Genomic DNA, 264,162 nt, shown 5'->3' with positions numbered 1-264,162 from the left:
ACATTGTTTAAATCACGAGTCTAAATCTGGATCTATCAAGGATACAATGAAGCAAAAATTTAGGGGGAAAAAACATATTAAGAAAACGTTGAGAACTTCTTTCAAAATAACTCAAAAGCATGATGGGAAGGATTAAAGAAAATACAGGTTGCGTCTCTAAACCAGAACAACTATCAGTGGAGGATGAGAAATTTGTCAACGACTTTTAATTATGCCTATTTCAATTAAAAAAAAGATACAGCCACATCTAAAGATCAACAAGCTGAATAATCTAAGTGTTAGCCCGTACGTACATGCATGGGTTCTAAACTTTTGAACCCAACGTCCCCAGAGTGTTAAAGTCAACAACACCAAATCGTCGAGTACTATACGTGCGGGGGCGCCACAAGGTAGTATACTTTCTCCGGCATTGTACACTCTTTACTGACATAAGAAGAATCTATGACTCAGTTAAATTTATTTAATTCGAGGATGATACCGATGGTCGGTCTTATTTCAGACATTACTTCAAAAAAAAAAAAAAAGAAAAGATAAATTACGTCCTACGCATTTCATGTGTCAATCTAGTCATGCATGTTAATCGATAACTTAATCTGCCAAGTCGTTGGCAAAGAGAACGGCACAATGGATATTTTCCCTATACAAACTTACCAGGTTTAATCTACACAAGATCTTGTATAATTTTTACTGTGCGACAATACAAACTCTGCTAGCATAAGGAATATGGAATAACTTGTTGGCAAGACCACGTTTCATCTAAACTGTTGTGCCGCTAAGACAACCTTTTTTTGCTATGTTAGATTTATGCATTGAAAGAGTAAAAATAGAAGGTTGCATTTATCATTCAAAATAAGCTCAAGAGAATGAAGTTGGCATCCATGTACCGGAAGCTAAAAATTGGGACTAATGAAAATTAAGCATGTCACGAGAGAATTCTGACCATCTCGTTTCAAAGCAGCATATCCTATCAAGAGGCCCATAGAAGACATGATCCCAAACAAAGATGAAAAAATATATGGAGAGCAGCCTCGTCTGGTAATCTCCTAGCTATGGGTGGCGGCGGGGGAGGGTCACCAGTAATAGAAGAGGAAGTCGGCGCCGCAGATAACATCCGCTGAGCTATTAGAGATGTCGTTTTCATGCAGTGGGCGCCCTCACATTGCGGCGTGAGGGGCAATGAAACAGCAGATGCCTTCGCAAGGGAGGGTGCTTTAGCAGCCACACACCTCGAAGCACTAAGCACGTTTTTACAAGCAACGGCACAAATCCGAGCACTCATTCATGAGAAGTGGTTAAAGTCCTGGGAGGAATCCGATAGAGCAAGTAGTGTCTGGCAGCGCATGCGTCACCCAGATCGCGACTATCCATGGTGGCGACTTGAGAAGGTCAGAGCAGACAATTATTGCGCAATGCAGGACGGAACACTATCCTATTGGGTCATATTTTGCCCGGTTCCGTCCGAACTTTTGACTCCCGATGCCGTCACTGTGGAGAGAGCGTCGAAACAGTGTCGCACGTCTTGTACGAGTGTCCTCCGCGAGCTAAGGGGGGACGTGTCTGAGCAGTCACTCGACTTGTATGGTAGCTACGAGGCATTACGCCGAACGGCCCAGTTTCTTGCCAGACCACTACGGGAGGATTGCATCCTTCCTGCTTTTTTTTTTCAATAGGAGTTCATCTCAGGTAATCACTAGATCTAGTTCATCTCAGATATAGGACTAGATCGAATAATATTTGAACCATCCAACATAAAATCGCAGAATGCAAAATAAGGTCTATGCATTCGACTGATTAGAGTGTAGGTCTAGGCCTATAATGTAAAAGAAAAAATAAATTCCATATTATATTCTTGACCACTAGAAAAATCTATTTGATATAGAACCAGGCCTACATTTTATCCCTACAATTTCCATCATCCCATACTTGACCGCACTGACCCTCATGCAATAGTGTCAACACATTGCTGACATTTTTGAAGATCACGCCATCTTCGCCCCTCCCGCGAATGACCTATATCTAGATCTACATACATCATGTCGCATTCCATTTCATTGTCAGCGACTCGTAAACATAGATAGAACTAGACAATAGTAGGCATCAATACAGTCATTGTACTTTCAAATTTGGCCTAGATGCTGGTTTGATATGAAGCACGCTCTTTGGAAGCAGGTTTTTCTTACATTATAACGGAAGGGCCATGCACGATGGCAGATACGCAAATTTGGCTTACGTCATTACAGACATTTTTTGTTTTGCGCGGAAACTTTCTGCTGTACTTCTATTAAATTTTCATTTTAGCCTCTTTTATTATCAAAACTTTAAAAGAAAAGAAAGAAAAATGTATGTTTAGATTTGGTTTTCAAGTTGTGGCAACTTAAATTTTCTTCTACTGTGCATTCTTTTCATGCCAACAGCAGGCAAGCAAAATTTATTGTGACGGAGGGGAAACATTTTTGGGGGGGACCAGCTTAATACGTGATTGGACTTTCTGGAGTAACGACCTATACTATACTATGCAGTTGGTCATTCTTCATCTATTCTCTGAGTGATATCCTATGATTGGACTTTCTGGAGTAACAAACTATACTAGACTATGCAGTTGGTCATTCTTCATCTATTCTCTGAGTGATATCCTATGATTGGACTTTTTTGAGTAACAAACTATACTAGACTATGCAGTTGGTCATTCTTCATCTATTCTCTCATTGAGTGATAGCATATTATTGGACTTTCTGGAGTAACGACCTATAGCCTACTATACTATGCAGTTGGTCATTCTTCATCTATTCTCTCATTGAGTGATAGCCTGCTATGCCAGTTACTTCTTCAAGGATTCCTGTCTAAAGAATTTAACAAGACATTCTAGCTATTTTATATAGCGTTTTTTTTTTAAAACCTGTCAGCTAACATCTGCTCATGTCGCCACTCATGTCCTAACACAAGTCTAACATAATAATGTTTGTGGTTAGCATTGAAAATATATATCCATTCAAAGAGTGTATAAATCTTTGTGTCTGCATCAGTTTAAAAGAATAAAAAAAAAAAAAAAAAAAAAAACAAGCTGTCTTAGTCTGATTATAGAGGAGGCACGGTGCTGATTGGTAAAGCGTTCTATTCCAAACCGAGGCGTCCCGGTTTCAAATCCTGGTGAAGACTAGGACTTTTAATTTCGGAATCTTTAGGACGCCACTGAGTCCACCCAGTTGCTCGTTGTTCTGTAGTGAAAGGTCTGAAAGGGGGTGGAAGTGTTGCTAATTTTGTTTAAACACCAAGAGGCAGAGAATTGTATGGAAATATAACATAGTTCAATAACTTTATTAATCACCATCGTGACACATCAGTTTTTTAAAAATAAACATTTTATCGATAATTAGTAACGAATCTCATAACACTCAGAAAAATATAATCTCTTGAAGAATTTTTTTGATAATGTTTATGTTTTTGAAAATCTTTAAGAATGTTCACATTTACACCGTTCATTATTTACTGTCTTAATTACACCGTATATTGATGACACTGGCCCTATATATTATGACTACCTATTTATTGTACATCTCCACAGCCATATAAGTGTTCGACAGTATATACATTGTCATTTCATTATCTGCACATAGGCGTAGCTGTTTTTATGCATCGGTATAGTATAATGTGTTTTTAATAATTTAATAATAAAAGCTTTGTTAAGAAAATAATCTTCATTTATTTTGGATTAATGAAAAACTATAAATCTTCCTATTTGGTAAGTATCAACTTTTTAAAATGAACATGACCTATTGTTTCCACTCTCTGTAGACTCATATTTTGTTTAATAATGAAACTTGTATATTGTTATGACACAAATGGCACGATTAGAAATTGGTTATATATTTCATAGAAAGGGAAAGTTTTGATTTTAAAGACAATGAAGTGACTAGAAAAAAAACAAGATTTTAGGAAGAATAGCGAAAGTAAACAGACAGCTTTTGACGGCTTTAGAGAGAGGCAGTTTTTATGAACGTAGAGATTTAGCTTGACGACATTCGACGGTTTCCATAGTTATTATTAGACTTCTTTTTTTACATTTGCATTCAGCGTCGACTTATTTCTATTGTTGGCTTTTCGCCTGTGTTCTTTGATTCGTTATTTGAGTGTTACCTCCGTTTGACTAATCTGCATAAGACACAGCTCGGAAGCGCATAACAATATGAATACACAATCTATAGCCTACACTCAAAGCTTGTTCGTGTTAATAGGGCTACTGTACAGTCTCACATTCTATGCTACAGCCAAAGTTAAAACATGGATTAGGCTGATGACGCAACACTTTCAACGTATGTGTATGGGAGGCAAGTTGTCCCAAGAGAATGCGAAGTAGGTTTAACTATAAGAATAACTAGCTAGTTACTCCTAAACTTTGACACACAAGAGCTTAGTTACTATTTAGGATACATTATGCAAGTCTGACTATAATAGAATCGTGATTGTTGTTTTGCTAGAGCGTCGAGGTCATGACTTAATCACCCAGCAACCCCAACACTTGTAAAAATATACTGAACCTCTACTGGGGTCAAATAGAATCGGATATTATATTTATGTTATCCACAAGATCAAAATCGGCTGTAAGAATTTAGCGGGTTGGAAATTGCGCAGATCTTTCAACAACAAAGTCATAGACCATATACAGTCTACAGCAGTTACTTTCACCAACTAAAAACTATCGGGAGTGTAATGCGAAGTTCTATAGAGCTTAGTTTCCAAGCGAGGTAACCCATATTCAATTTTTAGGTAAAGACGGGAAATTAGAATTTCGGGATATTTAGGGCGCCCCCTAGTCTACCCAACTCTAATGGGTACCTGGCATTAGTTAGGTAAGAATAAAGGTGGTCGGTCTTTGTGCTGGCCACTTGTTGACACCTTCGTTAACCGTCGGCCTTAGAAACAGGTCACCTCAACATCATTCTACGCTCTTAATCACAAAGTCTGAAAGGGCACTTTACTTTTACTTACGAAAAAAAACAAAACTAAAACAATGTATCTATGATAAACGCTGAATAAAACTGCTTTAAATGACTTAATTGGATTTCCTAGACATGAAAGATCTACTGTCACGAGATGAGTTCAACAAGAAGCTTTGTCCATTTTTATTTACAAAGATTATACCACATCCAATTTCGGATCAAGATGAAATTTTGCACAATTATTTCTTTTACCCGAAAATACAAGAATCAATAACAAAATTAACCAATATGTTAATTAACTATTGGTAATTAATTATTTTGTTTGGTATCTCAAGGGAAAAAAATAGTATTTGGCTGAATTAGTCCTTTAGAGGTCGTCTTCTGAGTCTAAGTGAACACAACATAAATAATAGAACCAGACAATAGAAACAATAAATAACTCTACACAATCTTCTGTGTTCATAATGTCTCCACTAACAGAGTGGTTACCGTGTTGGCTCGAGAAGCGTGAGATATCTAGAGCCGTAATTCAGGTCTTTAACCTCTTTACAGTTTTATAAATGCTTTTATTGTTAATCTAGATCTATTACAAATTTAATGACACGACTGATCCAAACTAATTGATACAAGTAGCCTACCCTTAATACATCCTTTCTTGTTTGTTTGTTTTTTAGTATTTAAATAATATTTTTGTTATTTGTATATGTTGTACTGTAAGCTGTAGTAAACCATGAAATGACTGAATGAGACACGAGAACGTAGGTCTTTGTCTTGTTAATAAGCTTAACAGGAACACGCCTCTGACCCAGTAAAGTGAAGATAACATCAACAATCGTCGGCACCTTCTGTTTGTTTACGTCTTTCCTCGTGGACACTCGGGTCCAGCTGTCATCACGCTAAGAAAGTGACCGTCACTTCTGACTGGCCATGCAACATTACGCCACATTGGCTAACGCTAGGGTTATCTTTTCAACTTTCTGCTCTCTACAATGAAAGCTAGTTTTAAGCTTGTGTAAGAAACAGTTAAGTCTCTACTCTCTCTTTCCTTTGTCTCTGAAGATTGCCACGATAATTTGTTTGCTATTAATTGTGTTGCAAGGCATTGCATTTTTAAAGCAGACTCAAAATTAATCTAGTTTTATTTATTGCAGTGTTTCCCAAACTTTTGACTTATATGTACCCCTTTCTAAAATTTTTGTAACGCTCCTCGTCCGAAATTATTGAATTAAATTAATAACAATCAATATATAGGCCTATAGCCCCTATAGGCCTATATCGGTAGCTATGAACTGACTAGGTAGGTGAACTCTTCAAGCTCTGACTTACCAAGTCTGACGGAGGCACCCTGCTTTGTCTTACTCGCACAATTTATAATTTATAATTATAATGAAGTTAAATTCTATGTTTTTGTTTTTAAAAAGAATCGCCTGAAGCCAATTACAACATTTTTTTTCCTATTCCTTATGTCAAAGCAGCGCGTACCCCCTTCTAGCTCTTCCCGTACCCCAGTTTGAGAAACACTGATCTATTGTAATGCGAACCTTGCAATTGATTGGGGACAGATGATAATTAGAACTTATGTTTTTATGGTCGGCGGTTAAGAAGGGTGTCCCGTGGCCAGCACATCGACCAAACGTCTTTAATTCCCAACGTATTTCAGGTACCCAGAAGGGTTTTATCACCTAGTCATCACGCCCTGGTAATGTATTGTAATGACATTTATTTTCAATCCAATAACAACATAACAACTAGCGCAATGGGAAAAAACAACACCAAAACCTCTCAAAAAACGACTATGCAGACGACAGTTGTCAGAATATTGCCGACAGGGGGCGGTAAAGGTGCATATGGTCTTACCCATTACACCTGAGACGTAAACCAGAGCTATAATTTTCCTTCATTGTTGGTTATGACAATACCTGGATTTATCCAATAGTAACTCTTTGTTGACGTATTACTGTATAGTGTCCATAGTAGTACCACAGACGGAATTTGAACTTTCCAACACAAGCTTTGAATTACACCCCCTTACCACCCTCTCATGTCTTATTTTTCTATTGGCTGTCAAGTTTATTCAATGAAGTTTAGACCACTTGGGTGTGAAGATTATATGTTTGGTGTCACAGACAATCACTCATGCGAATCGGCCGACCCATTCAGAGTCAATCTATTGTTTAATTGAGCCAATTGATAACAAACAGGAGTAAGCCTTGACCTACACAGGACTCATGAAAACGTTTGAAAATTAAGTTTCTCGTCAAATCCTGCCTTACAGAATACACACTAGCAGTCTACTAACTATCTTACAAATATATAGACCTACATTTACAATCAGTAGACTATTTTAATCAAATAAATTCTATCAATTTATAATTTTCAAAAATATTGCGTTACAAAAAGGCCTGTCAAATATTTTCTATGGTATAACCAGAAACTCATCATGATAAAATCATTGATAAAATCTTTTGACTGGCCAGGGAGACATTCAATTTCGCGCACTTTTTATTTTCTCTATTGTGATATTGAAAAACACAAGAGTTTGTGTATTCCACTCAAAAGAAAGCTTGTAAATTTTAATATTTTAAATATAAATACAGCACAATTTCATATTAGCCGAGATTTTGCACCCGAAAACCAAAAAGTGCGAAATAAATTCCTTAACATTATTATTATTTTTTTCCCGCATCAAATATGGGGAAATTTGTACGTCACAACTGGGTTTGCGTGGCCATGTTGGGGGGGGGGGGCACACGTTTAATATTTAAAATCTAGGACATTGCCATTCATTTTATTTTTATTTAGGACTTTCTGGTTTATCTTCAAAAAGAAAAATATGCCCGACTTCTCAACATCTCTTCAGAGTTATAGGTCTTTAATTTAGTAGAAAAAAAATTCTTTTAGAAAATTATCTCAGTGTGTTCTCATTTCTTATTGTTGCGTAGTACCAATGAAACACTACAGAGATCAAAGGGTAACCTTTTAGCGTATTTATTTTAACAGCCACAAAGAACTAAAAATAGGAACTAGTTTGGCTTTTCCCTCCAAAAAACGAGCCAATCAAAAAGAAAGAGAGAGTTTTAAGTAGTCTGAACTATTTGTAGGTCAGAAACGTGGACCAAAATGGCGTCTGTGTTGACGAACCTCATTGTTGTGTGTTTTCACCAGACGTAATATAGAGTATACAATGTCTGAAACGTTTAGCGGCTGTAAGAAGCTGAAAAGGCGCCCGTAGTTGGTCACTTTGTTCGACATCCTATCCTGAAGGCAGATTAACAAGTTTATTGACTTGACCATTGTACCCGACTGACACAATCAACTCGATTGTTAGGACTGAGTATTATCAACATGAACTAGATTACGGCGTCCACCTAGGTAGTAGATAAGTAGAACTATGTCAAATAGCGTTCTTGTAGTGAATAAAATTTAGAGAGAGAGAGAGAGAGTAAGTGAAACTGTTCTAAAACATGTCTAGACGTGATGTTCAATATAAAAAATGTATTTGAATGAATATCATTAACATTTGAAACATTTTGTACAGAGGTTTAGGAAGTGGTCACTTTTAGACTTTTTCTTATTCCTGTCAAATCAAGTCTCTGGCCAGTCACTGGAAGTTCAATAGCCATTGGCTGACTATTGACAGAATAATTCTGACTCTAATCCCATAAACAGACTATAGCTCATTACGAAGTGATTATATGTAGCTTATGACTCGGGCGACTTGAATAAGACTCGAGACAATGAATGGATTTAACTAAGTCTCGCAGTTGGCAACTTTTCAATTTTAATGGTGGGAAAGATATTCAGGCGTTCGGGGTGTTATTTGTAAAATGTTTTACATGTTTTGGATGTTCCTTCAGAGTTGAAGATAGTTTACTTCCTAGTCCAAACCTCCCGCAGGACGACGGGGGATGGGAGCGGGCAGGGTTTGAACCCTCGACCGTCGATAAATCCGAACGACAGTCCAGCGCGCAAACCGCACTACCAGGCGGCCATCCTATTATTTTATAAGCCTCAAGATCTATCTCTCTATATAAATAAATGTCTATAAGGCAAGTCCATCTGTATACATGTATACACTGAATCTGTAAGCGGATATTGCGTTTATTATTATTATTAATATTTTGTATTGAGCAAACGTCTAGAAGTGATGACCAAACTACAGCCCGTGGACCATATCCGACCCGCGGCACGATGCTCTCTTGCTCCTCTCAACTTCTGCCCAGAGTAAATACTGAAGCTTCAAAGGATCGGTTCCATTGCACTTGGCGCGATTTTTTGTTTGTTCGGTAATGCGGTCGCGAGAGGGAAAAAGATTGGGTATTTCCGATGTAATCAGACACGTGACCAATACAACAAAGAATAGTTTCAACTTTTCTATGATCAGTAAAACTATTAGAACTAGCAGGTTGAAAGATTATTAATACCTAAAAATACTAAAATTAATTTAATTCTTTGTAGCCAAAAGGCGAATACATGTTAGTAAGGATAGAATGCAGATAACTGCATGACTCATACATTACTCAGTGCAATGGATAAGGGTCGATCAGACTAAGTGATCTCACCAAGTTCATTACCCCGTGTGCATACTTACAATGTTTTAGGTGGATGCCGGGTCGTGTAGTTTGGGCTATGGATTGTCGTCACTATGGCTCCGGGTTTGAGCCTGTCTATGGACACATACAACCCAACCCTTTCATGCGGGAGGTTTGGTCTAGGATGTCATCATCTTCATTTATAAAGGAATATCCGTAACATGTAGAACAAAGAATATTCAGAGTTAAGAGCAACATTTTGTTGATTGTCGTGATTTATTCAATAGAAACTTTGAAATTTAAGCGACGTCTTAGACTTACTTAGACTTAGGTCCTTCCGCGCCGTTCGGCGCATTGGGCGGCAAGCTGTCTCCATAAATATCTGTCATTGGCAATGTCTGAAGCCTCCTCCCACCTGGTGTCCACTGTTCTTAGGTCCTCCATGAAGGCGAGTCGCCAAGTAATACGAGGACGTCCCTGTTTGCGCTTTCCTCTATTGGCTTCCATGTTATCGCAACATTTTGACGTAGAACATGTCCCGCAAACCTCATGCGACGCTCTGACTCCCAGTTCGGCATAGGATTTCCTTGTTTGAGACCCGATCTGTGTAACTGACTCCCAAAATCTGTCTCAGCCATTTTTGTTGAGCCACATTTAGTCTTTTCTCAATTTTGACAGATGACTTCCATGTCTCAAAGGAAGATGCCTACCATGACGTAGCGTGCCGAATAGGAAAGGCAAGAAGCATTTTCCAAAGGTTGCAGCCTATTTGGACAAGCCAAGCCATTGGACTCTAGACAAAAATACACCTTCTCAACACAATCGTCATTCCAACTGCTACATATGCATGGGAGACCTGGAAGCTACGTCTACCAAATAATAAACATACATGCACAATTTATAAATGCTCTCCATCACAAGACTGAAATATAGGAGGAATAACTAAAAGACAAGGCTTTTTGTGCAAAGTGTCACACATTTGATGGTGCTTCATCCCTTCCAACATTTTGCACGAAACGTTGAATGATGCAGTTCTAATCATTCATTAAATCCTGAGTCACTCATTGAACGTGTCATTCCGCCACTGATGTCAAGAAATATGTTCTGACCCCGAAGCGTTACTTTTTCATAAAGAATTTCCACGGTTTACAATATTGAAAGTTCTGGTTAGGCTTTTGCTCTCAGTAATGAAGTATATGAAGTATATGAATTATATCTCTCCTTAAAATTCGTCAACATTTGCAGATTAGTTTGAAGTTTGATTTTAATTTTTATTGCCTTGGGATGACTTGAAAATATGTTCAATGCGTGCAATGAACTGTCTATGAATACGGACACACTATTTGTACAATAGAGGGAAGGAGTATCAGCTTTTCAATTCAAAACATTTCTTTCTGGATAAATCTGGCCACAAATTGAAAGTTAAAAGTGTTTACGATTGTTTCGAAATTTCTAGCAATGAACAAAACAATGTCAGCAGACGATACACAAAGTTATTATCAATCATCTGAAATTCCTTTAGGGAAGGGGGGGCGGATACTTTGGATACATTGCTGTTAAATGGAATAATATAAAGTACCAATTTTTCTTTCCAGCAGCAAGCGCTATTAATAGAGATGACAGATAACCTACATTTCTAGGAAATATTCAACGAAAAATCAGTGAGAGAATTCTGGAGACTATAGAAGAAAGATCTCACGATGAACTCGTTGCCAGGCAATAACTTGTCTGTTATAGTTGGGCTCGGCGTGTCTATGCATAAAGGTGACCTGAGGCCGAAATATCAAAAACTCGTTTTGCTTTAAATACTGCAGTAAGAGTGGATAAATTAATACAAGTAAACTTGAACTGTATATAGGAACAAAGTTAATCCATTGAAGTTCTTCCCTTGAACAATAATCTAGCGTCACATAATCCTGCTTCGCACCTTGCAGTCGTTCAACATTTATGACCTTTTTTTTTTACGATTTCATTCGTTCAATATCACTTTTAATTTAAAGTCTTCATTATATTGATTATAGTAACCTATTTTTTTCAAAAGGCACTGGAAAAAAAGGATTTTAAAAATATCTATTGACAGTTGTAGGGCCTACTTGAGTTTACTGTTCCTCGCCATGATGAATGTTTGGAAAGCACTGCTATAAGATAATTTGACATATTACGGTCTTACTAATGTACCTTTAAAAAGGATTATTACGTCCTACGCTCATTTCTTCTAGTCGTATATGTTAATTGAATACAAAGTCTAGTCCAAGCAGATTCACACAACCAGCTTCTCGTTCCATACTCGAGATGCATGTGATGATTTTTTTTCTTGCCATATGGCCTATACAATAACTAATGTGGCCTTATGAGCATATTGTCTCACTATTGGTAAATACATTAAATTACTGTAGATACTTAAACATAAGAATTAGTAAACAGAGGCTTCATGTTGATAAAAGTAGACATTAAAAGACATCTTTTTTGTTACGTCGCATCCTTTCAAGTACTTTCACAATATATCCATAACAAATAATGACGTAATATAAACATGTTGGAGTTGGAAATTGGAGTACCCAACTCTAATGGACTCAGGGGCGTCGAAGCTCAAAATTCCAGTCTTCACGGAGATTCGAACCCAGGACCCCAGGTTCGGAAGCCAAGCGCTTAACGACTCAGACACTGTGCCCCCACATATTGTTTTAACTTAGGTTAATTAACATTTTATATTCATGTTTAACTTGTAAAAATGTCCTGATTATTTTCTATTTGATTTTGTTTATCAACGTGAGTATTCCAATTGTAAAAAAAAACAAACGGTAATGTTATGTAGCATTGATCATTGTAAACATAAAACTTAAAACTTCTACATAACTGACTTGACAAACACATGCAGGAAGTGATAGATGTCCATGTAAATGAAAAAAAAAATCAGATTTGTTGAAAATAAATTAAGATTTACTGAGGCAGAGTAACACATGTATATGCAAATATAATGAACATAAGGAAAATCCTGATTGATCGTAAATAAAACAGTGTTTGGACCATGACGCCTTCGTCTGTATTTATATTTACTCTAATTAAAGTTTCAACATGTTTCCTGCTTATTAAAACGTTAAAATTAGAAATAACGAACAGCCTAAATTGTTCTTAACGGATTTTCACTTTGTTGTGGCTTCAAAAGCGTTTCTCAAACCTGTGGAATGCAAAAACAAAGTGTTATATTTGGCCTAGGCCTATCTGTTGGGAATACTCGATAAACACTGCTTGAGAAGGTTAGGTCTATCTGTTGGGGATACTGGATAAACACTGCTTAAGAAGGTTAGGCCTATTTGTTGGGAATACTCGATAAACACTGCTTGAGAAGGTTAGGCCTATCTGTTGGGGATACTGGATAAACACTGCTTGAGAAGGTTATCCAACGTTACAAAATTTGATTGCGAGAAATAAAGTGCTGAGAAACCCTTGACAAACAAAACAATTATCAAACAATTTAAAATAACAAAGAAATGCTATCCTTTTATCGCTTGCCTACTCTTTTCCTTTCTAAAACCCATTTTAGGCCCCAAAATGTAATCTTTTGTTTTCCACGCTGTACGGAAATGCGCGCGTAATACTTTTCAGAGTCAAGGTCGCGCAGCCTTTGACATAGGTGTGTGTTATCGCAGCGTCTGCAAAGGTAAACAAAAGCCTTGGCCGGACATCTATTGGATTACAGATGGTCTACCCCGATGACCAGTGTTCAAACTCAAGGTTGGACAGCCTCGCTTTCGTTTGTTTATTACTAGAGCTCTCCACGGCGTGGTTACCAGACAGAGCTAGGTCCTGTCAATGAACGTTGTATAGTTTCAGTTTTATCAATTTTAGGGGGGGTTCTCCTTGTGGAGACTTGTGTATTTTTTTTAATTTAGTGTTCGCTAGAAGGATTATAGATACCACATTGTTTGTTTACTATCAAGTCAACTACTGACATGAAAAAAGGTAAGTGTAACTAGTCTAAGCCCTTAGCCTTAGCCGTAAAGCAATTATTTCATTTGTAATCATTTATTACATTATTTGATAAAAAAAATATTTTTAACTACATTACCTAAAATTACTAATACTTACTAACTTAGAACTAGATATGATGATTTGTTCATTAATAAATAAAAGCAATAGTGCAATTTTTTAAAAACTATATCATATGCCTGTGTATACAGAAAACTGAGAAGATAAACTGTGCCCTTTACTGACTTTATCTAACTATGCGCTAAGTAAAAAATGTAAATAATTATCAATTCATTATTTTCTGCTTTGTGACAATAGTGTTATTAAATCATGTATTTTTCAAACAAAGCAGCAGGTATTCAAACAAGATGTTTAAATTTTGGCGATCTGAAGCAGTTTCCAATGGGAGATTATAACAGAACAAAAACACATTTCTGAGGATAGTTTATGTATGGAAAAAAATATATTTAAGTAATCGGCTTAAATCTTAAATTAGCTTCACTTCTCTGTTTTATAAAATCTCAACCTTGCTTACAAAATACAAAATGTAAACAATAAATCATCTTGTAGTTATGCTTGTATATCGTAGGATTAACTTTTTTTTTTAAAATAGACGTTTTCTAACATTAAGTTCTAAAAAGAATACATCAGAATATAGCGAATTAAACCTGTTGTGATGAATGAGCACTAATATCAACCTACATTCAATGTTATCTTATGTGTACGTCGGAGTCTTGTGTCATGTATAATCTACATTGCAAGAAGAGATGTGCATGCATAGCTAGGATTCCTTTTAGGCCACTGGACAGTATCTAAAGTATGCAAGAAAAATGTGGCGTGGGCTCAGGTCAATCAATTGATTACACGAGAATAAGTCGTGAAAGTTCACCTTAATGTCACATTGTAAAGATAAATGGACGAGCTCTGAACATTTCTGATCTCAGAAAACACGCTCGATACCTCTACTTAGTACCTCCCTCCCCCACGTAGTCGGGGCTACTGAAGGTCAACAGCATGACATTCTAATTATAATTAATTAACTTGTACTTAGATCTAAGTTAGTGTAAAGGGTTGGTCACGTCAATGTGGTTATTCTTCTTGTGTTTCCCATTTCACTATCTGCATAGTATTTATTTCACGGCTATTTTTTTTATTAGTGTTATTATCTTACAGGCTACCAAGAGTCATGCTCTATTTAAGATAGTGGCTTCCCCAAGAAGCGGTTTCACACAAGCATTGGTGTTCTCACCAAACAGTCAAGACGCGCACACTCTTTTTTAATTACGCGTTTGACTATTGTCGCGTCGGCAAATCACAACAAACTGTCCATGTTGCTATTTTAAAACCTCCCTCTCTTGCCTTAAACATATACCCATTTATAATTCTTTACCAAGACAACCCAAGACAGAAAGCACATTTTATGTCAACAGCAGAGAGATAAAAAAAACTGTTCATTTCAAGATATTTTGTTTATAGGTCTCAGCCGGTGGGAAATTGAAAAACATACACACCAGACAACTAAAAACACTAAACATACATTTCAAACATAACGTAGTGGAGTCTTCGTATTTCGTCATTAAGCAATATGTCTACTGCCATGTATAATTGCTATTTCAAATATGTCCAAGATTAAGAGCCTCTGATCAGCTTGGGATGGATCTAGTAATAATTACAATCTAGTTAGATGTAGACGTTTCTTGACGACCAATACTTAAGTAAATTTAGACCTATCTACATTATGAGCTCTCATCAGTTCTTTTGTTGTTGTTGTCCATTGTAAAAATGAAAGCCAGATATGTTGAACCTGTTTTTCAGCCTAGTCATAGTTTACAAATCAAATACAAACAAAAATAGCAACGGTGACCTAATTGCTGAACCCTGAGAGCATCATGTTTTAATGTCCGTGACAGTTTATTTTATTTATAGAGTACTTAATGTGAGAGGAAAACAATTGTACAAAATGTCAATGAGAGAGAATTCAAAAGAAATACTCATAGAAAAACATTTGACTTAAAAAAAAAAAGAAATTCACGTTTATCCACATCCAAGATAGTTTTTAAAAAAGCACTTTAAATAAATATAACTAGACAAGTTTATTCGTAGCAAATTGAATAAAAAATATTTGTATACCTTCGTAAATATTGTTGAGCACAAAGTTTTTTTTTTTAATTAAATTAAAAACGTTGTCAAAAGGTATAAGCTTTTTTTTTTAAGATCATGATACTTTTAATCTACGTTAATTATGCGAACTGATTGATTAACTTTAATTAGTAATAAATTAATAATAAACAAGAAATAATAATAATAATGCAAGAAAAGTAATATTTTTCCCCACATTGAAAAAGGTACCGGTACGCCGTACGGGTTCCTTACCGTCACAAAAAAAAAGCGCTGTGTATATTTATATATATATATATATGTGTGTGTGTGTGTGTGTGTGTGTAGAGAGAGAGAGAGATTAATTTGATCTCTTATATATTACATAAAACGTGATGTGTTTATTTTGTTTTTAGTTGTAAGACTAAGTATTCTGAGCAAGTTACACCTGTGTCACTGACCATTTAGTGGACATTTGAATCAAATGACCTTCCCTCCACTACCATTGTTTACCCCACCCCACACATTTTTCTATACTCCCAAGAGAAAGAGCGGGGGGGGGGGGGAGCCTTTTGTTGTGGCAGCCGTGTGGTTAGGAGAGATGGCAAAACTATTCAGCTTGCGATTGCCTGTTGCGTCATGTCACCCCCCAAATTTATTGTTTTGTGGCGAGGCACTGTAGTGAAGGCTTTTGTATCTGATATAGATCTAGGTCAAGTTGAAAAGTACCCGCTGGGCTAGACTTGGAGTTTGGGATGGAACGGGTATTTTGTTAACCACGGAAGTCGGAAGTTAAATAGCCTATAGGCCAATACTTTAAAAAGTTGTAGGGTCATTTGAACGTATATTTTTCGTGATAAAAAGATCGGAACGAAACAAAACAAATAAAGGGGGACGCTAAGCAACTATATTAATGTTACTATATTGAGCGTTCATCCAAAGATGATGCGTTGAAACTTCCGATCGAAGGCCCCTTTTCATTCTGCTGTAACAAATAGGGGTTTAGGTTCTCTACTTGTGACGTTTGACCTACTTCAAGCGTCAGGACATTTCGTCTACTTCAAGCGTCAGGACATTTCGTCTACTTCAAGCGTCAGGACATTTCGTCTACTTTAAGCGTCAGGACATTTCGTCTACTTCAAGCGTCAGGACATTTCGTCTACTTCAAGCGTCAGGACATTTCGTCTACTTCAAGCGTCAGGACATTTCGTCTACTTCAAGCGTCAGGACATTTCGTCTACTTCAAGCGTCAGGACATTTCGTCTACTTCAAGCGTCAGGACATTTCGTCTACTTCAAGCGTCAGGACATTTCGTCTACTTCAAGCGTCAAGACATTTCGTCTAAAGGACATTGTCTACCGATAGTTATAAACAGGACATTTCGTCTACTTTATTAATTCACATTGCCTAGGGCCTCCAACTCCCTTAGACCGGTCTAGATAGCGACACTAATCAGATCACAAATCGGCGGGCTAGATAATCATAATTATGTTGTTTCTTTATTCGTAATGTAATGGACCTCATTCACCAATCGTAAACAAACATTTAGCCACGTGATTCTATATACCTTCTATACAAATTATGTAATCCATAGTGGCTGTCACGTGATACGTATTTTTCATTGTTTTATCAATATTATGACGTGGCTAAATGTGTTTATTTACGATTGGTGAATGAGGTCCATTACATAATTGAATGCAATGCAGATTTGCAAATGAACAAGGTATTACAGCAGCAGTCGTTATCACATTTGTACATACATCTATAGACCATATTACATCTTGAATTCCCCCTGCCATTATATAAAACATATTTTAATACGGTATTATAATACCCTCCGCCCCCCCCCCCCCCACACACGTAGCCAATTTACAGTCCGCTCAACAGGCTCATGGCAGCAATACCATTTTTAAAAAAAAATTCAAATCTTACATTTTTAAAAATATTCCTCGTAAACATTTAAATCTAGCTATATTAGCAAACTCGAAAACTGAATTGGAAAGTTGTATGTCCATCAAGTAGGTTTATTTGTTGATTTCTTCACGTTTTCCGCAAGAAGGCAAAGATGCTGAGCAGACAAATTGTATGTTTACATGACAGCGGGTGCTTTCCGAGAAAGTACATATTTTTAGAATTGTTGAGTGGAAAAATCCAATGAACTAGCTTATAGACACCGGGTTTTCCCGAAAGCTCTCCACTTTTAAGATTATTTCAAATCTAGTGAGTGAACAGCGAAGTATGTGTGGTTCATGCTTATAAAATAAATGTGTATATCTAGATCTAGATAAAAGAAACATGAACTTTTTAGATATAAACTCCTAAAGAGAACGTTGGCAATTTTAATTATCTATCTTTTCCCCAGATCTAGATTCTAGATCTACCAATCTAGTTGAATTAGAATTTTTAGATTAAAATTAAACATTGACATTATTAATAATTTAATAGTAATAGGAGGGGATCATCGGGATGATAAAGATTAGACAGATCTAGATGATACTACTATCTAGATCTAGATTAGATTTAGATCGAGAATCTAGAATTCTGGATCTAGAGTAAACTAGACTAGATAGGCCTATAATTTTCTACTAAGAAAAATGTAAAGTAAAGGCTAAAGGTATAAAGCAATTAGATCTACTCTAGTCTAGATAATAATTATATGTGGTGTTATTGTATTTTGTCCATTATCTTATAAAATATACACACTTGATTTCGAAGAGATCATTTTCAATTATAGGCCTAATATAAAATATTCAATTAACATATTTTTTTTTATTAGCCCATGTCCACATCCTACGCGTATTTGTGGCACGTCACCACGTGTCAATCTTGTCATGCATGTTAGTGTTAGAGACTTATGTTTGAACATTGCATATTTTATTTAGATCTAGATTTTTAGATCTTGTCTTTATTTTTAAATTTAATGCATACTGTTTTTTTTTTGTGTGTTTGTTTTCTAGTTCAGAAGCCAGCAGACTTCCGAATTTTCTATGTCAGTGATGGCACCGCAGTGGCAGAAGCTATCCACAAAAAGTTATCTGGTGGTGACCGGTACAATTTGGTGGTGGATCTCTATGACTTACAAAGGCATTCAACTTCTGGATCCTCTGGCTCATTACAGCCAACCTCTCCATTACCTCCAGCCCATATTACAGTGCTTGTGGTCACTCCATCAATGATCGAGTTTTTGAAAGGCCTGGATGATAATGATAGGTATATACTATTTCTTTCATACAGCCGTTTTCAAACAAGCCATTTTCTCAGGCAATATATTTTTAAAGAAGTAGATAGGATTGGTTGTTGGTAAATTCATTTATTCTATTAATTTACTAATTTTCTGTAGAATATTTTGTAATGTCTTGTAGTCTTTATAGACTTCAATTTGAAACTCTCACCATTATTTTAGGGAAATTGCTCTCATCAAAGAGAATGGAGAGAAACCTTTAGTGGCACTGAGCTTCCATGTAGAAATAGAGGTAGTACAGTCTTTTATTCCCTCAGTCTTCCAAGACATGCAATGTTTTCACATTGAAGCAATAGGCAAACAGAGTAACAGTTTTGGCCCCTGCATTATAGCATTGATCTCTTTTCTGGAGCAACAACAGGAGCCTATGCCAGTGCCAACACTAAAGAAATGTCGCCTAGTGCCAGCAACACCTGTTTTGGTAAACATTTTTGTTTATTTACAAAAGCAACATTTAAGCCCTACCCTCGTATCACTCTTGGGTTAAAAGGAACAGAAGATTTGGTTTCAATTAGTGGGTTATCCCTGCTATGCTCATATGTTATCAATGTTTGGATGTAAGCTAGGATGTTTCACCTTTTTAGGCAACTTTATTTGCCCTTTTAAATGTTACGTAAAGTACATCTTAAAATTGTAATAAAATTAAAAGTAAAGTTCCCCTTTCAGACCTTGTGGTCTATAGGGAAGATGATGTAAATGTCATCTGTTTCTGTGGCCTACAGTTAACAAGGGTGTCATGTGGCCAGTACAACGACCAACCATCTTTACTTTTCCCCAACTAATGTCAGGTATCCAATAGAGCTGGATAGACTCAGAGGCGCCCTAGGATCTCAAAATAAAAAATCCAAGTCTTCAAGAGGATTCAAACCCGGGATCCCCAGTTTGGAAACCAAGTTCTTTACTGTTCAGCCACAGTACCTCTTGAAATTTGGATAAATAGCTTAAAACATCAGTAATTTTACTATATTTAGGAACCTTTTTGGTTCTAAAAAAAATTTCTGAAAATTTCAAACATGCAAGAAGATTTAAGACCTTCATTTATCAACACATCAATTTACCACTTGGCATTTTTCTTTCATTTTTTTCACTAGGTAGTTTTTTTAATGTGGTTTTGGCAACAGTTTTCATTTTAAATTTCAGGCTGGTGACACCATCCACATTCTACTAGAGACAAACTTAGTCTCTTCCTTGGAGATAGGATCACTAAGCTTGTCATTTGATAATGGATTTCGGCTGACAATTAGAAGATCAGTTGATGGTCGCTATGAGTTCCAGGCACCAGGTTTGTTATTCTTTGAATGAATGATTTAGTGATAATTTAAAAAATGATTGAAATGAGAATTTAAGGTGTCTTTGTTCAGAATTGACCCATTTACTTTGTATTGGTACAAAAAATTGTTTGACCTGCTACTAAAACTTTTCTTTTTATAAAATTTAATTTGCTTTTCAAGCTTGCTTTTTTGTAAGCTAAAGATGTGTGAACAAAATTGTAGCATTTTAAGAAAACAATGTACTAATGATGTCGATTAAATTCATTTTTTACCCATATATCATATTTAAGTTCCCCCTTTAGACCTTGCAATCTATATGGCAGATGATGTAAATGTCATTTGTTTTTGTTGCTCATGATTAATGAGGGTGTCATGTGGCCAGCACAATGACCAACCACCTTTAATTTTTCTACATCCTATTTGGAATTTTTATATTGATTAAAATATTAATTGGAACATGCACAATAATTAAAATTAGACAATAATACAAAAAGTGTTTTAAAGCTAAACATTGTAGATCAGTGTATTTACAAGTAGCACCATTAGGCTATATGATTTGGGTTTGTAACATTGTTCATGAAAATGAAAATTCATTTTTGTTTTATTAGAACCATATCATTGAGATTTGTTTTTGGTGCATTTGTACATAGAAGATGAATGTACAAAGAAGTGATGACCTTAAAATTATATAGAACCCTATTTTGTAAGAGCAGTTTAATTTTGCTAGTCTTTGTTGTTTCTTCAAGAAAACTGAGTTAATATTAGTTTTAATAATTCGATTTTGTTTTGGAGAGACTGTATTTTTTTAGCCTAAATGGTATAAAATTGGTATAAGAAAAACAACTTTAACTTTGTTATTCTAACTTGATATATCTTTATTTTCTTTTTCTGTCCTTGTTAATTTACTTCCTAGATGTGCAAAGCAGCCGGATAAAGAAGATTCCCCCTTTAATTGGGATCTGCTAATAATTGTTTATTCTTATAATTGCATATTACAAAATTACACAAACATCCTAATGGCTCCCATCCTAACATGTCTGTATTTTTTCCCCCAAGAATGCCATTTAAACAAGCTACAAGTAGACATATTCTCAGCATGTGGTCAAACAATTGGGACCGAGATAATTATGTACAAAGATAAAATGGATATCCTATCCTCTTTGCTGGAGGACATAGTCAACCCAAACGAATTCTTGGCCCAGTCTCTACGTCTGAATGAGACATCATCAGAGGCTGTAGACAAGTTCCTATCAGAAATGTTCAGCAAAGCAGATCTTTCAATATGGCCTAAAAAAATAGATATAGATATAGATGCTACTATCAAAGCCAATTATTTAGACAGGCATTCTTGTGGTGAGTATATTATTGGTACAACTATTTGTTTACATTAAAGAATAATTAGTTAAGTACTTATTTTTCTATTTAATTGTATTCTAAATTCAATTAGCTCATTTAATCATTTTCTTTAATCTTACATAATTTTAACAATGATATAATGCAATTACAACATGACTTAATAAAATTCTTTTTTGATCTCATGGTTTCTTTCACAAATTAGCTAAGTCACCCCAGGAGATGCCAACAATTCTTCATCTTGCTGCAAAGTATAATCTATTAATGCTGGCTGAGACTCTGTCAATGCAGCCTTTTTCATTTCATGCACTACAAATAAAGAATAAAGATGGCTTGACACCTGAAAAATTGGCTTTAAAATATGAACATTTACAAATGGCGGATTTCTTAGAGGCTTTTTATGAGGTATGATATTTCATTGAGATTTTACAGTAAAATGTCATTATAATATGATCATTTTCATGAAATGGCTACTAAGTACAAAGAGACTTTGTCTCTTAAGTTACTTTTTAGTTTGACCATATTCATAACATACATTGTTTTCAATTTAGTATAAAAAGACTAATGCATTTTTTTAAAATTTCAGATAAGAAAGATGTCATGTAAGTACAGCAATCAAGCATAGCATAGACTAACTTGATAGTACACTTAGCAATATAATTAGACTCATAGAAATATAACTTGATAGTACACTTAGCAATATAGTGAAATAATTGTATTGGTCCAATGAAATGGAAATCCAGCATGACCACAATGGTCCACCTCAGCATTACTTTTAAAACTATAACAATATAAATGCAAACAACATTCAAACATGAAACACACACACAGCCAGCGCTTTATGAATTAGGCTTTTATGTACGTCTCAGTGACCTGACTGAAAGCCTTAGCAGAGAAGAGAGGAACACTTCATCCTGGTAACAGATTGTTTTTAAAGATCCCCATTGACTTTTCTTTTAATTGAATACACCCTACACATATTAAGCTTATAACTTGGCTTGTGAAAGCTCTCCTGACATCATCAAGGTCTAAAGATCCTGGTTTCATCTTTTATCACCTACTAAATATTGTTTATTTAAAAAAAAAAAGCTAGTTATGTACAAAATAGAATACTCATTCTTTGTTGTTCAGAATATACCTAAATCTTGACATATAAAGTAAAAGTACACTTTATACACTTTATCAAGATAACAAAATCAACGTCATCTATTTATTTATTTCCTAGATGAAAGCACTAAAAGTAAAGAAGGCACAACACCAGTAAGTATTTGATCATGACTTATTGACTACAGTAAAATCTCTATATGTACTTTGGCAACTGAGCTTGATTGATGTAACTTTTAGTCCATAGTAAATGTCTTTAACATTAAAGGAAAAAAAAATTAACCTAAAGACTACTGGCAATTGTGATGACTGCTCACTATCTTTGTATTCTGTTGAGCATACTATCTAATGAATAGTTCCCTTTCACACCTTGTGGTCTATAGGGAAGATGATGTAAAGGTCATCTGTTTCTGTGGCCTACTATCTAGTGAATAGTTCCCTTTCACCTTGTGGTCTATAGGGAAGATGATGTAAAGGTCATCTGTTTCTGTGGCCTACTATTAACAAGGGTATCATGTGTCCAGCACAACAGCCAACCACCTTAACTTTTCCCCAACTAATAACAGGTACCCATTAGAGCTGGGTGGACTCATAGGCACCCTAAGATCCCATAATTAAAAATCCCAGTCTTCATCAGGATTCAAGCCTGGGGCCTCTGGTTCAGAAGCCAAGTGCTTTACAGCTCAGCCACTGAACCTCCATACAAATGCTACATTTAAATTGTAGAATCAGCTGAAATGAATACCACTCTTTATAATATTTCTGAATAAATTGCAAGAGAATGGAAAGCTATTCATATTAATGCAGCTTAGTATAATTTTTAGTTTAAAACTGTCAATCTTTAGCCAGCTTTATTAGAATTGAACAAAGAAATTTCTACACCATTAAGCAAAAAGTTAAAAAAATATTTTTTTTGATAGACTCTAAAAGTAGATCACTGAGATATTTTGACTGAGTCTGTATGAATTTGAATGGGTAGTTCCTCTCTTTACACGTAGTTCTAGTCCTGGATTGTTTTTTAAAACATTTCTTGATTTTCATAGCACGTGCTAATTCTTCTTCTTCGTTCTCATTTGGAGTGTTGGAGTGTGCAGATGACTAGACCAATAGATTAGATGAACTGCGCAGTGGTTTCCAAATCAGGGAGATCTCCATATAGTTTTCTTTTTATTGGGGTGTTTTGGGGCCAGTGTTTTGTACGGTTTTGGATGATATGGGAGGCATTCTCTGATGACACTCCACATGGGCAGATTTCACTGGTTCCAATTTTGAGCTTCTGGTACATGTGTTGTCACATTCTGTTGTGTCCGATCCTGAGTCGAAAGATTGATTACAACATAATTCTTTCCTTTTTGTGATTTCAGTTATTGCATGATTTTTTTCTTTTATTAGAAAGAAACTGAGGAAGATCAAGGATGTGCACAAGGTTCTACCGAGTCAGACTACATGACAATGACAGCTCTTCAACTATCATCAGTACCTAAACATTCTTATGATAAATTTTTGCCAAAGCCAGCTACATCACCCACCATTGTTGGGTCCATTAAACATGGCAGATATCACAGTTTAGACTCATCAGATAAAACGATGGAAGAAATAAATGTCAGTCAACCACTAAATATGCCAACTCGATCAAGGAAAGGAAGGGAAAGCCCAGAGTCCCCTGGTGTTTCAACAGTTGCAAGGGCTGTCACTCCTCCTAGATTAGAGCAAACTCTGAAAGTGTTTGTGTCTCAGCAGATTGAAGAAGTAGATCAGCAAATACAACCTGGCACATATATCAAAGGGAAGTCAGTTCAGAAAGGAAACAAACCAATGCCCAGCAGATGTCGCAGGTCAAGTGTATCCACGGCTCAGTTTTACTCCCCAAGATCCATCCCTCTCAAAGCAAGCCAGTCTTTGCAAGCTCTAAATGAAATATCATTGACAGAAGAAGTTGTTCCTCCTCTACCAAGAAGATCTAAAAAAAGTCCTGTGTCTCCTGTTCAAGCACCACCACTACCCCTCACATTACCCCCACCTTTGCCCTCCACACTGCCCCCACCTTTCCCATCTATAACTCCACCACAAGCCAGATTTCCCATAAATTGTCATTCCCCACCACCACCCTTGCCGGCTAAGTTTCCACTTTTGCCACCAACACAGTCTCAGCCAATGAATGTATACTTTGATGCAAATAAAGACAGTAAGTGTGTTTTAATGTTCTCATCAGGGTAAATAAAATTAAAAAATCTTTTCTTATTATATGTCACATTTTAGTCACACATCATGACATGAAGTAATTTATTATTTTGTTTAATCATTTATGTCATCTTTAGATGGAGACCATATTTATGACAGAATCAGCGTTGTGGAATCAGACCTTGTAAAGGTAAGTTCCTCTTAATATATCATAAACCGTTTCCGGTAATATAACATGGTTAGGAGGAGGAAGTTGTTATAGCTAGAGTCAAGAATCTTGTCGACTTGACACAGGAAAGGCTGAGATTATATGTAGTTCAGGGTTGGAAAGTAACATTCAGCTCCCATATTTTCTAACACTTGGCCACATGGAACCTTAGTACATGGGCTTTAGAAGGGTAAACCATCCATATTAGATCTGAATCTAGGCATAGACCTATGTGCTTGACTTAAATTGTATATATATATATATATAATGGTATATTGTTTGAGTAAGCTAAAGAAACACACCTGTTCTGTGTAGATTAGTCAAGATGTTAAATTAAATCAATATAAGTTTTGCATATAATGCGTATCCGAACAGATTTTTAATGTGTAGAGGCTTATTTAAAAACATATTGGTTTCTGATTTTAGTCTACAGTGGATGATCAATCTTGTTTAAGAACAAAAACATCGAATGGAAAACAGGTCAGCAATTAATTCTTTTCTGTAAGAAATTGTAGTTTCTTTTTAGATCAGTAGGTCCATGTGGCAAATGACATAAAATTATGTGGTCAGCTTGACTACTATTATTCTTTAGAAAAAGTTTAGTGGACCTTGGTGGACCCATTAAAAAAAAAAGTTAAGTACCCCTTTCAGACTTTGTGCTCTATAGACTATAGGTCATCTGTTTCTATGGCCGATGGTTAATGAGGGTGTCATATGGACAGAACATTGACAAACCACTTTTACGTTCCCTAATGTCAGGTACCCACTTAGAATTAGGTTGATTCAGGGATATTCTTAAAGTCACTTGGAAGCCAAGTGCTTTATAACTCCTTACTACTTAGCTACCAATAGACTTTCTCAAATTTTCCTACCCAAAGACCTCTACTAAGAATTTCAACTTAATAAGCATACTAATTTTTCTGTCCTATGCCTAATTGTATAAAACTTGTTTACAAGACAAGTAACACAATTCCTTTTTAATTACTTCAAGAAATGAATAATTTCTGAAATGTTACTCTTTATTTTTCTACAGTCATTTCGAAGGATTGTTTGTGTTGATAATCCAAATCAACAGTCCAGTGTCGTGCAAGCATCTGTTATCATTCCCATCCCGCCTTTATCAATTTCGCCAGGAACTTCAACGAGCACACTGATATCATCTGAAATTTCCCCCACCATAACCTCTACTCCAGTGTCCCCCACCATAACCTCTACTCCAGTGTCCCCCACAGTAACCTCTACTCCAGCGTCCCCCACCTCTCCCTTACCCGAGCAGCAGTCAAAATCTCCATCCATCTTCTCAACGATTTTCAAGATTTCTAGAAGCAAATCAAAGTTACACAGAGCAAGCAAAGACCAAACCACCAAAATGTAGGTAGATATCATTTTATAACTGAGTAGATACATTTTTACATTTAACAATCATGTATGTAAAAGATCAGTTATTTATTTCCAAGTGTCAAATGAAAACTTTAGTTTATATAATATTCTAGATTCAATACAATTTGCTATGCAAGATAAAAAAAATTCCTTTAGAAATAAAATGTCTAGTGCTCCAGAATATATCTGTGGATTGAAAGCAAGACTTTACATTTGGAAAATACTGAATAATACATTATCAACCTTCATTCAGCTAAAAACACAGCTATTATTATTATGTAATGGGCATAGTTAAGTATTGAATGTATATATATCTATAATCCAGAGATGATTTGTGACTTCTTTGTAATGTGGTGATAACCGTTTTGACCTATCCACTCCCCAACCACCGCTGACATGGGTCTATGCCTATATTCAGATCTAATATGAATGGTTTACCCTTCTAAAGCCCATTTACTAAGGTTCCATGTGGCCAAGTCCATTGTATTAATCCAATTGTTTTAATCCAATAGGAGCTCCTGTGTAATTTGTACAAAGCTTATTTCAATCACTCTGTCTGTCTGGTAAAAAATTGTACAATTTCTCCCACACCCAATCTCAGATCAAGTTGAAATTTTGCACAATTATCTTGTAGCTGACTAAACAAGAATCAATAAAAAAAAAAAATAACCCATAAGTTAATTAACTAATGGTATATAATTATTTTGTTTGGTAACAAACAAGGGAAAAAGCATACATGACAGATGTGGTTGTATAAGCTGAATTAGTCCCCCTTATACTTTGTCTAGAAAATTAGGTTGTTGCTTAAAAGTTTGAAACTTACAATAGATACTTATAAAACCTTCTATTTTCATAAACACTTTGCTGGCACAGTGGTTAGTGAATTGGCTTGATGAGGTGGCTTAAGCACTCAAGTTTGAATATGTCATACAACATTTTCTTTATATAATGCATTAAAAAGTGATTTTAAAAAGTATTTAATCATGATACAATGATATCAAACAGATTAATTGAATATACATATAGATATATATATATATATTCATTAAGAAGTTAGAAGTTATTTTAAAGAGACATTTGATTTCGAAATGATCAAATAATTGTTTTTCTGTTGTTAAAGTTTTTAAAGTTATTAAAAAAATCATTTTTCATTGTTGAATCAAATTAGAACTTCGTTATTGTTTTAGTTAGCTTGTGATCACAGCTGTTGCCATTTAATCTCATCTTTCTTAGTGCCATGTTGTAAATGAATCCTATTTATTAGACCAATAGATAGAAGAAACAAATGACAAAGAGAAGAAACTATAGACAAACTACTATGCTATCACAACTGAAGACTAAAACCTTAGACAGACTTGTGTGCTTGACTCACTTGTACTGCTGACCTTGATATTTGACAGGATACTTAATTTAATCTTAATTTTAGGGCCTCAATGATCACTGAAGACAAGGTTAGCTTTTCTTTTTTTAAAGGTGAAAATGGTGGCTTAAAGAGCATCAAACTAAAGCATATTAATGACAAGTAATAGTTTCAATAATTTTTAACTAACCTTTGTGCTAATTCAATCTTATGATACTGTGACCACAAAAAGAAACATGCTTTTTTTCTTGCCCTTAAGGCCCAAGAAAATTGAAAGTTTTTCAAAGTTGTGTTGAAAAGTGTCACATCCAATTAATACACATATACATATACTTAAGAAAGCAGTCAGATGTCTCTGATTATGAGAATGTAATGGCAGGTTGATGGCAAGTGGGGGAAAATGTGCATGGTGGAGCTTACTGATATTTCTTAACTGGTGGAGCATACTGATTGTTGACTGATGGACCATGCTGATATTTTTTAACTGGTGGAGCTTACTGATATTTCTTAACTGGTGGAGCATACTTAAAAGTTGGTGCATACTTAAATGTTGGCGTATATGTAAGTGGTAGAGCATACTTTAATGGTGGTGCATATTTAAATGGTGGACCATACTGGTATATGTTAAATAGTTTATTCTTGTAAGTTCTGGGTTTGTATCTTGATTGGGCTTGTCAAGTTTTTGCCTAAATTACCAAGGTCAAGTCATTCCAGCCAAAGAAGTGTGCGTTGATTTGTGACTCTTGGTGGTGGTTGCTCATTTAAAATGACTTGAGTGAGTGATTCACCTGACCTATTATTATGCCTCATGATCTTGCATTGAATATTGCTTTTATTTGTTGGACATAAGTAATTATTTTAAACATTTTCTTTCTTTGTGTTTTGAAATTCGATGACATGAAATGACTTGGTTGTAGAGTTGATATAGTGCAATCTTTCTTTATGATCAAAAGTAGAAAAACTTTAATCTAAGACACTATTCAATATAGTGAAATCTTTCTCTCAGATACAATGATAATTCATTTAAATAGAGATAATGCTCACTTTCAGCTTAGAGCCTAAATTCTAACAGTTTTGGAATTAGGATTTGTAGGATTCTTACAGATTTCAAGCACCACCTAAGGGCATTTAACATGAGACAGAATGGCATAGATAGCTATCTTTGCTGTCCTTGTTAGGTATGTGGTCACAGAAAGAGAAAGGGCCTTATAGATTTTGTAATCTGCTATAATGAAAGGCAACAACAGATTGAAAGATAGCACACCTTTTTTTACACAAATAAAGATTTTTGTTAACTCTACACTTAAGTTACCATTGCATTTCTGACATAGTTTTGACATTTTCTGACATAGTTTTGACAATCTAGAGATGATTCATAGTAATTCCTGACTTGACTTTTACATTCCTGTATAAACTTTGATTATTCTTATTAAAGTTTTTCCATATTTTTTCAAGTGGTTTTACCAAGCATGCCACACTTTCACATTGACGACAACTGATAGGACTGATGACCACTAGGAAACTTTTGACTTGTAAAAAATGTAAATATATTTTCACAAACTTTTAAATTTGCATGTATATTTTTACTCTTTAATTTTGGAAGCTATTATTCCCTAACGCAGCAATAAAAACACAACTTCATGAAGAAAGAGACTCTATTTAATGATGTTATATCACAGAAAAAAAAAATAGAGGGCCACACATTGATAAACAATTTATAATGGAAACCACCCCCTAAATAATTAGACATGTTAGATTTTTATTCCATTGTCACAAGATTTCTTTCGATAAAATTTTTTTTTTTTTACATATGCAAATTTTTACAGAACATTTTCAAACATTGTTAACTTAGTTTCTAGCCTGCTAAAGTAAGAAACATGATGGCTCACAAAACAGTATAGAACACCGCCATATTGATAAGGAAAACTTAGGGAAGAATCTATTTCATTTTTTCTTTTGTTAGAAAACTTCTTGACTGCTATGACCAAATTTAATTTAAAATTGCTTTCCTGCATTATTCCTTAATACTCTGATGTTCACCGTAAACCTGTTTATACATTTTCTAAATTAGTTGTGTGAACCATCAAATACAAATATATTTATAAAGATAACTTAATGACTGTGATATGATAATAGTCATTGTAATCTTTAAAAAAAAAAAATATTAACTGACCTACATATAAATACTAGTTTGAAAAATGCTAATAAGGAATGTACACAGTCTATTACATAAACACAAATACAACATTGGAAGAAAAACTTTTGGCAATGTTTATGCAAAGTGTAAAAAACCAACATTTATAGCTACATTCTATTCTTATTTTGGCAACTTATATTATTAATTTTAGTCTATCCCTGATGTATAATTATTTTTTTTTTTTGACAATGTAAAACTGTCATTAATATTTTTTGGCTTTGGGTTATGTAAATATATATGTATGTAAATTTAATGCATTTTTAAAGTTTATTGTTAAATGGACCATTTTTATAATGTATTTTAACCATTACTGCTTTATGTAAGAAACTTAAAAAAGATTTCCCGAATCTTTTTTTTTGTTCATATTTTGTATGTAACAAATGGAGTGAGTAACTATGAGCAACTTATCCAGTATTATTTCATTTGACCTGTACAGTCAAAAACATTGATGATGAGATTGTGCATTCTGTATATTTATTACTCAGTTCAACCACCAGATGCTTTCATGTGGCAATCCGCAGTCTAAATACAATTTAAGCATAAAATCATGCAAGTATTTAGTATTTAATTATTGCCAACTGTAAAAAGTGCCAACAAAAAAATGTTACATTGTCTTTCACTTTCCTGCTCAATGTACATATGGTAACTATACCTCAGACAAGTCATGCAATTTACTATCTACTTTTAAACAAAAATATTTTGATATGTACAGTCTTTTTCTTTTTTTTTAAAGAATGCTTCATCAAGATTTTTTTTACCCCACAAATTTTGTATGTGTGTATATATTGGTGTTGTTTCTTTAAAATGTCAGAAAATCAAAACATTTTTTTAAAATTGAGTGCTCTGATTTCCATTCCTGCATCATGCTTTACATCTATAAATTCATTTACAGGCTCATTTACAGTCACAATTTTAATAAACTGTTTTACAAAAAAGAATTGTTTTGTTCATTCATATGGAGTTTTTGTTTTTACTTTTTTTTAGAACCCTTGCTGCTTGCTTTACCAGATTTCTTAGCTTTCTCTTCTTTTCCTGTATGAGATGTAGGAGTTGTAGCTGAAGTTTTCACTTCTGCTGAACTAGGTAGCTGTGAAGATGCTTTTGAAGATTCAATTTGTAACTGAAAAAAAAAACGACATTAAAGAATGGAATTCGATCATGAGTATAATGAAAAAAATGTTTTAAAATCATGTATTTAACATAGAATGATCTTAATTAAGACAAAGTAGTTGACAAATGTAATTTCTGAAATGAAAGATAAGTTCTTGTGGCAGTTAAGTGACACATATATAGTAATCTAATCTATACAGTCTCCAATCACCTTTCCTTTACAGCATAGCACTATCCATGGAAATCCCAAATAAAAATTCACTTCACGTTAATCAAATCTTTTTTTTTTTGCATCAGAAACTTCATCTCATTCTGTGGTCCTGTCTGGGGCATAGGCTACCAACCAGTTTTCTTCAAGCATCTTGGTTCTGGGCGAATCTCTCCAACTGTCCCCACGTCTTGCCCATCTGCTTGGCTTCTGCTTCCAAATTTATGTGTATTTTTCTGTTGTGTTGTCTTTATATGAGAAAAGAGTCCTTGTAATCACAACAAATTTCCGTAAGGATCAATAAAGCAGTCTTAGTCTACATGTATTTCTTAGCTGTCTCCTCTTCCTCTTTCCTTGGGGGTTCCAGGTGAGGAAATGCAATTTGTGCATTACACCAAACAAAACATAACTATAAAAACCAAAATGTAAATTCACACCACATTGTCATAATTTACATGTGAAAAGTTTAACAATTAGCTTAACAATTGGCTAAAGAGCCTGATCTTGGTGATGGTGCTTATTTCCCCTGATTCCCAGGTATTCTTCAGCTGGTGGAAGGCTGGTGAAGTTTTACCAATGTGGCTTCAGACATCTGCATCTACTCCTCCATTGTTGTCTATGATTCAACCAACATAGGTGAAGTGTTTCATCTCTTCAGGCGCCTCACCTTGGACTGAATGGGTGTGTTGTTGGATGCTTTGCTGTTACCTCTGTTTATGGTATGACCCAGTCTTTCGACCAAGTCTTTTCTATTGTCTCCTCTTTCAGTAGCCGATACAGACCTGCAACTTCATAACTGCCCACAGGTCACTGTTTAGGCCTACTATAACAAATGGTATCACTAGAACCACGTATGCTTCATTCTTAGTATATGGCTCCTTCTGCCTCGGAAGACAATGGAGGCACCCAGGTGAGTCACTGGCTTTGGTTTCATCTTGAAACAGAACAGAATATGGAGTGACTGATCAAACCAATTCTGGAGCGGCAGAGTTTGCCATAATTCATGCATGTATATGTATCTGTCATAGGGCTAGTTGACAGGGCAGCTTTCTTTTTCTTTCTCTTGACTGATGCAGCTTCGTTTCTTATGCCACTTGGTGAAGTTCATTCCAGCACGTACAGCCTGTCTCATTTTTAGTACATAAAATATAAATAAAAACTTCAGTCATTTATTTGGCTGCCACTAAATCCAGAAGCATTCTTTAAGAAATTACATTTACAAAATTTTCAAACATTATCACCAGCATTGATGTCTATTACAGAAAAATATATTCCAATATTTATTTATTTTTAATTTTACTTTTAACAATAAAATAAGAACAAAATGACTACAATACATGAGTACTTCAAACTCAATTCTATTATTGTTCTAATTTCTACTAAAAAACACAAAAAAAAAAAAAAGAAAGTAGACATTTTACAAATGGACAATGCTTTTTCTTTCCTTTAATCAATATCAAGAATTTTGTTTACATGATTGTTTTCCTGTTGCCCTAGCAACTTTTCCAAGTTCCTGACTTTCTCCTGCAGTGCCACAATATCAGCCTCAGCTTGGGATGCTCTCTGCTCTGCATTCTGAGCTCTCTCTTCTGTAGCACTAGTGACAAGATAAATATCTTATAAATAGAAGGAATGAGGGTGCTAGTGTTTATTCAAAGTAAGTCAGACCAGAAAAGAGTCGTAACTTTGTAGATCTTGGTTCAACAATCTTATTTCTCTTGTTTAGGACAGAAGCGCATTCAGAAAAATTTATTCTATTGAATTGCTTCCCCCTTTACAATCACTCATAAGAAAGATAATAATTTTAGGATCAGGGCAGGCCTTAGGCAAAGTGAATTAGGTCACCAGAAATGAAATAGAAAAAAAAATTTAAAGAGAAAAAAATTAAATAATGCAATTTATAAATCTAGTGTCCTCCAACAATAACATTGAGGACAAGTCACTATTTCTTCTCTAAAAAAATTATGTATGAGTCCTATGCAGGGTCCTCACCAATCAGAGGCCCTAGGCAGCTGCATAGTTTGCCTATGCCTAAAGTGAGCCATGTTAGGATACTATATATAAATAAAGCAAATGGTTAATTCAAAAGTTAAAGAAGAAGGTTGTAGTAACCAAAAAGTTAAATACATTAAATGTCCCCCCCCCCCCATCCCTCTTTATCTTTAAGTTAAGAAATAGATTATCCCCATTAAGTTCTGTTTGAATGTCTGTAACTCTGTGATACTTGACTTATTTTTATATCATGGCTTTCTTTTACATATGATAATTTGATCAATGTTTCATCATTTATTATTATGAAATCAACTGCACTATAATATATCACAAAAAAACACATATATGCATAACAAATTGAACTTTGAAAGGGTCACATGATTTACACTATCCAATGAAATGATCTTACATGAGTTCAGTCTGTAATCTTTCCAGAGAGGCTAATGCCTCAAAGGCTCCTTTAGTGTCTGGTGATCCTTCCACTCTTGGTACTGTATCAGAGTGACCATGTGACTGAAAGATACCGGTAGTTTTAAAAAAGAGTTACAAAGTTTTAAGCATTAGCATCAAATTAGTCATAAACACATCCTCTAGTTATGTATGTAATTGTAATTAGGAATGTAATTCAAAGATATTACAGAATGGCCAAATTGGTCTAATGATAAAATAGTATACTAATTGCTCTGGAATAACATCATTTACAAATATAGGAAATTTCTAAATTTAAAAAAAAGCCTATAAGAAAGTGTAAAAAAAACAAGCAAAATAAAAAAAAATACAAAGCTTATATGAAAAGTAATTGTTATCAATCAGTTTGGATCATTCATTTAAATAAGTTTGTAATAGATCTAGACCAACAATTATGAATCCTGTATCTATGTGATTAGAAATATTTTTATCAATTGTTTTTCTTTAGCACAATTTTCAGCATTTATCTTTTTTCAATACGCTATGATCCTATCACTTGTCTGGACCAGTTAGGAAGGGATGGGAGAAAAAAGATTGTTGGTTGAAGGTTACAGTGATCACTTTTTAAATAAATAAAAAAAAAAAATGTTGTATAACTTGAATTTGAACTCAAGCCTCCTCAAGCCAATACATTAACCAGCAAAGTGTTTATGACAATAGAAGGTTTTATAGCTATTTATTGATAGTTTCAAACTTCAAACAGTAACCTAATGCTCTACACAAAGAATATGGGGACTAATTCAACCACCAAATGTGTCAAGTACTATTTCTTTCCCTTATTCAACATCAAACAAAATAATTAATTACAATAATTAATTAACTAATTTTTAAAAAAAATTGATTCTTGTTTTGGCAAGTACAAGAAATAATTGTGCACAATTTCAACTTGATCCAAGATTGAGTGTTGGAGAAATAACATGTACAAAAATTTTACCAGACAGTTAATATAAGCTTTGTATAAAAAACAACAACAGCAGATACATAATCTAATCTAATGCCAACAGCATCAGTACCTGGGCAACATCATCGATGATGGTAAACTTGTGTGTGTTAGCATCATGGCCAAGAACTTGTATTCTTTCTCCAAGTGTTGCTGGTTTAGCAGATGTCTGGTCTGGAGGTGTTTTTGAAGGTGGAGATTGCTGTAGAGATATACCATTAATATATGTATAATATGCTCTCCTGTCAGTTCCGCCTTCAGTTATAGTACGACTATGGACTAATACTAATATTGCCTAACCATACAAAAACTATTCCAAATAAAACATGAGATGTATTATTCCCTGTAATATTATACAAAAGTTCCAAGAAATGTAGCTATACATTTACATGCAATGTATGTTGACCAGACAGGATTGCTCACAAAGTCATAGACTCTTATTTAGGAACAAAAAGGAATAAGAAAATTAGAATCAGTATTTGCGACATTTCATAGTGATATCTAGGACTGTATAATGCAGATGATATCTAGGATTGTATGATGCAGATATCAAGGATTGTATGATGCAGATGATATCTAGGATTGTATGATGCAGATGATATCTAAGATTGTATGATGCAGATGATATCTAGGATTGTATGATGCAGATGATATCTAAGATTGTATGATGCAGATGATATCTAAGATTGTATGATGCAGATGATATCTAAGATTGTATGATGCAGATGATATCTAGGATTGTATGATGCAGATGATATCTAAGATTGTATGATGCAGATGATATCTAAGAGTGTATGATGCAGATGATATCTAAGATTGTATGATGCAGATGATATCTAAGATTGTATGATGCAGATGATATCTAAGATTGTATGATGCAGATGATATCTAGGATTTATGATGCCGATGATACTTAAGTCCTACAGTTGGACTACAAAAATAAATTACAATTGGTACTCAAACTTCAGTCATTACCAGGTGTCTGTGGATATCTAATTAAGCTATCCCTCATCCTTGATATATAGTATACATTTATTGATTGCATACGTTTGTACATAGAAGGCTCCTCATTCAAAGACTAATAGATATATGATTTCATTTTTGAAAGTATTAGAAAAGTCAATTTTTTATATTGAGGTGTGTACTTTTAGGTATCTATTAATCTAGCACAGGTCTGGAGTAGTAATAATCCATTGCTGTTGCGAAATCAAAAAAAAAAATCAGCAGTAATCAGGGACTTGCTATTTGCTGACGACTGTGCCCTAAATGCCTGCTCTGAAAATGATCTGCAGAGCATTGTCAGTGACTTCTCAAGAGCATGCTCAGACTTTGGCCTTACCATTAACACAAATAAGACTGAAGTCTTATATTTACCTGCTCCTGGGAAAGCCTACTCGGATCCAAGCATCCAAATAAATGACATGATATAAACGCAGTGGACAGATTCACATATCTTAGCAGCACACTCTCCAGAAACGGAAAGATCGATAATGAAATCGACCTGCGTATCGCCAAAGCCAGTGCATCCTATGGCAGACTGACTAAAAATGTCTGGAACAGACGTGGTATCACCACAAATACAAAGCTAGGGATCTATCGAGCCGTCATCCTCCCTATATTGCTCTATGCCTCAGAAACGTGGACAGTGTACAGCAAAGAAACTGAATCACTTCCACATGACATGTCTAAGAAAAATACTGAATGTCAAATGGCAAGACAAAATACCAGATACTGAAGTCCTTCAAAGAGCGGGTCTGCAAAGCATCCATACAATCCTGATGCAGTCCCAGTGTGATGGGCAGGTCACGTCTGCAGAATGGAAAACCACTGCATCCATAAACAACGCTTGTATGGCCAACTAAGCGAAGGAAAGTGCTTGCAAGGTGGTCAAAGAAAGCGCTTCAGGGACACCCTCAAAGCTTCTCTGAAGACGTTCAGCATAGACCCAGCCACCTGGGAGACAGAGGCACATGTCAGAGCATCATGGCGTTGCGCTGTGAAAACTGGCACACAGGTTGCTGAGGAAAAGAGAAAAACGCCAGAGAAGAAAAGCAAGGCCCACAACACTAGCTCCAGCTGGAATAACCTGCCCAGTGTGCAGCCGAACATTCCGGGCTCACATAGGTCTCACCAGCCACATGAGGAGACATAGAACCCCAGAGCAAAGCCCTCAGCCCCCTGGATGACAAAGTGGTTATCATCGAACCACGATGGACGAACTATAGAACCTAGTCATCTTAACTTACTGTTGCTCTATAACCACTTTGCCTCTCTGCATTGGTTTTGGCAGCCTATTAAATTCAAATGCAGAAACTCCATTGGATATAGTTCCAAGTCAAGTGGATCAGTCTTAAACTGGTCTTTCACAGATTTGTATCAACAAATTCTTTAATTCCTAAATGTCATTCAATCTTTCAATCCCTTCCAGCATACATGTCTCTTTCTTTGAACATTTCTGAATATAGTATTATTTTGGAAATGCAATTATCAGTCTTTTCCAGCTAACTGTATGGATGCCTTGTTATGTGGTATGCACTCTGGAAAACGTTCTTATGCTCTCAAAGGTCCCAGTTTTGAACCCTAACCTTCTGCCATCTCCCATCGTCTTGTGGAAAGTTTGGACTAGGATGCAATTATCTTCAGAATATGAAGGAACATTCAAAACATAAAGAAACATAGAACAAAAAAGGATTCAATTTTAGCTTTAAGTTTTTTCTCTTTGTCCTACCAAAGAATATCTCATGGATGCCTACTAAATACAAACAAGGAACCTACCTGCATTTCTAGTGACTCCTCAACAGGTTTCAATGCAGTATCTTGTTCAACAAAAAGCTCAATTCCTGAAGGTACTTTTTCCACTGAATGTTCTGGCAGATTAGTCTGTAACCAGTAGATACATTGAATGGCTACATTTGAGACAGTGACAATAATCATAAAATATTAATCATAAGCTTCTACAGTTTATCAATTATCTCTTGATTAAATGATTTGAGTGATCAACACATTGGTTATAGAGTTTATTTACATATTTACATGATTATTACATATTTATATGACACATCTTATTGTGCATACAAAAAAATAAAAACATACTAACATTTTCTCTTAACGAAAGATCAGATTTTTCTGTATCTAAAGTTGGCATTTCAGAATCTTTGTCTTTCACTTCTGAGACTACTTTGAGTTCTTGATCAGCTGGTTGGTCAGCTGACTGGTCAGTTTGCTGTTCAGCTGGTTCAGTCATAAATGTTCCAGGGTCACGAACAGGGAACATAACTCCAATCGGCTCTCCTGTCAGTTCTGACAACAACATCTGAGCAGTGTGTATCCAATCATCACATTCAGTCTAGTGAGATAAATGAAAAAAAAATGTTTGTTGAAGATATCATTTTTTAAGTTATCTCAGTCAATGGAAATTTGGAAAGTCTTTGGGAATGTAACAAGAAGAGCCTTACCAAAAACTTTCCTACATGGCACAATACCAGGTTAAAGAAAGAAACAATATTTGACAAACTTACACATTGTTTACAAACACAAAAAATGCTCTAAACAAAGCCCCCACAAAACTTAATTTAAATTGTGAACATAAAAAATTAAATTCGCATTTTACACTGCTTCATTTCCATATCTTATAAAGTAATTGATTGTTTTAATTACCAAAAATTTACTTTTAGATATGGATTGTCTACCTTTAATCTTTGAAGATCTTTGAGCTCATGATCTGCATTGTCTTCTTTCAACTCTTTTCTCTTCTGTGTGTTTTCCATAACAATACTATGACAGCATCTAAAAGGTTTAAAATAGAATGTCACTTTAAAGAATCCCCTGTAGACCACAAAAACTGTCCATTTATAAGGCCATCAATGGAAGTTAATGCACTATAATGGCTCAATGAAAGAGAAAACAGCTGCCTAACAATCTCAGTTTTTGAATTGCTTTTGTAAGGTTCCTATCTAAACATTTGCTTCTATTTTTGTTTGTCACTGTGTGCAGTCACTGAATGAACTCTTCATGTTGTGTGTGTTGTATTTATGTGAATGTTTCTGTTGTGTTATCTTTATATGAGGAAAGAGTCCTTGTAATCACAACACATTTCCATAAGGATCAATAAAGCAGCCATAGTCTTAGTCTTAGGGAATAAAAATCAGGTGATATAAGTGAAGGGTGAGCAGTGCAATAGTTATAATGTTTTTTGTTTGGTGTAATGCACAAATTTCCTTACGGATAATAAAGATTATTATTATTATTATTATTATTATTATAAAATCATTATTAGCACCAATATATTTGATGACTAACTACTTTCACATCATCCAATTCACCAATAGAATGACTGTCTGATTATGTGGCATGTGCTCTGGACTGTCCTCTTGATAGTCTCAGGTTTGAATTTAGCCCACCACCATCCTCTTCCTTCCTGTGGAAGTTTGGGCTAGGATGTAATAATCTTCAATTTTGAAGAAGCATCTAAAACATGTAAAACAAACAAAAAATAAGACCTTTATAAAAGACCAGCTTTAAAAAAAATCTTACAAAGTCAAATTATTGGAGAATCTTTCTAGAGATTCAAATATTTTTTTGGCCACCTCGATCAGTTTGGGCATAGGTGCACTTCCCATCAGTGCCATCTCATTTGATTCCTTAGAGTTGCCTTCCTTGTCTGGGGCCAGACGTAACAAAACTTGCACCATCCATTTGACTATCTCAGAATGAAGGGAAGAAACCTGGCAACAAAGTTTGACAAAACAATTTTAACTTAAATAGCCAAGTCAAAGTAGACATGATAATTTAGCAGAATTACCTAGTATATAAACAAACTAAGCTAAATAAATAGAAATTCTACAACTTATTTGATCTAAAACCTAATTGTTCTAAAGCTATTTATGGGTGGAGGGGGAATAAGGCAGAGGAATATTATACAAAAGTGATTCACTTTATGAATATAGCACAAGTAAGATGTAAGAATTTGAATTATGCAATAAACAAAGTATTTCTTCCCCACATGTATAAAAAAAGGTGTAATTGCAATAGCACAGTACATCCAATGAGTGTTGGATAATACAATGACAAAATCTCATCGCATCTGTCTCTTGACTTTTGTTGCAGGGGCGCTGTGTCAGTTTGCCTAAACTATTCCCTCCACTTTTCCCAGTCAGCAGTTGTTTTTAGCAGGATATCAAGAAAGAGGCTGGTCCATTCTTTTAAGTTATCCAGCCAGCTTTTCTTTGAAGACCCTTTCTTTGTACTCCCTTCAAAGTACCTTGAAGAATGACTTTTGATAGTGAGTCATGTCTCACAAGGGCAAATTATAACTACAAACCAGTGGTCATTGGACCATTAAGAAGTTCATCAATTATTAAAATTATTATTATTATAGCTTTTATATAGTGCTACTTTCATGCTTATAGCATGCTCAGAGTTGGTTTTCCGTGCTGCCTTTAGGCGCTCAGTAAACACAACTCTGCCCGAGTCGGGTGTCGAACCTCGAGCCCCCTTCTAGGTAGCCAAGCCAAGCCAAGTTCAAGCGCACTTGGCCTCTCGACCACGCTTGAATCACATTCTCTCAGGATGGCTGCCTGGTCATGCGGTATGCATGCTGGACTGTCATTCAGGCTTATTGATGGTCCCAGATTCATACCCTGCCAACTCCCATTCCCAGTCATTATGCGGGAGGTTTGGACTAGGAAGTAAATTATTTTTAATTCTGTAGGAACATCCAAACCCCGAAACATGTAAAAAAAAAATGTACAATATGTTAAAGACTTTAATGACAAATTTTGGTCTTCAGAAACCAAACTCTTTTTTTTTTATCTCAATAAGCTCCATGTTCTTCAAATGCAAATACCATTCTAAAAACAAGGTTTTAAAGTTCTATATAGTTATATAGTGATATACCTATGATCATTACAGTTTGGTATTCATCAAATGAATGTAAATAACATTTTTATATAAAATAGATGGTTTCTTAGGTGCAACAGCTATTGGTCTTTTGAAATTGTGCACTATAGTATTTAAAATCAAGTATGTTTATGTATGATATATAGATACATATTAAAAAATTCTACCTGATCCACCATTTTGGCATCTTCACTATCGATGGAATTACTTGCAGTAGTTGCCCACTTTTGTGTTTTCCTCATCACATCATGAAGGTCAAGGCTGAAAAAAATTATTTAAAAAATAAAATTATTAATGGTAAAGCTCATAATAACCACAATCTCATTCTTTTTTGAAGGAACAATTATTACTTACTATAGTATAATAAGAATAAATAGTTCAGTGCTTTTTTTTAATCTTTTGTTGTAGGCCCTATATGTAACTAAAAATTAAAATACTTGTGGTAAGCTGAGGGTTATGAGGCTACTTGTGGTAAGCTGAGGGTTATGAGGCTATGTTATGACAACAGTATTTTAAAAGACATCCTTTGTTGACCAATCTTTAGTAACTGTGCTATAGCAGCCTTGATGCAAGTTGGTTTATAGAGCCTGAATCAAAGACTACTAGGTCATTGAAAGACAGTTGTTTAATACTTTTAGAAGACATGCAAGCATTGAGTGTCATGATACTAATGCTAAAAATTATTAATCTCTAAATTGATTGTGAGGAAACTATTTCTTCTAAAATGTGATAAATTAAATGTCTTTTTGTGAATGTAACTTAACTCTTTCTCACCTAATTGACAATACCATTGTTAATTTGACCTCATTAAATTAAATTAATGTTTAATTTTATAAACTTTATTTTGTTTTCTATAAAAAGAGCATCAAATCCCCTTTAATTCTATACCAAATAAAACATTATCTAATAACAAACGTCAAAGCTATTGAAGCTTAATCATAACAGGGTAGTGAAATAGTAATGATCAACATGAAGAAATCCTTTGAAACGAGGTACAATATATACGGAGAGAAAGAGTTAAAATGTGGTTTTCAACACACACAACTTGCTTGTTTCTTTAAGAGTAGGGGGTATGTCAGGTGACATTGAGTAGGCAATGTTCACAGCAGGAAAACTTTAAGAATATTTGGAGAAAGAATACTCAATTCAAACTTAATCCCCAACACATTCTGTATCAAATGCTTATGGAATGATCTATTATTGCTAAGGCAGACACATTTGTTAACTTTTTAATTTTTTTTTTTGTGGATTAATTTTTGATAATGCAAAAAGTCTTAAAAGGTATGATACTTGCTAATTTTGTGAAATACTAAATGTAAAATTATATTTAGAAGAGTTTCCTTTATAACAGGACCAGGATGACACAAAACAACAGAGATGGAAAATAGCACATACAAATTGCATACTCCATTAGTGATCTAACATCAGACATTGAGAAAAAAAAACGAACAAAAAAAACATGTAACCTAAAAGTTAGCTCAAACTAAGATCTAACTAGATCTTTTGTTTATAACATATGATCAAAACAAAATATACGAGACAAACATTCATGCAATCAACAGGAAAAAATAAGAAGAGGGAAAAAAAAAAGGAAATCAATTAAAACTATTTTTTTTGATGTATTGAGTAAAAAAAAAAAAGAAATTAAATCATTAACACATTGAGAATTAGAGTTTGAAAACCTGGATGCACCTCAAGAAGAAATGAAAGCGGAGGAATGTTTTGTTAACAGAATTAAAAGAATTAACAGAATTAAAAGAATTATTTTGAATTATTTTGAATTGAAATTTTTGTTAAAAACAAGACAATTTAAGAAACTGAAGATTGAAATGGATTAAAGATTAAAAAAAAAAGTATTTAAAATATGGTCAAAACATCCAATCCACTTTTATTAGAACACAAAAAAAATCTCATGCTATGGTTAATTTGTCATGGAAGGAATGAAATCAATAACTAACTAACAAAAAGAAAATTACACAATTTTAAATCCTTTTGGTTTTTTGAAGCTGAAAATCAAAAGAGTGAGATACATATATAGTCAAGTGATCACTGTAAGAAAATCAAAAGTGTGAAATATGTATAATAGTCAAGTGATCATTGCAAGAAAATCAAAAGAGTAAGATATATATATAGTCAAGTGATCATTGTAAGAAATTAAAAGTGTGAGATATGTATAATAGTCAAGTAATCATTGTAAAATAAAATCAACAGTGCGAGATATGTATAATAGTGAAGTGATCATTGCAAGAAAATAAAAAATGTTAGATATGTATAGTAGTCAAACGATCATTGCAGTTAGATGCAAATATACCTATATAAAACACCTTATTTAACAAAAAGAATAGATGGTCATTATATGCATTGAGTGCACTTTTTTAGGGCTTCTGCAGGGCACATAATGTACATTAAAAAAACTTTCCTATTTCCAATTCTGTAGTGTTACTCAAATGGACTTATGATATCACTTTTGTTAAGTGTGAATATTTAGTAGTGATATCACTTTTGTTAAGTGTGAATATTTAGTAGTGATATCAAATATTGATTGTCTTTACAACTATCCATCCACAAAGATTTACGCCTGAGACATTTTTACTTTCTGGGACTCATAACCATTTTCTTTATCTACTTGCTGATGCCTGGACTTCACCATGGAAAAAAAAATTGGTATAATGATGTTATTGAAGCTGGTTGAAAAGATATAGTTCTCTAAAGTTTATATGTTTAACCAATACCTTTAGTTGTTTTGATCCAATGAAATAGCCTGGATAGTTATAATTCTGACTTACACGCAAATAATATGTTCTGTAAATTTTAGAATCCCTTAAGGATAAAATACTTTGCTTTGCCTCTCCAGTTTCAACTTTATTCACTCTTTTATAATAATAATAATAATAATATTTTTTTAGTTGATTCATGTATTGTACAAAATGTAATAAGGGAATATATATACAGCCAAATCTCTCAATTAGTAGCATTTATTTCCATTTTTTGATACCAAAGAAAATAATTAATTACCAATAGTTAATTACCTAATTGGTTAATTTTTTTATTGATTCATGTTTTGTTAGGTACAACAAATTATTGTGTTAAGTTTCAACTTGATCCAAGAATGGGTGTGGGAGAAATTATGTTATACAAGAATTGTACAAGACATTTAGGCAGACAGACAGAGTTGATATAAGCTTTGTAAAAACTCTTTGAGAAATCACTAAAATGAGTTTTACATGTTCTGCTATTGCATGGCATATTCTCACCTTTTGTGAGGCTTTTCTTCTTGTCTCTCTTCTTCCTTCTGTGTTGTGCCAACATAATCTACAGCTTGCGTCAGCTGGACCACCCAGTCCTCCATCGTTTGGTACAAATTGGCCCAATCAGAATCTTGTAGCACCAAGACGCCATGGCTATATGAGAAGAGTTTGGTGGTCCAGGCATCCATTGAACTCTGCACCTGAATGATCAAAGCTGCCACACCTGCATATTTCAGAAACATTAAAATATGTAAAAGTCATTCACATATACTTTCCTACTTTCTAATATGATCAAAGCTGCCACACCTGCATATTTCAGAAACATTAAAATATGTAAAAGTCATTCACATATACTTTCCTACTTTCTGATATGATCAAAGCTGCCACACCTGCATATTTCAGAAACATTAAAATATGTAAAAGTCATTCACATATACTTTCCTACTTTCTAATATTAAATTTATAAAAAGCTTATTTCAATTCTGGACCTTGTGATCAATGGGGCACATGTTAAGTAAACATATTTTTCTAGCCTACAGTTAAGATCAGTGTTAAGTAGACAGTACATCTAATCTCTTCTGCTTGTCAAGCACCAATTATAGTTGGCAGCCTAAGGGAGATGGTTTAGGCTATAGTATCATTGCTAAAGATTTTTCAGTATAGAATCAAACTTAATATTTAATATTTCAAAGACAATGCACAGTTACCATTCTCCCCAGTTATTCTATGTTGAAACTGTGCCAGCAACTGATCCACTTCCTAAAAGATGAACAGAAAAAAAAAATCCATATTCAAGATATGTCAATAATAAGTAATGTTTAATCAAAGTTTAAAAGATTAATCAGGAGATGATTTACTATAACAATAGTGTCAGACAACTGATTCTAATATAACCATGCAATATGATTATAAATGGGAGTTAATTACACTACATACCAGTACATTAGAAAATTATATTTCATATCAGTAAATTAGAAAGTATTTAGAGAAACATCTTATATGAGAATAAAACTTTCATTTCTAGTATCAAGGGTCTTTTTTCTCACTTTGTGTGGCTTTTATTTTATTGTTCTATTTTTAATGTATTACTTTTATATTTAATAGGATGCAAACACTGGATTCTTTTGATAAAAATGTATGCAGTATAGTTAAAAATGAATGATAGCCATATCATTTTTTACTCAACTTTATAAGTTTGCCTTATCCATTATTTAGACCAACCACCAGTTTCTATCTAATAAAACTAGCGTCTGACCTCATTTAAGATCTGCATGCTTTCTTGATGCTGATGAGTCTTTCTGTCTATGCCGCGGTGCCAACGAAATACCCTGAGAGCACAGTCAGTCCAGCCTTCCACTTCATGTCTGATATGAGACAACTGATCCTGCTTGTTGAGAAGGTTGTCTCCCTCAAAATGAGCAGTCTCATTGGCAATGGCCTGATAATGTTTTTGGGTAGAGGGAATACAAAATAAAACATGAAAAATTAAGTTGCCCTTTTAAAACAAAAGAAAAACAAATGAATGAAATGTAGGTTGTTGTTTTTTTTTTTCAACTCATCTTTAGTTATACAAATTTTAATCAGCATTGCTTAAAGTTCTTTGTCCAATGAAATCATTCCAGCCGATGCAATTTAGCTGCAAGTCTTAAGTGTGCATTGTTTGTCCATGACATTTTTGGGTTTATTTTGTTCTGTTTTGTTTTACATGATTTTAATGCTACTTCAGAATTGAAGATTATTATATCCAAACCCAAACATCCCATAGGACAGCCTAATTTAAAACATTTGTGTAGCTGCACTCAAAGAACATGTCCTGTCCTAACCATTTTTATTTAATACAGATAGCCATTGAACTATTGCAAGATCAAGATTACAAATTTTTAGCTAAACATGAAAAATATTACAATAATATTGAAAAAAGTTTAATAAAATCAGTAGATTACCTCCTCCCATCCATGAAGAGCTCCAATCAAAGACTTGACAAATTCATCACTTGGCTTTTTTACAACACCATTGTCAAGGTCACTAAACAATAGATTTCATTAAACCAAAAGGTTAAAAAATTATTTCATTTATTTTTAATTATTTGATATAAACTTGGTAACCAAAAAATCTGAATCCTACTAAATTTTGTTCTAGACTATAAAATAGAATTAATCAAATTAGAAATAAAATAATTTTAGTCATTGGTTAACAAGCATAACTAGATTGACCTAGGAACATGCATAAGATGAAATCATATTTTTTTTAAAGTAACTTCTGTATTTTATAAGATAAGATAAGATAGATGTCTAATTATACATACTAGGAAATATTTTTTTTATCACTTAAACATCCAAAAACATTTTTTTTTTTAAATTGTATAACAAATGAAAAGATTTACACAAATTTAGTTTGAAAATTGATCCAGTAACTTTGAACAGCAGCTTTGAGAAGTTTGAGATTCTCTCGGAGTTCATCCTCACGTTCCTTCAGAGCCAAATTAAAATCTTCAATTTCATCTCTCCAAGCTTCAACATGGCCCTAGAGAAACAAAAATGTTTAAGTGTAATAGTGAATTAGTGGCTTAGAAAAATAGTAATAGAAATACAAATGTATTTTGAATTTTCAGTTATTAGATAGAAATAATTCTTTGCCAAAGTATTAACAAAAAAATTGTCATTAGCAAATTAAGATAATGAGTTGAGTAGTTTTAAACAAACATGATTGCCACTAAAAATCTTTAACAAGAAATTTCCATTAAAGCCTTGATTAAATAGAAACTGATACATATTTGCTCAATGACCTCCTCAATTCTGAAAACTTTTATTAAGCAGTTAATTAAACAAGATAGAATAAACAATATAAATGTTCAGAACTTTGATGAATGGCTCTGAAGCCCAGAATCAAATAGAAACAGATTGTAGACCAATATGTACATCAAGGAAAATGCATCTATAGCAAAGTACAAAAACATCTTCCCTAAATCAAAAAAGCATGGTGCGGTACAATACCTCTTAGGAACGCATAGAAATTCACTTAGTAAGTCAAACACATTTTTAACCAACCTGTATTTGTGTAAGTTGATCAGTGTCCTTGACTGTCAAAAGAATAGTAAAATGATTGGCTAGTTTGACCCAGCCTTTTTCGGACAAATGTAAACGCTTTGCAGTGTTGAGCTGATTTTCTTCTGTAACCTGAGAAAAAAATGTCAACGAAGTTTCAAATCCAAAACCAGATGAATTTTTAGATGTTAGGTTAAACAAACTTCTGAAATAATTTCTTTGTATAAACCTCACACACTAACATATAAAAAGACATGTTACACAATAAATATGTCATAAAAAAATGTACATTAAGTAGACTACTACAATATAAGAATAATTATCTTCTCGTTTGAAGAAATATCTGCAACTAATAAAAAAACAAAAAAAAACCCAATAAAGCTTCTCTACTTATTGCTCCATTTAAAGAGTACTATGTGGCAAGAAGTAGTCAAAAGACATTTTTTTTACAAAGCTTCTATCAACTCCCTCTGTCTGTCTGTTTGTGTGGTAAAACATTTGTACACGTTATTTCTCCCACACCCAAGCTGAAAATTTGCACAATTATATATTTTTTTCTTTTATCTGACAACACAATAATTAATTTTTAAAATTAACCAACTAGTTTATTAACTATAAGTAATTAATTATTTTGTTTGGTATCTCAAACAAGGGAAAGAAATTGTACTTGAATGAAGTGGTGATATAAGCTAAATTAGTCCCCTTTATAGGTCACTGCTCTAAATTGAAATAAACAATATATAACTATACAATCTTCTCTAGTCATAAGTTCCTCACTAGCAGAGTAGTTAGATCATCAGCATGAGGAGGAGTGGGCCAAGAGTTAAAATTCAGGTCGTACACCTTTTTAAAATTTTTTTTTGTAAATACTTTTAAAAATCAATTATGGTAAAATACAATCAGACATCCCTTTCTTTCTCCCCCCCCCCTCCTCTCCATTTTCCCCAACTGGTCCAGATAGGTGATAGGATCCTAGCATATTAAGAAAGCTAAAAGCATGAAATAGCGCTGAACAAAAACAATTGGTTTAATGACACAGATTTATTGTTTTTGGTCTAGATTTATTACAAATTTAATTACATGACTGATCCAAACTAATTGATAAAATTATACTTTGTCTAAGCTTTTTTTTTTTTTTTTTTTTTTTTTTTTTTTTTAAAGTATTTTTTTTGTGTTTTTCTTGTTTCTCAAATTATTTCAGACTTTGGTTTATAAAAGGAAAACAACATAAGAGAGCATCAAAGAATACTCTCAAACTCTTCAAAATTTTAAAGTGTAAATAGTAAAATGAAAAGCATTTGCAGTTACACTCAAAGAATACTCTCAAACTCTTCAAAATTTAAAGTGTAAATAGTAAAATGAAAAGCATTTGCAGTTACACTCATACTATTTTGTGTCACATCAGTAATTTCCAAACATTAGAAAATATTCAGGGGGATTAATTCAATATATTTTAAAATAATTTCTCCTGTAGGGCACATCTGAAGAATGTCGAATTGGTATATCAAAGTCTAGCAATTTTACCTTTAGAGCTAAAGAGTAGGCTGCTGTGCTCCAGATTTCTTTTTCCTCTGTCAATGCAAAGACTTGATTTTCAAGCCTCTGGCGCTGAAGTTCATACAGTTCGTGATACTCAGACAAAAGGTTGGCATTTTTCTGTGAGTCCATCAAGGCATTACACAACTGAGAATAAACAGCAACAATAAAATTTTTAATTTAAAAATAAATTCAAAGGACCAAATCAGACCAAACTTTGTTTTTACAAAGAAATATTTGAAGATTTATCTTAAAAAGTAGTCATAGAATCTGACGATCACAACAAGCAGTATTGTTTGAGAAAGGATTAGGAAGTCATTGTTTTATGATGTCAGAAATGATGTATCTAAGTGTTGAAAGAAAAGAATGTATAATGTTTAACTGCTGATGTTTTATAAAGAAAAAAAAACTTTTTTAAAAATTATTTTACTTAGTAACAGTGGCTATGATGTAACTCTTACAAAACTTTGAATCTAAGTGGTGAAAGAGTCAACAAGCCAATGATTTGGATTACAAAAATGAATTTAAAAAGTAAAAAAAATAATTGACCACTTACATCCTCTTGTGCCTTGAGAGCTTCTTTGGTTACTTTCAGATCATGTTCTTTGACATCAGTCAATTCACTTTTGTGATTTAAAAAAAAATAATTTAGAAAGTCATTATACTATTCTACAAATACCAGTACCAGTACTTAAAATATGGATGGAAAGAAGTCTGTATTCAAGTTAAGATAAGACAATTTAACCTGGTAAGATATGAGATGGTTCCTTTAAATCTCAGTAGTTCCTCTGTCAGTCGTCTGTCTAATGCTCTCTGTGCCATGACCTCTTCATGTAAACTGAAAAACACAAATATTATAATTGTTGTTGTTAATCTAGGTCTATTACAAATTTAATGACATGACTGATCCAAACTAATTGTTACAATTACAGTTTGTATTTCATCATATGACTACTGTTGTTTGAAATTGGAATGAAAAAAAAAGTTAACATTTTGGTTTCAAAAGAAACAAAATTCTTTTCATGTAGTAGAAGCTTCACCTATTATACAAGATATATTTTGAAATAATAATAAGGCTTGTCTTCGAGTCCAAAGATTAGTGAACGATGCAGTATTTCCCATGGCTGCGCAGCCCCAGCTGTGACCTGCATATTTTGCCACATCCAGAGCAAGCATAAACATTGTCCGCAGGTGGTCGATTTAGATTTTCCTTTTGCCATCTGCGTTTGTCCTCAGCAGCGGACTTTCTTTTGGTCTCAAATGTGTATCCCGCGGCCTTAGTGAGTCACCTCCAGTTGTCTCGTTCTGAGGCCACATGCAACCAGGTGCTCTCTTCTATTTCAGCCATGGAAAGTTGCCACCTAAGCTGGTCTTTAAAGCATTTCTGTGGGGCATGTCTGTTACGTCAACCACTTTTTAGCTCACCGAAAAGGAGTGCTTTTGGCATACATTCGTCTGCCATACGGGATACGTGCCCTACCCAGTGCAACTGTTGGATCATAAGAAGTCCCTCTATACTGTCCATACCGGCGTTTGCAAGGACTTCGCTGTTTGTAGTGCCGTCTTGCCACCTATGTCCATGATGGAGCACAAGCCTCTTTGGTGGAAGTGCTCAAGAAGTCTTAGTTGTTTTCTGTATAGTGTCCATGTCTTAGAGCAATATCGAAGGGTTGAGAGAACCACCGCCTGGTAGACATTGAGTTTCGTAGGCAGGCAGAGCGATTTGTTCCGATAAACTCTCGCCTGAAGGCCTCCAAAAGTGCTACTGGCACTGGACAGACGGTTATCAACTTCCCTTGAAAGTGAGGTGTCATTTGACACTATACTACCTAGATATGTGAAGTGGTCTACCACATTAAGGGGCTGTCCATTTACGGTGATCCTTGGGGCTGAGAATGTTTTATTGGGTGACTTCTGGAAAAGAAATGCCTTAAATGACATGATCATATATATAAGAACATGTAAGCTAATTGTAATTCTGTTTGCATTTAAAAAATAATAACTTTATAGTACTGACAAATGGACATTATCTACAAAAAGAAATCAAGACTACCTCATAACTTGTTGTGGTATCCTGTTGATCAAATCACTGTACTTCTTTCTTAGTTCCGCCAACAATTCACCTCTCTCAACACACTCAACACTTGTCTGGTATTCACAAAATACATTACAATACAATAAATAATTGTGCTTTCCATTTTTTAAAAATTCATCTCTTTTTTTTCTCTCTCTTTTTTTTTTTTATTTGTTACAATCTTTAAATATTCTATAGTCCAAACCACCTTTTAAAAATGATAGACTAAATCCAAATTATCTTTTCAACAATTCAGATTATGTAAGCAATCATTGAACATTCTCTTAAATTTTATTGAATACAGATTTGCATTTGAGCACTACCAGTAGAAGTGAATAGTCAATGTTGTTAGTTTAAAACTTTTAAAATAAAAAGTCAAAACTCAAAAAGTTAATTAATCAAAGTCCACTTTAAAAATTATTGTGTTTTCTTTAAATCTTATTCATGTCTTTACAAACATAAACATTTTAAATTTACCTGACGGATCAGCTCATGAAATACTATGTTATAAATGTTTTGTTCCTGTTTAATCAATTCCAATAAATTGTGCATCTGGAAAGAAAAAGAAAATACAACCAGTCGTCAAAAAAAATTGGATTAACTGTATAGATTGTATGTTACAAAAGTTGGATGTCAAAAGGTATAATTGAATGTATAAGAAATAATATGAAAGAAAATACTCTAGTTTCAGTCTATCTGGTCATGTGGTTTACATTTCAGACATAAAGGTACTGATTTCAAACCCTGTCTGCCTTCCTCCTCCATAGCTTCCTTTGGGCTAGAACATAATCTTCAATTCTGATGGAATGTGCAAAACGTCTAAAACATCTGAACACTAATGTAAACTTGGACTACCTACAACATTATTACATTGACATTATAAAAAAAAAAAGAATACATTCATACATTCAGTAGTTTTTCACAAAACATTGACCTTTATTATTAAATTGTACACAGTTTATGACTTGTAAAATTAGCTTTGTATTTTGTAAGTTCACCCTTGTTTTTGTGCAACAAGAAGTTAACCAACTTGGTTTTGACCCAATAAAAAAACAAGATGAAAGATGATTAGAATAATTTAATGTTTGCTAGAAGTAAAAATGTGTTTATGTATTTTTTCTATGTATACATGTAAAAAGAAAAAAATATTTATACATTGTTATAAAAAAAGTTATTGCTACATTGCAAAGTGTACCATCACATAAACTTTGATTTTATTATTCAATGTTTTTGTTTGTTCAATCTTAAAAGTAAGCCATCATCATAATTGAAAAAACAAAACAAAACAAAAAAAGCTACAGTGTCTAGAAAAAAAGATCTAAGCAAATAAGAAGCAAAGGAAAGATTCACATTCCAGGATAAAAACAAAAAAGTTTACCTAAACCAAGGAGGGATGATGGCAGTTGCATACCCATTTTAAATTTTATTTTTAATTACTGGTATATTGTTTCAGTGTGTGGGAGGAAATAACCCAAGACTGGACAGCATGGAGACAGACTTTGTTTGCTTATATGAATCTTGCCAAGAGCAAAAAAAAATTAGGCTACCTTAGTCAAGAGAAAGAAAAAGAAAGCTGCCTTATCAGCTAGCCCTAAAACAGAAGCACATACATGAACAAACTGTGGCAAAATCTGCAGCTTCAGAATTGGCTGGATCAGTCACTCCAGATTCTGCCCTGTCTCAAGATGAAACCAAAACCAGTCACTCATTTGGGCGCATCCATTGTCTTCAGATACAAAAGAGCATATATGTTGCTCAGATAATAACTGAGGGCAATATGCAATTGCAATAACTTCTTGAAACTTTTGTATCAGAGTACATTGAGAGAATGATGATGATTATGGGCAATAAAAATAAACATTACAGCGCATCAAAAAATTACTTTCCAAAACATTACCTGCGTTGGTCCAGCTTCAAGACCAGCGTCCAATTCATTGGCACCAATTTTGTCTAGCATGTTGTTAAGTGACTTCTTTAGTTGGAGTACTTCATATCTGCTGGCAGGTTTACTATAAAACAGTTTAAAGTAAAATTTTGTTTGAAGCAGTAAATTAAGTGTTTGTATAAAAAAAAAGTTCTATATTAATACTGTAAGTGTATGATAATTTGAAAATATTTGTGAAGTGTTAACTACTTTACTTACAGTGAAGGGAATACCACAAGGTGTTTTTCATGATCCTCAGGATTTGTACTGTACTTGCTGAAAACAAAAATATGTATTGCATTAATTTAAGTTGAATTTAACTGGCTTCAATTATTAAACCTTTTGCTTCATAATATTTGCAATGAGAAAGTATAAAGATAATAATTCTAAATTAATTAAGTGAGAACAAATGTTAACTATAAAAGCAAGGGATCAATCAAAGAACTCGGTGATAAACTTACTCTTCGTGGTACTGTTTTCCCACAATTCCTTTGTTCCTAACTATGTGATACTCTTCTGGAACCAAAGTATCAGGAAGCTGAAGTGGCTGAGAAATAAAGAGAAATATCTTTTAAGGAAAACAAAATCTGATGGCTTTAAGGTGCAGACAAAATTAGAACAATACCGTAGTAAAATTTTGGAAATAAAAATAAAAATGTATCAATTGTATTAATATACAATGATCCATGTATTAATATAGTAAGTGCATTTTAAATTTTTAATTAAAATAGCAGCTTTGAAATAATGTAACAGCATTATCATTACTGGAGGCGCAGTGGCTGAACGGTAAAGCGCTTGGCTTCCGAACCGGGGACCGATTCCTGGTGAAGACTGGGATTTTTAATGTCTGTATTTTTGGGTGCCTCTGAGTACACCCAGCTCTAATGGATACCTGACATTAGTAGGGGAAAAGTAAAGGCGGTTGTTCATTGTGATGGCCACACAACACCCTCGTTAACCTTAGGCCACAAAAACAGATGACATATATCTGCCCTATAGACCACAATGTCTGAAAGGGAAATTTTTACTATTATCATTACTGAAATAATACGGTGAATTATCATTATTTCATTAATGTCTTATTTAATTGTATAAATTATAGACATTTCTTTGAACAGCCCATGTGTTAAACTAGTCATGCATGTTAATTGAAGACTTAAATCTACTAAGTCATTGGTTTTCCTGACTGATTTAAGTAATTCCCTTCCATGCTTTTATGGCACTAAAAAAATATGAATTTGTCCTAGAATTTGGAATAAGAAATAGGCCTTTATCTTTGTGTCTTTCAGAGAAATTATTTATTAGGTCGTGCTTTTGTATTTGTAATTTATGGGACAATGCAACTATGTAACTAAATATTTTCAAAGATTACCTTTCCAGGGAGTGTGATAGTTTCCTTGTTTTGTCCTGTAGTAACTTGTTCTGGTTCTGGATGGTGTGATAACTTTTGTGGGACATCATATAGGAATGAAATATCTCTAGAAAAAAATGATCTTCTTTAAGCAAATATATGCTTTAAGGTCATTTTAAAAACTTGAAAGACACAAAACATTAAGAAAACACATAAAAAGTTTCATCATCAAAAACTTACTTCCCAGCTCCACAAAGACAAGGTGTATTCTCTACCAAATGTTTAAAGCGATCTCTTCTCTTATGGTTCCAAACATTAGCTGGTGCTGGCCTAGTTTGAGCCTGTTGCATCAATACAATTATTTTAGATATCTATTTGCTCAGCATAAACAATCAAGCAAAAATTTTTAAATTACAGTATTCAAGATTTTACCCAAAACAAACAATAGTGGTGGTCAAATTAATTAATATATTTTAGCCATTACCAAATGACTCTACTCTAAATATGTCTACACATTAACTTAACTCTTTCTCTCCTAACTGACGATACCAACATTGATTTGACTCATTTAATTTAATTAATTTTTGGTTTTATAAACTTTAATTTGTGTTATATACAGAGATCATGCGTTCTTCTATAATTATATACCTAATATAACATTTCTTGATTACATACAAAAAAGTGATTGAAGTTTAATCATAACAGGGTAGTGAAACACAAATGAGCAAAACGAATAATTCTGTCGGAACGTGGAAAATATGGAGAGAAAGAGTTAAAAAACAATTTGAGGCATTTCAGATTTTCTGTCCCTTGAAACCTAGTCTACAGAATTTTAGCTAAATATATATCAAAATATATCTTTCTATATAGCTGAAATAAAACAAAATCTGAGTTCTATTCCCATATAGGAAAAAAACAAGAGCCAAAAAAACAGCAAAGCTGCATGCAATAAATGAGCAACACTATTGTGAATGTTTATTGCACTACATACCCAGGAACATAAAAAAAAAGAAAAATAATTGATAGCACTTTTGACACACACACACACACACATATGATTTACATTAGAAGTGTTGAGAGATCTGGTTAATGTTACAGGGCCAAGCTTATCCTTGACTGGTGGGGGATGTGTCAGGGCCAACAGAATGTCCTCAGGAAGGAAATCACTTTGTAATGAGGTTGGCAGAGGCTTTGATTTATCTATGTTAATGCTAGAGCGGATTTCAGGCAGTACAACTGTTTGACGAAAAAAAAAAATTATTGTGGTTATAAATCTGATATTTAAGAAGAAAATAATTGTAAACGTACATTTAGTAAAATAATAATTTTTTTTCATAGATTTCTTGTAATATTCTAATTTGAACAATCAAATAGTAGATTACCATTTTTGGATTGATCTATAGGAACGAGCTCAGCTTTTCTAAGTCGAGGAGTAAATGTAGGGCTTGGAATAGAGACCTGAACATCTGCCTCACTCATCTTCTTTATAGGATGACTTGTTTATCTAGACTAGATACGAGACACACAGTAAACAATCAGCAGTTATACAGGTCATCAATGGTCCAAATAGTTTCAAAGAAAAGAAAGATTTGACACAACTGTTACTTAATTACACTGGCTTCCCATCAAACTTGCTAACCCATAACCAAGGGGAAAACTCTGTATCAATGACTTAAGATTTACTATTTAAAATAAATAATAATAATAGATCTATAGAATTATTATTATAGATACTGGGTAATATTTAATCGAATCAATGAGTATGACATGAACTAATATCTCTCTCTATATATATATATACAATATATAAATATAATACAGAGAGAGAGAGAGAGAGATCAAATTTGTAAAAATGCTTTTTCTTCCCTAGTGCTATTATAGCATGGAATTGGGTTGCCTGAGTCAGCCAGGAAAACCAATTATTTTGCAGAATTTAAGTTAATGATTAACATGCATGACTAGATTGACCTAGGAACAATGGCATAGCATCCAGGGCAAGAAGGGGGTCAATGAACCAGGGCCCACAAACATTGCATCAATGGCACAAAGAGGTTCATTGCGCTTGGGTCCATGATTCATGACCATTTGGGGCCCACAAGTGAATGAGGATGATAACAAATTTAAAAAATAATGTGCACTTTTGTAAAAACTGATTAAAGAGCTCCTAAATGTCCTAAACATTACACGAAACTCAAAATTAACCTCAAAACATTTAGCCCATGTTTTCCGCCAGAGCTTGTGTACCAGCGGACTTGATTGCTTTAGTGTTAGGAACTGCTTTCATCAGGTTTATTTTATTGTAAAAGTAATGTAAAGAAAACATTTTATCTTGCGATCTATGGGATGTAAATGCCATATGTTTCTATGACTTAGGATTAATGAGGGTGTCATGTGGCCAGCACAATGACCAAATGCCTTTACTTTTCCATAACTAATATCAGGTGCACAGAGGCATCCTTTAAAATATTCCAGCCTTCACCAGGATTCAAGTCTGGAACCCCTCAGTTTGATTCAGCCACAGTGAATCCTTTATTGTAATGTTGCCAGATTGTCACATTATTTTCTTTTTTGATAGTTTTACAGGTATTTGGGGTGGAGGGGGGTGAGAGAGTTTGGTTGAGAAAATATTAAAAAGGAGGGGGATAGTCCTGGTGGTCACCAATAAAAAATTTTGACACAGCTGCTAATTATTCAACTTCCTTAGGGCTCAATCTGTTTCTTTTATGTTCAAGTTTTCCAAACATTCTCACAGTATATATGTTCTGTCTGACTTTGTGTCAGTTTGTTCAATAAAGAGGTCATTATCAAAGTTGCAATTGGTCAAAAACTATTTAACAATTTCTATAAAACAGAGCAAGTTGGCATCACTCTTTCCATTGAACAAGAAACACATAAAAGTTAAGAAATAGTTGCTCTGGTTTCTGACTTTTAAATAAATTGTATAGCTTTTTACAGTTGAATAATGGCACAGAACTAGATACAACTTTGTATCAATGTTTAATAGTTTTACACATAGAAGTGTTTTCATAATGTGTATAATGAGAAATAGAACCCATTAAAAATGTGTATGTTCATTTGAAACACATTTAAGTCGTTTAATTCTGTTAAGAAGTTGTACAAACATTGACTTTTAAGATACTATTACTGAATTAAATGTACCGGTAATGACATTTTTACTTATAGAAAAAAGGTAAGCTACTTGGGATGGAATGTCTTTTGGTAAATGTACAGATACATTTGCGGTGGCTGAGTGGTAAAGTGCTTGACCTGGGGTCTTGGGTTTGAATCCTGGTGAAGATTGGGAGTTCTACTTTTGGGATCTTTAGGGCACCTCTATGTCCACCCAGCTCTAATGAGTACCGTACCTGACATTAGTTGGGCAAAGTAAAGGCTCCTGTTGTCATTATGCTGGCCACATGACACCCTCATTAACAGTGGGCCACAGAAACAGATGAACTTTACATCATCTGCCTCATAGATCACAACATCTGAAAGGGGAACTTTAATTACGTACCGATACATTCAGATTACTCAATTGTTTAGTCCCACACTGAATTCATTTTTTGGGGGGAGGGGGGCCCACCAAGATATTATTGAACCCGAGCAACTGCCTAGGAAAACACATAGGATGTAATCATCTTCTTTTTTGAAGTAACTTCTAGATCTATTAGAAGGAGTAATAGAATGACATGGATGATCATGATGGAAGATGGATCATTTAGGGAAATAAGCACCACAGTATAATAGTAGCTTAACTAAACTAATGCTAGATTAACTAAACTAGATGTAGGCCTATCTAGAATTCTAGATCTGGTCACTTCAGATCGATCTGTAGAGTCTAAATAATTATAAATATAATACAATTACATTAAACCATTTACAATTCTACATCAATACAATACAAGGAAATTACCCAATACAATACAGAAGAGAAACAGATGAACTTTACATCATCTGCCCCATAGATCACAAGATCTGAAAGGGGAACTTTAATTACAATTATATTCAGCTTACTCAATTTTTTAGTCCCATACTGAATTCGTCTTTTTGGGGAAGGGGGGCTACCAAGATATTATTAATATTATTATTGAACCCTGGCCCACAGGTATCTTGCCACGCCACTGCCTAGGAGCAGTAGGGAAATAAGCACCACAATATCAATAGTAGCACTAGTACTAAACTAATCTAACTAGATCTAATGCTAGATAAACTAAACTAGATATATCTAGATTCTATAAATTACTATACTGTCTATATATATATAGATCTAGTCACTCCAGATCGATCTATAGATCTAATAGTAATTCTAAATATTTATAAATACATTACATTTATGATTAAAATAATTAAACAAATGATTCATTGATTGTATTGAACCATTTAGTTTACATTTGTCATTTACTTGATTTACAATTAGAATCTAGATCTGATCTAGATTCTATATTATTATTAATTGTGGAATACCTTAATTTTTTATATTATTATTATTAATTATTTTCATACATGACAAACTCTAACTGAGTTTACTGAGTAACTCTAACAAAAAAAAACATGATAAACAATAAAACATGATGACTTATTGATGATGATCTGTCATGATGAATTATTATTCTAGATCTAGATTTGGAATTGACCTCTCTCTAAAGTAATTTTTGTTTAAACTTCACTACCAAAAATACTTCTAAGAAATTTTGGTAATGCACTAAAACAGCAACTTAGATCAGGAGTTTAAAATTCGTACAAGATTTTTAAAAAATAATAATAAAGCAGCCATTATAGCTTCTTCCAGTCGCCATGGATTACGGAAGCGGAAACAAATTATCAAAATAAACAAAATGGTGATTGAGCACATGTAATGGTCTGTGATTTTGTTTATTTGTCACTTTTTGTGCATATCTTGTAGACTAGATCTAGCTAGATCTTTGATAAACAATGAAAATGGATAGCTCTGAAATAGATGTTTTATTAAAAAATCACTCATCATTGGAATATATTGATCTTTCTGATAAAACGAAGGTAGGCGTAACTTCTTAAGTGACTTAAGTGTCTTACTCTTAAGACTAAAATTTTCAAAATTGACAAAATAATTATAGTAGTTTATTTATTTCGGACATTACATGAATTCGGACATTCGATGTTTTTTGTGGTCATTAAATAATTATTTTAATATGTATTATAAAACTAGCGCGCTGTATAATGTGCTTGTCCATTTTCCAATGATTCTGACCCAATTTCCTTCCATTTAGCTGTCTTTTTATGTAAGAAAAACGAATTTCAAATTTGTTAATCAGGTTGTTGTTTTTTCCTATGTTACCCGGATGACTTTACCTCTTCCTAGAGTTAAGACTATATTTTTTGATTGGCTAAGTCTATGCTAATGAGCCCGGCAATATTTATTCTGTTTTTGGAGCTAATTTATTTGATTCATAAGCCAAGTTTTCTAATTCCATATACATACCAAAAAAAAATTAATACGATTTCCGAATTAAATTACGATTTCTTACCAAAATTTATTTCGGACAGCCAGTTTGGGACATCAATAAAAATGATCTTATATTATATTTGTTCGTTTGTTGTTGTTTTTTTTAAATAGAGAATAAATGGGCAAATGTTTGGAGTGAGCATGGTACATTGAATGAAGTTAAATGCTTAGATCTAGACCTACTAGATAGATCTAGATTTATATAGAGAGAATATAGAGGATTCAGTTAGGCAAGAATGGCTATCGTAATCTGTAGGGGCCTACTATACTACAAAAGATCATCTGTATTAGAAATTTATTAAATTAATAAACAAAACAAAACACAAACATTCAACACACATCTAATGCAAACCCCAAACATTCAACACACATAAAATAAACAAACATAAAATAAGTCTAAAAGTCGGTGCAGAAATCACTATTCCAGTGACCTAATTTTGGTAGAATAAGTCACTTATTAAGTGTGTTCATATTTTTATTTTTTATGTTCGTATTTATGAATAGTTTGAAAACATCGTAATGATTTCATGTGAGGGGCTATGCCCGGGGATCTTAAAATTTAGTTAATGTTAATATAGAATTAAAATCTGAGTTTATTGATGCCTAAATATAGAGACTGTCCGAAATAAATTATGGTGTCCGGAATCAAATAATGTGGGTCAAATGTGTCCGAATTAAATGAAAACACACGGTCTCTTTGACCTTAAATATAATAACAAATATAGGTTTGGGGAACAAATATAAGTAGTCATCCTTATTCTCCTTTAACTAAAGAAGATTTTGATACGTCATTTTCTTTTCTATGTCAAACCATTGTAAAATAATGCGCTGTCAAAGTCAAACTTTCAAATTTGGGCCTATAGGTGTCCGAATAGCATAAACTACTCTAGATTTTAGATCTAGATCTAGTCTAGATTCTAATTAATAGTCAATGTGTCAATAGATCTAAATATCATATAGAAATATAGATGTAGACAGTAGACATAGATGTATATCTTAGAGTGTGACTAGACTGACTAGACTAGACTTGTCTCTAGAGACAATCTATCAAGAAGTGACTAAAAAAGTAAAGAGTACTCTCTCTGGAGTCTAGATCTAGATCTAGTTAGTAAGTAAAGTAAGTTACTAGATCTAAACTAAACTCAAAACTAAAACTGTTGTACTGTTGTAACTGTTAGTGTTACTGTTACTACACTGTTAGTAGTAAGTAGTGTTAGCCAGTGTGAGTGTAGTGTTAGCTGTAGTGTACTGTCTGTAACTAGTGTTACTAAGTCACACTAAGTGACTAAGTCGTCTAAGTGTAACTCATATTTTTTTTTAACTCACACTCACACTGTAACTGTTGTTTAAGTTGTTACATTGTTAGTGCTACTGATATTCATAAATGAAATCATACTGTAATACTGTTACTGTTACTACTAGTCTAGTAGTACTAGATCTAGATCTAGTCAATCTAGTACTAGATCTAGATTCTCTAGACTCTAGAGGACTCTAGTACAGACTATTCTGTCAAGATCTAAATTTATAATAAAGACATGTACTAGATAGATCTAATCCAGAATATTACTAGTTACAAAGATAGATTTAGATTAGTTAATCTAGTATTCTAGACGACTAAGACGTCACTGTGACTGTGACTTAGAAGTCTTAGTCTGACTTAGTCTTAGTCGCCGTTTAGACTGGAATTGACTAGATAGAAGATCAGATGAGATGACTCTAGACTCTAGAGACTACTAGACTCTAGATTTTTAATCATTTTTTACTACTCTTAATTAAACTTAGTTAGATCTAGTGATTTCTAGTGTCACTAAGATTCAGGGTTTCCGCTGCCTCCTGAAATTCCAGTATGTCCTGGAAAGCTTTATAGTGGAATTTCAAAAAAAATTTTTAAAAGTCCTGGAAATTTCCTAGTATCTTAAAATATCTCCTTGAATGTCCTGAAATTTCCCTGATCGAAAAAAAAAAAATAAAGGTATTAAAAAAAATTCTGCACCATTGCAGTGGATGGACTGCCGCGGCAGAAATAAATTCAAAATTAGCATATCCAAGTTTGCGCAGAATGTGTTTCAATTTTTGTTTGTAACCTGCTTCTTAACAATAGATAGATCTAATGTCTATTTACTATTTATAAAATAGATTAGTATGTTATCAGATTGATTTTTCACTGAACACGTTGATTTTCAAGCAAGTTGGATCTACGTTACGCAGCTTCAAATGTTAAAATGTTTTAGGCTTAATTTTTCTGTTTCATTTTCTGCCTTCATTTTTACATTAAATCAGATTATATTACTTCTGTGCACTGGGAATTTAATAGAAAGAACTAGATCTAGTCTAGTGACCTAGATCTGAGTCCCAATTCTAGATCTAATAGAAAGACAATATATATAATATGTAATCTAGAATCTAGTTTTATACAATAATCGTTGATGTTATCTAGTAATGACTTAATTGTTCGATCATTGGATTGTTGATGAATACTAGATTTAGATCTATATATACAATCAAGTTTGTATTAAAATGCCTAAAAAGGAGACATGGTAAACATTGCTTCAAACATTCAAGTTTAATGCACTGTGCCTTAAAAATATATAAATCTAGACCATTCTAGATTTCTAGATATCTACAAATCTTGTTTTCAGAAATCCTCCGTCTGTGACACTAAAGCTTTTTGTTGTCATTATATAAAAAAAAAAAATATCATTGCAAACACTGTGAAGCAGCACTTGAATCACATATGAAATCCGATAAGCACAAGCGAGAGTCCGTTAAATCAGATGGCTGCCGTATTTGTCAAAAAGGCTGCCACAGTTACAGTGACTGTCACTTGTCTTACACCCACAAATTCATTCTGTCTTTAATTACTGCTAAGAAGGCAATCAACATAAAGTCTTTTGAGCACCTCAAAGGCTGTTAGCCTAAATTGAAAGCTTCACCTCAAGCGCAAAGATTTTGCAACTTTTGACAGACACCAAAAATCTTCTAAATTAAAACTAAAGCCAGTGCTATGGTTGTTTTAAATTTCTAGATGGAAAGCAGAACATTTCTGCTGACAACAGTTCTCAAACTCTTTGAAAAATCTCCATTGAAGAATGCTACTGCCCAGAGTTTAAAATGGCAAAAGCCCTTACCGGTAATACCCTTTGCAAGATTTTGATAACTCTTTTAATTATTTATAAAATGCATATATATGCCACTTTGAGCATCTTGGATCTGCTTGGCTGTATCAGTGCAGATGACTGTGATAGTATTAAATCTCAATTTACACAATTCCATTTTAACCCCCAGTTCTGCCGCCTCCCAATTCTGGATACTTTCTTATAGCCAGCTTGTGAACACTGAATTTTTTAAACTTAGGACAGTGATGACAGGAATTTCATATACCATGAGTATAGTATGGTAATTTAATTTAATTATTAAACCTAAATTACATCAACTTTGACTATTGTTATATAATATTTTGGCGTGAAATTTATGTCCTAGAAAACTCCTGGAATTTCATATTGATTTTGGTGCAGAAACCCTGTAGATTAGATCTATATACATCTATATATTTCTCCTGGAAAACTCCTGGAATTTCATATTGATTTTGGTGCAGAAACCCTGTAGATTAGATCTATATACATATCTATATATCAATATAGATCTAGATTCAGGCCTGAATACAGGATTTTTAACTAATGCATGTATTATAATGTATATATTTATATATATATTATATATATATCTAGACAGTGCACACAATGGGAGAGCCAAAAAAGTACTCAAAGTTATTACCTATGGAAAGATCGCCACAAGTGCTAAATAAATCACACTGGCAGCTCTGGTGCTATGAAAGCTCTAGGATGTGTTCGGATATTTTCTAACTCTTATGGTGGCATAGGCATTGAAAAACTAGAATGTGTAGGGTACGTGCAAAAAAGGTGTGGAACACGTCTTCGTCGTCTAAAGGTCCAAAACAAGGGTCAGTAGCTGAAAGATGGGAAAGGCTTAAGTGGATTAGGTCGCCTTACAGTTTAAAAAAATTGACACTCTTCAAAACTATAATGGTATGGCAATAAGACAGAATGCAGGGAACGGCAATGTTTTTGGCAGTAAAATCAGTACTACATCATGTCGCTTCATCTGATACTGATGCTGTCACCAGTGCTGGTGTGGCTATTTGAAGGATCCTTCAAGCTTTAAACATTAAAGTTCATTGCCAAGGAGTGTTGTGGAGTTCATTAGGCCAATTTGTAATGACACGGCAGAAGAAAAGCATCTGTCTAGGTGTCTGCATGGAAAGACACAAAATTCCAACGAGTCATTAAATAAGCTTATATGAAACATATGCAGGAAGGAGTATTTTGTTGAGAAAACCACTATTGATGAATCAGTTTATTGTTATCGGCCATTTTGATGATGGAGCTAGTTTTATTTTAAAACTGCATGAATAACTAGACATTGCTGAAGGATACTATTCTGGAAGTTCTGCCCAAAAAAAAAAAAGGATGGCTTGCATAAAAAGTCTTCTAAGTCAAATTGTCACATAAAGATACAACATGGTTCACGAATAAAAAATAGGTAAATAAATTTAAGTCAAAAGTAATTTTATCATTAGGAGAATTTTTTTTTTTTCAAAACTTTAATTAAATATGGTTTCTTGATTATAGATAAAGCTTTGACAATGCATGTAATATTAGATATTTACAATGCAGGTATTAGTCCATAACATTAGATAAGCTAAATTACTAATAGTTATGAACGAAAATAGTTTTATGGTCGGGGATAAAAGGAGGTCACTGAGCTAAAAAGTTTGCTGGCTTAGAGTGTTGCGTGGGGCAACTTCCCCAGGCCCCTCGCCTTAGGCTTAGCTGCGCCTTAGCATAAAAGAGAATCTTTTTCACTTCAGTTGAAATTAGATTTGATGTATATTTATATACTATCCTTCTAGTACTAAACCCCTTATTAAAGTATCATTCATCATATTTACCACTTTAATTTAGGAAAAATGTATATTTAATATTAAGCTAATGTCGTGAAGTAAATCTGAATTTTTAATAATGAAATATTAGAAATAAGTACTACTAATATTCCAAGTCTTGTTTTAGTATTTAGTTTTAATACCTGCAATGTTTTCTTTTGTATTCACAGGTCAGATGTAATCTAACTAAACATGAAATGCCTGCAACAGTTGCAGCTATACAGTCATATGTCAGTGGGAAGAAGTATAAAAAGGCCAGGTCATTAAAGTCATATGACTATGATAAGCTTAAACCTCACATTATTCCAAGTACCAAGAGAAATCATCTGTAAGTTAGTTGGTTGTATATTTGACATGAAACTCTGTCATGTAATGTATATCACTTTGTACATCTCTGATGTAATCATGTGGAGCAGCTGATTTTGTGTTATTTCAGAAAATGTTATTTTAATATTTCGTTAATGGGAGGTGTTGAGATAAGTTTGTCCCAGACTTTTTTTTTTGTCAGATGCAATAGTGTGTCTGGTGTGACCACATTTAGCATTCTACTGAGGAAATAGTTGGAAGGCTGAGTGGTAAAGCACTTGGCTTCTAAACCAGAGTCTCAGGTTCTCAAATCTTGGTGTAGACTTGGATTTTAAAATTTGAGATTTCTAGGGCCCTCCCAGTTCACCCAATCTTATGATGCTGAGATTTAATCCTAAATATTAAAATCTTGGTCATGCATACTCATTTTAGCCAAGGACTAAGTATTAATTACTGACGTTTATTGACCACTAGCTGGATATGACCCGCAGCCTGCAGACCTTAGTTTGTGTATCACTGATCTCGCACCATGTTCCCTTACTTAGCTAAGATAAAACGCTGTGAAAATGGGTTTGTTAAAAAGTTTCGTTATTCAATTTAGTTGTTGTTTTTTTTTAGGGCTTTCTTGTTGTGGTAGAGACATTTAACATACACTACAGTCACTGCTGTGATCTAAGGAAAATTCATGCCAAATTTTATCAAGATTGGTCAAACGGTTTTGATTTCTATTTGGGATATACATACTCCTTACAGTATTGACAATATTTAAAAGAAAGTTTATTTAAATTTAGCCTTTTGTCACATTATCTTCTATTAGACTCCAGGCTTTCAAACACAAATGTACAAGTTTGTTTTGTTGCTGTTGTATCACTTACAAGCCCAAGATACTTATTTGGGGCTAGCTGATAATTTTGTTCTGTGCATGAGCTTTGCAGATGAGAACTAAATTCAAATAGCTGTGTTCGATAATGTCGACCCTGGGAAGGTACTGGGCTTTGTCCGGGAGGTGGGATTGCCTGCGAAGGTTTGATTTGTGATAGGGCAAAGAAATTGTGAACGTATAATATTTACAACAGATTTTTATTAAATTAATAAATTTTTACTTAATAGACCTTGCTTTTAATGACCTAACTGTATAAAATTTAGCTCTTGTGATAAGAAGGGAGAGTTACCCTTGAAGGATTACGGGCACTAAATTGTGCCGATGTGCCCAAAACTCAAACTCAAATTGCTGTGTACTATATCTTTTTTTTTCTTGTCCTAAGGAATGAATTGTTTTGTACTCTGACACTGCGACACATTGGGAAGTCTCCTGAAGATGTAGAGAGACATTTAAAAGGGAAAAAATACACAAGAGCTTTAGCCAGATGTAAGATATGGATGTGTACATTTTTTTTTTTTTTTTTTTGTTTACAAAGTTTTACTATTAGAGTTTGTATGCATATTAAATACCCTGGAATATTATTCAAAGTTATTGATTGGAATGCTATCTTATCTTTGTTATCAAATATCTCTTCTAAACTTTGAAGCTCAAAAATTTGAATAAAATGTAAAATGAATACAGATAATAACTTAAGTATTTTTTTTAATTTATTAAATTTACTAGGCATAAAATGCATGTATTTAATATATCTCATTATCTGGCTAACATAAGGATAAATTACCTGCCTGTCACATCTCTACATATATAACAAAATAAATTATGTCAAGCCTAAATTAGCCAAGTAAATAGCTCTCTTAACTAGAAGCATTAAGGTGAATGATGTATACAATTACTATTGTAAAGTGAAATGTTAATGCAATTAGAAGCAGAAATCCATACAGAATTATTAATGAATACAACATGATTTAGAAGTAGCTAAGTTTCGTGTTTACTAATGGACTGGCAAGAAGTAGTAAAGAAAAGATGTATTAAGAACCAGCAAAGAGAGTGATTGAGACTATGCTTGCTCTACATTGAGATCATACCAACCAAAGGCTTCCATACATTCAAGAAGAACATTACGAACTACCTGTTCAAAATTTTTAAAAATTAGTTTGTCATTTTGATTCTTGTATTTATGGTTACTACTTTCTCATGGCACTTTGAGCGTACATTATATTTGCATAAATTGTAACTCTGCATTAACTTTAACTTGCATCATGGTTTGTGTTTTTTTTTCCTTGTCATTGAGAAAGATGTATAACAGAAGTAACTTTGTAGGATATTCATATTATCAGTTATATCCCTTGTTGAAGTATAATTCAAACTCCTTTAACTTAAAACCTCTGCCTGCTACATTTAAGTTTTATTTTTAGATTGTTTAACTTGATTAACATTTTATTCTAGGGCAGAAGTGTCAGGAAACTGGGGAGAAATTTGTCCCTAGACCTTCACGCCAAAAGAAAGTTATAACATCGGACAGTGATAGCGTGTCTGGTGAGAATCAGTTCTGGGAAGATGACAGTGAAGATGACCATGGAAGTGAAGATGACATGAGTGACTTGTATCCAGGTAAAATATAAAAACATCAACCAAATCATGTACAACCAGACTGAATATTAATTGGCTATCATTAATGTTTATTATTCTTTCATTTGTCTATCAATGATGTTGTTAATGGAAGAAAATGCTAACTTTGGCCATCAATGTTGTTGAGAAAAATGATGCTAATTTTGGCCATTTATATTGTTAGTCAGGGAGGTAGATGTTAGGGTTACTTGGTTTTCAGATGTTTATGCAAGATGGTTTATTGGATGCATACAATTATATTCACAGATGATGCCTTAGAAAAAGATGTTACACAAGAAAGTGCTGACAACAATGAAAACAGCAAAGAAGAAACTCTAGTAGAAGCAGATGGCCCACCAGACTGTGATTCAGATTATAGCATGTCTGAACTGGATCAGAGTAACTCCACAGATAATTCTAAGTCATTAAAGTCTTTAAAAGACAGCCAAAACAAATCTGGCACTCAGACAACAAAACAAAAGGGAAAACAAAGGAAAAGGCAAACAGACTTAGAGAATAAAAATGTCAAAAAAAATAAAAAGAAGAAACTTAATTAAAAATAATTTATTTTGCAGTTGACTAATTTTTGTGTGCATTCTTTCAAAGATTTTATTTATTTCAAATAAAGCTGTTGAAATATTGATTGGTATTTCAGTAAAAGCAACATTTCAGTCAGTTATCTACAGCTAGTTGCTCAGTGTATTATTATAAAAAAAATTTTTTGTTGTAGAACGTTTTAATGAGGGCCATATAGTCTTTTGAATATGCAATGCACTTTCCATATCCAAGATGCTGCAATGGTGGATAATTGAAGTTCATGTCTTGAAGCTTCCTAAAGTGACCATTTCCTGGTCTTAGATTCTGACATAAAGTTGACATGTAACAACATGCAAATCAAATCCCCCAAAAATCATTTTACATCTATCGAACAAAAATTTATAGAAGAACTTGTCATTGAAAACAATTTATTAAATATTGAGTTCATCCTTATAAATATTGGATTCAAAAGTTGTAAATGTGTGTGTGTGAGCACATCAGTGATTAAAATTAAAGATTTACACATTTAGAGCTCCATTGAAAAGCTAGTCCATATTTTTGAAAACAAAATAATAACATAAAATCTACAATTGATTTTGTTTAAAAAAAATATTTCTCAGAAAGTAGCAATTATACATAAAACACTGAACCAAAATCTTCAAATACAAAAACAAAATTTAATAAAATACTCTGAAAGATAAAGGCACATTCCTCGTGTCCCATATGCGAGGACAAATTTGTACAAGTGCTCCTTCTTCCCTAGTGCTATTAGAGCATGTAATGGGTTGCCTGAGCTAGCCAGGAAAACCAGTGACTTGGCAGAATTTAAGTCATTGGTTAATATGCATGACTAAATGCATTACGCGTAGGACGTAATCATCTTTTTTGAAGTAAAGTCTGTATTATATAAGATAAGAATTAGATCCACTAATTTGTCACATGTTGCTGCTTGTATATTAAAAAACAAACAAAATAATACACTACCTCCGTAGGTATCACTTTACTCTCATGTATCTATCCCACATGAGGGTTGATCACATGAAAAAGTCAAGATAATGGATAACAGTGTAAAAGAGGTGCTCCTTGGAAGATCAAACCAAGCGCCATTTTGCCCTCACTGGAATAGACGAGAGCAGTTGACCTCTGAAAGACAGATGATGGACTCTCACAAAGGTCACAGGGCACAGAATTTTCTTTCTATTCACTTCAGCTGTTTATGATGTCAAATATTTAGTAAAGTAAACCCAGTCTGATTTTGGTACCTATAAAAATAGACCTACTTGGTGCAGGCTTCATGTAGTGTTTTACTTAACATACAGCTAGACAGTGGTGTAGCAAAGTACTGCTAGGCCCGAGGTTAAGATATGATGGTGGGCCCCGTTCCCTAGATTGAGTAGGTCCTATGATAAAATCAAATTTTTTTTTACAAAGGTTATTTACTCACTCTGTAAAAATATTTAACGCTTTCTCCCACACCCTTTCTCAGATCAAGTAGAAACTTTGCACAATTATTTACTGTACCCAACAATACAAGAATCTATTAAAAATAAGGCAATTAGTCAATTAATTATTGGTAATTAACTATTTTGTTTGAAATCGAAAAAGGGAAATAAAATCTATATTATTGATATAGTTGTAATTGTGGAGTTCTTCCACTTAGATAACTTTAAAAAAAAGTATTTTTGATATTTTGATTGTTTAAAGTTCTTATTAAATACATTACAGCCAAGAAATTTACTTTAGTAGGCCCCCTACTCTAGTCACCTAAATTTTAAATGATACTTTTTCTCCATGGCGCCTAACGAAATGCCTTATTTGCCTTATTTTTATATCGCCTACACTTCAATTAGAGCTGGAATTTTTTTTTATGACATGCAAGCTACTATTTTAGATCCACTGCTATAGCTGGTGATATAAACCGTGTCCCGGACTTGGAAGCTACATACAAAGAAGTATGTGCCGTTTCTTTTTATGTTCCCACCGTTAACAAATTAAGGATCTTTCATAGCGAACTGCGCGTTGGTCCATTCTATGATGAGGTAATCCTTATTTATTCCTGATAGTCTCCCTTGGCTTACAAACAGGAATAGAGAACCCAATACCGGAGAGAGAGATTACACGAAACCTACTAGGCCTTTTAGAAGATTTTAATGGCAATCAGGTAAGCTTTTCTCTTGTTTATAATTATTATTGTTTCAAATTTTCTGGCGCTGTCAGAATCTAGGTATCATAACAAGAAACAAAGCTCATTGTAGTCCCATTGAGAATGTCCCCAGAGAAATTTACTTATGGTAGCAGTAACAAGTATCGTCCTCTTACAATAGGTAATGAAAATCTTCCTATGTTCCGAGTATGTTTGCGAGATGATGGGTCACAAGCTGATATCTCAATTAGTAATGGTGAAATTTTATTTAACAACCGCCAGATCTTCAAGCTTTAATTATTCATATTTTCTTCTGGATCACTCTCGTAGGCCTATTTGTTTAAACCAGTGGTAGATTGCATGAATAACTTCAATTATAGTTCTCAACACAGTAAACCGAAGCAATACATTCAATAGGCGACAACTTGTTCAAATGTGTCAAGAAAATGACAACAACTTTTAATCAGTCGCTCCTTCACACTGAAGTACTATGACTGTCGAAAAACTTTTAGTTGACAAGATTTTTTTTTTCTTTTTGACACTATCGGATTTCTTGGCAGCTAAAGATCTCATTTTAAAATGAAATTGAATGCAGTGGAAATCGGACATTGCCTATTTGACAGACTTGTTTCATGCATTCAAAGTATTTCAAAGAGATGAACTTACTTCTGGTTTTTATTACTTTTTCAGTCTTCACATTAATTCAGTTGGAAATGAGGAAAAAATATATTTGTAGTTCATGAATCAGCAAAATCGCAATGGTAACTAAGCAGTGGGTCTACAGAATACGAGAAAAAGTAGCGAGGAGTCTACGAGCCGAAAAAGTCTGGGAACCACTGGTTCATAGTTTCACGTTATGTGATAGTGACACTGCAATATTGAGAATTATTGCAGATTTTTACATGTTTCTCAATAAAAAGTAGATCTAGTCTTTTGAAGTCCACTGTCTTGTCTGTTAGTGGAGTTCTATACCACAGAAAAGTAGTCAATTCATTGATTCAGACAACTTTCCTTAGCACTTACCTATATGAATTTGTGCTAGCATAAAGAATAAGAAATGTGCATTTATCTTTGTATCTTTCTGAGTATTTTATAAGGTTTTGTTTTTTACAAAGATTAGGCCTATATCAACTCAATCTGTTTGTACACTAAAAAGTTTGAACATGGTATTTCTCCCACACCCACTCTCGTATCAAGTTGAACCTTTACACTATTATTCATGAACAAAGACAAGACATGAAACTTTACACAATTATTCATGAACAAAGACAAGACATGAAACTTTACACAATTATTCATGTACAAAGACAATTAAGACACGAATTTTTTTTTAATACTGAAATGTTCATTTCTGTTCTCGTTAAATTCAGATGCTTACAACTTTTCAGATCTTCGTATCTTCACTGTTACACTACATAAGCCATGCCTACTACAATCAAGAAAACCAGAAAACTACTCTTCCATTCAAGTGAGTATGTGTGATGATGTGTAAAATTAGTCAAATGCAAAGATCATAGTTCAGATATGGGTGTGAAAAATGGGATTATAACACTATTATTTTTAATGTATTATTAATTACTCTTATACAGCGCATCTTTCAACCTTATAGCATGCTCAGTACGCTATGGTCCAATCACTTTTGTGAGCCATTGGGGTGGGATGGGGTTTTTCTGCTGCTTTTAGGCGCTCAGCAAACACAACATTGCATTGTTAAGTGGCTAAGCCGTAGACAGGCGATTTTGTCACCTCAGCCATACATTCACCTATTTTGCTATGTTGTCTTTCAGAGGGAAGACAAAAATGAATAGTCTTTCTAAATAACTTCATTGAACTACATTGAACAGAAAATGATACAAGTATCAATGTATTAAAAATTACTTCAAAATAAATATCACTGCACAAAATCAACAAAGATCTAGGTCTGTGTTGTTATCCTTTAATTCCGATTATAACAAATAGACAGAAATGGGGTGGGAGCTAGGTACATTGACATTTCATTGACCGAACATGCTTTGGTGATTGTATTATAATGTTTAACAAAGAAAGGTCCTATTTGCGAGGTGTGGGGGAGGCCGTATAACACTTTTTTCTTGAATTCTCACAATTTAATTTTTAAAAATGTTAAATAATAATTTTTAATCTCAAATAATGGCCCCCTTGTTATTATAAAACTTGCCCAGGAAACCCAGGTTAAAAAGTTAAATATAGCATGATCATGAGCATGATAAAAACATGTTGTAAACATTACAAATAAAACAAACAATATTTTAAAAAACATAAAAGTATACATAATGGAAATAACCGCACAATTACTGTATCTTTCTCAATACTGCAAGCTTTATCTTCCTTTTCTATATAAAACAATATAGGGAGATGAGAATGTGGCTTGCGCGATGAAAATTTATTAAAGTGAGGGAGATTTGCGCTGCATCAGCCTCACTCTCTCCCCACTTGCCAGCTAAATCCAGTGGCAGAACAGAGTCCAGACAATTGGAGCTGGTTTGGGATGCAGTGGATGACCAGTGTGCTCTTCATGGCCCACAGTGCTCCAAAACGTTCCATGACGTTTGCTAGGTGACGCCTGATGGGCCTGGTAGTCTAATTCAACTTGAGCGCCATGCAGCCGCAGCTAGACTTCACATGCTGGTGGTGGACAGAGACCATTGTTTCACCAGATACCAGCTCTGGCCAACCATCACCTGGTTTGGCCCGTCAGTCGAGACGGTTTGCCGGGGTGTGGCCGTTGCAGACAACTGCTTGGAGCCACAGGTGAGAGCTAGGATCTAAGTGGAGACCAAAGTCAATGAGCTGCTCAGAGAGCCCGACTGCCCAGTAGACAGAGGTACTACTCCTCCTACAGAACTCCATACACCCCATACTAATTAATTGGATAAGGTTTTGGACTGATTCATGTAGCCTATTGTCACCGGCAATAAATAATTGTGCAAAGTTTCAAATTGATACGACAAGGGGAAGTGAATGAAATATCTGTACCAGACAGAAAAAGTTTCTAAAAACCATTTTGTTGAAAAAGCAGTTATTGAATATACTACTTTTATTTTAGATAAAATTAAATAATGACTAGGATGAAAGCAACAAGATTTTATGAATGTATACATGTCCGTTTTAATATTTGTGAGTACAGTGCAACAACCGCAAATAGGCTAATAATAATAATAATAATTTAATTTATAGAGTGCTATTGACAAACATGGTGTAGGCTCAAGACACTGTGATAACATTACAAATATAATATCAACAACTCAAATGACAACCTAATCTAAAAAAAAAAAGTTTTGAACAGATGGATCTTAATGTTCTTCTTGAATGTAGTGAAGCATGTTGTGTGTCTGAAATCAATGGGGGGTGAGTTTCAAGCCTTTGGTCGATGTACTGAAAAAGCCCGTAGACCTTAACTTTTGAGGGAGAAACGTGGCACCACTAAAAGCATTGAGTCCATGAAGCGCAGTGTTCTATGAGTTACATAAGGAGTGATCAGTTCACTAAGGTACAAGGGCGTTTCTTTATTGTAGATACACTGATGACAAAGTGTGGCCACCTTGTAATCAATTCTCGCTTTCACAAGAAGCCAACAAAGTGTGTACGCAAGAGAGCAGTAGCGAATCCCCACTAGCACTGAATTATAGTCAGTTTCTTTGTGTGAGCATGTGTATGCATATGTGTGTAAGTCCACGTTTTACCAAGTAGAAAGACGGGAAAGCAGCCAAAAACTTCTGTACATTGTGCATACTTCTAATTAGTTTAAATAAAATAAAATAATGACTTGGAGGAAAGCGACAAGACTTTATAAATGTATTATGTATAAAACTCTAACTATAGCAAAATGCCGTTATTTTTAAAACTGAAAATTATTGTTTTATTAAAACATTGGCTTAAGTTTATCATTTTTGGACATTTTAATAAGCTCCTCTAGTATAAGTATGGATTCATTCATATGTGGGATATGTGCTTGCCTCATCTCATTATAATTACTGACTGGAATTTCTATCTGGTTTTGCAACACGACGAACATTACCGCCCAACTGGTACAGCAAGTTCATCATTAGTGTACTGCTTACCGGACCTTGCAATCAATAAAGAAATGAATTACTTGGAAGACACCCATAGGGAACTATTTCCTGCTAATCACCAATGACGCAAAGCCATACTTCAAATAATCAACACTGTATTATCGCATTTATAAAGCTTTTGTCAACTCTCCGTCCGTCTGTCTGTCTGTCTGTCTGGTACACTTTTTGTACACGTTATTTTTTTCCACTTCACATCCTCGGATCAAGTTTGAACTTTTCATAATTATTCATAGTTGATGAGAATACACGAATGAATAAATTATTCAATCAATATGTGGTAATTTATTATTTTTTAATAGAAAAGGGGAGCCTATTCCTGCAGATAAGCTTTGTTTTTTAAGAAAGATTTTTTTTTATAGATTTTGCTTGTTTTTTCTTCAGCTCGTTCAATCTGTTATATGTGACGTAAGGTTCAAATGGATATAAGAAATTGTGTATATCAAATATTTTATTGCAAAAGACAACTGTTAATACTTTAGCCTATTAGCTTTACTCTAGCATTTCAATAAATCAATTTATTGACGATATCTGGGACCACCTTAAATGTTGAAATTTCTTTCATGGGCAATTTAACTTCAAGAATTTTTTTTTTTGTTTAAGGTAATCACGAATGCCAGGAGTCCCAGGGCGGAGAAGCTGAACTACATAAACATTTTGAAAATTGTAGTAAGAATCCAGGTCATGTGCAGTTTATACCAGTTGAAGAGTTCGCTTGGAAACACTTGCCAAAAGGTCATCGAGGCCAAGCTTTATATGATCTCATCAAAACCACTGCTGACCTGACAGTTAGAGTTGCAGTAGGTAATACTAGTCTCAAAAGGCCAGATGTTTGGGCTGAAACACTTTCCTTGTACCCATTCTCCGATAAGAGGGGCCAAAAAAATTTTAGAACCGGAAGTGGGATGATTTGGTACGTGGATAAATTTACCGATGGGACAAAACAAGATGGAGGCAAACATTGGAAAAAATACAAAAAGTGTTGGTGTAGAAATTGCCAATATTCTGAGTCACCCAACAATGTTTGGTGGGATTTCAAAGTATATACCGCCACGCATGTGGTTTTTGACGAAATGGAGGCTAGTCACACGTATTTGAGATTGTTTTATGATAAGAACGATAGCCCTGAAGTTATTGTTGACAGAGTGAATGTTGATTACACACACGTCGAACACGACCGGTGTCTGTTGAATTGTGTGACCTGTGACGAAACAGTAGGACAACGTTTAGAAGTCATGTGGAGACGGTATAGAGAGACATGGCCAAAGGTCAGGAGGATATACAGGGAATCAAAACATGTTGACAGGCTAACATTTATAGTTTCTCATCCTCATGGTTGTTCTAAACAGATCAGTGTTGGTCAGTGGAAAAATAAATACCAAATGGGCAATAGATTTAAGTATAAATTCACCTATACGACATGTACATGTCCAGGAAGTAGTGGAGCTTATGTCCACTGCGTAGGGTATAATAGATGGGCAACCCAACTAGCGCACAGCGGAACAAGTACTGAAGGCAATTTTAGCGGGGCTGGTTTTATTATGTGAGATTTATAGCGTATATAGTCCTACTTGAAATTGAACGTGTAGGAATCGTCTCCATGTAAATGTAGCCTATATAAACAATATATATAGTAGATGCTCATCTGGGAACGAAGGTGTTACCAGCACAACGACCAACCATCTTTCCTTACCCAAGGTTAGATTTGGTTGGACTCAGGAGCGTCCTTGAAGTCCCAAAGATTAGACACAGCCTTCAACCTGAGACCTCTCCCGGAAGCCAAGCGTTTAACTAGTCAGTCACAATGTCACATATGGGCTTTACATCATCAGCCCCAGAGATTGCAAATAGGCCTACCACTACCTTACGGCAGATTTAAATGTGCAATGCAAATGATAAAATATATATTAATCACTGATGTATATATTAAATAAATATGTTACTGGCAAAGTGTGAAGTGCAGGCTTTCTATAAAGAGCTTGGCGTTTTTATGCAAAGTACGAAATGATTCTCAATTCCCTGCTTAAGACAAGGTAAAATTGTCTCATTTAGAAAGATATTTATAAATTAAATATACGTGAATAAAAAATACAAATGAACAACAGGTCCATGTCTTTATACCCTATGCTAAGTACAATTTCAATTTTTAAATAATCAAATAACGCTTTAAATCAATAGTACTTTAAAATAGTAATATAGATTAGTAAATATAAAATTGTTGTTTCTTCTAACTAGACTACAATAATAAATTGCAAGATACCGAAAATTTGAGCGGATAAAATTGTCCGCTATAGTCTACATGCAACAGCAAAAGAGGATCTTATCTAATCTTATAAAATACAGACGTTACTTTAAAATAAAAGAAAATGATTACGTCCTACGCGTGTTTCTAGTTCAATCTAGTCATGCATGTTAACCAATGACTTAAATTTTGCCACGTCATTGATTTTCCTGGTTGGCTCAGGCAGCCCATTTGTACAAATTTGTCCTAGTATATGGAACGAGGAATGTGTCTTTATCTTTGTGTTTTTCTGAGTAATTCATACACTTTAAGAAGCTGTGCTTATTTTAAAATATTTTTGTTAGTTTCTTCTTAACTACAAATAGAAATAACAATATACCTAACAATGTTTCAATAAGTTGTCTTAGCTTATAGGCCTATTATGAAATGGTAATTTAAATCTGCCGATAAAGCTAAGGCCAGTCTCGTCAAGCATATAGGCCTATTTTATTGGTATTTACATGTCCCAACTTTTTCTTAGTCTTCTGTACTTATAAAATTATCTTATGTCGAGAAAAAACTCCATGAGACCCACTGAGGCTTACCAGAGACTTTCAAGCCCATAGGAGGACCATGAAGGAGACAACGCATAACTAGATTGACCTAGGAACATGCGTGGGACGTAATCATCTTCTTTTTTTTTGAAGTAACGTCTGTATTTTATAAGATAAGATAAGCCTTACAGAGGAGTAAAGAAAATACAGACGAGACAAAGTGAACATTAAAAACTAGGCGTATAACTATTTAATGAAAAATGTAAGTAAATCATAGGCTGTAAAAATAAATATTATGTTAGGTATCATACGTTTCTCAGACGAGTTGACTTTTAGAACTGAAAACATCGAAAAAACAACAACACAATAAGTATGTAACTCCATGTCCGACATTTTCTTCCAATAGTATTTAATGGGGGGAGGGGGAAAGCTTTTCATTGGGTAATGTTATTCTATCTTCGTTTTTTTTTTTTTAAATCTAGATCAACCTGATGGCAAGGATTTAAATGGGAAAATACCTTACTGTTTATTTCTATTTTATAAAATAGTACAGCGAGTTGATTATTCTGGCTTTTAAACTCAATTTCAAGTTTATTTATAATCGTGTATAAGCACTTTTTTTTCAATGACAAAACATGTTTTGCCATCTCAAAAGAAAAATGAATTGCACTAAGTCTTTAATATGATAAATTAGCGATTATAAAAAAAAAAACACTTTTATCCGCTAATAAATCAAGATCTAGTCAAGTGGTTCTTTCTTAGTAGTTGTATTAGGCTTGATCCGAGACAAACCGTTACAACGGTTTTAATGTTCTAATGATTATTCTCGCTTGATCACCTATGAGAGCCTATTTTCTTTCAGTCTCTTATCCAACACAACGGGAAACATCTTTTGTACCAACTTGGCCTTGGCAAAGTAGGAAATCAAGAATCCATGTCGTACTCCGCCCTTTACCTGTAGGCATCCTATAGGACTTAGCCGCTAACATATGTATACCCTGGATCACTAATGTACAGAATGTTTATTATGAAAATATTATTTATATTACAATTTGTAATTACATTTGTTATACTGAGACATCAAGAGAATGCCGTTTTAATATACTTAGTTGCTGTACAATTAATAATGTTGTTGTTAACATAATTATTAGTTTAGGTGTTGTTTTTTATAATCCTTATTTTGTTGGTGTTGTATTTTAAGTACTTTTATTGTACTAACAAAAAAGGGAGGCAACTCAACAAGGGAAAGTCTGAAAGGATGTGTTTACAGGTGATAAGAGGACACCACAAATATAGATGGCAGTCTTAATTTTCCGATTTTATAACTCAAGGTTCACTGTCGCCACTTCCCTAGTCCGTGTCTATCTCGAGATCTGATTGTCCCAGGAACGGTATAATTTTCCCCCAAACCACAAGAAACGACTATTCCAATGTTTTCTAGACACTCTCACTCAACCCAACTGTTCTCATTTTTCTAGCCTGTCCACTGACGATGATATCTTTCGTAATTTAAAGCGGAGCGAGCCCTGTTCGTTTTTTTGTCCATGCCGTACTTCGATCTACTAGAAGTCATTGCCCCTAGAAACGGCTAATGAGCGCACTGATTTTTTTTTTTAAAGCTCGCTTACAATATTTGGTACCTCGTAGAGACAATAGTTACTTTACTATTTTGAACCGCATCTGTTCTACGATTAAAGGACGATCAAAACGAATCTGTAACTTTTTTTTTATTGTTACCACAGATATTGATATATCGTATGACACCACTATCGATACAGTTAATTTAACAAAACAAGACAGAAATAACATAATAGACATAATTACAAATGCTTAAAGGACAAACTAATCTTTAAAAATTTGGAAAAGACAGGTCTTAATGTTCTTCTCAAACACAGAACAATTAAAATGGCATAATGCAATGCGTAGGTTAAGTTGTTTTAAAATATTGATGTGATATGGTCTTAATAATACAATCCAGATTATGCAGCGAGTTTCAACAGCTGCTTGACAATAGTTCAAATAATTCTTCAAAACATTCCTCACGAAAAAAATACATCGTTTATCTGTACAGGAAAATATGTCCTTGTCTATGTCCTAGCAGCCTTCTCTCTTATCACTATCCTAAATCTTATAATCTTTTCTGTCTAAACCAGGGGTTCTCAACTTGTGGGTCGCGACCCCTTTTGGGGTCGATTGACGATTTGCCAGGGGTCGCCTAAGACCATCGCAAAAATGGAATGTTTTTGTCCATTCTTCTATTGCTGTGTATGTGTGCCGGGGGGGGGGGGTCGCGGCAGAGTGGGGGATTGCAAAAAGGGGTCGCCGAGACTAAAGGTTGAGAACCGCTGGTCTAAACATAAACTACTTTGATTATAAAATGCATGAATGAATCTGTATCCTATCACAGTGGGGTCACCAGAAGGAACGGTGGTGCTGGCCTCGCCGTGTAACACCTACCTTAGTGACGCCACTGCTTACTCCTATTAGCAATTAAATTGTTAAAGCTAGATTAAAATTCATTAAAACTATAAACAAAGGAGACTGCTTCTGAATGCCTATGATCTTAGAAACGACTTATTGACTGCTTTGTGCTGTAGAAGCCAGAATGTAGGCACAACGACGTGACGTAGACGGTTCCGCCATTCTGTTAATAAACTGTATTCAATGTAGTCAAGGCGCTTACAAAGTTATTCTATGTTATCTGGTCGTCTGAACTACAGTACAGCTACACGAGCATCGAGCAGCAATGACATCTAGACAGGTGCAGAGATTATTAGCTCTATTTTCTCTAATCATTAAATAATGAATCAGAATGCAGACTTCTCTCTTTTAATTCTTCTGACGGAGAACCCAGAAATAAGAGCTGTTGAAGACAAAGTGAGAGAAGAATTCAATTGGTGGGCTAATTATATAAAATAATGTGATAGAATAATTTAATCTGTGGGCTAATTATATAAAATAATGTGATAGAAGAATTTAATCTGTGGGCTAATTATATAAAATAATGTGATAGAAGATTTTAATCTGTGGGCTAATTATATAAAATAATATGATAGAAGAATTTAATCTGTGGGCTAATTATATAAAATAATGTGATAGAAGAATTCAATTGGTGGGCTAATTATATACAATAATGTGATAGAATTTAATCTGTGGGCTAATTATATAAAATAATGTGATAGAAGAATTACACAAATACTTAAAGCTAAGAAAAAGAAAAAAAAATTTGTGGATATTTAAATTTCAAATCATTTTGATGCTTTTATAGATCTAGATTTATATATATGTAAAATCTTCGCTAGCAAAGTAGCATGGCCTGATAGCTAATCTGTCAGAGCATTGTTCTAATAATGCGAATGTCGTGGGATCGATTCCGTACTGACATTTTTTTCTAGTTCTGTTATTAATAATAAATAAAATATGAATGTTTAGTTAACGGTATTAATTTAACATATGGAGGCGCGGTGGCTGAGCGGTAAAGCACTTGGCTTCCGAAACGGGGGTCCCGGGATCGAATCCTGGTAAAGACTGGGATATATGGGTGCCTCTGACTCCACCAAGCTCTAATGGGAACCTTACATTAGTTTGGGAACAGTAAAGGCGGTTGGTCGTTGTGCTGGCTACATTATACACGCGTTAACCGTTGGCCACATAAACAAATGACCTTTACATCATCTGCCCACAAGGAAGGAAAGACATAAAGTTAAAGTCACAATCCTCGTTCCATATGCTAGGACAAATTTCAACAAATGCTCCTTCTTCCCTAGTGCTATCAGAGCATGGAATGGGTTGCCTAAGCCAGCCAGGATAACCAGTGACTTGGCAGAATTTAAGTCATTGGTTAACACGCATAGGACGTAATCATCTTCTTTTTGAAGTAACGTCTGTAATAGTCTGAATAATAGAAGATAAAAAAAAAGACTCTAGGACTAGGTGTCCTATTTGTATTGAATAAGATAAAACAGGTAGGATTTGTAAAATGAGTATTGTTAAGTTTGATAGACTAAGAATTTATTTTTACCTGTTCACTGACACGTTGACCATACCGACAATAATTAGCAAAATGTTCACAGTTTCTCGTAATTAAGTTATAATCAACGCTTCCGACACACCTTTTGGCCTTTTTCACTATTTTGTCCGGACTCCGTGGCCTGTAGAATTGTAGGATTTGTAGAATTCGTTCAGTAAATAAAAAAAATGTTGAAATAGTGTTACAAGAAATACTCTCAAATCTTTACAAATATAAATTGAATGGGAGACGAACATATGCCAAAGGCAGTCTTTTTTTGGTGAGCTAAAAGGTGGTCGACGTAACAGAGGCGCCCCACGGAAACGCTTCAAAGACCAGCTTAGGCGTCAACTTGCCTTAGCTGACATAGAAGAGAGCACCTGGTTGCATGCGACCTCAGAACGAGACAGCTGGAGGTCACTCACAAAGGCCCTGGGATACACATTTGAGATCTAAGGAAAATCCGCTGCTGAGGACAGACGCAGACAGCGAAAAGAAAATCTAAATCGGCCACCTGCGGACAAATGGATGTTGCAAAATATGTAGGCCACAGCTGGGGCTGCGTAGCCACGGGAAATACTGTTCCTCACTGATGTTCGGACTCTACGACAAGCCTTATTATCTTTAGCATAGCAGCAGTTTATATGGACATTTGCATGATTTTAAATTTTAGTGATTTATTATAATTATATATAGATCTAAATATAGGCATATATATTGTCATATATATAGGCGCACACCGAACAGAAGCTTCAACTTGCCGTCCATGAATTTGCTGAGGCTGCAGCCTCGTTTGGTCTGTCCATCAAACCAATCGGAACTAACTCAGCCCCACAAAAATGTGAATGGCCATCTATGTTGTTGACCAGTTTACCCACTCGGTCAGGACAGTCTCAAATGATGCGTCACTGACCATTGTCAGGTTGAGGAATTATTTGCAGACGATTGCATAATATATAGAACAATAAAACCAACACACGATACAGATATTTTACAAAGAGAATTAGATGAATTACAGAAATGGGAATCAAATTGGAGCATGTCTTTCCACCCAGAAAAATGTCAGTTGTTAAGAGTAACAAAAAAAAAAATAAAACAAATTAATTCCACTTATCTTATTCATGGCAAACCAGTAACACAGACTAAAAACGCAAAATACTTGATGAAACTACAAACAAATCAAACAAAGCATTAGGATTTATTAAAAGAAATTTCTATAAATCAAATAAGAACATAAAACTAAAATGTTATTTAACATGGGTTAGGCCAATAATAGAATATGCATCCTCCGTTTGGGACCCCTCAACTCAAGAAAACATTAAGAAACTGGAACAGACACAAAATAGAGCAGTGCGATTCATAACAAACGAATAGTCATATTTGACTAGAGTAACACCTTTAGTAAAATCACTTAATTTAGAAAGCCTTCAGGACAGAAGACTCAAAAGTAAAGTAGCAATCATACCTAAAACACTGAACCATAATCTTCAAATACAAAAACAAAATTTAATAAAATACTATGAAAGACACAAAGATAAAGGCACATTCCTCGTCCCATATGCTAGGACAAATTTGTACAAATACTCCTTCTTCCCTAGTGCTATTAGAGCATGGAATGGGTTGCCTGAGCTAGCCAGGAAAACCAGTGACTTGGCAGAATTTAAGTCATTGATTAATATGCATGACTAAATGCATGACGCGTAGGACGTAATCATCTTCTTTTTTGAAGTAACGTCTGTACTATATAAGATAAGATAAGATAATACAATAATTTGACAGCTGGGTGACTACCTACGTGTATCGGGAATCCCTGTCGTTGCCTGCGTAGATTTTCGATTTTCCCGCCACTTTCATTAAGTCATCCTCCCGAATCTCGCCACAACTTTTATCCAGTGGTCTCTCTTTAGTAATGTGAATTAGCTTACCGTCACCTGGAAATCAAAAACGTTGAATAAGCAAAATATATTTTTTTAAAATAAAGCTTATCTATGGGGAATAACCTCGCACTTACAACTATATCTCTCAATGATGCATATGTTATTTATCTTATTCGATCTTAAACAAAATAATTACTATTAAAATTAATTACCAATAATTAATTGATCGAAATCGCGATGGCTGAGTGGTTAAGCGCATGGCTTCCGAACCTGGGGTACTTGGTTCGAATCTCGGGGAATTTGGGGATTTTTAGGGCAACCCGGATTCCACCAAACTCTAATGGGTACATACCTTTTGTTGGAGAAAGTAAAGGAGGTTGGTCGTTGTGCTTGCTGCGCGTTTACCTTTGATCATAGAAACAGATGACCTTCACATCATCTGCCCCGTAGATCGCAAGGAAGCTTCACTTTTGTTTAATCACTGTTTCAAGATATGTTTTATAACCGCAAACTCCTTCTGTTTAAAATGGTAGTTTCTGTTCATCATCACTCCTTTGAGTTCCTCGTGGAACATAGGGCCTCGGCAAAAACACGCCACTCTCCACGGTCTCTTGCTCGCTTTTTTATGGTTTCCCAGCTCTTCCCGGTCTTCTCTGCTTCTTCAAGTACACTGCGCCGCCATGTTCTTTTTGGTCTTCCTCTGCGTCTTGGGGGTTCCACTCTAAGGCCTGCCTAGCTCTGTTGTTGGTATCTTTTCTAAGGGTCTGACCAATCCATCTCCACTTCCTCTCTAAGATCTGCACTTCTATATTTTTCTGTCCACTCATCTCGCACAGATTGGTGTTTTCTACTTTGTCATACCAGTGTATTTTTAGGATATTTCTTAGGTATCTGTTGATGAAGGTCTGTATTTTTTGTTTGTTGTGGCTTCAGTTGTTCTCCATGTTTCAGAACCATACAGTAGGACAGCCTTGACATTAGAGTTAAAAATTCTTAGTTTAGTCTTGTTTGAGATGTGAGGAGATTTCCACGTTGGTTTTAGCTGTGTAAATGTCTGACGTGCTAGATTTATACTGCGTTTAATGTCTTCATCTGTTCCACCTGATATACTGACTACACTCCCAAGGTATATACAATTTTCTACTTGGTCTATTGTCTGAAAATCCAGTATTATGTCTCCAATTTGTTTATTGTTTACTTTAAGTACGTTAGTTTTTTTGGTGGTTTATTTTGAGGCCTACTCTTTTTCCTACTTCGCTTAAAGCTGTGACCTTTTCTTGCATATCCCGTAGTCTGTGTGATAATAGGACTATGTCATCAGCGAATTCCAAATATTCCAGCTTTTGTGTGAGAGTCCATTGGATTCACCATGTCACCAACTATATAAAGATCGAACTCAAACTGTAATTCAACACAGACACGGCGTCTCTTAAATCATTTTTGAAAAGTTCTACTAGAGTGAATACAATTTAAACAAGCATGAAGTGCCCTAATCATGTAAACACAATTCAATCATAAAACAAAAGTGGAGATACATTACCTATATACACTCCCCAGTGATAATAAATCCGTCTGTCAATTTTGACCAAATCCCCGGGCTGAAGAAAACGCATGACGTAATCGTTCCTAGCTCTAATCCTGGAGAGGGCATGGCTGTCACTCTTGCTTGGTGACGCCATAATTAAAAACTAAACTCGGAGACAATTGTTTTTTTTAAATACTAAACACTTGAACTTTGAACCATGCTTTGAACACATCTGATAATGGTTTGGTTGTTTGCGTTTACTGTTCTAATTTAAGAAATGACAACACAAATCCGTATTAATAGATAACAGATTAGTAAGAAAACATTGGGCTTATCAGACTACCAAGGAGAAACACCTGCTTATCTATTTTAATGGCTGATGGGTCAAATAAAGTGTTTTAACTCTTTCTCTACGTAATTATTTACCACATTCTGGTGGAATAAACGTTGGTATCGTCTGTTAGGAGAGAAAGAGTTAATGCAATGTTTATGTTACCTTCAATTCGTAAATCTTAAGTCATTGAATTTCCTTGTCGCCTTACGGAGAACGCCATATTGAAGCGACTCTTTAATTTCCACTTGACTGAGATGCAGATTTAAGGAGAAACGAATAGGCCTACTGTTAAAAGTCCCCAATAAAAATTATAACTAAAACTGTAGTAAGTTTAAACACAGTGTATATTGCACAATTAAGCTCAAAGGCTTCTGTAACTAGGGCTACTATATTTTAAAAATATTAAACGTAAAGAAGCCCTTTCAGACCTTGTGATCTATTGGACAAATAATGTCAAGGTCATCCTTTCAGACCTTGTGATCTATTGGACAAATAATGTCAAAGTCATCCTTTCAGACCTTGTGATCTAGTGGACAAATAATGTCAAAGTCATCCTTTCAGACCTTGTGATCTAGTGGACAAATAATGTCAAAGTCCTCTTTTCAGACCTTGTGATCTATTGGACAAATAATGTCAAGGTCATCCTTTCAGACCTTGCGATCTATTGAACAAATAATGTCAAAGTCATCCTTTCAGACCTTGTGATCTTTTGGACAAATAATGTCAAGGTCATCCTTTCAGACCTTGCGATCTATTGAACAAATAATGTCAAAGTCATCCTTTCAGACCTTGTGATCTATTGAACAAATAATGTCAAAGTCATCCTTTCAGACCTTGTGATCTATTGAACAAATAATGTGAAGATGATATTTTCAGATCTTGCGATCTATTGAACAAATAATGTCAAAGTCATCCTTTCAGACCTTGTGATCTATTGGACAAATAATGTCAAAGTCATCCTTTCAGACCTTGTGATCTATTGAACAAATAATGTCAAAGTCATCCTTTCAGACCTTGTGATCTATTGAACAAATAATGTCAAAGTCATCCTTTCAGACCTTGTGATCTATTGAACAAATAATGTGAAGATGATATTTTCAGATCTTGCGATCTATTGAACAAATAATGTCAAAGTCATCCTTTCAGACCTTGTGATCTATTGGACAAATAATGTCAAAGTCATCCTTTCAGACCTTGTGATCTAGTGGACAAATAATGTCAAAGTCCTCCTTTCAGACCTTGTGATCTATTGGACAAATAATGTCAAGGTCATCCTTTCAGACCTTGCGATCTATTGAACAAATAATGTCAAAGTCATCCTTTCAGACCTTGTGATCTTTTGGACAAATAATGTCAAGGTCATCCTTTCAGACCTTGTGATCTATTGAACAAATAATGTCAAAGTCATCCTTTCAGACCTTGTGATCTATTGAACAAATAATGTGAAGATGATATTTTCAGACCTTGTGATCTATTGGACAAATAATGTCAAGGTCATTAAGTCTGCTAAATAGGCAATATTCGATTTCCTCTATTAAATTTCGTTTTAAAATTAGATCTTTAGCATCCAAGATCATACGGTGTCAAAAAGAAAAAAAAACTTTGTTAAACATATGTCTTTTTCGACAACCATCCTTGTTCATTGTGAATGAGCAAGTGGTGAAAGTTATCTTCCTTTTCTGAACATATTTGAGCAAGTAATCGGGTATTGAGCATGTTAATATCAAATTGAAGATATTCAAGCGATCTACCAAATTGTAGCTGTCGATGGATAACTTAGTGTATTACTTACACACCGGGTATAGCTATCCTTCTTCTTCTGCTTCATATAGCCAGCCTTTTGCTGCTGAGTTGGCAGCTCTTGTGCAGACTGTGCCAAGGAAAAATAGTGTGCTGATTTCTTCAGTTGTTCAGCACTGCCGTACAGGGTGTAGGTTATGTTGGGATGTAGTGGTAGTGGGGTCTGCCTAAGATGGATTAGGAAGGGGCATTAAAAAAGGATATGCTTTACGGTTTCATAAGGGTGTCTACAAGGGGGGAGTTGTGTGGAATTATTTTATTGAGATGGTAATTTAACAGAGGTGTGTGTCCTGTCCTTAGTTGGAAGATTGTGGATTGCTCTTTGCGGGGGAGGAAGTTAATATTGTCCATTTCTTTGTACGTGGCTCTGCCTGTGTTTCCTGTTGCCCATTGGTTGAGTCACTCCTCTTTGTGGTTGTTGATTAACAGCTATCCAAAAGAAGACTTAACCATGACATTAGGTGCTCCCTCCTCTGCTACTGATATTCTATTTAACCATTAAAGTGCTGAGCTGTTTTACAATGAAGACATACAAAATGAAATTACAATGTTCATGTTTAGAGGTTAAAGTACCTCACGCATCTTAAGGGTTAAAGTAATGGCTTTTTAAATGTAGTTCTTTCAAACTTTAAATTGTGATCGCCTTTATTGCCAATTAACAGTTTTCGTAAAAAGACGTGTTTTTTTTTTATTTTTTAAATCCATAACAATAACATAAAGTAATATTTCTTTTGCAAATAATTACATAATGTTTCAATGTTACAAATAATTTCATCAATACGCCTTTGAATTGTTTTGTTGCGGATAAGAATCCTTTAAGAATATCAGATCAAGTTTGTGTTTTAAAAACTTCTTCAACAGCTGGAAAAAAAAATCATGATTTCGCCTATAGTTCGTGGTTGGGAATGTAGGAGATTGCGTTTTTATTGTAATACTGGCTGTTTTACTAAATGTATAAGGGCCAAAAAGTGTGGTGTTAGGAAAGAGGCTTTTATTTAAAAGTGGTGTGTATAGTGTGTGTGTGTGTGTGTGTGTGTGTGTGTGTGTGTGTGTGTGTGTGTGAGTCGTTATAATACACACAGACTAGAAAACTACAACTGATATATGGGCCGGATAATTGTTTGTGCAAACTGATACTCTATATTATGGGGTTTCAAACGTAGCGCAGCACGGGTATCTGATTGTATTAAATAAAGAAACAACTAACAAACAACTATTGAAATATTACTTTAAACAAGAATGTAGATATGGATAGGCCCATCAGCGAAATGGCATATAAAGCGAACACCTCCCCGTAATTTTTATCCATTCTCATTTATTTCAAAAGTAACTGTAGAACTAATAAAACGGTATTACAAAGACTCCATTTTTCTACATTTCCCACATAGTCACTTTCGTTTTCCCTCATAAAATAAAGCATAGCTGAAGGTCAGAGTTGACATGTATGGAAATTTCATTCTCAAAACGTTTCCGGATAAACGAGAATAGGTCCGAACTTAAGGCAATTTTAAAGCACCAATGGACATCGACCGAAAAAAAAATGCATATTATGCTTCTAAATTGATGAGGAAATAGTTAGCTTGAATAGCTAAGGCTATTCATTCCGTTGAAAAAAAATATTATGGGGTATTCGCTCAAAATGACCCTTTTAACTGAAAACCTATTCAGCGAAACCCCTATTATAAGCTTAAAAAGCCATTAATAATAATTTAGTTACTGATTTAATCTGTTTTTCTTTTTGTCTTATATTTGTTTGTAAACTGAAATATTAAAATAATAGGTCTATTTTTAACCTTAACCCAATGTCTTGGATTTCGAAGATTAAGGATGAGTGCATCACTACGTGTTTCACATGACTACGCCCAGTTGCGACCAGCATATTTTCCCGCATTTTCTTTCCGTCTAAAATGTTTGACTCGCAGCTCTCCAACAGTCTCTCAGAGGTCATTTGCTGGCAGTTACTTTCCTCTATGCCAGTGAGGGTGAAATGACGCTTCAGTTGATCTTAACAGCGCTTATACGGGGGGGGGGGGGGGCTCTGTTTTGCCGTCCTCCTTTTTTTTTAAACTGGCTGGTTAACCTTTTGTTACTAATTAATGATATTAATATGTGTATAAATGTTTAAAAGAAGTGCAGAATTCATTTTCACAGGGTTCCCCAACCATTCTGAGATTAGGATTTCAGGAGACATCCAAGAGTTTTCCAGGAGAAAATATTCGATTTCAGGATCGGAAAAAACGCGAACTATATATTTATTAATAAATATAAGAGTTACCATATAATATACATGTATAAAATTACAAGATCTCTCCCGAGCCTTTCGTCTCCATGCCCGAAACCCAAGCTGCTGTAGATCTGTTTCCATAACATCATCAATCCATCGCATTCGGGATCTGCCTTTGGGTCAATCAGCGTGTGTGTGTGTGGGTGGGGGGAGATCGAGTTGATGGTGATTAAGTGCACTGAACATAAGTTCTTTAAAAAAGAATAGTTGCAGTAACGAGAGTTTATGAAATGGAGAGTAGTACGACGTGGACTAGCCTATAGGAAGGTGGCGAGATAGAATTTTTTAGTTTCTTTCTTTATTTAAGAAAAAAAATTGATCGCAAGTTTCGTAGGCTATATAGACATCAGTTCCAAGCAGAGAAACGAGATGTGGAGCACGAGAAAGTGAAAACAAATTTAGGCCTAATGTCACAAGGAGGACACTAGTTATAATGCTTCATGGAAGAAGTTAGATGATAGAACTAATTGAAGCATAATTTCCTATATTTTAACATGCTATTTCGCTATTTTTTACGGCCTTTCGCTCATTATGACTCCCGCAAAAATTGCGTTCGTCTGACCCCTACCGCAAGTTGACTTGAATTGTAAATTTAATAGCTGATATGGAAAAAAGAGTCAAATTTAGTTTTATCACCCAATAGCTGAGGAGTCCGCAGATTTTTCATTTTTTTTTAATAAGTTAAACTATTGCGGAGCTATAAATTCTAAACTAAAAACTGGCACAAAAGCGTTCGCTATTGGCCCTTTCCCATATATTTGAAATAAAACAAAAAGTAAAGAAATCTTGTCAAACGTAAGAAAAGGGGAATAATTGACATTTTTTAATCCTTTGTTTTTTTATGGTGGTAGTTTCCCATTTTATCCCATAATCCTACCATGCGGAATACAACAAACTATGGCGGTGGATTTGGTAGCCGTTGAGGCATGTTTTGTTTATTGATCGGGCAGGTATATGTTTCCAAATTATTAATATTTATCAAAGTTCGACATTTCACATGCCCTATAATTTTGAAAGTTCCAATGTACTTAAACTAGTCCAGTTAATGTGAATTTTAATACAGATCATGCCAACCTAGGCTGTACAAAATTTGAGTTTGAGTGGTGACTAAAAAAATAAAAACATTGATGATTGAAAAATTGATGATTGTCATTGTTGTGTCTGGCTCTGACTCTTGAGTCGGACTTCATCTGAGGCTACGGCTACAGTAACTTGAGTAGATCTAGAATCAAGATCTATTTGATCTAACACTTGCACTAGAATGATTAAATATAGATGTAGACTCTAGAATAGTAGCAATCTAGGCTAGCTAGTACAGACACTGAGACAGTACAGAAGTAGTAGAATTACTAGATGAGTAGATGACAGTGATGACTAGATCTAGAATCTAGTCTAGAATCTAGATCTAGAAGTCTAGATTGCATTGTAAATTCTAGATCTAGCAGTGTATACTCAGTTCAGAACTGTATTATATTGTAATGTATCATTATTATTATTTTCATAGTTTATCTTATGTAGATCTATGTAGATTATGTCTAGATCTAGATCTACGTGACAACTACGTTAGTCATTACTACCTTGTAACCTTCTACTTCTATTACTTTTTAAATCAATTAATTGGGGATTCAATAGATTTTATAGATCATTAGATGGTTACATGGTATGGTAATATGCCAATATGGTAATAAAACTTAATAACAGTCACTGAAACATAAGTCAGGTAGTCATGACAATATTGACATGAGTAGAGATCTACTTTCTAGGATTTCTACTAAAAATCTATTCTTAGTTTCTAGAGAATCTAGACTATAGTCGTACTGGACTAATACTGTAAATTACAATTACAGTAAATGAGTAGATGCAAAACTAAAAACTTGCAAAACACTGAAACAGTCACTGTCACTACTCATTCTACTGACAGTGTAATTGTAGTATTTGTACTAGATCTAGATCGATCTGTAGGTCTGTTTGTAGACTGTAGAGTGATATGATACTTGGCTTGGATAAGTCATTAGAAGTTATAGTGTATCTATGATAAATCTAGTGTTCTAGACAGGAGATGATATATTATATATAATTTATATCTAGACCTGACCTAAATGGTAAATTCACAAACATCATTATGTATATGTCAACATTTCCAATGCCATGAAAAGCTTTTTTTTTTTTTGGCACAGTGATCCGTCGTTTATCGCGGAAAATACATTCTAGAACCACCCTTGATAATTAAAAATTCAACTAGTAGAAACAGAATGTTATATATTTATTTTTAATTAAGTATTACAACACTGTATTAAGGCTTAATCCCCCCCCCCCCCCTGGTTTTAGGTACTGCACTGTACATATAAATATGATAGACAAAATATCACCTGTTATTAAATGATAATATAACACAGTTAATTATAGTATTGAGGTTAATTCTTGTTTCATGTAGTAAAATACACTACAGTTGACCCTTGATAATCCTATGGTTACGAGTTTGGTGTAGTGGTTGAATATAAAAAGCGTTAGATTACCAAAGAATTTTGACATTTCTGTCATGAAAATTATATTTATGATGTACAGTATTAAAATATTCTCTTAGAGTTTCAATGGTATTTAAAAGTAGAGATGAAAAATTTATTGATCTAAAAAATGTACAAAAAAACTTTAACAACTTGGGGATATTCTCTCGATTTAATTGTTCTTCTCCTGGTGTGATCTTCAATGGATTTCTCTATTTTCTCACTATTTTTCATAGTCATAAATGGTAGGGAGTGAGAGTTTCACCACGGTCATACCTATTGATAATTTGTCATTTGTTCAGGAAGAGAATGTTTTATGCTTACATTGCCAACTTTGTTTGCCATCATACCAGTAGTTACAAAAACTTCACTAACAAAATGCAGCAGCTAAACTGTCTAACACATGCAGTAATCACACAAAGACAATGAAGAATGTATCACAACTTAACACAGCAAGAAGAACAAGAGACGAGGCTAGACTTGCATGTCAAAACTTCCACGAGATGTGCAGCTGAAGTGACAGAGTGTACCACAACTTAACACAGCAAGAAGCGCAAGAGTAAAGGCGAGACCTGCATGTCAAAACATCCATTAGATGAGCAGCTTAAGTCAAAGAGTGGTTGTCGCGTTAGATTACGGTGTCGGGTTATCAAGGGTCAACTGTATTTATTGTCTACAGTTCATATCAGTTATATAAATACCATTTCTTTATTGTTAGAGTTAATCAGTATATATTTTAATACATTTTGGCGATTATTTCATGTAAAAATATCACAGACAATACAAGGAAAAAAAAATTTGCAAATTATTTTTCCCAATAATTTCATTAAAAAAATAAGTGAAAGAGTGAAGCCGCAAAAGCTGAAATGTGAAGAGGCCAGGGATCACTATATTATTTACTGTTGTTGTCATAGTGAAATTGTGATGCTAAAATGTTGCATGCTGTGTAGAGTTGTATTTATTTATTGAGTTTTTTTTAAATTTGATTCACAGTTGAATTATGTTTTGTTCTCAAAGAATCCTTTGACACACCCATTATGAACCCTGCACGTCACAACAGGGAACTCCCAGGACAAGATCAAAACAACACGCAAAGTCAAGGTAAGGTGTTAGTGGTCAGTTTATAGTATAACAAGATGTCTTTCCTTTTATTATCTAAGAGCTCCAGGCGTAGTCAAGCATATAAAGTTTTTCTTTCAAAAAGAAAGGTTACTATTTCCTTGACAATACAATGCTATAAAATACAACAAAGAAAAAGGAACGAATGCTTAAGTGCTTTATTGGCTTGATCACCTATTTTACCAGCCTTCTTTTTGAAATTGTTAACTGAACTCTTATGTCTATTTTTTTTTAAATTTATAAATACATGACATGTAAAATTTGTTTTCTAAATAAAGTATAAGAAGGAAAAGCCTCTAATTAGACTTGGCCAATCAAACCACACAGATTGTTAAGCATAGATATAAGTATATAAGTATAAAAAATATTTGTAGATTTATATTGGATAATTAAATTAAATTTTTGGCAGAAAGTCTAATTATAATAATCCACTAGGATGGCTGCCTGGTCATGTGGTATTCACTCTGGACTCTGGGTTTGAACTCTGCCCACTGCCATATCCTGTCGTACTGTGGGAGGTTTGGTCTAGGATGTAATTATCTTCAAAACTGTAAAAACATCAGAAACAAGTTTTTACAAACTTTATTCTAGGTCTAATGTAGACTTCATCTGTAAGCCTAAATATAATGATAGATTCTTTTTAAAATAAACTAAAATTATTTTTATCTGGTGAATTAGGTTTTCATGTTTTTGTGCGCCCCCCCCCCCCCCCCCACACACACACACCCAGCAAAGCCATATAATATATCTACTTCTTGATCTAGAATCTAAACGTAATCTATACTAGATTTACGTTAAAATATAATATATAATGAAGCTTAGATAATCTACCAATAAGCTTTAAGCAACTTTAAATTCAATTAACAAATCAATTATCGATACACTATGGTTGACTTCACCGTGTTTTTTTTTTTTTTACTCCAATTTATAGCCAAACTTACATTTATTTCATTTTTTACTTTAAAAAATTATAATGGTCAAACTATAGTTTTTGCCTTGTGTGGTCAAGAAGCTAGTCATTCTTTTCTCAGCAATATACATAAACTGTTAAATTTCTAAAAAAATTGTTAGAGCCGTTTTTTAGAACGAAATGTTTCCCCAATTTGAGGTCATTTATTTATTTTTTTTAAAAACTCCAGCAACCTATTAAACTGTTCCAGTAACCCAAAAAAGTTAAGAGCAGCATGTATGCAGATGACCTTGCCTTAATTAGCACAGAAGAATATGTAGGAACATCGAAATTTCGATTACAAGATGCTCTTGATAAACTCAATAATTGGTCCAAAGACTGGGGCATGTCCATTAACACAAAAAAGACAACATATACCATATTCTCACTGTCAACAAAACAACAAACAATAAAATTAACATTAGATAAGGAAGCTTTAGAAAAAAATGACAGCCCTACTTATCTTGGAGTCACCTATGACCCGAGACTAACCTGGAAAAACCAAATAGATAAAACACAGAGTAAAGGCATCCAGAGACTATCCCTCTTGAAAAAATTAGCTGGCACAGATTGGGGAGCAAATCACAACATCCTGAAAAAGACCTATACCAGTTATGTAAGACCTGTACTAGAATATGGTGCCACAGCATGGGGCTCAGCAGCCCAAACCAACCTTAGAAAAATAGACAAGGTTCAAAATATTGGTCTAAGGATAATGACAGGAGCAATCAAAACAACACCCATAAGAGCTATGGAGGAAACCGCTGCCCTGATCTCTCTGGATGAAAGAAGAGAAATAAAAATCCTTTCCCAATTCACAAAATTGGAAACCTTGGAGAGGCACCCACTCAGAACAAAAATCCACAAAACTGGCACAAAAAACCGTCTCAAAAGGACCAATTTCATACAGGAATCTCTAAACCTAAAAAAGAAACACCAACTTGAAAAAATTACTCTGGAATCCTCGATACACTATAATGAATCTCCACCCTGGGACGAAAGCCCTCTTCCTACTATAAGGGACCATATTGAAAACATAAAAAGAAAATCTGATTACAGACCAACAGAGCTCAAGGAAATAGTGAACTGTTTTCTACATACCAATTACCCTAGCAATCAGTGGATCAGAGTTTACACGGATGGCTCATCCCATAAAGCCACCACAAATGGAGGAGCTGGAATACTTATCGAATGGCCAGATGGAGGAAAACTAGAAAAATCCTTTGCAACTGGAGAGCTCTCTGACAGTCACAGAGCAGAAAGGGAAGCGCTAGCACTAGCTGCTACCATGCTAGCAAATCATCCAAGTTCCCCTCACAGTCAGATTGTCTTTCTAACAGACGCAAAAACAACCCTCCAAAGCCTGCAAAACTCTGATTCCCCTTATATTAAAAACCTCAGAACAGCACTCACAAAGCTCAACCACAACAGCAAAAAAACTGTCATTCAATGGATACCAGCTCACATACAACTAGCAGGAAATGAGAAGGCTGACACACTCGCCAAGAGTGGGAGAACAAACTCACAAGTAAACTCTGCTCTCTATCCAGAAGAAATGAAGAAATTAATTGTAGATAAAATAAATGAGAAATGGACGAGCTCCCATCCAAATCACAAGAAAGATGATGCTTACTATAAGCTATCCCGACAAGACCAGCGTCTAATCTTTCGACTCAGGACCGGACACAACAGAATGCGACAACACATGTTCCGGAAGCTCAAAATTGGAACCAGTGAAATCTGCCCATGTGGAGTATCACCAGAAAATGCCGACCACGTCCTCCAAAACTGCTCTCTCTACCAAGAGGCCCGTATAAGACATTGGCCCCAAATCACCCCAATAGAAAGAAAACTATATGGAGAGCTCCCTGATTTGGAAACCACTGCGCAGTTCATCTCATGTATTGGTCTAGTCATATGAACACTCCAACATAACAATGAGAACGATGAAGAAGAAGAAGAATTATCTGGTGAAAACTATGTTATTATTGCACACATTGAACTATTCCTTTTATCACTTTAAGATGATATTCTTCATCCACGCTAGGCACATGAATAATGCATTTGTTTAGTTTGGTGAGTTAAGTGGGGCCTTGTGTGTTGTGCTGTACCCAGTACAACCATACCTATGTCCATCACCCCAATACGTTGAGAAAATGGTCAGAACGATATCGCCCACAAAGCAGCCCCCCCCCCCCTCCTCGCAGCCGATGTGTCCAAAAGAATTGGAAGTATTTGATATAGTTTTTTTTCGGATCATTAACGACACTGACTCTGGCAAGAGTATAGATTTTGTGTGCCACAAGCTGCCTAAGGGACACTATCTCCTGATTTGTTCTCAGGTTTGTCTCCCGTAGCCTTCCCATGTTTGAGTATAGCAGCCTGAATGGTTTGAAGCTCCCCATTACCTCTAAAACGCTTCCAAGAAACGATGCATACTATCACTAGTTTCCTAAAATGTTTTTTTTTTAATACAATGATGTCCTTTGTCATTATTGTGTCTTGTTATTTAATGCATTAATTCCCCTTGCCCAGTTTTTTTGTAAACGTTGCTTAATAATATAAATAAACATACATATACATTCCGAACTATACCGTGTAAGTTATGTGATTAAATGACTTACTGTCATTAGTCCACTCTACAGTACAGGAAATCTGATTGTTAATGTTTCCTACTCATTCTCTCTATCCCTTTCCATTAGGTTTAAACCCATGCCCACCATGCCGTTGATGGGCTTTTAGGAAACATCCGATGCTTCCCTAAAGTCAGAACGAGGTTTGCGTGACACGGCGGGGGGCGCGTGCGGGACTGCTCACACCGATTTGATGGCCCGGGCGTGTTTCCCCCCCGGAAGGTGAGGGCTTTCACGTGACATACCGTTGGAGTACCTGCGGATTGATTCGGGAAGGATACCTGGAAGAAAGTGAGTGAATGGTGGTGTATGGCTTGTATTCTAGTTGCGTTCATGCGGAGACAACTATTTGAACAGATCTTCAGGTAAATGAAATAGGATTCGATCTCATTTTGTTTCAAGTTTGGATTAACGTAGGGGTCGTCCGAAGTGTTCGTTTTATTTTTCTCACTAAGTGGCGTGCCCATGTACGTTGCAGGCTTTACTTTATTTTCTTTGGTTTAGTTACTCGGAAGTATCCTATAACCTTGTGTGTGTGTGTGGTCTGTTGTGAAGTTCTCCATTCAATAAGGTTGTCTTCATTATGGCTTATAACTACTTAAGTGTGAACTTTCAGCTTTGTTTAAAGACAGCATTGAATAATCTTGAAGGAAATCAAACTTTTTACACTGACAGACACAGACGAGACTTTGTCTTAGTCGAACACAATTCTAACTTTCTAAATGTCAAACAAAACAAACAACAGACAACAGCACATTTAGTTACTCTACATCATCTCTTTTTGTGAGAGCTACTGAAAGATGAACTGTTTCTTCTTAGAATCAAACAATCTCAAAGATGGACTGTTTCTTCTTATGATCAAACAATCTCAAAGATGGACTGTTTCTTCTTATAATGTAACAATCTCAAAGATGGACTGTTTCTTCTTATAATGTAACAATCTCAAAGATGGACTGTTTCTTCTTTAATCTTATAATGTAACAATCTCAAAGATGGACTGTTTCTTCTTATAATGTAACAATCTCAAAGATGGACTGTTTCTTCTTATAATGTAACAATCTCAAAGATGGACTGTTTCTTCTTAGAATCAAACAATCTCAAAGATGAACTGTTGCTTCTTAGAATCAAACAATCTCAAAGATGGACTGTTTCCTCTTATAAACACACAATCTCAAAAAATCCTAAGTCTAGAAAACAAACTAGTTTCACGAATTGAGAGACTTGCGATTGAGATCCAAACACGATCCAACTCTAATTGGAAAGACAAAACGAATCGGCTCTCTACTGAACACACGAGGCAATGTCATAGACCTTTTGGAGTTTACTTTGAAACTGTTTAGTCTAGACCACTCTTAGCAGTGTTCAGAACTGAACTCGGTCATTTTGATCCATTTGAAGTTAATTAGTAAATATCCCCTCTTATTGGGCAGGTGATGTTAAGTTCAAGTGTTTCTATGGCCCACGGTTAGCGAGGGTGTCATGTGGCAAGCACAACGACTAACCTTTACTTTTCCCCCAATCAGTGTCACGTACCCATTAGAGCTGGGCGGACTCAGAGGTGCCCTAAAGATCCCGAAATTAAAAATCCATGTCTTCTCCAGAATTCGAATCCGGGATCACTCGTTTTGGAAGTCAAGCGCTTTACGAAACAGCCACCGAGCCTCCTTGATCAATTTTAATGTGATACAATTAAACCAATATTTGACCTATTTTAAACTCAACCTAGGTGTACGACTTAGGATTAGTGTAGACATAGTGTCACACGTTTAGTGAATAGGCCTAGGTCTAACATGATTGAGTCTAATCTAATAGGTGAATTAGATATCCAATGTTGATAGGCATTTTCAAACTAAATTGTAAAAAATTAACATTTGGTATAAGTGATTTTTCAGATGAGACCTCTAACACTGAAGTAAAACTGTATATATTGTTTACTTATTAAATCTACTCACCCCCTCGCCCTCTCGTTCCCCCCCCCCCCCCCACCCCTTGCTGCGCTCAATATTAAGTCTTTATTAAATTGTTAAGGCTCTAAACGTCTCTGCATTGAGAACGGGGCTAACGTTACCTGGGCCTTTTGTTTGAGATCTGCATTGGGGCGTGACATTTCCCTAAAAATACGAGGTCGTAGTGTAAGGTAACACTATTCTCTAATTACTTAATCTCATGTATGTACTGGTTAAACTAATGGATAACATTGGCTTTGTTGGTGTTAGAGGTTTAGTCTCTAGGCTCCAGGAAATCTTTCCATGAGTAATTGAAGGTAGGGGCTTGTACTATTGAAATATATCGAGTAGATGGAGTCTACATTATATTGTGTGTTTAGTTGTTGCTTTTCTTGTGTGTCTGTATGACTATGGGCCAATATTTGTGCCATTGAAGGGAAACAATTGTGTAAACAATCAGTGACACGTTTTATCACGGTTTTTGGATGAAGACTTTTCCCTGGGTTTGGAACTCTGATCGTAGTCTTCGTAGGTTGAAGTAACTATCATTGTGGTCTAGAGATCTCTTTATAGAGCACCAGTTACCAACCTTTTTTTTTTTTCTTGCGCACAATAATACCCTATTGCAGCGCATCTACATTTTTTAAAATACAAATGATACTTTAAAATTGATATTAATCTGCATTTACATTTGCCGTTATTTCTGGACCATTTTTCATAAATGTTCAGTTCATTCTAAAGTGCTACACCATCAGTCTAGTAGCAGTAGTCATCTCAATTCACGTGTCCAACAAATGAACTGAAAACCCAGAAAAACCCAAACTTAAGTGGACACAAAATGCGATCTTAATCTATTTTATGCCTTCTCTCAGACCACCACAGATAGTTGAGAACCAGCAGGTCTCTGAGTGATGTTTTCAACCTCTACTACTTTGTATATTGATCTCTTATTCTTCAAAACCATTCGGAATTCTGTTCCGATTCTTTAAAACTGTTGGGAAAAATAATTGACTTTGTGCTGGAGGTCATGCAATTCTTAGACAATGTCAAACTTCAGGGATACATTTGATAAATCAAACTAAAAATTCGATTAGTCTTTGGAAAGAGGTTTAAAACAAAGTTAATAAACAACAACCGTGTTTGACACTGCTACGATGTATGTATGTCAGTGTGCCAATGTACTATTGCTTATCTGTCTTTTTAACATTCTCCCCATTTTTTTTTTAAATTTCTTCAATGGCACAATGTGTCAGTAACCGTCCGTTAACAGTCACAGAGCTAGGAATGTCTGAAGCAATTTGGTTCCTTAGTTCAAAGGTGAACGAATTTTTATCCCTAAATGTTATCGTACGTCTTAAGAGAAGGGGATGTAATCCCATGGTGTGGTCCCAGGATTAGCCTGATTGTTTCCTTATCTTACAGATCCACGACCTAATTAGATGTCAATTAACAGACAGATAGATCTCTGTGTCTCAGAGACATTGTTGGTCACAATTATCAGTCACATAAACCCCAATGGCTTAATCATTATCTATCTTTCGGAGGTTTCATACAAGTAGTGTGATTTAAACAAACATTCTTTTGTCTTGATACCGCTTAATGACTTGTGGCCAAACGAAATATATAATGAATATAGCCATAGTTCAGTGACTAGCTCAGTGTTTTGATTATTAATGTATATGTTGTGATTTGGTGTCAGAAGTAGATTACGTATGTTCAAGATGTTTTGTGTGTAGATAACAATATGTTTTGTTTACCGTGTCATACACTTTCTAAGTAGAGTGGTTCAAGTCAGAGTGTTTAATGTAGCAACACTCTTTGATTTTAACATTATGGAAGATTGACATTAATTTTCTGTACAAGTCCATTAAGGAATCGCGGGACTTTTTTTGTTTTCTTTCGCTTTATATCCGAGTAGTTATTGGCAGAAAAAAAAAAGCTGAGTTTGTTCAACCTTACTCGTGTCAAAAGCATTATTGTATTTTCTCTTTTAAATATTACTGATTTACATTAGCTGGTGTTCAATATTATGCAAACTTATGCAACCAGTTGTAGGATTATCTCAAGCTAATATAGACCAAAAAAAAAAAAGTCTACAACTTCTCCCAACGGCACACTACTGAATTAGTTATTACGAAATGTATAAAACACTTTAAGATGTTCTCAACATCGTGTGGACTCCAGGCGTGGCATAGCTTGACGTTTTGCTTTTACTGTCCTATGTACAGAATGTATAATGGCCAAACCAGTCGGTTAATTGGTTGATTTAATGAGTTTCTGTCAGGAATTGCTTGATTTTTAGTTGACACATTGTTGTTCTTGGTTTTGTCACGTGCCGTTAATGACTATTAGATCAGGTCTTGTCTCAGTACTTGAGTCTGGTCTTCTGTGGAGGTGAAGACACTCATTAGATCCTAATCCATGTTATTGTTTAGTTATACATGAATTTGTATTGCCCTGAAAAATTGTCTTCCGTTTTGTGAATTGGATTTGAACATCGCATTCAATTTTCTTGTGACCCCCCCCCCCCCCCCCCCCCCCCCAAAAAAAAAAAAAAAAAGCTCATAAATGATGACTTGGTTGGGAAACATTTATTGATATTCAAATGATATCTTTGAATAAGTTTTTATGGCATAGCTTAAATCGTGGTATTTTCAAATGGGGTTTAGCCTATCACTCATTTGGTGATCATCCTAATTAGATCTAAGTTCAGTGCCATGTAGAAGTTATATGCAGTCTCTAGTAGTACTCAAAGTTTAATTCATTTTGACTAGAAAATAATCAGAATTCAATGCAATTTTTTTTTGTCCACTAGAATAGTTTAAAGATCAGTGGACTGTCTTGACTACAACTGAAAAGCTTTATTCAAATCTTTAACCTTGGCTAGTACGTGCTACTATTTGATAGTGCATTTCCAATGACAGTGTTGGGGTTGCTTTTGAATTAAGCAGCACACACACGCGATCACATTAGATTCATAACCTTCCCCTGGCTTCATTTCCTGACTTGATTATGCTCGGCTGTGTAGAACTAATTAGCTGCTAGAGTGCAGTGTCATTAACTCTTGTCAGTGCTAGATCATAAACTTCTATTTCTATCTGATCGTGTGTCCCCGAGATCAATGCCATCTACTACTAGCCCAGATCAACAAGAGTTCATGCCATCATTCAACTAAGGAATGACCTTATCAAGGTAACCGTTTGTGTTATGTTACAAACGAATTCTTTTTGTTATCTATAGTGTTTCGTTGTTATTTAGTGTATTTCTCATACTAATGGTTGTTCAGAATAGCCAAATCTTCCTTTATCGTTTTACGTGTGTATTTGTGTTCTGATACAATCCATCATCAAATCTTCCTTTATCGTTTTATATGTGTATTTGTGTTCTGATACAATCCATCATCAAATCTTCCTTTATCGTTTTATATGTGTATTTGTGTTCTGATACAATCCATCATCAAATCTTCCTTTATCGTTTTATATGTGTATTTGTGTTCTGATACAATCCATCATCAAATCTTCCTTTATCGTTTTATATGTGTATTTGTGTTCTGATACAATCCATCATCAAATCTTCCTTCATCGTTTTACGTGTGTATTTGTGTTGTGATACAATCCATCATCAAATCTTCCTTTATCGTTTTATGTGTGTATTTGTGTTCTGATACAATCCATCATCAAATCTTCCTTTATCGTTTTACGTGTGTATTTGTGTTCTGGTACAGTACGTAGACAAATGTTCATGCAATGAGTCCAGGTATTTCTTGATTCTTTCTATTTATGTTTTGTTGGTCGTCATTGAAATTTGCGTAATTTTGAATTCAGTCACTGAACATAACATTGGCTGAACATTAGCTTTCCCAAACTTTTTCTTTAGCGGAACACTTCGCGTATTCGGATAATTCAGCGGAATACCTATTTTTTTTTTAAATGTCTCATTAGTTCCTATTTGTTTAAAATAAAATAACATTTAAACCAAATTCTAAATTTAGCCTTATAATTTTTATCAAGCATACAAATCTAATAATATATATATATATATATATATATATATATATATATATATATAGAGAGAGAGAGATGAGCATAAAAAGAGTGTGATGATATTCTTGATATCAGAGAAATGAGACATAATATTAATAAGCTGAATTGTAAAATCTGGTGTGGGCTCAAGTCTATTTCCAAATTTTTACTTAGTTGTAACATAAATAAATTTCTCACATAACGCAAATCATTTGTAGAAAATGGAAGTAAAATAACGAGAATCATTATCAGACTCCGTTTGAGTTTGGGCTTCAGAGGTTCAAATTCTCTCTTGCAATAGACCTGAAAAGAAACTTTGCTGTTATGCGTAGTGCATGTATGTCACCATATAGGTCCAGAGATGGGAGACAATGCCCGTTGACTCCTGGTGGTGTCCCCTGGCAACTGGAGTAAGTTACTTGCTCTCGGGACTGTTCAGAAAAGGGCTAATGTCGTTGGAACCTCCGACTCTTCCTGACTGATTCTCACGACTGTAATGGTCCAGAGATGGGAGACATTGCCCGTTGACCTCCTAGTGGTGTCCTTTGGTAACTAGAGTAAGTTACTTGTTCTCGGACTGTTCTGAAAAGGGTTAATGCCGACTCTTCCTGACGGATTCTCACGACTGGAATGGTGCAGAGTTTTGCTGGTGGTGATGGGCGTTTAGGGGAAGCGCTGAGCTCTGGCTGACGTGGTTTGTGTACGCTCGTCTGGTGTAGGTACTGCATCTGTCAGGGCCTAGAGGTAATGCTAAAATAGATAAGCCGCCACCCTGAAGTCTAGTGAAGGGTCAAGGCTTTTAAATCTGCAGGCTCTAGAATGGTGGTTTCAAAAAGGGATTCTAGCCTCACTCCACTTACATGGATTAAGCCCTGTCCATGCGAGTAAAATAACGAGAGAAGAGCCAATACAAATAGTTTTTCTTGTCAAATTGCTCCAATAGTTTGTGGAACATCTAAATAGGCCACGCGGAACCATAGTGATCCGCGGAACACAGTTTGGGAAACACTGACTTACAAATTCGTAGTTGTAGATCAAATGGCATATCTAAAGCTTTAGCTAGTTCAAATTGAGCCTTGAACCTATATCAAAGATCGCTTCCGAGACGGTTTCCTGACATGGCTGAGAAATTGTTAGAAAATAATGTGACACCGTATTTTCAGCTCTCTCACATATCTTGGAGTTACTCAAGCCCTTAATGATTTATTTCAATTCTTATTTTAGGTGACAACCACTCCGTGGTCTTATACTGTAATACACCACTATAAGATATGAACAATGTATTAGTTTATATTCACAAACGCCAGACTGATTTTCTAACAATTATTAGATTAATCTCGAGGCATTTATCAACATATCTGTTTCGTAGTTAGAGGATGCATCTATTTGCGCAACTAAGTAGAACTAAAGTGTACGCATGCTTTTTTTTTTTAAAGTTATTTCTTTTCACCATTTTCTATCCTAAACGCTTGCTATCACTCAGAAGTCAAGAGTTCAGTAGTGTGTACGACATGCTCCCAATCCCATGAAATCTGAATCCTATTGATATGTTCAGCAGAACTTAACGAACCATCAAAGCTTCCTTCATACCCCGCCACGTGTATATTTTTGTGTTTGGTTATATAGTTGTTAGTTCTAACACGGCTTGCAGTCTTGCTATCAATTTCTGTGGCCATTATGTCTGCGCTATCTATTCAAGGGGGGAGCCACAAGTGATCGAAGATATCGATCTAATAGCTGAACACTTTGGAATGCAAGCCATTGCTACCCACATACATGTTAGCATTGCTCAGAAATCAAATGTAATTGCAATTGAAATGAATGAGATTGGAGCCAGAAAGTAGTCAACATCAGCCTCGGCTCTGAAATTATGGGATTTTGATGGCTGAACGAGATAGCTAGTGGTGAAGTTGTTACTTCTTCAGACGCTTACACGTTTACATACGCTTACAAACATCCCCGTTGAATTTTGTTGAGTGCCTTTACTGACATTATCCAAGCTACATAATTATCACCTTCACTTTAGCACCTGAGGCGTTTATCTCTTAGCATCATATATAGTGCATTGTTGTATAGTGTATTGTTGTATAGTGCATTGTTATAGAGTGCATTGTTGTATAGTGCATTGTTGTATAGTGCATTGTTGTATACTGCATTGTTGTATACTGCATTGTTGTATAGTGCATTGTTGTATACTGCATTGTTGTATACTGCATTGTTGTATACTGCATTGTTGTATAGTGCATTGTTGTATACTGCATTGTTGTATAGTGCATTGTTGTATACTGCATTGTTGTATAGTGCATTGTTGTATACTGCATTGTTGTATACTGCATTGTTGTTTAGTGCATTGTTGTATACTGCATTGTTGTATACTGCTTTGTTGTATAGTGCATTGTTGTGATTGCAACAACTATAGGGGTATCTCTCTCCTCAGTATAGTGGGCAAAATCTTTGCTAGAGTGGCACTATCCAGGCTGCAAGTGATAGCTTCTAGAGTCTACCCAGAGTCTCAGTGTGGATTCAGGAGTGGTAGGTCCACTATAGACATGATATCTTCTCTACGACTACTGCAGGAGAAATTTAGAGAGAGAGACAGACCCCTTTACATTGTTTTTGTCGATCTGACTAAAGCTTTTGACATGGTCAGCAGAAGTGGCCTTTTCAAACTCCTGAGGAAAATAGGTTGCCCTCCCAAACTACTGAAGTTAATTGAGTGTTTTCACGAGGAAACTAAATGTACTGTCAAATTCAATGGAGCCCAATCAGCACCTTTTGATGTTTGCAGTGGTGTCAAGCAGGGATGTGTGCTCGCACCTACTCTGTTTGGCATATTCTTCTCCTGTCTTCTGCATTATGCGTACAGCGACATAAACGAAGGTGTGTTTCTCCATACAAGATCCTCTGGAAAACTATTTAATGTATCAAGGCTGCGGGCAAAAACCAAGGTTAGGAAGCTACTCGTCAGGGAACTCCTGTATGCCGATGATGCAGCTATTGTGGCTGATTCTGATATTCAGCTACAGTCCATGGTTGACAATCTGCTGCTTGCCAGAAGTTCGGCTTAAACATCAGTCAAAGCAAGACTAAGATACTTGTCCAAAACACAAACACTGCACCTCAAGTAAGCATTAATGGCCAACCACTAGAAATTGTTGATCACTTTTGTTACCTTGGCTCCATCATATCCAACAACACTCTACTGGATAAAGACATAAACAACAGGATAGCCAAGGCAATGGCCACCATGTCACGGTTGCAGAAAAGAGTCTGGGACAACATATTGCTGACTAGCAGGACTAAAGCCCTAGTCTACCGGACCTGTGTGTTGAGCACCTTGCTGTACGGAAGTGAAACATGGTCAACCTACTCATGGCAGGAAAAAAAGCTGAATGTCTTCCACCTCCGATGCCTAAGGCGGATCTTTAAAATAAGGTGGCAAGATAAGATAACAAATGAGGAAGTGCTACATAGAGCAGGATGCCAGGACATCCGCTCTGTTATCAGCAGCAGACGCCTTGGCTGGCTTGGCCACGTTCGTAGAATGCCAGTAGGTCGACTTCCACAGGACATCCTGTATGGCGATCTAATTGAAGGCAGGAGAGCCGCTGGTCGCCCACTTTTACGTTATACGGATGTATGCAAACGCGACATGAAGCTCTTCAAAATCGACACTGGCAACTGGGAAGAGGTGGCACTGGACAGATCCACATGGAGAGAGAGCATAAAGGAAGGGTCACAGATTGCAGATGTCATACACAACAGAAGCAGAAAGAAGGGTGAAAATGCAATGGCGCCTGGTGATTTTATATGCCCAACCTGTGATCGCAGCTGTGTATCAAGGATTGGCCTCTTTAGTCACACAAGAAGTTGCAAAGGGAAAAGATCGTCTCGCGAGACGTAAAATGCCACAGACAGGCATTGTTGTATAGTGCATTGTTATATACTGCATTGTTGTATACTGCATTGTTGTATACTGCATTGTTGTATAGTGCATTGTTGTATACTGCATTGTTGTATAGTGCATTGTTGTATAGTGCATTGTTGTATACTGCTTTGTTGTATAGTGCATTGTTGTATAGTGCATTGTTATATACTGCATTGTTGTATACTGCATTGTTGTATACTGCATTGTTGTATACTGCATTGTTTTCTGTGCTAGTTAACGTCGTCACATCTGTTTATTAATTGTTCAGTTCATTGTTATCGACGTTCAGAATAGCCATGCTAAACGACCTTTGTGAATCTTATAAAGATGTAGCCATCTGTTGTCCATAGGTAGGTGTTTCATTTATATCACACATGTATCCACTAACATTGGTGTCAGAAATGATTTACCTTTGCAAACTCTACGTGCATACACCCTCAGAATTTAAGAAAAGACGCACTCATTAGATTTGTGTTGATTACGATTTTTTAAAATATTTCTTTTCTGGACATCCTTTAGTGCTCAACTAGTTTGATTACATTTGCTAAAATATTATCTACTAAATATTAAAACGAGATATTTTTTTTTTAATTCAAGTTAACACTAAGTAAGTTATAAGTATCGGTATATAAATGATTTCAGACTAAACAGAAAGGTAAAATGTTTTCGACAGTCCTTGTAGAAGTTACGTTTTCATAAAGACATTTGAGATATTTGCCAAATCTTTACCTAGTGAACAGTGACTTTTGAAAAGATCTTATCTTATAAAATATAGACGTTACTTTAAAGAACGATGATTACGTCCTACTCGTGTTCCTGGGTTAATGTAGTCATGCATGTTAATCAATGACTTAACCGCTCCCTTGTCATTGGTTTTCCTGGCTGACTCAGGCAACCCATTCCATGCTCTAATAGCACTAGGGAAGAAGGAGCATTAGTACAAATGTGTCCAAGCATATGGAACATGGAATGTGCCTTTATTTTTGTGTCTATCTGATTATTTTGTTTTTGTATTTGAAGATTATGGTTCTGTGTTTCATGTATAATTGCTACTTTACTTTTGAGTCTTAAAACCTATTCTTAAATGTCTTTTACATTTAATGATTTTACTAAAGCTGTTACTCTAAGCTAATGTGAATATTCGTTTGTTATGAATCTCATTGCTCTAAAAGATTATGGGGAAAAAAAAAAGCTTGGAGACCATTAGCCTTGCGTCAACAAAGTTTGTCATATTATATCCAACGAATAGCACGTTTTGATAGCAGGAACAAATAATAAACAAAAGTCAAATCCTGTGTGGAAGTTTCCTTTGTTCAAGCGGTTGTTACTTCTTATTTCTAACCCTGCCTGCTGAGGGCTTTCTGCAAAGAACAGTGGCAGTATTGTATTTATTTCACATTTTCACGCTCCGTGGCCTGGCGATAATACAATAACTGTGTTTTTGCTTTCCTTGGTATATGGATCACAAAGCTATTTTTGTGTTATTTTATTTGGTTATTCCTTAAGCTGTTGACTTTGTAAAACATTTAACGAAAATTTCAAGTAGATTGTTTTCTGTAAGGATTTGGCCAGTGATAGTGAGTCTGTTTTTGTAATCAATGAGACTGTTTTTTTGTTTTTTTTTGAAACAGTGATACTGGGTCCGTTTTTTATAATCAGTGAGACTGAGTCTGTTTTTGTAATTAGTGAGACTGAGTCTGTTTTATGAAACTAGTGAGACTGGGTCTTTTTTTGAATCACTGATTGAGTCTGTTTTTGTAATCAGAGACTGTCTGTTTTTGTAATTAGTGAGACTGAGTCTGTTTTTGAAACTAGTGAGACTGGGTCTTTTTTTTAAATCACTGATTGAGTCTGTTTTTGTAATCAGTGAGACTGAGTCTGTTTTTGTAACTAGTGAGACTGAGTCTTTTTTTTTTTTTAATCAGTGATACTTGTCCGTTTTTTATAGTCAGTTGATACTGAGTCTGTTTTTGTAATTAGTGAGACTCATTCATAACGACCAGTTTCTTGTAGTACTTACTATGGAACATGCGCGTAAATTGAAAAAAAAAAAATGACAAGACTAACAATTAGCCCCGTGTGGCGCGAGCTGGAACTCCATTACAGGGGTGTAAAAGGGCGATAGAGCCGCGGTTCACGGGGAACACTTCTTTTATGGTAGAGGTTTATCAAATGAACTTTGGGCCCGCGACCAAGTCACCGACCGATCAAAACACTTCTGGCAATCGATGTCAGATCGATAAAATCATTTGAGTTTTATCAATCAATATCGGATATTGAGCAGGCTACTTGTCATCATTAATCTCTTGGTTTCATGTCCCCTGCCCAACATTCTGGGCTGTGTACGTTTGTAGTGATAGCTATCTGTACACTTGTAATACACTGAGTTCTGTAGGTTTGTGATAGTGTCTTCAATCTAGATACATTCCTTTGATTGCCATACACTATCAATACATGATCAATACGTGTTTGTTTGTTTGTTGTGATCAATATCTGTACACTGTAAACAAGCAAAAGATAAAAATACTACCCCCCCCAAAACCCTCATTCAATGGGAAGAACTCCGCACTTACAATTATATCTCTCAATAATGTAGAAGTTGCTTCCCCTTTTTCGACATCAAACAAAATAATTAATTACCAATAATTTATTGACTAATTTGTTATTTTTAGCGTATCCTTTGATCTGCGGGACGGTTGGGGCACTACACAAGATCTGTTAACCTTCTTTCTCCATTCTTATCTCTCATTTGTCTTTGATATAATTTCATTCGGATGTTCTTTCTGAAAATATTGAAGCCTACCTGGGTGGACCACTGGTCGTGCGGTTTGCGCGCTGGACTGTCGTTTGGATTTATCGACGATCGAAGGTTCAAACCCTGCCTGCTCCCATCCCGCGTCGTCCTGCGGGAGGTTTGGACTAGGAAGTAAACTATCTTCAACTCTGAAGGATTATCCGAATTATGTAAAACATTTTACTTCGGGGGCCGATTTTTGAGTTTGTGTTTCCACACAAACTGTCTTTTGTAACCTTGTTTCTATTTTTATTGTTTTTTTGCCAATGAATAATTGTGCAAATGTTCAACTTGATTCGAAAATGGGTGTGGGACTAATAACATGTTCCAATTTCTTATCAGACTGACAGAGTGAGTTGATAGAAGCTTGTCAAAATGTTGAACAATTAGTGATTTTGATATTATTTTTATTTGTATTGATTGATATCTGTACATTCGTAAATGATAGATTTGATTTTATATGTGTTTATTGATGTGTTCGTTAGAAAAGTGATTGATAGATATTTGTGCGTGTGTGTATTCTATATTTATCGATGTGTTCGTTAGAAGTGATTAATAAATATTTGTGCGTGTATGTATTCTATATTTATCGTTGTGTTCGTTAGAAGTAATTAATAAATATTTGTGCTTGTATGTATTCTATATTTATCGATGTGTTCGTTAGAAGTGATTGATAAATATTTGTGCTTGTATGTATTCTATATTTATCGTTGTGTTCGTTAGAAGTAATTAATAAATATTTGTGCTTGTATGTATTCTATATTTATCGATGTGCCCGTTAGAAGTGATTGATAAATATTTGTGCGTGTATGTATTCTATATTTATCGATGTGCCCGTTAGAAGTGATTGATAAATATTTGTGCGTGTATGTATTCTATATTTATCGATGTGCCCGTTAGAAGTGATTAATAAATATTTGTGCGTGTATGCGTTCTATATTTATCAATGTGTTCGTTAGAAGGGATTGATAAGTCTGCACTTGTGTTGGCCCTTGTTTAAGATGTTCTTCCTTTTTTCTGTTATGCGGCGTTCAAGTTAAGTAAGAATCCGTCAGTGGTCCTTAGTAATCACGCTCTTGGGGTAAGAGATCGTTGAAATAATTAATATATACACTTATTTATTGGTAAGGTGTTGCGGTGGCCGAGTAGTAAAGCGATTGGCTTCCGAACCGAGAGGTCCCGGGTTCGAATCTTGTGAAGGCTGGGATTTTTAATACGCCCCTGAGGGGACCTGACTTTAGTTGGGGAAAGTAAACGCGGTTGGTCTTTGTGCTGGCCACCTGACACCCTCGTTAACCGTCGGCCATAGAAACATGATCTTTACATTATTTGCCCTATAGCCATATGGATCACAAAGTTATGAAAATGGAATTGTTCACTGTACTTTACTTACTGTTTATAGATAGCGAGAAATGCTACAATTATTTTTGTTGACATTTTGTGTGTGCATAGAGTTGACATTGAAGTACTCCTATATTTTGTCTGTATAGGCTACAACTGGTTGGGCCAAGACGTTTGAGTGTGTAGAATGGGCTGCTTTAGAGAAAGTCTGGATTTAAAGTGTAGATTTAGAACTGACGAACCAAAGAGATGTTATTGTGTGTATTGGGGAGGCTTTGTGTGGAATAAGGTTTCTTCTCTAGCTAGATAAATACATGAGTCATAATGAACGGGCAAAGTAGTTTTGTATCGAAGTAGTGACTATACATAAAGCAAATTGTTTTTTTTTTCTTTATGACTACGACTGATGGGGTTTAAATTGTAGAAAGCAATGATTGTGTTAAAGGGTTGTTCCTGTGAAGAAGCGTGTGATTGTTAAAAGAGCTGAGCCGAGACTCTTCGAGCTCTAGGCGTGTAAGCCTGCTTGAACAGCCGTTCTGTCAGGAAGAGATCCAAGTCAATGGCCATGTAAAGCATTGCTATTTCTCTGGCACTCCGGGCGCTTGGACTAGAATGCATGGCCGAAGGTCGAGTACACCGGGAACCTCCGTCATTTTCTTATGTTGTACCAAGCTAACCGTGCAGGACTCGCTATTAGTGTTACGGTCCCTTGAGGAACGGCGCATGGATTATCGACAGCGACGTGGAAGCTCTCTTTCCACCCCGCACCGTGCAATGGGAATGCTCTCGCATTCCCTTAGACATTCCCACAGGAGTTTTGTTTTGCCATTCATTTAGCCTAATCACTTCCTCTAGCGATCGTTTCCACCCGAGTGCCACGTTGAGGCAGAATAGCGTACTGTAGCCTGTGAAGCAGCAAAGTATTCTAACGGCCTTCTTGATATAAGATTTCAGGGACAAAAAAAGCTTGTGGTTTTGTGGGGAAGTGCGCCTTTCGAGGAGTTATAAGGCGCGGTTTTTCAAAAGGGTTCCCGTAGTACATGTTAAAATATGACTGAATAGTAAAGACATTTGGCTCATGTATGGATGATATGTTGATCCTCGATTGTTAAAAACCCTTCGACAATTCAGAGTACATTAGTACAGGCAGTCAAGCAGTGCAATACATTTTGTGATATAAATGCATATAAATAACAACCTAAGTCGAAGGTCAAATGTCAATAACATGCGCGTCTTTAATATCACTGTATTCTTTTAACAATTTTTTACTCTAATAAATCTATGTCATTTTTAACATTTATCATTACACGCCGAGTTTAACGTGAGCTATTATTTTGACATGAACTAATTCTAAACCCGCTATCCCAGTCTCACTTCTAGAAACATGGGTCAGTTCATTGCATTCTAAATGAACTGTATTTCATACTGCATCTATCAATTGAAACGTGTTTTTGTGTCCCTTGACGAACATTAAAACACCCTGACCTCTCTGCCCTCCCTTCCAGGCTACCCAGGCACACAGATTTCCCACACAGGAAATGTTACACTGCGAGAAATAGACACTGAAAGATGTCAGGATGGAAACTAATTAGCACTCCGCATTAACCTAACGATGGGGCGAAACAACAAAAATAATCAATAATTCATCCATAAAGCCTGCCGCAAGTCCTGTTAGAATACCAGGGGATAACACTGGGACAGTGACTGGCTGAACGCTACACCGCGCCCACGTGATCTTAACAATATTGTGCTAAGTTTGCTTGTCCGATGAAAGGTCACGTGGTGTCCATGACCAGATAGATTCAGCAGTGAGATCCTCCCTCAGTAGGTAGATATTATAGACTGTAGATGTAGTTTAAACGTTTATTTAGCTCTTGCTACACAGTGAACCAGGGTTCGTAGCGCTCCTAAAAACTCCTAAAATCTCCTAAAAAATGAAAAGTCTCCTAAAATCCTAAAATTCTCCTAAAAATTGCCGAAAGTCTCCTAAAATTTTGTCCACTCTCCTAAAATTTTTACCCAATATTTTCTTAAAAGATAATTTTGCTTATTTCTTACTAAAAATGCGGGGAAAAAAAAACAACAGCGTAACTAGGCATTCTGATCGCATGACGATACCGGCTGGCTGTGTTAATGAGCTGACCAGTGACGCTTCTACACCGCCTTTCACCCACTTGTGAAGCGCGACCTCGTGATTGAAGATGGCCTTGGTTCAAAGCAAGCATTTCACCTGGCAGTATTTTTTCTGAAGTCAGCGTAGAAATGTTTGTTTCCATTTATTGTTACCACTAAAGACGCGCTAGATCTAGTCTGTAGTGACTATTGTCTATTATTGGAGCAATTACCAGACTAATTTGTAGGCTGCACCCCTCCGGGCCCTCCCTCACCTAAAATCTTCTTCTTGTAGGCCTAAGTGTAAGAGTGACTTCGTCTTCGCGTGGAAAGTCGGTAAATCTTCTAGATTTAGCTAGTATCTAGATCTAAGTTAGACCTAGTGAAGATAATTCGCACGTAACCTGAAAACTCAGTGAATTTTTGTCAATTTAATGATCTCGATACATCTAATGAATCTAATGTCTAGATTACTCTAGAAATACGCTAGATTCTAGATTTACGCTAAATCACTTAGAGTCTAGTGAAGGTAATTAGCACAAAGAAGTGAAAAGCCTGCAAATTTAGTGACTTAGATATAGACTCTAGATCTACGGTATATCCAGTGAAGATAATTCGCACACAGCCGCGAAAAGTCCGCGAAATTTAGTGACTTATATCTAGACTCTAGATTTACTTGAAATCACTAGAATCTAGTGAAGATAATTGTCACACAGCCGCGAAAAGTCCGCGAATTTTAGTGACTTAAGAGTTAAAGTCCGCGAATTTTAGCGAATTAGCTTTAGAGTCTAGATCTTCTGTAAATTTAGTGAAGATAATATTCACACAGCAGTGAAAAGTCCGCGAATTTTCGTGACTTTGATCTACACTCTAGATTTACGCTAAATCGCTAGAATATATAGAGTGAAGATATTTCTCTCACAGCCGTGAAAAGTCCGCGCATTTTAGTGACTTAGATCAAGAGTCTAGATCTACTGTAGATTTAACGAAAATATTTCGCATACAGCTGTGAAAAGTCCGTAAAAATTATTTCACTCGTAAAAGCCAGGGAAACTATATGGTTGAAAATGATTCTGCTAGGAAAAAAAAAACGCGAATAGGTCGAATCCTCCCCCCCCCCCCCAATCCAAAAGCCATTTTTTAGTAAGCAAATGTCAACTAAACATTCAAATAGGCCAATATTGCCCTATATATTACAGGCTCTGTTTATGATAAGGATTTAAGTTAACTAATAGAAGAATAAAACATGACCTCAAATGTACACCATGACTCTAGTATCTATAAGATACACATAGGGACTAATAGAAGAATAAAACATGACCTCAAATGTACACCATGACTCTAGTATCTATAAGATACACATAGGGACTAATAGAAGAATAAAACATGACCTCAAATGTACACCATGTCTCTAGTATCTATAAGATACACAAAGGAACTAATAGAAGAATAAAACATGACCTCAAATGTCCACCATGACTCTAGTATCTATAAGATACACATAGGAAGTAATAGAAGAATAAAACATGACCTCAAATGTACACCATGACTCTAGTATCTATAAGATACACATAGGAACTAATAAAATAATAAAACATGACCTCAAATGTCCACCATGACTCTAGTATCTATAAGATACACATAGGAAGTAATAGAAGAATAAAACATGACCTCAAATGTCCACCATGACTCTAGTATCTATAAGATACACATAGGAACTAATAAAAGAATAAAACATGACCTCAAATGTCCACCATGACTAGTATCTATAAGATACACAAAGGAACTAATAGAAGAATAAAACATGACCTCAAATGTCCACCATGACTCTAGTATCTATAAGATACACATAGGAAGTAATAGAAGAATAAAACATGACCTCAAATGTACACCATGACTCTAGTATCTATAAGATACACATAGGAACTAATAAAATAATAAAACATGACCTCAAATGTCCACCATGACTCTAGTATCTATAAGATACACATAGGAAGTAATAGAAGAATAAAACATGACCTCAAATGTACACCATGACTCTAGTATCTATAAGATACACATAGGAACTAATAAAAGAATAAAACATGACCTCAAATGTCCACCATGACTAGTATCTATAAGATACACAAAGGAACTAATAGAAGAATAAAACATGACCTCAAATGTCCACCATGACTCTAGTATCTATAAGATACACATAGGAAGTAATAGAAGAATAAAACATGACCTCAAATGTCCACCATGACTCTAGTATCTATAAGATACACATAGGAACTAATAGAAGAATAAAACATGACCTCAAATGTCCACCATGACTCTAGTATCTATAAGATACACATAGGAACTAATAAAAGAATAAAACATGACCTCAAATGTCCACCATGACTAGTATCTATAAGATACACAAAGGAACTAATAGAAGAATAAAACATGACCTCAAATGTCCACCATGACTCTAGTATCTATAAGATACACATAGGAAGTAATAGAAGAATAAAACATGACCTCAAATGTACACCATGACTCTAGTATCTATAAGATACACATAGGAACTAATAAAATAATAAAACATGACCTCAAATGTCCACCATGACTCTAGTATCTATAAGATACACATAGGAAGTAATAGAAGAATAAAACATGACCTCAAATGTACACCATGACTCTAGTATCTATAAGATACACATAGGAACTAATAAAAGAATAAAACATGACCTCAAATGTCCACCATGACTAGTATCTATAAGATACACAAAGGAACTAATAGAAGAATAAAACATGACCTCAAATGTCCACCATGACTCTAGTATCTATAAGATACACATAGGAAGTAATAGAAGAATAAAACATGGCCTCAAATGTACACCATGACTCTAGTATCTATAAGATACACATAGGAACTAAAAATGTACATTTCCATCACAGAGAATATACATCATGAATAAGGCATCTCAAGAATGTTTCTTATTTAAAAAAAATGGAATAGCAACCATTTGTAATGTTCTTAAATAAATCTTTGAAAAAAAATGGTTGTTTGATGTTTTGGGATGACAGTCAAGTTGTTACTTGATTAAAAGATAACTTTCATTACATTATCTGTGGACATACCACAGCTGATAACATTGTTTCTGTGGCATATTGGCAAGATATTTATTATTTTTAAAATCAAATAACAATAATTGATTTGATAAATGCTTAGTTTTGTTTATGTTTTACTGTGTATCACACAAACGGACGGGAAACACACACACACTTATCATATATTTTATCCTTAAAAAACCTCCTAAAATCTCCTAAAATTTTGTCATGGAAAAGTGCTACTAACCCTGAGTGAACGTATTTCCTTTACAGAAACACATTTTCAAAGTCAAACCACAATACGCATTCTGCTATTACCCAAATGTATGAATATTTGCTGTGGCTTCGCAGCCCACGGAGGGCCCTGGCCTGCTTTAGCACATCTCTCCAGTCTGATCTGTGCTTTACGTCTCCAGGCCCGGACATTTAGCTGCTGTAGATCTGTGATGTCTCTTTGAGTTATATATATGAATTTTTATTTGGCGATCACTATTAATGGGGAGAGGGTATTTCTTATATTGTTGATGTTCCGTTCCGACTGCGGTCAATTATAGCTCAATTTCTAGATCGCACTTAAAATCCTCCCCCAACCCCCCCCCCCCCCCCCTCTCCAGCTCCACGTTGTTCAGAATGAAACTCGGCCTTAGAAATTACAAACTAGTCTCAGCGTATTGTGTTGGCAAACAACAAGACCGCAAGTCTTAGTGACGGTCAATACAGTTTATGTCAAGAAAAGTTAATTTCAGTTGTTTTTAATCATTGAGGGCGATATATTTTTCTTCACTTTTACCGGGCAAGGACATAGAAACAAATGTCTATTCTGTGTTGGTTTGACTGATGTTAGCTGATTAGAAGAATACAATCTAATAAGAATAGAACTTTTATTATGGAGGAAATGTATTTTTTTAAGAGTGCAACTCTCGAAACAAAATATAACAACATTGCCAACGAATAGTACATTCTTAAAACAGATTGACATTTGCTGGTAACCTTTAGGCTTCTTATTGTTTGTGTTTTCAGAGGCTTTAGGCTTTTTATTGTTTTTGTCTTTTAGAAGGTTGAGGCTTATTGTTTGCCTTTCAGAAGCTTTAGGCTTCTTATTCTTTGTGTTTTCAAAGGCTTTAGGCTTCTTATTCTTTGTGTTTTCAAAGGCTTTAGGCTTCTTATTTTTTGTCTTTTAGAAGCTTTAGGCTTCTTATCCTTTTTGTTTTCAGAGGCTTTAAGCTATTTATTCTTTGTCTTTTGAATCTTTAGGCTTCTTATTATTTGTGTTTTCAGAGGCTTTAGGCTTCTTATTCTTTGTTTTTAGAGGCTTTAGGCTTCTTATTGTGTTTTCAGAGGCTTTAAGCTTCGTATTGTCTTCAGAGATGTTGATGCGGACAACTTTGACAAGGCATTTTTATTCATTGATGGTCCAATATTTGTTAGTTAACTCTTCCCTGTGGTCCTTTGTGGTAGCTCATTTTACAAGTAGGTTTTGTTCTTGCGTATTGTTAAGCGCCCACCTTTGACACCAATATAAGTGTCGGATTATGAAACCTTCACAACCCATATCTTTTTTTTTTTTTTTTCAGTGCTTGATCCATGCCACCCTTTAAGACCGAGTCTGTTAGAGCAATGTTTCTCTTTTTCCTTAACGGAACACTTCGCACTTTCTGAGTATTTAGCGGAACACTTTGCTTAGTTTTTTTTTATTAGTTAATTAATTATTCTTGTAGTTTGTGGAACACCTATTCAGTTTGGGAAACACTGTGTTAAAGTATGGGTAAATTCTTCAATATTGTTTCTATCTCGCCATTTTTCTGTTATCTGAAAAAAAAATGCTTTCAGGTATTTAAAATTCCAGACACTAAAATTATTGCAATCTAATCAAAACTTAGTATTAATGAAATAATGTTCACTTTATTTTGAACTAAAATCAGTGTTACCTCCTCGTCAGTGTTCAGGTTATTGCCTTCCTAGAAATGTTTACAAGAAAATTGTCATTCATTAATTGAGGGAATATAACTTTCTACGTACAGGTTCATTGCTAGGCGACTACATCACGTGCAAATATCGTTTTAGTAACTAGTACTAGATCTATATGTGTTTCAAACAACAGAAGACTATATATTTCTGAACCACATCTAATGTTCATGTTGTTCCCCATGACTCAGTAGACATATCTAGCTAATCAGAAATGTTCATTCTTCAATATTTTTCTTTAGTACTCCGCGCCTATACACAGGGGAGTTTCATCTAATTAAAAATTAATTCTTTTGAAATAGTTTATTTTTAAAAACTGTTCCGGAATAGAGCAAGAGTTCACTTTTAGTTCCTGTTCTGTTCAGTTCTTTGTGTCTTATAATTAGCTTTTAAATTGGCTCTAGTTAAGATACCTAAACGTTGTTAGGTCCTATCTCTGTGTTAAGCTTTGACTAGCACTTCCGTTGTAACACTGGACTCCTCAAAGGGGGCGCTCTTCATGTACTGAACAGACCATTGGGGACTTTTTACATTTTCACAATATCTAGACTTAGTACTTGTGAAATATTAATGGGTCTAATCTTTGAAAGAAAAACAACGTTTTTACACTGCGTCTAAATGTTATCAAAAGAGTCCTGTTGTACTAGTTGAATGCACTGGTTTTTTTTTTTTAGTGAAAGTAGGTACTGTGTATGGTAGTGTTTACTTTTCAAATTTTGAAAGGCTCGTAAAATAAATGTGTATAGTGAGAACACTACGCGATCAATTCGTTCAATCAAAGTTCTTTTAATGGCTTACTCCCTTGCCAGCGCTGCGGTAAGTAGCGCATAGACGTTTGCAGCGTCACCAAGTATTTTATAGTCCGTTGTCACTGGAATGTTAAAGTGGTATTCACATTAGTGTGTGGACTTAACCAGAGCTGAATGATCAGGAGTCCAAAGCCACATGTTCTATATATCGGGGTAGATAGATCACAGATGAGTCATGTTCTACCTTGGGTTCAGTGGGTTTGACCAGAGATTTCACTGTCTCCACTCCATGGTCTATGTCAGGTGCTGTATCTCCAGCTTGTAGCCGGCTTGACTAGGACGTGACTGCAAGCCAAGTTCAATTGGCTGCTTATCTCTTAAGGGCTTAATACGTTCTTTTGTCATACGAAAAAATACATTTGTCATTTGTATAACGGTATTCACTATTTTACTCACGGCTTGCCCTGGATGTTGCAAAATATGTAGGTCACAGCTGGGGCTGCGCAGCCACGGGAAATACTGCATTCCTCACTTATCTTCGGACTCGAAGACAAGCCTTGTTATTATTTTACTCCCGATTGGGGTAGCCAGATTTTTTTTTTAGCAATAATTCCAATAGTCCTCAAAGCATGCTACACTCCGCTAATGACTAGGATTTTATTAGATGCTAAACCACTTGCAATTGTTGCATTAAAAATATTAGCATCTGTCTCTCATTTATTTTTTTACTTCATACCAAATATTTCTGTTAATGTTAACGATTAGTATTCAAACTCATTTCTGTTTAGGCTAACGACTAGTATTCAAACTCATTTGAATTCTGTGAAAGTTTATCGTGGTTTGTTTTGAACATTAACATTGGAGTTCTAGTGACAGGCAAAGAATTGTTGTGGGTTTGTGCTATAAAGTACAGTGCCAATATCGTCGTCAGACTTGTACACACAAAGTATGTGGACGAAGTACGTTTTAAAACCATTTGTGTTTCTCTTGAAACCATTCCATAAACTTGAATTTTATGACAACACCATCGAGGGACACGTCGCCATGATGCCCCTGCTCATTATTTGCTGAACAGTTTTCCTCTGCACTTGTTTTTTTTTTTGTTTTCTTTGGGTATTTCATCTGCTGAATGTTTAAACACACATCGAGTTTTCTTTTATCTGTCAGCTTCATACGTCCAAGCAATCAATACGTCCTGATATGAACACATGACAGGGAGACGGTGCTCATTAAGACGTAGGGAGAGTTCTACGAGTTTGTGTGTGTGTGTACGCGCTGTGGTGAATGTGGGTGTATAAATGTGACGCAGAAAATGAGCATGTGTGTTTGTGCCTGTAAAAGTTTGGTCTCTCTATTTATTACCTGCACCCAGTCCGTGATCTTGCCATGTGTCTGTGTGTCGCTTTTTTGTTGTTGTTGCTAATAATGACGCCTGAAAGACATTTTACATTTCCCTATTGTGATCGCCTTTATTTCTTTCCCCCTCAGGTATTCCGTCAATATGGAGCTCTATTGGCCGCCTCAAGACAGAGGTAAGTCCAACAAACACTTTGTAATACACATGTAGATTAATGGACTAGCACATTAAATATTTAAGTATTTGCTGCAAGTTTCAAAACTGTTTTGTGGGGAAAACTTTTTCTTTCATTTTGGGCAGAGGGAGAGAAAAATGTTTTTTAGAGTCTATTAATAGCGTTAATTAATGCGTTAATTACTAAAGTTACTAAAAATGAGATCTTGATGTGAAACAGTATTATTTTGAAGTATCAGCACTTCATCATATGAAAATGACTGTGACTAGACCAACCAGATGTCCAAAAAAACATCTTTCTGATCTTTGTTGCTAGTTGTACCGTGCCCGGTCGGCGCAGTCTCTTATTTCGTTATATTTTATTAATTATCTTCTCTCATTAAAACATTGTGGCTCCTAATGCTGCCTCTATAAGCTGACATGCATGCATCATTCGTTGCGACTACGTGATTCTCTCATTTCCTGCAGCTTCGGTTGATGGGAAGTCGCCTTCAGAACGCCAGTGAAGATACTGCCACCAGCGGACGGCACCAACCGTACACTTTCAGCTTAGCCTCCCTTGTTGATGGTGGGAACATGCCGGGTGTAGCCTTGCCTCATGAGCAGGTAAGACAATTTAATCATTTGAATATTGGTGTGCTAGACCAAGTATCATATGCCTATGTATTGCATTCCATGACAGATTACTTACTCAATTAAAATGGTGGTGGAAATGTGTTCATAATTGAATGTCTCAACATAAGCATGCATATCAATTAAACAATAGCCAACAATGACAAAACACTGGCTCATGCTACACTGCAACTTGGCTATGACTTAATACAGGTTTCAAATACTAGCCCAAAGCTAGCTCCTTATAGAAATAAGAACATACATCCTTGTAAAGTCTCACTAATAAAGTACAATTACCGCGATGCCTTACACAAACCTTAAGGTTTAAACCTAATATGAACCAACTCACTCTAAGCCTGTCAAACATTGATCACTGCACAGCAAGACATGTCAAGACCACCAACAAACATGGACCGGTGATGGGTAAAAAAGAAATAGAATATTTCAATAGCTCTGTCATGCACTATCAACTATTAATTAAAACGTGTCGCCGACACCATGGTATTAAGTATTCAACCCCCCCCCCCCACACACAAATATAATTTAAGGCTCTAAACTCACAAACATTTTACGGATCGGATGAAAAAAACAACAAACAAACAAGGTTAAGGCCCCCTTTATTGCCTAGGCCGTTGTTATGACGATGCACTATGTACAAACGCCTGAATCATCAACAGTCCTTGGATTCCTTAGGGGGTCACTCTGTGTCTGATCTTTGAATTCCCAGCCGCGTTTTTTCTGTCTTCACAGCTTCGTCTAGTACACTGCGTGATCATGTTCTTTTTGGTCGTTCACTGTAGCTTGTGGGTTCCAATCTAAGTCCTGTCTGGTTCTGTTGTTGGCATCGTTTCTTAGTGTGTAACTGATCCATCTCCACTTTCTAAAATCTCTATATTTCTTTGTCCGTCCATCTCCCATAGTTTGTTGTGTTCATCTTTGTTATACCACGGTCTATTTTCAAGATATTTCACAAGCATCTGTTTTTGAAGGTCTATACTTTTTGTTTCAGTTGTTGTCCATGTTTCAGATCACTATAGTAGGACTGCCTTGGCATTAGAGTTAGTGTAGTCTTAGATATGTGGGAACATTTCCAGATTGGTTTTAAATCTATACTGTAAAGTAGAATGTAAGGAGTATGTATGTATGTATAGAAATCAAAATCGTTTGACCAATTTTGATGAAACTTTGCACAAATGTTCCTTGGGTGCTAACTGGAACCGTTAAGTGTGTATAGTTGCCCTAAAAAAAAACTAAAGACCCTCAAAAAAAAAAGTTGCCCAACTCTATGAAAGTATTAGTATTTGATGAATCAATGCCATGTTTACCATGTTTAGATCGAAAGGATATAGATCTAGATCTAATTTTTAAAACTACACTTTGCACAGATAGTTTTTTACTTTGACACATGAAAATATAAAATACAGTCTATTGATTTCATTATTTAATAAAATTAACCTTCAAATTTGTGTTCAAAAGCATTTTTACATAAATTCATTCCTTATATCTACGAATTTAGAAGATTCTTTCATTAGACAAGACCGAAATGTTACACATCTATCTATTCCTAGGTCTAGAACTCTAATTCAACTCTAAGATGATAGAACTGCTCTTCGCAAAGATAGTTTTATATATATAAACATACTAATTATAGTCCATTCATTTCATACAAATTAACATTCAAATTTGTTTTTCCTAAAGCATTGTTCATATATTGACATACATTTTATTAGTTCCATTCATGATTCCGTACATCTAACAAAAAAGGTCACATCTAAAAAGGTCACGCATGCGCAGAGCGAAGCCTCCGCGTACGCGCAGAAAGAGCTCTATCCAAGCCAGTATTTAACTCTAGTCTAGAAAAAGTCTAGATCTAGGCTATCTCTAACTCAAGATCAAATTCAAAGATGATAGATCTACTTTATACTTTAACACATGAACATACAAAATAAAGTCTGTTCATTTCATATTTTAATCAAATATATGTAGGCCTATAAGCAAATGTTTATTTGAAAAAATGGATTTAGGTCCATTAGCTATTTTGATAGTTCCATTCATACTCTTTTTTACATTCACGCATTCCTATACTTAAAGCATTATTATTTCGTTTAATTGTTTACAAAACACTCTCAGTGACTATAACGAAAGTGATATGCAAATTAAGGCCCGCGGGCCGCGGGTAACATATGGCTGGTATCCTATAAATGTCATTGTGCAGTTTTACTAGTATTGTACACGTGTTATAAAGACATTTTACTAAATTCTTGTACAATTGTCATTTGGTATTTTACAAAGGTATGTGTGTGCATCGTATAAAGGCCAGTACGGTATTTGACTAATCACGTGCACATGCCTTTATTGTATGTAGGAATGATTTTGCAGTATATCACTATAACTAGTAAACTGATTATATTACCAGAAAGTCAGATTTGAAAAAGATTTTCATGTGGGAACATAACTATGGGTGTTTTGTTTAATAGTATTGGCTAGTAATCCATACAAGACTCCGTATTCTTCCCAATGACTTTCAATGTTAGGACTAGTCTTACATATTACAATCGTACTACTGTATTGTGTTTTGTGTTGTGTTTATGTGCCTGCCAATACTCAGTCCACTTGGGCATGTCGAGATGCATGTTTTCTGTGCCTCTGTGAATATGTCGTAAACAACAACTAGTTCAACTGACCTGGGTCCTAGTCTGTGAGAATCAATTAGAACCAAACAATTACCCGACATCATAATGGATGTCTGATTGTTCTCAATCATTGATTGTTCATGTCAAAATGAAAGTTGTCTCCCTCTTTTTTTCTCGTCTTTCCTCCCGTTGGAGGCTTCTGTTTGATGTGTCTTTTACTCGGGCTATTCAAGGGAAATAAATCGATGTTGTGATAATAAGCTGCTGTAATGGTGATAGACAATTTTTTTTATGGCGATTGACATATTAAGTCTGTTGTGATCTAAACGTGCAGGCTTTAATAGTGTGCTACAACAAATGGAATTAGGCATGTAAGACTTATTCATTTGGCCCGCAACCACATCTAACGACCGAACTCGGTTCTGTGCAGCTTTCTTCATCTGCTCCCATGTTATTCCAGTACCCTCAGCTTCACTGATGACTGACCTCTCCCAGGTTTGCTTGGGTCTGCCCACTTTCCTGCCCACTTGTGGGTTCCAGTCAAGTGCCTGGCTTGTAACATTAGTAGTTGATTTTAGCAGGGGTTTGTATTATCCAGCTCCACTTTCGCTTTGTAATATCTTGGGTTGTGGTTTTTGGTCTAGTTCTCTACCATTAATTGACAGTAGTTATCTTTTCAGGCTACCTAATTTCCCAATATCCGGTGTAGGTATCTGTTAACACAGTTCTGGAGTTTGTTCATGTTGGTTTTCGTTACTTTTCGTGTTTCTGAACCGTACAGAAGTACCGACTGAACGTTTGTGTTGGATTCGTATCTTGTTCATGTACAATTAGATTAAACTTGTCTATTGCAACTTTCATAGTTCTGTGCTAGTTGAGATCCGTTGTGGTCTCTCCAAAGAAATTAACAAATGCCCCAGTTACCTCTCACCAGCCATTACTCGAGCCATGAAATAAACCCAAAAGAACCCACACAACCCAGCTTCCTGGATGTTTATTTTTTTATTTTAATTTTTATTGACGATAAGATGCAACTAAAAGACTTTTAAAAAATCTTGAAGTGGACTTGTTGTTTTGTCTCAGTGACTTACTTCCAATGTGTGGGTGTGAAATGCTGCTCCCCTTGACCTCTCCCACGTCAGTAGCTAGACACCAGGCACTTTCATTCTTCTTTAACTCTTGTAGTTTTTGTGCAAAAAAATTTTGGGCTGTGATTTATCAATGCAACAACGATTTGATTTTATGGTATACTCTTATGGAAACAATCCAGATTGATCTGTAGACTATCTTCAAGCTGATATTCATAAACTTGTAAATCACATTCCTGCCATAGTAGGCTTGGGGAAAAAAAACGAAACAGAAGAACGTGGCTCAGTGTTTGTTTTGCATTTTTGTGTGTGTGTGTGTAGTCGTAATGACGTCTGAGGGTGAAGCATTGACGGAACTGTTTTATTGTGTAGGGCACAAAGACACTAAGGTGAAATGTATGCGTGTTATGTGAATGGTCAAACACCTGCACATATTGGCCGATAGTTTATGATTAGCCACTTCATAGACAATACAGACTTGTCAAGTGCTTCCAGCATGTCTATGGGGACTATGTACTCGCTGACAGTATAGGATTCTTCAAGGACCAATTGAAGATTGTAAACAGGGGCGTTTCTACGCATGTGCGAAACTTCCGCGATGCCAATTATAAGGCCACTATATCGATAGAAAGCAATAAGGCCAAATGCACTGACCGTTTAAGGTTAGCATCGTGAAGACGGTTTGGTCATACATTGTTTGCATGGATATCCACGGTGCTGAAGATGACCTAATGTAGACTAGCCAGCGTAAGGTTGAGATTGGAAAGGGGATGGGGAGAGTGCCGATTCTTTTCTTGCACTGGGCCGCTTAGAGCCACCCTCACCTTTTGTTGTAAACTGAACTATCGATGTCTTCTATATGAGGGTGGTGCATTTATGGGAATGTTAGTGTCCTTATTTTACAGCGTCAGCGTGGACTAGCAGTGAAGTTGTCTATTGCCATGTTCAAGTACTGCAACAAAATATGAACAACGGGATAGATCAACACGATACTCTAATACAGACACTCTTGAGTAGGTTTTTGTTGTTGACCTGATAGTTGAACTTTGATGACCTTGTTGGTATTTTGGCGCTTTTGATACATAAGTGTAGCACCAGACTGCTTGCGACTACGAATCAGTGACAGTTGACATTGAACACAATACCCCTGAAATAAATCCACACAGACTTTTTGAGGATTTTACAAATATGAGAATAAGTCACAACTAATTTCAATTCTTAAAGTAATACCAATAATTTCTAAGTGAAATAAAAGAACAGTTCAATAATTAGACGCCTTTTAGTAGTCTTCAAATATTTTGTTTAGAACACGACATGGCCTAAAATGTGCCGATGTGTCAGTCAAAATCAAATCAATCAAATATTTTGTGTTTGTTTCTTTTTCTCTTTCTCATTTCCCTTTGATTTCATCAGAGCATTGAATCAATCGTACTCTCTGTAACACTTGGTATCAGTCTTTGGCTAGTTCGTACCCGCTCCGTGTGCCATATTTACATAGTTTCAGTGGCAGGCTGTTTCTACCACAGCGACATCAGTACAGGTTTCCCATTACGCATTCGAGAACAATACTTGTGTTCAATAACTTCAAACAGTTTCTTTAGGATTGTTGACAAAGTTGTTGCACGGATGTTGTTTTCACGCGAAGATTTTATACCCTCCTGCCGCCTCTCTCTCTCTCCCTTCCCCCTTCTCTCTCTCTCTCTCTCTCTCTCTCTGTGTCTCTCGTCTCTCTCTCTCTCCCTCCCTCCCCCTCTTTCTCCCTCCCTCTCTCTCTCTGTCTCTCCCTCCCTCCCTCTCTCTCTCCCTCCCTCTCTCTGACTCTCTCTCCCTCCCTCTCTCTGACTCTCCCTCCCTCCCTCTCTCTGTCTCTCTCTCTCCCTCTCTCTGTCAGTCTCTCTCCCTCCCTCTCTCTCTTTCTCTCTCTCTTCCTCCCTCTCTCTCTCAGTATCCATTCCAAGCAATGCTCCCAGTTGTTCTGATCCTCCCAATGGAGAGTACCTGTAGGAGCAGTAGAGACATGCCAGATTCTATCTGACTTGTGTAGTGCCAAGTCTCTGCACCAATCAAACAAGATCAGAAGTTTGTGTGGGCACGGAAACTTGTGTTCCCGTCATAAAGCGGCAGCCCCCAAGTGTCCTCAAAACGCTTGTGTCAGCGGGAAGTCGTATTGATTTGTGGTCTGTGGGATAGCTCAAGGACTGCTTCAGTCCAACAAGGACGCTATTACTGTCCTGTAACATGGGATTCTTCCTTTAAACAGGAATTAACCAATCAGCCAGCGTTAGATTTCTCAAACTGGTTAGGCGTATCCCGGGAGGGTGCTCGTTTGAGGGGTTTAAAGGAATCTTTATCAAGTTGAAATTAACACGTGTTCGTTAAATAAGAAACCTACACAGTTTAATAACTTGTACACATCTGTTTTTTTTTTTTTAAGAACGGGGATGGGTGAGAAACTTTCTTTTCATCCAGATTGATTGAGAACATTCATTGAAGCTATTCAACATCTGCTGTTAGTTCAAACTCCGTTCGGGAAGGTTCTCGGGTATCACGTAACGGCAAATATAAACATTTGTTACCGTTTGGTACAATTGGGGGGGGGGGGGGGCTGAAGATTTGTTTCGTAACATAAAAAAATTAAATGCCACGGGTTGAAACAAAATATTAATGGAAAAAATACTCCACGTTTTTTTTTTTAACACCACAGGTTTTCCCACGGGTTTTCCTGGTGACGTGTGATGTACTGAATTAGAAAAAACAACTCAATACGTCATCGAAAGTTTTCCCCTCACGTCTATCAATACCTTGAAGATCTGATTTGGGGAAAATGTTAATTAATAAAATAAATAAGTCTTTTGTAAAATTTAATTTTTCTTGTTATATATTACTCTACGGGGGGAGGAGGGAGGTATTGAGTCTTGTTACGATATGTAAAAAAAAAGAGGGGGGGGGTTATCGGCGTTACGTAATATCCGAACGTTCCTCTATTCTTTCAGACGTGAAGTCTCCAAGTGCCTTGTTCTTAGCACTTACACTAGATTTACTTTGTTTTGTCAAGAGCCAAATTCTCTTTGATCGAAGACATTTTCAATGTATTAAATAACACAAAAATTAATTAACGTTTTTCTTCTCCCCCCCCCCCTCCCCCACTTATTTGTTCCTCTCTCTCTTTACAATTGAAGTCGTTAGGGTCTATAAATACTACTTCAATCTGGACTTCACATGCGTTGAGGGCGTCGGTGACTTCTAAGACAGAAGCCCGTGATTGCTTTCCCCTTCCATTTGGTCTTGCTAAGGACTTGGAGATTAATGAAAGCCGTAAATTGTTTGGTGTTGTGTTTGCTCTGGAGTTTGACACGAAGGACATGACTCGATCTAAACATGCTTTCATAACCTGACAGCCTGTGTGTGTGTGTGTGTGTGCGCGCGCTCGCCAATAGCCGAATTCTTCTAGATTAGAGCATTGATCTTGTTGGTAATAATGAAAGTCGCCTGCGTGTGTGTGTGTGTGTGTGTTTCTGTGGAATGAAAGCTACAAGGCAGACTTCACGAGCGCGCAAAGGTTCCTATCAGTGAATACCATTGTTGGGTGGGAAGTTGTACACAGTTGAGCGCAACCTCTTTTCGTTTTATTGTAAATACATTGATAACAACAACCAATTTTGTTTTTTTAGGGAGTGGATGAGTGAGATAAACCGCTTAGATATTGAGTGCTCAAATCCCATTCTTGGGGTTTTTAATTCTAATAAAAACTATAATTTAGTTATTATAAGTAATAGATTAAAAAAAAAATCAATTTGTCTTGCCTTGACATGGGACGACCATATACAAAGGGAGATATCACTCAGTAAAAAGAAAATACGCTATTATTATTATTTACACCTGTAAGGTGAATATAGAGTTTTTATTCATGACATAATGAATGAAGTGATAGTTCTGAAATATGTATACATCTTGTCGTCGAGTGTCAACATTCAGCTCGGTAGGATAATGACGTGTTGACAAATTATTCAGGTTTTGCTTCCCCGGCTATGACAATAGTGTGAGTTAGGAAATAAAGAAAAAAAGAATTACAAAAAGAAATATTTAAAAACTTAACGAAACAAATATTTATTTCGGGTTTAGGGGATGTGTGTATAAAACATCGGACGTGTGCCAAACTGAGTTCATGTCAAGCGCTGTTGTATTTCAGATCATCAGCAAGTTTCGAAACAAAATTCCAACTTTTTAACGCAGTTAAACAACACATCCTTGCCACCATTCCTCTCGCCGACCTTCTTCCACCTTTCTGTTTGCGATATTAGCAGAGAAAACTGTGATGACTTATATTGCGCGACCACTGTCCCACGACGCTTAGATTAAACAAACTGCAAGAGAAAACATTAGATCACGATATAGATCTAGTATGTCCTGAAGTGCCCATCCTATGCCCTTGGTAATGACCAGACAGCTCGTGGTTTACAGCCATCACCACAGATTGATCTACGTGTAGATTTGGATCTTTTATAGCAACAAGCTCAACCTTAACTTCTCGCTGAAGAGCTCTTTGCTTTTATTTGGATCCCACACATTTTTTGCTTCATTAGTACAGATGCTGTGTCAGATGGAGTTTGACAGACTCGTGTGACTGGTGAAACAAATAAAGTTGGCGCGGGGGGGGGGGCGCGTGGTGGCTGAGTAGAATAGCACTTGGTTTCCGAGCCCTAGAGACTCGGTTCAAATACTTGTTAAGCCTTGCAGTTTGAATTTAGGAATTTTTTGGGGCGTCCCGAGTCTACCCAATTCTGATGGGTACCTGAAATTAGTTGGGGAAAAGTAAAGGCAACTGATCGTTATGCTGGCCACATGACACCCTCTTTAACCGTCAGGGATAGAAACAGATGACCTTTACGTAATCTGCACAGCAAATCGAAAGGTCTGAAAGGTGTACTTGACACACCAAGAATGACGACCATGTAGATTTGCACATTCATTCATCTATCTCCTTTTTTCCCCTTACACCCCTGAGCTATGACACCCCCCCCCCCAGCCCTTTGTTGCACATTGTAGATACGGAATAATATAAGAGATTCTTATACAAAGCTTTTTAGGATCAATCAATATTTGTCTAGGCTGTTTTGTTTTCTCTAAGTCTCTGGCTTTGAGAAGAAGTAGGTCACAGATCTTGGAAGATCACCCGGCAGGACATTAAAAAACAAAGTGTCAGAAATCAAACTGCTGATAAAAGGAATCAGTCACGTGTGACCAGAAGTGACAAAGTGGAGGAGGAAACTGTTAACGTCTGTTACTTCTGGAACAAACTAGAACATAAGCAGACGTGAACTCGTTGTCAATTGTTGATGAGCTCGCGGTAAAATATTCAGAATTTGATCTCCTACGGCTCTGTTACACTGTAAATACTAGTGTGAAGGCTAAGGGCTGAAACAATGAATGGTGCATACAGAGTACATAAGGCAGCACCAGGGGCCATATTTTGAATGAGAGAAGAGAGTGAATTAAATATAATGTAAAAAAAAAAAAAGGGGGGGCGGCTGCGTCGACCAGGGGACTGACCAGTGCTAGGCGGAGTTGTCGTATCGGGGGTTTGGGTGGAAAAGCAGCAGAGGGTATTTTAAATCTTCAGAAGTCGAAGTCAAGTCATCAATTGAACGTAGGACTTTTTTTTTTTGTTATAGCCGGGGGGTAGGTAAGAACGGATAATTGATACTAGAATTCAGGGGTCAAAAGCGTATGGACCGGTGGGGGGAGGGGCGTTATAAAGCAGGTGAAGGAAAAAACCACACTAAAATGTGGGTTCCAGAAAGAGAAGAGAGAGAGAGAGAAGGAAAGAGAGCTGCTCGTCAACTTTTATTGTAACAGATAAAAAGTAGGAATGCAGTATTTCCTGTGACTACGCAGCGTCGCAGCCCCAGTGACCGACCCATTTTACCACATCCAGAGCACATCAATGTATGTAGGTATTTATATAGATAAGTTCCCCTTTCAGACCCTGCGGTCTCTAGGGCAGACGATGTAAAGGTCAGCCGTTCCTGTTGACGAGGGTGTTGTGTGGACGACCAACCGCCTTTACTTGTCCCCAACTAATGCCAGGTGAGGCAGAATAGCATTTCAACTTCACATGACTAATACCGTGCTATTGATCCAATTGTTTCCTTTTAGTCTTCAACTAGTTCATTTCTGTTCTTAAATCGTGATCGGCCCGCATGGCGCGCAGTTCAGTGAGCTGAGGATTGAAGAGAAATGACAACGTGTACGAATCGAAAATTAATGTAATCATTACGCTTGATTCTATGTCTGGAACGCACGTTGGGGAATACATCTTTCCATGCGCAGTTTTAATATAGAAACACTCACACAAAACTGGAATGATCAACACGCAGCGTCTTAACTTAAAAAAAAAAACAATGCACACGCACGTGGGTTAATTTGTCATTAATTTCACTTCTAACTACCAATAGTGCTGATATAACTGAAGTACGCATGGTATTGTCAAGTACGTATGGTATTGTCAAGTACGTATGGTATTGTCAAGTACGTATGGTATTGTCAAGTACGTATGGTATTGTCAAGTACGTATGGTATTGTCAAGTACGTATGGTATTGTCAAGTACGTATGGTATTGTCGGCTATCTAGTTCATAGTGGATGTAGATCTATAGCTAGATTCTCACAGACCTTGCTATTAATTCCTGTGTTCCGATTTGTTGTCGTCTTCATTGTTAAGGATTAATCTTTTTTTAAAAACTGATTCTACACTTTTAAAAAGCTTGTATACACTGACTCTTTGTCTGGTAAAATGTTTGTTCACGTTATTTCTCCCACACCCTATCTTGGATCAAGCTGAAATTTTGCACAATTATTTCTTTTACATGACATCACAAGAATCAATTAAAAAAAAAGCCAATTTGTTAATTAACTGATGGTAATTAATTATTTTGTTTGGTACCTCGAACAAAGGAAAGAATTTGTACTTGACTGAAGTGGTGGCATAATCTGAATTTGTCCCCTTTTTCTAGGTTGTCGTCTGAGGCATAGCGAACACAAACATGAAATAGAAACAATTGATTATACCATCTTCCATGTTCATACACTCTTCGAGAGCAGAGTGGTTAAAGTGTTGGCTTGAGAAGACTGAGAAGGCTTTAGCCCACGAGTTCGAATTCAAGTCGTTCACTTTTTTATTATTTGATAAATACATTAAAAAAACGATCCCCCAGGTACCCCATTCTCTCTCCCCCCCCCTTTCCCCTTTACCTAACTGGTCCAGACACCTGATAGGATCACAGCGTACTGACAAAGCTAAAAGCATGAAATTGCGCTAAATAAAATCAATGGGTAAAGCTGTTTCTAATCGCACAGATTTATTATTGTTAGTCTTTATTACAAACCTAATTACATGACTGGTCAAAACTAATTGATACACTTAATATAAACTTTTTTTTTTTAGTTTTTTTTTTTTTTTGTGTTTTGCTTGTTTTAAAGTATTTTTGGTCAAGTGTTTTCGTTGAATGCTTATTATGGTAAAAATCTGGATATGATATTTAAGGATTTCATGTGTATCATGGCAATGTCTAGGTGACAGTTTGAATTAATCCATGAAACTACTTTATCCAGTCTCGATGACTGTTTCAGTTCTGTGGTAGTTCTGGATAGAATCCTAGTGCTAAATGCAAAGCTGAGTTGTTGGATAGCCTTCAGTGTGTGTGTGTGTTTAGCTTTTTATGATTGTCAGTTTCATTCATACTCTTTCTTGTGTGACGAACTGAACATTTATTGATTCGGCTTAGCAGTCATTAAACCAGACAATATTTGACCTACTTACCTCAAACTAGAGCACTTTTAAAATGATTTTATTATGCAGCATTATTTCCACCTCTCTTAGTCAATTAATCCAACAGGATGTCTGCTGACACTGTTTCCTGCTCTGTCTGCACAGCTGCAACGGGTGCTAATAGGACGAAGCAGGGCGATCTTTTGCTATCTTCGTTTCTTACAGAGTTGAACGGTTGCACTCATGCTAATTGTAGCTTCGAAAAGTTGGCGTATGATTTTGAAGACAAGTGTATATATTTTGTTTCATCTCTTTATGGTGTATTTATATACTTCACTCTGTCCAAGGGCACACATTCTCAATCTAAAGTCACTTAATTAAGTGTAATAGTTAATGGGCTACTATTGCTTCGCCCTGGCTTGATATTCTATTATTTTCAGCCATCTAGGAATGTTTTGTTATGCAAAGCATACACGCACACTCTCAGATAAGCACACAAAATACTCGCCCATGTTGAGACTAAATCTATCCCACAATGCTACGCCCAAGTTTCGGTACATACACTACACATTTCTCGGACTGAATCTTGAGGCGTCTTTAGTCTGACTCAAGGACAAAAATACTTAGCCGTGAATGGTTATGACTGGGACAATAAACTTTAGGAAAAAAAAATAGAATCAAGTGTTTGAACTAAGTCTGAATGGAGCCCCCCGCCTCTCCTATGTGTATTTGCTTTGACCTAGACATTTTTCCGATCTATTATCGGTCGGTAATATAGTATTAACTACACTCTGTCCAGAGTTGACTATTATTTATCGATCTCATTAAACGTCTCTAGCATTGCCCGTCGACCAACGCCCGTTCCCACTTGAGTTCGATGTAGTATTGTTCAGCTCTACGCTCTTTTTCTTTTCTCTTCTGTGTGTCAACTTGTTCTAGATTTATGTTCACTTGTTCTTTATGTTGTTTAACTATCTCCTGTGGCCTCTCAGGATTTTAGTTGCCGGCAGTGCATTTCTCTACATGGTATAACAGCGCGTCTCTTGGGATGGAGCAAACAAGTCTTCAGGGCATACAACGTTGAATAGGGCAAACGGGCGCCACTTTGAATCTCTCTGTTCAGACATTGTGTTCTTGTGCTCGATATAAACTCTATGTTCAAATGATTGTTTATCTTTTATCAAAAACATGGACCATCGGTGCTTTGTTTTACTTTGGGCGATACTTTATGTTTTAGCCTTTCTTGCTTTGGGCTATACGATAGTTTTAGCCTTTCTTGCTTTGGGCGATAGGTTAGTTTTATTGCCTTTCTTGCTTTGGGCGATACATTAGTTTTATTACCTTTCTTGCTTTGGGCGATACGTTAGTTTTATTGCCTTTCTTGCTTTGGGCGATAGGTTAGTTTTAGCCTTTCTTGCTTTGGGCTATACGTTAGTTTTATTGCCTTTCTTGCTTTGGGCGATACGTTAGTTTTATTGCCTTTCTTGCTTTGGGCGATAGGTTAGTTTTATTGCCTTTCTTGCTTTGGGCGATACGTTAGTTTTATTGCCTTTCTTGCTTTGGGCGATAGGTTAGTTTTATTGCCTTTCTTGCATTGGGCGATAGGTTAGTTTTATTGCCTTTCTTGCATTGGGCGATAGGTTAGTTTTATTGCCTTTCTTGCTTTGGGCGATAGGTTAGTTTTATTGCCTTTCTTGCTTTGGGCGATACGTTAGTTTTATTGCCTTTCTTGCTTTGGGCGATAGGTTAGTTTTATTGCCTTTCTTGCATTGGGCGATAGGTTAGTTTTATTGCCTTTCTTGCTTTGGGCGATAGGTTAGTTTTATTGCCTTTCTTGCTTTGGGCGATAGGTTAGTTTTATTGCCTTTCTTGCTTTGGGCGATACGTTGGTTTTATTGCCTTTCTTGCTTTGGGCGATACGTTAGTTTTATTGCCTTTCTTGCTTTGGGCGATATGTTAGTTTTATTGCCTTTCTTGCTTTGGGGGCGATACGTTAGTTTTATTGCCTTTCTTGCTTTGGGCGATACGTTAGTTTTATTGCCTTTCTTGCTTTGGGCGATACGTTAGTTTTATTGCCTTTCTTGCTTTGCTCCACGAGTTCCTACCTTTCCCAAAGTAAAGGACTGCTCATTCATTTCGACATGCAACCAGGCAGTAGTAACTTGGCCTACCTCTCAATATAAAAATAAAAGTCACGGTTCGAATCCGCGTCGGAGCTATGTTTCACTTTCTATTCTCGTCATCTATTACACCCTAGTGCTGCTTTTATTTCGACATGTCATGTTTATTCATCATTTAGTTTTAGCACAAGAAATGGAAGGCTAGACATTTTTTTTTTTGGCATTCCCTTCCCCACATTTTAAAAAATAGCTTTTATTTTCTCAATTCGTCTCTTCTAGACTAAAACGTTCTGTTCCAGTTCCAAATCTCTAGCCTACTCATTAAGTCATACAACAATTTATGTCCCTTTTTTGCACCCCCCTCCAATTTTTTGTTGAAGTGTAATAAGTAATAAGCACATGATTTTTTGTTTGTCTTGGTTAATTAACACCTAGTTGACAACCGTATAGCAATCAAGACTTCTTTTTATTGTGTGTGTTGGAGAGTCCTTTTGCTTACTGGATCGTATACTCAAGTAGCTGGTTACTTCTGTACACACTGACTAGCAATCAGTGGCTAAGACAAAACAGACTCCAGTGTTCGTGTACACACTGACTAGCAATCAGTGGCTAAGACAAAACAGACTCCAGTGTTCGTGTACACACTGACTAGCAATCAGTGGCTAAGACAAAACAGACTCCAGTGTTCGTGTACACACTGACTAGCAATCAGTGGCTAAGACAAAACAGACTCCAGTGTTCGTGTACACACTGACTAGCAATCAGTGGCTAAGACAAAACAGACTCCAGTGTTCGTGTACACACTGACTAGCAATCAGTGGCTAAGACAAAACAGACTCCAGTGTTCGTGTACACACTGACTAGCAATCAGTGGCTAAGACAAAACAGACTCCAGTGTTCGTGTACACACTGACTAGCAATCAGTGGCTAAGACTAAACAGACTCAAGTGTTCGTGTACACACTGACTAGCAATCAGTGGCTAAGACTAAACAGACTCCAGTGTTCGTGTACACACTGACTAGCAATCAGTGGCTAAGACAAAACAGACTCCAGTGTTCGGAAGTGTGTACGTAGTTTTTGGGCACATTTTGTCCCCCACGAAAATGCATTCAATATCTTGACACCATTTAGACACTTTGAACTTTTAGTGGTAGATGTTAGGCTGAAAGTAAGAAATCTCATGTTGCGATGATTGGAGCTAGCAATACTCTTAGTGTAATCACTTTCTAAACTAATGATTATTTACATTCACAACTCCGTTGACAGCACAGTGATACTGTATCATCCCCATTGATCAGTTCTTAGTTTAGGTTAGCAAGACTTCAAATTGATTTCAACTAGCCAATATTACTAGTAAGCTTTTCTATAGTCTTTCACCCTTGCAGCAGTAAATCTTTGTTTTTTTTAAGTTTGGTCTAAGAAATTGTTTAAGAAACTTACAAATCTGGAGATCATTCAGAGTAATGGAGGAGAACTCTTGAAGTAAGCCAATAGAATTTATTGAGTTGGTTTCACCACTAGGAAGTTAATGAATGTAACTTTGATCTAACGTGCAATTAATTTTGTTTAAAGTCACCATGGTTCTGGTCATGGCCACATTTTTATATGCTTGCGAATCTTGGACGCTGACTGCAGAGCTAGAGAGGAGGATCCTAGCAATGGAACTGAGATGCTACAGAAGGATCCTAGGCATCACTTTCAAAGACCGCATCACAAACCAAGAGATTAGAGACAGGGTTACCGCAGCGATCGGACCCCATGATGACCTGCTAACTATTGTAAAAAAACGCAAGCTTTAAATATGTGGCCATATTACAAGATCCACGGGGCTCGCAAAGACCTTCCTTCAGGGAACAGTACCAGTAAAAAGAAGAAGAGGCAGACAGAGAAACCGATGGGATGACAACATAAAAGAATGAACGGGCCTACCATTGATAGAGGTTTTAAACAAGGCAAAAGACAGGGAGGAATGGAGAAAGACGGTCGACTAGTCTTGCTTGGTGCCCCAACGGTCCAACAGACTAAGGGATAGGTAAAGGTAAAATGCTAGCGACTAAAGCAGATATATCCTTGAGGAATTCTATCTCTTATCTCCAACTTTCAGCACCCAATAACACACGCCTTGCCTGGAGCACATTTCAATTCAAACCATTCCATGGGGACTTAAAACGTGGTGGGGACTTAGTACCTGAAAGAAGTGTTTAATTAATTACTGACTTCTAAATGTAGTACAGACTACAGGTGACAAAAGAATGTGCACATTATAAATATACACATTACTTAAACTTTATTTGTTACTACTTATTATGGGTTTCATTGTTCATCTGTTAACTTAATGGCTGGTCTAAAAATAATCGAATTATGGATGTGAGCAGGTGTTTTAAACATAACTGGCTAGAAACTCTGGAGTGTGTTAATCATTGTTCTGTTTAGGTGGAGTTAACAATAGTTTTGTTTTGACACAGGACTCTTGTCTACATAGTGGGCTCTTAACAGAAGTTCTGATGCTACGGCTACTTTTTTCTTTTCCGAAAGTGAACCATCTAATTTTTTAAAATTATATATGCAAGCTGATTTTTCAAAAAATTACACCACTTTTCAATGAAAAAATTCAGGGGAGGTAACTTTTTTGAAAAGGTCATGGACTTCTTCATTAATAAACCAAGCTTCATTCATAGATTCGCGCTAAGGTCACAATGGTAAAAGTGTCAAAATATATTTTCCATTTATTAACTAACTCATTGAATAGAACACTGTTTTAAATGTTGTTTAAAAAGAAAAAGAATTTTGATACTAGCTTTGTTATAGTTATAAGTTTAAAAAATAACGAACTACTTTTATAGCGCGCAGTTTTGACATATCTTTATTATTAGGGCCTACACTTGACAGTCTAAATAAGACTAAATAGAGCCCAGATCTAGATATTTTTATAATTAATGTATTAATAATTTGAACACAATTTTGATTATTAAGGCAATAACTTATCTTCTGACAGCTTAGGGGTGCAGATTTATTTATTATGTAAACAATAGTATCACATTAAGAAATGAATCGGATGAACAGCATATTACACCATTGGTAATGGCATTACCCGGTAACAAAAGATTCATGATCATAGGTCTAGTAATTTTAAGATTAAACGTGTAAATTCATACGAGTTCGTCTATATATAGTATATTCTAGATCTAGAATTAGATCTACACTTAGATCTAGACTTAGATCTAATTCTAGACTAGACTTTGATATATTTCTTGATCTAGACTTCGATATATTTCTAGACTTAGATCTAGTTCTAGACCTAGACTTAGATCTTGAATCTATATTTAGATTTAAAACTAGGTCTAGATCTATGTCTAGTTTGTATGACAAATGACAATGGAGATACTAATTTTTATTTTGCGAGGGGAATGTCTGGTCCAAGTAGACCTACTCCAAGTCTTTCAAGTCATTTCTAGCTAGCTCACTACCTAACTAAAATATGTCGTTTTTTTTCGTGTTGCCAATTTATCTAATTTTGTAAGAAGAATAAATCTTTTTTAGTTTCTCTTTTTTACATGTAACATGTTATTAATTTTGAATGTATGGATAAGGTTAATAATTATTATTTTAAAAAAATATATGTGTACGCTAAATGAATATATGGAGATGCTGTGGCTGAGGGGTAAAGCACTTGGAACCAGAAGTCCCGTGTTCGAATTTTGGTGAAGACTCTAGGTAGACCACTTCGGGGGCCGATTTTGAGTTTGTGTTTCCACACAAACTGTCTTTGTAACCTTGTTTTCTAGGTATTTAATGTCTCCATCAAATCAATGTGGACACGTTTTTATTGTCACATCCTCTTCCCTGCAGTCATGCATATATTGGTGTATTTGTATAATACACTGGTGTGTGGCACTGGTGCGATGTGTGTGTGTGGCAATGGTGTGATGTGTGTGTGGCATTGGTGTAATGTGTGTGTGGCACTGGTGTGATGTGTGTGTGTGTGTGGCACTGGTGTGATGTGTGTGTGTGTGGCACTGGTGTGATATGTGTGTGTGACACTGGTGTGATGTGTGAGTGGCACTGGTGTGATGTGTGTGTGGCACTGGTGCGATGTGTGTGTGTGGCACTGGTGTGATATGTATGTGTGGCACTGGTGTGATGTGTGTGTGGCACTGGTGCGATGTGTGTGTGTGGCACTGGTGTGATATGTATGTGTGGCACTGGTGTGATGTGTGTGTGTGGCACTGGTGTGATGTGTGTGTGTGGCACTGGTGTGATGTGTGTGTGGCACTGGTGTGATGTGTGTGTGTGGCACTGGTGTGATGTGTGTGTGTGGCACTGGTGTGATGTGTGTGTGGCACTGGTGTGATGTGTGTGTGTGGCACTGGTGTGATGTGTGTGTGTGGCACTGGTGTGATGTGTGTGTGGCACTGGTGTGATGTGTGTGTGTGGCACTGGTGTGATGTGTGTGTGTGGTATGAATGGTACGTCTCATTTTTTCTTTCCTCTAGGAACTGCACCACAAAACAGAATTCTGTGTAATGAGAAAAAAAGCAAACAAAAACAAAGCTCGTTATTGACACTTGTTGTCGCATTCAAATGGAATATAGACATTAACGTTATTAAGTTCAATATACACACAAGTATTTTTTTTGAAAAGTTTTTTACATCATGTTTATAATTGTAGTACATTTGAAGGGCTTAAAAAAGAAGAAAAAATGTGTGTCTGTGTTGGGGGAGGGGGCTGAGAGTCGATACAAATAGAGGATTGTCTTCGCAAGGTTTAGTATAGAAAAAGTTCAGTACCACGAGTCTCTATTTATAGTAACTATTGTACTGCCCTGGACATGAAGGAATTCTCTAGTTGCACTACTGTACTACGTTAGAAATGAAGGAATTGAGAGGTATGTGTCCACACCACAATGAAAGATTTATTTCACCAGGACTGGAAGGAAACACAACCACGTTCCCCTTTGAACTTTGACCTTTCTTTAGATCAAACAACACAAGCGCTTGATTTACCTTGTTATTTAACAGCATACAATACAAACATACAAACGAGGCCGGGTGGGGGGGGGGGTGTTGATTCCTAATATATTATTATACTATACTTAAGACAGCAAAATGTGTCTTTATGTCTTGAATCTATTGTGTATTGAGATGAAACATAGTAATAGTTGTATCTTATTCCCTAAATCATCTATCCGTTGTTACTTTATGGTAGAGCGCGTGTCCGCAACATTTGTTCTAGGTTCCAATCCTGTTTCCATGTCAGAACTTCATGATTTCTTATTAGAGCATGTGACTTCAATGAATACCTGACATGTAAGAGGCCTCAAATCCGGGGGTGCTGACGGCAACAGCATAATGTATAGAGCAAGCTGTAACCAGTTTATAAAGTGTTTAATGTCTGTTTAAACAAGAAAAGTTTCTAGTTCTCTAACCAAATTTAAATTTCTTTTATGCTTTACAAAATTATAACCGTCAAATTGGAGTTTCCCCAGTGTAGCCAACGAGCTGGTAATTTCTTTTCCCAACGATATACATCAGTTGTCAAATTTCTAGGAAAATCTTTAGAGCCGTTTTCAGTGATCAGTGTTACCGAGTCCACACAGACGTTTCCACGAAGGTACCAGTTAAATAGAGGTGCCAGATTTATTCATTTAGTTTTTTTAAACTCCACATTTAATGTAACTTTGTGTTTCAGTTGATTTGTTCTTTCTATGAACGAAAACCTCTAGACTATCAACAAGATCTCTTCCATTTTTTTTGTTGTTGTTTTTGTTACGTCTAACTTGAATGGCTGACTTTGTGGTGTTGTTTTTGTTACGTCTGACTTGAATGGCTGACTTTGCGGTTGAATGTTTGCACTTTTAAAACGTAAGGAGATCATTTTGTTGACGAGGTGCCCAGATTGGGACATAAAGTCATATAGGGCCCTCTCTCTGTCTCGGGTGAAAGTGTATTGGAAAGAAATCGATAAAGTTCGAAGCATGGCCTGTAAGTTTGGATTGAACTCTGACACTTGTCACTTTACTTTTGGTGACTAGAGCGTAGTGTGGGACACTTGGTTGACTGAATCTTTCTACAGTCAACTGGTGTACGACTTCAGTAGTAGTAGTAGTAGTCTTTCCAACTTTGTAGCTTATACACGTTGGGAAAACAAGTGAGAAAGTTTGTGCTCGGTTTCAGTGGATTAGTTGATTCAAGTGCATAGGATACAGATCTAATGTAGAGTAAGTCCATTTAGCGTTAGGAATGAAAAACATAGGTATCCTATATATAATTCAGTTGGTGTAAATGTGAATGTGTGCCATATTTCAAACAAACCATCGCTAAATTTCTTGAAAGTGCAATCAATGATATTGAAAACAAATTCGGACTTAACGGCGTTGCTAGTCATTGGTACGTGTTGGAAGTGTATCCATACCAATAATGTCAGCATTAAAAAATAGATTTCTGAGAAAGTATTTGAGTCTGTTGTTTTGTCTACCCGCTAGGACACAATGTTAACTGATCTCTTAGCATTAGCCATGTGTTTAAGTTACAAATGAATGCGGTAATCTCTCAACAAACACAGAAAGGAGTCGTTGATTATCTCGGAATCCATTGTCTCATTGAATATTATACTGCTGGTTTCATTTCTTCTATGTTTTTATAATGTACGAGCTAGGCCCTCCCCCCATTTTTTTGTTGACATATATGGGCCAATTTATCATTTCCCATGAGGTCTCAATACCAAGAAGATTTGACCCAGCAAAAGAAAGGATTTTATGACCTACAACGTCCATGTTTAACATGGTACACGTTTAGTACACGTTATGTCTCCCACACCCATTCTCGGATCAAGTGGAAACTTAACACGGTTAGTTCATGTACCCAACATTACATGAATCAATAAAAAACAACAACAAATTAGTTCGTTAATTGTTGGTGATAAATTAATTGTTTGATATCGAAAAATAGATATAAATGCTACTTATTAAGAGATTTGGCTATATATGAGGAGTTATTTCCCTAATGACGTTTGGAAGTCGTTTTTTTTTCTCCCACTTCCCATTCCCGGATCAAGTTGAAATTTTGTATAATTATTCATAGTCGATAATACATGAATCGATTAAAAATTAATAATATCGATCAGTGGTAATTAGTTAATTTTGTTGTATAAAAAAGGGAGCTTATTCGTGCAGAATTAAGATATGATTTTGTGTTTCTTTCCCTTAGATAACCCTTGTTTAAAAAAACAACAACATATTTTAAAATATATATATTTTGTTTGTTTTAACTGATTGTTTTAGAATTCTGCGTGTGTTCCAAACGACTTCTCAACTTTTCTGAGTAATCCCACGACCACGGTTGATTACTTCCCCTTTCTGTCGCTGTCTTCATCTATCCACTTTACCCACCGATAACATGAATATCTCTTGGATTAGACAAAAGTCAGATTTTGTTGTGTCTCTATTTGTGCCAACAACCCTGTCAGAGTATTTAAGATTTCCTTCATCGAGTCTGTCAGTCTTCATATCGTATTGATCTGACGTAGAACTTTGAAAGGATCACATTCTTCAGTTTTGTCGAGTAAGCCTTTTTTTTTTGTGTGTGTGAAGTGTGTGCCGATGACGTCAGTTTTTGAGATATCGCTGGACAACTTTTTTCCCCCCTCCCCCGTTAAGTATTTATTGAAGTGGGAACTTTTGGTTCTCAAACCACGCTGATATTTGCGACATCCACGACACGTCAAACACCTATGTACAAATACATATCCAAACTCTTTCACACTTACACACTGTATACACTCAGACACTTATTTACGCAATTATGTATACATGAATTCTGACGATCCGATAAGGTTAAAGTTCAAACATGTTGCCTTTAAAGTTTGAAATGAATCAAGACACCCTAAGGAAGATATTCTTTTCACCCTCTTGCTCCATAAGCCATTCCTGACATATGTTATAGAACTTGTAAGAGACTTTATAATAGAGTTTATAAGAGACTCTACTCGCATTAGCTTGGCAAATTATAGAACTTGTAAGAGACTTTATAATAGAGTTTATAAGAGACTCTACTCGCATTAGCTTGGCAAATTATAGAACTTGTAAGAGACTTTATAATAGAGTTTATAAGAGACTCTACTCGCATTAGCTTGGCAAATTATAGAACTTGTAAGAGACTTTATAATAGAGTTTATAAGAGACTCTACTCGCATTAGCTTGACAAGTTATAGAACTTGTAAGAGACTCTACTCACACTAGCTTGTCAAGTTATAGAACTTTTAAGAGACTCTACTCGCATTAGATTGTCAAGTTATAGAACTAATAAGAGACTCTACTTGCATTAGATTGTCAAGTTATAGAACTAATAAGAGACTCTACTCGCATTAGCTTGGCAAGTTATAGAACTTTAAAGAGACTACAAGTTATAGAACTAATAAGAGACTCTACTCGCATTAGCTTGGCAAGTTATAGAACTTTAAAGAGACTACAAGTTATAGAACTAATAAGAGACTCTACTCGCATTAGCTTGGCAAGTTATAGAACTTTAAAGAGACTACAAGTTATAGAACTAATAAGAGACTCTACTCGCATTAGCTTGGCAAGTTATAGAACTTTAAAGAGACTACAAGTTATAGAACTAATAAGAGACTCTACTCGCATTAGCTTGGCAAGTTATAGAACTTTAAAGAGACTACAAGTTATATAACTAATAAGAGACTCTACTCGCATTAGCTTGGCAAGTTATAGAACTTAAAAGAGACTACAAGTTATAGAACTAATAAGAGACTCTACTCGCATTAGCTTGGCAAGTTATAGAACTTTAAAGAGACTACAAGTTATAGAACTAATAAGAGACTCTACTCGCATTAGCTTGGCAAGTTATAGAACTTTAAAGAGACTACAAGTTATAGAACTAATAAGAGACTCTACTCGCATTAGCTTGGCAAGTTATAGAACTTTAAAGAGACTACAAGTTATAGAACTAATAAGAGACTCTACTCGCATTAGCTTGGCAAGTTATAGAACTTTAAAGAGACTACAAGTTATAGAACTAATAAGAGACTCTACTCGCATTAGCTTGGCAAGTTATAGAACTTTAAAGAGACTACAAGTTATAGAACTAATAAGAGACTCTACTCGCATTAGCTTGGCAAGTTATAGAACTTTAAAGAGACTACAAGTTATAGAACTAATAAGAGGCTCTACTCGCTTGGCTGATTGGTTTTCGTTCGGGCTTGATCGTTTCCTAATGTTCTGGCGACTTTAACGTGTGATGTTTGTAATTAAACATTTTCTTTGAAAGTGACACCGTCTCCTCCCTGTTTCCCCCCGAGTTTTGTCGGTGTGTCTCCAGGTGGGCTAAACATGGTGGAGGTCAAATCTAAGTCTCTCCAGTCAGATATAGATTGTACTCTTTCACTCTCAAGAACCCTAGCCTATGACTGTTTTTACACAAAGCTTATATCAACTCAATATGTCTGGTAAAACGTTTGAACACGTCATTTCTCCCACACCTATTCTCGGATCAACTTGAAACTTTTCACATTTATTCATTGGCGTAAACCAGTGTTTCCCATTCTGTGTTCCACGAGCTACTGGAATAATTAACTAGTAGGCCACCACAAGCATCAACCTCTCTAAAGAATAAGTTTGAGAAACACTGGCGTAGACAAAACATGAATCAATAAAAAAAAAACAATTAGTCTTCTTAATTACTGGTTATTTTGTTTGATACAGAAAGGTAAATTAATCCTTTATATTTCCACAGATGTGGTTAAATATGTCGGGTTTCGTCTCCTTAAAGAATTGTACCCGTTATTTATCCCACACTCATTTTCGAATCAAGTTGAAAGTTTAAACAATTATCATTTGTACCTAATTAAACATAATTGAAAAATTAACCAATTAGTCAATTAATTATTGGTAATTAATTATTTTGTTTGATATGGGAAAATGGAAATAACTTCCACATACTTTAGTGATATAGTTGTAAGGACTTATCTATTTCACTTAGATCAGCTTTTTAAAATGATTTTCAAAAATATTTTGCTTCTTTACTATTGAATATGACACTGTAAGTGAATGATTTGGTTACTGCGGACAATGTCGTGAAAAGAAATGTTTACATAGTTTGTGAACGGCGAACAAAGAAGATCACCAGATGCACATGTAACCTGTTGCTTAGCAACCTGTCAGAGTTGGAGACATAGCTACCCTTACTATTGGTGACTTGGTCCGACAGTGAAATATGGACCAAATAAGTTGTTTTTAAAGCCATTCCATACACACCATTTAAAAAATGTAATTACTTCCCTTGTCCCATTATTTTATCCTTACCCCGATAATTTTTCGATAGTTTGTTTAACACTTTCATGGTGTCCATTCTAGTTTAAGGTCATTGTGTCCAGGAAATGTTTAAAAAGATGAACGTTTTAAACTGTGAAACAAATCAAAGAGAGGGCGCTGGTGGTCTAGAACGTAGTCTTCGTGACATCATGTCTGCACATTGGTTTGATTTCTTTGGGCGAAATCTGAAAAACAAAAAACTTTAGTTCCAATCAGCTTTGAGAGTAGATCTAGATATCTATGTCTTATATTTCATTAATAGGATAATTATGAGCTCTTGGTACCTTCATCAGTCAGTTCGAATTATTTGATTGGTAGCCATCCCAAACTTGGTAACAATAAACATGTCCTAAGAGGTTATGCCCCCCCTCCTCCTTTTGAACTTTTCAAGATATCAAGCCGCTATTCTTGTATAACTCCAGACACACAGTCACATAGTCGCTTAGTGTTTGTGAAACACAAAACTTTTTCAAAGCTTATATCATCTCTGTTTGTGTGGTAAAAATTCTGTACACGTTAATTCTCCCACACCCAATCTTGGATCAAGTTTGAATGTAACACTAGATAACTATAAAACCTTCTATTTTCATAAGCACTTCGCAGAGTGGTTAGTGTAATGGCTTGAGGAGGCTCGAATTCAAGTCGAACAACTTTTTTGATTATGTATAAAGGCATTGGAAAAAGCGATCACGGTAACATTCACTTACCCAGATACCCCCTTCTCCCCCCCCTTTTTTTTTTTTGTTTCCCAACTGGTCCAGAGAAGTGATAGGAGCTAAAAGCATGCAATGGCGTTTAAAAAAGCAACAACTATTGGTAAAAATAATATCTAATTGTACAGATTTATTATTGTCAGTCTTGATCAATTACAAATTTAATTACTCGACCGATCCAAACTAATTGATACAATTACACTTACTATAAGTTTGTTTTTTTTTAAGTTTTTTTTTTTCTATTTTGCTAGTTCATTATCAGTTCCAATTTTCTGTCAGCATTACAATTGACCATTTTCTGTTCCAAATCATTGGCAGCAGTGCAGAACAACTCTCTTGTAGCATTGAGTTTCAATTAGGTAATTACATCTCATCATTGATTCATCTGTCTGGTTGTTTAGTACTCAGGTGGAAATTGTTGGTTGCTGGCGTCGTCAAGCATGAATGGGTGTGATTGTGAATAAAAAACGTAATTTCTGATTTTAAAAATGTTTTTGGCTCAAAGGGGAGCGAATGGAAAAGTAGCGAACCAGAGTTATCTCCCTGACGAACCATTTTAATAGAATCAAATAAAATGACATCACTGGGACTGGTCTTTGATTTTGTTATTATTATCTAATTGTGGCTAAACCTTTTTTTTTTCATTTCGCAGAACTCGTCAGTCTCCAAACCTACGGGTCTAGTGAGTCCAGTACATTCAGTTAGCCGACGTAAAGTCATCAGGTCTACAGGTAAGTCTATCGTCATGGCATTTGGTGTAGCTCGCTTTGTGGGGTGGGATTTTGAAGCTAACTATAAAGCAGTGGCATACAGTGGTTCCTTGCGCCTAGGCCCATGACTAGTAGAGACTCAATCTCATATGTAACTTTTAGATTCGACTGTCATGACACTATTGTAAAAAGACGTAAGTGAACTGAGTGTCATGGCACTATTGTAAGAAGACGTTAGTGAACTGACTGTCATGACACTATTGTAAAAAGACATTAGTGAACTGACTGTCATGACACTATTACTTTTAAAAGGTGCTCTCATTTATATTGGGATGACCTATTCGAACTGTACTGAGACAGATAGGAATGATTTGCGTCGCGCTCTCGGTCTAAACGCTTAGGGTCCTATGTGTACGAATACAAGATAATATAATAATAATAATCTTTATTATCCATAAGGAAATTTGTCTTACAATGTGTGCATTACAGCAAACAAAAAATAACTATAGAAAACCAGACTCACTCATAATTTACATGCGAAAAGTTTATATCAGTTAGTTTCTATTTAATTATTTGATTGCCAGGGGAACAAAAGAGTATTTGTGTCTGTCTTTGCTATCGGTGTCTTGTATCTCTTTTGTGAAGGTAAAGTCACAAAATCCTGATCCTAAGGGTGATTTTTTTTATTTCTAGGATCTTGTTAGCTTTTTTATAGATGTTTGTCTCAAAACAGCTGCACAAATGGGTTTTGTTTTTGCCAATGACTTTACCAGCAGCATTTAGGATTCTATGTAGTTTATTTTTTTTTTATGTTAATATAATAATATTCCCACAAATAATCCTATTAGGCACAAGGTGGTGGAGACTAGAAAGTCAAGAATTGTAAAGTTGGGGTAAACATTGAAGATTGAGATGGAGTTACCCTAACAATGCTTATGCTTGGACTTGTACAAAGAATGTACATACAAATATCTTTTGGTCAATTCATAAGTCACGCCTGATGTTGAAAAAAAAAAACAACAACTGCACATATGATCAGACAATGGTGTGTTCGCAAGAGAATAGGAATGATTCAGATCTGTAGTCATATTTCCTTTTTTGTTTTCTCTCCATTATGTTCCACGGCATATATACGGTTGTTGGGTGTCTCATGCAATCTAACCAATACAGCACTTAGTATTGACGGTACAGTCTTATTGGCGGTAGACTCCTATTATGGTGGAACATGATGGAAAGTTAATTAAAGTAAAAAAAAAAAAGGAGTGTTTGTGAAGCTATTTTTTCTGTTGGAAAGTTATTAAAGTTATATTTTGTGTGTTTTAAAATTGTCTGCAGTGTTGTTGTTTTGGTCATTACAAAATGTGACTTATCTCCCTTAACTTAAAAAACTTGAAAGAAAAGAACTGAAGTAGGAGTTGGCGTGCCATTGATAAATTTAAGGCAAATAGTTCTGTCCATTCATTGCCACATACATGAGATCTATCTCGCGTGTAAACTGGACATTTAGTTTGTTAGGCGATTAGTTTTTATGGTTATATTATTTCGATTTCTTTTGACAAAAGCTGAATACAAGTGTGAATAAAACAAACACTCCGTATAAGATTGTTGTACAGTGAAGGCATATATAACTTTGATGAACTAATTGTTTATGTTCATTGTGCTTGTTGTAATAATTATAAGGCTTGTCCGAAAATTAATGAGGAATGATGTATTTCCCGTGGATATTCAGCACCAGCTATGACCTAAATACTTTGCCACTTCCGGCTCGGACATAACCATTGTCCTCCAGTGGTCGATTTTCTTTTCGCCGTCTACGTCTGCAGTGGATTTTCTTGTGGTCTCAATTGTGTATCCCGCGGGCGGCCCTTGTAAGTGACCTCCAGTTGGATCTAGAACACTAACAAAAGATCCGCACAAACTTCTGTCTGAAACAATTTATTTAAGACTTTGAAATGAACCAACAAGCATTAGGAACATCAACGCAAAAGTGAAAGCATCTTATACATTACAGACGTTCCTTATCCTACACGTGTCTAGGAATGAAGGTAACAGCTGACACCAAATGAAATCAATCACATTATCATACAAATGATTGTCACTGTCTCTCCCATTAGGTGTCCGTGTGAACTGAAAATTGAGAGGCATGTATTTCTTGCTATGGACTCCAGCAGTTGGCCTTTGGAGGATTTAACACTCAGACCTAATCACTGTTACCTGCTCTTTGTTTTTCTTTGGTATTTTTTATGCCGTTATTTACTTACTTTCAGCTACATACTTCAGTAAGAGAGAAAAAGAAGAGAAAGCGACAATAAAAAATGTGGTGGCAATATAATGGAACCTAGAGAAAATCGTAACAAAATGAGAGGAAGATTGGGATAGGCGTTTTAAAATAGACAAATAATGGCATGGACGTCTTGGTTAACTAGCAATCATTCTATCCGGGCCGCCGAAATGTCGCAAAAGGGTAGAAAATCGCCCCTTCAAAAAAAAAAAAAAAAAGTTGAAAAATGCCTCTTTTCTTACGTTAGTGCCCTCACTACTAACCTTTAACATTTGTGTGTTTATGAAATGGAATGTAAATCTACCAGGAAAAGTGGAACTGATCTTGATCTTGTGAAACATGATAAGCCAACAGATTGGTTTTGTACAGAAAGTGTGACAACATATAAAAGCATTATGCAACAAGTATGGCGGCACTCTTGGTTTGAGCCGCGAATAAAAGATTGTTAAACTACGCTTAGAGATTGGAGGATCGATGGGAATATTTACCAAAAAGAGGCAAGAAAAATGAGTCGGTGGTAAAACTAGCGACTATGTTACTCACATTTTAAGCAGAGAAATGAAGCCACTTTCAGATGTGTAAAAAATATATATAAGCTTCCAATGTCTCAGTTAATTAATTAATGTAAGTTTCTCATCAGATAGTTTCAGGTTGATTTCATGTCGTTTTTTGTACCTCATATGGCCCACGACACGAGTGTCAGAAATTAAAATGGCCCGCAGGTCGAATTAGGTTGGGCATCACTGGTATAACCAAGTCTCTCTACTTATCCCCTACGGCAGCTCTTCTTAGCAGGAGATCACTGTGGACAACTACATTATACAAATTACTTTGTGTAACAGGCGAAAGAACTACGACATTCAATTCTACACTGATGAATAAGATAATTTACTATATTGTTTATTCAAATGCTTTGCTTCTCAATACTTCCCAGTTCTAGTCCACGGATATACAGAAAAGCTGTTTAGAGATTTGCTTTCATGTGTATAAATGTGGACTTCTTTGAATACTCAGAAGTTAGATCTAGTTTGTCAATGACTCCGTGAGTTTTCTTTCAATCAGGTACTTTAATAAGTCACGCTAACCACAGTCGATGGTAGTTTTAATTTCTCTCCGAGTCTAGATAGATCTAGTCACATTTTCTGTTTGCGATGTGGGCTAACAATGATACTAGATAAATGACTAACACTCTGGGCTGCACTGACTGTGGGAGTACGTATTGATACCACAGCAGGTACTGAGAGGGAGGGTATTCAAATAGGGTATGAGAGTGGGATTGAACTGATGTGAGTACGATGTTTGGGCACACATATACCACACAGGCACACTGATACCACACAGTAGACTGACAAAGTGGTTACACATCGATACCACACAGTAGACTGATAAAGTGGTTACACACCGGTACCACACAGTAGACTGACAGAGTGGTTACACATCGATACCACACAGTAGACTGACAGAGTGGTTACACATCGATACCACACAGTAGACTGATAAAGTGGTTACACACCGGTACCACACAGTAGACTGATAAAGTGGTTACACACCGGTACCACACAGTAGAATGACAAAGTGGTTACACACCGGTACCACGCAGTAGACTGACAAAGTGGTTACACACCGGTACCACACAGTAGACTGATAAAGTGGTTACACACCGGTACCACACAGTAGACTGACAAAGGAGTTACACATCGATACCACACAGTAGACTGACAAAGTGGTTACACACCGGTACCACACAGTAGACTGATAAAGTGGTTACACACCGGTACCACACAATTGACTACACAGTGTTACACATCGATACCATAAAATATTGCTTCGAGTGTCAGGTCTTGATGGAGCTTGCGACCAAGTCAGTTTTTTTTTCATGTGACATTGTTACAATATGCCAATCCTGATCTTAACATAAAAAATTTGAATGAAAGTCAATGGACTGCCGCTTCTTGTGTCTGTTTGATCTTGACCTACCTACGTCCAAAATATTTATACCATGTCATTAAGACTGTCGATGTCCCATCACTCGACATGTTGCATTTATGGCCGACCTCTACACTGCTCCTTCATACGCCCAAGTTCACGTCTGTTGTATCCGTAACGTTTTGTCGTTTGAATTTATATTAGAAGTTTTTGTTTGGGTTGATTAACCACAGAATTCGCCTTCTCACCAGACAATATGCTTTTGTGAGTTTACATAGATGCATATCATAGATTAGTAGAACAAAGTATGTCAAAATTTGGACAAATCTTAGTTATCATCAACCTTATTATGACTAAAGAATATTTTGCATTCTTATGGTATCGTATAGTACCTTTTCTAGACTTCTATTTTTAATTTTTGGAAATTCCCATTCTCCCTGAGTGACGTTCATTTCTCGATGTATAAATAATGTATCATGAGGTCCTTCACACAAAGACATTTGACTAAAGCAGTGAACGAACTTTTGATGGTGTAGCCTTGAACCATGGAATGATGTCTGAACCTATCACTAGCTGTCAAACACCTCCCAGATCTCTGGAGTTTTACTTGACGGTGATGAATGTTAGTCGAATTCAATTAAGTAGCCCGAGACAAGAACAGTGTGTGTGTGTGCAGCCTATTTAAGTCCCTAGTAGAACCGGCCTGTACAGTTTAAAACAGATCGATAATGCCGGTCTCAAGTTATAATAAATTGTTAATCGTTGCTTTACATTTGTGTACCGTCAGATAGGGAGCTCTGTTTACTGCCAACTTTCTCCGCGACCCTCCACCCCCACCCCCCTCGCTTTTCTACACTGAATACCTTCAAACGCTAGTGAATGGGCAGAGAGAAATGTCTGCGATAGATCCTGTCTCTGTGTCAATGTATTTGTTGATTGTATCTATATGCTAAGTGTTAGCAGCGGGCTCATATTACTATATCAAACCGTTTTCAATCTAGGGGTTTAATAACTTGTGTTTAGGTTCAGCCCTTGTGTTGAGAGTGATCTTTCGTGGTGCCAAAGACTTTGAAGTGAAAAGAACTGTTGGAAAGTTTCATCTTACATTTAGTGGACCCAAACTGCCAAGTGCTACCCATTTATATAAACATGCAGCTAACGTATATGTCAATTACTGAACAATTACAGTCTTGGGTCCACTACTATTTTTAATTTACATAAATGATTTACCAAATTGCATTAGTTCAGGAACAAAGTCAGATTATTTGCAGACGATTGCATAATATATAGAACAATAAAAACAACACAAGACACAGATATTTTACAAAGAGAATTAGATTAATTACAGAAATGGGAATCAAATTGGATCATGTCATTCCACCCAGAAAAATGTCAGTTGTTAAGAGTAACAAAAAAAACTAAAACTAATTAATTCCACTTATCTTATTCATGGCAAACCAGTAACACAAACTAAAAACGCAAAATACCTAGGTGTTATAATAAATGAAAAACTGTCATGGAATCCACATATTGATGAAACTATAAAAAAAATCCAACAAAGCATTAGGATTTATTAAAAGAAATTTCTATAAATCAAATAAGAAAATAAAACTAAAATGTTATTTAACCTTGGTTAGGCCAATAATAGAATATGCATCCTCCGTTTGGGACCCCTCAACTCAAGAAAACAAGAAACTGGAACAGACACAAAATAGAGCAGTGAGATTCATAACAAACGAATATTCACATTTGACTAGAGTAACACCTTTAGTAAAATCTCTAAATTTAGAAAGCCTTCAGGACAGAAGACTCAGAAGTAAAGTAGCAATTATACATAAAACACTGAACCATAATCTTCAAATACAAAAACAAAATTTAATAAAATACTCAGAAAGACACAAAGTTAAAGGCACATTCCTCGTTCCATATGCTAGGACAAATTTGTACAAATACTCCTTCTTCCCTAGTGCTATTAGAGCATGGAATGGGTTGCCTGAGCTAGCCAGGAAAACCAGTGACTTAGCAGAATTTAAGTCATTGGTTAATATGCATGACTAAATGCATGACGCGTAGGACGTAATCATCTTCTTTTTTTGAAGTAACGTCTGTATTATATAAGATAAGAAGATAAGATGAGATGAATTTTCTCCAGTTTTCCAGCAACTTGTTCATTAGCTCAGTCACGTGGTTTTTAAGTCACGTGATATTCTTTTAAAGGACTTAAGAGTAAGTCAGACCTTGTGGAATGGCTCCAGTAAACACTTCAAGACTTCTCAGATAAACACAAAATATTTGCATGAAGAGTTTTTAATTGGAGTCCTAGTAGTATGTGATTTCAATATCCTGGCGTGTGGGGGGAAATAATTAAGTTCATTTGATAAAACTTGTTTAAAAAATTCATTATTTCAGGCTTGCTTTGAAAACATTTTCCTCATTATTGTTTCCAAGCTACAAATGACTTTGTGTTCAGTCTAATAATGTTTAAAGGAGAAAAAAAAATCTTTGATGCCCCAGATGACTATTTTTAGAACTAATGGACTCCAACATTGTTTGGTACGAAGTGGCTTACAATAAAAATGTAACTTGTTTTTTTCACCACGTTGTTTCTGTTCTATTTTGGTCTGAGACATCTGAGAATGTGTGTCAGTGATGGTGTAATGTAGATTTCTTTTGCTACCTTTACACACCAGTTATCTACACCAACAATCTACCCAAGGCGAACACATGGGCATCAAAAACATTTTTTTTTAATTAAGAAAATAATAGAATGTGATAGGTTTTTGGGCTTGTTTGTACGTTTGGGCTGTGTCCTGTTTGTACGACACAGTACCCTGTTTGTCTGGGTCTGTGCACTGGTTTGTACGAGACTGAGCTATGCTTGTATGATAGTTATGTTCCCTACATATATTGTTAATTTTGCTATCTGCGAGGACCGTACCACAGCCTGCCTCTATACTGTCCTATCTTTGGCGAGTTCCTCCTACATACAGTCATCGTTAGTTGCAGTCCTTAATTCCCGCTTGCGTTAATCTTGGACGCCTGGCTTCTTTGGCATACAGCTCAGCATAGAGGCTGTCATTAGGAATTCTTCAATCTTTCATGTAGGCATGTGCCTGCGTAGTTTGTAGGACAGGGTCTGTGCCCTGTTTTGTATGGGTCTGTGTCCTTTTTGAATGGACCCTTGTCCTGTTTGAATGGGTCTGTGTCCTGTTGTATGGAAGATCTACCTGATCTTCACCACGTTCACCCTGGAGTGATTAGCAGTGGTCTACCATAGTAAGCATTGATTTATTGTATTGTCTGTGCCGAGTATCCGAAGCCTTAATTCCACTACCAGAATCACAATGGGTTGATTACTGATGCACTCAAGATGTTTTGGAATCTATTCAAATGGTAACATTTTCATTCAAGCTACTACTAAGCTGGTACAAGTGTTCTTGTTTGCCCCTTCCACTCTCTAAGTGAAGACATTACTATAACCTGATGCGTGTCGTCTGTATCAAAGTCTCTCCACTTTTGCGTCGTTAGGCTCGTAAACAACTTTCAGTGCTCCTTTTGCAAATAGTTCTCTCCCCATTAAACGAGCGACAGAATTCGTCTCTTGCTGATCATGTGGCCTCATTTCACTGTCCGTCGCTATTTGGTGTGTGGATCAAGCCGTCTGTTTCAATGATCTCCCACAATACCACTATTATAAGACCAGTATTTTGAAACCATGATTTTTTTTTTTTTTGCCTGTATTGACCTACTTTGGAGGGGCGAGTGGGTGTGACTTTTTGTGGCAGTGCCGGAATGTGACTTTTTTTTTTCTCTAATGTGATATTGTTTAGTTGTAGAGTATGTGTTGTACTTTCACTCGAGTTGCTTTTATCTTCTTGGGTATTGGCTTATTGAAAACAGTTGAATTTAGTACAGATATAAGGCCTACTAGGCTCGAGTAGAACTTAGTACACAGAATGCCGATAGAAGCTCGCAGAGGATTTCACTAAATAACCAAAGCTACTGCAGTAAGTTGTAAGGTCTTATTCTATGATCATTAATACATAGGACATAGGCTAATGAGTACACGTCTAGATGTATACCAGCTCAGTTCCTTAGCCAACTATTCATTAAATACATTCCAGAGGCATCAACAAGAGGCAATTGTAGACATTTTTGTTTGCATTAAAAGGTAGTAAAGTCGACTTTCTTTGAGTGTACTGTTCCATGAAAATCTAGCTCCCCCCCCCCCCCCCCAAAACAAGCTGTTAATTAACAGTTACAATACAGTCAAGGAACTCGAGCCGATCAAAGTTAATTTGTAGTTGTACTAGTATAGAAAAGAAAAAGTGTTCATCTTGGTACAGTGGCTTTATTTTTTTTTTTATATAAATTAGCCCACGAAGTGCTCCCCAAATCTGTGGACTTGCTGTTTTGACTCTCTTTTTTATTTGTTCACTGTCTCCGCAGACGAAAAAAGCCTAGAGAATGGCACCGAACAGACATCGAGGCGGCCCGAACCTCACCTTGAGGCCAGGGCGACGACCCGCAGTCGTGAGGACGTGAGAAGCACTGCAGGCAATGTTCTCCGAGAGGATAGCCCTCGACGTGTTGACTTCACCAGAACTCTTCAGTTAAGAGAGGTTAGTATTGTGCAATTATCAAAATGTTAAATGTTTAATTTCTTGTCAAATGTGAAGGATGAATGGTATTGAACCTATTTAAAATAAACTCAAAAGCAAGCGAAATATTTTGTTAAATTTTTTGAAAAAAAAAAAAAAAAAAACAAAAAAAACAAAGCTTATCTAAGAGAAACAAATCTGTTTTTACAACTATATCAATAATGTTATTCGATATGAAACAAAATAATTAAATATCAATAATTAATTGACTAATTGGTTTATTTTTGTATTGATTCATATTTTGTTCAGTACACTAAATAATTGTTTTATGAAAGTATCAACTTGATCGGAGAATGCGTGTGGGAGAAGTAGCGTTAACAATTATTTAAGGGGGCTAAACCCTACAAATTTAATGATATATATGAATATTGAATGATTAATTTCCCTTCAAACAAAATAGTTAATTACCAGTAATTATTTCATTAATTGTTTTTTTTTTAAAATATGGATTCATTTATGTCTTGTCTGCGCCTATGAATAATTGTGGAAAGTTTCAGCTTGATCCGAGAATGAGTATGTACACACTTTTTATCAGACAGACAGAGTTGATAAAAGCTTTGTAAAAAAAAAATAGAAAAATGATGAACACATGTGTTTGTTGGGGTGGGGGGGGGGGAGAGAATGGAGGTAAAAGGAGAAAATATTCTTATGGAACTACATTTCACTTTGTGGATGATCTCCTGCAGGTGAACTGGGACGGTACATATCAAGACAGTTTGGCTTACCCGCCAGACATCCACGGGACATCAGACAGCACTTCAACCAACAGCAAGGACTTGCGTGAGACGGACATTCATTTCCTCAACTTTTCTCGCGTCCCTGGATCAACGGTAGACGGCGCCGCGCCGCCGGCTTCAGTCGGATCACACACTTCCCTGTCCTCCTCACCGTACGCGCCGCCACCCTCGGCGTCCAACTCGCTCACGAACTACAACCTGTTCGCCCTCTCTTCGCCCCCGAGCACCTCATCCTCTTCGTTCACCTACACATCCTCTTCGTCCACCCCGCCGTCCAGCCAGCACCGGCACGCCGCCCACACACAGCAGCACCCTGACGTTCGGTGGGTCTCGAACGAGAGGAAGCTCTCCAAAAGCGGTCAGTTCACCTCTGCGCGGGTGTTTGGGAAGGCGGCCGGCTCCAAGCACGCTGGCCCCAAGTTGGCCCTTGTGGACCTTCAGCTCGCTGGGTCGGCCAGGACGAGCAGCACCTCCTCCCAAAGCCCAGCGCCGTCCCTGACAGAGCTCAAGCGCAGAGAGCTGGTTCTGGTGCGGAGACATGTAGAGGAAAAATGGGCGACCTCTAACCATATCATTGACGTGAAAGACTCCAGTAAACCGAGGCAGGAAGGCAATGCCGCTCTAAGGACTCCAGTCATGGATGGGCACACGGCACCCGCAACACAATTAACAGATGCAGCACTAGCGGGCAGGCTGGATCTCCCTAGGACTACTGCTGGACTATCCCTTGCTGATGGAGCTACTGGTGGCTTGGACATGAACACCAGTAGCCCTAAACGTCCACTGCCAATGAAAATGCCAATCACAGCAGATCTCAAAGACGATGGTAAGTCCAGTGATTTTATTGTTTCTTTCTTCTATGACCTTGTGGTCATCCTGCTCCACGACTGTATCTCTTGTCTTCACTTGTACTAGGAAGTCAGCTCTAGTCTTTATGTCTATTGAAATGTGTTTCATTATAGTTATAGGAAGAGGACAGAATACTTTGAAAAGGTGACATCGCTGACTACCAAATAAAAGCATTTATTATTACAGATATAGAACTTTTTGTTTTCACTGTTTAATATTTTATAATGGATTTAAAAAACAAAACAAATGTCGACACAATATATGTAATCAGATCATGTTTAGATCTATATCTATCAGATCATGTTTAGATCTATATCCATCAGATCATGTTTAGATCTACATCCATCAGATCATGTTTAGATCTATATCCATCAGATCATGTTTAGATCTATATCCATCAGATCATGTTTAGATCTATATCCATCAGATCATGTTTAGATCTATATCCATCAGATCATGTTTAGATCTATATCCATCAGATCCTGTTTAGATCTATATCCATCAGATCCTGTTTAGATCTATATCCATCAGATCATGTTTAGATCTATATCCATCAGATCATGTTTAGATCTATATCCATCAGATCCTGTTTAGATCTATATCCATCAGATCATGTTTAGATCTATATCCATCAGATCATGTTTAGATCTATATCCATCAGATCATGTTTAGATCTATATCCATCAGATCCTGTTTAGATCTATATCCATCAGATCATGTTTAGATCTATATCCATCAGATCATGTTTAGATCTATATCCATCAGATCATGTTTAGATCTATATCCATCAGATCCTGTTTAGATCTATGTCTATCAGATCCTGTTTAGATCTATATCCATCAGATCATGTTTAGATCTATATCCATCAGATCATGTTTAGATCTATATCCATCAGATCCTGTTTAGATCTATATCCATCAGATCATGTTTAGATCTATGTCTATCAGATCATGTTTAGATCTACATCCATCAGATCATGTTTAGATCTATGTCTATCAGATCATGTTTAGATCTATGTCTATCAGATCATGTTTAGATCTATATCCATCAGATCATGTTTAGATCTACATCCATCAGATCATGTTTAGATCTATATCCATCAGATCATGTTTAGATCTATATCTATCAGATCATGTTTAGATCTATATCTATCAGATCATGTTTAGATCTATATCCATCAGATCATGTTTAGATCTATATCCATCAGATCATGTTTAGATCTATATCCATCAGATCATGTTTAGATCTATATCTATCAGATCATGTTTAGATCTATATCCATCAGATCATGTTTAGATCTATATCCATCAGATCATGTTTAGATCTATATCCATCAGATCATGTTTAGATCTATATCCATCAGATCATGTTTAGATCTATATCCATCAGATCATGTTTAGATCTATATCCATCAGATCATGTTTAGATCTATATCCATCAGATCATGTTTAGATCTATATCCATCAGATCATGTTTAGATCTATATCTATCAGATCATGTTTAGATCTATATCCATCAGATCATGTTTAGATCTATATCCATCAGATCATGTTTAGATCTATATCCATCAGATCATGTTTAGATCTATATCCATCAGATCATGTTTAGATCTATATCCATCAGATCATGTTTAGATCTATATCCATCAGATCATGTTTAGATCTATATCCATCAGATCATGTTTAGATCTATATCCATCAGATCATGTTTAGATCTATATCTATCAGATCATGTTTAGATCTATATCTATCAGATCATGTTTAGATCTATATCTATCAGATCATGTTTAGATCTATATCTATCAGATCATGTTTAGATCTATATCTATCAGATCATGTTTAGATCTATATCTATCAGATCATGTTTAGATCTATATCCATCAGATCATGTTCAGATCTATATCCATCAGATCATGTTTAGATCTATATCTATCAGATCATGTTTAGATCTATATCTATCAGATCATGTTCAGATCTATAACCATCAGATCATGTTTAGATCTATATCCATCAGATCATGTTTAGATCTATATCTATCAGATCATGTTTAGATCTATATCTATCAGATCATGTTTAGATCTATATCCATCAGATCATGTTTAGATCTATATCTATCAGATCATGTTTAGATCTATATCTATCAGATCATGTTTAGATCTATATCTATCAGATCATGTTTAGATCTATATCTATCAGATCATGTTTAGATCTATATCTATCAGATCATGTTTAGATCTATATCTATCAGATCATGTTTAGATCTATATCTATCAGATCATGTTTAGATCTATATCCATCAGATCATGTTCAGATCTATATCCATCAGATCATGTTTAGATCTATATCTATCAGATCATGTTTAGATCTATATCTATCAGATCATGTTCAGATCTATAACCATCAGATCATGTTTAGATCTATATCCATCAGATCATGTTTAGATCTATATCTATCAGATCATGTTTAGATCTATATCTATCAGATCATGTTTAGATCTATATCCATCAGATCATGTTTAGATCTATATCTATCAGATCATGTTTAGATCTATATCTATCAGATCATGTTTAGATCTATATCTATCAGATCATGTTTAGATCTATATCTATCAGATCATGTTTAGATCTATATCTATCAGATCATGTTTAGATCTATATCTATCAGATCATGTTTAGATCTATATCCATCAGATCATGTTTAGATCTATATCCATCAGATCATGTTTAGATCTATATCCATCAGATCATGTTTAGATCTATATCCATCAGATCATGTTTAGATCTATATCCATCAGATCATGTTTAGATCTATATCCATCAGATCATGTTTAGATCTATATCCATCAGATCATGTTTAGATCTATATCCATCAGATCATGTTTAGATCTATATCTATCAGATCATGTTTAGATCTATATCCATCAGATCATGTTTAGATCTATATCTATCAGATCATGTTTAGATCTATATCTATCAGATCATGTTTAGATCTATATCTATCAGATCATGTTTAGATCTATATCTATCAGATCATGTTTAGATCTATATCTATCAGATCATGTTTAGATCTATATCTATCAGATCATGTTTAGATCTATATCTATCAGATCATGTTTAGATCTATATCCATCAGATCATGTTCAGATCTATATCCATCAGATCATGTTTAGATCTATATCCATCAGATCATGTTTAGATCTATATCTATCAGATCATGTTTAGATCTATATCTATCAGATCATGTTCAGATCTATAACCATCAGATCATGTTTAGATCTATATCCATCAGATCATGTTTAGATCTATATCTATCAGATCATGTTTAGATCTATATCTATCAGATCATGTTTAGATCTATATCCATCAGATCATGTTTAGATCTATATCTATCAGATCATGTTTAGATCTATATCTATCAGATCATGTTTAGATCTATATCTATCAGATCATGTTTAGATCTATATCTATCAGATCATGTTTAGATCTATATCTATCAGATCATGTTTAGATCTATATCCATCAGATCATGTTCAGATCTATATCCATCAGATCATGTTTAGATCTATATCCATCAGATCATGTTTAGATCTATATCTATCAGATCATGTTTAGATCTATATCTATCAGATCATGTTCAGATCTATAACCATCAGATCATGTTTAGATCTATATCCATCAGATCATGTTTAGATCTATATCTATCAGATCATGTTTAGATCTATATCTATCAGATCATGTTCAGATCTATAACCATCAGATCATGTTTAGATCTATATCCATCAGATCATGTTTAGATCTATATCCATCAGATCATGTTTAGATCTATATCCATCAGATCATGTTTAGATCTATATCCATCAGATCATGTTTAGATCTATATCTATCAGATCATGTTCAGATCTATATCCATCAGATCATGTTTAGATCTATGTCCATACAAAATAACATTGAATTCCATTAACTTTTCTGTGTGTGTTCTAAATCAAAACTAATGGGACATATGTAGACATTCCTGCCAAGACCGTTTTGTCACACAAACTCTGTTGCCTTTTGAAGGCCTACTGTTAATCAGTCGATTTTCTGTTCTGGGTGTCAAAATAAAATTCGCTCATTTCGTTCTGATTAATAGTACAAGAACAGAAAAGTCATTTCAAATAGTGAGGAAATGAATTTCTAATTCAAATGTTTTTCCATTTTACTTACCTCGGCGATAGTAAATTGATTGACACTTGCGCCCAGAGTATCGGTAAAGTTGAGATATCGGTAATCATGACTATCTGGTGCAGAAGTGGGTTGAACTCGTTATTCCTTAGTACAGTATCGCTTTCATGGTAGTATTTGTTAAGACTTAGCCTACATGGTAGTATTTGTTAAGCCTACATTTGTTAAAACTCTTGTTGTGTCCTAATCAAGGTAAGGCAACTTTCTTGGTTTTACCTTGATAAATACTAGTTCAGGCCTATATAATAGTTTTAGTTGAGAACAACGAATTTGCTATGGAACTCTTTCCTTTCACTCATTTCGGGGACAACTGGGTTGGTCTAAAGTAGTCTCTGGTTGAAGCATCTTGTATGATTGAGATATTTATTGAAAGCTGTCCTTTGGTGACCAGAGTTGCTTGAGAAATTGGACGCTGCGACTCCCAGTTCGGCATGGGATTTCCTTGTTTGAGACCCGATCTCTATAACTGACACCTAAAATCCGTCTCAGCCATTGTTGTTGAGCCCCATTTAGTGTTTTCTTTATTTTGGCAGATGACCCATATCTCGCATGCAGAATGTAGAAATCTGTATTGATGTTTAAAGGTATATCGTAAGACTAGTAAGTTTGACAGTGGATGGGGAGGTTAGATTCTGACTAGTGTAGGTATAGTGCGGCTGTTTGGGTTTTGTAAGTCTCTTTGTCACCGCCTTTCAGGTTGAACGAGCAGCTTCTCTCGTACAGCACTACAAAGTACAGCATTAGGAAAGCTGGCAATAAAAACTGTTTCCTCGGTTCCTAGTCGCCTTAGAGTGGAAACTTAGGAGATGCGATGGCCAAGACAAATAGAATAACAATAAAAATTAAACAAAACAAAAAAATAATTTAAAAAACTACGATATCGCGTTTATAACCTTTTTCTTATGATATATTTTTTTTTGTCATTTTTGGTATCGAGCGCGAAAACAAGAGACAGATGGAAAGGTGATGCAAAAAAAAAAAAAAAAGGTGTTGCTTGGTCCCGCTAAACCAGTGTTTCCCAAACTTTGTCCATATCGGAGCACTTCGCACATTCTTAGAATTCAGGAGAACACTTTGCTTATTTTTAGAGCGATTAATTCACTACGTTAATTATTACTAGTTCATTATTCCAGTAGTTCGTGGAACACCTATTCAGGCCTCTCGGAACACGAGGGTTCCGGGGAACACAGTTTGGGAATCACTGGTCTAAACAATGCTGTATTTTTCTCTGGACATCATATTTCATTACCTTCTCTATCTGTTTGCTAAATACTGCAAAGATGTTTCTTTTGTCTTTGATTTTAATGCATCTTTTACCTCTACTACATCTAATCTACATATTGCTATATGTTTGACCACTACTGCATCTAATCTACATATTGCTATATGTTTGACCACTACTGCATCTAATCTGTATATTGCAATATATTTGACCACTACTGCATCTTATCTGTATATTGCAATATATTTGACCACTACTGCATCTTATCTGTATATTGCAATATATTTGACCACTACTGCATCTAATCTACATATTGCTATATATTTGACCACTACTGCATCTTATCTGTATATTGCAATATATTTGACCACTACTGCATCTTATCTGTATATTGCAATATATTTGACCACTACTACATCTAATCTACATATTGCTATATGTTTGACCACTACTGCATCTAATCTGTATATTGCAATATATTTGACCACTACTGCATCTAATCTACATATTGCTATATGTTTGACCACTACTACATCTAATCTACATATTGCTATATGTTTGACCACTACTGCATCTAATCTACATATTGCTATATGTTTGACCACTACTGCATCTAATCTACATATTGCTATATGTTTGACCACTACTGCATCTAATCTGTATATTGCAATATATTTGACCACTACTGCATCTTATCTGTATATTGCAATATATTTGACCACTACTGCATCTTATCTGTATATTGCAATATATTTGACCACTACTGCATCTTATCTGTATATTGCAATATATTTGACCACTACTGCATCTAATCTATATATCGCAATATATTTGACATCTACTGCATCAAGTCTGTATTTCTGTTGAACTAAGTTCTCACTACTCCAGCTCCAATCTCTATGCCATGTCATTGACCGATATTTGAACATTGAAACTTGGATCCTGAAACGAAATTCAAATATTGATTAGCTGCTCAAACGTTCGTTAAGCGATCGATTTTTTTTTCTGGACAAATTATGCTTGGACATTATTTAAAATCCGTCAACAATTTGGTCCGTCTTTTTTTGTATTGACCAGCAGCGACACTTGACTAGGGCATAAGGGAGATCACCTAAGTTTATGGTGGGGAAAACATCAATTTTAGGTGAAATCGTTGAGTCTTTCTAATTTAAAATCATTTAGTCAGGTCATGGAAGGAGAAATGAAAAGATAGTAAAGTGATTTGTTCACCAGTTCAAATATACGAGTATAATATATATATATTTCAATGTCAAACTATTACTTCTCTAAGCAGTGCAAGTTGATATGCAGTCTTTAGCGTTATCTCTTTAATGATAACAATAACAATCTTTATTATCCATAAGGAAATTTGTCTTACAATTTGTGCATCACACCACACAAAACTTTATAACTATAGAAAACCAAAATTATTACTTTCGACAAGTTTATATCAGATAGTTTTTATTTAATGATTTGATTGCCAGGGGAACAAAAGAGTGTTTGTGTCTGTCTTTGCTATCGTTGTCTTGTATCTCTTTTGTAATGGTATAATCACAAAATCCTGAGCCAAAGGGTGATTTTAAATATCTAGAATCCTTTTAGCAGTTTGTCATGCGGAAATTATGTATATCCTTATTGTAAAGTTCAAGAATGCCATGGACTAGTCATCATTAATATGGTCTAGATAGATTAGTCTTGCCGACAATGTTGGTATTCAATGGAGTATCGGACTGTAGCCGTCTGTATGTAGGTCCTCTGACCCACGTGCTGGTGATCCTTAGTTAGGAGGTGGGGTTGAGATGGGAGTGTTCACCGTTAATCGTTCCTGCAGCTAGGCTTTCAGGAAACCCGCTCCGCGCGGACGAGTGGTTTGATCTCGCCGCCTCGGACCATGACGCTTTCGGAGGTGCAATGAAAATATTTGCCTCTGTGGGTCCCCATTACCATTCACACCAAGGACGCATTAGACTGTGGTATTGATTGGCTCGAACCGCCTTTATATCGGAGGGGAGAGAGAGAGAGAGGCAGACATTTTAATATGCTTCAACTTACCGGTGTCTTGGGTCTGCATGCTATCACCAGCGCTGTCCTCGCGTGGAGGCACAAGGACAGTACTCTTAAATCTAGGTCTTAGACGTAACGTGCTGACTGAGGGTCATGCAGTGAATTCATTTCAGTAAGTCATCTAGTTCTCTCCTTGGAGCACAAAAGTACAACTTCCATGATTCAAATAAAAGTACTAAAGTATTAGGTCTCACTCTGTCACTATAAAATATGTATTTTAAATTTTTAATGCGTGTTCACTTGCTGTATTGTCTTGGTATTGCATTTTCGCCTATCTTTCACTTACATGATACAACGTACACTTTCAATTCTCGCTTAGTTAACCTTGGATCCGACTGTGTGTTATCTAAGTTGATTCCATCTTGATCCGACTCTGTTTTGTCTACGCTGATTCAAACTAGATCCGACTCTGCTTTGTCTACGTTGATTCAAACTAGATCCGATTCTGTATTTCAGCTAGTTCAATCTCCTACATTCGGTATGTGATCAATGTTGACACAAGATTATAGGGTATCGCCCATGAGGACCTGGGATTAGCAGGATTTCCTAGTACAAGATAGTGTTAGATTAAATTGTACAGCGGTATCTCTGCAGGTGAAGTGTCTCTAGATATTCAGACTAGTGTCTGGAATCACAGTCTAAGAGGAAGTGTGAAAAAAATATGTTGCAACATAAGTTTAAATATTTCTACGGCATTCTCATTTACATGCATAACATTTTCATTAAGTAGATCTTTGATTTGTCTTTCTATTAGACAATTAGAGCAATGTTTTGTTAGTCAATCATAACGTTTGTTGTCGAAGGTGTAAATTTACTTCTGAAAGTCGGACACTCAACGCTGAGGCTGAAAGAAGAATCCAAGCTTTTAGGAGTAAATGTTACATACAAATGCTGGGTATTAGATACCAGGAAAAAAAAACAAATGAGTTTAAGTCAACAATCTGGCTGGCAAAAATATACAGAATTTCTCAATACTGTGAAGATTCGAAAACTGGTTTGGTCCTATTGTAAGACATGACTCACTCTCAAAAGTCATTCTTCAAGGTACACTGGAGGGAGCACGAAGAAAGGGTCGTCCAAAGAAAAGCTGGCTGGATAACATGAAACAATGGACTGACCTCTTTCTTGATATCCTAAGAACAGCTGCTGACCGGGAAAAGTGGAGGGAATTGGTTACACCGTGACAGCACACTGGACATATGAGAAGAGAAAGTTAACTTGTCAGGACTAATCTTTAGTCACACTAGGTATATCTCGATTTCAACTCATTGTCTCCTGCTTTCTCCATTGACAATTTTTTTAATAAAATATATAATTAACAGACACGTTTAATAGCATTCGTTTTGTCTCGCGTTGTCATAATCGTTCTCTTGAAGAGATCCATGTCGCTCTTAGAGTTGGCAGGCCTATGTTATCAGGACAGCAGATAATGTGCCGGTGCAGCTAGTAGAAGGAGGACGTCAGTTGTGATGATTTATGATTTCTTTTCTGCCGTAACTGTAGACCAACAAAAATGGACTAAGATTGGGAGCTCCAAGGTCATTCAATCAGCACTTTTTCACTATATTGTATCTTGACAGTGTTAACTTGTAATATTACGTTCAACCGTATGGTCCATGTAAAGAGCAAAGTCAAGACCAAGTAATTGGGTCCTCTATACAATTTATATAATGTTTCTGCACATTTCGTGCGTTGTATTATGCTAATTATTTATTGCTATTCCTCTATTCAGCTTGCAAACTCTTCATGGAAACTGGAATCTGGGTTGACACGAATCTAAAATAACGATTTTCCTTTAAATTTGACAGTCATCGGGTATTCCCGCATGTATTCATAGATTAAAGATTGAAATCAATGCACAGACGTTCATTTTGCGTACCGTCTTCTTAGTCTGGGTCCATCATTATAATTTTATATACTCTTGATTAGGTTTATTCATTCGATTAACCAGGATTTTTTTTCCGAAGAAAAAGGGGGGGGGTATTTTTTTTTTTTTTTTTTAAATCTATCGTTTATTAGTTATTAAAAGCAAAATAATTGCTCTTATAAAGGTTGGTCAGATGTGTAAAGGAGTTGTAATTTTTTTTTTTTTTTTTTAAACTTTTTTTTGTTTTGTTTCTTGTTCTTGTTTGTATGAACCACTCAGTGATGGTATGGACAGAACTATATCTAGTAGGTGATGGTATGGACAGAACTATATCTAGTAGGTGATGGTATGGTCAGAACTATATCTAGTAGGTGATGGTATGGACAGAACTATATCTAGTAGGTGATGGTATGGTCAGAACTATATCTAGTAGGTGATGGTATGGACAGAACTATATCTAGTAGGTGATGGTATGGTCAGAACTATATCTAGTAGGTGATGGTATGGTCAGAACTATATCTAGTAGGTGATGGTGTGGACAGAACTATATCTAGTATGTGATGGTATGGTCAGAACTATATCTAGTAGATGATGGTGTGGACAGAACTATATCTAGTATGTGATGGTGTGAATAGAAATATATCTAGTATCTCTGTTAGTATTTCAATCCACGCCTCTGTCTGGCTGACCAGTATTTCAATCCACGCCTGTCTAGCTGACCAGTATTTCAATCCACGCCTCTGTCTAGCTGACCAGTATTTCAATCCACGCCTCTGTCTAGCTGACCGGAGAGACATTGAAGACATGTGGCTGATCAAAGTAACGGCACGGAAAGAATTCTCCTGGATATTCACATGGCTGCGTCTGTGATGTGGGGAGATTTGTTCCGTCTTATCGAGATCATTTAGAGTCAGATACTATCACCACTGACTGAGACGTTTTGGGGAAACATTTTTTTGTTTCTGTTTGACTTGAGATTAGGACCATCTCTTTGAAATGTTTTCACACTTGTAAGACTTGGAATCAGAAACTGTTAGTGATCCAGTGAAAAGTCTTAGCAGAGACTCACTGTACACAAGACATACATGTCCTCCCTTTAGGTGGCTGTGAAATACAGTTCATAAGCTTTAGATTAAAGATTTTTTTCGAAGTTGACTAATTTCACGGAGGCGTATTATTTCCCCTATTTGCATCCTACAGGAAATACAACGGAGCAACAAAAAAAAAAAAAAACAACAACGTTGAATAAAAAAAAAACTTCATCCAGAATGTAGTGCTTTCAAATCTCATACATCTGCTCAATAGTCTTCAATCAGACTCTTAGACAGGCCCTAAAAAAACTTCATCCAGAATGTAGTGCTTTCAAATCTCATACATCTGCTCAATAGTCTTCAATCAGACTCTTAGACAGGCCCTAAAAAAACTTCATCCAGAATGTAGTGCTTTAAAATCTCATAGCTCAATAGTCTTCAATCAGACTCTTAGACAGGCCCTAAAAAAACTTCATCCAGAATGTAGTGCTTTCAAATCTCATACATCTGCTCAATAGTCTTCAATCAGACTCTTAGACAGGCCCTAAAAAAACTTCATCCAGAATGTAGTGCTTTCAAATCTCATACATCTGCTCAATAGTCTTCAATCAGACTCTTAGACAGGACCTAAAAAAACTTCATCCAGAATGTAGTGCTTTCAAATCTCATAGCTCAGTAGTCTTCAATCAGACTCTTAGACAGTCCCTACAGTGTATAGGACTTTAAGTAATAGCAACTGTGAACTTACATACTTTGGATTCAATGATAAAAGGGTGGAATTCAGACTCTGTGGTTGAGTTGGTTGTGAGTTTGTGGTTGACTACATAAAACATTAGCATTATACATTACATTGTATGTTATACATTATATTGTATGTTATACATTACATTGTATGTTATACATTACATTGTATGTTATACATTACATTGTATGTTATACATTTACATTGTACATTATACATTGACATGATATATCTCAGTGTCGTAAAACCTTTTTTCCCCACAACATATCTGGTAAATAGTATCCTTATCTACACTGTTCATTATACCCAATATCATGCATTTTCTTACTCTTCTACTCAAAAGTTATGGACGGTACTAGGCACAAAGAATGTTTTGAAGCTTGAGGTTGAGGGCTGCCGTCCACTTCGATGCCTCTTACACAAAGTAAGGGGAGAAATTGTAGACTCGGATTTGTATGGCTCGACATGACATTTAGATTCGTTGTACAAACTTGGAGAGGTCTTGAAGAGGTCTTCATCTGTTATAGTCTTGCACCCCCCCCCCTTTTCCGTGCCAGTGAGATATGGTCAGCTGAGAAAGATTTCAGATACTCTTTAGATGACCTGAGCCAGCAATAGGTTTCAGCCTACTGGCCCGAACAATTTTCGCCAAGTGCTTTGCTCCCCATCTCCCCCCCCCTCTCCCCAATGTCCGATAGTCCTGGCGTTGGACGTTGATTGCGGTCATTAAGTCCACCGTCAGGCTGAATGTGTTTTCCCGATCTAGTCTGTCATGGGGCTCTGAACAGCTGATAGATGGTCTCTACAGACTACGCCCCCCCCCCTTTTTTTTTCTTTTTTCCTCGCTCTCTGCACTGAGTAGCGTAACAATGACCCACCCGTCTAAAACCTGGAGAGGATTGTAAGAAACGACAAGGGGGTGGGGGGCACTGAATCCGGGGCTTTGACGATGTTTGTTTAAGAGCTAGCCTCTGATCTCTTGACCGCCTCTCTCCCCCAAGCTTGATCATTTAGCTACCCGCTTTCAAAGTATTCGCTAGCAGCTTGACAATAGAAATAGTTTCAATCATCTATAGACTTTCTTTAGGTGCACGCTTAGAATATGTAGACTTCCGTTTAGGCGAGACATAGTACAGTAAACTTTACTGTCCGACTGTTCTAACATCGCTTCATTATACAACATTTCATTCAAACGTATTTGTTAATCAGGGATTTTCATACATGGCGTAAAACCTATAAATAAATATCTTTCTGGTGTATCCGGTGTAGGCCTACATAATAAAAGAAATGTCAAGTTATGTTTTTTTGAAAGGTATACTTTTTGGGCACTTTTCATCACTACAGAATCACATTTTCTAAGAGCTTCTGTTTGTAGCACAAGGTAATTTAAGCATGAAGCTCTTTCATTCTAATACTTACAATTTATTGAAAAAAAAAAAAACGAACTGTCGCTAAATAGGAAGATTTGATACGAAGATCAACAGCCATGCATTCAGATAGCGTTGAAATTAGAACTAAATTCTTTTTTTTTTTTTTTAGTTGGCTACAGTCACGTTCAATTTAGCGTCCTTGACATTGTATAGTTTAAACGTGAACATGTCCACTAGTAGCTTCCCTTAGATATTGTATAGTTTAAACGTGAACATGTCCACTAGTAGCTTCCCTTAGATATTGTATAGTTTAAACGTGATCATGTCCACTAGTAGCTTCCCTTAGATATTGTATAGTTTAAACGTGAACATGTCCACTAGTAGCTTCCCTTAGATATTGTATAGTTTAAACGTGATCATGTCCACTAGTAGCTTCCCTTAGATATTGTATAGTTTAAACGTGATCATGTCCACTAGTAGCTTCCCTTAGATATTGTATAGTTTAAACGTGATCATGTCCACTAGTAGCTTCCCTTAGATATTGTATAGTTTAAACGTGAACATGTCCACTAGTAGCTTCCCTTAGATATTGTATAGTTTAAACGTGATCATGTCCACTAGTAGCTTCCCTTAGATATTGTATAGTTTAAACGTGATCATGTCCACTAGTAGCTTCCCTTAGATATTGTATAGTTTAAACGTGATCATGTCCACTAGTAGCTTCCCTTAGATATTGTATAGTTTAAACGTGAACATGTCCACTAGTAGCTTCCCTTAGATATTGTATAGTTTTAACGTGAACATGTCCACTAGTAGCCACTGGCGGATCCAGAACTTTTGAGTGAGGGGGGCGATTTTTTTCCAAACCCTAACCCTAATGCCCAGTAAACCCTAACTCTATGCATAAACGTGCATATATATATATATATATATATATATATATATATATATATATATATATATATATATATGAGAATTTTTAAAAAGCAGCATTTCTCAACCTTTGGTGAAAAACAAAAAAACTGGGGCATCGCTATAACGTTTTTAAGTGGGGTTCGGGGCGAAGCCCCGACGACAAAAGCGTATTCTTGCTTTTTTCACTGCAGAAAAGTATTCTCCTGACATTTACAGCTCATTATCCATCAGTGGAGTTCGGGGCGAAGCCCCGCCGCCAAAAGCGTTTTCTTGCATTCTTCACTGTAGAAACGCATTCTCCTGACATCTACAACTTATTATTTATCAATGGAGTTCGGGGCGAAGCCCCGACGCCAAAAGTGTTTTCTTGCATTATTCATTGCAGTAACGCATTCTCCTGACATCTACAGCTCATTATTCATCCATGGAGTTCGGGGCGAAGCCCCGCCGCCAAAAGCGTTTTCTTGCATACTTCACAGAAGAAACGTATTCTCCTGACCTAAAACTCATTATTCATACTATTAAAAAAGGACCTTTTGAATAATGTTGTACTTGAAAAATATTCTAATATGAATTTATAGGCCCTTAATACATTGCAAAAAATCCGATTTGTTCCTTGAAAAGATAAGATACCCCACATATTTAGATTTTTGCTTTGAGGATCTCCGCCGAAAAAAAAATTATTCGATAAATAATATTCAAGAAGATCAAAGTATAAATTGTGAGTTATAGTCCCAAATTTATTTAACTAGAAAAATATCAGATTGAGTAAAGGTTAGAAAAAGGCGACTATGAAAAAATGATTTGGGTTTAGAACTCATCTCAATCGTGACTCTTATACTGAAAAATTTCGTTTGAATTCTAATTTTTTGAATGCTAAGTCTTTCTTAAAATAGTTATGATAAATTCATGTGAAATTACATAAACTCTGTCTGGAAATGGGAGGGGCGGTAGAGTGAAAACGATTAATCCTCGCTCCTTTAATAATTTCTGCTAAAGATTGCATTTGGCGTTAAAGAATAGGGGTGTGGCGACTCGATGTAAGAATTTAATTTATAGTATATATAAATTATATTAGTGACAGATGTTTTTGTTTTGTAATTTCCACTAACTGTAATACAAAAAGAAAAAGTAGGCCTATTGGTTTGTCCGATGGGGGAAAGGCGATTGCATGAATCGCCCCTCCCACCTGGTACAACCCTTTTTCATTTAAATTTCACTAATGATAAAATTTGAGATTAGAGTGTGGTACGACATAATATACAATGAGTTCACATATCAATATGTAGTTTATATTATATAGATATTCAACTAATTTTGTTCACAAACTATGATTCTCCACAAAAATAGGACCGCCCCCCCCACTCAGAGGGCTAGAGTGGGGAGGGCAGTACATGCAATTTCCCTCTCCCCCAACCTCACCGAAACGGCCAAGATACAAGAAGGCTAGCGACATAATATAAATCTATATATTAATTCAACTAATTTTGTTCACAAACTATGATTTCTCCATTAAAGTAGGACCGCCCCCCCTCAAAAGGTTTAGGTGGGAAGGGCAGTAGAGATAAATTGGCAAACAGGGAACGACATAATACAAAGATAGGTTAAAATATCAATAACAAGTTTTAATCACATAGATATGTAATTGATTCTGTTAGCAAGCTGTGATTTCTACAAAGAAATTGGACCGCCCCCCCCCACTCGAAAGTTTATGGGGGGGGGGGGGGGCGGGATTGATACCATCGCCCCCTCCCGACCCCACCCAATCGGCCAACATACTAGAGGGGGGGGGGCGAAATAATCTAAAAATAGGTTGAAATATAAATAATTAGTATATATTATTAACATAAGTAATGAATTCGTATACAAATTGTGTGAATTCTATACTAAAATTCGTCCGCCCCCCCCCCCCCCCCCGGGGGGGTCGGCCGAGTGGGGGGGGGGGCGATCGCCCCTACCGCCCCCCCCCCCCCTGGATCCGCCAGTGCTAGTAGCTTCCCTTAGATATTGTATAGTTTAAACGTGATCATGTCCACTAGTAGCTTCCCTTAGATATTGTATAGTTTAAACGTGAACATGTCCACTAGTAGCTTCCCTTAGATATTGTATAGTTTAAACGTGAACATGTCCACTAGTAGCTTCCCTTAGATATTGTATAGTTTAAACGTGAACATGTCCACTAGTAGCTTCCCTTAGATATTGTATAGTTTTAACGTGAACATGTCCACTAGTAGCTTCCCTTAGATTATAGTTTAAACGTGAACATGTCCACTAGTAGCTTCCCTTAGATATTGTATAGTTTTAACGTGAACATGTCCACTAGTAGCTTCCCTTAGATATTGTATAGTTTTAACGTGAACATGTCCACTAGTAGCTTCCCTTAGATATTGTATAGTTTAAACGTGAACATGTCCACTAGTAGCTTCCCTTAGATAGCACACACTATCATAAAGAGTACGTCAGTGTCGACTAGATCAAAAAGTGCACAATCAATTATGCAATATGATCACAGTATTAAATATTGTATAGGACTCAATCATTGGTGTCGCTGACGGCTAATGACCACAACTAGGTAACACTCAATGTGATAAAATTTTTAGGGAGAAAAAAATACTTAAATTATATAAAAAAAATTCTTCCTATACGTTTCGGTTGTGTATCAATCATTGACAATGTGTAAATAGATTTTTTTTGTGTATTATTTAAAAAAAAAAAGACCAATGACAGATTTGGGAAACTTAAAGGAAGGTGTAATGGGGGTACTATAATCTCATCGGTGAAATCAATCCTAACGACGCCCTTGATAGAAGTATCAAATATGGTGAAGAATCAAATATGGTATTGCAGTCCTGACCTTTCCAAATACAATCTCCTCGTTGAGCTCAATGACAACTCAGTGTCTATGTGAAATCTTCAGGTGGTTCTCGAGGTTTTGTAGCACTATTCTGCATTGCTGGGAGTCGAACAAGGCCTACAAAAAGGACTAGTTAGAGTCGGATCTTAAAATGGAATGAGCATTGAATGGCAGATTGTATCAAATAGAATTTTGTGAAATAATTTTTTTTTTTTAAATTTTTTTTTGGTCCGTCTGGTACAGTTTTTGTACACGTTATTTCTCCCACACCCATTCTCGGATCTAGTCAAATATTTTCACATTTTTTTTGCACCTAACAAAATAACATACAAAATTAAATTAGTTAATTATAGTTAGTTAGCTATTTTGTTGGAACAAGGAAAATAAATGCTACTTATTGAGAGATGTGACTATATGTGGAGCTATTCCCCTATTTACTTTGGTGTGCACGTTATTTCTCACACTTCCCATCATTCTCGATTCAAGTTGAAATTTGGCATACATTATTCATAGTCGATGACAACACTTGAATCAATCAATTAACAAATTAGTTAATCTATTAGTGGTCATTAATTACTTTTGTTTTAGATAGAAAACGGAAGCTTATTCATGATTCTAAGAGAGCTCATTCATGCACTATTAAGATATGTGCCAGTGATAGGCGATTCTTTCCCTCCCAGATTTTTTTTTTTTTAAAAGCTTTTTTTTTTTATTGTTACTTCGCTTGTTGTACTTTAGATTTACAAAATGCATTTTCACTGATAGTGTAACTGTTGAATAAGTTTTAGACAGGAGCTGTGGACTCTCTTTTGTTATTGGAAATGTAACTTACTCTAAGAAGAACTTCAACTGCTCGTTTAAACAGTACGTGTCAATGCCTATGTTTCAGTCATCAGTACTCGTGTGAGTTCAAGATGTTCTTGGCTGCACTGTGCCTTAGTTTATACACGCTGCGTATCTCCAAACAGCTAACTGCTTCGGACCTTTGATGGACTTAGCACTTAACACTCGACCTCTCTGTTGCCTCCCTTGGTTTTTGGTCTACAATTGATGGACTGGGCCACTGGGGGGCGCCAAAAGATTGATTTACCTCCGTGGGGGGAGATGGAAGGGAGATAATTCATTCAACTGGTCTTCTTTTCATTTTCTGAGCTTTCTCGTCTTGACAAAAGGTTGGAGGTCATCATTCACATGATCCAATTAATCTATTCTTAATTAATTTTGAATATATCAAGGTAAAATCAAAGGGGGGACGGGCGACAAGTCCCCCCCCCCTTTTTTTTTTGTTCCCTTGTGAATGAATATGTTGAGTATTTAGAGTTGAAGGTACCATAGTTTAAGAAGTTGTTTTAATCTCCTTACGTTGTAGGACTTGGTATAATGTAATGTACGAGATGCTTGTTGTAGCCTTGTCTCTCACGCACTGTACTGTCACTTGGTCTATTTGTCGTTGTACATAATGTTGACTTGTTGCTAGATAAACAATATACATGACACCGCCAGTTCAATTATAACAGAAAAAAAAATCTTGTCTTATATGATACAGACGTTACTTCAAAAAAAAAAGAAAAAGATGATTACGTCATACGCGTCATGCATGTTAACCAATGACTTAAATTCTGCCAAATCACTGGTTTTCCTGGCTGATTTTAAATTCTTGAGAAACAGCCTGTTGAATATCAGCCATGATTTATTTTACGGATGAAGTGTGACAACTATCGTGGTATCAATGCAATAGTCACACTCATGATCCTACATCTATCAAAGATGTGGCTAAAAGCCAAGCGTATAATTCTGTGATTTTGTGCGTGCCCACCTTAACAAACGTCACACTATTGAGAACCACGTCACAACTTCTACAGTCTCTACGCTATGTATACATTTCTATATTTAGAGTAGCCTAACAAATAAGTCCATCATTCTTTAACCCCTACCCTAACATATCCTTCTACGGATACATTTACAATGTAGACTCTTCATTGCCTACAGCGCTTAGAAATGTTTGTTTTATGATGGGAGTATTAGTTGACAGAATGTTTCGTTCCACAAACAGCCGTGGGCGAACATATGACCAGTTCTTGTGTGCGTGCGTGCAAAATGACCCCTTACCCTTCTCTCTTCAGGTTTTGAGCTATTTGTTGACCATTACTTCTTCACCTACGGCCCTCTTCTTCTGGGTCTTTCTACTAGTATCGCCCCGGTGTGCATCTGATAAAAAACATTTCAATTTTCTCCGCTACTCCGAACTATGAGTCTGTTATCTACCCGGAATCATTCCTTCACCTACGGGTTACATCGGACGTACCCAATCGTGTGAAATGTCCGGCATTGCGATCCGCTCCGCCAAATGTTCGTTGCCTCCAGCTTCCCTCTGATGAATAAATATTACGGCACTGGGGCTTTTAAAACGGCCCGAGCTTTCTGATCAAGGGAGATAACGCGCCCCCCGTACGAGATTAGATATTTCCTTGCGGGGAAAGTTACTGGCCCTTTGACCCTCTCGGTGGGGAGTCTTGTTTCCCCTGGACCAATCAAAGTGATCAGTGGGCGTGGTTATTGCACGCGCTGGGTGCCCGGAGAGCAGCCTCATGATTGGAAAGAGGGGGCAGCGGTTTGAAACCCGTAATTATTTTGTGGAGTCCTACTGTGAATGAATTTAGTCTCGTGTTGTTGGGGTCAGAGCATGCTGACCTTTGCTTAGTGTTTGTTGTTTTTTGTGTGTGTTTCATTCAATGACTTTGAATGTGTGTTGTGTGAAACATAGCTTCAAAAGTTGCGATGTTTTGTGTAGTCGATGATTGTGTGTCCAATACAGAACTGTACGTTTAAATCATTTGTGCTGTTCTTTGCTGGAGATTTACCTGCTGTTGCTGTTGACCAGTTGCTACCATTTCCTACTTGGACCTAGCTGTGAACATTGTCTCTAGCAACTGTTATCTATTCGTGGATTATAAGTGTTGCTTGTATTGAGTTCTGACGGACAAGTCAACCAGTGAATGTGAATAGATTCTTCGATGTGTACTGCATTGGTTGTAGATTCTACCTACCACTTAGCTGACACTTGTGTTATTTCATATTAGGATCTCTAAGAAGTTGCAGTGTATACATTGTGTACTACATCGTTCTTCCAACATAGTTTACTCTGAATCACTCAAGCACACGGAAGTGTTGTTACTATTGACAGTTGCAGTAGAAGAGTTAATTTTTTTCTTTTTCGTACTGCTACCAGTGTTTGTACTTTGTCGGTAGGAGTTTCAAATCGTCTAGTCATATACTACTAGCCTGAAAGTGTTTTGTAAACTGACATTTTTGTATGACACATTTAATTTCTTTTGACATGTAAACGCCAAAATAGGTGAAATGACATCTAGTAGAGCTAGATTTTAGAAACTATTTCTTTCTTGAGATCTATGTTGTAAGTTTGCCTAATCACCCCTAAGATCTAGTTAATCATAGCTTTGCGAGCCTTACATGAAATTTGACTGTGCAAGAGTCAAGACAATCTGCTCTTTCGCTGGCCACTCAACACCCAAGTAAATCTGTAGGTCTCCGAAATCATCATCATCAAACTCCATTTGAGTGAGGGCTTGAGAGGCTCAAATCCTCTCTTGAAAAAGCCCTGGACAGAAACCCTCACCATACAGGTCGAGAACGTTTGGTTTCCCAGACCTGTCGAGACGGAGATCAGCAAGTCTGGGGCAGAGGTCTCCCAAATAGATATTAGTTGTATATCATGTAAGGAAACAATTTGTTGTTTAGGTCTTGAACACAAAAGGCGTGAATAAAGGGAAAATGTTGGACCAACTTTGTTCACGTTTCGAGTTGATGAGTTTCTCAGATTCTCATTCACTATGTGAACTGATGGGCTGTGGTCCAGCTTTGAGTTATAGAGCTTGAACTCAGTATTTAAAAAGAAAGTAGTTCCCCTTTCAGATCTATGGAACAGACATATGTACCGGTAATGTTTCTGTGGCTACGAGGGTCTCATGTGGCCAGCACAACGACCAACCGGCTTTACGTTTCCCTAACTAAAGTCAGGTACCCCTTTGAGCTGGGTGGACTCTGCGGCGCCCTAAAGATCCCGAAATTAAAAATCCCAGTCTTCCCCTGGATTCGAGCCCGGGATGCCAAGCGCTCTACCACCCAGCCACTGCGCCTCCTAAATCAGTTGTACTTAGCATGATATGTTTTGTTTGCTTATCGAGTCTCTTGGCCCGTGATAGTGATTACTATGAATACCTTGCTTTGTTTGGAACACTAAGAAATAAAGTGGAGAGATACAAAGTACAACTAGCATCAGTCCGCGTGCAGTTGTAGAGTTTGGTTTCCAAAAGTAAATGTAAAACTCACAAAGACAGTGTGAAAGTGAGATAAACGTCGCGACTTAACTCTGTTAGGGCCTGAGGACACGTAACAGTGTAGCCAAATAACTTATAAAGATACAAAATCAAAGACGTCTTAATCCCATAAATAGGTGTCTGGTATTCGTGTATCTAGTGGTTTTACATTTGTGACAAACTTGGAGTTGTACCTTCTTGGCTCTCTCCACTTTCTTGGACCTTTGCGAATCACCTAGTCACGTGGAGTTCAGTTCTCTTCGTTGATACGTTCTGATGACCAGTTTGGTTGGTTCAATACGCTTGGAAACTAGAGGACACATTGTTGAATGAAACATTTCTTAGTAGTATGACTACACCAAAGTTGTTCATTTCATTCATAAATATAGTGTCCAACAGATTTGGTTGAGACATTTATCGCTGGTTAGATTTTTTGTTTTGGAAAGGGTAGGGTTGGGGTTAAATATATAATTGTTCTTTCTTGGGCGATGTAGTTAAAAATTATTTTTTTTTTCAATAATTCAAATATAAATCCTAAGTATTGAATCCATCTTGATGGTCATTGATGCGTAGTTCTTCCGTACTTGCCCATGTAATAGCATGCAGTCTTTTATTCTTTGTACTATTTGTCATTCTTGTGTGAACCCAGAAGGACGAGCCTGTTGATGGAACTTGGCTTTCACTTGCCCCCTTTCTCTGTATTTCACGCTAACCTGGATTGCTACACGAATGACCGCATTATGGCCCTACAGACGTCACGAGAGAGTGATTCAACTGAGCCAGCGCTCATGTCCAGAGTACAGAGCTGGTCAAACATAGAGATTGCTAGACAAACTTTCCCGTGCCAGCTCTAAGTGGCCCGAAAGCCCCAGAATCAATTTGCGTTTCACATCTTAGGGCGCCCACCTAGTTCAGGTGTCATCTTTGTGTGTTGACCACTGGTCCCTGGTGTCGTCATTGATCCCACTGACCGCTGGTCACCCCAGTCTTGATGACTAAAGTTTCGTTTGAAAATGAGTTAACACGTTGTGGTCACGTGCAGTCCACGGAAACATTCCTACGTTTGATCTATTGCACTGGCCTTTTAAGTTGTTTGCTTTGGTTTTCAATGGACATGGCTTGGAACAGATAGACACTATAGACCGAAACTTACAACTTATCAGATCTGATTGGACGATAGAACAGTAGGTGGACGGTAGAACAGTAGATGGACGGTAGAACTGTAGATGGACGGTAGAACAGTAGATGGGCGGTAGAACAGTAGATGGACGGTAGAACAGTAGATGGGCGGCTCTCCCCCCTCATCCCATTTGTCTTGTGAATCTGATGAGCCCAATGAAGCCCACAGCAGTGTACTGTTTAGATCTAGACAGTGAGAGTACTACGTCAGGGGTCGGCAACCTTTTGAGTCGGAAGAGCCAAAAATTACAATTTACAAAATTTTAATGTTTTTAAAGAGCCACAAAGTTTTTTTCTTGCCATCTATAAATAGTAGCACTACTAGCATAAATAAAGTTCTTTGATAAATAAAAATAAATCTATTTATTCAAAAGAAAAATATATATTTATATATATATGACTAGTGTTTTTTACAATAAATTAGATAATATATATATATATATGGCATTATTAGATGATTACTTATTATGTAAGTAAATACATTAAATAAAAGAATTAAGCATTTACATACACCACTAACTTGTACTTCAATAACAAAACAATTGAGCAAACAAATTCAATGGGAGCGATGGCTTTGGTTTTAGAAAGTTGGATACATTTGTCTCAACACTTGTTTTCAGTTTCAAACACGACTCTAAATTTTCATTTGTTAATTGGCATCTTACTTAATTTTTAATTATATTCATACAAGAGAACACTTGCTCACATGAATATGTCCATCCGAATATAGTTAGCACTCCAATGGCCAACCTTTTCACTTCATTTCACTGTAGCAATCTGGAAGACGACTCCATGCGTCGAATATAAGTGCCTCATCTAGCGTTATTTCTTTGAAAGCTGTTCAATTTTGTTGCGTTACGTACATACATTTCTGGGCCTCCAACTTTTCAAACTTGCTTTTCAAATCAGCAAATTCTCCGCTCCAGAAAACTTTACTTTTTAAAGTCCAGTATCAATTCTAAATGGCTCAATGTGGATTTCGTTATTATTTGTGTTGAGGGGATTTACTATGAATGCTAGATTGATTTTTGCAAGTTTTGAAATGCTCAAATCTCTCAGTAAATTCATCTGTATCCTTTTTAAATAACTGTGCTGAAGTAATTCCTGTCAACAGTTGCACTGGTTTTATCGCGATATTGCTTTAGAAAGTGAGAATAAAGTCATTTACCGCTCTGAATAAGTAAAATAAAGCTTCCCTTTCAGACCTTGCGATCAATGGGGCAGATGATGTAAAGGTCATCTCTGTGGCCCACGGTTAACAAGGGTGTCATGTGGCCAGCACCACGACTAACCGCCTTTACTTTCCCCAACTAATGTCAGGTACCCATTCGAGCTGGGTGGATTTAGAAGCGCAAAAAATATTCAGCGATTAAAAATCCCAGTCTTCGCCAGGATTCTAACTCGGTACCTCGGTTCTAAAGTCAAGCGCTTTACTGCTCAGCCACCGCTCTTATCTTCTACCAAAACATCGGCTGGGTTTTTAATTTTCATGTAGTTTAAGATTCATCTCCTTTACTTTTGCTTATATATCCATCATAAAGTAACATTATTGCAACCATTTGTCGTTCTCTAATTCTGGGTTATTAATACCTTTCTCATTTAGGAATGAATTTATTTCATTTTAGCACAAAGCTGTAAGTTTCAACACCATACCTGTAGAAAGCCATCGCACTTTATTGTGAAGAAGAGTGTGTCGGAATACCGAGTCACCATTTCGTTTAAGAATTCTTTAAACTGACGATGGTAGAGTGCCTTTGACAAGCGCTTTTTGGTAAAAGAAATTCGCTGAGAATCGCAGATTTTTCAATTTTTTTTCCTTTCCTACTTCTGACTCCACCAGTTGCTTTTGTAACGAGTTAATTTAAATAGATCTTATTGTCTTCGAGGCATTTTCGCTCGGCATTCGCTAAATCTTCGCCTCTAGTTTGTCACGAGAGCGCTATCAATTCTTGGGAAGACATATACCTGACAGAAAGTCAACTTGTGCCGTGTCTTTTATGTCGCAAGACTTATCTATATTGTTGATAAGGAAGAAGAAGGTTGAATATCTTCCACCTGGAATATGTTACATTTGAGGACATGGGGAGGGGGTGAGGTGAAAAGCGAGTACAAGTGGCTGAGAGAATCGGTGCCTAATCTTAGTTAATCGATTCATTTTTTTGTTCGATAAAATAAAAAATATTTGAGTATGGAACTAACGAGCCGCAGCTTAACATCCAAAGAGCCGCATGTGGCTCGCGAGCCGCAGGTTGCCGACCCCTGTACTACGTATCTATATGTTGTTGTCTTGTGAATCTGATGAGCGTAATGAAGCCCACAGCAGTGTACTATTTAGATCTAGACAGTGAGAGTACTACGTATCTATATGTTGTTGTCTTGTGAATCTGATTAGCGTAATGAAGCCCACAGCAGTGTACTATTTAGATCTAGACAGTGAGAGTACTACGTATTTATATGTTGTTGATGTCTTGTTTCTTCTTCTTATTGATCCTCTGGTTCTCTATGGCGACACACTTCTCTAAGACTTATTGACATTGATTCGTTTTTTTTATTTATGTAGTTTTTGCATTCAGTCTCGTGAAGATAGTAATGAACAGACTAGTATAAAGTGCTAAAAAAACCCTTAACTTTTAAAAAACTTATGTATATGTATATACCGTTCAACAAACAGACCAATGAAGAGTGAGAGACAGTTCTATACACAGTGTCCCAGCGATTAAATACAGAACAGAACGTCTCTTCTCACCCAACGTAATGCCAGCCTTTCATTGGCCGCAAACTTTATGACACTCCCCGGGAACTAATCTTCTTTGATAGCCAGCACCCCATGGTGTCCGCATTGCCCCATACAATGGACCAGTCTTGTTGGCCTGCTGATGTTGACCACAGGGGCCACTTGACTCCCGGCATGCAACAATGAACTGTTGTCGGCAGCGGGCTGTTTCGGACGTGATCAACACAAGACTGCATTGTGCCGGAGATGTCCGCCAGGAGCGTCACAGCGGGCTTACGGGGCACCCGTTCGTTCAGCCTTGCCGTAAGCAGTATGTGGATTCTGTACATATTTACCGGACGTTTGACGAAGATTTATTTGGCGACTACCAGCTGTTTTACCTCCACCAACTACAGCTACAGCGGCAACAGCTACAGCCGGTAGAGTTGGTGTGCAAGTCTCCAGCCAGGCTCAAGAAGTTGGTCCCGGAAAAGCAGCAACCTGTTCCGGACAAAGTCTTGGTACCTGAACTGAATGGGAGCGACGTAACACAAGTACTAGCCACTTCCTGCACCAAGAACTTGACCAAGTTTGCACGAGGTTTGACCAGTTTTTCTCACGGCTTTCTTCGACTTTATGTGTAGTTCTACCTACAGCAGCACAGAGATGTCTCTTTGTATACTGTCCACCCAGCCACTATGGCAGACAATACTAGGTTTTGTTGAATGAAACTTCTGTAGGGATCAAAGTAGACTTTGATTTCCGCTGTACAGTTTTGTTCAAAAGTAGAAATGCTCTGGATGTGTTATAGTTATTAGTTATACTGATAGTGATTTGAGGTCTGTAATGCTAGTTATTAAATTTATTTTCAGTTTAGAACATTGACAAAACGTTCTTACATAGTTGATTGATTACAATGGAAATAGGGTTGAAGTTCAAACTTTATTAAAGGGGGGGGGGGAAGAAAACCGTGAGAGGGAAGGGAGTGTTCTAGCCGCCTCATTGGTGGAAATACAAGTTTGAATGTTTCTTGAATGGAATATTTTTGTTCTTACAGAAATTCTTCTGAAACTCAAAGAAAGACTCAAACATCAACGCGCCCTGGCATCAATATCTTCCACTACAACCAGTAATGGTAAGTTTAACTTGTAGACACAAAATGCTCAAACAATCTTCTAGTATTCAGTATCTATGTGGGGCACCTGGCTTGTCATATGGACAATTTCTGTTGTACACATCTCTAGATTTAAACCTACAGTTATAATCATTTGCAGAGTGTTCTAAGGCCCAAGTCAGTTTTCACCACTGTCAGAGACTATGGTCAACCTCGAGTTGTATTCCATGATTGTACACACACTTCTCTCAGTGGTTGTTGTGTCTTAGACAAAAGTTTCTATTTTATTTTCAAATGATGGTCTCAAACATTGGTATGTGCTAAATGTTCCATTGCATCTCCCCAGACACCAGTCTAGCCAATAGTTCCGACAGCCCTGTGCCTCCCCCAGCCCTCCCACCCAGGCATCCCATCACCAAGGACACGACCCCTAGAGTCCCAGCATCTCGCAAGGTCGCAGCCTCTCATCCTTCACCCAGTTACAGAGGTAAGTTACACCAGTACGCTCACATTACTAACTGTTTGCATTCATTCTAAGCTAATATCCACACATGTACAAATGTTATACTTTGTAACTTTTGCCCAACTTCCCCTACTCTAAGAAGCTGAAACTTTGCACAATTAAACATTGTTCCTAATACTAAATAGAACATGAATCAATTAAAAAAAAACTATTAATTAAATAGTGGTAGTTTAATTAAAATCAGTCTATATATAAAATACTGTAAATGTAGAAGAGTTCTTCCCCTTGGATAAGCTTTTTTTTCAAACTATTTTTGTGTTTCTTTTGCTTGTTTTAAAGGTCAGTGTGTATTGTAAGATCTCAGCAAAGTTCCACTTGTCTTTCTACATTTAGGTTTTTCAGGACCAGATCAACAAACCCCCAGCTCCAAGTCCAACACAAAATGGAGTGGTGTCAAGAAAAAAACACAGAATCTCAAGAAACCAGTTTTACAACCCAAAAAACAGGAGACAGAAAGTAAATAGGCATATTTAACAACCTGGACACATTCCTATAGTAAATAGGCATATTTAACAACCTGGACATATTCCTATAGTAAATAGGCATATTTATCAACAATGACACATTCCTATAGTAAACAGGCATATTTATCAACAATGACACATTCCTATAGTAAATAGGCATATTTAACAACCTGGACCTATTCCTATAGCATGATGTACTTATGTTCTCGCAACACTGAAAGTGAAATGACAAACAGTTTTTGAAATACTCATATTCTTAAAAAAATTGATTTCATTATATTAAATTGAATACAAAAAGACGTATGACTAGGTAAAGGTACCCCTTTCAGACCTATGGGCATATGATGTAAAAGGTCATCTGTTACTGTAGCTAATGTTTAATGAGGGTGTTATGTGGCCAGCACAAGTAACGCCAGGTACTTTCTAGAGTTGGGTGGACTTTGGGGTGTCCTAAAAATCTCAGAAGTTTTGGGATCCCTGTCTTCACCAAGATTCAAACCCAGGACCCCTTAGTTTGGAAGCCAACTGCTTTACCACTTAACCACCTTAACCCATAACTTTTGGTTAAAGTTGTTTAAATGAGCCTTAGCTGTGTCAGTAACCAAACTTGTGTATGTGTGTCACTCCTAGTTTCAAGTCATGTCAGACATCCAGCACCAACACCAGCAGAGAAACCAAAGAAAGCCTCCAGAGTTGTGGCTACCACTGATAAAACATCAAAACCAAGTAAAAGTGAGTTTTTCATGATTTTTTTCTTAGGCAGCCTACTGCAGGTCTGTCAAGTCAGTTGTACTGACACATTACTATTTGCACAGAAACTCAGTCTATATGAATACCCTGCCAATTAAATGTTTTGTAATATATATATATATATACTGGTGTATATAAAAACCAAAGTGGACACTTTTAGAAGATTTGTTAAATCTGCAAGCAAACATTTAATAGTTCTTCCAATTATTTTTGTAAATTACTATTCATTTGATCATGGGTGACTACCTGGTCAAGATAAATAAAATTTAATAAAATACTCTGAAAGACACAAAGATAAAGGCACATTCCTCGTCCCATATGCTAGGACAAATTTGTACAAATACTCCTTCTTCCCTAGTGCTATTAGAGCATGGAATGGGTTGCCTGAGCTAGCCAGGAAAACCAGTGACTTGGCAGAATTTAAGTCATTGGTTAATATGCATGACTAAATGCATGACGCGTAGGACGTAATCATCTTCTTTTTTGAAGTAACGTCTGTATTATATAAGATAAGAAATAGGCTTTACTTTGTCTTCACCATGGTCCAAAGTTCAAACTCTGCCTACTTCCTGCTGTCTTGCTGGCAGTTAGGGCTATAATATGGTTTCATTCTGATAGAAAATGTGAAATTTATTAATTAAAAAAAGAAAAGATAACATTAAAACATTTTACTCATAATTTATGCATCTTTGCTACATATGTGAGATGTGTTGCTTAAAGACCAAAACCTGCTTGGCCGCCTATCAGTGGGCTTGAGTTCAAATCTTGAGCAGAAATGTGTTTGCCAAGCAGCTTAAGGCAGCATGGAAAACATCTCCTAAATACCCCCCACCCCCATTTTCAACTGGTCCACAAAAGAGATTGGACCATAGTGCACTGAGCAAGCTTCAAGCATGAAAGATGTGATATATAAGAGCAATTAGAAAAAGACTAATGTTGTATACATTTTCGTAAATAAAGAGTTTTGTGGCCAAGCAACTTACAATGGACTATAGTTAGAGATATTGAACTTGTACTGATCCATGACTGACTATTTTTATGTCTGTATTTCCTCCCCTAAAAAACATATTTTTTGGGGGGGAAAGTAATTTTCAGCAAAGGATAACCAGGCTGACTAGTGATTGAATTTCCTTATAACTGTTTTTGACTTAAATGTAAAGACTATGATTCCAACACCTCTATCTACACATATGTTACATTTGACTTAATGAAAGTTATTCTAACAATATAACATGCGGAAGGTATTTTGATTAATAGTTTTTATCAACATATTTTGTAAACTTGTAGATATAATCACTACATCAGCATGGAGGACAGCTCAAGAGCTTGTCAAAGAGTTAGGCCTGGCCCCCAAAAGCAAAAGCAAGCCCGCAGCCCAGCAGACTCAGGACCCTAACAAGACAGTGACATTACCTGACCATGAAAGGCAGAATCAGCTGCCGGATGGGGCAGAGGCAGACAGTGACCCCACAGCTGCTGGCCATTGTCACAGTGATGGCATTACAGACACCAGGCATTTGTCTCAGGAAGCAAAAAGTGTTTTAAATGACATTCAAGCAGGTTAGTATCACTGAATGCTAGCTGTATAAAACAATGGAAAATTAGGTTTAAACTTAAAACTCTAAAAAAACAAAAGTCACTCACACTAATAGCCTTGGTTATGGAAATAAGTTATATATATATTAATGATGTAAATGAATTCTTAAATAATAAAATAGCACAATTTTGTTTTGATAATTATATTTTAATGTATATAGTTTTGTAAGTTTGATCATACATGTATGTCATGTGTGTTTAAATAAAATAGGTTTAACAGACTCTGGGACCAAACCTAAAATAATTGTGAAACCTGCTGTGAAAAGAAAAGCCCCAAAACCTTCAGGTAAGCTTTCTAGAAATGATACAAGACAAATTACTTGTATGTTCTTGTGTTCTGATCAGATGTCATTCTAGTGATTTTTCATTTAAGTCTTAACTCTTCACTGTGCAGAGCCAGACAAAAGTCAACAACCCTGTGAGAAAACCAGACACTACGATCAAGAATCTGTTCGCAAGTTTATAGCAGAACAGAAAGCCAAAAGAATGAAGAAACAATTAGAGGTGAGTCCATCCTGGCATAGCCTTAAACATCAATGGCATAGCCTTAGACATCAATGTTAGCTCTTGGCATAGCCTTAGATATCAATGTTATCTCTTGGCATAGCCTTAGACATCAATGGCATAGCCTTAGACATCAATGGCATAGCCTTAGACATCAATGGCATAGCCTTAGACATCAATGACATAGCCTTAGACATCAATGGCATAACCTTAGATATCAATGTTATCTCTTGACATAGTCTTAGACATCAATGTTATCTCTTGGCATAGCCTTAGACATCACTGTGTTATCTATTGGCATAGCCTTTGACAGATCCTGATGATTACTTGTATTAGTCACTTTCTGACACTTTGCCTTCCTTAGGAGAAAATGGCCAGTAAGAAAGCCAATGAGAAGAAGCACCAGCTATTACAAGAATTGGTGGAGCGTCAGAAGAAACAAGCTGTGAAGTCTGCAGCTCTTGGAAGACTGACTGGAGATGGGGACAGGAAAAGAAAAAGAGATGAGGTGAGTTTGTCTTTTCTTTGAAACTTTTTAGGCTAAAGCTGTACAATGGGTCTAACATTGGAGTTGTTAGTAACTTTAAGAAGTTCCTCAATCCTTTGACTTGACTTTCTTATCTCAACACTTAACTTAGAGATATTTCTGCTTGTCAGAGAACTTAGATATATTTCTGCTTGTCAGAAAACTTAGAGATATTTCTGCTTGTCAGAAAACAGGACATGCAACATCTAATAGCAACACTAGAGTGCAATTATTATTGAGAGAAGAAAGTGAAGAAAATAGGGCAAAACATTGGCAGGCTCAGCTGAGGACTCAAACCCAAAACTTCCAACTTGGCAACACAGCCTAGCAGATGTACCTGTGGGTTGCTAGATGGTGTTGCAAGTCTATGGTTTTGAGTCTTTTAGCAAGGAGCCTAATAATGACTAACAATATTGATTCAATATAAAACTAGTAGCTGTTTGTGTCCATGGGTAAGAGTTGAACGAATGTGGAAATAAAATGTTGTTTTCATCCAGGACATGAAAGAAAACCTTGGTGGACATGGGGATGACTCAACACTAACTGGTGAATCTGCTGACGACTCAACACCACACATCACACCTAGAGACTTAGAAGAGTAGGTATCTTGTTTGTCATAGTATCATTCACACCACTCTTAAACATTAATCATTTCATTGCTTTGTCAGAAATGCATGTTTTTAAATAGTGCTCTGTTGATAAGGACTTTGTTTTGCTAGAATTATATTTGTTTTGCTAGAATTATATTTGTTTTGCTAGAATTATCATGTTCATATTTCATATAATTCAAAAATTTTCCCTCATATTTTTCTATGCTTGACTTTGTAATGCAAACATTTTTTTTAAAACCTTATAATTCTATAGTTATTCTTATAATCAATCTAGAGCAATCCCAGAACATGACAGCGAAAAGCTCTTCTTTTCTGTTTCTTTACAGTTCCTAATCCATGAGTGTAATCTCTTATAAGTGTAATGTGGAAGTAGGCTACACTAACAAAACAACCCTTTTATCTCTGATTGACTTGACTGTCAATAAAGCAATCACTCCCATAATAAAGCTTTGAACCCCCTGGATTTAATGCACACTGTGTTCTCATAATTCTCATTAGTATTACATTGGTCTTATTTTGCCTCTACCTTATCTGCACAGTGAGACTGCCAAGCAGAAGAAGACAGTGGAGAAGATTACACAAGGAGGCCTATCAGGGCATTACCAGGCCTCACATGTGTTGACAGACATATCAGCCAACTGTGATACTCAGGAAATGACCAGTGGCCCACAGGCCATGGATGTAGATAGTATACTGGACAGATTCTCTCAGGTGAGATCTGCTTCTGTGTCATTAGGTTCAGTTAACATTAGACTGGCTCATTTCTTGTCCTTGTACATTTCTTGTTTTTCAAAGAGTATTTCTAGCTTTACAAAAGATTTAAGTCTGTATTTCTCTTCAGCTGTTTTAACTGCACTACTTTTGTAAAGATGAAAAGAAGTTGCTAAATGGCATTCAATTCAAACATTGTAGTAAGACATGCTGCGAAGAAGAAGTAATTCCATTACTCTGTCTGGTTTCATTTTATTAAATAATTCCCTTAAATTTTTTTTTGACTCTTTTCCTTTTACCAATTAACACATACTTTTTAAGACAAAGAATTGGATAAACTTGAGTCTTTGTTTATGAACTATAGCTTTAGAATTATGATTGAAATTACTGTTCGCACAGATTTTGTTTTGTGTTTGTTCTTCTGAAGTTTGGATAGATCTAATGTGATCTCTCTAGCTGATTTTTAAAAAAATCTCTTAGTAACATTTTTGTGTGCGCAGGTTGTCAGCCAACGAAGGAAACAGGAGACTTCATCTTCCGGGTCACTGTCCAGTGGGTCAAGGCCTACAGAATTTAAACTTCAAGGTGTATTCTCTGGCAAGCATTATGGTGATGAAACGGCGTTTGCTATTGGTACGTCCAACTCTATAGCTAGGACGAATGAGAAGAGAAAAGAAGCCATCAAGGCCACGGCACTGACTCTGCAAAGTAAATTGGCAGAGGAAAGGAAACGATTGGAAGGTGAGAAAACAAAGTTTGTCCACTTGATATTACTGGGTTGTTTTTGTTTGTCCACTTGATATTACTGGGTTGTTTTTGTTTGTCCACTTGATATTACTGGGTTGTTTTTGTTTGTCCACTTGATATTACTGGGTTGTTTTTGTTTGTCCACTTGATATTACTGGGTTGTTTTTGTTTGTCCACTTGATATTACTGGGTTGTTTTTGTTTGTCCACTTGATTCTAGTGGGTAGTTTTTGTTTGTCCACTTGATACTTGTGAGTTGTATGGTTTGTACATTTGATACTAGTGGGTTGTGTGGGTTGTACATTTGATACTAGTGGGTTGTGTGGTTTGTACATTTGATACTAGTGGGTTGTGTGGTTTGTACATTTGATACTAGTGGGTTGTGTGGTTTGTACATTTGATACTTGTGGGTTGTGTGGGTTGTACATTTGATACTAGTGGGTTGTGTGGTTTGTACATTTGATACTAGTGGGTTGTGTGGTTTGTACATTTGATACTAGTGGGTTGTGTGGGTTGTACATTTGATACTAGTGGGTTGTGTGGGTTGTACATTTGATACTAGTGGGTTGTATTTGTTTGTACATTTGATACTAGTGGGTTGTGTGGTTTGTACATTTGATACTAGTGGGTTGTGTGGTTTGTACATTTGATACTTGTGGGTTGTGTGGGTTGTATTTGCTGTACATTTGATACTAGTGGGTTGTATTTGTTGTACATTTGATACTAGTGGGTTGTTTTGTTTGTTCATTTGATACTAGTGGGTTGTATTTGCTGTACATTTGATACTAGTGGGTTGTATTTGTTGTACATTTGATACTAGTGGGTTGTATTTGTTGTACATTTGCTTATTTGTAATTATACATCTGTTTCACTGTAGCTTTTGTTCAATTGTAAATTTTACTAAGTTTTTATAATTAATGTTTAATAAATTAAAAAAAATTAATTAACATTGCATTGGTGTGATCAGTACTACCTACTAATTACACTTAATATCTATTGCTATTTGGATATGGTGTGGTTTGATGGGTAGAATGTGTGGCAACTAAGTCTTCTTTGGTAGACATTTTCTTTTGGTGTTGACCACTGATACAAGGGAACTTCAGAGAATTTGTTAGTACATCTAGAAGGAAAAAAATTACTTAGTAATTATGTCTTAACTACAATGTTTACCATAGTGGACTGAAAGCATTCAGAAAACATGAAGCTCCACTTCGAAAACACCAACTCATATACTACTTTGTTGTTAGAATAGTCAAGTTTAATATCTCAATTCATTTCAAAAGACCTTATGTTTCAGATGTTCATATCCTGGATACAAGTCATCAGTTCAACTCTGGCACAGACTATGTTTCTAGATACAGTCGACTTACAGGAGCAAACAATGATTACAATATATTTACCTCAAACCTGCCAGGTAATTTATACCGATTGAATATCAAAGTAGTTTTAATTAAAAGACAGAAACCTAATTTTAAAAAAAAGCGAATAATAGTTTAGTAGCAGATCTCTTATAGCAACATTTGTATAGCTAAGCATCTGATTATCTGGCAAGGTTCTCAACACTACACTAATAGCCAGAGGGATGGTACACTTGAACATGAAGCTTTGGCTGCTACAAGAATACAAGCTGCCTACAGGGGTCACAATGTCAGACAGGCTCTCAATTGGCAACTGCCCAGTGGTCAAACATTTGGTCAGCGACTTAAAGGAAACACTCAGGTTAGACAAATATTTGTTTCAACATAGTTTAAACAATGCTTTTATAATTCATGAAAATAGCACTGATAAATTCAAATCTAAGTGATTCAAAATATGAGTGATTATTAAAGTCTAAAAAAAAAGATACAATCCAATTTAAAATTAATTTCTTGACAACAAGTAGGAGAGCAAATGTTAAGAACCTTCTTGTTTGTAAATTCATATCAAATAATTATTTACATATTATGTAGTGATGATTGTTGATTGTTACAGGTCAAAGTTCACTCTGGTCACCAGCCTAATGACGATGTTTCCGACTTAACAGAGACATCCACGTTTAGTGAGATTACTAGGTCAGAGCCACTAGGTAGTCTTGACCTGGATGGAAACAGGGTTAGTCTTCATGTCATTTACTTGTGTGGACAACTCTCCTTGTGGTTTTCATTGGACACAATGTTCTCTATACTCTTAGCAATTTTTCTTTGTTCCTGGCAATAGATTTAGACATAGAAGCAATGTTGAGTGAAATCTTGGTTACTCTCTTTGTTAAATTTCAGTGTGTGTTATTACCTTTTAAAAAAAATGACATATTGCATTGAACTGTTTGGTGATTCCAGAGGTCTGTGTCTGCTGTGCAGAACAAAAAGGAAAGTTCCAGCAGAAACAAGCCTACACCTGCTACCTACAAACCTCCATCACAGTATGCATGGGTGGAAAGTAAACCAGATCCATACAGTGTCATGAGTGTCTTCTCCAGGCAGAACAGATATTTGGCAGCAGGTAAGTTGGACTGGCTACCACTCTTGACTTATCTACATTTGTCATTGATCTTCTTGGCTGTATAGGCTACATTAGTTTAATAATTAGTGAAGCTGAATAGTCACTGTTCTAAGGCAATACAGTTATTGATTGGTATGTACTTCCCCAGGGTCCAGACAGGCGGACATGCCTTACCAAAGCACAGCTATTACCGTGACAACTACAACCACCACCTTGGCCACCAATACTGTCTTAGCTGCAGAGAATGTCTCTCACAAGGTAACCTCTTGACTTGATGTAACTGAGACCGAATTCAGGTCTGCATATAGTGCTTTGATAGTTATTACTCTTTACATGTAAAGATTTATTTCATTTTAATGAATAATATCCTTTTTTATATTTCGCAGCAACCTACAATTATGTCAGTGGAACATGTGACCATTGGTCAAACTGGAAGTGGTCAACCAGTAGTAGCTAAAAGTAGATACACTCGTGTGGAGGCCACAGTCTCAGAACCAGAAAACAGTGATGTCTCTACATCCCACTCAGAATCAGCTTCTCCAGTCAGATCATCAAGACCTGTAGCATCTGTCAGGTGGGTGTTGACTTGATGTATTAAAATTAACAACATAGTGTTCTTTGTTAAATTATTAACAGACCTTAACACAAGTCCTTGGCTTTGAAATATAGTATAAAACTAATTTAGAGGAGTTGATTATTGGAAATATTTACTGCATATGTGTATAATCTAATTCCTTTCTTTAGCGAACTGCAAGGTGGCCATTTCTTTGGAATAGTTTGATCAAGTTTAAATCTTCAAGATATTTCATTGTCAGTGTTAATAGTTGGGGCTAGAAAAATAGATGTGTGATTGAATTCACCCTGCAATAGCACATTCCTCGTTCCATATGCTAGGACAAATTTGTACAAATGCTTCTTCCCTAGTGCTATTAGAGCATGGAAAGGGTTGCCTGAGCTAGCCAAGAAAACCAGTGACTTGGCAGAGTTTAAGTCATTGGTTAATATGCATGACTGAATGCATGACACGTAGGACATAATCATCTTCTTTTTTGAAGTAACGTCTGTATTATATAAGATAAGATAAAAAGCAATTGATCTCTTTTGACATCTTCAGATTTTTAGATACTAGAATAAAAAGTGAAACAAAATAATTGTTTGATGTGTAAGTTGTCCAGGTCACCTGTGTTTACTTTGGGTAAATTATGACCCATGCTAAATTTGTATATTAATATTTAATTAATGATTGTCCAATCTTTTCTTTTTTTTTGGGGGGGGTCAAATCCCCATCTCATTATATCTATTTAGTTCTTGATATTTATCATTGATAGATACAACATAGTGGCAATACATTGACTTGATGTATTCAGTGAATTGTGTTAAGAAATAAAAAAAAAAATGTTGCTTAAAAATGGATCCTGGAATTAGATTGACTCCATTAGTTTATTTATATGTCTATATTTTTTTGTTTTTATAGATCAAATGATATTGGGTCCAAGTCAGAGCCAGCGTACACCATGACATATGAGAGGTATGTACTTCTTTTTATATTATAGTATGAACTTGAAAACTTTTACTTGGTAGGTTGGTTCCAGAATATAATCTCATCCTTTACTCTTTTTTTTATTTTAAATTAACATGAAACAATATTACTTTAAAAAAAAAAGGATCCCATTTTCAAGTTTTGGAATACTTCCAGTAGTAGACTTTGAGCTCTAGACTTTGATAACCACTTCTGAAACTGAAAGATGCAGCTGATGTCAATAGCTAGTTAGCTCCATAACTCTTACTCTAATGTTATCCTAACTTGTGTGGTGACAATGTCTCCTCAACTAAGCATCACTTTCTTTGACTTTCAGGCATGTTTGACCCTTAGACTATTATAGTATTATGGTAGCACTACATTTCTGTTGACCAGTTTCTTTCATTCATCTATTGTATACTATTCATTGAATTTCACCCATTGGGAGGTCCCTTCTTTTCTTTGTTGTTATCCTCCAATAGTTTCTTTTGCCTGCCTTTATTTTACATTTCACTGGTTTTGTAGCTAGGACTCTACATTTTCTTAGGAACTTTCCCACTGCTGTACCACTAAAAATAAACATTTTATTAAATATTGATAACGAGGTCAACCGAAGGCTCAGTCAAATTACTTTCTCTGTTCTGTTGACAATTCTGATAAAATCTTTTCATGGTTAGGACTTGTTACTTATTGAGATATAAGGTCCACACATTTAATGTATGATTACATAATTTCAGTTGTAGAAGTTAGGCTAAGTTACAATAATAAAATGTTTGTTATTTTAGTTGTAGAAGTTAGGCTAAGTTACAATAATAAAATGTTTGTTATTTCAGCTGTAGAAGCAGAGACTATTCAACAGATTCATCCTCTTCTCTTTCTTCAAAGTATAGCCTTTGAATGTTGTGTTGATACTTTTATTTATTCACTTTACTTCCAACACTGGTTAACAATTTGTTACTGATGTTTTTCTAATCTGTAACACAGAAATGGCAAATGTGCTAAACACAAATAGAGCAGTTAGAGTTTTATATATATATTCTTTTTGAATGAAGCTTGTTTACTATATTTTACTACTACTATTTAATCTTTTTGACATAATAAAAATCTTGATAATATGATTTTTCTAAATTTCATGATCTATATGAATGAAAACTATTTGCAGACTACTCTAACAATATTTACATTCATATCTAATAATTACTATAAAACTGTTCATACAATAGGCAAATTTAAACTGTTTCTTGTTAGACTTTGTACAGGTAATAGCTCTATTGTTTACAGAGGTTAAGGTTAGAAGTTTGTTTTATTTGTGTTGAGCACATACAAATGTAATGAAAAAACATTTCTTGTAAAAGCGTGTTGACCAGTGTACTTTTGGTTATCAAGTTGTCAGCTCACATCTGATTGTGTTTGTGATTCTGGCTGATCACAGTTTGATACTTTAGTCACTTGGGAACATTTAAAAAAAAAAAAAAAAATTAATTGAAATACAAGTTTTTACTTCCTAAAATGAATATGAATTCTTGTGAATGTTGAATTAATCTTTCTGTCACTGATCCGTTTCTTATTTTGTCACACTAAATTAATTGTTAATCTTAAATTAATTATATTATTATAAAATAATTACATTCGTTGGTACATTTTAAAATCATTACCATCAAAGAATATATATTTAAAGGCATTATTGACTTTAAAAGATTTACTTTTTGTCTACAATTCAATTGATTTCTCATTAAACATTTGAATACACTTTAAGTTATGTTCTACTTTGATGAGTATTTCCAGAGTCAGGCGACTAATAGCACTGTTTATTTTGTTTCTCCCACTGATAGTGATGATGAAGACCAGTTAACACCAGTCAAGAAATCTGTTGGCTATAAGTGGCAAATGTCTGATGCTGGTGTGGAGACTGATGTGTCACAGATGAGTGAAGATGAACCCCGGAATGTCAGGTCAAAAGTAAGTCATTTACTTTGAGTTTGCTTTAACTAACTTCTACATGTTTTTTTTTTCTATTTCTTGTATGGTTATTTCTTTGTCCTGCTTTTGTAAAATAAAAGTCAGAGTCACGAGAATATCTATGTTTTGGGTGGGCAACTTTTGAAGAGTTTGATTTTATATACTTTGGCAGTAACAGAATGAGATGATTAAAACCTGAGTGGATGGTCAAATGAAACACATGAACTGTTCATTGGTCGTAAGTGATTGGAGTATTTAATGGTTCTTGGTTGGGCTGTTAAATGTTTAATCTATTTTCAGCTGGAATCTGTTGCCAATCGAGCTGAATCTCAAGATCGGCCTCCAGCATTTGCTTCTCGTGGGCCAGGAGATGGAAGACTGTCTCCGAATTCTTTGGCCAATAAATTCTCCGCCAGCTTGACCTACATGGAGTCTATGGAAGAATCATTGCGGCAAGTCGTAGGGATGGAGAGAACAAGAGGCATCTGTCTAGCCCAGCAGGAGACTGTCTCACTTGCCCAAGTTTTGAAGGTTTGTACTCTAACCTAGATTGAGCTCAAGTAGTTGAATTGTACTCATAGCTCTAAGTCTTCCATGTAATGTCTTGTGCTTTATAGGCCAGACAGCAAGAACATAGTGCTGAACTTAGAGCACTGCAACTCCAGGCTAGGAAGGAAGCTGTGGAGGCCACCCAACAGTTGGACACCATGAAAACTAAATCTAGCAGATCCCCTGCAGCTGGTAGCTCTGGTAAGTAGACTCATTCATTTCTTTAACTATTTATGTGGGGTTTTATTTCAATACTATGAAAACTAAATCTGGCAAATCCCCTGCAGCTGGTAGTTCAGGGAAGTAGACTAATTCATTTCTTCAACTATTTGTGTAGGGTTTTATTTCTATACCATGAAAACTAAATCTGGGGGCTCTCCTGCAGCTGGTAGTTCAGGGAAGTAGACTCATTGACTCATTTCTTCAACTATTTGTGTAGGGTTTTATTTCAATACCATGAAGACTAAATCTAGGAGATCTCCTGCAGCTGGTAGTTTAGGGAAGTCATTGACTCATTTCTTCAACTATTTGTGTAGGGTTGAAGTAACGTCTGTATTATATAAGATAAGAAGGTTTTATTTCAACCCCCATCCCATGCTTTGCACAAAGTTTTCTTGCCATACTTTGGATTATCAAACAAACAGAACAACATATCTGTTCGTAATTTCATAGGCTTTGAAAAGATCTATAAGTTGATATTTTGTAAACAATCTGGATTAGTATAATGAACCTACAAAGTAAAAATGTTTTGAATTGATTGTAATTTTATTATTGTGAAATAAGTGTCTTCATTGTTGGAGAAAGACGACAATCTAAGACCAGAGTCAAGGTCCAATATCATGTCAAGGTCAAGTGGTCGTGTCTCCTACAGTACAGAGGATCTGTCAAAGTCACCAGACAATAGACGAACTCAGCGGTCATCTGGGGCAACATCAGTCTCTAGCAAACATAAACTGATCTCTACTGGATCAGCAACTTTAAGGTAGGTTGTTTCACCATCATGGTGGCCTATTTTGGTTGGTTAACATAGAATTCTAAAGTTTCGAATATTTCGTTCCCATTTTGATCACTGTTTTTCTTGAAACATTTTTTTTTTACATCTTATATCTACCACAAACATTTTGTGTCCCCACCACATTGGATCTGGAGTAAAAATGAGAAGTTTAAAATAAAAATGAAAGGCAGTGCCTCCCTCTCCTTTTTTTGTGTCTTCATGTTTTGTGTGTGTGTGTGTGAATTAATTATGTTTTGTATAATACATACATACTATATTTTTATTTTGAACAGGAAGATTGTATTTTTCTGACAGTAACATAGTAATATTTATGAATTATTTTTTTTTTTTTACAAAATCACAACAGTATTGAAACAGCAGAAGATTCTCAAAACAGCTCCCAAAGTTCTGTTAAAACAGCTCAAGACAGCCAGGACTCCCAGAATGCCAGTATATCTGAAGTGATCACCAAGGCAGATGACTCTTACTCCATGTCATTCGATGAGACCTTGACAGATGAAGAGTCATTCCGTCAAGTTCTGCCCTCAGAATCTCATCGCAAAGAGGCTAGACGTCACAGTGGAGAGTTTAAGTCTCTTGTTTCTGCAGATGGTAAATAAGTTTTGTGTTTGATGAGAGTAGTGAGATACATTACCATATTGCTCGTTATTTATTAGTTGTTGTTTTACATAGCAAAGTGACATTGTTGATTGTTTATTTGAAGTCAGCTGTTACTCTGTTACTTCATGTTTCAGCGTCCACCAGCCATGCATTGAATGACTTAAGTTCCTTGTTCGCTGGAGAAGACAGTTTTTCAAAGTTCACTGCTGAAATGGTTCGTCAGATTATGAAAGAAGAGGAGTATAGAGCTCAGCACCAGGTAATCCTCAGAAAGATTATCTCTCAGTTGTACAATATGTTAGAGGGACATGTATCTTTTATGATAACTGTATCACATTGAGCAAGTTTAGCACTGCTAATGTATCCCCAGGCTGCTTTGCTAAGTCTCAGACAGAAAGCGCTCCAAGAAAAGGCTAAGGCCGAACTGGCATGGCTCCAGCAACTGAAGCAGAAGCCTCACAACAAAGGAGCTGATGATGTGTTCCCAAACATTGACAAGAGAGAAAAAAAGATCAAACAGAACCTAAAAGAACAACAGGTACATATCTCACTCAGTTGATTAAAACTCCAAAAACAAAGATATACTGCTACAGGGGTGAACGACTGTATAGAAAATACAATCAGCATACATTCTCAGTTGATTAGGTTTTGGTGAACTGGATCAGGCATTGGTTTTTAGTATGTATTAGGTCAAACAGTAACCCATTCAACCAATGGTGCTAATGATGTACAGATCACCTGTTTTGGTGGCCAATATTTAACAAGGGGGATTTGTTGCCAGCATAGTGACTGGTTCAGCAAGTGGGAGGCACTGGCATGGGTTTGGTGGACTCCTGACATCCGACATTTCAAACTCAATCATTCACTGGAATTTAAACTGAGACCTTTGTGTCATCAAGTTTACGCTTACATTGGTGGTGTACTTCTCTCTTACTTAATCCAAACTAATTTCCTTTAATCAGTGAAATAAAAGAACTTTTCTACTTGTACTATAGAACCAGGATTTCATTTTGTTTCTGTGTACCTTGATGTTGGGAAATAAAGTAGACACATTGTTTGAAATGTTTCATTTCTATTTTTAGGCTGAGATTCGCCGTCTCCAAGAAGCCAATGAGTTGGCTAGCAAAGAGAGACAACTTATCCTACAACAACATGAAGAGATAGCTAAAATAAAGCAAACAACACAAGCTGTAAGTCTCATTCTAATCTTAGTAGTTGTGCTATGGTGAACCATTCATGTCACTAGTTGTAAGATGAACCATTCATGTCACTAGTTGTAAGATGAACCATTCATGTCACTAGTTGTAAGACGAAACACTCATGTCACTAGTTGTAAGATGAAACATTCATGTCACTAGTTGTAAGATGAACCATTCATGTCACTAGTTGTAAGACGAAACACTCATGTCACTAGTTGTAAGATGAAACATTCATGTCACTAGTTGTAAGATGAACCATTCATGTCACTAGTTGTAAGTTGAAACATTCATGTCACTAGTTGTAAGATGAACCATTCATGTCACTAGTTGTAAGATGAACCATTCATGTCACTAGTTGTAAGATGAAACACTCATGTCACTAGTTGTAAGATGAAACATTCATGTCACTAGTTGTAAGATGAACCATTCATGTCACTAGTTGTAAGATGAACCATTCATGTCACTAGTTGTAAGATGAACTATTCATATCACTAGTTGTAAGATGAAACACTCATGTCACTAGTTGTAAGATGAACCATTCAAGTTCCTTGTTAGATGAAACAGCTTTTTTGGACTTGAATTTATTTTATTTCTATTTAGACATTAAACAAGCTTCAAGTAATTCCAGCCAAAGGTCGGCTAGCTCGTCCTGCCGAGGTCCACACTGAAGATGAGGTTAGATACTAATTCATTTCAAATTGTGAATTGTATGACATAATTACTAAATGTAAACACCTATTTGATACTAAAACTGAATTTCTCTGCCAAACAACAGACTGAAGTGACTACCACTGAGGATATTAAAGACTCCAAGTCTGACAGTGAAGTGTATAAAGACAAAACTCCCAACAAACAAGGAAACAAACAGTCTTTAGAGAAACAGCAGAAGATGAGGCTAGATGTCAAGTAAGTCAAAGGGCAGAGGTCAAAGTGAACACTTCTTCATGACTATTTAGTTTACTGGGTTTAAAACAAAAATATCTTACACACTTTTGTTACCTCTGCTATATACACTAGCTAAGTTTCTGTTGGTTACGTCTGCTATATTCACTAGTTAAGTTTCTGTTGGTTACCTCTGCTATATACACTAGCTAAGTTTCTATTGGTTACCTCTGCTATATACACTTAGTTAAGTTTCTATTGGTTACCTCTGCTATGTACACTAGCTAAATTTCTATTGTGTTTGTGTAGGTACATGACTGCCAGAGAACAGAGGCTCCACGAGCGTAAGAAACAAGCTAAAGAACTGCTGGAGTGGAAGAAAAGGTTGGATGCAGAGGAACAGAAAGTTTACCAACTGGAGAAGAAAGCCATTGAAGCCTGGGAGGCCAAGCATGCTGGGAAGAAAGTTTCAGAAACTGCTGCCAAGAAAAGTAAGAGACTAAAATGTTCACAGAATTCAATAGCAATGAGTTTGTGTTTTTGAAAGAAATGTTTTGCAGGTAGTTCAAGATTTCTTTCATAGGTTCAGCCTACAGATTGCCTTTAGTTCAAGATTTCTTTCATAGGTTCAGCCTACAGATTGCCTTTAGTTCAAGATTTCTTTCATAGGTTCAGCCTACAGATTGCCTTTAGTTCAAGATTTCTTTCATAGGTTCAGCCTACAGATTGCCTTTAATCACAAACATTTTCACTTAGTGAATAATTTTTGTTTTTATAAATTCCTTCCAAATAGACAATCCTAACATCTTACAATTTTATGTATTCTCTACTTAGAAAATATTTCTATCGTCTAAGTTGTTATAAGAAACACTCCTTGTAACAATGATTTTATTTTTGTGCTAACTAATAGCAATCAGTCCTGAATAAAATCTGTTTGTGTATTTGATAATTAATAGAAGCTATTTATAGTAGTGTCTCCAGAGGGAGACTGTATTGCGACTCTAATAATAATCTGAAATGTATTTTCACCAGCTGCCAAAATTCCATCCCCTTCCAAAGTGGATGACTCTAATGTCATTTCTGATCACATCCTGTCATCTCTTCATGATGAGCTGGATGGAACAGAGGCCAAGTCCAAGACTGTCCAGCAATCCATCTCTGAAGTGATCTCCACTCAGCTAAGTACTGCAGAGTCTGTGAGGGAAAAAAGAAGTAGGTCGGAGTCCAAAGAAATGGACAAGACCAACTCATCTGTGGCTAGTGGAAGTGAGAGCTCCATTCCTGAGGATATTCCACCTAGTTCAAGACATGACAAACATAAGGTCAGACATTTACCATTGTATAGTGTATCCAAACACTTCAACTAGCAACAGGATGTGTGGCTGGGTGGTAAAAACCCCTCTGCTTCTTATCAAGTGGGCTCAAGATTAATTTCTGACCCGAGCTGAGTTGTGTTTGCTGACCACCTAAAGGCAGCACGGAAACCTACAGATACTCCTTCAATCCCACTGGTCCACAAAAATAGATTGGATAATAGCGCTTTAATCATGCAACTTGTGCTATACATAAGCTTTAAAAAAACTTGTAATGTCCAACATGAGCATTCTTTTTTTATTAACTTTGAACATATAGACTTATTAGTGTTGTTATATATTTTTCAACAATAAAAAATACTAAATGGTAATTTAAAAAAATGTTTCTTGAAACTAGTTACATTGTACATTTAATGAATTGAGTCATTGGTTAGATGAATGGCATAAGTTTGTGTCAGTCACCAAGCATCTCCATTGTTTTGTCTCAGGCTCAAGACTCTGGAGATGATACTGTCATCAACACTACAATCAATGAAGATTACCCTGACACTTTTGAGCGGGAGCTGCCTTCTTCCATTTCCAGTCGCAGAAAATCTCCAGTTGGCAAGCTTCTTCCACATACTAATTCCCCTTTACCATCGCCATGGTCTAGGAAACCTGGGTCAGAGAGTGAATCAGAGGATTCTATATCACATACAGGTAAATAATTACTTAATTAACGCTTAGTACATTGGCCTGTAATGACGTGATGAAGAAGTCTTAATGATGCCACAGACTCCTAAGAGTAGACTCGATACTTTACAGAAACTTTGTCAGACGCAAGTGACTATGAAGCTCGCATTCGTCAGTTGAGTGATGAACTCCGTCGCAGAAGGAAAGAGGTAGAGATGTTGAAAAAGGAAAGATCTCGTAGACAGAAAGAAAAGTTTAAAGCACAAGAGGAAGCAATGAAAAAACAACTAGAGGTCAGAGTTCATGCTTTTTTTTTTTTTTTTTTTTTTTCGCAAAACATTTCTTACAAAAATTATGTCACATTTTAGGTAATTGCTAAACAGGAATAATGTTAGCAAAAGTTAATTTTATTTCTTTTATTTAGTTCACGAAAACGTTCTAGAATCCATATACTTGATGCTGTTCACTTTTTTCTCTGGCTACATTTGAGAAAACTAACTCATGTTACTCTGATACTGTTAGAATAGATTGTTATCATGACTGGAAGTTTAAGCTTGTTTTCTCTCTCTTGACTTGCAGATTTATTTGGAGACACACATGTCTTTTTTCTTGACACATTAATTGAAATGTATCAGTATCAGCTAGTTTAAACATCTATTTATTTGCAATTAGTTTCTTTATTTTGTCTATTGAAAAGCATCTTTAGATGTTTATTCAACCAGAATGTATTGATATCATGATTATCTACAGCATCTCCTTTTTCAAATTCTCTACTAGATCTTTTTCCTTCTTTGCTTACAATGAAGATGATAATAATACGAGGCACTGGGCAGATTAGGCTGGCAGCCAGACTGAAAACTTAATACGAGGCAATGGGCAGAGTAGGCTGGCAGCCAGACTGAAAACTTAATAATACGAGGCACTGGGCAGATTAGGCTGGCAGCCAGACTGAAAACTTAATAATACGAGGCACTGGGCAGATAAGGCTGGCAGCCAGACTGAAAACTTCAGTTTAAAACCTTCTGCTGTTATCTGCATATTGAGCCTCTGAAAATTGACATTGAGCCAAAAGAGGGGTATTGGTAGGTGCAAACCAGTTCTCCCTTTAAAACTCTTCCCAGGCTAGAATGTGCAAGACCACATAAAACTAGTGCAGTCTTCCATAATCTCTAGTTCCAAGTCAATAGTGAACTGTGTTTTATCTGTGTCCAGGCTTACAATAACTACATCCAGCAGCTCAAGCAAGAGAAAGATGAACTGGAACACGAATCTCCAACCCTGAAATCAGTGGTCAAACCTCAGATCAAGCAACCCCATGGACACCACCCCAAGACCAGGCCCCACCGGGATGAGACTGCCAGCAACTCTTCCAGTTTTGAGGAGATGAAAGACAGTCCTGAATCTAAGCACAGTAGCCCGAGTGCAGAGGGAAAAGGTAATGAACATGATTGTATTATGAAGGCTAAAAATATTTTCAGTTAATTTAAAAAGTTATCATCTTTCGAGATTTTTGCTTAGAGATAAAAACTACTGTTTCTTTTTCTTGGATTGTACAATTCACTACAGCTACTATTATTTCACCAGATACTCTTCTTAGTTCAGGGGAAGACAAATCAAAAAAGAAAGCTGTTGTGTCCCTTATGGATAAAATATCTGAAGGCACCGAATCTGTTTCTGATTTGTCTGGTGCATCAGTGAAGTCCAAGGAGAAGGATGTCTCTAGTTCTTCTAATGTTGAAGAGATTATTGAGGAAGTTGACACCAACACATCAGAGAAGACTGTTAGTGATGTTTTCAAGATACAAACCCAGGCTGAAGACAATCAGGAGAAAGTGCCAGACAAAGTCGTTGCCTCTGTGAAAGATGATGATGCTTCCTATACACTAGACTTCTCTGACATGCAATCCAGCTTAGCCCAAAGTTACAGTAGAGTTCCACTTAGCGCAAGGAGTCAGGGCTCATTGAAGCTTCCAACAGATTCAGAAATATCTGAGCACATTGAGGACCCTGCGTCTGCTAGATCTGCATCTGCTAGGTCTCAGCCTAAATTGGATTACATGTCAGCCTCAAACATTGAACAGGAGCAAGCTGTTGATCATTCTGTTAGCGTCACTTCTCCTGCCACTGGGATCCAGGAGTCCGACAGTGATGAGACCGAGTCCAGGCGCTCCTCACGAAAGTCTGAGAGTAGCTCCAGGCCATCCAGTGAGCGTTCAACTGTCAGCAATGTTTCTTACACAGACATGGAGGATGATGTGGACGTGGTCAGCTCTGGATCAGAGAAGACCCCAGTGAAATCTTCCCAGCGCCTTCTCCCAGATCTGCCAACTGCTTTATCAGTCAGGACAGAAGATGACATCAGTGAGCACATCACTGGCAGTCTGCCATCAATCTCTGACAGACAGAAGTTTGATTCCAGGTCTTACAAACAAAGTCAAGAAGTTTTAGACAGGTAAATAGATAGTTTACATTGCAGTGAACACCTAACACTACTAGGGTTTTGTAAATCTTACAGAAATTGTATATTTAAGATAATATGAAAGTTTACAATGAAAATTGATTCTAAAAATATTTTTTAAAATTATAAGACTGAGATAAAAAAAAAAAATTGTTTTAAAGTCATGTTCATTTTGGGTTCAGTTAAAAGTAAATGAATAGACTTCAGAAATAAACATCCAAGAAATACATTTGCATATTTATTTGTTTACTTGTCAGTCTGTCCCTCCACTTTTCTCTTGACATCTTTAGAGTCATACCATGTCAGAGGTTCATTATACAAACATTTTTGTTTTGATGTCTTGAATTCTAGTAATAAACAATTGTCATTAACATTTTCTTTGCTTATTTTTTTCCCTACCCTGCATACGTTTTTTTGGGTTAGTAGTGAGATTTAGTTTAAAACATTTTGTTAATAGACTTCTTGTTTGATTGTCCTGACAGTTTGTTAGGGTATACAGAAGAGGAAGAGAATGAACTAGATGAAGATAAAACACCAGTAGCTACACCAAGAGAGATGGCACAGACTCCTGTGCCCGACGAAGATGTCAATGAGGCACTGCTTCAGACTGACCCACTTGTGGACTTCAGTCTAGGAGACCGAGTTCTTGTCCTCGGCAGTGGCTCTGGTATTCTCCGCTTTAAAGGGAAAGTAGATTTCTCTCCAGGTATCTGGGCAGGTGTGGAGTTGGATGCTAAAGCCAGCGGATCAGATGGTTTCCATGAAGGCAAGAGATATTTCACATGCCCTGCTGGTCATGGTGTATTAGTACAAGGCAGTGAGATCAGTGCAGAGAGGGAGATGCCAGTCTTGAATCTGTCAGGGCCAAGTGAAGACGTGAAAAGTCCTGATGACTCTGCACTGACTGACCATGAGGACTTGCTAGAAGATAAAACAGCTTTGACTGTCAATGATGAATCTATAATTCACTCGACACCTCTCAGCTCACCCTACGCAAAAGCCAGCAGCCCACCAGTCAGACACGACCTAACACAATTGGCAGAGTCTATCACAGATCATTTGACAAATAACATGATCAAAGATTCTGTCATGCTGATGGAGAAAATCACTCAGAAGAAAGCTTCACAGGAAGTAAGCCTTGCACATCAACAGCCAACTCAGCTTGAGAAAGTAGCTGCTCCTAAAGTTACAGAGCCAAAGTCTGTAGCAGATCAGACCACAGATAGTGTCATGAAGTCACTGCTAGAGGAAGCCATTGCAGATATGGTGAAAATTAAGAAGAGGAAATTAACCAGTCAACACCAGGACTCCAATTCTAGCAACCATCTTTCAAATGGACACATTGATGACAAGGAATTGTTTTTGGAAGACAAACTCCAGGACAATGACTCTGGTCTATCACTAGAAGCAATCCATCGTCCAAGTTCACCTTTACCAGGAGATCACTACCAATCATTGAATGTAAGTTATAAACATTTCTTTGTTCTTCAGTAAAATTCTTGATCTTAATTAGAAAAAAATACTTTGAATGATAAACTATGTTCAACTGAATAGTATTTCTGTGAACTGCAAAAAAAGCTTTTCTCATTAGGTTTGACTTATTCTATGTGCTATGTGTATGATAGTCCTTATTTAGTTCAGTCCATTATTCAATCAGAATTGTACAGTATAATTTTCTCACCGCAACTGGGCAAAGGTTTTTAATGTATAACTTTCTTTGTCTAGCATAAAATGACTGAAGAACTTGGTGGCCTACTTGGGGAATATATTGATGATGACCTTGGATTTGAGCCCTCCAGTAAACCGCCCCCACCTTACCCTGGAAGTGAGCAGACACAAGGTAGTACACATTTAGTTTTTCTTAGTGTTGGTCTACTAGCATTTAGCTACATATGTCACAACTTAGCAGTCTTAGTATCTTTTTTCTATTCTAAATACACAATTCAACAAGTCTCAGTGTGTTGATCAGTTCTAAACATAAAGACATAATTAATTGGTTCTGGTCTATTGTCAAGGAAACAAAACAAACTCATTACTTGTTTCTACAGTTTGGCACAAAACTTTGTTGTATTAGTTTCAGACCTTGTACATTGTGGTCTTCAATTGATTTGGTTCACATTTGTTGTAATTTTCACAGAAGTCATGAACTTCCTACAGCCAGTTATCCACAGAAAGTTGAAATTATTTGACACTAACAAGCATCTTGTTCTCTCTGTTCAGGTGTTAATGGAGTCCCACCAGCTCCTCGGCCTGTAGAGGTGGCACCAGTGGTACCATTAACCAGAGAGGCCATAACTCCTATCATATCAAGGGCAGTGGATATCTACTGGAACAACCGAAGGTATGGGGAGTCACTGGACGGTGTGGAGCCCCCCCATGACTTTCTGTCTGAAGACGAGGAGACCCAGACCACTGCTGCTGTCACTGAGAGCAGGAAGAGTTGGAAAAAGTTTTTGTTTGACCTGACAGGGGAGATCATTCGAGACATTTATCAGAATGAAGACAAGGTAACTTGAAGTTCATATCAGTAGAATAGGATCAAACAAACAATCTAGATATTTCTTAAATAACATTTCTTTCTTGAGCTCCTTAAACAGTGAACACATTTTAATTCAATCCTTTGGGTGTTGGCATTGTTGATGGTTCTATCATTGCAATTAAAGCAATTATTATTTTAATAATAATACATTTTGTTTAATATCTTAGAGGAAATAGGCTTTCTCATCTGTGCATGGTTTATAACAATTTAAAAGAATACTCAATAAATAAAATGATCTTAATATTTACCAAACAATATGTTCTACTCAGATAATCTTGTTTCAAACTGAACTTGTTTCATTGTCTCCACAGCCTGAGCCTCCAGTGTGGCAGAAAATACCACACCAAACTCCCAGATTTTTTAAAGGGAACATCACACCAACCACTGTGGATGCTCTGAAGCCAATTGTTGAAGCTTCTGTCCTCAAACTGTTAGATCTGAATGGAACGCGCAAGGCCCTCCAGGTTAACAAATGGAACATCAGGAAGAAAAAGGACCTGGTGGATGCTGTGCTGAGTCAGGAGTTAGCTGAGGATGAGAGAGGCTGGGTGGACTACTCTTCAGATGAACTCAGTCTCAAGATAACTCTCACTGACTCTCTGTTTGACTCTTTACTCTCAGATACTGTTCAGACTGTCAATGGCATTTACCAGAGGCGGCAGCATTCACCATCTTGCTAGGATTGTTTGTGTAGGTGCACAACATTCACCATCTTTCCAGGATTGGTTTTGTGGGTGCACAACATTCACCATCTTGCTAGGATTGTTTGTGTGGGAGCACAACATTCACCATCTTGCTAGGATTGTTTGTGTGGGAGCACAACATTCACCATCTTGTTAGGATAGTTTGTGTGGGTGATTATATCTATTCACAAGAACAGCGGACAAATCTTTGTCCTATTGGATATATAGCAAGTGAGGATTCATTCCAAAACTGAACATCTCTTTGACACAACTTGAACTGTTGTGCCAGTAAAGGTACCAAAGTTGTGAGCCACGGAATTAGTCCCTTGATTGAAAGTTTCAATATGATGCCATTGAGAGATAGCGCTTTGACTGACAATGCAACATGTTGGATGTGTCAACCCTAATCATGCTTCAGATGCTGTATGTCAGTTGGCATACACATATGAGTTTCTCATCTGGATTGCATGTATACTGAGTTTCACTCCTGGATTATACAAATACTGCTTGTTTAGAGTAGTTCATAGGTCTATCATGGTCTTACTCATAATTGGATCTACTAACAGCTACTCACTAATGGATCTACTACAAACAAAACACTTGAGATCAGATTAGTGTCTGGTGGTAGCGTTGACCGTGTGTTTGTGTTGTAAGATTCTACTCACAGATACCAATAAACTCTGCATCCATCCAAAATGTAGTTTTTCAGGTGAATTCCAAAAAGTTTTTTGTTCTTCCAAATGTTTTGGTTTGTTTAGAAAAGTTGATGTTGAAATGTTTGAGTTTCAAACAAATTTGGATTTCAAAAGAACATTGACTGTTGTGTTATTTAGTGTGCTTCTGTGATAGTGCCAAGGAGACAAAATGGCCAGGGTTGAAATACTGTCTCATTTATTTATCTCTATATTTGTATGGATTTATTTTTTCAGACATGTCGACTAGGAATTGTGTCACTGATATTATCTCCATGTCTGTCAGTGTGCTCTATAATAGAATACACTACAATAGAATGCTCCATTGTTTGCGTTGATGACCTTATGTTATTTTATCTCTTGCTGTATATATCTTTATATTTGTATGTGGCATGGGTCACAAGACTGTGTCTCATGTGTCAATGACAGTGCCTTATATTTGTTGGGCTGTACAAGTAGTGGCTAAGTATGTCTAGACTTTTATAACTGGTAGAAATACAATACTTTGTGCAACTGCCATCTTGTTTTTACTGCAGCAATTTTTTTTTTTTTACTTATTTGTAGATATTTTTTTATAATCAAACTTTGCAAGAAATATTTTATTGATGAGGAAAACAAAAAAAGACCCAGAAATGAATGAAATGCCAATGGAGTAAATAGATTCTCTAGAAGTCTTGAATCTGTTGCAGCTATTTGTTTTGTGTTGACCAGAATGACATTCCTAGTTCAACTTTGGTCCTACATTATCAGTTGATAGCCTTTTACTCTCTGTAATCTCTCTGAATATGTGTATATCAGGATATTGTAGCTATTTGTTATCTAAGATCTATATATTTATTGGAATGAGCTTTTTCAAACTTCATATTCTTATTTGACAGATTTTTAACTTGTGTATACTTGTTTCTAGAGTCAAATCCATCATATACATTTTTTGTATAGTAGTATGTATAGTATTATTTTCTTTGGAAATGATCTTATGTAAAACCTGCAATACATTTGCCTCGCCTAATAAAAATAATAGTTGAGTTTTTAAATCTGGCAAGTTCTTTGCGACAGTGTAAGTTGTTCAGTAAAATATTTCAGGCTTAACTTACTGCTTTCACTACCATTATTTCAACTAGATTCTAAATTCTAGATTGGGATCTGATGTTAGTTGAAATTATAAAATGTAGTTTGTAGCTGAACTCAGTCAAGAGACTGGTGTATAAATGTGTATATATATACATATAAATTTTTTTTTTCAGTGAAAACTTGCATTCCCTCAAACATTGACTCCGTCCATATCCCATCAGCCAACTCTTATGGTCTCAAATGTGCTTAATTATTCTGTCAGTTACTGTATGTCTTGCTCTATACATTAAACTTTTGTAGTTTATAAACCATATTAGACCATGTCAAAGTGGCAATTATTTTTTTTTTACATTATAGGTGACTCAACAGCTTTGATTTTAAGCCTTTAAACTAAAATATAGATACATCGAATCACATTACCAGTTTGAAATATTTCAGAAAAAGGCCTAGTGCCAATAGTAATTTCTGTATGATTTGTGGTCTACTCATGGAACATAAACTGTCTTCCAGAAGTGAGGTCACTTGATGTGTTGTATCTTTGTAGACTAGTACCTTGACTTATTATTGTAGACATGTAATAAATGGACTTGGCTAAAATTCTGTGTTTTCACTATGTTCATGTCTTTGTGATACTCTGATTGTTGAGTATCATGCTTTGTATTTATCTACAAATGTCACACACCACAATTTAACAAGAAATCAGTGGTTCATAAACAAATTTATTTAATTTTAGGAATATATTTCCAATAGAAACAAAACTGATGTAATAACTCTGAATAACTCAAACAAAACATTTTAAACATGAAAATAATAAGTCCCAAATATGTTCAGATCAAAACTCCAGAGTGTCTAATTGTTTCACAAAACAACAAAACGCCTCATATTTTTTATATTAATGCTGGTAAAGAGTGCAGTGTTGAGGGAGGACATAGGGTTGAGGTTTCAATTAAAAGTCAGTAGTAAAAGCTGGTTCCTTGGAGATGAAACAGCAAACTCAACTCTAAATGTCAGCTAGTCATCACAAAAAAAATCTCTAATGTAAATTTTATTTTGAACTTTTTGAACATGGCCAACTCTAGAACAATCTTACATTCAGATATTTAGCATTCAAGAAATATAGTTGAATAAAAGGTTTAGTAATGTGCATCAAACGTAGACTGCCTCCCATACCTTTAAAAAAAAAAAAAATACAACAGTATACATAATACCCAGCATAGCCAAGAGTGGAAGACTTGGTGTCTGGTTTGTTTTGAAGTGTTTCAGTTGGAATAAAACATGAGTTTAATCATAACTGAACACCTTAGGAGGAAACATGTGTTGTAATCATTACAAATGGAGTTTAAACCATGCTCTCTTAGCAGCCCTGACACTACAGAAATCTAAGATACAGGCATAGTTAATAAACAAAAAATGAATCTATCTATTACATAGTGTAGTTGTGTTCCACATATCTAGCTTCACAGTTGATTACCATTGCTTACCTGCCAAGTCAGAGAGAAATAGTGAAAATATCAAATATTCTTTTGACATCATTTAAATGTAATCAGGTTTCAACCTAGTTAATTAGAGCTATTTGTTTTTAAATTGACATGGGAATTCTCAACCAGCTCAAGAAATAAAGAAATATTCTTAAAACTAAATATTTTGATATTTGATTATGTAGTGTTTGCATACAAGTGGGTGTGTGTGTGTGTGTGAAATAAAAATAATACAAGCGTGATGATGAATGTGTCTTTGATTAAACCAGCAACAGAAAATGAGTCACAACAACATGGTAATAACAAAATAAGAACTTTCCAATCCTTGTGAGAAAATCTAGTGTTCAGAATCATGGTCAAGAAATTCTAGAGTAATACACAGTGAAGCAATTGGAAGCATGCTAGTCAAAACAAAAATAATGATTTGTCCACCTTCTTTTTTAATCATTTAGCTCATTTAAAAAAACAAAAGAAAAAAAAAAAAAAGCTTGGTTGAAGTAGATATATTTCTACTAGGTGAGATATTATTGTAATGATACATTGAAAATTAAAGAAAGTTTAAATGTAAAAGCTGAAACAAGTGCATGAGATAACAGCAAAGTCAAGACAATCTTTGACAAAGTGAAAGTAAAAAAGGACATAGTAACTCATAGTCAGATTTACATACATGACTTAAAAGTCTGAGGTTTGTAATAAAAACATTCACACACAATCACAGTTTTCCTAAACTCTAAATATATTGAAATTATATGGCAACTAGAAGCAATTCAACAACAATACAATAAGTGTATGTAGTTCTAATAGTTTTTTTATGCAGACAAAAAAAATTTTATGTCGTTTTTAATTTCTCAGATTTTACTTAGTAAAATATTTATGTTTATTTATAGTTATTTAATTATTAAAACTAAAACTATCTTTCAAGAATTCAAAGCTCACTAGATGATCAATATAGTTTCAATGTTAAAAGCATAGATTAATGAGTATAATAGCATTGAAGTTCAATCAAAGGTTAGAAAGCAATATGTCAGTGGGCAAAAACCAAACATCAGTAATAAGCCAAACTTTGACCTCAAGGGCAGTCTTGAAACAATGTGAATTTTAAGTAGCACAGATAGTTCTTTGTTATCAATAAAATGCGCACTATAACAGAGCTTTCCAAACTGGGTCAAATCAGGTTTTACAGGTTTCAGACATTCCCTCAGAATGGAAGATTTTTACATCTTAGCCCAAACCTCCCACAGCACATGAAGGTGGGTGGGGGTGGCAGCGGGCAGGGTTTGAACCCATGATCATCAATACGACATACCACTTTACTATGGCAGCCATCGTATTGGCATCTCATCACAGCACTCTTGCATGCTGTGAATACACACTGATGAGTTCTTTGTAATGTTTGACAGTGTATCAGCTCTGGCCAATGAAAAATAGTTTAAGAAATGATCAAGATCAAGTTTAGAAAGCTCTGGGCCTTGTAACTAAAAATTCTTCTTTTTTTTTTCTTTCACTAGTGAACTCTGAAGCTCATAAGAAGCCTACAGTAACAATCAGATTTATTTAATCTTCTTGACTAGATAACTGAATCCTATCAATAGATATTCAGAACAAAGTTCACACTTTCAAGCTCATAACAAACTAGATCTAGATATTGATGAGTACAAAAATTACAAAAATATTTTTTATAATTTCTTTCTTTTACCCTAAGCAATTATACTAAGGCCCAGCAGTAAAATGCTTCAATTGGTGAATATAATAAACAAGCCAGGTTTTTTTTTTTTATCTATACACAGCTAGTTTGAATAGAAAAAAAAAAGTTAAATTACCTAAACTAAATGTATCCATGGTAACCATAAAGGTAAAATTAAACTACACAACCCTGCAAATGAAACAATGTTGAAAGATGAAAGGAAAGGTCAAGCCATGGAAAGTCTATACATGGAATAGAGGGAATAAGCAAAAGTGGTAGAAACAATGTGTGGCTCAATACTTAAGAATTCTACCAGCTCTAAAAGTTTCTACAAACAGATCAAGAAATTTTGTGTAAAAACTTATGCAAATCTATTCCATACATGATGACATTCCATGATGGTTTTAACTCTTTCTCTCCGTAATTATTTACCACATTCTGGTAGAATCAACGTTGGTATCTTCAGTTAGGAGAGAAAGAGTTAAATTTTGTTAAAATGTATTATTTCTAAACTCTGTAGAACAAAAGAAAATAAAAAAAGCCAATCAAACAATAGAATATAATTATAACGAAACAAGTAATAACATTTAGTAACATTCAAATGTCCTTGTTTAATTTTGAAATCTAAAAATATCACAATTTATTTCATTGTAAATTGTTTCATATAAATAGATGAATGAGGAAGAATTGAATAGGAAGATTTACTTTCTCCTGGCTGTACTTAAACTACAAATGATTGAGTTCACAAAGTTTATGGCAAACAATTAGTGTGGAATGTTTTCTAATAAATAAACAGAACAACATCTGAGCAACGCATTGGCACAGACTCCTAAATGTTGCTTTACAAATAAACAGAAGCCAGAACTTGAGAGACATGTTTGTATAGGACATAATTATGACTCATTAGAAAACACTTCAAGCTATCAGTGATTAGCTGGCCATTTAATAAACAGAACAAGAAAATCTAACACATTGAACATTGGAAACTTAAAGTCATTTTGCCTGTATGCCAAGAAAAACATTCTGAGAATTAAAAAAACATCTTGCTTGAAAGCCAAACTCATGAACATGCTAGAAAATGATACATTGAGCAGTTAGTACTTGAAGTCAATGCATTCATCAGATACATTAAACATTCACGTTAAAGCGATTTTGGTTTGAATTCTTTTCTTATTAGTTTGGCAATATTTCTTGAGCTTGTGCAACTGGCAACATGGTAAAACAAGACAGGTTTCATGTAGCATTGGACTATCACACACAATAACACTTTACTATTAGGAACACACATTTTGTATCAAATGTATTTTATATATATGGCATTATCTCATTCCTTTAACAAACAAAAAATGATTAGGCTGAAAAATTTTTTTTAAATGCAATTCTCCTTTAAGCTAAAGTGAAAAATTCATGATACAAATGATAAGGGTAGGATCAAGGTGAGGTGTATAGAATAGTACAAAATTTGTTACAATTTAGGAAGCCATAAAATGTACTCTAGTATTACCAACTTGATGTTTGTTTTTTCACAAAAATCTGAAGAAATCAGGACAGAAAAAAAACTTTTACTAATGAATTTCTTTTTTTGTTTTTCAAATAGAGAAAAAAAATATGAATCTATTTTTTGTTTTCATTCTTCTTTTATCATTGGAATTGAGTAAATAAAAAAATTATGTCACAACTGGCCTGTCATCTCCCATCCTGCTGTAATTTCCTCCCCTGCCTCGAAATTTGTTAATGATTCTGGGCACAGCGAAGTAAAGAATCATGCCAAGTAGGATTCCTATGGCAAGACATCCAGGAACCCAGCCAGATTTTACTGTGGATTAAAAACAATGTTAGTACCTCTACCACAGAATTAATCATACAAGAAATTAATAGAGTCCAAAGTAAAAAGTTAAAGAACAATCATTGACAACCATTCAAAGAAATTCAAAAAAAATCTTAAGAAAATCTTTCAAAATTTCACTTGTCTTTACACAAACACTTCACTTGTCTTTACACAAACACTTCACTTGTCTTTACACAAACATTTCACTTGTCTTTACACAAACATTTCACTTGTCTTTACACAAACATTTCACTTGTCTTTACACAAGCATTTCACTTATCTTTACACAAACATTTCCCCTGTCTTGACACAAACATTTCGGCTGTCTTTTACGTCTATGCCTTCGAAAAAGCTCATTAGGGAATCGAGACTGTTTATGTGTCTCCATTATCTCATTGACCATTAGGAAGGATTTCTCCTAATGGACAAAGGTAGGCCAGGGGCTCTTTACCCCAAGTCCTGTCTGAAGGGTTAACAATGGCAGCATCAATTACGACGGGTCGTGCCATATACGGATCCACTCAATACAAGCAGCCGAAGGCCGTGCCAGCTAAATACACTAACAACCAGTATCAACACACACAACTGAATAACTCTACAATGACAACCACTAGCAACTCACCCCATCCAGAATAGTCTTGAGCCTCAGGTCTGGCTGTAGTTGTGGGCTGTGGACTTGGTGTGGTAGAGTTCTCATTACAATAGAGCTCATCTGTATTGTCTCCACAGTTATTGACTCCATTGCACAGCCAGTCAGGGTGCATGCAGTAGCCATTCTGACACCAGGCAGAACAGTCTAGAAAAGAATACATTTGTTTACAATTATCAGAGATAATGGAATGTCATTTGTAAAATCTTTTACATGTTTCGGATGTTCCTTCAGAGTTAAAAATAATTTACTACCTAGTCCCAAACCTTCCGCAGGACTATGGGGGATGGGAGCGGGAAGAGTTTCAAACTGGGACCATCGATAAGTCTGAACAACAGTCCAGCGCACAAACCGCACGACCAAGCAGCTATCCTCATTCTCATCTGCATGCTTGGGTCAAGATGACAAATTTGTAAATGGAGGGACAAATAATTGAGAGAAGGTTCAAGATGAAAACCTTGAGACCAGTCCATGTCAACATGTCCAAATGGATAGCTTGAAGCAACCTTCTAAGAAAAGGTTCCAACATCACTAGGACTTCTAACAAGAGTCTATTGAAATACTTTTTTCACAAACAAGGTAATATAAAATACTTTTTAAAAAAAAGTTAATCTAAGTGGAAGAACTGTGTATTTATAGCCATATATATCAATACTGTAAGATGTCCCCAGAATCAATATCTTAATAAATTAATTAATTACCAATAACTAATTAATCACATGGTTAACTTTTTATCTATTCATGAGTTTTGTTTTTTTTTTGGGGGGAGGGGGGGGGGATGTTGATATAAGCTTTGTCTTTGTAAAAGAGCACATATGTCAGTCATTGTCCTACAAATCTTCAAGTCTAACTAGTCTAACCATCATGTCAAATTCTTACAACTAGCCTAACCTTGATGTTAGCCGTTATATCCTACAACTAGTCTTTCAATATCCTACAACTAGTCTTTCAATATCCTACAACTAGTCTTTCAATATCCTACAACTAGTCTTTCAATATCCTACAACTAGTCTTTCAATATCCTACAACTAGTCTAACCTTCATGTCAGTTGTATAACCTTCATGTGAGTTGTATAACCTTCATGTGAGTTATTTCTAAATATCAAGAAATGAGACCATATAAAACATTCTATTCCTTATAGACTAGAGTAACTTGAGCTGAAACAAATACTTACTGAACTTTATGTAAGAGAGAGTAAAGGTGATATTTGGTTTCAGAGGTTTGTATGTGATTATTATTGTGTTATTCTTCGACAGCACTGGCTCTGACAGGTTGTATTTTAGTACTGGTTCTCGAGGTGTTGCTCCATCATAGATAATTAAAGAGGCTTTACTATGAGACAAAAACAAGCAATATTATTACTTTATAGCATCTTCAAACACAGTTAACTAGAATCACTGGTTCAAAACGAGAACAGATTCAAAGTCATTGATGGGGGTAGGAAAATAAACAATTATTGAGCTTGTCAAAACCCTGGTAACTAAAAGCTAATATGTCATCCCTGACAATATTTCCTGCTCACAGAATCATGTAGACCAGTGGTTCCCGAACATGTGATTTAACGGAACAATTTGTGCATTCTGAGTATTTAGCGGAACTCTTTGCTGATTTTTTTTTAGGGAGATCAATTCCCTTGTTAATTATTCCAGCAGTTTTTGGAACATGTTTTCAGACCTGGTGAAAAACTAGGGTTCCACAGAACACAGTTTGGAAACACTGACGTAGTCTGTATCAACATTAGGGCCTTTATATCTAAACAGATACAAAGTGTCATTAATTTCTACCAAAAAATGTCAAGAACACACAAAAATATCAAGAAGTTTTAGAATGTTATATCTTGTTAGCTTGCAACCAAGATTGAGAAATAGTAAATACCTAAGAAAACTTACAAGCTGTATAGATTTGATTTAATTGTCAGATTTAAAGATCAAGTATTAAATCTAGAGTAAAAAAAAGTTTTATTTTTTGATGGTAACAAGACATTCTTATCTTATAAATTACAGACATTACTTTATAAAAGAAAATAATTATGTCCTACACATTTCCTGTGTCAGTCTAGTCATGTAATGTTAAACTCTGTTTAGTCGTCGGTTTTCCTGGCTGATTCAGGTAACCTAATCCATTCTCTAATGGCACTTTTTAGTTTACTGTCCTGATGTATCTTTAATTTTAGTGATTTTAATAATGGTGTTACTCTTATTAAATGTGAATGTTTGTTTGTAATAAATCTCACTGCTCTATTTTGTATTTGTATTTTGATGGCTTCTATTGTAAACAAATGAGACAGTAAATCAATTTATTATTGAGGGTCTGGAACAGTGGTTCTCAACCTTTTTATTCTCAAACTTTTGCCACTATACGGCAGCCCTTAAAAGTTCATAGGCTTAAGTAACTGTGCTTTAGTTATTGTTATAAAATCTTAATCATAATGTTAATATCTCATATGCATGTTGTATTTTCAATTTAGAAAATGAATGCTGCCAAAGCTATTCAGTAGAACAACACCATCAAAACCATCATTATATTTTCTTTTCTTAAGGTTCTCTTGTTCGAGATTCATTTTTTGGTTTTGCTCCATAGTGAAAATATTACCATTAATAAGAAGGAATATAAAACCACAAACTTAATCATCACCAGGTGAACTTTTAATTAGGTCAAATTTTCACCATAGAAATAATTTCTAACATTTCACAGTTGAAAAAGGGCACACTGATAGACAGTAGTTGAAAATGTTAAAACATATTTATATTGCAACAATGAAAGTGTTTGAAATCCTTCTAATTCAGTTGTTTGCAGCATCTATTTTTTAAAGACATTTATAGTAACAACAAAAATGGTAACTACCAATGTAAAAACTGGAACAAGTAGGAATAGACACAAAAAACAACAACATATTTTCAATGGTCTTAAGTAACCTCTGGATAATCATCATTAGACCCCTAATGGTTGAGAGGCCCTGGTTTAGACTTTGATGCTTGATGAAGGCTTGGTATTTGTGCTTTGTAATACTGATTGGGTAGACCAGTGGTTCCCTAACAAACTTAACATGAAAAAAAAGCTACATTAGCCATAGAGTATAAACAGCAATGAATCCAATGGTACAACTTACAGGTCACTTTCCAAGGTTGGGTTTGCAGTCACAGTAACATTCACAATGGCATCATTTGGGTTGGAGCTATTCACTTGAATCATGTAGACAGAAGAAACATTGGCCTTGACAGGGATGGCTCCTCCTACACCAATAATTGTCTCCCCTTCATCTGCAAGACAAGGCATCAAAAAATAATTGGGGTATATATATATATACATTAGACATGAACTAAACACTATTAACACAAACATTGGAAACAATTTTAACAGAGTGAAATACTTAAAACACTAGATGAAAATTAGCGCTGGAAATACCTAAAACACTTGATGAAAATTAGCGCTGGAAATACCTAAAACACTTGATGAAAATTAGCGCTGGAAATACTTAAAACACTAGATGAAAATTAGCGCTGGAAATACTTAAAACACTAGATGAAAATTAGCGCTGGAAATACTTAAAACACTAGATGAAAATTAGCGCTGGAAATACTTAAAACACTAGTTGAAAATTAGCGCTGGAAATACTTAAAACACTAGTTGAAAATTAGCGCTGGAAATACTTAAAACACTAGTTGAAAATTAGCGCTGGAAATACTTAAAACACTTGATGAAAATTAGCGCTGGAAATACTTAAAACACTAGATGAAAATTAGCGCTGGAAATACTTAAAACACTAGTTGAAAATTAGCACTGGAAATACTTAAAACACTAGTTGAAAATTAGCGCTGGAAATACTTAAAACACTAGATGAAAATTAGCGCTGGAAATACTTAAAACACTAGATGAAAATTAGCGCTGGAAATACTTAAAACACTAGTTGAAAATTAGCGCTGGAAATACCTAAAACACTAGTTGAAAATTAGCGCTGGAAATACTTAAAACACTAGATGAAAATTAGCGCTGGAAATACTTAAAACACTAGTTGAAAATTAGCGCTGGAAATACTTAAAACACTAGTTGAAAATTAGCGCTGGAAATACCTAAAACACTAGTTGAAAATTAGCGCTGGAAATACTTAAAACACTAGATGAAAATTAGCGCTGAAATACCTAAAACACTAGATGAAAATTAGCGCTGGAAATACTTAAAACACTTGATGAAAATTAGCGCTGGAAATACTTAAAACACTAGATGAAAATTAGCGCTGGAAATACTTAAAACACTAGATGAAAATTAGCGCTGGAAATACTTAAAACACTAGTTGAGAAACAGCACTGGAAAAACGTAAAATAATTGAAACTTATTACATTAGAATGACTTAGAACGAAGATTACGCTAAAACTGAAAATAGTTTTACCCTTTTGACACATCACAATGAACATAATTTAAAGGCAAGCTGAACATGACATTGGTTTACATGTAACCTTAAAGGTCAGCAAACATGTTACATAACAATGGAATTAATTTTTTTTAAACCCATTAAAATGACAAAAGAACACAATTAAAAACTATTGAACAGATGCTGAAAATACATTTAGAACATTGGTTGAAAATGACATAAGGAACAGATGTAACACTAAATGTATGCCCACTGGGTTGAAAATGGCATAAGGAACAGATGTAACACTAAATGTATGCCCACTGGGTTGAAAATGGCATAAGGAACAGATGTAACACTAAATGTATGCCCACTGGGTTGAAAATGGCATAAGGAACAGATGTAACACTAAATGTATGCCCACTGGGTTGAAAATGGCACAAGGAACAGATGTAACACTAAATGTATGCCCACTGGGTTGAAAATGGCATAAGGAACAGATGTAACACTAAATGTATGTCCACTGGGTTGAAAATGGCATAAGGAACAGACGTAACACTAAATGTATGCCCACTGGGTTCAAAATGGTATAAGGAACAGACGTAACACTAAATGTATGCCCACTGGGTTGAAAATGGCATAAGGAACAGATGTAACACTAAATGTATGCCCACTGGGTTGAAAATGGCATAAGGAACAGATGTAACACTAAATGTATGCCCACTGGGTTGAAAATGGCATAAGGAACAGATGTAACACTAAATGTATGCCCACTGGGTTGAAAATGGCACAAGGAACAGATGTAACACTAAATGTATGCCCACTGGGCTCAAAATGACATAAGAAACAGACGTAACACTAAGTGTATGCCCACTGGGCTCAAAATGACATAAGAAACAGACGTAACACTAAGTGTATGCCCACTGGGCTCAAAATGGCATAAGAAACAGACGTAACACTAAGTGTATGCCCACTGGTGGATGAAGGCTAGTTACCAAAAGTCTTGTATGTAAAACTGACTCCAGTGGCTGAAGAGCTGGATGAGGACTGTGATGAGAACTGGATATCAACTTCTTCACCTTTCTTCACCAATAAACTACTCTGAGGGAGCTTGGTTCCTTCTGAAGAGTACAAACAACAAATAATTAAGTGACCAAACAAGCAATAAAATATGCGCGCATTCAAAAACTACAATAATGTTTTATATCTATCAATGCATACAAATTAAATATGGAGACATTTGATTAGTTCCATTCGTTACATAAAAGTTACATTTTTAACAGCTAGGGTCACACTTCTATTTACATTTCTATTCTCATTGCTTTGAGCTTTAACTCTTTCTCTCCTAACTGAAGATGCCAACGTTGATTTGACCCACATTAAACTAAATTGATTTTGGATTTATAAATTTTAATTTGTGTTGTGTAAAAAGAGCATGCATTCTCCTATAATTCAATACCAAATATTACATTTTCTGATAACAAATAAAAAAGTGATTGAAGTTTAATCATAACAGGATAGTGAAATACAAATGAGCAAAATGAATAATACTATCGAAATGCTGGAAATTAATTACAGAGAGAAAGAGCTGGAAGCAAAACAAACAAAATAGTAGGAAATTTATACTTTGCCAATCCAGTTTAACCCTCTTCCACCTCTGAATTCCCTTTGACACTTTTTAAAAAATATTAGACATTCAGTATTATTGATTTGAAAAAAATAAGTGTCAATTAGGTTTAGGTGTTAATACCCACAGACACAAATGTTAAGTACATCAACAGCATACAGCTAGACATGTCAGTATTTTTTTTTATTTAAGTAACATTACAATAGAAGCAAGAAAAACTCTTGCAAACAACTTATTCTTTAAGATTGTTCCTTATTTCATATTAAAAGTGAACATAAAATTTCCCCTTCAAGGGCTGATATATGATGCTGATGATGTTAAATTCACCTACATCCATAGTCAACAACCAGGGTATTAGGTTGGAAGCAGTACTAACAAGCACCTTTATTTATACCCAACACAGTTAAGGTACCTAGAACCCATATCCCAGTCTTTTCATGATTTGAACTCAACACCTGTGCTTTGGCAGTCAAGTGGTTAACCACAATGCCCTGTTCAATTTAACTATCATCTTGATAATTTCAACACAATTGTTGACACAAGGAATTTTAACTTGAATCTTTACCATATTTCATGGATGTGGATCCACTTTTAACTGATAATTTCAACACTACTGTTGACACAAGGAATTTTAACTTAAATCTTTACCATATTTCATGGATGTGGATCCACTTTTAACTGTCAGGTTGTGTCCAGGAAGCAGGTTCAAATCATTCACAGTAATGAGGGAGGATTTGTCCTTAGCATTGCCACGCCAAGTGCAGAGAGCATTCAGAGGATATGGGTAGGGGTAGTTGGGACTGGAGTATGGTCCAATGTCAGTGTTCAGGTCACCTCCACAGACTGAAGAGAAACAGTTAGAAAATTAGAAACAAGAAACAAGACATAAAAGTTACTAGCTATCTTAACTGCTATTCTAATAGTTCCAATTACAGACACATCAGGCAGGGGTATTACAAATTCTGTATCCAAGGTTTAATTAGAATGCTATGTGACTCTACTTAAGTCAAGCATCCATTTGACTAAAAAAAAATCTGCCTCCATCTATGGGACACTCAATTCAACAACCATGCATTTTATACATCTATTTGCTTGAGCTAAACATGATCATTAGGTTCTATATTAGGTATTATATTGATGATAAAAATATAATATAAAATATTACGGCTTGCCGGTCATGTGATATGCACTCCATAGTGTCATCTTGATGGTCCTGGATTCAATCCCTGTCCCCATCCCTAGACATCCTACAGGCTAGGACATAATAATCTGTCATCATCCCTAGACATCCTACAGGCTAGGACATAATAATCTGTCATCATCCCTAGATATCCTACAGGCTAGGACATAATAATCTGTCACCATCCCTAGACATCCTACAGGCTAGGACATAATAATCTGTCCCCATCCCTAGACATCCTACAGGATAGGACATAATAATCTGTCATCATCCCTAGATATCCTACAGGCTAGGATATAATAATCTGTCACCATCCCTAGACATCCTACAGGCTAGGACATAATAATCTGTCATCATCCCTAGACATCCTACAGGCTAGGACATAATAATCTGTCATCATCCCTAGATATCCTACAGGCTAGGATATAATAATCTGTCACCATCCCTAGACATCCTACAGGCTAGGACATAATAATCTGTCATCATCCCTAGACATCCTACAGGCTAGGACATAATAATCTGTCACCATCCCTAGACATCCTACAGGCTAGGACATAATAATCTGTCACCATCCCTAGACATCCTACAGGCTAGGACATAATAATCTGTCACCATCCCTAGACATCCTACAGGCTAGGACATAATAATCTGTCACCATCCCTAGACATCCTACAGGCTAGGACATAATAATCTTCAATTCTGAAGGAACATTTGAAACTTATAAACTAAACAAAGTTGAATTAGGAGTACAAGAAAGAAAAATGGTAAAAAAAATATGATTCCACAAATCATCAGCCAGTCCAAACCTAGATAGCCAACTATCTACAAATGTTTTGAATGTAACTCTTCATCTAATAAAGATAATAAGAAAACATAAACACTAATGAAATAGCAGTTTCTAGGATTATGGATTTTTTAGCTATTGCCTAGAATGTTATAGTCAAATTCCTAGGCCTATTTCAACACAGAAGTGCAGGAATAAATAATTTCTCATAGGTCAATAAAAGTGATGAGGTTAGTGAAGTGTATTCCCCAAACTATTTATTGTGGCCAGCACAACGACATGATCAATCAACAGTCAAAAAAAAAAAGGTTTCTACCACTCTGCCTTAATCAAAAGTAATTCATAGAAAAACTATGATTTATTAGGCTGTTTAATAGGATGCATAAAACTAAAATAGTATACAAATGATATTTCAAAACTAAAAAATTCAACTAACATCTGGGTGACTACTCACTTGTTTCAACTGTCTTGTAGTGAATGGATACTTGACTGCCTGTGCTATTACCAGTTCTGGTGAACTCAACACTAGACACAATGAACAAACAAAACAATTTAGATGTGACTGTGGACTGATATGGTCACATGAAATAAACAAAAATTACTGTCATCTATTTCTTAGTTTTAACCTCCTTGGTCATCTTTTATTGACTAAATCCACATCTCCTGACCACAGTCTAGAACTAAATCCACATCTCCTGACCACAGTCTAGAACTAAATCCACATCTCCTGACCACAGTCTAGAACTAAATCCACATCTCCTGACCACAGTCTAAAACTAAATCCACATCTCCTGACCACAGTCTAAAACTAAATCCACATCTCCTGACCACAGTCTAGAACTAAATCCACATCTCCTGACCAAAGTCTAGACTAGAACTAAATCCACATCTCCTGACCACAGTCTAGAACTAAATCCACATCTCCTGACCAAAGTCTAGACTAGAACTAAATCCACATCTCCTGACCACAGTCTAGAACTAAATCCACATCTCCTGACCACAGTCTAGAACTAAATCCACATCTCCTGACCACAGTCTAGAACTAAATCCACATCTCCTGACCACAGTCTAGAACTAAATCCACATCTCCTGACCACAGTCTAGAACTAAATCCATATCTCCTTACCTTAGTCTAGAACTAAATCCACATCTCCTGACCACAGTCTAGAACTAAATCCACATCTCCTGACCATTGTCTTAGACAGAGATGGGCAAACATTTTTAGGCAAGGGACAAAACATTAACTCTTTGGCTCCGCACCAACGCACAGGGCGTTGATTTTATAAAAGGGTTAAAAAGTCGTACCAACGCTGGGGGCATCGGCTATTTCAAATTTATTTTTTTCGTTTCCATTTCTCCAATTCTTGTTTTTTATTGCTTAATTGTTTATCTAGAATAGTTTCCCTTTGCTAAACATCCGGAATTTCCTTCATTTAACGTGTTTTTATTTTGTACGAAGTTTGTAAAGAGATGACATTTATTTTTTCTGTGTGCGTGTTTTTTTAAGATGGAGCTTCAACCAAGGCCATATAAACTTTGTAGATCTAAATATTTCTTTGATAAAGAAGTATAAGAATTCAGATGACAGTGGTTTTGTTTTATCTGATGGTGATATTGATAAATCTAATTATATAGATCTAGATCTAGTAAATTAATTTATAGGTCTAGACCTAGGCCTAGGTCTAGTAATGATGAAGTTTATCAGCTGATGAAGCAGCTCCACCCCCAGCTAATGTTCAATGTAGATCTAGAACTAGTTTAGCTGTCTCTACATTATCTAGATCTAAATCTAATCAGATAGATGTAGATCTCTAGATCTATCATCTAGGCACTGAAACAGAACAATTTCAGATTTATTCCACCAAGAAATTGGGTTGTCAACCTAGACTTAGTCAGCACTGCATCTATTGAGATGGAATGTTTTTTTCATTGACAATCACATTGTTGATAGTCTTGTTAGCAAAATAAATAGCTATGCTGACCATAGGATTAAATGGAACACCCCTGCTAGAATAAGATCCATTTTCAGAGAATGGAGACCTATAACTATAAAGAAAGACAGAGTATGTAAACACTTTGGGTCAGGGAGAACGGTTTATGTTTGCGCTGGATGGGAGTCGAACCCACACATTCATATTGACTGCTTCCATGAATATCAAAACTAGAAGGAATATTTATATACTAAGTACATGAAGAACTTTAGAAGAAAATACTATAAATATATATATGCTGTACAGTTGGACTAGTTTTAGGGTAAAAGTGTTTTGTTCCAAGAGTGTTGCTTTTTTTATGGGCTTTTTCGTTAAAGTAGTGACATTGGATTATTAGTTCCAGTTTATTATTTTTTGCATCTATTGCTGTTTCTTCTGTGGTGTTCTGTAAACAAATGGATAAAAATGAGAAAAAAAGCTATTTGGATTCAATTTGAACAATAAATTTCTTTAAACATGCACTTGGATGGATATTTTCAATGTCAGTTGGTGAGTTTTTCATTTTTAATTTTTATATTCAAAACCCAAAATTAAAAAAACAACATAATTAGCAAACTAGAAAACACAAGAAATGGAAAGAGCATCCATTTCTCTTTAATTCTATATCAAGTTTATTATTTTCCAATAATAAATAAAAAAGTTATACAAGTTATATCGAAGCAAAGTAGCGCACTCTGAAATGGCGGAAAAATTAATTCTGTCCAAAAGTGGCAAATAATTCCAAATTAATTCTGGAGCCAAAGAGTTAAAGAAACATTTTGGCAGGCCATAATAATTTAAAAAAAAAAATAATAATTTAGTTTTACATTTAGCTTTAATAAAATTTAACTAATGCGTTGTATGATTTTTTTAGAGTTTTGACAACAGTTAATCATTAGTTGGTTTAAACTGGAACCTAGCTATTCTTAAGAGTAAACTGTGTATGTTCTTCAGTCAATCTATTTATTTCAATTAATTCAAGCTGCAGTCCTGGTTTCACTATTTCACAATCTACATTAAAAGGCATACTGAACAAAGTAAACTCCTGTGCTTGTACACATTTCAAATCAACTTAAACAAACAGCAGTGACTCATACTAATTGAAATTCACTCCCATGTTCAACTCCTATTTAAAACTTTTAATTTTGTGAGCGAAATTATTACAAACTATGTGGCGGACCAGATAGAACCTTTATGTGAGCTGTAGTTTGCATATCTTTCGTCTAGGACTTACTTCCTATCAGCTAATTATGGTCAGGCACAATACTTAAACTAGACTCTTAGTCTCCATAGTTTAAGTTTTAGATACAGTCTTAGTCTCCATACTATGTTTAGGTTTTAGATATTGATGCAAGAAAAAGAAAATATATCAAATGTATAAAATCAAATAAAAATGTTGTGAGCCTATACCAACAATAATTCAAAGAAAAAAATTCTAAGGATGCATTTATGGCTTGTAAGAACTAAGCAATAACATGTGCAGTACATCCTACAGGGAAGTCAAGTTATACAATGTACAGTACAGCTGGAAGGTAAAAAGCTACCTGGACTGTACATATCACTGTAGGGAGGGAAGAGTTTAATATGTACAGTACAAATCATAAGAAGTTACCGAAAGCCTTCATTGATAGGAGCAACCACTTGCAGTAGACTAACAGAAGTATTAAATTTGGCCACTTCTTTAGGTTCAAGTACAACAGGGGACACAATTTTCAAAGTATCTTGTCCACTCAAAGTGATTGTGTCGAGATAGAGCACTATCTGTTGGGCTGAGCCTGAAACAAAAAGAGAATAGCAAACTGTGACTAGAGATCATTAGCTGATTGGATGATATTGCTGATTTGATTTATATACACTTTATGTGCATATAGCCTGCAGGTTATACAAGTTTTTGCAAACGAATGGCAGCTGTGCAGGGCACACAAAGGTGTGGGGTGGACAAAATTTATTTTACTGATAAAGATAACATAACGGAAACTATGGATCATCGGTGGGTCTTTATACCTCCAGTAGTAGGCTCGTGCAATCATGTTTGATGTTAAACACTGCACTCATCTTTAATCTTTGGAATCAAAGACTTTGCCATTGCCCATGTAGGTCACTGTGTGGTTGTGAAATGTACATTGGAAAGCTTTAGGAACATCTCATTCTAAACTTCAAGAAAACAAATAGTACAGATGCAGCAGATGTTCTTTAATACACCAATAATCAATTGTGACAAGTAAGTAAGTAACTCATTTCCTGATACTGGTAATGTCGAAACTTATAGACTACAATGCATGCTATACATCTGCAATCAATCGCCAGTCTCACTAATGTTGCTGTCCTCACTATAGTTAGTGAAGCCATCGAAACTTGTATCATATTTACTGAATTTTTCCAATAAGCAAAGTATGTTGGCAACAAGCAGAAGTTGGGTCATTTTTCGACTCTTCACATGCATATAAGGGTGCAGGTTGTACAATTTTGTTTTTACTTATTTTGTCATTTGTGCGGGATGTAGGTGTGTGCTGGTTATATGCATATGTGGAGTATATGTGATTGCTGGTTATTTACATATGCAGGGTATTTGTGTGTGCTGGTTATTTACATATGCAGGGTATTTTTGTGTGCTGGTTATTTACATATGCAGGGTATTTGTGTGTACTGGTTATATGCATATGCGGGGTATATGTGTGTGTTGGTTATATGCATATGCGGGGTATATGTGTGTGGGCTGGTTATATGCATATTCAGGGTATATGCACAAAAATATAAAGCAATTGAAAATACAATGAAATTTTAAGGTAGGTTCAGGATATACCAATTAGTCTTAATAAATTTCTACATTGATTTTAATGGAGTAGCAATTTGTATATTAAATTTACTATTCTACTTATACGTAAGACTAAAAGTTAATTACCAGTGTAGTGTTATATTAAACAGATTTAATTGCTTTGATTAACTGGATTCATCATTAGAAATGTACAATTTAGACTCAAGACAAAGTAAGTTCTAGTATATGGTGCTGTTCTAAGTAATGACAGAAACCAGCAGTGAATTGATAAACTTTTAACAACTGTTAGACTAGGTTACATTAACTTACCACTGCTAGGTAAGTAGGGAACAATGGAACAGGAACAGCTGGTGTCAGATGTTTTAGCTGAATATGACCATTGGCCAATCAAATCTGTTGATTCGTGGTCACAGCCTGTTCAAAATATCACAAAGTTAAAAGCTCATTGAAACAAAACAATTTGTTATTTAGACTAGTACTAGATTATAGAAACAAATAACTTAAAAAAAATATTTGTTTTTTAAATCAATTCCTTGATTATGAAGCTTAAGGTGGTCTATAAAAAAGTAAATTTCCCCTTTCAGACCTTGTGGTCTATAGGGCAAATGATGTAAAGGTCATCTGTTTCTGTGGTCTACGGTTAACAAGGGTGTCATGTGGCCAGCACAACGACCAACCGCCTTTACTTTTCCCCAACTAATGTCAGGGGTGGGTGGACTCAGATGCGCCCGAAGATCCCGAAATTAAAAATCCCAGTCTTCAACAGGATTCGAACCATGGACCTTGGTTCGGAAGTCAAGCGCTTTACCACTCAGCCAAAGCGCCTCTATAATTGATCTTTTTTCTCTTGTACTGCTTCAAATATTGCAAGAAGTCTTTCCAGATAGCTCTGAATAACGAAGTTCTATTAACAGTCCAGCGCAAGATTTCTGCATACACATGCATGTCTTATATTGAACTTTTTCAATGCTACACTGCTATACTCAGAAAGACACAAAAATAGAGGGAGATCTCTTATTCCATATGCTAGAACAAATTTGTACAAGTGCTTCTTATTCCCTAGTGCCATTAGAAAATGGAATGGGTTGCCTGAATCAGCCAGGAAATAATCAACTTAGCAAAGTTTAAGTCATTGATTAACATGAATGACTAGATAGAAACATGAAATGCGTAGGAAGTAATTATCTTCTTTTTCAAGTAATGTCTGTAGTCTATAAGATAGGAAGATAAGATATGTATTCATAAGAAGTAGAAATTAGAATTTTTATAAGTGAGAAATAGAGAGTGGAATAATGTCAGGGGAATTGAGTGATCCCATAAGTAGTTAAACAAGAGGAATGCACCTTGGTGACAGCAAGAAGGACAGTCATGTGTTCATGTCAAAGTATGATGCTGGTTATATATAGATTTAAAGTTTTGTTTCAATTTAAGGCATCATGTTGACATATACTGTGACAAGCCTGGTGCCTCACTTGATAAGATTTTGATTAAATGTTGATTATGGGTTAGGTTTTTTTTTAGAAAAAGTTTTTTTGTTTTCAGACTTATCTTTAGAACTTCTAAATTCAAAATGGTGGGTGCAAAGGGTGCAAGTCTTTATATTACATCTTAATTGTGATCATCTGAATCTCCTTTCATACTAAGAGAATCTAGTTCCTAGCAACCACTGTCTAGATAAATGTTTTCCTACATAACTCATTTCCAGTAAACAATATCTAGTTCAGTGATATGTTTACTTGCATTACAGGAGAAACTCATCTCTAGCAAACAATATCTAGTTCAGTGATATGTTTACTTGCATTACAGGAGAAACTCATCTCTAGCAAACAATATCTAGTTCAGTTATATGTTTACTTGCATTACAGGAGAAACTTATCTTTTGCAACCAATATCTAGCTTAGTGATATGTTTACTTGCATTACAGGAGAAACTTATCTTTTGCAACCAATATCTAGCTTAGTGATATGTTTACTTGCATTTCAGGAGAAACGTATCTTTTGCAACCAATATCTAGTTTAGTGATAAGTTTACTTGCATTACAGGAGGAACTTATCTTTTGCAACCAATATCTAGTTCAGTGATATTTTTACTTGCATTACAGGAGGAACTTATCTTTTGCAACCAATATCTAGTTCAGTGATATGTATGTTTTAAACATGTCCACCTAAATAAAGATAATTATCATCTTAAGGTATATTATGATTTACCCAAACACAAAGATAATTACCATCTGGGATACTTTCAAATTCAGCCATTGTGTTTTCTGTACGGTTTCCAGTCTTGATGTGAAGCAGAATCTCATTACCACCAATCACAGGATTGGCGTTCATGTCACTGGAGCTGCAAGATAGACAAATATTTTATTATACAATATAGGAAAGAAAAACTCTAATAAGCAAAAGAAGTCACAAGTTGACCAAAATAAATATGTTTAAACATTTCTTGATTTGAAATAACCTGGTCTTAGAAGTGAACAGCTTTGGCTGTATGTATTAAGACAAAGCAATTTAGATTGGACTCTATAGCCATGAAAGAGAAAGTATATAATTAGGTACAAAATAAATGTTTGTTTTCTTACTTAAGAACAGTAAACACTTTTTCAGTTCGCTGAAGACCACTATATACAGTGACTGTCGCATTGCCAATTTTTTGGAAGTTGACTTTGACCTTTAACAAACAAACAAAATGTACATTTTACACAGCTAGCAATGAGAAAAAAAGCCAATGAAAACAAACATAACTAAACAAGATAAGACCAAATAGATTATGTAATTGTCATAGCCTCATTTGAGACTCGTTGTGACAGGTTCACTAAGAATATTTTGTGTTTTTTTCACGAATCTCTTGATCTGAAATTGACCACGAGGTAGAAGGACAGTTAGCACTTAGTCTTTGGAGAGTAAGGACAGGGATAGTTTTCAGCTGGAATATATATTTTGTAAAGAGCACTGATATTACTATACTCTGAGCATGGAATTGTGACTTTATTTCTGATATTATTACTTAAATTAGCATTCCACCTTCGTGACTGGATTATCCGTCAAGTTATCTTTATTCAATAAATTTATTGTCTGCTACAAGTGTGTTACCCAGTGAATTTTAATATTTGTCGTTCTACTTAAGACACAAGACGCACGCAGAAGAACCTAAAGTAAAATCCAGAAAACCGAGTAAGGATAGAGGTGTCACAGCAATGAAGTTGGGACTAATCGGGGATTCCCTTAGTGATTCGAAGGAACATTAAAAAACTTAAAGCAGAAATAGCTTAGTGAAGAATAACGATAAGAGACTCACTTCAATATTGCTTAGGATAAGATGTGTTTTTAGGGTTTTCTAGCAACAATGGGCTGTGCCCTTCTTTTGGAATCAATAGTTTTTGCTTTGAACTAGGCCGTTTTATCTTAATCTGTATTTGTATTTTGTTTTTTTTGGCACATCGACACAATTAAGGCCATGTCGTGCCCATCTTAATCTGTTAGTTCAGGTTTCTTACATCATCAATTAAACTATCAAGCATTAAATCAACGACCAGGGACATTTAATATGCATTCTAGAGATGAATGTTTTGTCACAAAATTTTCATTTTTATATAGCATTTCTCCATGCTACCTTAGCATGTGCTGTGCGTCTGGGACAATAACTTTGTGGACATTTGGAAGAAGGCTTTTGTACTGCCTTTAGCTGCTCAGCAAACACAAATCAGCCTGAGTTAAATCTTAAAGACTTCATCTTCATAGGGATTTGAACTGAAGCCACTTCAGTTTGGGAGGCAATAAGTTTACCCCTCAGACACGAAGCTCATTTTAATTTCTCTCTTTGAAATTATGGTGTTGATCAGAATTTACAGATAATAGCCAAGCTGTTACGCAGTGGTGCCAAACCTTGCTTGATCTGGAGGTCACAAGACACATGTCTCAAAGGCAGCATCACATCTTGTTTGGTCTGGAGGTCACAAGACACATGTCTCAAAGGCAGCATCACATCTTGTTTGGTCTGGAGGTCACAAGACACGTGTCTCAAAGGCAGCATCACATCTTGTTTGGTATGGAGGTCACAAGACATGTATCTCAAAGGCAACATCACAACAAAATATTTTTGAGTCCCTGCAGCCTGTGAGGCTTCATTATGCACCATATGTCAAGAGGCTTTTTTTTTTAAATCTTCAGCTTTTGGAAAACTGAATATTATGATTTAACCAAACACAAAAAGATGATATTTAAATGTGAAGAACCAATACATCAGCTTATAAAAGAGTATAGATTAGTCGAGTTATAAAAGAGTATAGATTAGTCGAGGTACTTACGACTTTGTAAGGTTCAGCTATCAGCTGCCAGAAAGATTCTGATTGGGTCAAGTCTTTTGAAACAACAATATTTCCTTTCCCATTTAACTGAGTTCCCAGATCTTTAGAGCAAAAGTAAAACAAAAACTGAGAAAAAACTAATTTAAGTAAAAAAAAAAAACAAGTAATTTGAACAAAGTTTCTAAATGTAATATTGACTTCTATTTGTCCTTCAATTCTACTGTAAAACATCTTCAACAATAAACAATAAAATTCCAACTAAACAATTTTTTACATTAATTTTGTTTTAAATAAGTTATGTCATGTGTCGTTGTTTTTTTTTTCAGGTTGGTATTAATACACTAAGTCCACATATTTTCATTAAACTATCAAAACTTGATTGGGCTTGTGATTTCAAAATGTATAGATCACTAAACTGATTGTAAACTACAGATTACATTGTCCTGGCTTATTCATAGGCTATCTTCAAACAGAAAAGTACCACTTTCAGACCTTGCAATCTATAGAGCAGAGGATATAAAATGTTTGCTATGGCCAACAGTTAACGAGGGTGTCATGTGGACAGCACAACCAACCGCCTTCACTTTCCCCAACTGTCAGATACCCATTAAAGTTGCGTGGATCCTGAAAATCCCAGTCTTTACCAAGATTTGAACCAGAGACCCCCCAGTTTGGAAACCAAGTGTTTTACTACTCAGCCACCAAGCCCCCTCGTTTTCAAATACTTTCTTAAAAAATTCACAAATAAAATTGTTTTCCTGTTGTAACTAGATTTGTTACCACTGTAAATAAATAGAAGAGATGTCTATACTTGAACTATTGGGTACAAGAATAAAATGTATCAAGTAAATGAAGACTAGAAAAGACAAAAAAAAGAGAAAAAAAAAAAAGATCGAATGAACATTAGGTTGAGAAGTCAGTCATGTATCAAGTCGTAATTCAAGTCAACATGGAATTCAGGTTACATACCAAAAAAGGCCTTGACAGACACATTTCTAGATGATTCACCAACTTTCAGTGTCACAAGAACTTCATTGACAGGACTTATGTACAGAAAATCTGAAATTCAAACAACAAAAACATACATTTTTACATTAAATTTAGAAAACATTTACAAAGTACTTTCTTATTTTCTTATAGAGAGCTATAGAGAGTGCTGCTTATCTCAACAAAACTGTCACTACAAAGACTCATAAAAAAAAAAAGGTTTCTGTGTCTAGTAGAATTTTCCAAAGGTTCTTATGCTGCACAAATGTCGTAATTTAAATAGTATCAAATGTCGTAATTTAAATAGTATCAGGGGACAATGTGTGAGTCTCATCAACACTTGCATCCGAAGTAATTGTGGCTTTTCAAAGCTGGTTGATGTGTTGGCACATTTGGTAAGTGACAGAACCATTTTGATCTGTGTTATTTGAAACTTGTTGACTGCCTCCCAAAGGACAAGCCCAAATTCTGGAAGATGGCACATGAGAACTGTGTGTTGATGAGGGCAGTAGATTTCTAATGCACTAAAACTCAGGAGAGTCATCAATACAAATCTTGATTTTTATCATAATCCATGTATTACAAATAATGGAAAGATTCTGAAGGACATGAGTTTGAGTCAAAGGTATGGACGATCTCTCTCAGGGATGAAGTACTCAATGGATATTTTTTTGAGTAAACACTCAAAATTAAGTTTTTAAAAAGTTGTAGTTTACAAAACATACTTAGATTTACAGTACAACAGGCTCTTTTACAGTGCCATCCAAAGAGACCAATCTTTGTGTCTATTTGGTCATGTAGCATGGAATGTTTCTTAACTATTTGGTCATGTAGCATGGAATGTTTCTTAACTATTTGGTCATGTAGCATGGAATGTTTCTTAACTATTTGGTCATGTAGCATGGAATGTTTCTTAACTATTTGGTCATGTAGCATGGAATGTTTCTTAACTATTTGGTCATGTAGCATGGAATGTTTCTTAACTATTTGGTCATGTAGCATGGAATGTTATCTTATCTTATATGATACAGACGTTACTTCAAAAAAGAAGATGATTACGTCCTACGCGTCATGCATTTAGTCATGCATGTTAACCAATGACTTAAATTCAGCCAAGTCACTGGTTTTCCTGGCTAGCTCAGGCAACCCATTCCATGCTCTAATAGCACTAGGGAAGAAGGAGTGTTTGTACAAATTTGTCCTAGCATATGGGACGAGGAATGTGCCTTTATCTTTGTGTCTTTCAGAGTATTTTATTAAATTTTGTTTTTGTATTTGAAGATTATGGTTCAGTGTTTTATGTATGATTGCTACTTTACTTTTGAGCCTTCTGTCCTGAAGGCTTTCTAAATTTAGTGATTTTACTAAAGGTGTTACTCTAGTCAAATGTGAATATTCGTTTGTTATGAATCTCACTGCTCTATTTTGTGTCTGTTCCAGTTTTTTAATGTTTTCTTGAGTTGAGGGGTCCCAAACGGAGGATGCATATTCTATTATTGGCCTAACCAAGGTTAAATAACATTTTAGTTTTATGTTCTTATTTGATTTATAGAAATTTCTTTTAATAAATCCTAATGCTTTGTTTGATTTTTTTGTAGTTTCATCAATATGCGGGTTCCATGACAGTTTTTCATTTATTATAACACCTAGGTATTTTGCGTTTTTAGTCAGTGTTACTGGTTTGCCATGAATAAGATAAGTGGAATTAATTTGTTTTAGTTTTTTTGTTACTCTTAACAACTGACATTTTTCTGGGTGGAAAGACATGCTCCAATTTGATTCCCATTTCTGTAATTCATCTAATTCTCTTTGTAAAATATCTGTGTCCTGTGTTGTTTTTATTGTTCTATATATTATGCAATCGTCTGCAAATAATCTGACTTTTGTTCCTGAACTAATGCAATTTGGTAAATCATTTATGTAAATTAAAAATAGTAGTGGACCCAAGACTGTTCCTTGAGGTACACCTGAGTTTACTGTTATCGGTGTTGATTTAGAGCCATTTATTATTACAGTTTGTTCTCTCCCTATCAGAAAATCTTGAATCCACTGATGCAGTGAACCATTAATGCCGAAATATTTTAATTTTTTAAGCAAACTATGGTGGTGTACTTAGTCAAAAGCCTTAGAAAAATCTAGTAAGATAGCATCTATTTGTTCACTATTATCTAAACCTTTTGAAAAATCATCAATTAGTCCTATTAGTTGTGTTTCACACAATCTATATTTCCTAAAGCCATGTTGGTATGGTGTGAGGACATTATGTTTGTCTAAGTGGTTTATGATGTTGCTACATATTATGTGTTCTAGGATTTTACATGTGATGCTGGTAAGTGATACTGGTCTGTAGTTTCCTGGGTCAGATTTTTCTCCTTTTTTAAATAGGGGGGTGACATTAGCTTCTTTCCAGTCCTTTGGTACTCTGCCCTGGTTAAGTGAAGCCTAAAGAGTATTTTGAACACTGGGGCTAGCTCATTGCTTAGTTCTTTAAGTAATCTAGCTGGAATACCATCAGGTCCAGAAGCTTTATTTGGTTTGGTGTTGGCTAATAGTTTTTGAATTCCATTTTCTTGTACTACTATATCTTCTATGTTGTTTACTTGGTTCAAATTCAGTAATATGTCTTTGTCTCCTGGGGCTGAGAATGCTGATGCAAAGTATTTGTTTAGGATGTTTGCTTTAGTTTCATTATCATTATGTATTATGCTATGTTCATCTTTTAATGGCGCTATGCCTGTTGTTTCCATTTTCTTAGACTTAATGTATGACCATAGGTTTTTGTTGTTATCTTTAGATATTACATTGTTTATGTATTCACTCTGCAGCTGTCTGCTTACTTTTTGGTATTAAACCAGCATTTATTTATTTTGTTTGATGTGTATTTAGTTGGTATATGATTTTCTATAATGCTTTTAAGATGGTTTTTAATGAAATTCCAGAGGTCATCGACTGGTTGGTTAATGTCTTTTTCTAATAAGAATGTTTGTTGAAAGTTTAGTGCAGCTTGGTGTAGTTGTGTCAGGTTACATTTATTCCAGAGTAAGATTTTTCTTTTGGGTTTTGTATTGGCTACTGCTTTTATCTGACTGTGTATTTTTATGATCTCATGGTCTGATAGACCAGGGATAATTTCATAATCAACTACTAATCCAGGTCTGTTGGTTAAGAAGAGATCTAATGTGTTGTTTAATCTAGTTGGCTTTTTAATGATTTGATCTAAACTTAGGTTGTGTAAAGTTTCTATGAAAAGCTCATTTATGTCCTTAAGGTTTTGGTGTTTATCTATGGTTAGTGTTTTCCAATTTATATCAGGTAGGTTGAAATCACCCATAATCCAAAAAACTGCATTTTTATTTGTCTCTTTAAGTGTAGTAATCTGATTACATAGTTCCTGCATGTATTCTAAACTAGAATTTGGTGGTCTGTAAATGCTGCCTATTATTAGGGATGTTGAGGTGGTATTAATTTTATAAAATGTTGATTCTACATTTTTTGAGTTAGGTAAGGTAATTTCTTCTGCTATAAGAGTGTTTTTTATTGCTAAAAGAACTCCTCCATGATTATCAGCCCTATCTTTTCTAAAAATTTCATAGTTACTATTGAAAATTTCTGCATTATAAATTTCAGGATGTAGCCAAGTTTCTGTTCCTGCAATTATGTCTGGTTTCTCACATTCTAATAAAATTTCTAAGTCTGCTGTTTTGTTCCTAATGCTTTGAAAATTTATTACTAAGGTTTTAAGGTATTTTGGTATTACTTCTTTAGTAGGTTTGTTTAGTGAGGCTGTTGTATTAATTTTAGTAGATTTAGGTTTAACAGGAGTGGATCTGGCTAGTGGTTGGTGAGTTTGGTTTGGGATGGTGTTTAGGATGTTGTATGGGTTAGAAGTGTCTGCATCAAAGGAATCAAACAGTCCTGGTGTAAACTGAGTAACCCACACGGTACACAGTGCCATGATGCGTCTTTGTTGCCTAAGGCATAATACACAGGTGTATTCATATGGAGACATGATGCATGGTACCATTCATCGCAGGTGTCACATTGAATGGCTTTCTGTTTCAGGGTGCATATTTTTTTGCAGATGTTGCATCTATCTTTAGATCTAGGCCCTGGATTTGACTCTACATCTCCTGCTATTAATATTAACAGTGATAGGTATTTATTTCTGCTGTGTCTGATTGAGAACGTCCATTTGTGATGGGTAATCTTCTTTAATGTTATGGATGTGTATGTTAGGTTATTTTTGAAGTTGCATTGTTCTAAAGTGTGATGATTGATGTTTCTTAAACTTCCTCTATCTACATGACAACCAAAAGACAAAACTCTTGCTACTTATACAGGCTAGGGAAGAAAACCAAGGACAACATTGGGATTCAGCAGTGTTCCAGTTAGATAGTAGGGTAGTCAATTTTCATATCAAGATTTTGACCCGAGAAAAAACACAAGAAAAAAACTGTGACATCAGATCCATGACTTAAGTAGGTAAGTGTTCTGTCCTGTCCCAGGTATATCCTGCTGCTAAGGGACCTCATTCACCAATCCTAAACAAACAACATTTATGATAATATTGATAAAACAATGAAAAAAGCCTTTATGGATTGCATATTTTGTATAGAAGAGATAGAGAACCACGCGGCTAAATGTTGTTTGTTTACGATTGGTGAATGAGGTCCATTCCTTCACACACAAAAAATAATGCATTACACTTGAATTCAGTGTCATCATAGGAGTCCTGTTACTCTATTTTTATTTTTATGTTCAGAAGCTAGAGGGGCCGGAAATATATGCAGAAAGACGCACACCTTTCCATTGGCTTATTCTAACCATTTATGAGTCACTTGTTACGTAAACATCAATTAGTATAAAGGATATTTGACTTTTAAAACTTCATTAACTCTTTCTCTCCTAACTGATAATGCCAACATTGATTCCACCAGAATGTGGTAAATAATTACGGAGAGAAAGAGTTAAATAAGAGTAGATGTTGTTCTTTCTTAATAAAAGTGCCTGCCAAAAACCTTTTTTTAAAAATATCTTATATTACGATTAACTTTAATTTAAAAAAAAAAATCAGGGCATTGGCTAAAAATTGACAAAATACAAGTCTAAAGAAATGAAATATTAACAAAACAATTTCTATACCATTGACATCTTCATAGAAATACTTGCTGACTTTCTTAAGACTTGAGGACCCATCTGTTATTGTCAGCTGCTGGCCAGATGAAGAATTAAAACTATCCACCTTAACAGTGATGGCATTGGAGGAATTGATCAGCCTATGACAAGTATAGGGACTGCTGAATTCAGGCAAATTGTCAAACAGACTACTGGCATCGAGCGTTGAGCTTAAGGTAAGCACTCCAGAACAAGCTGAGAAAAAATGAAAACAAATGCACTTCTACTCTTTAAATGTTACCAACACTATGAGAAATTCTTTTTTTTTTTTTTTTGAGTCTTAAATATGAATTTAAAAAATTTACTTTAAACCAGGCATTTTAAGTTGTATTACAGTAATCTTGTATATATTTATAGCTCCTCCTTCGTTGTCGAAGATGAGCACATTTCTCATTTCCTATGGACTCGAAGATGACTGTTAAGTACAATCCTCGCTTTAAAAAGCCAGCCGCATACATGGCATGGGTAGGTTTGGTCAGATGCAGATAGGCCTTCTACTTCTCTTAGTTTTTTGTTGGTTCGACGCTCTTTTGCCCTGGGCACTCTTCTTGCTTCATATCTTGAGACTCCGAGACTCACAGTTTCACTCGATAAGGAGCGATCGAGAGCTAGTGCTTCCCAGCTAGTGCTTGTATAGACCTCCCTGGGAGCGCTTCCCTGCACACAGCTCCCCATACAGAAGTCGTTTGGGAAGGCGTTTGTCTGGCATGAGAATTACATGTCCTGCCCATCTAAGTTGGGACCTTTTTACTGTAGCATTAATACTGTGCATGTTGGACAGCTTTAAGATTTTTGTGTCTGTTATGTGGTCGGACCAACGCACCTTGTGGATACTCCTTAGACAGCGTAGGTGGAAGTTTAGCTTTTTGGTGTGATGGGAATATAGGGTCCAGGACTCTGATGCATATAGGATTGATTGGAGGACTACAGCACTGTAGACTTTCAGTTTTGTGGATATGCTGAGTCCTCTTCGTTGTCACACTTGTCCTTGAAGTCTGCCAAAAGCGGCACTGGCACGAGCAACACAAAAGTCCACCTCATCATCTAGCTTGGCATTTGCTGACATGGTGCTTCCCAGATAGACAAACTTTTTGACGTTTGCTAATTGCTGTCCATCTATGAGAATGTCTGGCTCTGTGACTGATTTATTTGGAGGAGGTTGGTGCAGCACTTCTGTCTTTTTCACATTAATGGTGAGGCCAAAATTTTTGCATGCTTTAGTGAAGAGGGACAGGCTCTTTTGAAGGTCTTCTTCGTTTGCAGCATTAAGGGCACAGTCACAATAGCAGTTCTCTGGTGCAGTCATAGTTTACCTTGGTCCTTGCTTTCAGTCTCTGAGCATTGAATACACTTGCATCAGTGCGGTATCGTATGCCAACTCCGATGCTTTCTGTGCGAAAGGCATCTTTCAGCATAGCGGTGAACATTATGCTGAAAGCCAGCACACAGCCCTGCTTCACGCCATTTGAGACAGAAAAAGGCTTGGAGTAGACTCTGTTGTCTTGGACTCTTGCTTGCATGTCATCATGGAATTGACGCACCATTGTTGTGAATTGATCCGGGCAGCCGAATTTGGACACGATTTGCCAAAGGCCTTCCCGACTGACATTATCAAAAGCTTTAGTCAAATCTATGAATGCAATATAGAGATTTGAGTTTTGCTCTTTACATTTCTCTTGGAGTTTGTGGACTGCAAAGATCATGTCAACCGTGCCTCTACCCTGCCTGAAGCCGCACTGTTTCTCCGGAAGTAGGCCAGTGTCTAGATGGTGTTGTAGTCTGTTTAATAGCACCCTAGCCAGAATCTTGCCAGCAATGCATAAAAAGGATATGCCACAATGGTTATCCCATAACTGCCTATTTTCCTTTCTCTTGCAGAGGTGAATGATGGAGGCGTCTTTGAACTCTTGTGGTAGTTTCTTTTGTTCCCACATTTTCTGGTAGATTTCAGTTAGTTTAGCTTTCAGCTCTGAACTGCCAAGTGAGTATATTTCAACAGGAATGGAGTCTAGTCTTGTATATATATGTATTTGTGAAATACCATTCACTCATTCTTTTATTTATTCATATATTCATTTATCTACACTTGATTTCTGAAAGCACCTAAAAGATTTGAATGAGATTTTGTAATCAGGTTCCTTCAGCCTCTGAGTTCCTAGCTAAGAAAAGGTTTTGATAGATTCACAGTCTGAATGCTTACAATTCATGAAACAACATGAGCTTTCTATATAATTGTATTTAATTTTCATTATTTTCCAAATATAATGCGGGCATTTTGGGAAAATACTGAAAATATTAAATACAATAGTTTAAGAGAAAGCTGCAGAAAATATTTTCAAAATGAGCACTACCAAGCATATTATGAATTATTTTTACTTCTGTTACTGTAATAAATGTGGACAGTTGGACTTCAAGGTATGTCAAGTGTTAAATTTTTTCTTTATACACTACTTAAAAGAAAAGCATTTTTTAAAATTATCTATATTATATTTTAAACATTTTAAACTATTTCCTTTAAGAATTTATTTCATATTCTTTTTTTAAAAAAAGCTAAGTCAAAAGAAATGTAGTTGATTTTTAAGCTATTCTATTGATTTTCTATTTAATCATTGAAGTTTAGCTTATTCACAAATATCTTTCTAGATGAGACTATTAAATCCCTAGACCAAGTAGGAAATAGCTAGGTCAGATAACTTTGTTGGTAATATATATATATATATATATATATATATAGTGTACACAAACTACCACAGCAATGACTGTTAATTTTACAAATACCACCGTTGCGACAAAGAACTACCTTTGATAACAGGATCAATGGAAAGGATAAAGTCCCGAATTGCTTCTGTTGTGTTCAGTGTTACATTGATAGAAATTTGAGAATTGCCCTCATCAGCAAAGAAGTCAGGTAACTCGGTTGGATCTATCAATAAGACAAACAAAATACATAAAAAAATATATAAATCTAACTACTGCAAATTTTTCATAATGTGAAAACAAAAAAAGACTATAGCTAAAACATAGAATAGAAATGTTTTTATTACAATAGAAAGACTAAACTTAAACTAAGATGTTTTTATTGACATAGAAAGGCTACAACTTAGTGATGTTTCTAATGAAATAGAACTACAATTAAAACAGTTGTTTCAATTCAAACAGAAAAACTACAGAAATAACATAGAGATGTTTTATTGAAAGAGAAAGACTTCAACAAAAACATAGATATTTCTATTGAAAGAGAAAGACTTCAACAAAAAAAAGAGATGTTTTTTTTAAAGAGAAATACTTCAACAAAAAAAAAAGAGATGTTTCTATTGAACGAGAAAGACTTAAAAAAAAACAGATATTTCTATTGAAAGAGAAAGACTTCAACAAAAAAAAGAGATGTTTTTATTGAAGAGAAATACTTCAACAAAAACAGAGAGATATTTCTATTGAAAGTTTAAAGACTTCAACAAAAACATAGAGATATTTCTATTGAAAGAGAAAGACTTCAACAAAAAAAAAAGAGATGTTTTTATTGAAAGAGAAATACTTCAACAAAAAAAAGAGATGTTTCTATTGAACGAGAAAGACTTGAACAACAAAATCTACTGAAAGTGAAAGACTATTTTCAGTTGCTTACTTGAATAATTGTGATGATTGGAAGCTCCACTTGCAATTAAGATGTATCCATTTTCTGATTTCCACTGATTGTTGACAAATGTGACAACTGGAATGCTAGTAGATGGCAGGTAACTAGTGACTTTGTAAAGGACAGAAACTAATTTTGTTCCTGGGGCATAAAACTTTGGAGCATTGATGCGAGTGGACAAGTCATTAGTAATGTCCACTGTCAAGTCTTTAAAAAAAAAAAGGTTGTGAAATTATTGAAGGCAAGCACAAGTTGACACTGGACAATTTAAAAAATTATCAAATATAGACAAAGAACAAGAATGTTAAAATCCTTAACAAACATCATTTCACTGACATTAAATGCAATAAACCAATGAGAGACAAAATGCAACTTTTGATACTTTCATAAACGATGCTACAAATATTCTTTTAAAACATAAGCACACCGAACAAAATGATCAGTAGAGCTGATATCCTTATTGCCTTAGGAAAATAACAGCCTTACTCTAATTGTTCTAAAATAAACTTCTAATTCATCTTGTGTTACAGATTACTTTTTCAGGTGCCATAACAAATTGCACAGTTATACCCTTAAAATAAACTTCTAGGGAAACTGACAAATTGGCATTTTTCATTCAAACTAGTTTAACATAGATCAAATAAAGGCAAATAAGAACACTTTTATTGGCTTCTAGTACAAAATAGCTGCTAAGAATTTCCTCTCTACCCCTTTTAGGTGCTTTTTTATCTTCAAAACTGTTAATCTGTCCTGTGCCTTAGGTGCTTACAAAGCTGGTGAATGCAATATCAAAGACATCTAAATGGGGTTAGAATGTTAGAATTAAGCAAAGTATGATCAGGGAAGAGATTCATTAATTTGAGTACTCTTTAAATAAATGACGTATAGGCTAAACCTGTCAGGTTTAATCCTGGTGGTAAGCGTCGTCAAGAGGCTAAGTGCGCTTGAACTTGGCTTGTCTTGGCTACCTAGAAGGGGGCTCAAGGTTCGACACCCAACTCGGGCAGAGTTGTGTTTACTGAGCACCTAAAGGCAGCACGGAAAACCAACTCCTAGATACCACCCCCTCCACTGGTGCACAAATGAGATTGGACCAAAAGCGCTCTGAGCATGCTATAAGCATGAAAGTAGCGCTATATAAAAGCTATAATAATAATAATCCGCTGGGGAGATCTGACAAAAAAAAATTAGTTTTTTTTAAACATTCATTAACCTCAAACTTACACTATTTCCTCTTACACCTACTGCAAAATGTTTATGACCCAATCTGTTTCTATGTAGACGACCATGAAGTAGTCACATTTATTGTACCAAGCAATCATTATTATATATACAAGTTTTCAGCCTGAACACTTACCATCAGAATATTGTATTGACCATGTTGAATTGGAGATTGTCACATTTGCTGAATTGAAATAAATAGCTGTGTTAGAGAGACCAAGAACTACTTCAAATGGCACTGTTTGAGAAAAAAAATCAATAGGTAGTATAAGTAAAAAGGGAAACAAAATCAATACTTACTTAACAAGACAGCATATGTCATAATACTATAACAAAGATGCACATTAAGAAGTTCTTTTCACGTTGGCTGCTATCTTCATTTTCCCTAATAGGTTTTTTAAATAAAGTTAAATAGCACAGAATCTTTTTAAAAAAAAAAAAAACACTCCATTACACTCTTTGGTGTATAACTTGCAATTGTTGTAGATACTTTATTCAAAATTAAAATGTCTTTTTCCAAAACAAAACAGTTGAGTAAAATCATGAGTTTCTTTATTGTTAGGCTATGCGTTGTTGCAATAAGAAATCTAGCGCATAAATGTTAAGATTCATTTATTTATGTGTATTTAAGATTGAGTTTTATATAGCTTCTATAACGTCATAATAAAAACAAAATCTAAAGTTAGATAGGAAAAACAAAAAGAGCTCATATGTTGGCATTTTTAGAGACTGTCAAGTTTTGTATGTCTCAAAGGTTTTGTACTTATTTGGTTAGCGACAGTGATGATAAAGATTGATTTCCTTCATTACAAGATTAAATGTTTGAATGGTCATCACTCCTTGATTTTCTAATTTCATTATTGGCCTATCTTCCATTGATTAGCTGGAATTAACATTTGCCTCTGCCTGAACATAGTCAACACTCTACTCAAGACACAGTGAAGAATTTACAAACAGTTTTATTTAAGAGTGAAGGGAATGCTACAAAAGCTAGATTGTCATGAATATATGTTTTGTTTGTTTTACATGTTTCAGGTAATCCTTCAGATAATTTACTTCCTAGTTCAAACCTCCAGCAGGAGGATGGAGGATCGCAGATGGGCAGGATATGAACCAAGGACCATTGAGAAGTCAGAACGACAGTCCAGTGCACATACCGCATGAACGTGAATGCAAGAACATGAACTATGTTTCCAACTAGACACTTCCATAATTAATGTTTTACAAGGCGATCTAATATTTATAGCATTTAGAAAAATCTATACTGATTAACAAGCAAAAAAAAAAAACCTATTTAAAAAACAAAGCTTTTATTGATGTGTATCAATTAGTTTGGATCAATCATGTAATTAAATTTGTAATAGAACTAGACTAACAATAATAAATTTTTGTGATTAGAAATATTTTTTTACCAATTGTTTTTGTTTGTACAATTTGATGCTTTAAGAGTTCTCAACAAGCTATGATCTTATCACTTGTCTGGACCAGTTGGAAAAGGGGAGAAAGAATGGAGCATCTGGGTGATCGATGAATCGACCTGAATTTGAACTTGTGGGCTAAAGTCTTCTCAGGCCAACGCGATGACAACTCTTAGCTAAGTCTATATATATGGAAGATTGTATAGTTATCTATTGTTTCTATTTCATGTTTGTGTTCCCAAAGACTGAAATGGCAGACCAATATGAAGGGGACTAATTCAGCTTATACCAACACTTAAGCCAAGTACTATTTCTTTCCCTTGTTTGAGATATCAAACAAAGTAATTTGTTACTAACTAATTGGTTAAATTTTTTTTTATTGATTTTTGTGTTGACAGGTAAAAGAAATAATTGTGCAAAATTTCAGCTTGATCCGATATTGGGTGTCGGAGAAATAATGTGTACAAGCTTTTGGCCAGACAGACAAAGACACAGACAGACAAAGCTTGTAAAAAATTAGTGTTTTTTACTTAAAAGCTTTAAGTTTATTTTAAAAAAATGTTTATGACAAGAGTTAATTAAAGTACATTTAAATATAAAAAATATTAGACCCAAGTAAGTCATAAAAAGGGCATTATTTTTCATTCATTAATTCAGTCTACAATTCTAGTTTAGGATTATTTCAGTTTGATCAATAATATCTTACCAGTGGATTGAGAAGTGAGTAACCTGTAATTAAATGTGCTATTTTTTGCATCCACATCTTGGATCTGTAAGGTATCTTTGTCCTTTAGCAGGATGTTTCTCAAGACCATCAGCTTTGGTTTATCGTTATTGAAGCGAAAACATGAGACGCTAGAGTTTACCTTTTTTTCATCTAATGTACCATTACCAGAAACTGTTTCACAAGACTGACAAAAAGCTGAAAATATTATGCATGTTTTTAATAATAGAATAAAGTTGATTTAATAGATATAACATGAATAATGTAGTAAAGTTTCTATCTTTTGTTTACTAAGTGTTTTGCTGTTGCATCAAGTGGACAAAAACATAGGACATGGTACACACTAAAAAAAACAAGAATAAAATACATACATTTCAAATTTTTTTTTTTTAAATGTGAAGATTCATCATTATCATCAAGACCCTTTTCAATGAGGGCTTGATAGCCTGAAATCCTCTCTTTTAAAAGCCTTAAATAGAAACCCTGGTGTGTGCTGCACACATATGTCATCATTAGGGCCAAGAAAATGGACTTCAGCAAGTCTAAGACAGTCAAAAAGAATATGAGACTGCAGCTGGGGTACTGTGATTAAAGTTAGCCTTAAAATGTGCAAAATATGAGCCAGTAGAACAGTGACCAGTCCTGCGCTGTGCATTAATACTGGGGAGGCACAACCTCATATGCTCCCAGCGTCTGCAGGCTTTTGTTGTTTTTTTTTTTGGGGGGGGGGGGGAATTGTTATCCCAGCACTCATTTTTACGGTACCCTGACAAAATAGCAGGAAACACTTTAGATATCTTAAAAACATAAATATGCAAAAGTAATACAATATTATAATAATATTAAGCTAAATTGAATAATTTTAAAATAAATCATTTATTTACATTCCAAAAGTGCACTTTGAAAACAGGCAAATAAACTTGTCAGATTTATACACACACACAAACTTTCACAAAGTTAAATTGTGGAAATGTCACGTAGAAATTCCATCACTGCTTTAACGGGGTCACCACATTTCAAAATCCAATTTTAAGCAAGTTATGCATTTTAAACATTGGTGAAAAGGCATACTTTCAGATCTATTCAAATTGAAAAAGATAGAGACATTAACAAAAATGATGCCCAGGACATTAAATTACTAATAATCCGGTTCTTTAATACACATCATATAGTCCGTCTTATTTTGTCTTGCGCTATTTTGTTGGGAAATTTCGCGCTATTTTGTCGGGTCACCCATTTTTCCATTTCTATCATTTGAATTGTTGCCAGAGCATATTGGAAACTCACAGCCTGCTTTGGTAGGTGGTATCAGTCCTCCCTGGTAAACCAAAGAGTCTGCAACAGTATTGCCAGACACACCTATGTGACTCAGTAACCACTTTCATTGTTACCTGGATGCCTTGGCATTGGCTCATATAGTTTGAGGCAGTGTTGACATTGGGTGACCACAGACCAATGCTTTGCAAAGCCTATAGTTCAGATTTCAAGTCATTAATAACAACAATCTGTGTTGCCCCCAACATGCTCCTCACCAATTCAAAGATTCAATGATTTTTAAGGGCTCACATATGGTCATCGTCTCCGCATCAGAACTGAAAACCATACCACATGGATAACTTATTATGTTAAGTCAAAGTTGGGGAAACTCAACATAGACTGCATAACCTAATTTACACAGTCCACTAATGCTGACCAATTAGTAGATAAAGCAAAAGTAGCACTAGGTGGGAATCATCATCATCTTTCCCTTTTGAGTTCCTCATGGAACATCTAATAGGGCCTCAGTAAATACATGCCACTCTCCACAGTCTCCAGCTAGTTTTTTAATGGCTTCCCAGCTCATTCCTGTCCTCTCTGCTTCATCTAGTACACTGTGTCTCCACATTCTTTTTGATCTTCCTCTACGTCATGTGTCCTGGGGGTTCCACTCTAAGGCCTGTCTAGCTCTGTTGTTGTTATCATTTCTAAGGGTGTGACTCCACTTCCTCTCTAAGATCTGCTCCTCTATATTTTTCTGTTCACTCATCTCCACAGTTTGGTGTTTTCTATTTTGTCATACCAGTGTATTTTTAAGATATTTCTCAGATATCTGTTGATGAAGGTCTGTACTTTTTTCTGTTGATGCTTCAGTTGTTCTCCATGTTTCAGAGCCATACAGCAGGACCACCTTGACATTAAATTTGTAGTCTTGTTAGAGAAGTTGGAAGATTTCCAGGTTGGTTTTGGGTGTGTAAATGTCTGACATGCTAGATTTATACATTTTATGTCTTCATCTTGTCCAACTAGGTTGGAATGCATCGATGGTATCCAATGCTAACAAGTCCTGGATCGATATATTCATCATAAATGCTAATAAATTATGTGCATTAAATATATATATATATATATATATATTATTTTAAGTAATTATTGTGAAATATTATAGCTAGACTACTTGAGAGGGTCCAGCATTCAAGGCAGAATTTTTTCTTATGGTTTTATAGATGTTTGAGCATTCCCCTATAATAAATTAGCTTAAAAAGTTGCTGAGTCAAGTGAGCTTTAAAAAGTAGCTGACAAAATTAAGTTGAGGAGATTGTAGTGTTGGCTCTTAATCCTTTTTAAGCCTAGAAGCTGTTGAGCATATCCAGAAGGTCCAGGTAGTTAATAAAGCTCATTTGATTCATACAGAGAGCAACAGACCATCTGATGAGGACTGTAGTTTCACCAGGGTAAAAAAAAAAGAATTCAAACAATAGGATGAGTCATAATAACATAAACAGGGCTTCTATATATATATAGAATTGGAGCCACCCTAAACAGTTAGGAAAGTATTGTAAGACATTCTGCTAGGTGTACTACCTGATCCAGAGAAGAGAGCAAGGAACAGCAACACTAAACACAGACTTGAGTCCATCTCTCTGTTTAAAGAAAAAAAAAACAAAAAAAAACATTGAATTGAAATATTTTATTTTTACTTTTCTAGCTTAAAAAATGTATAGCAAAAATTAAAGTGAAAGGCTGAAAGGTTTATTGTTTATAATATATAAATGGTCGTGTAGTATTAGTTAATTAGACTAGATTCTAAAGATTCTAGAGTGATACTTTGTTTAAATTATTAATAATTTACTTAGATTCTAGATCTAGATTTGTCTAGATCAAGATTATTCTAGATCTTGAATCCAGAACTATTAGACTACAGTCACAGTGTCTACAGATCTAGTCAATCTAGATTCTAGGTCTAGAGTTGGTAGTAGTAGTACATCTAGCATTCTAGCTAAATCATTAGATCTAGTAGTAGTAGACGATAGATCTAGAGACAATAGACTAGAGTAAAACAGTAAAGACTAAAGTATCTATTATACTAATTATAGAGACAGTCTAGATCTAATTTAAGTAGATTCTAATTAATTATTTAATACTAGACTTCTAGATCTAATAATAATAGATCTAGCTAGATCTAGTAATGATAATATAATCTAGCTGGAGACTGGAGATCTAGTTATTCTAGTAGAGTAGATCAGGATCATCTCTACCTACTAGTTACCTAGAAGTTAGACAAGTTGAAGTTAGAAGTCTAGAGACACAGACAGAGTAGATGTCTAGATTAACTTCATGTTCATGAACTTCAAGTTCAACTTGTCAAGAAGTGACAGTCTATAATAATTAATTATATTATTATATTATTATATATAAAATGTATATATAATATTATATAATAATATAATAAATATTGTAAAGTTATATTACAAGGTTTAATGGTGATGGTACTCTAGATAAGTCTAGATTTATTCCGAGTGAGTATTCGTTTCCACCTATTCCCTCTATTGAGGCTATTCTATTCTAGGTCTAGATTATGACAAATATGAAAGCGAAACGGAACTGCCACAGTTCTAAACACTTGTGACTAGTAGACTCTATATTGGTTTTTAGATCTTATCATGTTTTCGTTAACTAGTCGCACCTTTGCTTAAAATCTAGGTCATAAATTCCTTAGTCCAAATATCTATTCTATAGATATATAGATTATTATAGATCTAGATCTATACCTAGATTATACAAATTTATTTGTCGATCTAGAGCTAGACTATAAACCTTGAGATATATAAATAAATCAAGATCTAATAGTAAATGTACATTTTTGTGGAATCTGATCTAGTTCTAGTAAAAAAAAAAAAATCCTGTCTATCAATCTATAATAGTCAATCTAGTCTTTCACAATCTACTCAATGCGCAACAAAAAAACTAGAATAATTCCTAGATCCACTAGGTTTAGGCTTAGGTCATATGTAGATCAAGAAACATCAGTATACTGTATAGCCTACTAGACAAGATATAGATCTACTGTACTGGTACGGTTGTAGGAATGTTTCAATTTGAAAAAAAAAAAATATAGATTATGAGTCTATAATATAGGCCTATATTTCAAGATTATTGCAGTGTCGTGAAATAAATTGTAGGCCTAGATTTGAATGAATTTTCTAATTTTTTTTTAATCTATCAATAAAACTGCCCGCATTACACGCGTACAACGCTACCCGACACAATTTAATAGCTTAATAAATTCTTGCATTTTTAGTGGAACAGTCATGACAATAATTAAACTTAGTCAAACCGTATTATAGGCCTACACCACCACCATCACAACGAAAAATAAAAAATAAAAAGCGTACGCTGGTGGCCGTACACACAATTTAACCGCTTTGATACGGATGTAAAAAAAAAAAATTAAAAAAAAATTGATAATCACTATATAATCTAAGGATAATTTAATCCCTCACATTCACTGAGACAATTATTTAGCCTACACTTTGAGGGGAATTACATTAAAGATCTAGATCTGTGAAGAAATGTTATACATAAATAACAAATTATAACGAAATAGTTACTCGCCTTAAAAGTGTTCATAAGTGCTTAATAAGCGGAATGAATTATTGTTTTGTACTTTAGACAATAAAATGCGCCATGTCGACTGTCAAATACATTGTAATTGCGAAAAAAAAAATTCATTTTCGGTAAATTCAACCGTTTCATGTGCAGTTTCGATCTTGAAAAATAAAAAGATAGTAGGCCTACATAAAATAGTATACCATAATTTACAAATAGAAAACAAAACCTAATAAAATGCTTAGAAAGACACAAGGATATAAATAATAGACCTTATACTCTATATCTAAGAGGACATATTATATGCGGGGGTGACTGCATATTATATGTGTCGAGGCTATATTTTCTAATTCAAAATCACAAACACCTAGATCTATTTATTCACTCTGTGTTTAAAGTTGATGTTTCTTTAGCAATTGATATATCTAAGTTTGATTTGCTTAAAAAGATCAAAATAATTGCAATCACTGCTAGTAAAAATTAATATTAATATGGGAGTATAAAATGATAGTAACCCCGATCGAGCCTCGTTGTAGACAAATTCCAAGAAATTGAAAAATAAAAATAGTGGGCAGGGTTTTTCGCATAAGTGAACTACTTGTTCATAGGTTTATTTATAGAATGTCTAGAAGTAGACCTAAATCGCCCGAGCCACTTTTTCGCCTTTTAATTTAGCAGATGTAGATTTTGTTTTTTTTTAATAAGTTGAAATCTTAAAAAGCTGTTCTATACATCGTTTGCTCTTGATACAGATCATCTAGATCTAGTGGAATGTTATTGTGATTTTCTTGATAAAGATTTAGATCTAGTGAATATGCCCAGCAAATCTAGAATCTATATATAGCCTCTTACGATTAGTTATAGTGCAAAAGAAAAAAAAATGCTTTCAAAATTGGTCTATCACGCGCCACGTAATAATGGCATCTGCGTTGTTGTATTGAGACGTGTCTAATTTGTCATGAGTTTGTCATACCGGTAATTTATTCTGTGTTAATGGTAAAATGCTGATGGGAGGCCCTATAAAATACTTATTCAAGAACTAATTCAGTAGGTTTTGTCTTCTGTTTTGTGGATGTCTCTAGGTTTTCGAAAAGTTCTTTAAGAATATAAGCCTTGAAGTTGCCTCAGACAAATGAGTTTTCTTCGTACCTGTAGCAAGTTGGCCACAGAGGAATGGGTTTTATCGCAGACAAGACCAAGCCTCGCAGGCTTGTAGACGCGGTACATGAGATTTAAATGATTAAATCTTTGTTGCAATACTTTGTTGCTTTGTTTTACATTTTTTGACGTTTCTTCACGTTCGAAGATTATTACACCTAAGCCCGAACCTCCCACGTGCAGGTTTTGTACCCGAGACTATCGAGCAACAGTCCAGAGCGCATACCACACGACCAGGCAACCATCTGGCATTTGTCATATATTACAAGGGGTATCAAATGCTTCAATTCGCCAAGAGGAAAAAAGTGTGTTTACATTGTAGTCATAAATACACGGAGGCCTACTTTTTTTTTTTACAAAGTTTGTACACATTATTTCTCGGATCAAGCTGAAATTTTGCACACTTGACATCACAAGAATCAATTAAAAAAAAAAAAAGATAATTTACAATTTGTAATGAATTATTTTATTTGGTATCTCAAACAAGGGAATGAAAAAATAGTACTTGACTGAAGTGGTGATTATATGCTGAGTTAGTCCCCATTACATTAGGCTGACCAATTAACATCGTTTATTTAACAAACGATTAAGTTTGAACCAGTTGCAAGACTATGGATATTTCTACATAAAAGAGTCACAGTCATAGGGCATTTATATTGCTGTAACATAAATGCAACTTTTGACATTTTTTTAAAAATGAAAACTAATAAAGAAATAAAGTGTTCTCTAGACTTTCGATGGAGATACGTTCCGAGACCGCCGCGAAATTATATCTCCACTGTATTTAATTTCATTTCACTATTTTTGGATACGAACAGACATCCTCTAACACATGGGTTCTCAACCTGTGGATCGCGACCCCCTTGGGGGTCGATTGATTATTTACCAGGGGTCGCCTAAGACCATCGAAAATATGGATTGTTATTGCCTACTCTTCTATTGCTGTATGTGTGTGTCGGGGGGGGGTGTGGTCGCGGCAGAGTTGGGGGGGGGGTTGTAAAAAGGGGTCACCGAGTTAAAAAGGTTGGGAACCGCTGGCCTAACACTTTAATCTCCTAAATGACTATTTCCCACTCTCTTAAATTAAGAACCTTTACATGCCAACTGTTTCCGACGTCACGACCTGTGAAGGGGGCAACGAGCTATTGGTCGACACAGGTTGCGACTTCGCAGGTCACTGTTGAGACCTACATTAATGATTGGTCGCAATTGAACCTGTTAATCTGCTATACGTTGTTGTTGTTTTTTCGGCCAATCAGCATCCAGAAAGTTTGGCGATGACGTAGTAAATTTTTTTTCCCAATAGGCTACTGTGCACAAACACCAGACCAATCGTTATATAGCGTATGGTCTAGAGATACATGGGTGGCCGTGGGAAACCCATGTTCATAACCAAAAACAAAAAACGCAGGAGCCTTTTTTTTTATTATCTATATATATAATTCTCTTCTTCCCTCAACAGTTTGGACGAGTAAGAAGTCAAGGAAAGATCACTCTCTTATTTCTGCGGATAGTCACCCCACGAAAAAACAAGAGGGGGGGGGGGAGAACAAGTGAGTATTCACACGTCGCTACGGATGGCTGCGCGTTGGACTGTCAAACCCTGCCCGCTCCCATCCCTCTTCGTCCTGCGGGAGGTTTGGACTAGGAAGTAAACTATATATAGTTCGTCCATCGTGGTTCGATGATGACCACTTTGTCATCCAGGGGGCTGAGGGCTTTGCGTTAGGGGGGAGGGGGATGACAAGTGACTTGCGCTGGCATTTGGATTAAAGTGAGGAGGATTCGCGCAAACGTCGACCTCACTCTCTCGCCCTAAAGCCCGTCCTTTTCCGGAAGCAAGATTTCGTCAAGACGTCCAGGGACAAGATTGGGTGCAGTGGATGACAGAGACTTTCTGTGTGTCTTGTCCTGCTCTTGAGTACTCCACAGCACTGTGCTGGTACTTGCCATTCTGTCCGATTAGTCTAGTTTTGTGACGTTACGCACAGGCCGCCAAGTCCAGACTTCATATGCTAGGTTTGACAGAACTTCAGTGTACTGAGTGCCATGGACACGTCAGATACCCTCTACCTGGTTTAGCCGGCCAGTCAAAGCCGTTTCCGGGGTGTGGCCGCTGCGCATGCTACAGCTTCTGGGAGCCACAGGTGAGAGTTGGGTACCGAGTGGGAACCAAGAGTGAACCAAGCTACCCTCAAAAAGAGGGTACGACTGCCTGTAAACACTAGGAAGTAAACTATAAGGATTGTGGGTCCCTAAGCGAAACGGATTGCGCGGGGCCAAGTTTGGGTAGGGAAGCGGACAATAAGTGAAATTTAAGAGTTTGTAATAGAAAATAAATTCGTCTATGCATTTTATTCATTCTTTACTACGTACAGAATTACTTTACGAGCCTTGCGTGTAGCAAAGCCATACAGTATATCATAATAATTCTGTTTCCTACATAGATCACGCTCAATAGCAAGAATTAACAAATGTTTCAATCTATCGTTGAGAATTGTTGACCTCAATTAATTCTTCATTAGTTTGAGGCGCGAGAAGCTTTTTTCACCAGATTACACAATTACGGCTATTTTTATTTATCGCGCGTAGGATTGGCGTTTTCCATATTGAATGACACCCCAAAATGACAATTTTTGTCAATATATTTCCGTATATTTTAAGGACTTTTTCGTATATTTTGTGATTTCGGGAGATTTCCAGGAGCTCCTGGTCAATCGACAGGAGAGCGCGGGAAATCTGTTTTAAGTTACAATATGGTTTACTTTAATAATTTATACACCTAGATGTAGCGCGGGTCCTATGAAAGTGCGGGGCCCAATGCGGTCGCATAGGTTGCAGTGGCTTAAGGCCGACCCTGCAAAATAGCGGCGTATGCTACGCCGCCGGTCGACTAGTTTATTCTGAAAACCCGTGGAACTGCGAAAGTCGGATCTGCGAACGTCAAGGGACAACTGTGTAGCTCTACCTTGTTCTTAAAGAACATCAATTTGGTTTCGGCATTCGGATAGCGCATCTGGTGAAAAGATACATAATATTATTAGTGCAACGCGAAAAGCCCAAAAAAAGTTCCGTGAATGAATCCTCTGTGGCCGTCTAAGCAACTCTTTGTTTATTGCAAGTGTTCCGGTTATCCTCCGTAACTAATAGCTACTCTCCGACTCCAGCGTGCTTAGCAGAAATTGTTATTATCTAGTTGGTTGATTTTTCATGCAAAATGTTTCCGAATCATTAGTTACGTTTATTAACATTAAAAGGCGAAATATTTCATGCAGAACAATTACAAATCAGTGTGTAATTAGTGAAAGGCCAATAGTACAGTACCTATGTAAGATACCATGTCTAGTAGCAAAAATAAGGCCTACAGCGTTAGAGGCGGACTAGCCCATTAGCGTGATGTTGTACGGTATATATAAGCTCAGGGCTCAGCATGTGACACTTTCCCAGGGCCCCTCGCTCAGCTAAGGCCGCCTCTGTAATCTACCTTAGGCAGACCTTACTACCACTACAGCCCAACATAACCAACACCCTGTACGGCAGTGCTGAACAACTGAAGAGAACAGCACACTATTTTTCCTTGGCACAGTCTGCAAAAGAGCTCAGCAGCAAAAAGCTGGCTAGAAGATGAAGAATATTTTGCTTTTTTTAGCGCCCCCGAAAGGGGAAAAGATGCTATTAGTTTTGTGCGAAATGTCTGACCGTCTGTCTGTCCGTCCCGTTTAGATCTCGTAAACTAGAAAAGATATTGAAAATCCGACATCACAATATTTTAGACCATTCAAAGTTCTGATGCAACGGGTACTTTTTTTTTTCTGAAAGCGAAAAATCTAATTTTTAAAATCAGTTATGCAAGCAGTTTTTTAAAGAGAAAAAGCTAATTAGTATGCATTATAAGTTAGACCTAAATGAAAACGAATAGTAATCTTGTAAATTTCATTTTCGTAAATTTTCTCTTTATTGCAATTTTTTTTTTTTTTTTTTTTTTTTTTTTTTTTCGAATAAGAGATTGGGCCTTTTCAAAACAATTACTTCACTTATAAGACTTCAGTTAGGCCAGGAGAGGCGGGGTACCTGAGCGGTAAAGCGCTTGGCTTCTGAACCGGGGGCCCCGGGTTCGAATCCTGGTGAAGACTGGGATTTTCAACTTCGGAATCCTTAGGCGCCTTTGAGTCCACCCAGCTCCAATGGGTACCTGATATTAGTTGGGGAAAAGTAAAGGCGGTTGGTCGTTGTGCTGGCTACATGACACCCTCGTTAACCGTAGGCCACAAAAACAGATGAACTTTACATCATCTGCCCTATAGACCACAAGGTCTGAAAGGGGAACTAGTTAGGCCAGGTTCACATCTAACTTTGCATTCACTTGCACCTATCCTTTGATCTGCTGTCAACCTTCTTTCTCCATTCTTATCTCTCATTTGTCTTTGATATAATTTCATTTGGATGTTCTTTCTGAAAATATTGAAGCCTGCCTGGGTGGACCACTTCGGGGGCCGATTTTGAGTTTGTGTTTCCACACAAACTGTCTTTGTAATCTTGTTGTTTTTAGTTTTGTCCATGGGCGTAGCCAGGGGGGGGGTTTTGGGGTTCAAACCCCCCCCCCGAAATGAAATCCCCCCCCCCCTCCGAAGGGGGGAAGTCGGAATTTAATGACTGATTTTTTGCTTTGATTTTGTTTATTTTAGGTGAGTTTTTAATACTAAACCATCACTTGCCCCAGCACAACCAAAGGGGTTTTGAGTTTAAAACCCCCTAACAGGGGGTTCTGAGTTTAAAACCCCATACCAGGGGGGTTCGAGTTTAAAAACCCCTACCAGGGGGTTCGAGTTTATAACCCCTACCAGAGGGGTTCGAGTTTAAAAACCCCTACCAGGGGTTTTGAGTTTAAAACCCCCTACCAGGGGTTTTGAGTTTTAAACCCTCTACCTGGGGTTTTTGCAGTTAACTCCCCCTCTTCTATAAAACAAAACAAAAAAAATGCAAACGAAAATCCACTAATTCCAAGAGCACAGTTAAGGAAGATTTTGATTTTAAACCCCCCTCTAAAATTTACGATAAACCCCCTCTTCAATATAAAAAAAAGCTAATTACACACTCAAAATGTTATGAGCGTAGCTAAATGGGTTTTGACTCAGATTTAAGTTTAAACCCCACTTCAGCGGGGTTTGAAGGTAAAAAATACCTCTTTAATAATAAAAACAAAGCAAATTATGCATTCAAAATGTTGTGAGTGTAGTCAAAGGGGTTTTGAGTTTAAACTCCCCTCCAGTGGAGTTAGAAGCTAAAAAGTACCTCTTCAATATAAATAAAAGCAAATTACTCACTCTAAAATCTACGAGCGTAGCCAAAGGGGTTTTGAGTTTAAACCCCCCGCCAGGGGGGTTTGAGGATAAAAAATACATCTTCAGTGTAAGAAAAAAAAGAAAATTACGGACTCAAAATGCTATGAGCGTTGCCAAAAGGGGTTTTGAGTTTAAACCCCCACTCAGAGGGGTTTGATGCTAAAAATACCTCTTCAATATAAAAAAAAAAGCAAATTACACACTAAAATTATTTGAGCGTAGCCAATATAATCGGGGGTTTTGAGTTTAAACCCCTCTTCTACAGATGGCTTTTTTTTAAAGTTTAAAACCCCTCCAGATGGTTTTGAGTTAAAGATCCCCCTACAGAGCATTTTGAGGTGGAAAACCCCCAACAGATGATTTTGACGATAAAACTTCTCTTTTCGATATAAAATCTAAAGCAAACTACAGTCACTTAATTCCAAGAGCGTATTCAAGAGAGGTTACACATTTTTACCAGTGGCAGGGCTCCATTAATAAACTGCAGTGAATAGTCATCTGCCGAAATTAAAAAACACAAAAGGTGGCTCAACAAAGATGGCTAAGACAGATTTTAGGAGTCAGTTATAGAGATCGGGTCTAAATCAAGGAAATCCTATGCCGAACTGGGAGTCGACCCTTTAGTAAGATTGTAAAAGAGAGATGCATGAGGTTTGCTGGACATGTTCTTCGACAAAATAAATTACGCATAAGAAGAGTTGCAATGATATCCTAGTACAACTTGACGCCACTCATTCATGGAAGTCCTCATGGCAGGTGGGAAGAGGCTTCAGACATTACCAGTGACAGATTTTTATGGAAACAGCTTGACGTCAAATGCTCCGAACGGCGCAGTAAGAATAGCACATTAGGTTTTTGAAATAAAACTTTTTAATAGCAGGAAAATGCAGTGTAGATACCTCAGAATATGCATTTTGTTGGCTTTCAATACCAGAAATAGTGCTTGGCGGCGGGGCTTCGCCCCACGCTGGGGGAGTTCCTAGCGCTCCCCCCAGACCCCCTTGCTATTAATGGCTGGGATTCTACAATTTTATGGAAGCAGCTTAACAGCAAATGCGCCGAACGGCGCGAGAGGGTCTAAGTCAGTAAGTCACATTAGGTTTTTGATATAGAACTTTTTAATAGCAGGAAAATGCACTGTAGATACCTCAGAATATGCATTTTCAATATCAGAAATAGTGCTTGGCGGCGGGGCTTCGCCCCGCGATGGGGGAGCTCCTAGCGCTCCCCGAGACCCCATTGCGAGTAATGGCGGGGAATCTACAAGTTTTCCACTAACTCAAGGAAGAACTTATTCTAGGTCACAATAAACGTCTTCCGAAAGAATGTAATAAAAATTATGTACACACACACACATAAATACATATAATTTTTTTTTCGCGGTTGGGGGGGGGGGGGAGAAAAAAAATCCCCCCCCAAAACCCCCCCCGAAAAAAAATCCTGGCTACGCCCATGGTTTTGTCACACCACTTTGGATCACCCCAATAGATCAACTAATATTATTTTGTTTTGGAGGGAAGGGATCAGCTGAAATTCTGGACAATGGATGTCAAAAGAGCATGGTGACTTAAAACAAAGACTTGGCGTTACCCGATTTGTTAACGTAGTACATCTAATTGACCTGGCATACCTTTTTTGAAAAAAAAAAAATTATTGGATTAGAAGGGATGGATCGCTCTTTCAACTGATTTCAAAAGGATCTATTCCAAAAAATAATTAGCGAATTTACGTGATAGGCTTGGGTAATCTTCACCAAAGGGAGGTCAGGTCAAGGTGCCCTCTGTGTACTAATCTTCGATTCTGAAGGAGCATCGTAAAGGTATGAAAAAAAAGCATGGTGATCAGAGTGTCGTTGCACTGGCCTATATTATGTGAGGTCATGGTGATACGTGCGTCTTGAAATACAAATACAAGCCATCGGTAATAGGGATGTAAATATTTACATCTGTTTTGATCATTCCCAGACAGAAGTTTGTTCAGACTGGCAGATGGAGACAAGCTTCCATAGGCCCAGAGTTCCATAGGTCTTAGACTCAATTCTTAGGACAAGCTTCCATGAGCCCAGAGTTCCAAGAGTCTTAGACTCAACTCTTAGGACGATTACATAGAAGTAGATGTCGACAGAACACACAGTCGACTATGAGAATTATGTGTTTGTATGTGATTGTATTACTGTTAATAAGGTTTAGACAGATCGTACAGACAGATCGCTTGCCAGAAGAGATTCAACGGTTGTGGGGACAGACTGACCAGCGCTTTATTGTGTCTGTGCAGACATCAGTGACCAGTGACTTTAATTGGTGTTGACACGCTGACGGACAAGGCTGGACGCCCGTGCTATTGAAAACCTTTTCCAGACACAAAAGAGCTATTTAGAGACATTGACGCTCAAAAAATAAATGGCAAGTATTTAAAATAGAAATATATTTCTTTTCTTTAACAAAATTAAAAATTTGTGTAAGCTTTTTGAAAGACTAGAGACAAAAAAACAAAAAACAAAAAAAAATGAGCACAGACATTTGTCACCATGACCCATGACCACATAGGTTACCGTGATCTAACAACAAAAGAACATTAACACCTCTAATTAATTAACACGTCGCATTATTAGCTTGTGTCACAACGACCTGATCATAGTTTGCTGTTTTTAATTAGATTTAGAGTCGGGGGGGGGGGGGGGGGGGCGCTGCGCGATAATGCATTCACAAAAGTTATGATGACCTATCTAGGGGATTGAGCTCAAATCAAGACGCAGACCAGTGAGATGTGGCTCGAGTTGTCTTTCATTGATGAGTTGTCAGACTTTGTTGAGCGCTCAAAGGCAGTACGTAGAGCTCCCCAAAACCCCGTTTCCTCAAATGTTCTACAAAAGAGATAGACCAGCAGGCTAAAAGACTCGCTATAGTCTCTACAAAAGAGATAGACCAGCAGGCTAAAAGACTTGCTATAGTCTCTACAAAATAGATAGACCAGCAGGCTAAAAGACTCGCTATAGTCTCTACAAAAGAGATAGACCAGCAGGCTAAAAGACTCGCTATAGTCTCTACAAAAGCAGTAATAATTACGATGATAGAAAATGATAGCAAATGTGTTCAATGTCTTTTTTTTTAACGAATAATTAAACAAGTTTTTTCTTTATTCGATTCAAAGTCATTCATAAAGCCCACTGTGCAAGGTTTCTTTTAACAAAGTGATCAAATAGTCAATGGAAAGTTTCCTATAGCAAAGTTATCCATTCTCTGGGAAGTTTCCTATAACAAACTAACGAATTATCCATTCTCCGCAAAGTTTAATGTAATAAAGTTATCTTTTCTCTTTGCAGTTTCCTATAACAAACTAACGAATTATCCATTCTCCGCAAAGTTTAATGTAATAAAGTTATCTTTTCTCTTTGCAGGTTCCTATAATACATTTATCCCATAAGTTTCCCATAACAAAGTCATCCATTTTATGATAAGATGTAACTCCATTTCATTAAAGGAATACTAACCCAAATTTATGAAACGGAGAAACTCAATTAGCCTTTTTTTGAATCTACCCATTGATGGCGGCCGCCGAAAGGAGTAAAGCTGTTGCTGGTTTTTGCTGGTTTCTTGGTTCCTCCGTCTGTCTAAAAACTATAAAAATTGTTTAAAATCCGATCTTACCATATTTTGTAGTGTATTCGTTGTCTTCTGAAAGAGAATCCTTTTCTTTTAAAAAAATCAAGATGCAAAATCATTTTTTTTTAAACAAATAAGCCACTTTAAAAAACAAAACCTATTTAGTATGACCTACCTAGACCTAGATCCTACCGCGCCGTTCGGCGCATTGAGCGGCAAGCTGTCTCCACAAAGATATGTCACTGGCAATGTCTGAAGCCTCTCCCCACCTGGTGTCCACTGAGGTCCTCCATGAAAATGTGGCGCCAACTTATACTTGTTTGCTCTTTCCTCCAAGTCATCCCAACTCTTGGTATGTGTAATCCATACTGTCGGAGGACATGTTCTGCAAACCACTTCAAAATCGACACTAGTAGCTGAGAAAAAGTGGCACTGGATTAGATCCACATGGAGAGCGAGCATAAAGGAAGCGTCCCGGTTTGCAGATGCCATACACAACAGTAGTAGAAAGAAGGGTGAAAATGCAACGGCGCGTGGTGATTACATATGCCCAACCTTTGACCGCAGCTGTGTATCAAGGGTTGGCCTCTTTAGTCAAACAAGAAGTTGCAAAGGGAAAAGATCATCTCTCGAGACGTAAAATGCCACAGACAGTAAGATGTTTAAAGAGCTTAGGAGGGACGGGTGCCGATCATGTGACACACACAAAAAAATGTCCGCGCTTTGGTGTTACCAAGCAACGGTGCTTAGAGCAGAAGATATGCCATTAAAATAGTGCACTTTACGATGATAGTAATAATAATAGTCTTTATTGTCCGTAAGGAAATTTGTCTTACAATTTGTGCATTACACCAAACAAAACATTATAACTATAAAAACCAAAATATACATTCACACCAGACTCACTCATGGTAGAGAGGCCAAGTGCGCTTGAACTTGGCTTGGCTTGGCTACCTAGTAGGGGGCTCGAGGTTCGACACCCGACTCGGGGAGAGTTGTGTTTACTGAGCGCCTAAAGGCAGCTCGGAAAACCAACTCATAGATACCCCCTCCCCCCCACTGGTCCACAAATGAGATTGGACCAAAAGCGCTCTGAGCATGCTATAAGCATGAAACTAGCGCTATATAAAAGCTATAATAATAATAATTTACATGTGAAAAGTGTATATCATATTGTTTCTGTTTAATGATTTGATTGCCAGGGGAAGAGTGTTTGTGTCTGTCTTTGCTACCGTTGTCTTGTATATCTTTTGTGATGGTAAAATCACAAAGGGTGATTTTTTTATTTATTTCTAGAATCTTTACAGGTTTTTTTTATGGATGTTTGACTCAAAACAGCTACCAAAATGGGGGTTTGTTTTTTGCCAATGACTTTACGGCACCTTTCTAATTTTGCGACAATGATGTACAAAGACTTAGATTTAATGGAAGCATAAATCTCTTTGAAAATTTTCTCTACTTTCCAGTTAATGTCAAACTTTTTTTTTCACAAGGATGTCCGCAAATTTCATTGTCAAAGTAGATCTATTACTTCCCGACCGAAAGTCATGTCAGTGTTTCCACCTTAAATGGCGAATTTTCAATGCTCAACATTGCGAGTAAGCCGAGTGTTAAAGCACTAGACCTCCGTACCGAGGTGTCTCTGGTTCGAAGACTTATTTTTTTTTTTTACGTCATGTCCACCAACTCTAATGGGTACCTAATATACGTTGGGGGAAGTAATGGCTGTTGGTCCTTGTGCTGGCCACATGACACCCTCGCTAAAAGTCGGCCATAAAAACAGATGAGTTTTACACCATCTGCCCGCAAGGTCTGAAAGGGATACCTTTATGCACGCAGTTGACTGAAAAGAGCATATTTTCAGTAGCAGAGTTATCTTATCTTATATATTGCAGACGTTACTTAAAAAATATAAGATAATTACGTTATTAACGTTTCGTTATTTTCTGAGAGAGACAAAACAAAATAGACAAACGAGCTAACATTGTCCAATGGGTCGCCTCATTCTCTGAAATTCTCGGCACTGACAATTGTCGTAAAATTGTACGATTGTCGTTAATACAATATTTCTTTCTACCATCGCCGAGTCTTTCATATTTGTGGGGACCATAATGGTTCGAAATGTGGGCGGGCTCTGGGTGGTGTTGCGGGACCAAAGAACTATATTCGTTTGAACACTTTTTTTTTTTTTGAGAGCTGGATGACGAAAGTGGATGTTTGGTACCTGGTCTCTGCTAGGCGATGGCGTCATAAGTACGCATAGAATGATGAATAAAATTAATCTCTTTGCCTCGATTTCTTAGTATTAATGGTTTTCTAAATTCGTACACACGACTTATTGAAACCATGAAACCCCAAACCTCCCTTTATCTGAATCAGCTGTACACGATAAGGAGGATTCAAAGGCTGTCATTTAATTTCAAGGGACAAAATATTTGTTGTATTTGTGCTGCTTTGATAATTACATAACTAAATATTGATAATGTCAAAACGATATTGTTACATTGGTCCAAACAAGTACAGTATGTAAATTAAGTGGAGAGTTTATCTTCTCTATAAACGATTTATTAGTGATTCTGCATTAAGATTTTAAGGTTAACTAAAAACTTGTGTTTTTAAGAAATTTTATTTTAATGTCTCTCGGACGACGAATTTTAACCGCGCTATATACAGATCCACTGACCACTTTTTTAACTAATCTTATCTTATCTTCTTATCTTATTTAATACATCCGTTACTTCAAAAAAGAGGGGATTGTAGTTTACCATAATTTTAACACATTTATGCAAATGGTTTTAGGTTTTTTTGTCAAAAAAAAATTTCTTTACATATGTATTGCTGTGTCCTACTTACTACTACATTTACACAAAAAGTTTTTTTTTAAGAGAAAAAATCTATTTAGTATGTATATAAGTTAGACATAATTTAAAACAACAATAATAAGTAGTTTTTCATATTATCGCGTGAACTGCAACGCTACCGTATACTTACAGAACACGTAACTAAGGGGAAAATGTATATATTTTTTTATGGAAATGTTTTGTTTTTTATGATTTGAATAAGAAATTGGCCGTTTACTTTACAATTAGATATTCATTATAAGACATCAGTTAGGCCAGATTCACATCTAGCTTAACATTCATTTTCACCTATCATTTGTTCTGCTGGACCGCTGGGGCACCACTCAAGATCTGTCAACCTTCTTTCTCTATTCTTCCCTGTCATTTGTCTTTGATAGAATTTCATTCTGATGTTTTTTCTGAAAATATTGAAACCTGCCTTTTTGCCTGGTAGGGTGGACCACTTTGGGGATGATCTAGACTAATCTAGAGTTTGTGTTTTCACACAAACTGTCTTTGTAACCTTGTCGTATTTGAAGATTATGGTTCAGTATTTTATGTATAATTGCCACTTTACTTTTGAGTCTTCTATCTTAAAGGCATTCTAAATTTAATGATTTTACTAAAGGTGTTACTCAAATATGAATGTTCGTTTGTTATGAATCTCACTGCTTTATTTTGTGTCTGTTCCAGTTTCTTAATGTTTACTTGAGTTGAGGGGTCCAAAACAGAGGATGCATATTCTATTATTGGCCTAACCAAAGTTAAATAACATTTTAATTTTTATGTACTTATTTGATTTATAGAAATTTCTTTTAATAGACTCTAATGCTTTGTTTGATTTTTTGATAGTTTCACCAATATGTGGATTCCATTTCATTTATTTTAACAACTAGGTATTTTGCGTTTTTAGTCTGTATTACTGGTTTACCATGAATAAGATAAGTGGAATTAATTTGTTTTAGTTGTTACTCTTAACAACTGACATTTTTCTGGGTGGAAAGACTTGCTCCAATTTGATTCCCATTTCTGTAATTCATCTAATTCTCTTTGTAAAATATCTGTGTCTTGTGTTGTTTTTATTGTTCTGTATATTATGCAATCGTCTGCGAATAATCTGACTTTCGTTCCTGAACTAATGCAATTTGGTCAATCATTTATGTAAATTTAAAATAATAGTGGAACTAAGACTGATCCTTCAGGACACCTGTGTTTAGTGTTAATAGTGTTGGTTTAGAGCCATTTATTATTACAGTTTGTTCTTTCCCTATCAGAAAATCCTTAATTTGTTCAGTTGTACATCTATTTCTTTTAGTTGTTCATCTACTTTGTTCAGTTGTTCATTTACTTTGTTTATTTGTTCATCTATTTCTTTCAGTTGTTCATCTATTTCTTTCAGTTGTTCATCTACTTTGTTCAGTTGTTCATTTACTTTGTTCAGTTGTTCATTTACTTTGTTCAGTTGTTCATTTACTTTGTTCAGTTGTTCATCTATTTCTTTCAGTTGTTCATCTATTTCTTTCAGTTGTTCATCTACTTTGTTCAGTTGTTCATTTACTTTGTTCAGTTGTTCATCTACTTTGTTCAGTTGTTCATTTACTTTGTTTATTTGTTCATCTTTTTCTTTCAGTTGTTCATCTATTTCTTTCAGTTGTTGATCTACTTTGTTCAGTTGTTCATTTACTTTTTTCAGTTGTTCATCTATTTATTTCAGTTGTTCATCTATTTATTTCAGTTGTTCATCTACTTTGTTCAGTTGTTCATTTACTTTGTTTATTTGTTCATCTATTTCTTTCAGTTGTTCATCTATTTCTTTCAGTTGTTCATCTATTTCTTTCAGTTGTTCATCCACTATTCAAACGTTTCCTAAAGATCTGCCACTCTTAGTGTTTATGTCTACAATTGTTGAGTATCTGTGTTTACGCATCCTGTTATTGTAATTATGCTGCTTACCTGTCCATTGTTCGTTGGCAGTTGGGTAGGATTTACATGTACATTCTAGTGTTCAGTCATACTGGAGAATTATACTTAAGGGAAATATTGATTTTTAAGATAAGGGGGGGGGGGTAGGTAACGTGAACGTGGGGGGTATGTCGTAATGACTTTCGATAGAAAAAGGTCGCCCACACCCGTATTAGAGTCTTGAAATGTTTAATTAGGCCAATCGATTAATTAAAACCTCTTCATGTTGACAAAGAAATGTAGTTTAGCTACGTAAGCAGTGTGACGTAAACAAGTATTTTTTTCTCGTGACGTCAATCGTTTTTTCGAGTTTTCCCAAGTTCTTTCTCACTGATACACATAGACCATAACATTTTAACTCTTTCTCTCCTAATTGACGATGCCAACGTTGATTTGAACCCCATTAAACTATATTTATTTTTGGATCTATAAACTTTTAATTTGTGTTGTGTAAAAAAACATGCTTTCTCATACAATTTAATACCAAATATAACAATTTCTGATAACAAACAATCAAAAAAGTTACTGAAGTTAAATCAAAACAGGATAGTCAAATACAAATGAGCAAAATGAATAATATTTTCGAAACAAGGAAAATAATGTCGGAGAGAAAGAGTTTTAAAAAATCGTTAGATCCGTGTTTGAAATTACACATATATATATATATAAATATATATACATACATACATACGCTACATATTTAAAGAAATTGCTCAAATTAGATAATACATTTATGTAACATTAGCTGATACCCATGCAACGGTTGAAATATTTATTTTGCCCGGAGCACTCTTAAACACATCAATAAAACGGCCCGCAATTACAACCTTTACCACCCCCAACACAATTTTCTAGCCCTGAAATTCCATGTCCATTTGTGTGTGTGTCTTTTTCATACTACAAACGAAAGGCCCGCAACTTTTTAATAAAAAAGTCTGCACAAACACTTCTTTGGCCCATCAGTTGTAGCCTTTCATCCCCCTGCTGTATAATACTCCCGCCCCAATTTATACACATAATAATTTAAAATGAAATGCTCTTTCCTGCGGAAAAGAACACTCTCTCCGAACACAACTTCGGGATGTTTCGGAAGTAATGCGGAAGTAATTCGTCAACACGGAGATGTTCATACAATACTTCTTCTCTTCTTGAAACTGTCAGGTAGAGTTGAGCCTTCGGCTCTTGGAACTCTAGGCCAGCAAAAAGTAAACAAGAGCTCCCTCTCACCGGCCTGAATGAGAACAGTGAAAACTGTTCTGCCTGGTGCCGTACACAGAAACACCCCCCCCCCCCCCCCGCCAATTTTCCTTATCTGTACCAGGCAAACCGTTCGGACACACCATTTATGTAACAGCCCATTGAGGAACGGCGCCTGGGTGGTGACAAGTTTGTGGGAGCTTTTTTACAACTCCGCACAGTTCTACCCTTTAGGCACCCCCAGGGGAGTCTTGTTTTGCTACCTTTTTTTTCTAATAGTTTCCTCCTGCTATCGTCTCCACTCGGGCGCCACTATGAGGAGGAGTAGCATGCCTGGGTGCCACTATGAGGCAGGGTAGCATGCTTGGGCGCCACTATGAGGCAGAGCAGCAT

The 264,162-nt window shown here is 35.8% G+C and overlaps 7 protein-coding genes across 23 annotated transcripts; 4 read left to right on the top strand and 3 right to left on the bottom strand.

Moving 5' to 3' along the window:
- Positions 1-13,180: 13,180 nt before the first annotated feature.
- On the top strand, positions 13,181-30,556 carry LOC106067457 (uncharacterized). Of its 2 annotated transcripts, XM_056040891.1 has the most exons (13): positions 13,181-13,432; positions 18,493-18,745; positions 18,939-19,197; positions 19,917-20,058; positions 21,104-21,400; positions 21,606-21,805; positions 21,987-22,002; positions 22,626-22,660; positions 23,897-24,689; positions 24,823-24,875; positions 25,320-25,373; positions 25,927-26,264; positions 27,147-30,556. In XM_056040891.1, the coding sequence occupies exons 1-13, from the start codon at positions 13,423-13,425 to the stop codon at positions 27,151-27,153; spliced, it is 2,457 nt and encodes an 818-aa protein (XP_055896866.1). In that variant the 5' UTR covers positions 13,181-13,422; the 3' UTR covers positions 27,154-30,556. The 2 variants fall into 2 exon arrangements, with proteins under 2 accessions (XP_055896866.1, XP_013082091.2); XM_013226637.2 differs by lacking the exon at positions 25,320-25,373.
- Positions 29,275-58,432, bottom strand: LOC106067454 (axonemal dynein light chain domain-containing protein 1-like). 8 transcript variants are annotated; one of them, XM_056040885.1, is made up of 30 exons: positions 58,365-58,422; positions 56,989-57,111; positions 55,006-55,132; positions 54,687-54,859; positions 53,864-53,964; positions 53,645-53,750; positions 52,734-52,819; positions 52,492-52,548; positions 52,246-52,357; positions 50,826-50,900; positions 50,328-50,422; positions 49,020-49,112; positions 48,831-48,897; positions 48,263-48,421; positions 46,742-46,870; positions 46,078-46,217; positions 45,638-45,719; positions 44,950-45,132; positions 44,402-44,453; positions 43,701-43,917; positions 42,423-42,452; positions 40,614-40,707; positions 39,082-39,272; positions 38,238-38,334; positions 37,646-37,894; positions 37,324-37,428; positions 34,622-34,750; positions 33,550-33,653; positions 32,622-32,745; positions 29,275-30,950 (listed from the first exon to the last, which is right to left on the bottom strand). In XM_056040885.1, exons 3-30 carry the CDS (start codon positions 55,100-55,102, stop codon positions 30,801-30,803), a joined length of 3,297 nt encoding a protein of 1,098 aa, XP_055896860.1. In that variant the 5' UTR covers positions 55,103-55,132; positions 56,989-57,111; positions 58,365-58,422; the 3' UTR covers positions 29,275-30,800. The 8 variants fall into 8 exon arrangements, with proteins under 8 accessions (XP_055896860.1, XP_055896863.1, XP_055896862.1 ...); XM_056040888.1 differs by lacking the exon at positions 56,989-57,111 and adding an exon at positions 57,537-57,598 and having other exon boundaries at positions 58,365-58,397; XM_056040887.1 differs by lacking the exon at positions 58,365-58,422 and adding an exon at positions 58,294-58,309.
- LOC106061259 (surfeit locus protein 2-like) lies at positions 58,420-67,441 on the top strand. Of its 3 annotated transcripts, none has more exons than XM_056040893.1 (5): positions 58,420-58,481; positions 64,236-64,393; positions 65,637-65,740; positions 66,701-66,865; positions 67,130-67,441. In XM_056040893.1, exons 1-5 carry the CDS (start codon positions 58,479-58,481, stop codon positions 67,417-67,419), a joined length of 720 nt encoding a protein of 239 aa, XP_055896868.1. In that variant the 5' UTR covers positions 58,420-58,478; the 3' UTR covers positions 67,420-67,441. The 3 variants fall into 3 exon arrangements, with proteins under 3 accessions (XP_055896868.1, XP_055896867.1, XP_055896869.1); XM_056040892.1 differs by lacking the exon at positions 58,420-58,481 and adding an exon at positions 58,488-58,639; XM_056040894.1 differs by lacking the exon at positions 58,420-58,481 and adding an exon at positions 62,897-63,665.
- Positions 67,442-69,444: 2,003 nt separating this feature from the next.
- Positions 69,445-77,518, top strand: LOC106061261 (uncharacterized). The gene is made up of 3 exons (XM_013219327.2): positions 69,445-69,560; positions 70,931-71,010; positions 74,234-77,518. Exons 2-3 carry the CDS (start codon positions 70,965-70,967, stop codon positions 75,175-75,177), a joined length of 990 nt encoding a protein of 329 aa, XP_013074781.2. The 5' UTR covers positions 69,445-69,560; positions 70,931-70,964; the 3' UTR covers positions 75,178-77,518.
- A 601-nt stretch (positions 77,519-78,119) lies between these two features.
- Positions 78,120-84,051, bottom strand: LOC129928341 (phospholipase A and acyltransferase 3-like). 2 transcript variants are annotated; one of them, XM_056042372.1, is made up of 4 exons: positions 83,832-84,044; positions 82,210-82,345; positions 80,427-80,556; positions 78,120-79,268 (listed from the first exon to the last, which is right to left on the bottom strand). In XM_056042372.1, the coding sequence occupies exons 1-4, from the start codon at positions 83,968-83,970 to the stop codon at positions 79,194-79,196; spliced, it is 480 nt and encodes a 159-aa protein (XP_055898347.1). In that variant the 5' UTR covers positions 83,971-84,044; the 3' UTR covers positions 78,120-79,193. The 2 variants fall into 2 exon arrangements, with proteins under 2 accessions (XP_055898347.1, XP_055898349.1); XM_056042374.1 differs by lacking the exon at positions 80,427-80,556 and having other exon boundaries at positions 83,832-84,051.
- A 5,061-nt stretch (positions 84,052-89,112) lies between these two features.
- LOC106058351 (centrosome-associated protein 350-like) lies at positions 89,113-208,706 on the top strand. 6 transcript variants are annotated; one of them, XM_056041271.1, is made up of 46 exons: positions 89,113-89,184; positions 91,732-91,839; positions 118,863-118,906; positions 119,374-119,511; positions 144,817-144,895; positions 153,531-153,703; positions 154,429-155,305; positions 180,899-180,976; positions 181,302-181,442; positions 181,812-181,934; positions 182,573-182,674; positions 183,980-184,252; positions 184,500-184,574; positions 184,683-184,792; positions 185,157-185,300; positions 185,816-185,916; positions 186,469-186,640; positions 187,141-187,381; positions 188,684-188,800; positions 188,939-189,105; positions 189,358-189,477; positions 189,702-189,864; positions 190,013-190,122; positions 190,251-190,438; positions 191,339-191,392; positions 192,217-192,267; positions 193,216-193,342; positions 193,643-193,873; positions 193,960-194,092; positions 194,675-194,873; positions 195,253-195,497; positions 195,641-195,765; positions 195,877-196,044; positions 196,589-196,696; positions 197,306-197,380; positions 197,481-197,611; positions 197,897-198,078; positions 198,620-198,909; positions 199,389-199,599; positions 199,705-199,865; positions 200,785-201,007; positions 201,157-202,024; positions 202,513-203,491; positions 203,756-203,870; positions 204,251-204,537; positions 204,881-208,706. In XM_056041271.1, the coding sequence occupies exons 2-46, from the start codon at positions 91,776-91,778 to the stop codon at positions 205,247-205,249; spliced, it is 9,132 nt and encodes a 3,043-aa protein (XP_055897246.1). In that variant the 5' UTR covers positions 89,113-89,184; positions 91,732-91,775; the 3' UTR covers positions 205,250-208,706. The 6 variants fall into 6 exon arrangements, with proteins under 6 accessions (XP_055897246.1, XP_055897247.1, XP_055897248.1 ...); XM_056041272.1 differs by having other exon boundaries at positions 89,115-89,184; positions 91,756-91,839; XM_056041273.1 differs by lacking the exon at positions 192,217-192,267 and having other exon boundaries at positions 89,136-89,184.
- Positions 207,715-246,410, bottom strand: LOC106058350 (uncharacterized). The gene is made up of 21 exons (XM_056041277.1): positions 246,329-246,410; positions 245,644-245,702; positions 242,785-243,000; positions 240,797-240,898; positions 239,431-239,646; positions 238,606-238,728; positions 235,773-236,000; positions 230,613-230,702; positions 229,644-229,744; positions 227,919-228,007; positions 227,568-227,680; positions 225,650-225,754; positions 224,177-224,339; positions 221,049-221,119; positions 219,279-219,473; positions 217,999-218,124; positions 215,765-215,915; positions 213,830-213,987; positions 212,628-212,801; positions 211,861-211,993; positions 207,715-211,710 (listed from the first exon to the last, which is right to left on the bottom strand). The coding sequence occupies exons 2-21, from the start codon at positions 245,696-245,698 to the stop codon at positions 211,701-211,703; spliced, it is 2,619 nt and encodes an 872-aa protein (XP_055897252.1). The 5' UTR covers positions 245,699-245,702; positions 246,329-246,410; the 3' UTR covers positions 207,715-211,700.
- Positions 246,411-264,162: the final 17,752 nt, after the last annotated feature.

Source organism: Biomphalaria glabrata, chromosome 9 (genome assembly GCF_947242115.1).
Source record: "Biomphalaria glabrata chromosome 9, xgBioGlab47.1, whole genome shotgun sequence".
NCBI lineage: Eukaryota > Metazoa > Mollusca > Gastropoda > Planorbidae > Biomphalaria > Biomphalaria glabrata.
Note: the sequence above shows the minus strand (reverse complement) of the source record. Positions and strands in the feature narration are given on the sequence as shown.

What these genes read in the sequence shown, in the direction of transcription:
- LOC106067457 (XM_056040891.1), top strand. An exon ending in GGCCTGGATGATAATGATAG is followed by an intron (nt 18,746 to 18,938) that starts GTATATACTATT and finishes CCATTATTTTAG; the next exon opens with GGAAATTGCTCTCATCAAAG. An exon ending in GTAAAGAAGGCACAACACCA is followed by an intron (nt 22,661 to 23,896) that starts GTAAGTATTTGA and finishes TTCTTTTATTAG; the next exon opens with AAAGAAACTGAGGAAGATCA.
- LOC106067454 (XM_056040883.1), bottom strand. Translation starts at nt 55,102, where the DNA reads ATGAGTGAGGCAGATGTTCAGGTCTCTATTCCAAGCCCTACATTTACT. An exon ending in GCATGCAGATCTTAAATGAG is followed by an intron (nt 44,454 to 44,949) that starts GTCAGACGCTAG and finishes TTCATCTTTTAG; the next exon opens with GAAGTGGATCAGTTGCTGGC. An exon ending in TTCTCCAATAATTTGACTTT is followed by an intron (nt 38,335 to 39,081) that starts GTAAGATTTTTT and finishes TAAACCTTTTAG; the next exon opens with ATGCTGTCATAGTATTGTTA.
- LOC106061259 (XM_056040892.1), top strand. Translation starts at nt 58,556, where the DNA reads ATGAAAATGGATAGCTCTGAAATAGATGTTTTATTAAAAAATCACTCA. An exon ending in ATCTTTCTGATAAAACGAAG is followed by an intron (nt 58,640 to 64,235) that starts GTAGGCGTAACT and finishes TTGTATTCACAG; the next exon opens with GTCAGATGTAATCTAACTAA. An exon ending in CATGAGTGACTTGTATCCAG is followed by an intron (nt 66,866 to 67,129) that starts GTAAAATATAAA and finishes TTATATTCACAG; the next exon opens with ATGATGCCTTAGAAAAAGAT.
- LOC106061261 (XM_013219327.2), top strand. Translation starts at nt 70,965, where the DNA reads ATGCCTACTACAATCAAGAAAACCAGAAAACTACTCTTCCATTCAA. An exon ending in AAAACTACTCTTCCATTCAA is followed by an intron (nt 71,011 to 74,233) that starts GTGAGTATGTGT and finishes TTTTTGTTTAAG; the next exon opens with GTAATCACGAATGCCAGGAG.
- LOC129928341 (XM_056042372.1), bottom strand. Translation starts at nt 83,970, where the DNA reads ATGGCGTCACCAAGCAAGAGTGACAGCCATGCCCTCTCCAGGATTAGA. An exon ending in TCACTGGGGAGTGTATATAG is followed by an intron (nt 82,346 to 83,831) that starts GTAATGTATCTC and finishes TTTGATTTCCAG; the next exon opens with GTGACGGTAAGCTAATTCAC. An exon ending in GTCAACGTGTCAGTGAACAG is followed by an intron (nt 79,269 to 80,426) that starts GTAAAAATAAAT and finishes TGTCTTCAACAG; the next exon opens with CTCTTATTTCTGGGTTCTCC.
- LOC106058351 (XM_056041271.1), top strand. Translation starts at nt 91,776, where the DNA reads ATGAACCCTGCACGTCACAACAGGGAACTCCCAGGACAAGATCAAAAC. An exon ending in GGAAAAGAAAAAGAGATGAG is followed by an intron (nt 185,301 to 185,815) that starts GTGAGTTTGTCT and finishes GTTTTCATCCAG; the next exon opens with GACATGAAAGAAAACCTTGG. An exon ending in CAAGACATGACAAACATAAG is followed by an intron (nt 198,910 to 199,388) that starts GTCAGACATTTA and finishes GTTTTGTCTCAG; the next exon opens with GCTCAAGACTCTGGAGATGA.
- LOC106058350 (XM_056041277.1), bottom strand. Translation starts at nt 245,698, where the DNA reads ATGGACTCAAGTCTGTGTTTAGTGTTGCTGTTCCTTGCTCTCTTCTCT. An exon ending in CATTGATCCTGTTATCAAAG is followed by an intron (nt 236,001 to 238,605) that starts GTAGTTCTTTGT and finishes ATTTTTTCTCAG; the next exon opens with CTTGTTCTGGAGTGCTTACC. An exon ending in CCAACCTTGGAAAGTGACCT is followed by an intron (nt 213,988 to 215,764) that starts GTAAGTTGTACC and finishes TTTGTCTCATAG; the next exon opens with TAAAGCCTCTTTAATTATCT.